This window comes from Sciurus vulgaris (assembly GCF_902686455.1).
Source record: "Sciurus vulgaris genome assembly, chromosome: 8".
Taxonomy (NCBI): domain Eukaryota; kingdom Metazoa; phylum Chordata; class Mammalia; order Rodentia; family Sciuridae; genus Sciurus; species Sciurus vulgaris.
In genome coordinates, this window is record NC_136468.1 from 145,579,985 (window position 1) to 145,853,509 (window position 273,525).

Consider the following 273,525-nt stretch of genomic DNA (forward strand, 5'->3'; position numbering starts at 1 on the left):
CTACCCAGCGCCAGGGTCAAAATAAGCAAGCGTTCCACGGGTTTCATCTTTTTGCTTAGGCCACATGCCCGCCTGTCTTCAGGGTCTGCCGAAATCAGGTCGACCCGCACGAGAATGCCTACAAAATGCAGCAATGTCAGGGAATTGGGGCCTGTAAAAATGGCAGCTTCCTAACAGACTTCCCACCTTCCTCAGTCCCCACCCCCCAGACGGTGGAAGTAGAGTCCTCCAGGGTTCTGCAGAAGCCTCAGGGCAAAAGCCTTCTGCTCACACCTCCCAAGGGTCCAAGGTCCTGTTTCCACGAGGGGAATCAGTCTCCTAGTCTCTCATGGCAGCCCTGTGGCTTACTTTTTTAGAACGTGGCTTTTTATTTCACTCGGCATTTTAGTTGTTTTCTTCAGGAGGGTCTCTCAGGGTCTTTCTCCATACTCTGCTCACTCCAGGTCTCTGAATTCATTTGTTTCTGTCATTTATAATAAAGTCGAGTCCTTAGCATCGTCCTTGTTGTTTTATGAATTCAAACAGACTGCCACTTAAACCCAGAGACTTCAGTTTCCAGTCAGATGTCTCTAATAGTCCATCCTTGATCCAGAATCCCACTTCAAATGGGAATTATCTCTTACTTTAAATTGTTTGAAGTTGCCACCTGCAAATTCTTTTAAGGTCAGAGTTTGATGCAGAAAATAGTTCACTGGGTAGGAATATCACTATTATTATTTTTAAAGACCCTGATTAGCTGGGCTGTTTTCTTCCTCCAAGAGTTCCTTATGCCACTTGGATTCCACACAGGAAGGAAGGCAAAGCTTCTGCAGTGACAAACTGTCAGGACTGTTTGAAGCCAAAGAAACCGAGCAGCAGAACCCAGCCCTGGGGCTCCTGATGGCACATTTCAGCCCCTGGGCTTGCTGACGGTCTGCGCTGAGGCTGCCTGTGAGTGCGCATGCGTGGCTCTTTCTTAGCCGAATAACTGAAGGAGGTCCACAGTGGTTTCGGGTGAGTGGGAGGGACAGTCCTCTCAAATTTCACGGCCATTCTTGTCATTACTACTTTAATCCTGAAGAGGGTTTCTGAAATAGATAGATTCTCTGACCTAGAATCTAATGTTTTTAGTCTAGTGTTTTTAAATGGTATTTATGCATGCTTGTTACTAATTAGCTCACTCAGGGTTTCTTTGCCAAGAGTAGGAAGATCCCGTTGGTAGTAAGGTTCGTGTTTATACTACACATGTGTTCGCTGGGATGAACACAGGAACACGTGTCCTCCAGCCACGAGGGACTTTCTGAGTTGTTAATAGTTTCTAAACAGCCTAAGTGGGTGAGTCCACTTAAGCTTTCGGTTCTTTTAGGAGCCGTTTGTTGTAAAGAAATAGGAAAACTACCTCCAAATCATAAGGTTTTCTGCACACTGCTGCTCAGGCTGGCTCTGATGGAAGGAAGCAGAGTGCCCATTCTGCAAGGCTTGGTGGACACACGTGGCCTTGAGCTATGCCAGCGCCCAGGTCTGCGGAAGCCCCAGTGGCAGCATCCCGAGGCCGGTCTCCCCAGAGGCCATGCCAGGCAGTGACCGAGGCCTAGGTGCCCCTGTGCTTGTATGATCTGAGGAGGGATGTCACCTCCCTGTGCTCAGCTCTAACCTGTGCTTGGTTAGAGCAGGGATGGTAACCGCTGCAGCGCTGGTTGCTGTGGGATGAAACAACTCGGAAAGAACCGAGACCCGATCCAGGAGAGCTGCGCAGGAAATCCTAAGCCTTAACCTTGGTGTGTTTTGTCACTTAATCCAGGAGCATGGATAAGAATTGGAGTAAAGGGCTGGGGTGTGACTCAGTGGTAGAGTGCTTGCCAAGCACGTGCAAGACCCTGGGTTCAATCCCCAGCACCAGGAAAATCAAAACAACAAAAAAAGTTAAAGTAAAAACAAAAAATCATCTCTCCCCCGTCATCATGGAGTTACGAATTAGTTTGCAAGAAGCACTGTTGAGAAAGTCTATTCTACAAAGATGCACGAACTTCCAGAAGTGACATAGTGTCACCCAGGAAACCAAAGGAAAAGTAATTTTACACAGAAGTCTCAACAAATCAGTTACAAAGCCATAGATTGTTTTTTCAGACTATTTTGATCTTTTCAATTAATAATAATAATGTTATTATTAATAATAATAATATTATTAATAATAATGTTATTATTATTTTGGTACCAGGGATTGAACTCAGGGGCACTCGACCACTGAACCACATTCCCAGCCCTATTTTGTATTTTATTTAGAGACAGGGTCTCACTGAGCTGCTTAGCGCCTCACTTTGCTGAGGCTGGCTTGGAACCTGCGATCCTCCTGCCTCAGCCTCCAGGGCGGCTGGGATGACAGGCGTGTGCCACCACACCCGGCCCAGTTAATTTTTGGATAGTGCAATACATGCGAATACCCTGCTTGTGAAGCAGAGGGCGTGTGGAAATCTCTCTGTCCCGCTCAGTTTTGCTGTAACCTGAAACTACTCTTGAAAACATCTTTTTAAAACAATCAAAACACTCAAAAATGTGACAGTAAATCTTCCCTCACCCCTGAGTGCCCAGCTGCTCTCCCCAGGTGTCACTGTGCTGTGTCTTCTTCCCTCTTCCTTTTTTTTTTTGCAGTGCTGGGATTGAACCCAGGACCTTTGTGCTTGCAAGGCAAGCACTCTACCAACTGAGCTATCTCCCCAGCCCCCTCTTCCTTTCTTGAACTCACTGTGAAGTGTCTTCACTCTCTCCTGGAGACTTCTGGATGGACACACTGTAGAGCTCTACCTCATTCTTAAAACTCGGCCGCAATCTAGTATGTCGTAAGCCTTGCTGAAGGAACATTCTACCTCCCTTGGCTGAAACTAGGAGCACAATAGAAAAAGAGCGTGTGGGAGAGACCCCCATGGGGATCAGGCAGCCACCGAGCCTGGTCTCGGCCAACAGCACTGGCGGTGTTCACTGGAAACCCTTGTTCTTCCCAGCCAACCCGCCTCCTGCCTCCTGCCTCGTGCCTCAAGGTGTGCATGTAGAGACCTGTGCCTGGGGCCAAAAAGAAACAGCACAGCCTCCAGTAGGCCAGAAGGAACAGCAGAGGCCAGTCCCCAACACCAGGCCCGGCACCTGCCAGGTGCAGCTGTTTACCACAGTGACCTTCTTAGCTACTCACCCTGCGTCCAGGCACCCAGGAAGCTGTTCTGGCTTTTAAATTGTTTTTCTGCAGTAGATAATGTTCATGCATGTGGTTAAATGTTTTTCGCCTGAAGGTTTAAGAGGATACGCAATGAAAGACCCTTAAGCTGGGCGCGGTGGTGCAATGTCTTGTAACCCCAGCAGGTCGGGAGGCTGAGGCAGGATTGTGAGTTCGGAGCCAGCCTCAGCCTAAGTGAGGTGCTAAACAGCTCAGTGAGACTCTGTCTCTAAAGAAAATACAAAGTAGGGCTAGGGATGTGACTCAGTGACCGAGTGGCCCTGAGTTCAATCCCTGGTACCCCCCCAAAAAAGACCCCTTAAGCCGATTTTCCTCCCCAGAGATGGTGACTTGCCAATTCTGTATTAATAAGGATAAATTTTGATCCTTTCTTCCTTACACATGAATTTTTATACACTTCTACATCTTGATTTTGGTAAGTATATTAACTAATACTGAATAATAAATCTTGAAGATCATTCTATATTGGGGTATATACTCCTGTTGTATTCTTTTTAAGGCTTTTTTTTTTGGGGGGGGGGGCGTCCTGCTGGGGATGGAGCCCGGAGGAGATTTGGTTTTTATTTTAAGAGAGGACCTCACTAAGTTGCTAAGGCTGGCCTCAAACTTGTGACCTTCCTGCCTCAGCCTCCCAAGCCCTGGAATTAGAGGCGTGTGTCCCCGTGCCTGGCTTACAGTATTCCTTTGCATGATTTTATTACCAGACCCCAGTCCTGCTGCTTGCCACACGGCAGGCCTGTTAATTAACAGACCGTTGTTAACGCAAGGACCATGCATAAAGCCAGCCTGGAGAAGATGGAGGCTGTGGTCCCAAGTCCATCCATGGAAACTGGGAAGTGGCTTAGAGAGCTGGGCGATGAGCGTTCCCAGACGGTGTCACCTTCTGACAGCTGGTGACGGTAACAAGCTGGGGGCCCTCTCACCGCCCCGAGGGTGACCTCCGGGGGGCGTGCCTCGCAATGCACAGCGGACCCTGGGCACCGGGTCTCTGTTCGGTGTGCCAAGCTCAAGAACCGAGCTCCTGGCGCGGGCCCGCCCGGCTCCCGAGCCTGCGCGTGCGCAGTTCGTGGCACCAGTAAGGGACGGGCGCGAGGAGTGGCTGCTCCGGGCGCTCCTGCTGGTGGCCAGGCTCGGAGTCGCGGAGGAGAACGTCTCGCTAGAGTCTCGTGGACACGAGGGTCAGAGGTTGAGTGGGGGTCAGGCTCGGCATCTGGTCTCGGGTCAGTGTCCGTTTCTAAAATGCTGTGATTGGTTTAACCAGCCCTCTGCCACCGGACTTGGGGCGCTCGCCTTTGCTGCCATGAATGATGCCAGAATAAAGCTCCTGACCCACACTGAGGCGTGCACATGTTCTTCAAGTGCGGCTTCTTAGGTAAATTCCGTGGAATTAAATTGTTGATCAGAGTGGGAAGGTCCGCTTCTTAAAACTTTAAGTTCTGTCTACCCAAGAGGACGGAAGGGTCTCGAGGCCCCATGTGCCCGTCAGGCAGCCACAACGTCACCTTGGCCTCTCCTCTGCCCTAGAATTGTTATTTTGAGGTAAGTCCTCGATGCCGTGATATCTATAAACATTTCAGTTTACATCTTTTCAAGAAGATTTTTTTTTTTAAACTAAAGGGGGCGGTGACCGAGGCGACAGCGGTGACCCAGTGAGAGGAAGGTGGGGACGACAGCAGATCGCTGTCCTCGGGGCTTGGGTTGGAGCTGGAAATTTAAAATAGTTTGGAGTCAACACTGATTCCAACCATGGGTTTGTCAGCCTCTACTCCTGCTGTTCCAGTTCAGACCTCAAAAGCTTCAGATCATCAGGCAGCATCACCACCTTCAGGATGCCCAATGCATGAAGGGAAAATGAAAGGCTGTCCAATGAGTGCGGAACCCTCTGCTCAAACCTGTGAGAGCAAAACACACTCTGTGCCTGCCCACCAAGATCGTGCATATGAGTATGTGGAGTGTCCTGTTACAGGCGCTCCTGCTAAGAATAAGGAGAACCTGGATCCTTCAAATCTGATGCCACCACCTAATCAAACACCAGCTCCAGATCAGCCCTTTCCTTTGTCTACCGTCAGAGAGGAATCATCCATTCCACGAGCAGATTCAGAGAAAAAGTGGGTTTATCCTTCTGAACAGATGTTCTGGAATGCAATGTTGAGGAAAGGGTGGAAGTGGAAGGATGAGGATATTAGTCAGAAAGATATGTATAATATCATTAGAATTCACAATCAGAACAACGAACAGGCTTGGAAGGAGATTTTGAAGTGGGAAGCTCTTCATGCTGCGGAGTGTCCCTGTGGTCCATCATTGATCCGATTTGGAGGGAAAGCAAAAGAGTATTCACCAAGGGCAAGAATTCGTTCCTGGATGGGGTATGAGTTGCCCTTTGACAGGCATGATTGGATCATCAACCGCTGTGGCACGGAAGTTAGATATGTGATAGATTACTACGATGGTGGCGAAGTCAACAAGGACTACCAGTTCACCATCCTGGATGTCCGCCCTGCCTTGGATTCGCTCTCAGCAGTATGGGACAGAATGAAAGTTGCTTGGTGGCGCTGGACATCATAACCACTGTTTTGTTTGTGATGCAAAGTATAAACTATTTTTTTCTGAGAGATACATTAAACTATTTTCCCCAAACTGAATTGCACTCACAATGTAATGGGACCTTCAAGTGGGTAATCACACTTCATCCTCCACTTAGCAAAGGACCCTTGCTCCATTCAGTTTTGAGCTGCATTTTGCCTTGCAGTTTTTACAGATCGTTCTAAGTTTTCTTCTCATTTGGTTTAAGTGGGAAGCAGTCCCTCAGTTTGTCCCTTAGCTGCAATATTGCCTGTGTATTTCATCTAGAAAAGTCTGAAAAAGAGTTCTTAGAAAGTGAGGAAAGCTGCTTTTTTCTTACTGTTTTCTCAGGAATATTTGAGAGGTAAAACCTGAAAGTCAGTGCACTGCTCATGAACTTTTACCTGGTCAAACCTTTTAACTAAAATCATTTATTATAGATAAGCAATATCTTTTTTATAAAAGACTATTATTTCTGAAGTCCCTACAATTTAGTCGAGACCCTGAACAAAATGCAAAGCCATAGCCTTGCACTCAGCAAGACTAAGGCATGTCTTGGCTCTCTAAATTCTCATTTATATGCATTTTTCAGATTGGGCCTTGTTAAAGAAGTTTCAACTCACCATGAGGTGCTGATGCAAATACTTTGAAACATATATTTTAATTTTTAAAATACTTTCCTATTGTTCTGATATGTAACTCTGCTCCCCCAAAATAGGTCTCTTCATTGTCCCTAGAATTTCAAATATTCCAACTTTGAGTCCCATTCCTTCCTCCATTGGAAGCCTTCCCCCTGGTTAAGCTAATCCAGATTTAAAAATCTGGCTCAAGTCACAGTGCCAGTGATTATACTTAGCTGAGTATTAACATTCATAAGAAGAGTATTTTTCTCACATGTAGTATGTTTGCATCAATTCATTGTCTCAATTTTTATGTTTTCAGAAAGCTTTAAGCTTGCTGTTGAAATTTCTTGTATCAATAACCCAAAAACTGTTCTAATTATAGCAGCATGTTACAAGTGACTGTTTTTAAAAGTGTTAATATTAAATCCTTTAATTTATCCTGAATACTGTATTGTTAAATTAGTGGATGGAATTAGCAGTCTATGAGTGATTAATTTGGTATGGATTTCTTGGGTGTGCCAGTTTTGTGTGGAGTTTCAAGAATCCATCAAGCTTAAGTTCCACATGTCAGAATATTTGTACATTTTAAAATAAAGCTGATAATTAACAGGTTTAAAAAAAAAAAAAAAACTAAAGGGGAATGAAGGGAAGGGAGGGGGATGGGAATGGGAAAGACAGTGGACCATTCGGTACATCACTGTCCTGTGCTCATGTGAACACACGGCCAGTGGACTCCGCATCATGTCCAGCCACAAGGACGGGAAGTCATACGCCATCCAGGCTGTATGACGTGTCAAGACACTCCACTGTCATGTTAAAAAAAAAAACTGTAATACCCTCACATAATACCCAGCCAGTGTTTGAAATTCCTAGGTGGTTTTACTTGTTTTTTTTTTGTTGTTGTTGTTTTGTTTTGTTTTGTTTTGTTTTGTTTTAAACAGTTGGTTCAAAAGGATCCAAATAAAGTCTCTTCACTGTCTGAAGTCTGCCTTCTGCAGCTTGTCCCTCCTTTTTGAGGAAACCTGGTTTTAGTGTTTGACACATTCTGGATGTTGCATTCCTCTCTAAATGCTATATTTTCTCTAAATCAATAGTTAAAATTTCTAGGTTTGATCAAAAAGGAGGGGAACTAACCTGAGGACAATCAACCCAAGGAAAATAGAAGGACCAACAGAACAGAGAACCAGCCAGAGGCCTGATCAGACCATACCTGAAACTCACTTGCCACTAATCCAGTTAAATAACAAAATTCCTTCATCACTTCAGTCAGTTTGAACTGGGTTTGCAGCTGAAATGGGCTTCTGGATTTTCTATCACCTTAGTTCAGCAAAGAGAAATGATGCAGCTTCTCAACAGAATGGCTTAAAACTGCTTCCACATATCAATGCCTCTCTCATCCAAGGACCTGCATCTGGGTGTTCCTCCAGAAAAGCTGTCGCAAGTCACCTGTGTGCTCCAACCCAGCCCCCGCTGGCAGCAGCAGGTGTACGTGTGTCAGAGAACCGTTCTATCATGCCCCTTCCTCTCCCCGCCACTTCTCCCGCAGCCAGAGGAGAGGCTTCCCTGCACCCTCCGCATGTGGGTGGAAAGGCACTGAGCACCTTCCACAGCACTGGCTTTGGTAATCTGTCCTGAGCAGCATCGATGACAGCCTGCAGTGTGGCCAGTGCCCACTCAAGAAACTGGACACCACTGGCCAGAGTCCAAGGAAAAGTCCAGCAAGTCCTGGCCAGGTCCACGTCCTGTTTGGTGCAAACCCTATTCCTGCGCTGAGCTGGCCCTTCTGGCCTGCCTCCAGCCCCACTTACCTGTGACAGGTGCATGCTGAGCCCTGTCCCAGCAGTAGCTTCTGCAGGCTCCAGGCCCAAGGGGTACTCTTGTCCCCATTTTGCTGATGAATGAGGAAACAGGCACAGATTGTGATTTCTCCAGCCAAGTGGTGCATTTTGAAAACAAAAATCAGTATGCTCACTTGGCACATAGTATGCACTCAAGTGTTCTCAAGGCACATCGTATGCACTCAAGTGTTTCTCAAGGCACATAGTATGCACTCAAGTGTTTCTCAAGTGATGGATATTTAAACGCACACACCTGGTTAGCACCTTTCTTCACTGGGGCTATTTTTGTGGGAGCTACTCGGCACAGGCCTTGGAAGATGAGGTTCCTGCCCTCCGTGGCTCACAGTTGGGCAGGAGAGACGGGCTTTCAACCAAGAATCAGACTGGGTGGACCACTGTGCGGGGAGATAACCCGCCAGCCCTGTTAGGGGAGGTGGGCGGCTTTCCCGAGGAGGTGCCATGGAGACAGCACAGAAGGAGCCGCCCCAGACGGGCAGATGCTTCTGAGGGGCTGAGCAGGCAGCGAGGATCACAGCGGGCTCGGGAGCAGGGCCTGGGCAGGCGTCCATGCTGCCGTCAGCATTGCACCCCGGGAGCAAGCAGAGGCCACCGGGGCATGCAAGCTTTGGGGTTCAGTAAAATCATTTTACTCCCAAACCCGGTGGTGAAGACAGAAACGTCCTTACGGGATCATTCTTTGAAGTCTGAGATACGTCTTAATAAAGAGGCGAGATCCGTACAAAGCACCCCAGCATGGTGAGCGGAAGAGGCCTTGGGAGGGGAGCGCGGAAGCAGAGGCTTTGCAAGCCAGAGCGGAGGCATGGGCGGGACGCCGCCATCCCTGTGACTTGGAGCAGTGACGAAGGACAGATCCACCTGGAGTGGCCTGGTGGGCCGTGAGGAAGGATGGAGGCCCTTCATTTAGTGTGAGCGACAAGTCCACGTGCCTGCAAGTTCCAGTTAAAGACAGGATGGTCAGCGTGGCAGGGACTGAGGGACAGTCCGCACCGGAGTCCAGCTCACAGCACCGGAGCCTCAGCTAAGCGAGAGCCACTGTGCTTTCCTGAGAGGGAAGACACGAGGGGGGATGGAGAGGGCACCCGTCTCATCACAGAGCTGGACACGCCTGAAACACCCCCGCAGAAGGAAGGGCTCTGCGTGACGGTCACTGAAAAGTCCACGTTGGTAGCGGGCTCTGGATCGGCTCAAAGGCCAGAGTCCACTTTGAGTCTCACAGAGGGTGCCATGGGGATTCCCTGCACAATGCAGAGGCAGGCCTGGCCGCCCGGGTTCTGACTTGGCCTCCGGGGCCCAGCAGGGTGGTCTTCATCAGCTCACGTCAGCGCTGCCGGCCTTGCGCACACGTGGACAAACGCTGCTCGAGGCCCCGCAGCGATTAGGAAATGCGTCCTCCCCATTGGCCCAGATGGTGACGCCAGCAGGCCTGACCGCTGTGCTCCAACCAGCCACAGCCAGGCGAGCACTGGGGGCAGTGGGAGGCAGGGCCTCGCCAGCTCCTCAGGGAGGGGCCTCTGGTCTCCATCAGCAGCTCTGCCTGACCCCAGGCCTCTGCCCTCGGTGCTCCAGGGCTGTCTGGTCCTTTCTTGCCCGTGGCAGTCCCAGCAGAGGAGTCTCAGCCAAGGGTTCCCGCCGGAATTCCACTGGCCTGGTGGGTCAGCCCGTCTGGGAGGCCATTCTGGGAACCTCCTGGCGGAGACACTGACCTGCATCTGTTGCCCTCTGTTTATTCCTTCCTGGGACTGTCCCTGAGGCACAGACGCTGCTGCCAGGAGGAGAAACACCCGGGAATGGCAGAGCCATGAGCTGGAGGGTGTGAGCGTCCCCAGCACGTCCTGGACTTCGTGCCTCCAGCCTGTGACAGGAGAAAGAACTCAATGAAGCCACTGATGTTCTGGAAACTCTGCCCTTCCTCCTGCCACCTCTGATTTGAGGCCACTGTGCCCAGCTCCGCCTCTGCACGGCTGTGTGCTCCCCGCAGCAGGGACCTCCCTCCCCTCCTGGCTGGTTTGGGCTCCTTGCTGCAAACAGCAGAGACCAGCTCAGGCTGGCTGCAGGGGCAGGACATACCAGAAGGCAGTGAGGGCCTGCAGGAGGGGGACGGCAGGAGACCCAGCCTGGACCCCTCCAGCCCCTCCAGCCCCTGGTGCTCCCTGAGGAAGTACTGCAGAGTCCCGATCACAACCCTGACTGGGAGTGCCATCCTTTGACCTGATTGGACTCCAGTCCCATTTCCGCTGGAAGAGGGGACACCTTGAGGAGCAGTTCCACCAGACAGACCTGGAGGTGGGGGTGGGTCCCCATGCAGAAAGAGTGACCTGGGCCCTGATCAGAGCCAACTCCAACAGTGTGTGGGTGGGGCTGGGACCCGTCATCGACCCCAGAGAGGAGCCCCACTCAAAACCAGAAGCCAGCAAGCACACAGTGAGCTGCTCCCGGGACCTGGGCTCCTCCTGTCTCAGCCCTGCTGTCCTTGGCAGGAAAACACCCAGAAACCCAGCACCTGCCCTCAGGGCTCACTGGCCAGAGAAGAGGGTCACCAGCCCTCTCCTGAGACAGAGGGCAGCCAGGGGACCAGGGCCCCAGTTGGGTGTGGGCCTCCCTGGGTGGAGAGAAGGTGGGTGGTCCCCCAGGATGCCTGGTGGAACCATCTCCAGGGGGCCGACCACACTGTGGAGAGCAGTTTCCACGAGCAGCCAGCAGGTGGAACAAGGCACTGCTGCCAACTCCCCAGGTGACGGGGGCCACTGCCCTCCCCACTGTGAGGCCCTCAGGGGCAGGAAGAACCCAGGAGAGCAGAGAGCTTGACCCTCAGGTGTTTTCCAGTGCTGCCCTGCCCCTGACCAGACGGCTCCCCCTCCATCAGGAGCCCTCCTCTCTTGGCTTCCAGGTCCCCACCTGCCCAGTCTCCCTTCCGCCCCCTGGTTCCTCTCCGCCTCCTGTGCAGCCTCCTCCTCACCTGCTCCACCTGTGGCTCAGTCCTGGGTCCCTTCGTCCATGCTCCAGAGGGGATCTCAGCCCAGCCCTGGTTTTCAAGAGCAGCTGTGCCCCGAGGAAGCCAAACTGCCCTGCCAAGCTCCAGACTCAAACCTGCTACCCACGCGACGCCTCCACGTCCCAAGCTGACTTGGGACCAGCTAGGCCAGCCCCGCCCAGGCCCCTCCTGGCTGGTCGACACCTCTGTGCCCCGCCCCTCCCTGCCGGTGCACCCCCAGTTCCCACCCATCGGCTCTGTCTCCCACAGGCATCGCTGTCACCCTCTTCCTTCCCTGGTCCCAAGGCAAGTCCAGGCCATCGGCATCTGCTACCGACACGCAACCAAGTCCCACCCGGCAACCAGAGTTGTCTTTTTAAGTCAGACTGTATCCGTGGGTGAATGAATAACCAAAATGTGTGTGTCTGGTGTGTCTGGGCGAAGGGACTCGAGTCAGCCTGAGAGGAATGAAGCCGGGCGTGGTGGACCAGAAATCCCCATGCTGGGCAGAAGAAGCCAGAGGCAAGGCCCCGTGTTACGTGAAGCCGTTCTGTGGGATTTCCAGAAGAGGCAAATCCACAGCGATGGAGAGCCGACTAGCGGTGCTCAGGACTAGAGGGAGGCAGGAATGGGGAGTAGCTGATTAATGGGTCCAGGGTTTCATTTTAAGATGAGAAAGTTCCGGAACTAGGTAGTAGTGGGGACTACATAATGTTGTGAATGCATTAAATGCCACCCACATTACATATTTCATTATGGTTAAAGTGTTCATGTTATGTGCATTTTACATTAAAAAAAAAAATCAAACCTGTCCCTCCGCTGCTTCAACTTCGCCCCCCAGCTTCCTGTGCTCTGCATGGGCTCCAGTCCTGCAGCCCCTGCCTGCTTCAGGCCTTACTTCTCTCCTCTCTTCTGCAGTCCAGGATGCCCCCCGGGGTCCTGGCCTCCTTTAGGTCTCCTGTGGGGTCTCCCTCCCATTTCAGGTCCTTTGCACGTGCTGTTCCCTCAGCTTAGAAGATTGTTCCTCTTCACAGCCAGCTCCTCCTCACCTTTTAATATCAACTTAAATGTCACTTGCTCAGAAAGCCCTTCCCTGGCCCCACAGCTCCATGGGTCCCCATCTCTATCCCCACCTCTGTTCTTCTCTGCCAGGACCCCCTGCTCGCTCCGCCTGAATACTGTTCACTTTGTCATGGGTCTTCGTTTGCCTCCCTGTGGAGTGGGTGGGATGAGGGCAGGTGGGAGCTGCCTGTCTGGTTCACCTCCGTGCTCTCAGTACCCAACTCCTAGCTGACACTCAAACATGATTCACTAAATTAATGAAAAATCACTCAGCCAGCAAAGGAAGGGACGGAGCAGGACTGGGGTGCGGGCCTCCTTGAGGCCAGCTCCTATGCTCCTTCTGCTCTTCTGTGTGATAAGAAGCGGATCAAGTTAACCACTCCCTTTTCCTTTCTTTTTTCCAGTTCTGGGGATCAAACCCAGGGCCTCATGCATGCTAGGTAAGTGTGTTCTGCCACCAAGCTACAGCCCCAGCCCCAGCAACATGCACTTTTAACAAAGCTGCCTTGTCGCAAGTAAGTACCCAAGCCTCATACGACCCCGTCATGTGGCTCTCACTGCTGTCGATGAATCATGTCTGCTGCGAGAGGCGCTTCTGCACCCAGACAGCAGATGCAACTCTGGAAACCCACACAGAGCCCCTGCCCACCCCTGGCTGAAATCTCTCCTACTTCTCTCTCTGCCTTTCCATGTTCTCATACTCTCCTAGAGCAGGACCTGGCTTATGCCCTAGGAAGGGAAGTAGTCAACTCCAGAGGCTAAAAACACTGCCCCAGAGAAACCAAAACCAGCAGAGGAAGCCCTTTCTTCCCTCTGCATAATGTCCAAACTGGACTGCAGGCCCAGCTCCAGATGTTCTGGGACACTTACAGCAATTACAGATTCCCTAGGAGTGGGCTTAGATCTTCCTTGAAATGCTCTGCGAACATCAAAAAGCAGGACACCTAGAGAATCCTGAGATGATGACTGACAAGCAAACTGGGCTCACTGCTGGGGGTGGGGCAGGGACTCCCTGGGGAAGGAACGGATGGCATTGCCCAAAGCAGAATAAATCCTTCCTCTAAAGCAGTTCCTAAGTCTTTTTTGTAACCTGGGGCTGTTGACATCTGATGAAGCCTCTGAGCCACTTCTCAGAGTAATGCTTTTCAATGCATTGTGTTACAAAGTTACCTTGAAATAAGTTCCCCAGTTCATTTTTAAAATTAGGATAAATACATGAAGTTCTTGGTTGATGCATTAAACGGTGAGGTCAGCTGCCAATAATTTATAACTTTGTAGTGGTAAACACAAGTACTATTTTGAGATATGATCTCAAAAACATCCGTTTGATATAAAGTATTGGTATTGCAAATGCAACAGAGGTTTTGTTGCCTACATTCATAATGAAAGAGAATGCTAAATTTCAATTAGAGGTTAATGAAAATAAAGAGGTAATTTTTTTTTTTCCCACCCAAGTTCCTGGGCCTTCTGGATTCTTTCTGTGGACCACAGGTTACTCTGCCCTAAGGATGGTTGGCCTCACTTCCCCAAAATGGGACTCTGTGAGGGCAGAGGCCATTCCTCCATGTGATAGGAAGTATCGAGAAAGGGCCTGCTACCCAGTGGCACAATAATATGTAGGTCTCTTAGATTTTTCTGGTGGTAAGTCCAATGATTGTGAATGAAGAGTTTCTTTTCAATTTTTGTACTTCTTTCTTGTTTTATTGTGTTGGCTGGAATCTTCAGTATTGTGTTGAATCATAGCAATAATTGTACATCTATCTTCTGATGCTCGATACTCATTAATTTATGCAATGGAAATGTAAAGCACCTACCACGTGCCAAATTCTGTGCACAGTTGAGATCTTTTCCTGTCTCCTGAGAAGACAGGAAGATATCAGTGAAGATGGCAATGTTGAAGACATTACTAAATTCTCCAGAAATACTACACCGCTCCGTGGGCTCCTATGTCCCCAAAAGTATGGAAATAGATCCCTACTGGAGGCCCCAGGACATAGCTGAGTTTGGGAGCTGAAGGCCTTGCTAGGACCACTGGGGTGTGGTGCAGAGACGGTCACTGGGAAGGATCCGGAAAGAGGAATCTGGCAGGGGGTGGGGCCAGGGCCCAAGCTTAGCCTGTGGAGGCCACCACTTGCCTGTACTAGGCTTGTAACTACCAGCAGGACCCAAGAAGCTTGCTGGCAGGTGAGGGGTGGCTCCGCCCTCTCCCTCTTCCCTTCCCCACCGTAGGAAAGTCCCACTGTGGGGACCTCGGGGCAGAACAGTGCCCGCACCCTCTCCGCTCTGTCCACTGGCCCTGGGGGAAGAGCAGAGCTTTTGATGAAATGTAAGACGTTTAGAATGGACCAGACCATGCCATAGGGTCTGGGAGGCAGCTGTAAGAATAACAGCCGGAGACGTCACGGGGAGATGGCCTTAAGAAAGTCTGCTGCCCAGTGGCACTGGGAAGAGCGGAAGCCATAGGAGAGAAGCCACCGGAAACATCGCTAGGGAGGTGGGCGAAGCCCCACAAACTATCCAGTCCTAAATCCCAGGACCCGTGAGTCTGTCGCCTTCCGTGATAAAGGGGACCTTGTCCTGTTGAAAACGCAGAGGATCTTGAGATGGCAGAGGGTCCTGGATTGTGCCGGTGGGGCCGATGAAACCCAGGCGTGAAAGATGTGTCACCTCAAAATACGGAAAGAGGGAATATCGGTTATTTGAAGGCCAGTCACCTGCGATCTGTGATTTGAGAAGGGGCCGTTTGGCCAATGTTTCCCTACATGCAGCAGCACGCCATCAAGATTCTTCTAGGAGGAATGTCCTTCTCAGGCCAAAGCTGGGAAAGCACCTTAGTCCCCAGAAACCGGTAATTAGGGTTACAATTGGCCTGAATCAACAAGCTCTCTGAAGTAACCCCTATCTTCCAGAAGCTTCCACATCGCCTCCCCTCCACATATCTCTTAGCGATGTCCCTAGAGTTCTGTTTGACCTGACGTTCCTTTGTGAAAACGCCATGCTTTGGTCATTTCTGCACACTTCACCCTCTTGGGAAGATCACATGCATGTGTGAAGATGATATGACTCTCATGCTTTTCTCTTGACAACCAGTTCTTGGGTTCCCAGATCTAGTCAAAAAGTCCACAGAAGAACCAAGGGGGAAGTAGTGGTCACCTCCCTCCCCTACAGAAATCACAGGGTTCCTATGAGGTGGGCAGAAGGGGCTAAGAGAGGGAAGCAGAGGTGGGACTGAGTGGTCAGGAGACAAGGAACACAGGCAATTCTGAGCTGAACCGGGCAGAGCTGGCTTTCCCTGGAGCCTCCAGGGGCACACGGCGGCCAGCAAGTTGCTTTCAGCCCTGTAAGAGCCACTTCAGAGTCCAGGTCCCCGGAGCTGTAAGAGAACACATCTGTGGTGTTTTAGGCACTGGATTTGTGGCAACATGTTACAGCAGCAATAGGAAACTCATGCCACCCCAAGGAGTTGAGCTGTGTCCCCCATGAGTAAGCCGGAGCACAGAGATGTGCAGGAGATGGCCTCCGCCCTTGGGAGCCTGGGACCAGTGGTCTGTTGAAGAAGACAAGCTAAGAGGACAAACTGGAGGCCCAGGGGGACAGGAGCCAGCGGGCCTCCTCTGATGACCCCAGCCCTGGAGCAGGGCGCCCCCTCCTCTCCTCCAGCCTCAGCCCATCAAGGGGAGCCCTGGGGACTTCGAGTTTGGCCACCCCCTTAGGACATTCTGCCACTCTCCGCCCCCTGCATGGAGTCGGGAGGCAGGGGTGGCCGAGGCCGGGGGGCCAGGCCTCGCTCCTCCCCGCGGAGGAAGGAAGTGCGTCCCTCCTCCGCCCCTTCCCCGGCCGCGGGCCGGGATTCCCGTGATTCGCGACTCGCCGCCACCGGGGGACCTTTGTCCGTCTGCGGGAGGCGGCGGGGCGGGGCGGAGGGAGGGAGGGAGGCGCGGCGAGCCGGGGCTGCCAGTCGTGCGGTGGCCGCGGACGCGCGGTGAGTGCCCGGCGGGGTCGCGCCCTGCTGCCCCGCCCAGCCTCCGCGGAGCCGGGACCCCTCGCACCCGGTGGCGTGCTCGCCGCGGGAGCCCCTGTGCTCGTGGCCCCGCGCGGGGAGGGACCCCGGGACCCTGTGTCGCCGGGTGCGGGCCCGGCACCTGCAGGCAGCCCTCCCGCCGCGGCCTCGTCCGGGAGCCGTCCTCTCCCGCAGGGCGCGACCTGGCCGGGCGCTTTCGCTTCATCACCGCAGGGCAGCAACAGGTGGCGCCGGGCCCATCACTGTCTCCCTCTCACAGGTGAGGACGCCGAGACTCCTGGAGGCCCAGCCGAAGGAGGCCGAGCCTGGAGGCTGAGCCTGAACTTGCAGCCAGGTCTGTGTGCAGCCCTGGTCCTTTGGTCCCTCTGCCCTGCCCCAGCCCCCTGAGGCCCAGGGCGACTGGCCCAGGACAGGGAAGGTGGGCGGGGTGCTTCCTTCCAAGGAAGGGAGGAGGAGGCTGAACTGAGCCGGCGCCCATCCCTGCAGGAGGAAGCCCCGGGCTGCAGATCCTTCACCTGGAAATGCTTTGAACACCCACCTCTTGGGGTCAGGGGTGCCAAGGAACAAGAATGGTGGGCTAGGTTTGGGGTGATCTCCTGGCGAGAGGGGGCATTCCTCTGGGCCAGCCCCCTCCAGGAACCTCCAGCCTTCCCTCAGGAGGCACCCCTGCCGGGCGCAGGGGATCTTGCAGGCTAAGCCGTGTGACTTTGTCGCTTTGTGTCTCAGTTTCCTGATCTGCCCTGTGGGGTTCAGCCTGGTGCCTACCTCACAGGATGCTGAGGATGAGATGCCTGGTGTAAACTTAGCCTGGCGCAGGCCCCAGCCTCCTACCCAGCTGTGTCCTCTCCACTCTCATCTCCGCCCCTCTGAAGGTGCTTCTGGGCTGCGCCCCTGCAGCCTCAGGTTGCCTGGGGCTTTCAAAGCTGCAGTATTTCCGGACAGCCCCACTGGGAACTTGAGTAAAACCAAGGCTGGGGCCAGCAACTTCTCCCCTGTGAGTCCCTGGGGGGAGAGCTGGTGCGAACAGGGTTTTGACGAGCTTTGCACTAAGTCTTGCATAATTCCAGACTCCTCTGTGGCCCCCGGCCCTCCCGGACCCACACTTCTGAGCAAGGAGGAAGAAGCCCAGCGAGCCGTGGCCCAGCCTGGGTTCCAGCCAGCCTGGCTCCCCACCCCACGCCATCTCCCCCAGCACCCGAGTCTGGCCTGTGCTCCCACTCTGACCCCAAGATCCTGCGGCCATCTTCACAGGCCTCCCCGCAGCCACCCTTGACCCCAGCATTCCTCAGCAGCCCTCCATACTTGGGCCCCAGGCCATTTTTGGAGGGGTATTGGGGCTTGAATCCAGGGGCGCTTAACCCCTGAGCCACATCCCCATCCCTTTTTGTTGTTTATCTTGAGACAGGGTCTGCCTAGGTGCTGAGGCTGGCGTTGAACTTGCGATCCTCCCGCTCCATTCTTGGCTCATCTCCCGCAACTCTGCTCCAGCAGGAGCCTCCCATTCTCCCGAGCTCTTCGCTCTCCCTTTCCCAGGGAGGCCTCTCCCCCCAGTCTTCGTATGACGGGCGCCCTTGAAATTCAGGAAACTGACAGTGTCACTTCCTCAGGAGTCTGACTGCGCCACTGGCCCGCCTGCTCGCCAGTGCGTGACTGGGTCGTCTCCTCCCAGCACGTAGCCCTGGGGGCCGAGATCTCGCCTGGGCTGAAGCATCAGCCCACCCTGGAGCCAACCGTGTTTTCCTGCCTCTTCACCCAGCCTGGGACTTGGCGTCCAGGGAAGGGTCAGAGAGCTGGGCACAGTCGCCAGCAGAGCATCGGGCGCAGCCTGCACTTCTGCCTGCTGGTTGCTTAAGAGCTCTTTCTCCACCCCTGTGCAGACCTCGGCCGCCGCCTGTCAGCTGCTCGCTGAGCGGGGCTCTTGCAGATGGCACCCAGCACTTAGCTGTCGGCATTGCTCAGCACGCGCGTCAACACCGGTTCTGCCGTCCAGTGACTTCTTTGAAACACAGTTGCCAAAATGAAGCGGAGGGTCTGATCACGCTGAAGGCAGTTGGCCCCCGGTGCCAGGTGCCTGTTAGAGCAGCATCCCCAGCAGCGAGCTGAGTCCCCCAGGCCGTGGCACGCGTCGTCCCACTTCTGTCCCTTGCCCCTCATTTCGCAGGGAGAGCGTGGGGGCTGTACGTTTTCGACTGCTTGAACGGCGAAGCTGGGCGTTTTCCTGGGTGTGCTTGCTTCCCGTCTCAAGGAGGGGGGTCTCCAGGGCACCCCAGTCTTCCCTTCCCCTTCGTTTGTGGCGATGGAGCCCATCTGGTGCGGATGGGCAGAGCGGCTCCGCTAGCCAGCCGGCAGGACCGTCTTGGACAGCCCGTGCGCACTCTGTCTGGGGAGAGGAGAATGCGGGGTTTTTGCTTCTTTTTCTTTGTATGTGAATGTTTTTCCAAAATGCTGATATTTTACTTCTTTAGCTATAAAAGGAGCCTGAGGCCCCTAGAGTCCCTCGTTGGCACATTGGGGCAAGAAAAGCCTGGACACAACCTAACTGTCCATCTCTAGTGGACAGACCCATCTGTCCCTGCAGGGGGCTCCTGGGTGGCTGTCATAGGGGGTGTCCTTGACCCTCAGCGTGCTGGGATCAGCTCAGGGGTGTCATCCTGGTCTCCTCTCACTGCCCATCAAATGACCACAACTCAGTGACTTAAAACAACCCACATTTATCAGAAGCCTGTGGTCAGCCTCAGTGAGGCCCAGCAGAGGGGCTGCCAGGTCTGCACCGCTTCCGCCTGCTCAGGGGACACTCTGGTGGCCTGTCCTACTGACTCCCCCTCCTCCTCCTCCTCCCACTCTGTCGCCTCTGCTGCATCACATCTGTCTCCACTTTCGAACACCCTCCGGGTTCAGCAGGCCCCTGGAGGACAGCCCATCTAGAACTGCTGGAGTGCAGACTGCAGGAGCAAAGAGGAGGTGGGCAGCTACTCAGCCCAAGTCCAGGTCACTCCCTCTGCTCCCAAGGAGGACCGCTGGGAACGCTCTGGCTGCTGCCTCATGGACGTAAAATACTCCGTAAAGCACACGTGTGTTTCTCCTGCGTGGAAGGGGCCGCCCTGCACCCGCCGTGCTGCGATGGGATTGTCTGTCTTCTTTCTACAGCGACACATGCAGGCTGGGCAACCCCCACTGCTCAGATGCACATCAGCCAACTACCCAGACCCCCAACCCTTGCTGCAGGACGATGCCGGGCTTTGGCATTGGAGTGGAATTTCCATAGCATTACAGTCAACCATTCTGAACTCCTAATTCAGTCTAGCGAGCAGCCATCAAGCCATCTCCTGTATCTAGCTCCAGAACATTCCATCACCCTAAGAGGAAACCCCATCCCCTTAAGCAGCCACTCCCTGCTCTTCCCTTCTCCCAGTCCCCCGGCAACCACCAGCCTTTTTTCTGTGGATTTGCCTATTCTGGAAATTTCACACGAATGGGGATCACATGGCATGCGACGTTTGTGTGCAGCACCTTTTCTTAGCATCGTGTTTTCAGGGCTCCTCTGTCTTGGCAGCCGACCATGCTTCATTCCTGTTTATGGTTGCGTAATATTCTGTGGCGTGGACATGCCGTATTCTGTTCATCCACTCCCATCCACGGACGTACGGGTGGCTCCCACCTTTCAGAGATGGTGAATACTTCTACCACGTACCGTTTGCCATCTCCAAACGTGGACCCAGTCCTCCAGCAGGGGTTTGTTGGCGAGCTCGTCTTCAGTTCTTTGGGGGGGCGTGTCCGGGATGCGTGTCCTTCTGCAGACATTGTGAGCTCTGCGCTCTTCAGACTCTGTGGAAACTAACTTAACGTAGAACAGCTCTGGTAGAAAGGATGCCAGGCCCGGGCTTGGGCAGCAGCAGGATGAGGGATGCAAACCACTGTTCTTGTTTTCCAGACCCAGAGGCAGAGGAAGATGGCCTCCAGTGACGTAAAGGTGAGTTCCCTGGGGTGTCCGGCAGCGTCAAAGGGCCTCCGCCTCGGAGGATAGCTCTGTTCGGTGTTTCCCGCAGGGTTGAGAGATCCCTGCCCGGGGCCTTCCCACCCTGTCTATGGCCACAGAGGTGAATCGTGGCAGGGTCTTACATGACCTCCAGGCAGCCTGGGAGCCTGAGCCCACCCATTTGAACCCCAGCTTCCCATTTTCACAACCCTGAGTCACAAGGCCAGGTCCTCTGCCTCCCTTTGCCCCAGTTTCCTTATCTGGAAAGTGACAAAAAGATTAGTTCCCACCTCGACCCCTGAAGGTTTGTTTGGAGGACCAAGGAGACAGTGGTCTCAGACACCAGGCGAAAGCTGAGGCCGTCCGGGCTCTTCCTTAGCGTTCCATCTTAACAGGGCAAGGTATTTGGGCACAGAGAAGTAAAGCCACTTGCTCGGGATCACACAGCTGGGAGGTATCAAAAGTCAGCCCGGCCTGACTTCACAGCAAATGCTTGGCCTCCGAGATCACATGGCTGTCCTGAGTGGCTATCCAAGTAGGACTGATGAGCTCTGACCTTGATATCCGGGGTGCAGGGTGGTGGGTTTGGGGGATATTGGTTGCAGAAGTTGCAAGCGGGGAAGAAAGTGCTGACTTTCCCTTCCGGCATTTACACAGAGTTCTGGGGTCCGGCCAGGCCAGCTGCGGAGGGTCAAGCTACGAGAGCTAAGGGTGGCAGGTCCGAGAAGCCTCGAAAGGGTCAGCAGGACCCGGCCTGGTCGCAGCCTTGGATTTTGTGGTTAGCACAGTGGCTGCCAGAGTTAGGTGCTCTTTGCGTTCTAGGAACCGCTAGTTACAAAGTGTCGAAGAAACAGGGAAACAGCAGTGACTTTTCTTTGGTTTGCAGTTTCCTATTAAGTTAGGTGAACCAGAAAGGACCCCTGCGGGATGGGCTCAGGGGCATCTGTGCGGGGGACTGGCTCAGCCCCCACAGCTGTGCTGGAAGAAAGGTGACAGTTTGTATCAAGAATCATGACAGAGCCTGGCATGGTGACTCACACCTGTCATCCCAGCGGCTGGGGAGGCTGAGGCAGGAGGATGGTGAGTTCAAAGCCAGCCTCAGCAACAGCGAGGCCCTAAGCAGCTCAGTGAGACCCTGTCTCTAAATAAAGTAGGGTTGGGGAGGCGGCTCCATAGCCGACCCCCCTAAGTTCAATTCCAGGTACTTCCTCCCCCGGAAAACAAAAAGGGAATCGTGCCGATGTTCACACCCAAGTGTAGTCCTCTGGTGAATGGGAAGCAATCCATAAAAAGGAAAAGTCATTTTTGGCACTATTTTCTGAGCATTTCAGGTGCCTTGATCGTACCTGCGCCGTTATTTTACGTACTGGGAAGACAAAGGCGGGGCTGGGGCAGCTCCTGGGTCTGACCCCCGCACTGTGGGAAAAAATAGAACTTTTGGCGACAACGCAAACCAGACCCACCGAAAGGCGCTTCAGTTCCAGCGCTGTCAAAGCGGAGAAAAGGGGCCTTCGAGTGGGTGATAAAGGCGTGAAGCCGAAACTGGGAATCCAGTGAGTTGCCGGCCGGGTCGAGGCTGAGGCTGGGCCTGTCCCCGGCGGGAGGAGAGAGGACACAGCCTCCGGTCTCCGATTGCAACTGTGAACCATGCAGATCCGAGCAGGCGGCGCGGTGGGAGGGGACGGGTCTGCGTCCTGGGCTGGTTCTGCCCCTGTCCCTGGGAGGGGCGGGCAGGGGCCTGGTGGGGCGGTGCGGGGACCAGGGGCATCAGGGCGGCGCCCGTCACACTGCACCAGGCCGGGCACCTGCAGGGGACGCCCTTGGGGAGCCCGGGGTCACCTCCCCCAGGCTGGCGCCGGGCAGCGGCAGACCCGCCGCCTCCTGAAAGCCGCTTTCCCGGGTTTGCTCCTGGAGCTTGCTCACCGCCGGGTTCTCCTGGTTTGAGGAAGGAATCGGCCGCTGCGCAGGGGACCCAGCTTTCCGCCCTGGCAGACCCGATGCGCGGTGGTGGATTCGCGTGATTCCACCGTGGACGCCTCCCTCCGGCCCTTGTCCTGTCCGGGTCCCTCTCCCCACCTCTGAGCCCCGGTCTTCCTCCTCCATAAAGCGGGGACAAGGGCGCCAGCTTGCAGAGTAATGGTGGAGGACGCGTCAGGATTTGGCGTGGGAAGCGCTTTGCCGGGGGCCTGGCTGCAGCCCACAGAGCGGGACGTTGCAGGCTCCACGGTGGGAACGAGGGGCCCCCGGGTCCACCTTACTCCTCAGCCCAGTGCAGACAGTGGCATCCGCCAGCCCCCTCTGGGGAGCCTGGGAATTAGGGTGCTCTGCCCCAGAGCTACATCCCCAACCCTTTTTTTATTTCGAGACAGTCCACTAAGTTGTCTCTGTTTACAGATGAGCAAACTGGGAACAGAGAGGCCAAGTGACTTGCCTCACATCACACAGCCAGTGAGAAGTAGAACTGAGGCTGACCTCAAACTTGTGATCCTCCTCCCTCAGCCTCCGAGTCCCTGGGATTCCAGGCGGCGCGTGCCACCTGGCTGCCTAGGTGCCCTTTGGCTCATTCTGTCTGGAGGCGCTGGGTGCAGCTGTGTGGCCTTCCCCATGCTGCACGTTAGCGATCACCACAACCAGGTCAATTAAATCAGAATCTCTGAATCTGCAGATTCATTAGGACTTTTTAAAATTTCCAAGTGATTCCAACATACAGCTGAGACTAAGAGCCACCGGTTGGGCTGAGCAGGGCCCCTCTGTGAAATGGAGAAGGAAATAGGGGACCCTGAACTCTTCCAGCTGTCATTCCCACGGCTGAAGCATCACCAAGACATTGGCCCTGGGCCTGAACCACACTGGTGACAACCCTTATTATTTAGGTTATAGAGATTGAACCAGGGGCACTATACGACTGAGCTACATCCCCAACCTCGCCTAAGGTATTTATTATTTTGAGACAGAGTCTTGCCAAGTTGCTGAGGCTGGCCTCAAACTTGCAATCCTCCTGCCTCAGCCTCCCAAGTCACTAGGATGACAGGCCTGCTCCACAGAGCCTAGCACAACTCTTAATTTCTAGCTGGATAACTAGAAATTTTTCTTCCTCTGCTTTTGTAAAATCAGTAGCTCAACTTATGCCCTTTTGGCTGTTGCTACAGACTTGGACCCTCTCACCTCTCTCTCATCTTCTCCCTCATTCAGGGAAACAGGCAGCCTCTCCCCTTAGGCCAGTGTCTTTCAAACTCATTGGTGGTCCTGAAATCCATTCAGTGGGCGGTCACCAGGCTTTTAAGAAATAGAAGAGGATAAAATGGGAAGTCCGAGTATCTAGTGAGTGTAGAATTAGCTACAGACTGCGTGTCAGCGTGCGCCAGGAGGCAGGATGTGAAGTCTGAGGGCGTTGCAGGGTACTGCCCAACTCCCACCCAGCGTGGGGCTTCATCGCCGTGAGCTGGCATAGGCTGGGCAGTGATCACAAGGGTCACGCACGAGGATGGCACTGTGCTGGGCAGCCCTGGTCGGAGTCCTAGTTCCACTTCTCACTGGCTGTGTGACCTGGGGCAGTTGCTTGGCCTCTCTGTTCCCAGTTTGCTCATCTGTAAACAGAGACATTTGGGGGCCCCCTTGACAGGGTTCCTGCCTGTGCCATAAAGAGTTCTGCAGAGAGCGGCTACCACCGCAGGTGCTCTGGAGATAGTTCCAGTGGCCTGGGCTTTCCACTCCTGTGGACATCATCTCCACGCAGCCTCACAGTCCTTGAGCTGGGTTTGCAGCCAAGCCTGTCAAATCAGGAAGGGCGGAGAGGTGGCGGAGCACAGGCGGGGACCTGGGCGCCACGTGGGCTCCAGCCCGTAGATGCCCCCTCCCGCTGGCTGGTTGCCGAGGGGCACAAGCTTGTTTTCATGAGCCTCAGACTTACTTCCTCCCCGCCCCAGAGGAGGAAAACCTTCTACGCTTATTTAAAGACTTCCCTGATTTTAAAAATAGGCATTCCTCAGAACACGGGCTCCTAGGGGGCAGGTGAACTGGGCTCCGAGTCGCCTTGCCTCCCCTGCGGGAGGGTTTCAAGCCTCCCTCCCATGTGTGTCCCTGAGACAGGGGCAGGGGTGACAGACGCAGTCGCCCAGATAGGTGGTTGTGAACATGCCGTGGGAGAGTCCCAGCCAGCTCCCGTGAGCTGGGATGCTTGAGAGGGAACTGACAGAGGGAAAGGAAGATAGATGACAAGGAGAACAGGGTTACATATTCCAGGCAGTGGAAGCTGCATGTGCAAAGGCCCTGTGGCTGAAGGAACCTGCCTGGTATGAAAGGTGAATGGAGGCGGCATGGCCAGAGTGGCGAGAGGTAGACGGTGAGGTCAGGTAGTGGGCAGGGCTGCAGCAGGGACAGGGGCCTCGGAGGGCATTTTGGCTGTTCCCATTGAAGATCGATGGGACACCAAGGAAAAGCTTTAAATAAAGGAACACGCAGGGGTCCCCAGCCCAGCCAGCTCCAGTGCCTCACCAGGACAGCCCCCAGCCGCCAGCACGCAGATGTACTTCTGAAACTTTTTTGCAGCAAAAGGGCCCAGAATAAAATCAGTAAAGGGGAAAAGGCACCCGGACACCAGGCGCCAGCGCCCAGAGGCCTCCCCCAGGGGCTCAGCAGGGCCTTGGCTCCTCCAGCAAGGGAGGAGTCAGGACAGGACAGATGAGGCGCTGGTGACGCAGGAGGGGACCCAGTCCTTGGCTCCTGTCCCTTGACCTTAAAAACCTTCTCGCTCCCTGGTGGAAGGCGGTTCGCGCATCCCAGGGCGGGCCAGGCGGGAACCCTCCTGAAGCAGGAGGCGCGGGGACACCTCCCGGCCAGAGAGGGGGCTCGGCCAGGATGGAGAGAGGAGGTGGAGGAGGGTCAGTGGCGGGCGGGACCAAGGCGGGACTGGGACAGTTCTCCTGGCCCACCTGGTGGAGACCCAGGGCCGAGTCCCCCCGGACTCTGCCCGGGTGGGTCGCCACATCGCGGGGCCTTGGTGTCCCCGTCTGAATGGCGAGACCACGCCTGGGCCTGATCCTCCTCTTACTGTGACCATCATTCTTGTTTTTGAAAAATCTTTTCTGCCACGTTGTCCCTCGGCAGCGTGTCTTGGAACGAAGCAGGTAGACCAGGTCTTGAGCCTGAATTTCTCGTTTACTTCTCATGTTTAACAACTCCACAAGACAAGTCCTCAGCCTAAGCAGCCAAACTAATGCACATGTGTACAGGCAAAGATCCGTTCGGTTGGACTTTATGAAATGATCCATTTCTACCAGTTTTAACCTGTAGAAATGGCATTTTTTTTAAAAGTCCTCTTTTATTTCTAGAAAGTTTTCTTGACTTTTATCTTTTTTGTTTTGTTATTCTGGTTTCTTAGGGCTTCGAGTCATATATAAATATTTGGTTTATTCTCTCCCTGTCCCTACTAAATATTCATTTGTCGCTTCATTCTTTTTTTTTTTTTTTTTTTTTTTTTTTTTCAACTAGGAGGGAACCCAGGGTTGCTTTACCTCTGAGCCTCATCTTCAGCCCTTTTTATTCTTTGTTTTGGGACGTGGTCTCACAAAGTTACTTATGGCCGTGCTAAGGTCCTGAGGCCGGCTTTGAACTTGTGATCCAGGCTCCCGCATTGCTGGGATTCCAGGTATGCACCGCCTCATCCAGCTCACCATTTAATTCTTTAAAGCCTGGATCTTCCTTAAGGTTAAAATGAATAGGAAAAAACAAAGGGAAAGTTGCTGTCCACCCCATATCCCTGTCCCACTCTCCGCCCATCTCAGAAGAAACCGCTTGGCTGGGAGGTTGTCAGTGTTCCCTGTACGCGGGGATCGGGATTTTCAGCCCGGCTCTCTGTGTTGGATGCCCCCCCGCAGCATGGATCCACTGTGGCATATTTAGCCACGGAGCTTGGGGTTGTTTCCGGTTTGGGGCTGACCTAGCAGGGCTGTGGAGAGCGTCCATATGCACGTGTGTCTCTCATTAGGATAAATTTTGATAGAAACCCGTCTTCGCCTGGTTTCCTCCTGCACACTGGTACCTGGCACAGCTGAAGGACAAATACTTTTTTTTTTTCCCAAATGACTGTATTCCCTGGTACTTGGGAGGCTGAGGCAGGAGGATCACTTGAATCCAGGATTTTGGAGCCAGACTAGGCCACATAGCAAGACCATGTCTCCTTAAAAAAAAATAAAGAAGGAAAAGTCTGGTGTCCCTTCTACAGAGGGCACTCCTGTTGACGTGCCTCCGGGGGTCTCTAGGAGCCCAGCCCCTGTCCCATCACCTGCCACTGGTGTGTGACACGAGTGACTCGGGCCGGTTCTGTCCTCTCCGTGCCCGTTTTCCCTCCTGCAGATGGAGAGGCTGCTCCCGCCACTCCACCTGCTTCTTAGGGTCATCAGGGGCATCAGGCATCAAGCGAGAGCAGGGGGCCTGGCCTCAAGCTGGGCGCAGAGGGAGCCCCTGCTGGGACCGGTGGCAGAGATGCGCTACGTCTGTCCGGTGGTTTGGTGGCCTCTGGGGAAGCACGGTTTCTCCTTGGGTCCAGGTGGGATCTGTGTCCCGGGAGGTGGAGGGACAGAGTGCGGGGTCCGCAGAGTGCCTCTGCGCTGGTGTCCTGGGGGCAGTGTCACAGCCTGCCACAGGGATTTCTTCTGACTCGGTTCTGGAGGCCAGAAGTCCAAATCCGAGGTGTCGGCAGGACTGGCTCTTCTGGAGGCGCTGGGGGAGGCTCCGTCCGGGGCTGGTCCCCGAGGTGGGCCAACGGTCCTGGGTGTCCCTGGCCTCACCCCAGTCTCCTCCATCTTCGCGTCCCCTCCTCTCGTCCCAGGGACACCCGTGCAGAACGTAGGACGAGTTTATCAGGATCCTTAATGACATGTGTGAAGTCCCACATTCCAAGTAAGGTCACATTCAGAGGACGCGTGAGCTTGGGGGACCACAGCTCAACCCACCATCCCCCCTTAGCTGGGGGATCTGCGGTCACTGGCTGCCCAACCCCTCTGTGTTCTGGTTGGTCCTGGAACGTGGTCTCCACGTGGCGGCCCAGGGGTGGATTTCAGCAGTGTGTGATTTGGGGTGAGTCGCCTCCCTCCACAAGACCCCAAAGGAAGGCCTTGGTTTCCAACAGCTGCCAGAGTTCACACGGGAAGAGGGCTCAGGAGGAGCACGGGAGGCAGGAGCTGCCCCGCCCGGGCCTTGCTGGAGCTTGGATCAGGTGGGGGCTGGTAAGCAGATCAAGTCCCCAAGAGCAGCTCTGGGCGGGAGCAGGGGGAGATGGGCCCGGAAGGCTGTCAGGCTCTGGGAATGGGGAGCGGCCAGAATTTCTAAACAGGTGCCTTTTTCTGCAGTCGTGGGGTGGCCCTCCCTGGGGACTTTCCCCTCCTGCAGATGGTGCCTTCGCCCCTTCTAGGTCTGTCCTCCTGGCTTCCCCCTCCTGCGGGATGCGCTGGGGCCTGTGCTCCCTGTGCCCGAGGGAGGGAGGGTCTCGGCCCACCCCCACCGCACCCCAGTGTCCCCAGCCCAGCTCAGGAGGCAAGCACCACGGAAGTCATGGCCAGGGGCAGAGAGATGGAGGAAGCACCGCCGGAAGGCCTCCCAGGGAGGCAGATCTCTGCCCAGGACAGGGGACGAGAGGGGCAGAAGGGCCTGCCAGACCCAGGGTCTGGGTGGGGCCCAGGAGCAGACGGTGGGTGCACGCCAGAGCCCGAGGAGTCCAGAGTCGCTGGGGAGACCGAGGCCCAGGAGGGGCCCCCGAGGACGGCCCAGGCCCAGGACAACTCGCTCTTTATCCTGAGATGGCCTTGGGGTGGGGACAGGAGGGAGCCAGACTCAGCCTGACCGTGGTGGAGAAGGAGGCCTCTGGCCAGCTGCACGGAGGACCAGCCTGCCAGGGCGGAGGCTGCTGGGGGTCCAGGTCCAGGGGGGCGAGAGCTGGAGAGGAGGCACAGGGGCATGTGCAGCCTCCAGAGCGTGGAGCCTCCAAGGCTCCAGGGAGGAAGGAGCCCAGGACAGTGGGCAGCGCTTGGCTCCAGCAGCCAGGTGGGGGCAGGGCCATGCCCTTGGGAACCCACTGGAAGGAGCAGCAGATTTAGGGAGAAATGAGTTCAGTTTGCTGTCCATGGGGGTGTCGCCGTCGAGCCAGTAGGAACCGGAGGCTTGGACTTCAATCCAGGAGGGTGGCCTGGGAGACAGGAGTGTTGGGAGCTAGTGGGGCAGCTGGGGTTCATGCAGGGGAGAGGGAGCTGGGGAGTGTCCCTGTCAGTGACTCTGTGGTGCAGATTCTTGGGGTTGCAAGTGACAGAAAGTTCCACCAAGCTTAGGGCACGAAGGGACTCCTTTAGCAGTTCACGTGTCAGCGGGATCTGGGCATCGCAGGGCGCCGACAGCAGGTGGGTGAGCGGACTCCACAGAGGCTGCAAAGGTGGAGGATGGGAGGGTCTTTCTCACTGGGGATGAGTGGACGCCCCCACCCAGGCATGGGGTAGTAGGGCTCTTGTGTCTTGACCCACCACCTTCCCCTGAGTGCCAAGGGGCCACACAGTCTCCTTGGTCAGCTGTGCCTTACCCTCTTTCTGGAACTCTTCTGCTTCTGCCGTGACAGTCTTGACTGAAAAACAGAATTATTTTCTGCCCTGCTGGGTGCCACAAATATCTCCATCCCAAATTACTAAAAGCTGCCTCTTGACCAGTCACAAGGTTTCGGAAAGAAAACTTTCCTCTCTGAAATAAATATACATGTGGTTTTTGCAAAGCACCCTGAGCTTCCACCATGCAGAGAAATGGCTGAGGCAACCCTGGTCCCTAGGTGATGTTTCTGGGGGAAATTGTGACCTGGTGTGGGAGGCAGGGTACCAGTGTCCTTGGCTGACAGGTATGCAGGAGCTTCTACCACGAGTCAGATGTCACATGAGGCTCAGGGAACACAGACCCCACCTTCCTGAGTTTAAACGCTGAGAGAGAAGAAATATGTCAATGGCACACCACATGATTTCCAGTTGGAAACAATGATAAGGCTCTCAAGGAAAAGTGGAGACTGCGAGGAGAGGTTATCAGAAGTTATCAAAGGTGATCAGGGGTGATCAGAGGTTATCAGACTGGGAGAGGATATATTTAGGTTTCAGGGGTCAGGGAGGACCTCTGGGAGGAAGTGGTGTTTCAGTCAAGACTTCAAGCCTGAGTAAGAGTGAGCCAAGCTCAGAGTGAGGAGGAGAGTATTCCAGTTGAGTGAACAGCCTGTGCAGGGCTCAGACTGGGGCAGCTTGGAGCATTGGAGGGACAGGGTGACCCGTGCGTTTTGAGCACAGTGAGCAGGCTGTGGGGCAGGAGAGAGGCCAAGCCCCACGGGGCTGCGTACATCACGGGAGGCCTTGCACTTTTACTGGAAGAGTAAAGAGGGGCCATTACAGGGGGAAGCAGGCAGCAGTGAGAGCTCAGGGTGAGGGTTCTCAGGCTGCTGGGTGGAGAATCAGGTGCACTGGACGAATCAGATCAGTCGGAGGCCGTGTGGCCTTCCTGGGTGGTGGAGATGACAGCTCAGACTGGTGGCCGCAGAGGAGGAAGTAAACTGTGGAGGTGAGGAGAGAGCTGGAGACGGCCTGGGATCAGAAGGCGAGAGACTGTGGGGGCCCTCAGGGTTCACGCGGGGCTCATAGCTGTCCTCTGGTCTCCAGCCTCTGCGGAAATCTCAGGTCTGAGGTTCCCAAGGTGCATGAAGAAAGTGGGAGAGGGGGCGGGAGGCAGCCTGGAGTCCTGGATGTGGCATTTTGGAGCAGCACCCCTTGAACACCCCCCTCAGCTCACCCCGCAGTCTTTAGGTGCTGGGGCTTCCCCAAGGCACTTAACCAGAAAATGTTAGGGGTTCCGAGGTTTGTGAAAGAGGCGGTGTTCTCTGACCGAGTTTAGAGCTCAGAAACGTGTAAGGTCCCACAGAACAGAGGATAGGTCAGAGGACCAGGAGCCGAAGAGCTTGTGCCTCCTCCTCTCTCCCAAGTGTGATGCTGCTGATTCACTGACCTGGAGCCAGTCCTGCTCCCCATCTCTGAAATGCCCCCTTTCACGCAACAGTGGGTGTCCCAGCCCAGGTCTTCTCTCTGCACGCTGAGCTTCTCTAAGCTCGTGAACCTTATCATGGAGAAAACTTGGAGTGTGCACCAAAGGTGGAGAGAGATTTTTTCATCTTACTTTGAAAAAAAAATTGTTAAAAATACAAAAGAATGAAATATTATCAAAGGCTTACATAATCCTCAACCTGAACGGGCAGATGCTAATCTTTTGTTTTGTTATATTTTAATCAAATCTCTGAATAATGTAAAAGTATATTTTTCAGGGAGAGTTCAAGTACTTTTTGATTCTCACATCTTCACTGCTATAGCATTTACCCTTCCCGACGGAACCATGATCATGAATTATTCAAATTTTTTTCTTCCTTAATCTCCTTATCATCTCCTTTCAGTACAACAGACACCAACATGTTAGGTCACTTAATACTGTCCCTCAGGATTTTTTTTTTTTAAGCTCTTAGCCATTTTTCTTTTCACTTTATGTTTTCTTTAGCTCTGTCCTTAAGTTTGATGATCTTTTCTTCTGTAGTATCTTTTTTTAAATTATTTTTTAAATTTTTTTAAATTTTGGCTCATTGTACACAAATGGGGCACAACTATTGTTTTCTTCTGTAGTATCTTATCAGCTGTTAATCCCATCCATTGATTCTTCATTTCATAGATGTATTTTTTAGTTCCAAGAGTAACCATTTGAATCTTTTTCATAGTTACATTTTCTCTATTGCAAGTTGTTGTTCCTTCATTGAATTTATGTTTTCCTTGAAATCTTTGAATGTATTTTTTATAGTAGTCTTTGTTGGTCAGTTCTTTTATCTGTGTCTGTTTTGAGTTTTTTATTAACCAATTTTTCTACTGGTTGTGGACCATGCTTTTCTGCTTCTTTATCTAGTAATTTTTTATCATGTGCTGGACAATATGTATTCTGTGTTGTTGAGCATATGCTGTTGTCTTCCCCAACAGAGTGTTGAGTTTTGTTCCAACAGTTAGTTGGGGATCAGCTTGATCTTTTTAAGACTTTTCAAAAGTTTTGTTGGGATGAGTCTACGGTAGCTCTTACTGTAGGCTTAGATTAGGTCTCTTTCTATGACCTGCTTTTCTGGAATTTCTACAAATGCTTAGGTGTCCCATAAAATCTATTCTGGATATTGGAAACTCATACATCCCCCAATCCAACCGTGTGTTACCTCTGGTCATTGTTCAATTCACAACTGCCCAGGAGTTCCCTCCACCCCTGAAAGTTATGTTTTCCTTGCTTCCTGGAGTCTGCTCTATATGTTTAGGACTCAGTCAAAGTCCATTTTTTGGAGATCCTTCTCTGCACTGCTTCCTTTTCTATGGTACTCCTGAAAGAGGGAGACTCAATAGTCCTGGAACGCAGTCTTTACCTCCATAGTCCAGAAAATACCCCCAGGTCGAAATTCAGGGTGATTGTGGGGATCAAATCATGTGATTCTCTATTCTCAGAGATAATAATATTTTGGGGAAGTATTGGGGATTGAAATCAGGGGTGCTTTACCACTGAACCACATCCCCAGCCCTTATTTTTTCTTTTGAGACAGGGTCTTGCTAAGTTGCTAAGTCTGTCCTCAAACTTCTGATCCTCCTACCTCAACCTCCCAAGTCACTGGGATTACAGGTGTGCACCCCTGTGCCCAGCTAAATTTCATGTTTCATCTAGTTTTATATCTGTTCTAGCAAAAGGGATAATCTACTACTAGTTACTTTAGCATGGACAGAAGCAGAAATTCTATTCCCTTATATGATTATGCTTACATTTTTTACACAATCCAAAAGCAATATATAGTAATATTTTCCATGAATTTTAAATTTTCACTTAAGTGGCATTACATTGTTCATATTATTCCACATCTTCATTTTACACTGAACGTGTTCAAAGGTCTATCCACATTCCTGTATTCATTCAGCCCCTCAGGTGAGTGTTCCTGAGTGTTAAGTGCAAAGCACTGTTCTTGGCATTTGGGTGTGCGGTTACACAAGACAGGGAAACGTCCCACTCTTACGGAGCGTTGAGTCAGATAATAAGTGCACAAGCAAGATCTAATAGCAGAAGTGTAATGAAGAGAAGAGAAGCAGGGCATGGAAACGGATGGGACTGGGGAGTGACGGGGTCTCAGAGGAGGTGAGGTCTGAGCAGAAGTCTGCACTAAGTGAGGGTGTGAGCCAGGCAGATGTCCAGGAAGGGGGACCAGGTGCAGTGAAAACCCATCCGAGGGCTTTGGGTAAGGGCGTGGCATGGTCTCATTTCGGTTTTAGAACGTTCTCTCTACTTCTGTATGGAGGATGGTTACTGGTAGGCAGCAGAGGACAAGGAACGATTGGCTGGGACCAGAGATGTCCTCTTTGGAATGTAGTTGGAAAGCAGAGCCAGAAGGACTTACAGTTGGGCAATGTTGGGTGGGAGAAGAATGGAGAATGATGCTCGAGTTTTGGGTCTAAGGAAGTGGACAACTGAAATGTCCTAAACTAAAATGGGGACAGTTTGGCTGAAGAATGACTAGTTCTGCTTCAGATGTGCTAGCTATGAGTTACCTGTTAGAAACTAAGGAAGATGCTCTGCCTGCAACTGTCCATTGAGTCTGGAGTTCAGGTGAGAGATGGGGCTGCAAGTGATATTGCGTATCATCAATTAGAGATGGTTTTTAGAGCCATGGTGCCCGGTGAGATCCCCTTGGGACTTAAAAATGGAGAAGAGAGGTAGGCAGAGCCCAGGCCCTGGGAATTCCAGTACTTAAATATAAGATCTTCCTCTCAAGGATCTTGCAAGAGAGACTGACAGAGGAGAACCAGGAGAATGTGGTGCCTAAAGCCAGGGAAGGAGGGATCTACTGTGAGTTCTTTGTTTTTAACTGCTGTATAGCATTCCCTCGCATGAACAGGGAAGTGGCGTTTTCCTATGGCCCACCGTTTATGGGAATGACTGTGTGCAGTGAAGATTCTTGAACACATCACCAACTTGAGCACGTGTGGACGGGTTTCTCTTTGGACACTGTGAAGGGGCGGAATCACTAGATGATTAAGATACAACCTAACTTGACCAGGCAATGCCAATTGCTTCCCCAAATGAAGCTGCTGGCATCCATTCCTAACTTCAGGGTTCAGGAGACCATGCTGCTTCACACCATCCCCAGCACTGGATATCGGAGACTCTGAAGATTCTTGCCGATCTCAGGAGTGAAAAGATGTGTACTAGTGAGGTTAGGCATTGGGCCCTTTGCATCTTCTCTTAACCTGATCTGCCTGTTAACATCCATTTCCCGGTGACTTTTCCTCTTCTTTTTGATTTATAAGATTTCTTTCTATCTATATTCTGAACTGCAAATCTTTGTTTATTATTAAGTACATCGCAGATATTTACTCTAAGTCTGTGGGAATATCTTTTAATTTTGCAGGGATGCATGTTTGTGTATATACACGTGCATGTCATATGAAAGCTTTTGATTTGGATAGAGTCGAATCTACTTTGCATGTGTTGTGTTATTTACACAATCTTTTCCTATCCTGAGAGCACCAAGATACCTGCCTGTATTTGTTCTGATGCTTTAAGTTTTAACATCTACCTGTTAGTGTTAAGGCATCTGAAATTTCCTCTGTGTATAGTGTGAGGTAGGGACTGGATTTTTCTTTTTTTCCCCTGATGGTGAATGCAGATGTCCTAACTTCTCCAATCTGTTCCCACTGGTGTAGACTGGTACCACTTTACCTGGAGGTTTCCACAGGGACATGGGTCTCTTTGGACTCGTTTCCTGTTCTGCTTGTTGAATCACCTACTCTTGTACTCATACCTGAGATATTGCTTGGTAAAAAATTTGATATCTTGTAGGATAAGATGGGTCAAGTAAAGGGATGGAATACTTGCTTTTCTTTGAAGCTCTTCCTCTTTAAGCAACTGTCAGTGTAATTGAAACAGCACTGAATGAGCTTAGGACAAACTCCATTTGCCACCCCTGTCCATCCAGGATGGATCTGTGGCATGGAGGGAGAGAGTGCCCCACGACTTTTCTGTGACACTTTTACTCCCCTCCCCACACCCTGCCCGCTCACCTCCAGGTTTCGGCCTGTGAGGTCTGAACTGCAGGGCGGCTCTTCCGGTATTTACACTTGGGCTTGCTGTGGGTATTTTGTGACAGGGTCCTAGTACAGATTCCGCTGGTTCCTGCCAGCCAGACCGCAGGGACAGGCCTGGTGGGTCTGGGGTTTCCTGTTGCCTCACTGACACTGAGCCCTTGGATTCTAAAAATAAAAGCACAGAAACCACTGCGACTCCTGTAGCTGTGCTCAGGGTGCTCTGAGCACCTTGGGGCCACCTGGGCCTGCTCCCCCATCAGCCCTGCCTCCAGCTCTGCCTTCTGTCCCGCCCAGGTCACCCACAGGGCCAAGGTAGCTCCTGCCCAGAGGATGAGCAACTTCCTGAGGCATTTCACTGTGGTGGGGGACGACTACCACGCCTGGAACATCAACTACAAGAAATGGGAGAACGAGGAGGAGGAGGAGGAGGAGGAGGAGGAGGAGAAGGAGGAGCAGCAGCCCCCACACGGACCAGCCTCGGCCGAGGAGGGCAACGCTGGGGACAGGGAGGCTGCACCCAGGCCGGTGCCCAGGCCTGCCCGCGACTTCAGGAGCACGTTGAGGAAGCTCTTCAGCTCCCACAGGTTCCAGGTAGGAGGGGCAGAGGCCCAGGAGGCCCCAGGTGGGGGAGAGCCTTCTGCCAGTCGCCAGGCCTGCCAGGGAGGCCCGCCTCTGCCTTGCCACTGACCGTTCCTTCCCAGATGCCTACCACCTGCCAGGAAGCCCCGAGCGCACCGGGGTGTCCGGGGCCGCTCCCAGGTTGTCAGGGAGGAAATAGTCCTCAGCCAAAAGTAAGTTAAAGGCCATCAGCAGGTGAACTGGTAAACAAAGTGCGGGCTATCCGCACGACGGGCCGTTGAGCCACGTGCGGGAGCGAGGCTCTGGCTCGGGCCTCAGGGATGAACCTTGAGAACGTGAGGCCACGTGAGCGAGCCAGATGCTCAAGGCCACGTGGTGACGGCGGCCCCTGATGGCAGAGGTTTGGAACAGGCAGAAAAGAGGCTGGTGGGGCCCAGTGAGGAGGCGCAGGACCGGGAGCCGCTGCTGGGTGGCAGGGGATGAGGTCGGTGTCCCAGAGCTGGGGAGCAGCATGGCTGCACCTGGTGAACATGCCCATTTAAACCTGTGGCGGTTTTTATGTCCCGCAGATCTTAACACACTCGCAAAGTAGATTAAAGGGTAATCATGGGGGGCAGGAAAATAATCGGTCCTGTGAAATCAGCAAAGGCAGCCTTGCCTGAGCTTGAGCAAGGCCGAGAGGGCCCGGCCTCACCGGCTGGTGACCATGGTCCTCAGCCTCCCTTTGTGGGGTGAGGCCAAGAGTTGCTCCTGGCTTGAACCAGCACCGCACTCCAGGCGTGTCCATGTGGAGAACAGGGGGAGGCCTGGGCCTCAAAGAAGAGCAGAGGGAACTGAGCCTCATGGGTCACCAGGACCTTTTGGCTTTGAAGGTCAAATGCAGGATGAGTATGGTCAGCCCCCGGGACCCCCGCCCTGCCCTGAGCGGGGCAGGCTGGTGTCTGGAAGCACATCCTGGGTCTGGGAGAATGCGGGATCCAGTGAGGGAGCCCACCGCTCCTCGCAGGTCCAGTTCCCAAGGGAAGCATTTGGGGACAGGGCTGCAGGTGTCCTCCCTGGAGCCCAGGTCCCTCCGGAAGCAGAGAGGCCGGCAGCCCTGGCCGCTGCCCTCTCTCACCGTGTTCAGGGTAAAACAGAAACAAGTGACTTGAGCCTCCTTTCACCCATCCTGTCCAGCTCACAGAGGGAAGCCACGGGCACCAGGCGCTCCCTGCCGCTCTGCGGCGCCTCTGTGGCTGTGACGGGAGGGAAACGTGGAATTAACTTGTTGGGGTTGAAATTCCAAACCCTCGATTTCAGGAACAGCGGGAAGGAGCCAGCTTCCTTCCAGCTGCAAGGGGATCCCTGGAGCCCTGGACCGCCCCCTCAGGATGTCCCCTGCCTCCTGAATGGACCACCAGTCCACTCAGCCTGCGGGAGGATGGGACTGGCACCCAGAGCCAGGACCCCAGAGACGCTATCAGGAAAAAGCCAACGGACTGTCATGAAATAAATCAAGATATTTATTCAGTCATGTGACAGTCATTTATTGAGCACCTACTGCATACAGCAGTGAACTTGTCCCTGCCCTCACTGAGGAGGATTAGACAGTCTGCAGACCGACAGGAATTACAGGGATCATCACCCAGAAAAATTCTGGTTACAACTGGAGAGAAGTCCTCCGCAGGGGGACGGAAGGGTCTCAGAGACCCTGGGAGGTCCAGGGAGAAGGAGGTGATGTGTCACCCGACACTGGAAGGCTGAGCGGGAACAAGCCCTGTGGATGGAAGGGGGCACTTTCCAAGTAGTGAGGCCATGTTTGCCAAGGGCCGGCGCAGGGAAGGGCCGGCTGCCTGGGAGGGTGGCCAGGGTGCCGTGGCTCACGTGGTGGGCAGTGATCCCGCAGCAGGAGGTGACGAGGGAGGGGCGTGGCGGGCAGTGGGCTCTCCGCAGGGGTCAAGGTGCAACCTCCTTGGGTGGGGAGAGGGGCTGTGGAGGACCAGGGAAGCCAGATGGGAGGAGGGCAGGGATTCAGGCTTTGCTCTCTGATGGCAGGAACTGCAGGTCGAGGGTCCTGGAATCCCTTTTTTGGGTGTTGAGGTGGCCAAGGTGAGGTGGCAGCTATTGCTGTCCCTTCTCACATGGGGTGGCACACCCAGGGAGAGAAAGTCGGGCCCCCACACACCTCTGTGGACGCCGCGATGGGCAGCACCCTCCCTGTCGCCTGGGGACAGGAGACACGGCCAACTCCGCTCTCTCTGGAGGACGCGGGAGGCCTAAGGTCACGGAGGCTCCACCGCACTGGAAGGTGCTGGCAAGGGGCGGAGGAGACCTGGGACAGCCACAGGCCTGGCCCGGCCCTCGAGGGGAGGATTGGGGATCAACCAGCTTCTCCAGAGTCTCTGCATTTTCCCCGGTGGCACAGTGCCACCTGGTGAGCTGGCGGATTTGGGGCATCGAGGCTGGCAGGGCCAGGTTGGGGTCCAGGCATTGTGGCTTTCTTAGTCTTAAGTCTTTCTCTCATTTTTGTTTTCACTTTGTAGAAACTCAGGTGAGATTCATATGAATCTAATCATTTTGAAATAATTCTGTGGCATTCATGTAGTCTACTCAGTGTTATGGAACTCACCACTCTCTAGTTCCAGAACATTCTTATCAGTTCCACTGAGCGGTCATTTCCCATCCTCCCCAGCCCCCAGGCAGCCACCAGTCTGCATCCTCTCTCTGAATGTGCCCGTTCTGGACCCTGCAGGGAAGGAGTCACGCCACACGTGGTCCTCTGGGTCTGGCCCCTTTCACGTGGCGTGACGTAGCGTGTGCCAGCACTTCATTCCTTTTTAGGGCTGAATATTGGGACTATTCTTAATATCTATGCCTGAGTTTTTTTTTTTTTTTTTTTTTAAAGACCTCTCAGATCTCTTTGGTTCTAAAATAAAACCAAAGATTAAAAAAGAAAGAAAGAAAACACCAGAAGCTTGAATCTTTACTAAGCCTCTGAGTTTGAATGTGTGTGAAAACTCACATCTGGCACACACTCACGCAGTTACCTACAGGTTGAAATGGCCAGAACGTGAAGGGGTCCGTTCTCGCAGAGGCCCAGACTTGTCAACGTCAACGCGACGCTGCCAGTGTAAGGCAGGTTAAGCTTCAAGGTCAGAGGCTACTGATCTGGCAGCATAGGAGGCAAAGCCTGGGGTCTGGGCTTTCTGAGAAAGGAGGGGCATCGCACAGGGTCCCCTGGGACTCCTCCCGTTGCTGCCGTTCCCACCAGTGAGCAGTGAGACCCCCAGCTCACTCCGCCCTGGCGCCCCCCGAGCCTCCTCCAGCGGGTCAGAAAGCCCCACTCAGCTCTCCCATTGTCCAGGAAACGCAGGCCTCTCCCCGACAAGCAGAGGCTGGCCTCTGCGTACAGTGGCGTCACTGCCACCTGAAGAGCAGGCAGCCCCTGGAGTCCCTTCCCAGCCCAGAGCCCTGAGGTGGGATGTCCGATGACTTATCGAGGATCAGTTCTGTGCACCCCAGACAACAGCAATCCCCAGAAATAGAAAACTGGGACTTTAAAACGCTTTTGCCATCTAGGAAGTGGCATTGGATTTGGGCTGGCCCTGAGGAACGGTGAGCGAGCACGGAAAGCCCAGCAGTGTCTGAGGGGCAGTGAGCAGCTGCAGAGAGGTTCTGGGGTGCAGGAGGTGGGCAGGGGCGACACGTGGCCTCGGGGACCTGCCCCACAGGCTCCTCCGGGAAGGTATCGCAGTGGCGCTCCGTCCTCGGCACCGTGCCCGGCGGTCTCACCCAGATGTTCCCAGGCCTGCTCCTAGAGGTGGACGGGGCCCCGCTCGGGCTCACGGTCTCTGGCCCTTCCCGTGACCTGCAGGTCGTCATCATTTGCCTGGTCATTCTGGACGCTTTCCTGGTGCTGGCCGAGCTCATTCTGGACCTGAAGATCATCGAGCCTGACAAGAACAACTACGCGACCCAGGTAGTAGCGGGTCTTGGCTCTCTGGGGTGTTGGTGAGGCGGTCGCTTCTCTAGCTCACCGGCCGGAGCCGGGCAGCTGCCACCCACCGGGACCAGCGGGGCCTTGCTGGGAAGTGGTTGGGTGTTTTAGTAATGGCCGGACAAATGCCTGCCTTTCCAAATTTGAGAGAGAAGCATTTTCTACGAGGAGGAAACCTCGTTTCACGCGAGCTGTTGATGCCAGCTTGCTGGAGCCCGGCGCTGGTTCCAGGAGCGTCTAATCACGGGCAGGATGCATGTTCCCTTCCCCGGGCGCAGGAGTGTCCGCCTGTCTTCCTTTGGTGTTTGTGCAGTCCCTTCAGTGACTCATCTGTCAGTTGAATTAGAGGTGCCACCCCGGATGTTCACCCAGCAGGCGGTGGACACCAACCTTGGGCTACTGGAGGAAAGCCGAGCCTTCAGGCACCTCCCCACGTGCTTTAAGGGAAAATGGAATCACTGTGTGAATACCTCTCTTTACCAACAGCCGAGGGCAGAGGCAGCCCGGTCTGTTCCTCCTGTGCTGGCCCTGGTCTGCGGGGAAGGAGTACCTTGTCCCGCCCGCTTTCTTAGTAGGATCAACATACCTGCCATACTAACTTTTCCCTCGACTTTTTTTTTCTTTTTTTTTTTTTTTGGTACTGGGGATTGAACCCAGGGGCACTCGACCACTAAGCCGCATCCCCAGCCCTATTTAGTATTTATTTAGAGACAGGGTCTCACTGAGCTGCTTAGGGCCTCACTTTTGCTGAGGCTAGCTTTGAACTTGCGATCCTCTTGCCTCAGCCTCCTGGGAGGCTGGGATGACAGGCATGCGCCACCATACCCAGCCCCCAACATTTTAATTATGAAAAATGACCAGTGCACGATTTCCGTTACCAGTATGCATCCACGTGGGCTCAGGCATTTCTGCCTGGTCATTTGAAAATAAGACACATAGTGACACCTCTCCCCGAAACATTTCGACACAGGCAGGAATATGGTCTTTCTCCTGAGGAACCATCAGACCTTAGTCAATGGTCAGGTGTATCCTTACCACTTTGAATTTCCTCTTGTCCCAAGATGTCCTCTGTTGCATGGAGCCAGACCTCCACCCTTCTCCCCTCCTCATGCCACTGACCTTTTGAAGAGTCCAGTCAAGTGTCCTGTAGAGTCTCAGGTTCTAGATTAGTCTGGACAAATCCAGACAAAGAGGCCCTTTAGTTAGCTCCAAGGCCCACAGGCTCCGTCAGCACGCATTCTCTACGCGTGGGTGACATTCTTTATATGGCACCTTCAGGAGTGCCTTATGAAGCCGGGGCTTCTACTCAGTGACACTCAGCAGGATCGTTCAATTTGGGTAGCAAGTGCTGGGCCGTGCCACTGTCCCTGGACTCGTGTCCCTCTGCAGTTACAAACAGCCTGCCTAGTGGTACTTTGGCATGACACAAACATCCTCTTCCCTGGTAGGCATTATTATGACCCTTGCGCCAGGCAATGAGCAAGCTGAGGGCTGCGAGATTGTGATTTTCTGATTCCATCTTCTCCCCAGCTTTAGTTACTGCTGCTCTTCCATGAGAGGAGCTTTCTCCACCCCACTTTCTCCAATCCCATGTGGACGCATGGATTGTTATTTTGCATTCAGTGTGTTTCAGTCGATCTTGGTCACCCTTTCTGATGTTCAGACTGTCCCAAGTTTGGTCACTGTGAGGCTCTGCAGGCTGACTGCTGTGTCCTTTTGACATGATGCCCATAAGTCTGTGCATTTCCTTTCTGGCACACGAAGTTCGAGCTCACTTTTAATGTTCTCTGCTCCAGAAACAGAAGGTGTGTCCCTAGCGAGGTGTTTATGATAGAGATCTGGGGACCCTCTTCACTGACCACCATCTTGGTCTTTCCCAGTGGAAACCAGTATGTGTGGTTGGCTATGCCCCAGATTTTAACCGTGGAACTGTGCATGTATGGAGGTGCCACCATTCACTGGGTGGGGGCCTTCCAATGACACTGACATTGTTCACAGACAATGCAGAAAATCCCTGGTTCTGCAAACCGCTGCCGTAAACATCCTATCGGACATCGCTGTGCACGGGCAGGCTTTGCTGTAGGATGTGTTCCTGGCAGCGGAGTTGTTGGGCAGGGGGGCACAGCGGATGCCTGAGTTCTGGCACTGCCTACCTGCCACACAGTGACACCCAGCTCTCTCTCTAGACCCCAGCACCGCACCTGGGCTGGAGGTTGGTATTTGTCATCCGAGCGAACTTTTCCTCTGGCCAGTCCGTGTGACCTGCCCTGGCCTGTGGCTTTCTCCCCTTCAGGTGTTCCACTACACGAGCATCGCCATCTTGGTCATTTTTATGATGGAGATTTTCTTGAAAATATTCGTCTTCCGCCTGGAATTCTTTCACCACAATTTTGAAATCCTGGATGCCGTCGTGGTGCTGCTCTCGTTCATCCTCGACATAGTCCTCCTGTTCCGGGAGCATGAGTTTGAGGCGCTCGGCCTCCTGATCCTGCTCCGGCTGTGGCGGGTGGCCCGGATCATCAATGGTATGTCCCCAGCACTTTTGGGCTGTAGAGGGCACAGGGGAGCGGGTGCCCAGGCCAGCTGCTGAGCCACCCGGGAGCCTGAGCTCACACGCACCTGGTTTCCATCACGGCCACCACCTCCTCCCAGAAGTCCAGAGAAAGGTGGGGGCCAGGTGAGACTTGGTGACTGCCACCACTGTGGCCACAGATGGAGACCAGGCCCCTGCTCTGGAAACACCTCTCCTCTTCAGGCTGTTTTCCTGATTGTCAAGACATTCACGGAAAGGGTCGGGCTAATCCCTGAGGCAAGGCTAAGCCTCCGGGCTTTTCCCAGAGCATCTGGTTTTGTTTTCCATTTTTTCGTGGTTGTAGATGGACAGACGCCTTTATTTTCTTTCTTTATCTATATGTGGTGCTGAGGGGTGAGCCCAGTGCCTCCCACGTGCTAGGCCAGCGCTCTACCGCTGAGTCCCAGCCCCAGCCGAGCATGTTTTTAATTTGGTGTTTCCTAAGAGGAGGCCACCCAGCCCAGGTGGCCCAGGTGGCCCAGGAGGGTCCTTCCACCAGGGTGCAGGAAGGCACAGCACCTGGTGGCACCTGCACGCCGGTGCACCAGGCTCTCCGTGTCAGGGGAGCCATGCTTCTCCTGAGTCTACGTGGACCTGCCACAGCAGCTGCCCTCAGGCCTTGCTTCTCAGCAGTCCTCAGCAGAAAGTCTGATAAGGCTGGGCACAGGTTACCCGGGGGGCGCTTCAGGTTCTAGCCAGGGCTTGGGAATCGCTGTATCAGGGGTAACACAACAGGCTGTGGTTCATGGGGGCGCAGGGAGTGACGGGTTTGAAGCCACACGCCCTCTGACATGGAGCTGCTTCCCTTGGTGGCCTGGCTGCAGCCCGCTGGGCTCCAGCATGACCTGCAGGCAAACCAGGCTGAAGCAGCTGTGGCAGTGGGCCGGACATAGTGGAGAGGGCAAAGCCCATGAAGAACAGACCCTCTGTCCAAGGGAAGAAAGGACGCTCTCAGTCATCACTGCTGAGGGCTGAAGTCAGTGGGGCCAGCCTGGGGCTGGGGCGCATATCCGTGCCTGCTGCCACAGACCAGTGCCACTGTCCTGGACAGGGTCTGGAGCAAGGAGCTTCAAGGCTGTGATTATTTTAAAGGATTTCTCAGCCCATGTGAGCTGAGGGGGACACTGAGAGGCTCAGAAGGGAAACACCTGGCCCTCCTAGTGCTGAGGCCACCCTGTGATGACTGCCACTTGTCACTTTTTCCCACTATATACATCTAGAAATCATTCCCGCCCCCAACAGTTAGACTAGAAATATCGTGACTCTCAATTATCTTTCAGGGATAATTATCTCGGTGAAGACACGTTCAGAACGGAAACTCTTAAAGTTAAAGCAGATGAATATTCAGTTGGCTGCCAAGATCCAGCACCTTGAGTTCAGCTGCTCTGAGAAGGTAAGATATATGGGGACAGCGTCTGGCTTGCAGCTCCACCTAGGCCTGGCGCTTCTACTCCCGTGGGGCCTGAGCCTCTGCGCCTTCCCTTGCTGTGTTGGCGACTTTCAGGTTTAGCCGCTGCTTGGGGACCCCGTCTGCCTCAGCAGCCTGAATTCCACAAGGAGCGTAGCTCCCATTCACACCTGTGTCCCTGGGCCTGGGGCTCACGGACTCAGGGTCACATCCCTGCAGAGGCTGAGAAGGTCACCTGCAGTGTCTGTCTGCTTTTGCAACAGGAACAAGAAATTGAAAGACTCAACAAGCTGCTGAGGCAGCACGGGCTTCTCGGCGAGGTGAACTAGACTCCACCAGCCCACCCCAGAGAAGACCCTGCCTTCCGGACTGGCCGTGGTCAGAGGTCGGGCCACGGGGTTCCACTGGACACAGCCGGCCAGAGGCTGCTTCCTCCTTGGTGTGACCCAAGAGCTGCCCTCCTGCTGTGTAGAACAAATGTATCAAACTATATTTTCTCTTAACGGACACTGTACTCTCGGCTTAAATATGAACACGCTGAACAAGTACTAGTTGTATATAAGGTTTAATCTCATCAAATGTACAGTTTTCGAATTTCATATCATTATGCTGGGACTGGCACATCCTTTCATTCTGGAAGAAAAAGAAAAGCAGCTACCTTAGCCTCCAGCCTGTTCTAGAAAAGCCCTTTTTATTCCCAAGCTGTTCTAAAGAGCTTCTGCTGTTGTCACCACAGGGATGTCATTTGGGTGCCCAGGACCCTCCTATGAGGTATCCGTGTTCTGCCACCTGACACGTGGTTCTCAATTACTGTACAATGAATGTATAAAATAGCCTCTTCCCTTGAGCCCTCCTCCCGTACCCTTGGCATCCCACGCAGCCCGCCACCTGCAGAGCCAGCTCACTGCAGGGCCTGGGGCAGGGTGGCAATTAGACCCAAGGCTGCCCTGTAATTCACATGATCTGTTAAGAGTCCCTGGTGAGGCTTCGCACCCTACTTGCATGATTTTATACGTATTTTGCTATTTTTGTACTTATTTCAATAGGACTTGAAAGAAAACATGAGCTAGAAACAATGAAAATTTTAAAAATAACTTGCATTACAGCAGGGCTGAGTAAACCAGTAGATCCCTGACATGCTCGCTACTTTGGGTCTGTTCTTTCCACCATCCCCCCAAAGACCATTTCCATCTCTGACCAACTCTAAATCCAAACCAAGCAGAGTGAAATCTCCAGAAGGGGACAAGAGAGCCGGAGCCAGTCCAGGGGCAGCGTGTGTTGGTTTGGGGGCAACACCAAGGCTTGCAGAGGTGAGGAAGTGGGCTGTCTCAGGGACTGTGGCCCCACGTGCACACGTTCCAGAGGTGAAGACCCCGAGGTGGGACTCAGTATCCTCCAGGGACCACTTACGTCACACAAATGGGAAGAAGAAGTTGAAGGGCAGCCTGGCGTTGATGGCAGGCCGAGCTCTGAAGCCTGCCTCTGCAGGTGCAGACGCTGCCACAAAAGTCACCACAGAGGAAATGAGAACTGTCCTTTCATTTCCGGCACTGGCCTGTAACAGAGAGCCAGAGATGCAGCCCCACCCTGCAGTGTGCGGCCCGGAGGACAGAGACGAGACCTCTCTCCTCCTCTTCCCAGTTCGTGGAGATGACAGGTAGCCAGGGGCCAATGGGCCACTGCCCAGGCCGAGAGGAGTTGGCCCAGGTGGTCCCGACTGACCCGCCACTATCAACTGATTCCATTTTGTGAGAGTTTTAAAGATCAAATCTAATCAAGACTGTCAGTACAAATAAGACCTTTACCAGCGGGTTCCCCCTCCATGTAAATACTAATGACAGGAAAATCGTTTTACAAATCTATGTTGTTTTACAAATCTATGTTGTAATCTTTTTTACCAAGGAATAAATTTCACCTGTCCCACTTGAGTTCTGTCTGGATCTGTCTTAGACTTTGTGGTGTGTTGTTTTGCAGCGCTGGGGGGGCACACCAGGGCCCCCGGCAGACGAGACAAGCGCTCCACCGCTGAGCTACACCCCGGGCCACCCCGCACCTTTCACTCCAGGTAGGCCTACCTCAGGAAATGAGGAGGAAATGAGCTTTGCAGTGACGTTGACTATTCTGGCCTGTGGGTTCAGGAGGGACCCGTACTTAGTCCACTTCACTTCTATAACCAAAGCCACGGGAAGCTGGCAAAAATCCTGTAAAACCAAATGCCATTAATCAATTTGAATATTACACAACCTCAAGTCAAACCTAATCTGCAGTTCAGAGTTTTAATTATAAAATGTTCCACATATTACAAAATGTTCTGAGCAAGAGAGTGAATAGACTAGAAGTTCAGATAAAAACAGCTTTGAAAGGCACATATTATTAAAGTCCTCAATGCTCCAAAAATACCATAACACCTGGCATAATTTCTCCATCTCTGCTGGTCCTGAGGAGGCCGACAGCACTGGCCATCTTGCCCCCAGCTGTGGGACGCTCAGGAACTTGGGATCGTCTACATCTACCTCAGAGATAATTCAGGAGAGAAACTAGCCAGAGGAGAGGAGGGAGTGGGGAGTGAACTCGACTCGTTGCTCCATTGCACAGCACGTGAAAATGCACTGAGAGGCTACTTGGGAGGCTGTGGCAGGTGGATCAAGAGTTCAAGGCCAGCCTGGGCAACTTAGTGAAAGCCTGTTTCAAAATAAAAAGGGTTGGGAGAGCTGGCAGGCACCAGGCCCTGGGGGCAGAGGGTTGAAGTGGGAGGAAATGTAAGCATTCTTTTACTTAATTCCATCATTAGCAATTAAGAGGCGACAGTGGGATCCAGTGGTGTATGTTATCAAAGATACTAGCAACACATCTTCTGCACTGAGCGCATCCATGCCATGGTCCAGACGCCCAGCTCAGGCTGGAGGCTGCCTCCGCTCCTAGCCAGCACCTTCCCTCCAAGGGGCAGTAATAACCGGGTGTCTACATCCAGCACCAAGAGGCCAGAGCGATTTGCAAGCTTCACTAGGCAGCTGAGCTTAGCGGAGACTGAGCAGCAGAGCAGCAGCAGACAATCCTGGATCTCTGCTGCGAGAGGGCGGGATCAGAGCCGGTGAGCTGCCTCACCCCATTATGCCTGAGCTATAAATATGCGAAGCGGATAATGAGAGGCCTGCAGAAAGCATGACAAGAAATAGCTGGGCAATTAGGGCACAAGCTGGAGCGCAGGCCTCCGTGACGGGACGGCCCACACTGACTGCAAGACAAAAGAAAACAGTGGGCGGAAGAATCACGTGTGACCAGGCACGATCTGTGGGATGTCAACTTCCATTAAACTCCTTGGGGAACTTTGGCACTGAGAGCACTCACGTGGGCTGCCTCTACAGGAGGCGGCCTGAGACCTCCCTGTGCTGGGAGGGCACGCACAGCACCCACAGTAAAGGTGCAGGTCGATCATCCCGCATCTGAAACGCTTGGGACCCAAAGTGTGTTGGATTTTTTTTTTTTTTTTTCTTCAGATTTTGGATCATTTGCATATGCCTGAGTGACATTTCTTGGGGACAGGGCCCAACCTCAAATGTGAAATTCAGTTTTCATATACACATAGACTGGAGCTAGCTTTTTCTTTCTTTCTATTTACCTCCCTCCCTCCCTACTTACCTACCTGTCAGTACTGGGGATTGAACCCAGGGGTACTCTAACCCTGGGCTACCCCTCCTTTAAATTTTTGAGACAGGGACTCAATAAATTGCTGAGACTAGCCTGGAACTTACTATCCTCCTGCCTCATCACTGGAATTACAGGCGTATGCCACCACGTCTGGCTATGCGATATCATTAGTGTGCTACATTTGACTGTGACCATCACAGGAAGCCAGGTGTGGGATTTTCCACTTGTGTAGTAGCGTGGGTATTTGAAATGTCTCAGCTTTTGGAGCACTTAGAATTTCCGAGTTGTGGATCAGGGATGCCCCACCTGTAGTTATAGGATGGTGATTGCAAAGGTTTGTTTATGGAGTGACACTAGGTACCTGCCAAGGGTCTCATTTACTGACCCACGAGGTCAGTACCATCGTTCCCATCCCAGATGAGGAAACAGGTTCAAGCCCGTGAACTGGCTGACCAAACATGACATCGCCAACAAAGGCAAAAGCAGTATTCAAGGTCCAGGCCACTCTGCCAACAGAGCCCAGCTCCTCACACAGAGCACCCCACCTTCTTCATGGGCATAGCCCTAGCTGCCCGTCACCCCACCCAGAAGTCCAAGGGACTGCAAGCATGTGGCCTCTCCCCTTTACCTTCACGTTGGACGACAGGGTGGTGAAGTGGACAGGCACCCAGTCCAGCACATCCTGAGCCTGGGAATTTCCAAATGGGGCCACATAATCTGGGAAGCCCTGGCCCCTCAGCAGGTCCTTCACCTTCCGCACCACTAACCGACATGGGATGGTGCTGGACAGTCTTTGGGAAGGAAAAAGAGGCCAGGTGACAGTCATCCACCAGTTTTAAAAGCCTCAATGATACACACCCCTTTCCATTTGCATTATTTCCTCACTTCCGAGGGGGAAATAACTGGACAGAAACTACAGTGTCCCTAACTTTGCAGAATCCTGGCCATGGAAACACTCCAAAACCATGTTTCCCAAATTGTGTTCCAGTTCTCTGTACAGGAAGGGTGCCATGGACAAAAGTTGAGGACACACTGCCTCCGCATGTCCCCGTCCCTCCTGAAGCACTGGCATGTGAGAAGTCCGACAGGAAGGACTCACGGTTCTAACCTGGTGGTCTGGTGTTCCCAAACACCCTGAATCATAGACCTCTGCCTACGGATGTCTTACCGAGAAGTATTCCGTGGAACCCCCTTTGAGAAATCTGGTCTAAGATCAGAATATGGAAATGATGAAAGCTGGCCTAACCAGAACAGTGACAAAACCACCCTGAGAAGACTGACATGTGGGCGGTGGGAAAGGGAGCGAAAGAGAAAGAGCCAGAAGGGGGGGCTCAATAAAAAAAAAATTATAAAGCCAAAAAAATCAATACATTAAATGCAGATTAAAGATCTGGAGGTAGATTTCCAAAAACCCAGCTAGAAGAGTTGAACTTGATGGTATCTGAGATGGGTGAATGAGGGGAAGAACCGCTGCTTATATAACAAGTCCTACAGAGCTGATGGGCATTTTATATGATGTACACATATTTGATAATAAAAAGATAAATTCAAAGTAGAGATCACATTTAGCCTTCCTTTCACTGGTTTTCTTGTACTGTGTACATTAAAATTCAGAAATATGGGAAGGACTACCAGGAAAACATTTTTGCTCTGAACGCAAGTGCTATGTGACCTTGAACATGAAGCACACTTTGAGATTTTTAGTCTGCCATATTTGGCAAGAAAAATGGTTGTGATCACTTTGCTACTATTCATTAATAATGATAATAAACTATGGTGGCGTTTATATGCGCTCATCTGCTGAGGCAGAGGCTTGGTTAAAATGGGGAAGACTGGGAATATTCTGTTTTCTTTTTTTGTTTGTTTGGTTTTTGTTATCCTGGGAATTGAACCCAGGGACTTGTGCACACAAGGCAGTCACTCTACCAACTAAGCCATATCCCCAGCCCTGAATGTTCTGTTTTCTGATCAACACAAGCAACTTCAAAGTCACTCTCTCACCTCAGCTTGCAGCCAGATTGCATATTGTAACCAAACAACACTGGGGTCCGCATCCCCTCCACGGCTAGACAGTCCTGCTCAGCCGAGCTGTGGAGGATAGTGAGTTGTCCAAATCTATTCGCTGTCTGAATGATCCCGGACATTCACAGACAGTTAAGGGACAGTCGCCTGGTGCTAGAGCAACCTGGTTTCCAGTCAGTCAGAAAACAGTGTCCCTGGTGACATGAGATGTGAGGGAGTTCCCCAAGTCCCCTTCTCTAGGCCTATGGGATGCTGACAGTTATTTCCCAGGAGGGGACAAAGTAATTGTTATAACTAGGTTCCTTAGGAAAAAGAAATCCTCAGAAAGCATCCTTCAAAATTCATTCCAAATTTTCAAAATCACTAAGTTTGTTTAGGAGTCTCTGTTTAAATGTGAAATTAAATGCATCCAAACACCAACTTATCTATCAGAAGATTTGGTTTTAAAACACCAGCATTTCCCCAAGTCCCACTGTCTCCACTCAGTCCCTCTGGCTATGCAGTCAAATAGACAGACAGACATACACGCACGCCCACAGAGCTGTCCTGAGGAAGCTCTGGCCCACCAGGTCTCTCGTCCCCATAGGACTTTAGCAGGAAAGAGAAGCGTAGGCCAGGTGTGTGGACAGGGAAATCAACCTCCACAGAAACAAAAAGGATATCCCTTCTGAGGCTGAAACCCAGCCGCTACCGGGAGCCCCACGACATAACCAGGGTTTCCACTGAGAGGCACCGGCTCTGTTTCTTGCTGAAAGACAGTGAAGACATGCCCCCAGATAAATCTTCATTTTAATAAGGAAACAACAGGGAGAAAATGAAATGCCTTTCATAATTGCCAACCTGTTAAAGAATTTCCCCCCACTCAGAACTATAAATACATCTTCTGGGTGTGGGAGGGCGCCGTGCTGGGAAAGAACAAGCTGACACAGAAGGGAGGCTTATTCCCAGAAGGAAAAGACACAGGGACCCTGCCCGGCTTCATCACAGACGTCACAGGCCACACACAAGCCCTTCAGTACAAAGGGTCAGATGTGGCAATACTTCTAAAGTGGTTCTAAGAAGTTAGGGTTCCTTCTTAACTTGGTACTTAAATACTTGAACAAAATTGGCCAAACTTACCTGAATGAAGTGAATTTCAAACTTCTGCTGCAGGGGAATCACTGCACTGCTAACTGTCCCCAGAAGGAATGAGAGAGCGGCTTTTGTTATTTCACCTGCATCTGTATATGTGAGGCTGTACTTTACCTAAAACAAAACGATGCTCCAAATACACCTGCCTCCGTTACATTTCACTAATTATATTCATAACTCAAATATCCATAAGCAGAAAATCCTTCCCCATTTCTTGCAACTTTTTTGTGGTCCAACGGATATTTCCTGTAGGAGGTATTCCCTTAGTACCACCCCAGTAGCCGGGGTCACCTGAGACTCTGTGCCCATCTGCTGTAAACAGGTTCCAAATCAGCTGCTTCAAGTAGAATGTCACTAGCTTATTTGCAGAGGAAACGTCCACAGAAATGCAACGGCAGCAACAAAATTTTGATGTATTCTTGCAAGTTGCTGGGTTTGTGTGTCAAACACCCTCTGATGTGAGCATAAAGGCCAGGCCACCACACTGTGAGCCAGAGTCCGCTCTGAAGGGGTCCAGATGCCCTGCCCAGGACACACATACGCAGAGCCCGCCACGCCAAGCTGGGCACCTACCTCAAGAACGACGTTAATGCAGATCCTCTCCTGCCCAGCACTGGCGAGAGCCGGCCACAGCACATCGGTGTGTTCCAGTCGGGTCAGCGTTTTATTTAGAGACTGAATGACGATGGATTGGATAGTGATAGGAACCTACAAAGTGAAGAAGAACTCGATTATTAGAGACACTACACTCCATGACCAAGGGTTAAAATAACAAAACTGAAACAAACTTCTGAAGATCTAGATGGCCAAGTTGGGGAAGCTTGCTACTGAATGATATGCATATGTTGATTCCTCACTTGCAAAAATACAAATATTTACACATACATCTATGTATACATTCACAAGGAAAATGCTAGAGAAGGATAGCATCAAAACTTGAAAAGTAGTTACCTCTGAAAACACAGTCATACAAAAACTCATAAATGAATATTCACAGCTGCCTGTTCATAACACTGAAAACAACCCAAAGGGCCATCAACTAAGGAGTGATAAATAAAATGTGCTCTTTCTGAGGGAATATTATCACCCACAAAAATGATATATGACAATAATGACGACGACCTGCTACAATACGGATACATTTTCAAAACATGCTAAGAGAAAGAAGCCTGGCACCAAAGGCTACTCATATTACATGATTCCATTTATATGAAATGTCCAAACAGGCAAATCCATAAAGACAAAAAAGTAGACTGGTGGTTGCCAGGGCCTGGGGAGAGAGCTGGGAAAGAAGGGAAGTGACTACTAATGAGCACAGGGTTTCTCTTATGGCAATGAGAACATTCTAGAATTGGAACATCGTGGTGGTGGCACAACCTTGTGAGTACCCTAAAAACCACCGAACTACACATCAAAATGGAAAGTTTAGGGCTTGAGTTCAGTGGGAGAGCTTGTGCTCAGCAAGCAGCAGGCCTGGGTTCAAGCCCAGCACACACACAAAAAGGTATGTGAGTTAGATCACACGCATGACACACAACTCCATGATAGCATCCAACACAAGTGCACACAAATGCCCTCAGCCCCAAACACAACTCCTCCTGAGGAAAACACACACGTGCACATTCCACACACAGCCCCCAGATACATACCCACAAACCCCACAGCCGCAACGAACACACTCTCGACTCAAGTGATACACAACTTCACACACACACACACACACACGGGGTGATTATCTCTGGGTGGGTGGTGGAATCGTGGACAAGACAAAACAGACAGGAAATCCTTTAAAGCAAAATCAGGAAGCCTGGTGATCCCAATGCTATTAAAGGACACTTGTCATTTGTGGCCATCACCAGCAAAGTGACAAAGAGCAAGCACCTCTAAAGACAGCTGGGACCCTTTGCGAATCTGACGCGCGCTTTACATTTCCATTTTTGGAAACCACCACTTAGGAAGGAAGCTAATGTATCCAGTTGTTCATGTTGTTCTGAACTCTGCCCTCCATCGTGTGCCAAGCTGTTCATAATTTTAAATTGTAAGTACTTAGGCTGTCACGTTAGAGATGAATAAGCTGTCCTTCTGTGTCTGCTCCCATGACCAAGAAACCTGAAACTGCCCTAGGGCAAAACCTCTCATATAAAAACATGCCATGGTTCACTCACAAAAGAGAGCTGTTGTGAGACAAGAGTGGCAGAGACAAATCCAACCACCACAATGCCCTCCACCTCACGGGACACTGCCGGGTTGGAGGGCCAGGCGGTGTCCTGGGCTCAGATTTTCTAGCTCTCGTTTAAGTCACTGAAAACCCTGGATTCCTTCCTGTGAACATGCAGGCCCCTCCTCTGTAGAGAGAATGGGCCCCAAGAAGCTGTGCCCGGCCACACCAGCCTCCAATGGAGGCCCATCCAGATGAGCACCTGGCTGGCAACAACTGAAGGCTCCACTCAAAGGCAGAAGCTACACTCGCCTATCGACACCTCACTGGAACAGACTTGAGAACCAGTGACCCTGGTCTAATCTCCTTCATGTCCTGCTGGGTCACATGCCATCCCCAGACTCCCCACGGGTAAAGAAGTACAGCAGGGGCTGGGGTTGTGGCTCAGTGGTGGAGCGCTTGCCTAGCCCACGTGAGGCACTGGTTCCATCCTCAGCACCACATAAAAATAAATAAAGAACATAAAGGTATCGCTGGGCACAGTGGCACACGCCTGTAATCCCAGCTGCTCGGGAGGCTGAGGCAGGAGGATCTTGAGTTCAAAGCCAGCCTCAACAACTTAGCGAGAACCTGTCTCTAAATAAAAATACAAAAGAGGGCTGGGGATGTGGCTTGGTGGTCAAGCGTCCCTGGGTTTGATCCCCAGTACTGAAAATAAATAAAATTTAAAAAATAAAGGTATTGTGTCCATCTACAACTAAAAAAAAAAAAAAAAAAAAAAAAAAAAAAAAAAAAAAACAGAAAGAACTGCACACAGTGACATGAGAATGCAGGGCCAGACTTCACCCTCTCCCGCTGGGGCTGCAGATGGGGAAAGGCTTTGGGGAACAACGGCAGCTTCCCTTAACGGGGGCACTGGCTCCAATCTCTGTCCCCGAATCGCTGACAGACCCCAAACGTTGCTTTTTTAAACTTTCATGTAAACAATCCTTGCTCTGGTTTACATGACTGCCCTTCGGAGCACAAGCTGTGGTGCCACTCAGACCTGAGGTGGAAGGCCCTCCGCCTTCGGGACACTGGGAGCAGGTGAGGCAAGGCAAGGCGGTGGCCTGCTCCAGCTAGCCTGGTGTCCCGGGCAAGGCGCAAGCTCTCTGGGGCCAGGTAGCCTGGAACCCCTTCCCAGCTCTGTGGCCCTGGGCCAGCTAATTCTGTGACCCGTCTGCCCCAGAGTGACAATAACAGGGCCTACCTCCTGTGACTGCAGAGGCATCCAAGGACTTCAGAGGCGCCTGTTCGCGCCTCTGGGAAGCACCATCCTCGGGACAGCCCTCCCTATGACTCAACCATCCTCCCAGGCAGCCAGTCGTCACTCAGCCCAACTCACGGGGCGTCCCCCACACACGGGCGCCGCCCTGAACGAAGGACGCGGCACACACGAGGCTGGACCACTCGAGTTTGGGTCGGCAGAACCGGGGCACTTTCCAGTGGCTGGAGCCATGGGGAGCCCCTGGCATGACTTCACACTGGGTTTCTCGAGGAACCCACAAGGAGGAGGGTCGGCGGGGCTCCTGGCCCTCCCCTGCGCCCCCCGGAGCCGCTGGGCTCCAGGTGCAGTGTTTGCCCGCTGGGCAGGGCCCAGGCTGCACTTGGAAAACAAGCCTAGGTGAGGCACTCAGGGCCACGTGCGAGCAGGAGTCCAAAGCCAGGGCTACTTCTGTGTCCAGACTCAGCCAGACCCACTGCAGCCAGGACCGGCATCCAAGTGCTACCTGTGTGCAGGCGCTATGCCTGCACCTTGCACGCACAGGTCGCCCAGCCCCACGCCAGCCCTTCATAGCCACCGACCCACTTGACCCAGGGAGGCGTAGGCACATGGCAGACGAGGAAGTAACAACCAAAGTGACTGAGGAACCTGGGCTGACCCCTTCCAAAGGCTTTGGGAGGCCAAGACAAGCCACCGTCAGGCCTCCTTGGGGACTGGGTTCACAGGCACCTCCCACCCAGGTGTGTGCACCCAGGTGTTTCCAGGTGCTATGCTGGGAGCTGGCATCCTGGGAGCCAGCCAGCTTCCCTGGTGGGAGACCAAGAAGACAGCAGGAGTCCCTGAAAGGGCACTGGGCCCCACTGTCAGTCAAGTCAGCCTTGTCATCTAAACAGGGAAAAGTGAGGGGCTGGGGGAGCTCAGGTGAGCGCTTGCCTGGCAGGTGTGAGGCCCGGGGTCCATCCCCAGCACTGCAAAAACAAACAGGGCTGGGGTGGGGCTCCGTGGCGGAGTGCTTGCCTGGCATGGTGAGGTCCTGGGTTCGATTCTCAGCACCACATATAAATAAAATAAAGGTCCATTGACAACTGAAAAAAAAATTAAACAAAACCTCTTACCTCTACTCCTGAATTAGGCACCTAAATAAAAAGAAAACACATGAATTTTATGAAGTATGACGAAGAGCTGTATTTTCACAGCTTTTTCAGACCTTGACTAAAGGCCATTTCATCCTATTAAAGATTTTACAGGAACAACAGAACCTCTTGAATCAAGGTGTCCCACCTGTATTGTCTGTATCTGTCATAATGGTCACACCACCTACGATCACTTCCTCCTGGCTGGAAGCACGACAGGCCAGCTCACGCGTGCCTGTCAGCCACTGCCGGGCTTGGGCACCATCACTGCAGTTTCCATATGGCCACAACCCTGGGGAAGGGAGGCATCCTGCCCTCCCGCTCACTCGCTGCACAGTCCTCACTGGAAGGAGACCCCCAGCACAGCTGCGGCTCCTTCTGAAGGGGTCCACCTTCCCCCATTTCCAGTCCCCCTCGCTCCCAGCCTCATCACCAGATAACCTTTTAGACCACTGGGGGCTTTGGGGACAGGGACAGATGGACGTGTCTGGGATGCTGAGGGACTACTGACGACAACCATGAGAAGCTAAGTGGAAGAACTCACAGGCGTGCAGGGCTGACTTAGGAGGAGAGGGAGAGGAAAGGAGGCAGAAGAAAGGTTAAACCTCATTGGCACACACCTGCGACCCCAGGGGCTTGGGAGGCCGAGGCAGGAGGATCACAAGTTCAAGGCCGGCCTCAGCAACATTGTGAGGCCTAAGCAACTTAGTGAGACCCTATCTCAAAACAAAAAATAAAAAGGGCTGGGATGTGGCTCAGTGGTAAAGGATTCCTGGGTTTGATCCCCAGTACCAAAAAAGTAAAATTAAATTTAAAAAGGGAAAGGAAAGGGTAACCTTAACTTGAGTCTAAACACTCAACTTGATCCTAAAGCCCAGTTAACAATGGGGCCACGGACTGCCCTACCTCGGCTTTCCCCACAAGAGGAAATCAGGAAGGGGCTCTGGACAAAAATCATATCCATTTTTATCCCTGAAGTGTCTTCTCCTCTCAGGGAACCCCCTCCCCTCCGTCTCGTGCCCATATTCAGTTCCAGCTTCAGTCGCTGCCACCAGGGACAAGGGACCTCTTCCCCCTGCTCCAGCAAGCCCGCTTCCTGTCCTCTCCTGCCTGCCTATTTTATTTGCCAACCAGAAAGTGGATTTTCTCTTCTTTTTCAGTCTGTTTATGAGAAAGAAAAAAAAAAAAAAGCCCTTTTTGGTGCTAATATGAGTATTTCTGTCACAGACACTGAGGTACTTTTATGATTTCTAAAGTTTTTAGGTGTCAGTAACGATTTTGTTTTATTCAAGATAGATATTATTGGGGCTGGGTGGTGGCTCTGTGGTAGACCTCTCGCCTAGCATGCGTGAGGCAATAGGTTCAATCCTCGGCACCATGTAAGTGTAAATAAAATAAAGGTCCATCAACAACTTAAAAAGTGTGTTTTAAAAATTTACCTTCATAAAAAAAATAGATAATATTGGTTATTATCAAAATGAATGAAAGCAAAATATGAGTTAACTATATAAAAATTATTTCAATAATCATTGATATCAGAGTACTAGAGAAGAGAAATTTAAACTTCAGTGCAAATCATGTATGGAAATTATTCCGTACTTTTCAAATTTTAAAAGGGTACAAAGAACAGAAAACATATCTAATGAGTTAGTTCCACTTCAAAGTAATTCTTACCCTCAAAATTGTAGGGCTGCTGTAATGAGCCATGCTAAGGGCTTCAATTTCTTCACACTGTTCTAAATTTATCCTTCGGGTGCACTTAACAGCCTGGTTCACCAGAAACGCTGGAAGTCATAACATTCCCAAGAAGAAGAAAAAAAAGAAGAAAATTTCCAATTGTTTCCAATGGTAACTGAAGAAAACTATAATCTAGGTAATACTGCAAAATAAGTTACAACACTGATATACAATATGTTTAAAATCAGGCTTAAAAATAGGTTTTCAGGGCTGGGGTTGTGGCTCAGTTGTAGAGCGCTTGCCTAGCCTGCGTGAGGCACTGGGTTCGATTCTCAGCACCACTATATATACATACATACATACATACATACATATCCATCAACAACTAAAAAAAATTTTTAAATAGGTTTTCCACTAGGAAATGCATGCACAAAATTCAAAAGGCACTAAAAAATCCTGAGTAAAGTCTTGCTTCAGCTCCTGTCCTGTCACCAGTCTTTCCCTTGGGGGAACCAGGATAAAGTTTCTGATATATCTTTCTGGAAACAGTGTATGCAAACAAAAGAAAATAAGTAGTTACAAACATTTTTTAAAATTATTTTTCACTTTTTAGAAACTGAACAATGAATATATCTTAAAGATCATGCTGTCTCAGTACAGGAAGAGTTTCTTCCTCCTTTTATAATTAGCATTCTGGTATAGAAGTGGCATAATTATTCCCTCGGTTCCCTACTAAAGGACACTTAAGCTGTCTCTGCTGTTGCTGCCACAAACAATGCTGCCACCTATTATTTTGCACATGGGCCAGCATTTCTGCAGGATTCTCCTGGGTTCAATAGCTGGGTGAAGGACCAAACGTTCCCTCATCATTTTGATACATAAGCTAAACTGCTCTTCTCAGGGGTGCCACCAGCTGTGTAGGTAAGTGCCAATTTCCCCACATCTTCAAATTTTCTGAGCATTGTCAAACTGGCAGGTGAAAATGGTGTCTGGTTTTCATTTACATCGTTCCTAGCGTGCATCCTGTCTCCTCAACAGGAGGCTGGACAGAGACGGTTGCTGAGGCCTCAGCTGCTGCCCCCCACTGCCTAGGGCCAGTCTGGGCTCTCTCCTGCTCCTGAAGGGAGAAGCTGGACTCACTGGAGGCTCAAGGAAGGGCAGTGGGGTTCAGCACAGGCCATCGGCTCCCCACCTCCGCCTGAGAGGGTCCAGCAAGAAACCCTCGGCCTCTGCTTCCTCATCAAAAGCTTGAAGGAAACATATAGACCAAATTATATTGCTATATCATGTGTGTATATGAACATGTAACAAAGCCCATTGTTGTGTATAATTATAAGGCACCAATAAAAAAGGGAGAAAAAAAGAAATAAGGAAAAAATAGACCAGGATCTTTTTAAAAAAAAGAAAAGGAAATTTTAAAAGTAAAAACTGGAGATATTAACCTGGGAAATAAATAAATAAATGGGAAAATAAATAAATAAATAAATAAATGGGAAAACACATGCAATCACTTCACACACAGTAAGTGTTTAATAAGTGTTAGCTATTGACGAGCTCTGGAACTTTCCAAAGCATACCTGGAAGTGTCCAACAAGTAAGTGGGCTGCTTGCTGGTGGTGAGTGCTCACTCGTCACAGTGCCCCAGCAGCAACCACTGCAGGAAATCCAGCTGGCGCTGCCAGGCCTCTTCGGCCCAGGCTGTTGCGGTTGCAAAGCCTGCTCGTGCACGCCTACTGTGAACCAATGACAGAGAACAACAACGGCCGCTCTCATACCTGCTGGGTTATCGTCAGTGCACAGAGAGGACATCAGCGGTGAAGGGAATCTCAAAAATGAACCTGAAGAGTCATTCGAAGTCTGCAGCTGAGCCCCATACTGCAAAGACACAAGCAAGGTCGGCTATGGTGCTCCTGCAGCACCAGAGGGCACCTGCTAGGTGCCATCTGCATTGCTGGCATGGGAGATTCAGTGGGCAGCCCACAGGGAGCTGACATCTAGCTGACGTGTGCTTCTGCCGGTGCAAGTCACTGCGCTCATAGGTTTCTGAATTACGGAATTCCTCTGGGAGGACACACAGGAGCTGACACAGTGTTTGCCTCTGCAGGCAGAAACTGGGTGGCTGGGCACAGGAGTGAGAGAATCATTTCCACCACCATTAATTAAACAGCAGTTGCAGGATACATTAAACCATACAAAAAATGTTCATAAACCAATTTTATGAAAGAATGCCTTCTTTCCCCAAACAAAATGCCCCACAAAATTCTTCCTTAATATTCAAAACTCAAATTTATAGCTACTGACTATACGGATAATTGTCTTGAATTTAAAAGTTTACCCAAACACCTTGGTGCCAGGAAGGGAGCTGGCAGTACAAACTAACCTCTCTGAATGATAATCTGTTTACCAATATTCAAAATGTCCATTTATTTTGATCCTAAGTCATGTATAGAAATGTATCCTAAGAATTTAATCAAATGTGTATATATATTTATATATATCACCACGCACACACACACACACACACACACAGACACAGGAACGTTCATTGTGGATTATAATAGCAAAGACTGGAAACAAATGTCTGTTAAGACAGGAATGGTGGAGCTAAAGAAATAGCTCATTTTGGAGAGCTCTGGCCTAACCTGAGCAAGGGCCACGGTTCCAATCCCCGGCTCCTAGGAAAAAAAAAATAAAAGACTGGAATGGCTTCAGGGGCTGGGGGTATAGCTCGGTGGTAGAGCACCACATAAAAATAAATAAATAAAATAAAGATATTGTGTCCATCTACATCTAAAAATTTTTTTTTTTTTTTTCACAAAAGGAGTGGAATGGCGTGGACTAGGGATATGACTCAATGGTACAGCACTTGCCACTTGCCTAGCATAGGTGAGGCCACGAGTTCAATCCCAACACCACAAAAGAGTACAATAGCTCAAATACAGACACAGGAACCCTTTGTAAATGTCGCCCCAACACAAGCTCTTACGAGGTACTCTCCTGTGCCTGGGTTTTACTAAGATAAATGAGACAATGATGTGTTCCCCCCGGGTTGTACGAGAAAATGCCTGAAAAGCTCTACACAGCCCAGCTGGTGGCGCATCACAGTAATCCCAGCAACTCTGAAGTCTGAGGCAGGAGGACCCCAAATGCAAGGCCAGCCTCAACAACTTAGTGAAACCCTCAGCAACTTAGCAAAATTGTATTTCAAAATAAAAAAAATAAGGAGGACTGGGGATGTAGCTCAGTGGTAAAGCATCCCTGGGTTCAAACCCCAGTACCGAAATAAAAAGAAAAAAGAAGAAAATCTATACACTGTGACTAGCACATGGAAAAGGTTCAAGAAATGGTAACATCTGTATGGACATAGGATGTACAAGACATGTTACCAAAAAAATAAAAGAACCTTCTAGAACTATGTAGGTAACTATAAATCCCACTTCTATATAATATTACGTGTATGCTTTATAGATGCATTAAAAAATTGGGAAAAACACACCAGTGTTTTCACAGTGATTTTCAGTGTGCATTGTTCCCCCGCCACAGCCTAACACATACTAAGCACATGCTATACCACTGAGCTATACCCCTGGCCCCAGCAGTGTGAATTTTAATAGAGACAAAGAGCACTTCAGTTTTTACATAGGTACCTCTACATTTCTAACTTTTAGAACCAGTACATGTTAATTTTATACTTTCCTTTCAAAAAGATGCTTCTGAAAAAGTTAGTTTATTCAATGTTAATACATACCACATTTTAAAGGTATACTATAAAATAGCACACATCTTCCTAAAGTCTACAAATAAAGTAAATACGATTTTGAGAAGAGGACCAGACACCAACCAATCCACTTCATGTCCCCAGCAGCATGCCTCAAGCATTTTACTGCCTCTTTTAAGGTTGAGAAAAACAAATTCTACAGAAGCAAAACACAACCTTATCCCAGAACAACCTTAATTACTATGTGCAGAATTGAAACATCCAATTTTAATTTTCATGATGTTTGACTTAGAGAAACAAATACTAAATTTTTTAGTCTATGATATTAATTCTTCTATGTCCCAGGAAATCAGTTTTGCTGGTAAATTAAAAATTAGCTTACAAGGACAGGGTATCTGTGACACAATGAGTAGACTCAATCGAGTCTTGCCTTACCTCATATTTAGCAGTATTCGCAGCATCCAATTTGGTTGAGAAAGAAGAATCCAATTCTGCATTCAATGTGAAACCAGCCGACATTTTCATCAATCTGTCAAAATTGTTTTCATCAGGCACTTCTGGATTAATAAAGGATAATGCAGGTTTATCTGTTTAGAAAAAGCATTTTAAATCAGCATAAAATATATATGTCATATACATGTACATATGACATCTACAGCATTTTGGAAACAGACTTTTAGAAACATTAAGGCTAATGGGAAAAAGACACATTGTCTTGTTACACGTTCACTTCTCCCAGGATTCCCCCAGGCTTGTTACAAAAGCAGGGTCACTTGATTCAGCCTCCTCCTAACAGTGAAGAACTCTTGGTTTCCCATGCACCAGGTGAACAGCACAACAGAAGCCAACAAGAATCCATCACTTTCTCCCACTTTCAGTCCAGGGGAGACATGCTGTGTACAGAACAAGGGGGACAGAGGGGCTGGCAAGTTTATTGGGCTCATGTTTTGGCAGAGAAAAAGTCACTGGTCAGCTGTCAATTCAGATAACAAATCGAAGTACATCCACCTAAGTTTTCAGTCACAGGGAACAAGACCAAAATATATACAAAGACATTTCATGAAGGTAATGAAGTTTAACTGATGAAACCATAAATGTGTCTCTGATCTTTGATACCCTGAAAACATTTCACACTCACAAGTACTTTGGATGGAGACACTTACTGGAGCTAAACACTCAGATAAAAATAAAGATCCTGTTTTCATGCAAATGTACTTAACAAAAATAAGAAAAAGGAAATAGAAACCACAGGTAAAGTTAAAAACTGAACCTGATTTTAAACCATTACGCCAGGAGGAAATAAAGTAAAAAAGTCACATGTATGTTATATAAATCTGGACTCCTATGCCTGTCTCCAGAATATAAACACCTTTGAATCAAGTGTGAGAATGGAAGACAACTATACAAGCATGATCACTTTAAAAAAAAAAAATGTTGAGGTCACAGGTCTATAAAGTTACTTTCAGCTACTCGTAAAATGGCCTCAGGAAATAGACATTATACACATAGCCAAAACAGAATGATCACTTCAAATCTAACTGAATGAGATATTTTTCCATAAAATAACTTCAAAAGAAAAACTTTTTTAGTTTCACAAAATATATCAACATCAAATACTTACAGTTTGTAATATGAATGCAGAAAATAGATGGATTGATCTGGTCAATGAGTTTAAACACCCTTTGAGGTGGGTTTGCAGTAAAATTCAATGAATAGATGGCTGCTTTTTGACTACAAAACTGGCTATCACCCCTGAAAATTAAAAAATAATAATATATAAAGTTTAAGGCATAAGCATGTGATCTCAGATTGTTTTAAAACTGTCAGATGCTTGCTGGGCAGGGTGGCTCACACCTGTAATCCCAGCTACTCAGGAAGCTAAGGCAAAAGGACCTCAAGTTTGAGGCCAGTTTCAGTAATTTAATGAGAACCTGTCTCAAAATAAAAAAAGCTGGGGCTGAGTATGTTGGTGCACACCTGTAATCCCAGAGGCTCAGGAGGCTGAGGCAGGAGGATCACAAGTTCAAAACCAGCCTCAGCAATTTAGCAAGGCCCTAAGCAACTTAGCAAGATCCTGTCTCAAAATAAAACATAAAAAGGGATAGGGATGTGGTTCAGTAGTACAATGCCCTGGGTTCAATCTGCAATACCATAACAAACAAATTTCAGATGCTGGTACTGAACTATGTTAACAGCTATTTGGAAGACATTTATGAAACCATGATGTTAGAACTGAACCTATTCTTATTTAGTTTATGTCTGACATTTGAAACGTTCCTCTCATGGAAAAATTAAGTCAAGTATCATAGCCTTTAAGGAAATCTTGTCAAGTAAGGATAACAGATCAGGGTAAAATTTTAATGTTAACAAACCTAGCAAACTCTGAAAGCATAAATATAAAATTTTATAGAACTTCAGATTCTTTATAAGTCCCAGACTGAATCCAAAATTCCTTGTCTTCAGAGTAAAGCTATCTTCAAAGGATTATAAGAACAAGAAAATCTGGAAGGTTTAAAGCTTAGAAATTATGGTACAGTCAAGTCTTCAATCCTAGACTAATGAACCCAAATAAATTGAAAAAGATATAGATATGATGTGATGACTGAGTTATGATAAACATGGTATCATCTACCTCCTGCCTTAAGGCCTTTCTCAATATATAATGCTTAATATTTCCCATGACATCAAATATACTTTGCATGTCACTAAGTGACTTCATCATACACCAGTTTATTAATACACTCCAGCGTTTACCCAATCCTCTGCATTTGGTTTAAGTTGTATCAAATTTTCCCCAATTACATTTGAGGCTATAATGACATCCTTATACAAACATCTTTATAAATGTTTCCAGTTCTTTCCTTGGGCTATGTTCCTGGGAGTAGAATTGCCCAGTCGAAAGGAGGATTCATTATTCAAGGCTTCTGTGGCATTGCCAGGCTGCCCTCCATAGAGGTCAAACGTCCATCTTCACCAACACTGTCTCAAGTGTGCCTATTTCCCCGTACCCTTGAAAGGACTGGATATTATCATTTACTTTTTACTATTAAAAAAAATCCTTTCTACTTAAAGGACTGTTTTAGGACTCGGATCCACAGAGGGAATGGGGAGCTAATCCAAGGGTTACAACAGTGTTCACCAAGTAGCAAGCCGTGGTCTCCGGGAACCTGGAGCACCAAGGCCGGGGTTGGAGATGCAGGATAGCAGGAACCTGGACCTGGAAGAAGGTGGGGGGATGTGAACCCAGCTCAGGAGTTGACAGGTAATGAGAGCTTCTGAAGGGTTTTTAGCGAGTAATGAGACAGGAGCTTCCAGAGCGGAAGCAGTAGCCACGGTGCAGGAAGACTCCAGCCCCGGCAGTATCGCAGTTCACATCTCATACTCCCATCTAGTCCCACTGTCACAGCCTCCAGGCAGGCAGGGGAGCCATCAACCCATATCTGCAGTAGGGTCTTACTTGGCTCCCTGCCACTGGGCTTGGCCTCTGTGGTCCACTTTGCACACCACTGCTGAATGACACGAGATGGGACTTCAGGACATCTGGACCCCTCGGCACCACACAGGCTCCTCAGCACCGAGTCCCAAGCTCTTCTCCACACTTCTTGTGCCACATCCCTCCCTAGCTGTGCAGATAACTGCACAGACCATCCTCCTCCTCCTCAGGACGTGGCCCGGAATGTCCCTCTCCGGACTCCATGCTAGCCCAGCTAACTTGTCCTTCGGGACACAGCTCAGCTCCCATCATCTTCCTAGAAAGCCTTCTCTATCCTAGTGTCTGAGTTAGATGCCAATCCTCAGAGTTCTCCTGGGACTCAGGTACAGAAACTGCCGTGTACTCGTTTGTCCCCCTCAATCAATGGTAAGTTCTCGAAGGCTGAACTTGTCTGGTACAGGCACACAGGAGTGCTCAAGAAAGGCACAGTGAAGCCTGGAGCACTCAAGAGGCCAAGGCAGGAGGATTGCATATTCGAGGCCAGCCTCAGCTACTTAGCAAGACCCTATCTCAAAAGAAAAAATAAAAAGGGCTGGGGGTGTAATTCAGTGTTAAAGTGTGCCTGGGTTCAATCCCCAGTGTCCAAAAACAAAATAAATCAATAAGGAACGAGAGACAGCTTAGTGCACAGGAAAGGCCTGGAAGTGGCAGGGATCCTCCAGCCTACAGTTAGGGGTGGCAGGGAGGAATTCATTCATCCAATCCACTTTTTAATCAAACCTGGGCCTCACGCATGCAAGGCAAGTGCCCCACTACTGAGCTGCACCCCAGCCCAGTCAACTTTTTTTTATTTTTTGTAGTTGTAGATGGATGAAGCGTCTTTATTTTGTTATATGGTGCTAAGGGTTGGACCCAGTGCCTCACACGTGCTAGGGAAGTACTCTCTCTACCACTGAGCCACAACCCAGCCCAAGTCAACTCCTTTTTAATGAGGGTCAACTACATGACAGACGCTGGGCTGTGCACAGGTGGCAGATTAAAAAAATATTTGTGTGCTCATGAAGCATTAACCCAATCGGATGATATACAGGATTTGTTGATAGTTTAACAAATGTTTAAGCAAGCCTTTTGTGAATTGAAACCTACATAATAAGAATGCTCTATTAATTGGGATCATGACTTTTGTTTTGGCTATTTCTGTACCTTAGGAGAAAGTCATAAGCAAAACTTTAAAAAAAAATTGAGGTCCTTTTCCAAGGGTATTCGAGATTTAGTCTTGACTTCTATGCTAGGGGTCTACAAAACACACCAATTTTTATCAATTTTACTAGGACACAGTCATGTCCAGTCAATGACTTATCTTTGGCTGCTTTTGTGCAACAAAGGTAGAGAAGCTTCAGATTCTTGGGACCAATAAAGACTAAAGTTTTTTTTTTTTTTAAGACTAAAATATTTTTATCTGACCCTTTACAAAAAAAAATCGTTGACCCCTGACCTAAACACTATAGTCTATACCTAAAATTACCATATTAGCTAATAAAAAGTTTTCATTTTAAAAAATGGTACCAATTTAGAGTAGGAATCTTCCCCGCAGGTTCCTGTACTTACCAAGCAGGAGAGCACATGACTTTTAACAAAGACAACCAGGTAGCCAGAAAATTAACCAGACTAGAACATTCCTTCTCCAGTATTAGAAATCTATTTGATCTCCCACTGGGTTGATAAAATGGTTTCTCATGGAAAAATCCATTATATTTCCAAAAAGAATTCAACCTATCATGATTGCCACAAGGTGCTATAAGGCTAAACTTAAATTAGCTCTCTCTAGTAAATTGGCTTCCCCTTGAATAAATGTACCTTTTTGGAAATGCTATTTCTTTCAAAAATTTCTGAAATATGAGAATGAATCCTTCAGAACAGATGATTTCTTTATCTTGTAATCTGCTGGGAATGTCATTTCCCAGTGTTCTATATAGTGTGAACTGTGAGAATTCCTGGAAGATTTATTAGAAAAGTATAAACAAAGCATTGATTATCTTTCTAGTTGTTTGTTGCAAGTACTATGTCCATAACAAGAGAGGTAAAATTAAACCGCATTCTTCACCCAGGTATGCATGAGACATTCACTGATAGGAAAATGGAACATGATATCTGTTCACAACTCAGATTGAAATGTGACCATCCCCGGACACTGGGGGTGGCACTGCACTCCTGGGAAGCAAAGTGCACCCCGTCTTTTTCCTGCACCACCTGGCAGGAGGCAAATGAGGGAAAGCTGCTGATTTACATATTGCTTTGCACAGTTTCCCTTGTGAACCATGCAAAACACAGGAAGTCAGCTTTGGGGTTTTCGGTCTGGCCGACTTTTCACTTTCTTTCCCCAAATTTTATTATCCTGGTCAAATTTTATCAAAACCACATGGCATATACTTACATGACAAGTGGAACTGAGCAGGCAGAAAAGACACTAAAATCCATGGAGCTGCAATCAGGATCACAACAGCAGTTGACGTCACACTGTGCTGGGGACAAGTCACAGACACACAGAGCAGCAACTACAGAAAAAGGAGGGGCAGGATTCAGAGCATCGCCATCAGCAGGCAGCGACTGCCCCCTGCCACCACAATGCGCCAGAAACCAGTAACACATAAAAGGTCTGTTCTGTTCTTCCTACTGCACTTGTGAAGTGGAAATTGGTCATCTGAGCACTCCACATGAGAGGTTTGCCCAAAGTGGCTAATCTTTTGACAAGCTTGGAAAGTCCTGTTGTTTGTGCCCTAGCTACAAGGACTCTGATTTGGCAAGCTGAATGTGAAACGTGGACACGTGCAGTTTTCCAAAATTTTTCAGGTGATGCAGATAACTGACACTGCACACCTAAGTCCCCAACCTGACCATAAGGTGCACTGATTCAGTCAAAGATTCTCAAGTCCTTTCCTAGAGATTATGGTTCAGAGAAAGGGCCTACTTAAGGCCTCCAGGAAAAAGAATTGCATACCTGTCCCTCTCCTCATCTGTAACCTGCAGCTTTGAAGCTAAACCCATGTTCACAGGCTCTTGTTCAAGAATCACATGGGCTCAGGTGCTTAAATAGCTTCGGTAATTAAGACAATACAGGGGGGATGTTAGGAATCTCCCCACTTAGCAACTTTTAATTAATAATTCATCATTATCTGGATTTCTAATTACTACATTTTTATCTCTATTTTTTAACAGATGGAGTATTTAGGTGGATAAAAAACAACCCCATCCAAAAATCTTGAGAATTTGGGGCACTGAATACTCAGTTATATTCTGTCCTGGTTTATCACTGATTTAACTTCCCTATTAATTCATTCTCTTTCAAACAGGGAACAATCCCCTTCCAAAGAAATAGAGCATGAGAATAAAAACACTGAATTTTTGGTAGAGATGAGTGCCTGGAAGGAAGAAATAAAAGGAATAAAATCTCTGGGTGTGGTGTGCAAGTCTGTAATCCCATCTGCTTGGGAGGCTGAGACAGGAGGATCATGAATTCAAAGCCAGCCTCAGTAATTTAGCATGGCCCTGTCTCAAAATAAATTATAAAAAGGGCCGAGGACCTGACTCAGCAGGTAAGTGCCCCTGTGTTCAATCCCCAGTACCAAAAGAACAGAGGAATAATCAGGACTTTGATCTTATCTATAGTGTTTTACTTCTTTTCTCAGAACAGTAGCTCAACCCTAAAAATTATCAAACAAAAGAAGGGTCTCAAGCAAATGTTGGTAGAGGGTCCATACAAGATTCTTATCTGCATATATGAATTAATTCGTGGTAAAAATGAGCTTTAGAAAAATGTAGCCCATGAGGCTGGATCGAGGCTCAGTGATAGAACGCTTGCCTGGCATGTGTGAGGCCTTGGGTTCGATCCTTGCACCGCATATAAATAAAATTTTTAAAACATCCATTAAAAAAAAAGGAAAGAAAAATGTAGCCCAAAAAAGGTATACACTAGAGAAAAGTATACGAGGGAAAGGTTTTATTAGCAAATAAACACACAATGCTTACAAACCTTTTCCCCCTTAAGGTCACATGCTTGTCTCTAGACAAGGACTCTGGTGTGTGCTACATAAAAGAATGATGTAACCCATAATCACTAATGTAAAAAATAAAACGAGCAGTTAGGCTCCCTGCCTTATGTGTTTAAAATTACAATTTTGATTTGTTTTCAAAACTTAAAACCCTTATAGGTAGCTGTAAGACTGCTAACGATAAAGCAATAGTGTTTAATGACTCGAAAAAAAAAAAAAAGTCTCCACCAAGTGCACTTAATCATCCACCAAGTATCTGCTGAGCACTCACTAGACCTAAGTAGCACTCGGCGGCTCTTCCACGCCTCTTATCATCTGCATGTTTGGCTTGGAGAGCAGGGAACTGGGATGAACAGTTATCACTCTCCCACCAGCACAGCCTGCAGCCCAATCTCCATCTAGTTCTAGAGCCAGCTCTAACCTTAAAGCTGTGCAACCTAAAGTTAGGCAATTCACCCACCTGAATAATCAGGGTAACAGTGCCCACGTGCAGGGCTGTTGGGAGGATTAAATAAGACACATCACAGGTGAAAAGCATAGCACAGCGCCCGCCCACAGCAAATAGTTAGAATTATTACTGTCATGGGCCTAAAGAAAGGTCCTTTAAAAAGATCAAGGCAAGTACAAATTCATCACCCAGACTGGAAAACAAACCTTGAATATATGCCCTAATCATAATGACCCAAGCATTGCTTCATTTTGTGGAGAAAATGCTTAACTGATGGGGTACTTACATGAATGAAAGTCCATTCCACAAACCCTAGACAATTTCAGACACTGAATAGCTGGCTATATTCTGTCCCAGTTTATCACTGATTTAACTTCCCTGTCAATTTGTCAGGTCAACAGGGTAAATGTAAAATGAAGCTTTGTTTATATATTGAGGTACAAATCTATTTCTCTGTACTTTTGTTGATGCTGGAGATTGAACCCAGGCCCTTTCGCCTTCTGAGTACATGCTCTACCACTGAGCTGTATCCCTGGGCTGTAGGTTTTCTTACAGACTACTCATAACTTACAAAAGAGGCTCTTCCAAGAAATAATGGTTCAGTAACAAATTAAGTCCTAGAGTTCAGGATGTCAGCCAATAATAACTTTTTTATTTACTAATACTCATCCTTACTCAGTTAAAAGTTTCTCTCAAAAAGAGATTTAAAAAATACATGTACACCTATTGGGCATAATCTCAATCCAGACAAAGGATTAAAAAAAAAAAAAAAAACTTTTTTTTTTTGAGACGAGGAACCCTGTGAGAATCTGCTGACCACTATGAATTCTCATCCCAGAAAAATGCACATTCCCAAAATTTTGCCCTCAATCTCAAGGGATCAGACATCCCCTGAAGACATGTGTCAAATCAGATCATAAATACATTCTCTAAATTTGTAATTCCAGGATTAGATGATCACTTTAAGAGATATATTAGTTATCCCTAAATGTAAATCCTAGGAAGCAGGCATAAGCCTTCATCTCATACCTTCTCAACTCCAATTAAATACAGGAGGAATCCTGAGATTTTAAAATTCCAATCAACTGACAAGGGCCTTCACCTAGTCAAACTTAACAAGCTAGAACGTTGGTGTCTGTTCTTAATTCAAGTGAAAAGTTCAATGCGACCTCTGCATTAATCTCCACCACTGCCTAAAAACTTTCTATTTAATGTCAACTTTGGCCGCAGGGACTCATTCATTATTGTCATTAGCATTCACGCTGTCCAGGACCACTGCATGTACTTTCAAGGATATGACACTGTCCCACGTATGCTGAGCCTCGGTTTCCTCATTTGTGCGGCAGGAGTAAGATCGACCTCTTAGGTCCCTGCTGGGGGGATTCCTGCCTAGGGCACGTTCAATGTCAGCACACAGCAGCCTCAGCTCTCACTATTATTACCCTCTCACCGGGCTACCCCTTCCAGATCTCTGTAGACCCCCAGGACTTAGCACTTGGTACCCACCGTCCGTAACCGGGGTGGGCCTGGGGTGGGAAGAAGGCTCCCGGGTTCTGGGGGACTCCGGGGTTCTGGGGGCCCCTGGGGTCCTGGGCGACAGGGAGGGTCCAAGAGTGGCCGGGGCTGGCTCGGTGGAGTTGAGGTCCTTGGTAGTCGCCGCCGGGGTGACTCCGTCCTGGGCGCTCACCGAAGCCCAGCAGCCCTGGAGCACCAGCAGGAGCGGCGCGAGGCCCGGCGGCCCCATGGCCCTGCAAGATCCCCGCGCCGCCAGCGCTCCGACTGTGCGTTGCCCGGCAACCGCGACATCCAGGCGCAAGGGATCACGGGAAGAAGCCTGCAAGGCCTCGCGAGTAGGCCGGGAGAGGGCGGGGCTTGGACGAGGCCGGCGGGGCGGGGCCTAGGAGAGACTGGGGGCGGGGCCTGAGCAAGGGCGGAGTTCAGGGGCGCGTAAATCCCAGTTACCGTTCTTTGTTGGTTCTGCGGCGCTTGTTCACAAAATGCAGACTCCCAGCTACAACCTCACGGACCCTAAGTCTGTAAGCTAGGGCAGAACCCAGGAACCGGTATTTCTAACAATGCCCTGTCTCAGCCAGTGGTTGGACAGAATTAGGAACCGCTGTCCTAAGGTGACTGTGGGTCTTTCGGAAGAGCAGGGGGCTCAATCATCCTTGAATTCTCTCCCAGACCCTGTCGGCACCGCCTTTCCCTTGTTTGTCTTGGACGCATCTCAGGAGATCGCCAGCTAGCTTCCGTCTCGCTATGGCAACATTTTTAACAGATGATAAACTTTGACAAAAATAAAGTAGAATAATTTATAAGTTTTAAAGGGAAAATCAAAGTCAATATATAACTCTATGAAATGACCTGGAGACTGCAAGATTAAGGAAAGCTACTCCATTCTAAAATGACTTATTTAGGAGGTACCCAAACACAGGAATGTTGGCTATACCTAACAATTCAGAAGTAGATATCAAAGTACTAAACATATCACGGTATTTATTCAAGAAACTTATTGGCCCATTCAGAAGAATGCCAAATACATTAAATTTATATGACAAAATGAAATCATCAAAGGGATAAATTTAGTACCTTTCTATGGCTTCCAGAAGCAGTGTATAAAAATATAATTGGGTCACTCAAACATAAATCCCAATTTTTTTCTACAAAGGATTGCGTTAGTATTTCAGTGAAATTCTGGATTGCTTTTAATAATTGATGAAACAGATCTCTTAAAAAACACAAAAAACAAAAACACTATGTTTTCCAAACCTTCATCTTGTGACCTCTAAATCCAGGACTTGTTTTGTTTTTGAAACCTTCTCTTCACTTCCAGAATTCTACTTTCTTTTCTATTCCTTAATGTCTGTGAATCACTTTGTCCTATCTTCTGTTTTGAAATTTTAAGCCTATAATTAAATTAGGCTTCATTTGGGCTGGATTAATATATGGATAAAGCTCCCTACAGCTCGACCATTTTTTGTTTTTATAATTATGTGATGTTTAAGGTCCTCTTCAAGTCTACCTCCACATGATTCCAGCCACACTATGACAAGAGTTGAGATATCATCTCACTACCCTCTTTTGTCCAACTTGAAACTCTAAGTAGATGGCCCAAAAGTAAATTTTATGACAGTCAACTTCTTATAAAGTCAAATGCAAATTGTTATCAACTCAGATACATTTTGCAAATCTTAGGAACATTGTAACTTTTCACTTCACAGATGACCCATTTCTGCCAGGCTTTTCTCATCTTTCAGATGAAAGCATTTTTCTCTCTTCCTTTGCCCTGGTTTTTCTTAAGTTCCCTCCTTAGCATGGAAGGACACAAGAAGTGGCTAAGACTTAGTTCCATTTTTTGCCCAAAGCCTCAGCATTTGCGTTGTGCACAAATGTTTGTGATTTGAAATGTCCATCTGTCCCTCTAGGACTTTTGGCATCCACAGTCCCTTGTAGTCTGTGCCAACACTGGGAGGAATCAAGGCAATATAGTTTTTTGGAGTTCTGCACTTGGAAACTGCCACATAGGGGAAGCCTGAAAAGTCAGACAGGAAGAGTAGCTAGGCAGAAAAAAAGCAAAGACTGACTTCATGAGGCAGCATCAACTACTGTTTTGCTCCTTGACGTGGCTTGAGGTGAAATGGTTATTATTATTATTGTTATTAAAATCATGATTTTTTTTTCCATACTAGGGATTGAACCCAGGGCTGTCTACCATTGAGCTATGCCCCCAGCCCTTTGTAATTCTGATTTTGAGACAGGGTTTTACTAAATTGCCCAGGCTGGCCTGGAGCTTGCTGGCGATCCTCCTGCCTCAGCCTCCTGAGTAGCTGGGATTACAGGCATGCGCCACAGTGTCTGGTCTCTTTCTTTATTCATCATACCCAAGTAGGTGACAAATAGAAAGGCAGAATCCTCCAGCCTTGTAGAGGGGTTGCTTAGAGTTACCAGGAGATCAAGACTGTGCTCCCACGGTCTTGGCTAAAGTGTCCTACCATTTGACTAACGAAACCAGAAGAAAATAACCCTTGGCTGCTCTGCATCGGCCATTCCTGGAGTGCCTTATCAGCCAAGGACCATTCTTGTTCAAGTATTTTCTGAAATATTATAGGGGCATAAGGGATATTTGCACAGAATTCACATTTTTGAAAGGTCTCGAATTTACATTTGACCTTTTCTCATACACGCGGTTACAGGCGCCCACTGACAGGATTGAAATAAGAATTCTTTGTCGTGCATACAATCTTAAACTTGCATCCTGTTATTGGATCGAATTGCAGTTCAAATAAACTGGTTGGCTTTTTTAAAAAAATCATTTTTGTTTTTCACGTTTTCAGATGGAAACGTTCCAGACATAATGAAAGGGGTAGAAAAGAACACACCGTACACGGATTATTCAGGTATTGAAGTGGGGTCACTCTGGCCCCGCGTTTCTTATCAGGTTTATTGAGGGAGAGTTTATATACATTATAAATTTTTTGTGTAGAGTTTTCTACATATAGACTTTTCTTTTACATTGATGTACAGATATTTTTGGTGTACAGTTGAGGAGTTTTAACGAATACATGAGGCCAGATTATCACAACCACAATCAAGATATGGGACAAGTTTACCACTCCAAACTTCCCTCTTGCCCCTTTATAATCAGCCTCTCCTGTAGCTGGGCATGATGCCATCCACCTGTAGCCCCAGCTACTTGAGAGTCTAAGTCCTGAAAATCCCAAATTCAAGGCTGGCTTCAGGAACTTAGAGACCCTGCCTCAAACAAACAAAAAAACAAGACGTGTTTTTTTAAAAAACTCCTCCAAACTTGTTATAATAACCAATCTCTCCTGCTGTCCCAGCTCCTGATAACATTGACTCATTTTCTGTCCCTCCAGTTTTCCCTTTTCCAGAATGCCATCTTTATGGTAGGTGGCTTTCGAGCCTCGCTTCTTTCACTTAGCTTTTGAGACTCATCCACTTGGCATTTATCAACAGTTCATTGCTTTTTACTCTTGTGGTAAAAAACACAGCTGGAAATTTACCATCTTCACCATTATGAAGTGCACAGTTCAGTAGGGTTAAGGACATTCACATTGTTGGGCAATATGTGACTCTGACTACTTTAGATACTTCAGATAAGGGGAATCCTATGATGTTTATCCTTCTGTGTCTGCCTTACTTCACCTTAGCACAATATGCTACATCTATGTTGTGGCGTGTGACCTGGTTTCCTTCTTTTTAAGATTGTGGAACATTCCTCTCTGGGCCTATAACCACCTCTTCTTTGTCCATTCATCTGTAAACAGACAACTGGGTTTCTTCCACCATTTGGCTCTTGTAAATAATGCTTTGAGGAATATGGATGTGCGCTCTTCAAGATCCTGCTTTGAATTCTTTGGGGCATCTACCCAGAAGTGATATTGCTGGATCATGTGGTAATTTGTGCTAAATTTTTTGAGGATGCTCTATACTGCTCTCCATGATGGCTGCCCTATTTCACATTCCCATCAAAGGCCCACGGGGTCCCAACTTCTCCAAATCCTTGCCCACACTTAAGAATTTTCTGTTCTTTGGATAGTGGCCATCCTAACAGGTATGAAGTGAGAGCTCATGGTTTTGATTTGCACTTCCCTAATGACTAGTGAGGTCGCACAACTTGCCACAGGCTTATTGGCCACTTGTATTCCTTATCTGGAGATATGTCTATTCCAGCCCATTGTCCGTTTCTAAAGTGGGTAATCTGTTAAGTGTGATGGAGTTTCTATCTTTTGTTGCCTGTCCTTGTAATGTTGGATCCATTGCCAAGCCCAGTGTCCTGAAGTTTTCCCCCCAGGTTCTCTTCCAGGAGTTTAGTAGTTTTAGGTATAACATTTACCACTTTAATCTCTTCCCCGGCCTTTGTTGGTGCTGGGGATCAAACCCAGGGCCTTGTGCATGCTAGGCCATGACGTACTATAGGTTTTAAATCTATTCTGAGTTAATTTTTCCACATGCTCTAAGGTAAGAGTCCACTTTCATTTTTCTGCATGTTTTCCCAACATCATTTGTTGAAGAGACAGTCCCTTAGTCTCAGCACCCTTGTTGACAACCATGTAGCCCTGTTTGCTATGTGTTCTTCCAGTCTGATCCTTTTTTATTGCTAACAAGTATTCCAAATATGGATGTACTGCAATTTGTTCATCCACTCTCCAGCTGAGGAATTTTGGTTCTCCCAGTTTGGGGTGGTTGTAGATAAAGCCATTTTACAGACTTTGTGTGAACCCACATTTTCAGTTCCCTCGGGTGTACCCCCGAGAGCAAGATTTCTGGATTATATGTCCATGTGTGTTTAGATTTAAAAGAAACTGCCCACATTTTTCCTGAATGACCCTCTCTCTCTTTTTTTGGTACTGGGGATTGAACCCAGGGCACATAACCACTGAGCCACATCCCAGCCCTTTTTAATTTTTATTTTGAGACAGGGTCTTGCCAAGTGGCTCCTGAACTTGACGCGGCCAGTTCTGTTCTCACTTCTGTGTTTGGTTCTCTCGACAGGTGCGTGGGGGGATCACCTCATAGTTTCACGGGCTTTCAGTAAATCCAGTCACCTCACCATGACACACTCACACTGCATTATACTCTTGGGATGTCAAAAGTATCTGCCACATGTTAAATGAAGAGACGAATTCTGTGTTGTAACGTGTTTTCACCTCGGGGTCCTCGAGACCACTCATTCCTCTCTTGTCCACCTTTTTTTTTTTTTTTTTTTTTTTAACTTTTATTTATTTTTTTTAACATTAGGAGTGGGATAGCTGGGTCAAATGGTGAGTCCATTCCAAGTTTTCTGAGGAATCTCCATACTGCTTTCCAGAGTGGCTGCACCAATTTGCAACTCCACCAGCAATTTATGAGTGTGCCTTTTTCCCACATCCACACCAACACTTATTATTGCTTGTGTTCTTGATAATAGCCATTCTGACTGGAGTGAGATGAAATCTTAGGGTGGTTTTAATTTGCATTTCTCTAATTACTAGGGATGATGAGCACTTTTTCATATATTTTTTGATCACCTGTATTTCTTCTGTGAAGTGTCTGTTCAGTTCCTTAGCCTATTTATTGATTGGGTTGGTTTTTCGGTGTTAACTTTTTTGAGTTCTTTATAGATCCTGGAGATTAGTGCTCTATCTGAGGTGCAACTAGTCCACCTCTTACCAGCAACCTGCTAGTGATTTCTTCCTGAGTCCTGAACCTGCCTCCATTGGCACTGTCTTGGGGTAAGGCATTTCTGCCACAGCTTGTTTTAAAGCACCGTTCTTTCATGAATCCAAATTTGCTAGAAAGAAGGCAAAGATTGAAAAAAGCTTTTGAGGAAGTATGTCCTCCAGACCCCAAAATCAGGCCCCATGGTCTGTTTAGGTAGGTCTGTTCAGAAAATGATTCAAATTGCTGCTTCTTTTATGTGGACATCATTCGTAACCCCTTAAAAGTGAAGAGGAGAGCCTGTCTCACCAGATCCCAGCTACGGACCAGATCCCAGCTACGGGCTCTTCTGCAGAGTCAGCGGCCCACTACAGGGGACAAAACATCAGCCACCTGTCCCTTCCCAGTGTGATCTACCTGAGAGATCCTCTTAAAATGGTCCCTGCAACACATAAGAAGCTGGTAATTGTAAGTTTCTGGTGAGGAAAAGGGTGTCATTCTTTATTGTGGGTGTATTACTTGTCAATTGAAAACTAGCTAATTTTTAAGTTAAATAAGCACAACAATAAAACCAAATTTAAAAACCATCTTCCCTCCCTTATATGATAGCAATCCTAGGTACTATTAGGGGCAACACTTGGAAATAAGGTAACCCTCTCCCCCCAATCTTGCCCAATGTCATCTGTTTAAACTAGGTTGAAAGCAAAAACTTATGAGTTATTCTCAAGTCTTTAAAAAAAATTAGACTCAACTACTGTAGTACTTTATAGCTGCTCAGTAAGAGAAGTGTTTGAAGACTTAGTAAAAATATATCTCACTATTAAAATTTTTTAAGCAGAAGCCACAGAAGGAGACCAGCTGGCTGCCCAGGTAACACCTCTTGGCTGCAATGATTTTGGTTACTGATCACCATGATTGGTCTGGCCCTCAGTTTTGAAGCTACAGAAATAATACCTTTCCAGGACAGCCCAAGATTTTGGTCATGGTAAGCAGATCTTCCAGCAAGAAGGTCAAAAGAAGAGATGCCCATTTATTTCTCCTACTTGTCCTTCAAATCTCACCTCCTCCAGGAGAGCTTCCTGCCCTGATCCACCAGGAGGCAGAACTTCATCAGCTCTGGAATAAGACCATTTGGGTTAATCCTGTTCTATCCCTTATTAGCTGAGTGACCTTGAGCAAGCTACTTGACTTCTCTGAATCTCAAAAAAAGAGAAAAATGGCTACCACGGGGAGTGTTGGAAGGGTTAGAGTAAGGCACACAAGCACTTAGCTTAGGACCAGACTGAAAGTGTCCCTACCATATGCCACCTCTCACACTGACTTTAAACTCAAGGGTAGAAATTGGATTTCACTGTCCTGGTATTACCAACTTCAAATAAATGACTGACACCAAGAAGGCACTCAAAGCTGGAGTTATTACAACTTCTCTAAGTTTCATTTCTACGTCTTAATTTCTTTTTGGGATGATAGTGGTTGATGATCATTGCCTATACCAATGCTGCCCAATAGAAATGTAAAGCAAGCCTCAAATGAGAACCACTTAAGTTTTCTAGCTCTGCATTTTAAAATGTAAAAAGAAACCATAGAAGTTTTAAATATTTTTCTTTTTGAGACAGGATCCTTTTTTTTTTTTTTTTTTTTTTTTTTTTTTTTTTTTTGAGAGAGACACAGGATCTTGCTATGTTGCTCAGGCTGGTCTCAGACTTGTGAGTTCAAGCAATCCTCCTGCCTTGGTCTCCCAAGTAGCTGGGATTACAGGTATGTGCCACCATGCCCAGTTTTAATTTAAATAATATATTTTATTTAACCCAATAGATGCAAATGTTAGCAGTTCAACATGAAATCAAAATTCAAAAATTATTTGCCAGGTTTCAGAATAATGAGTTCATTCCTTTGCATCCTCCAAAGGTGATCAATGAGTTGGGTTTTAAAAGCATCATTGTGAATGTATGGATTTAAGTGTATTTGATCTTGATCCTTATTGATGCTCATCTTGTCCCATGTTTGGCTGTGGGAGCCTTTTCAGAGTGGTGCTTGAGACTTTGTATGTGTATGGTTCTGGGGATTGAACCGGGATGCTTTACCACTGAGCTACATCCCCAGTCCCTTACTTTTTATTTAGCTTATCTATTTTTTGTTTGCTTATTTTTGCAGTGCTGGGGATTATTTGTTATGTTTTGCAGTGCTGGGGATTAACCTGGGACCATGTGTATACTAGGGAAGCATTCTACCATAAAGCCACATCCTTGCCCCACCCCCAAGTCCTTTTTTAAATTTTGAGACAGGGTCTTGCTGTGATGCTCAGGCTGACCTAGAACTTCCCATCCTCCTGTCTTGGCCTCCTGAGTTGCTGAGATCACAGGCATGCACCACCATTCCCAACTGCTTGAGACCTTTTAACATCACCCTAATAGTTTTAAAAATAGCATCTTTACGTGCTGGTATGAAAAACAATATTCTGTGATATTCTTTTACTTTTGGACCTAGAATCAACCACTTCTCCTAAAAGTCTTGCTTTCTTTTACGTAGGATATTTAGAGACCACAGTTTGGGCAAACGGATAATCTATGCTCCTAAATTGCAGGGTTTCCAGATAAAATACAGATGTCCAGCTAAAGCTGCATTTCAGATCAACAATGAATATCCTCAGTATAAACATGTCCCAAATGACACATGGGGCATGCTCACATGAAAGAATTATTTTCATACCTAAATTCATATTTAACTGGGTCCCTGTGTTTTATTTGCTAAATCTGACAATCTTCTTGTTATTTATAGGTTATTTGAGTGGATACAACTAAGAAATACACATTCTTTCAAGATAAAATTCATCAAATTGATGTTTCTTTTCCTTTTTGGTGCTGGGGATTAACCCAGGGGTGCTTTACCACTGGGCTATATCCCCAGCCCTTTTTATTTTTTATTTTGAGACAGGGTCTTGCTAAGTTGCTCAGGCTGGCCTTGAATTTGGGGTCCCTCTGCCTCAGCCTCCCCAGTAGCTGGGAGTACAGGTATGTACCACCATACTGATGTTTCTGACTAAAATCAACACTACACGAGTTTTCCTTAATGGAGTTCATCTCACCAATGAATCTCTTTCTGCCTTGCCATAAAGGTAGATTCTCAGCAATGCCAACAAAATTTGTTATTTTATCCCAAAATACACATTTAGCATAGTGCTATAGTACAATACCAATAACAGGATAACAATATTAATACTACCACCAATCATGAGATTGTTAAAAACAGGTTAATCCAGGTGCGGTGGTGCATGCCTGTAATGCAAGCAGCTCAGAAGTGAGAGGCAGGAGGATCACGAGTTCCAAGCCAGCCTCCGCAACTCAGTTAGTTGACCTAAGCAACTCAGTGAGACCATGACTCTTATTCAAAAATAAAAACTAAAAAAGAGAGGGAGGGCTGGGGATGTGGCTCGGTGGTTAAGAGTCCCTGGGTTCAATCCTTGATTTAAAAAAAAAAAAAAAAAAAGGGCTGGGGGAGATAGCTCAGCTGATAGAGTGCTTGCCTCACAAGCACAAGGCCCTGAGTTCGATCCCCAGTACTGCAAAAAGAAAAAAACAGATTAAGATTATTTCAGATGCACACTTTTTGTTTAATCCCTATTTTTAGCATCTTACAGCATGCTGTCTTTGCTAGGACTTACCTGATTCAAGTTCTTCAGAGAATAGATATCTGATATTCTGCAGTGATTGGGAGAAGGGGGTCACAAGGGGAGCGGGAGATCTGGAGTCTCAGTCTCCCAGATTTTATTTATATTCAATTAAGTGCTCACCCCAAGGACCTGGGATCTTCAATTCCTGAGCCATCCTGGGATTATAGGGGCGCCTACTGCAGAACGTGCGTGTGAGCAAGGAAGACATAACCCTAAGTACTTAAAACGCCCTCGAAATAACTAAAAATATTACTAGAGGAAGGGTACAGAGTTCCCTAACTTAAAAGGACAATAAAAGGTGCACGAATCCACGTAAAGCTAAAGAAGAAAAATTCTGTGCTAATCTTGGCCTTGTGTTTGCTGAGTTTAGCAGTTCTGAATCTTGCAGTTCCATCTTCTACCTGCAGGTGGCAGCCGTTGTCACCAAAACTTGGTTCCTCTCACAGGGTTGACCCGGAGAGAAAAATCCCTTCTTTCAGGGGCTCCCTTTCACTCAACAAATATTTACTGAGCAACTTTTTTTTTTTTTTTTTTTAATTTACTATTTAAGTCTATCAAACTGAATTAACAAATACCTATAAAAAATGCTGTATCAATAGAAATACCAGGTTTAACATGCACAAAGCCAAGAAAACCAACGATGCCAGATACTGAATTTCTATTGCACTGTCCTTTGAACACGCCAGCAGGAAGAAACTGCTGAGTGTAGATACCATGCAGTGCAATGAGCAACTATTAATGCGCCAGAAACCTGAGAAACACCAGTGGTCAGCAGACATGCAGAACTTCAGAGAAACTGTGGGGCCCTCCCAAAAAAACCTTCCCCAAAAGTGCATTTTTGTGAAACAGCCCTAACTGGACTCCTCACTCAGAAATAGTGAGTTGCAAAAAAAATGCTGACATTACTTACTGCCAATTTTTTTAGGCCTATTTGCACTAAAGAGAGGTTCATAAGCTTTCATAAGCTTCAACCTCAGAGAATAGGTTTGGGCCACTGAGATTGTCACCAATACAGAAAGGGAATGGGGGAGTGTGTGGGAGGATTTAGGAATTATAGGCCAGAGATAACACTCTCGAAATGCTGCCAATTTTTTCAGCCAAACATCTCCTTTTTAGGAAGAATTATCCTAAATTTGGAAATAAAACCAAGAGCGGGCAGTGTAGTCCTTTGGACATCATCTAGAGCATTGTTTTAAAAACTCACCCCAAATTGTTTAGTTTTGTAGCAAGAGTCTGCAAATTTTCTCTGTAAAAGTCCAGAGAATAAATATTTTGGGCTTCACAGGCAATATGCTGTGACAGCTCAACTCTGCAATTCTAGAACTCAGTGCCTACAGACCAAAAGCAGTTTTATGTGATACATAATTAAATGGATAGAGCTGTGTTCTAATAAAACTTTATTAAAAATACAAACAGCAGGGCTGAATTTGGTCCACCAGCCACATAGCTAGACAAAGGCACAGACCTGTGTTTGTTTGCTATTTTCTACTGATTAGAGGCTCTGATTCTAGCGTTTTGAATTCTCTCCAATACAAAAAAAAAAAAAAAAAAAAAGAATCCAAGTAGACTTATAGTTTTTGTTACTCTGCAAGAGATTAACCAGTTTTGTATCTAATGAAGTTTCCTCCTTCCCCAGAGTGCTTTCTGAACCAACTTCACTATCTTACTGTTTGTTCTTTGACAAGCTGAATAAACCTTTGACCTGCATTCACTCTACATTTGGATGAATCGCGTTTTGATTTTCAGCGTTCTGGTTGGTTACACTTTTGTGTAAGCTTCATGTTATACGTTTGTGGTTATAGTTTGTGATCCCTTCTGTGGTTCCCTAGTAATTCGCAGGAAAACCTATTAGTTAACAAAGAGCCCTGTGTTATGGAAAGCAGAGAAGAAAGGGGGACTTAGGGGTTGTTTCCCAGTCTGCCCTCAAAGAACAGAAATAGAGAAACCCTCCAGAGTGGGGACAGGGGTTTTGTGCCTGGGCAAGGAATAAAAAGAAAGGCCCATATGATTTCTCCCCACATTCCTTTCCTCCCCACCCCAAATAAGGCATAATTCTTTATATCTCCAAAAACGGCCCATGGAAGGGGTCATTCTGCTTCATCCAATATCAGATTTAATCTCTAGAATTTCACTTCGCATTGCAGTCCTGAACTCCTGGCCTCCTCAAATCCACTTTTTTAAAACAAATCCCACACAGAGCTCTAAGTTTTGGGTGCACTGAGCAAATACATGCTCAATTTTTTGTTTATATGAAACAGATTTCTTTTTACTTTAATTACATCACTCCTCTGATAAAGCACTCTAATGGCTTTCCCTCGCCTTAGCAGAAAGCTCCAAACCGTCACCATGACCTCCAAGACCCTACATGGTCTGCTCTCTGCATCTTCTTAACTTCAGCCCCTACCTCCTCCTCATTCCCTATCTGCTTGAGCCACACGGGTTGTTTTCTTCCTCCTTGACCAAACTAAACTTATTCCTACCCCAGGACATTTACACCTGCTGTTGCCACCACCTGGAATGTCCTTCCTCCAGAACTTTGAATGGCTGGCTGTTCTCAAATTTTCATTTAAGTCTCAGTTCAAAAGATACCTTTTCAGAGAGGATTTCACCTCACCCCTGCCACCCTATTAAATTAGCTTTCCCACTCTGTCATCTCCCTGAGTTTCTTTTCATATTTATTGGATATTAGGGTTTTCTCTTCTGCATTGCCTCTGCTAGGCATTTTAAAATGTTTTTCTACTAAGTTGTTACTTTTTTCTTTTCTTTTTTCTTCTTTCCAGTACTGGTGATTGTCATGGATAGACTGCATTTTCCCCTTCCTTTTACCTGGGTCGTATCCACTCTTTGGCTACTATGCACGCTGCAGCTATAAACATGGGTGTGCGGTTGTGTCTGAGCTCCTGCTTTCAGTGCTTTGGGGGTGCACGCCAGAAGTGAAATTGCGGGGTCACATAATAATTCAATGTTTCATTTTTTCAAGGAAACGCCATCCTGCTTCCCATGGCAAGGGTACCATTTTATTTCCCACCAACAGAGCACAAGGCTTCCAACGCCTCTGAAATCTTATCAACACTTATTTTCTGTTTGTTTTTTTTTTTTTTGGGGGGGGGGGGTTTGCTGGGGAATCGAACCCAGGGCCTTATGCTTAGAAGGCAAGCACTCTACTGACTGAGCTATTTCCCCAGCCCCTATTTTCTGGTTTTTGATAGCAGTCTTCCTAACAGGAAGGAGGTGAGAGCTCATTGTGACTTTGCTTTGCGATTCCCTGGTGAGGCTGACTAGTGAGGCTGAGCATCTTTTAGTGACCATTCGTTCATCTTGTTTGGAGAAATGCTTATTCAAGTTCTTTGCCTACTTTTTAATTGGTGTTGTTTTTGTTTGTTTTTGTTTTTGCTCTTGTTGTTGACTTGTAGGAGTTCTTTATATATTCAGGATATCAGCCCCTATCAGATACATGATTTGCAAATATTTTCTCCCCTTCTGTGGGTTGCCTTTCTCATTTGGGCCTATCCTTCGATGCACGGAGAAGTGTTATTTTGATGTTATTCGGTTTATCTACTTTTCCTTTTTTGCCTGTGCTTTTGACATTGGATCAAGAAATCATGGCCAAATTCAGTGACAATGAAGCATCCTGTGTTTTCTTCTAAGAGTTTCATAATTTCAGTTCTTACAACAGACCTTTGATCCCTTTCGAGAAACTTACATTTTAATGTTGTTAATTTGGTCACAACTTTCCTTAACAGTTTGTGCTAAGGACACATTATCAAAGTCATTACTTCTTATCCCAATAGTCTCTATTTTCTTCTCAAAGTTTTAAAGATTTGTTCTTAACTCCTAGAATTTACTCTTTTTTTTTTTTTTTTTTTTTTTTTTTTTTTTAATTTACTTTCATATAGGGTATGAGTTAGGGATTCAATTTAATGTCCCCTCTGGAGGGAATCACCAATCTTCTCACACCGTTTGAAATTGTTTAATTTTCCCACTGATTTATAATATCACTTCAGTGACCTCTCAGGTTTCTATATGTCCATGGATCTTTTCTTCCTCTTCATATCTACCTAGCTGAGGTTTCAAAAACTCATTTCCCTTTCAAATCTGTCTGGTCTACCTACTAAGATCACAGTGTTAGTTTCTAAAAAAATCTGCCTTCTTCCAGTTGAGACAGCCAACCTTTCTTTATTTATCTTTCTCCCTTCTACCAGTTTTGCCCTGATAGCATGACAGAAGCATATTTTAAAGAGCAATCCAGGTCCTCTTTGATTTCCTGAGCAAACCTGTTTCCCCCAGATAAAAGCTCTTAAGCCTAAGTCGCATGAAATGTCCTCTCATCTTTCATTCATTTCCTCTACCTCCACCCACAAAGAAGCATATTTTCTGTATAAGGGCCCTGGTTTCTTTCTTTCTCTCCCCCCCTCCCCAATAAAATGTACTCCCATTGTATGGGTAAAGTCAGAGTCTGGGTTTCCCAAAGTGCAAAGCGATTAGGTTATTGCATAAGCAATAAACAAATCAGACTCAACTTGCCTAGCCAAATGATTCGCTGGAAGAGGTACTACAAGAAGCAAAACCCTCCTACCCACCAGAGCCCAGCGGTTTGTGAGCTAAAGCTCTGCCCGCTTTAGGGTAAGCCTTCTCTGGGACAGAAAGGTTTTTTCCCCAATGATCTAATCCCTGTTCCAGCTGCCTGCTGAGGTCAAAGCCATGCTCACGGCAGCTAGGTCAAGGCCAGCCCCAGAGGCCCTTGTACTCAGGCGTTTGCCAGTTAAAATCCTGCTGAACAACTCTGGCTATCATAAACCACCCAGGTCAAGAATCCACCTGACACACAATTACTTTTAAGCTCAGATCCCCGACTGCACCTGCACCAACAGATCTCTACCTATTGTTTTAGTCCCCCAAATGTCAGTCTTTGTGTCTGCCAAGTTTTCTGAAGAGAAAATTTAAATGAACATTTTGGAGTTTTATGGAATGATCATTTATTATACTTGCCCACTTAGAAGTAGATGCATGAATCAGGAAAGCAGAACTCCAAATAATTAGCATTAGAGACCGTGGCTTATTTGTGCACAGTATCTCCCTTTGGATAGAGTTCATTTACCCAGTCTCAGGCTGTGTTACGGCAAGTCTTTTCCATAGGGACAGGCTCCCATGGTGGAGGAGGAGATCATGAGTGTCCCAGGGCCAGGCTACAGCAGAAAGAAAACAGAGAAAGGGAGAGGCATCAGGCTGAGCATCTTCACCCAAACCCACCAACCAGACAATCCCTCCTCGTTTTATGGAGGGACAAAAGAAAGAGTTTAGACGTTCCCATCAGTGGTTTTTCTGTTGAGGAGTGAAAGTTCCTTCTCTATGTAAGTGAGAAGAGAATTAGCTTTCTTCTAACAGTTGCCTTTGCTTGGGAACTTATTCTTGATTTAATAATGGTAGCCATGGTACCTGGGTCACATGGTGTGTTTGTCAGGATCTGCTGCTTCGCAAGCCAAAACCAAAGAAGCTTAGGCACAACAGGGAACTCATATGGTTCAGGGACCGATCTTTGCTCAGGGAAAGCTGAATTCAGGGGTTTGAAGGATGTCACCGGGCCTCTGGGCCTTACCATCTCTAGATTCTGCTGCTCTCTGTTTTGGCTTCATTTTCAGATAGATTCCTCCCAAGAAATAGCAAAGATGGCCATCAGGGGTCCCAAGCTTGCGTTCCACCATCCTAGGAACCCTAGTCAGAATTTCTCCTTCCTGATACCTTCAGCAAAATCTCATAGCGGGGAGTGACACCCGCCTGTAATCCCAGAGACCTGGGAGGCTGAGGCCGTTGGCAGTTTAGCCAGACCCTGTTTCAAATGTTCTTTTCAAAGGCTGGCCAGAGATAGAGAAAAGACAAAAAAAAAAAAAAAAAAAAAAAACCCTCAGACTTGAGTTTCATTGGTCTGTCTTGGGTCACATGCTTTCTCTCTGGGCTAATCTCTATGACCAGGAAAGTACAATGCCATTGGCCAGGCCTGGGTCTTGGGTCCACTCTTGGCGCTTTAGTCCAATTCCACCCAAACCCCATGCATTTAGGGAGATTGGATTAGGCCTTCAAGGAAAATCAAAATATTATAATCAGAGATGCAGGGGAGGAGGTTCTGGATGGAGAAAACATGAATATCACACTAGATGCAAGAACCACCTATGTCCAGTTCTTCAAAAGGGCTTTTCAGGGTGCCATTCCACCATTTGCAGGTGTCTCAGGGACACCTCCAGTTCCCCCCAGCCTTGCACCCTGGCTTCCTATGGGATGCATGCCCCTCCACCTTGGCTGTAAATAAGTTGCTTGTTCTGTGTAATCGCTAAGTTTCTTTTATTCAACAGCATTTGCTTATTTAGCGCCTGTTACATACCAGGGCAGTGAGAATTTCCATTGCTTTCTTTTGGAATGATTATATTCCCTTCCAGAGGTAAAGTACCATAATGAATACAATGGACAATATTCCCTGATCTCATGAAACTTACATTTTTTTCATGGAGGAGACAGCATCAAACAAAATAAGTAAATTCTATGTGTTATAGAGAAAAATGCAGACAGGACTGCCGGGTAGTTTCATCAGGTAATCAAGAAGACAACGCAGGCAAAGCACACAGAAGGCTCAGCCTGTGATATCTACTATCTCTATTATCATCACTGTTGTTACCTGGCATATTGAAAGTATTTGGTGACCCATTGGGGTCTCCAGCATTAAATACCCTCAGCTTGACATAAAAGATCCTCTGCTGTGTCTTTTTAATTGAGCTAGAATTCACTTGCCATAATATTCACCCTCTTAAAGTATACAGTTCTATGGCCACTACTATATTTACAAGGTTATGCAGCCATTACCACCTTTTAATTCCAGAACATGTTCTTCACCTCAAAAGAAACCCTACCCATTAGCACTCACTCTTTATTTTCCCCTCCCCACAACCCCTGGCAAACACTAATCTGCTCTCCGGCTGTATGGATGTGCCTACTCTGGCATTTCAGAAAATGGAACCATATGTTATTGGCCTTTGGTGTCTGGCTTCTTTCACTTAGCATGATGATTTCTGAGGTTCATCCATGTTGTCCCATGTTAGTACTTCATCCCTTTTTATGATCAAATAAATCCTAACCTCCTCTCCTAGTTCCAAGTTTCATTATTCCTCTCAGATCCTAAGATGGAGCTGCGCTGAACTGCCTGTCCTTCTCCAGTCCCCTTCTACATTTTTTCAATTTTTTTTCTTTTTGCGGTACTGGGGATCGAACTCAGGGCCTTGTGAGGCAAAGCACTCTACCAGCTGAGCTATCTCCCCAGCCCCCACTTCTACATTTTTGAATTTCCATTTCTTCCTTCTGGAATGGTCATACCCCTGTCTGAGACCTCTGGATGTTCCCTCTTCATGAAGTGTCCCTGTATTCTCACCCCCATGCCCAATTTCTCCTTCCCAAATACCTCCTTTATTTCGACTGGTAGCACATACTTTTTCTCTATTCTCACTTAATTCAAACCCTACTACACTATGGCTGCCACAGAGTCACTAGTGGTTATTTTATCCTTAGACAAATACCTAAAGCATAGCAAGAGATCCAGAAGTATTTTTCCACTTTCCTGGCATTGCCATGACCCAGTGGTTCTGAACCAGGGGCAACTTTGTTCCTCAGGAAACTGGCAACATCTGAAGAGCCCCAAGAGGGTGGGTATGGAAGCAGAGGGTGCTACTGGCATCTAGTGGGTAGAGGACAGGGACGCTGTTAAGCCCCCTCTGGGGCACAGGACAGCTTCTGACAACAAAGATTTGTGCTGCCCAAAATGTCAATAGTGTCAAGGTTGAGAAACATTTTCATAAGCTAATGAGCCCTCCTTTTGATTAGGTTAGCAAAAAAACTCAGAAGAGGTCAGTGTATGAATCTGGTAGAAAATTCTCACCAGGAAATTCATGCTTTTTTTTTTTTCTTCTTTTTTGGAGCTGAGGTTGTGGTGACTCCTGTGCAAACCTTTCCCCTAAAGCCGTAGAGGTGCCCTGGGATCTCAGATGGCATTTTCTGCACTTGCTCTCCTCTGAGAGTGGCAGCTGACCTCCCAGGAATCCTTGAAGTGCTAGGAATGTAACTCCATTAAGGAAGAAAACGCAGGGCTTCTCAAGTCCAGCAAAATGTCAACCATGGATTGTGCTCCCAGGGGAGGGCAGAGGAGGGTTTTTTTCAAAGTACCCTCTCCTGGCTGACCTGCCCTGTTGAAACTTCAGAGCTGGCTCTGCAATCAATGATTCAGGGGAACCTGATGCCCTGCCTCCTTTCCTTTCCAAAAAAGTGCAAGGAAGCTTTCAGAAAGGATTCTGTTTGCCACGTGCTTTGGTGAGCAACCCATTAGCAAGAAAACTCATTTGCTGGAAACTCAAGGCACTCGGATCACTTGACTGAAAACAGCGGCCCCATCGGAGCACAGGTTACATCTTATGTTCCTACTCATCCAATCCAACCAGTTCTTGTGACTGACATGGAAATTGAGTAATATATGCCCTGAAAACTAAAGATGGGATTGGCCTGGGGGAGTACAAAGCAAGGAATAGGGGTTGACATATTATTTGAAAAAAGCTTGTCCTTGTGGTAGAATTACCTGACAGGTCTGCTGGGACTTTGCAGTTGCATGCTTCAAAGGACAACCTTTAGTGCAGCTGGCAGAGACGGAAATACCCCAACAGAGGATATTAAGAGGTGCCACCACCCACTCTTCTGGGCACGCTCCAATTCCTGTGCCATAAAAAATTGCAAGGTGCAATTACATATTACATTATTGGAATTGCTATGCCCTTTATCCAGTAAATTAACCTTTTCTTTTTGGTCTATATGTTTGACAAGATACCACTCACTATGTGAAGTGATTTATTTGGTTCAATTTTGATGAAAACCTTTGGGCTGGGGAGATAGCTCAGTTGGTAGAGTGCTTGCCTCACAAACACAAAGCCCTGGGTTCAAACCCCAGCACCGCAAAAAAAAAAAAAAAAAAAAAAAACCTTTGAGGACAGGAACATATAGAGTACTTGGCATCCTATGAGCCTCAAAAGTGTTTAATGATTTTAATGATGACAGTAATTAGGATAAAAGAATAACGTGTGTTGAGTGGATGGTTGGCAGAACTGTAGGTGTATTAAGAAAGTATAAAAAGGAATCATTTGAAGAAACCAGACGGGAATTCCTAAAGTAACTACGGTCCTGTCAAAAGCGACCAATGTTCCTGGGTGATATGTATTTATGTTTGAATTAAACTAAAAATTATTCCAAATGGGATTATTTGCCCCAAAGCTCAATCTTCTTTTATTATTTGTAAACCCCATTCGTTCAATTATTCCATTATTCAACAAACATTACGTCCTTTTATTATTATGGTTCCTATTCCATTATTCCTTCTTTTATTCAATAAACATTACAAACTTCCCCACTACGTGCCAGGCATTGCATTAGATTCTAATACTACAGTGGCAGATGATCCTTACACTTGGGTAACTTAGACTCTAGTGAAATATTCATTCATTCTTTCATTTATTGAAGGAAGTATTTACTACATGCCCAAACGTTTTGGGAATACAGCAACAAAAAGCAGAGGACCCTCAGATAATGGAATTACTCTATAATGGGTAGGAGGAAGAGCAAGGTCAGAAGTCTTCAGGCAGCTGTGAACATGGCTGGAGGGCATAGCTAAAAGGACATGGCACCAAATGTGGTGGCAGAGGCATGTGGGAGCTGGATTGTTACCACCCCCACCCCCTCTCAGGGCATGCACAGTACCTAACCCAGACACTTACACACTCATAGCATATTGTACAGCATATCGTATCTTCCCATTAGATTACAAACCTCCTATTAGACTTAACTGTTATTCGACCTAAATAACTTCAGAAAAGAGTTATTTACAATAGTCAATATCTGGGAAAGGCTTCAAGATACCTTTGATACAGCTGAGCTGAGAGCTTAGAAAGAAAAGCTGCCTTTCTTGGTAAGGGCCGCCCTCTCAATGAGAAGAGGTGGCAGCTGTGGCAGGAGAGGAGGAGGCCCCATTTCCCCAGTCTTTGGCTGTCCTTCTTCTCCCTAAGCCTTCAAACCAGAGCTGGGAAAAGACCTGCTTAGTCAGAGAAAATGTCAAGAAAATTAATATCTGGCATAAAGAAATTCAGAGCTCGGGGGCTGGGGAGATAGCTCAGTTGGTAGGGTGCCTGCCTTGCAAGCACAAGGCCCTGGGTTCAATCCCCAGCACCGCGCAAAAAAAAAAAAAAAAAAAAAAAAAAAAAAAAGAAACTCAGAGTCTGGAGTTTTCAGTTTGGTAGAACCATCTGCAAAGTGTGGAATGTTTATGGATGACATGTCCCCAGTGGCTGTGCTTCTGTGTCCTGGCGACCCTGATAGAGATATTTAACAATCTCTCAGTTCTTCCTAAAGAAAAGAAAAAAACACACTATGCAAAATGTCTCTTCTTTGAAAAAAGACTGTCACTCTAAACCCTTTGGCATATTAATTGTGGAAGCATCATTAAATCTGTGTACCTCTTGTTTTTCATTATGTATTCTACAAGATAATATGTAACTCCAATTCTGGTTTCCTTCAGGTTTTTGTTGAAAGGGATGGTGCTGTTATCTTTTTAATAGCCTTTAAAAGATATTGTTAAAACGGAAGAAAACGCCAAAGCAGCCCACCTATAATTCTCAATAACTTAACCCAAGTCACACATCTGGGGAATTGTCCTAGGTCCTGGACCCCAAGCAGACAAGTCCAAAGCGACTACAACTCCTGGACTACAACTCCCAGGAGACACTGGTCCACACCCTCTGCGCACGCTCGACCTGGGTGACTGCATAGGGCAACGAGCCCGAGGGGGCGGGGTTTGGATCAGGACCGCGAATCGGGGGCGTGGCTGGAGGCGGGCCGGGAGAGGGGGCGGAGCTGCCGGCGCGGCCCGGAACACGCTAGTGGAGCGGAAGATGGCGGCGGCGGCGGCGGCTGCAGCCGGGACCCCAATTGGGCTGAGGCGGAGGAGCTGCCGGCTTTGACCTCGCTCTGGCTCCGGTGCGCGCGGCGGAGCGTGTGCGAGGCCCCGCGCGGCGGGCAGGGGCGGCGGCGGCCTCTGCGCGCCGCCCTGAGGAGCGCCCCAGCGGCGGCGGCGGCGCGACTGCGGCTGAGGAGAGAGCCGGCTCCGGGCCTCCGCGTCCTCCTGCTCCCCCGACCCCCCGCCTCCTCGGGGGGGCGGCGGCGGCGATGTTCTCGGTCCTCTCGTACGGGCGGCTGGTGGCCCGCGCCGTGCTCGGCGGCCTCTCGCAGACCGACCCCAGGGCCGGCGGCGGTGGCGGCGGCGACTACGGGCTGGTGACGGCGGGCTGCGGCTTCGGCAAGGACTTCCGTAAGGGCCTCCTCAAGAAGGGCGCGTGCTACGGGGACGACGCGTGCTTCGTGGCCCGGCATCGCTCCGCCGACGTGCTGGGTGAGTCCGGCGGGGGTCCCCGCCGCCCCGGCCCGGGACCCGCCTCCTGGGGACTCCCCGCGCGGGGCTTCCCCAGCTGCTCGGGCGGCGAGAGGAGCCCGAGAGCGCGCGCGCAGGGAGCGCTTACTAGCAGCCAGGCGCCGTGCCAAGCGCTCCGAGGCGCGTTTTCCGTTTGAACGCCCCCCCCTCGGTTTTAGAGATGAGGAAACTGAGGCGCAGAGCGGTCGAGCCACGTGCTCAAGGTCACCGCCTGAGAATGTGACCAGTCGGTTCCAGTCCAGAGCCGCACTCTTAGTCACTTGGCCGTGTCTGCCCGGGGCGACCTCGTCCTCTCCCTCGGCGACACCTGCAGGCTCCTAACCTCGCTCTGGCTCCTTCCCTCTGCGCGCCTTGGGGATCCCTGCTTCGTGTGCTCCTGACACCACGGCCTGGCCACAAGCTGCGGGATCCGGAGCAGAGTGTCGTGAGCCCCCGACAGCCCAGCCGCATTCACCGTCTGGATCGAGCTGGACCAGATCTCCATCGTTTTCGGAGTCTTGCAGTGGGGGCTGCGGCCTGGTGCAAAAATTCTCTCAGTGCATTCTCCCAAACTGATCTTGTCCACTTGAGGTCATTTGGGGTGGTAGGCAGTCTCCTTGACTCAAAATAGAATGGTTGAACCTGCAGCCAAGAAGGCTTTGAGAATTGGTCACAGCCTTTTCAGGCCACAGGTGCTTCCTAAGGCCTGTTCGAGTTACACCTTTGGGGAGTGGGAGATTAGGGAGAGAGCTTGCAGAAAGGGCCAAGTGGAATTCAGAAGCAATCAGAAACTACTGTAATGTCTGTCTTTGGGGATTTTTGTGTGTTCCACAGACTTGTGTGCCACTAACGCTCTTTTAGAGAATAAAGCACTTCCTTTGAAATTGAAGGACATGCTGTCATTGGATTTAGGTTCATATATCACTTTCATTTTGCTTCTCAAGTGAGACTAAGTTTTTGGTTACTTTAGATTTCATATGTCAAGGCAAGGTTTGGCGTTGGAACAAATGGTTCTATGTTTTTTATGACTATTTTTTATCCGATCTCAAAATAACTGCCTAGTAGCTTAGGTTTTACTTTGTGAACAGGAGAGTGGAAAGGTTTTCAGTTTAATTTATGAATGACCTCATTACCTGAATTGAATAAAATCATTTAGTATTTAGGAAACATCACTGTTAACCTTTGAGACAAAGAGAGACTCTTTGGAAGGTCAAGGTTCTCACAGATTGAAATTGTACCAATCCACTCTGAGGGCAGCTTATGGTACTCGGTGTCTTTTTTCAAAGACTATCAACAATTCCCTTTCCCTGTTGTTACACTTAGAAGTGCTTAGTGCAATGAACTTTTAACCTGTGCTCCTACTTTGTGTTTTTTTTTGTTTTTGTTTTTGTTTTTTTTTGGTTTTGGCTTATTGCTGGGGACTGAACCCAGGACCTTGCATGTGTAGGGAAGTCACTCTACCACTGTGCCATATCACCAGCCCACCTGTGCTGCTTTTAAAGTTGCAGTTGGGCTGAGTGAATAGCTCAATAGTAGAGTGCTTGTCTAACAAGCTAAATGTCTCCATTGGATCCCTCAGCACTGCAGAAAAGCAAAAAAAAAAAAAAAAAAAAAGTGTAAAGTTGCAGTCACAGTACAACAGGATGAGGGAATAATGAGGCACTAAGGGTCACCTTATAAATCTGCTTGTAAAGTAGGCTTTTGTGAAAGGTCTGTAATTTCATTAATGGTTTGAGGTATGGTAGCCCCCTTACACAAGGTTTCACTTTTGATGGTTTCAGTTAATTGAGGTCCAGAAATATCAAATGGAAAATTCCAGAAATAAACAGTTCATAAGTTTTAAATCACATGCCATTCTGAGTAGCGGGATGAAATCTTGTACATTCTACCCAGGGATTTTTCCCATTGATGGTAGTCACACTTGTATATATTATCCACCAGTTGGTCACTTAGTAGCCATCATGGTTATCAGATGACAGAGGGAAGGACCTAGTCACATAACTTATTACAGTACAGTGTTTTAACTCTTCTGTTTAATTAGGTATTGTTCTCTTAACTATGCCTAGTTAAACTGTCATAGGTAGGAATGTCTGAGGGAGAATGTAGTATACATAGGGTTTGGTACTATCTGTAGTCCTTGAATCCACTGGGGATATTGAAATGTATTCCCCAAGGAGAAAGGGAGGCTACTGTATTTAAGTAATGTATCAAATTCCTCTGCCTAAGCTTGATTTTAAAATTTTAGAATGTAACCTTTTTAGTGGAGTGGTATATTTGCAAGGATATGGGAAATTTTGGTCAAACCCATTCTAAAAAAGTATAAACATAATTTCATGCTTTAGCATTCTGGCAGGAACCAGGTTTAGTTTGAGGTTCAGCCTTGCCACTTAGTAACTCTGTGATTTGTGGTCTTGGGTAGAGCCTTTCTAGTCTTCTTTTCCTTATCTAGACTAGAGGATGGAGGGAGTGGACTACCTGTCCCTGTAGAATAACAGCTTCTGACCAACAGATCATATTTTCCTTTGTTTTGAAAAGATGGCACCCTTTATAATTTTGCAGCTCTAATAATATGCATTACTTCCTATTTCATTCACATGAACACTTTTGCTGGATTTATTCCATTTTTTCCTAGCAGTAAGTTGGGTAGTTCTTAAATTTCCTTTATTTCCTCAGAAGATCTTTGACTTTCCCCAAAAATGTGTACACAGACAAAAGTTTGCATAGGCTTTCAGCAACTTCACTAAGTGCATATAGTCTGTCCATGTGCTGCCTACAGGTCCATGCATGGGTATCAGATTGAGATCCCAGCTCTATACCTTTCCTGAAAGGAATGTCACTAGGCTTAACCAAACAAATGGTTACTTACATGATCAAGTAGTGGTCATTGCCCAGATTTGAGAAAGATTATGTATACACAGATATTCACACACAGTACAAATGGAGAGGGGAGAGAAATAATAAGGGATGGATTCTCTAGGAGTGTCCTGTTATATAGGAGCTCTTCTGGCAAGCTGTCTTGGGAGTCACCTGAAACACCTTCCTAAATTGACTTCAATTGATCCTTGACTGCCATGAGCCAGTTCACACAATGGTGAGTTCTATATTATTTAAGAAAAAAAATTTTTGTGGTACTAGGGATTGAATCTCGGGCCTCGCACATGTTAGGCAAGTGCTCTACCACAGCCCTTTTTATTTTATTTTTAGGAGAGAGGGTCTCACTAAGTTGTGCAGGCTGTCCTAGAACTTTGAATCCTCCAGCCTCAGCCAACTGAGTGGGATTATGGGCATGTCGATCACTGACCTCAGTGAAACTTTAATACTGCTATCTACTCTAGGAGTCAAAGTTATAAACTGAATGGCATTGAAAGCTATCTTGAATAATAATGTATTTATGTTGAACTTCCGCTCTTATAAACCTCTCATGTCCTATAGATAATTTACTTTCTTTGGACTGACACTGTATTTATTACTAAGTATCTGCAACTCAGGTTATTCATTGTGGTCATCTAGGACTTGACTTTAGGAATGAACGTTGGCTGTTAGGAGTGAAAGTTATTTCTTTTGTGTGAGAAAGAAAATGCTGTTTTGTTTCTTTAATTTAAAATAGATCTGTTCTATTAGTCATGCGGTGACTAAAAGTATTTGGTGCTTCACAACAATTTTTGTAGGCCCCACTGGATTTCTTTTAGGAAAAACTAACTATGGTGGGTGTGGTGAGACATAAGGACCACTCCTATCCCCTGGAAAACTGGCAAAGGTACCTTCTCTTTATTAGGTCCAACAGGAGTAAATCAGTACCAGCAGGAGCTGCTTACACTTTTCTTGTTCCTTTTTCCCTGTGGGATGTCCTCAGTTTTCTTATTCTATATGGATGGCTTCCTAGGTACACAAAAACATGAGAGCTGCCTAGTGTAATCTCTGGGCTTCCCATAGCCCTAAGCTACTTAACAGTAGAATCTGAGACTGTGGAGAACTGCAAGACTTAGAAACCTTTGAATTCAGTTCTTTCATATTATGGATGAGAAAACAAGTCTACAGAGGTCAAATGACTTGATTGGAACTCCACTGAGAGGAACTCCACTAATTATTGGCAGAACCAGGACAGCACCTTATTATTCTCATTCCAGTTCTCTTTCTGTTATACCACTGGTTAAGTTTACTGTGATGAGATGTGTAAATTTTGAACCAGTCTGTCTCCTGGTACTATTTGTCCTTACTACTTTTCCTGCTTAGGGGTGTGTGTGTGTGTGTTTATAACTTCTTTATTCACTCTGACTCATACTGAAGTGCAACCAAAACTCCTCTGCATGCTAAACCACAGTTTACAGAAACCACTTATTTAAAAATGGCAGTATGGTCTATGCCATGTAAAATCTGACCTCTGAATATTGAGTTATAAAGCAGTTCTTATAAAACTGTAGAGTGTTTGTTTAAGCTTGGTTTAACTTGGAACTTAAACATGAAAATAAAACAATTTTATATTCCAGCCTTCCAATCTGTTTTGACTATGGCCAGGATTTTGAAGTGTTTTTTTGAATCTTGCCAGTCTTAAAAATAATCTTAAGGTATAAAAATTATGTGAGATTATATAAGCGATAAACAGATGTAAATTTTATTTAGGATTTGGAAAGATGAGGTAGAATTTGGTGTTTATAGACAACAGTGATAATTGTGATATACTTAATAGAACCTCTATCTGAAAGTAAGTTGTCCTTTTTTAAAAGTAGTCATTTTGGGAGAGTGTGCACACTGATTTCAGTTTTTGAAGATGACTTTGGAATTCAGCGATACTTCAAGTCGTGTCAGGAAATGATTCTCATTATAGTCATATTTTTCTTAAAAGTCTAATTTCAACTTGATCTACCTGTTGAAAGCAAGCCTGTCCTTAGGTGATTTGTTTAAAAAAAAAAAATTAGGCTGTATAATTCACATGCCATAACATTTACCCCTTTAAAGTATACAATTGAGTAGTTTTTACATTTACTACAGTGTACAGCCACTATCACTCTCTAGTTCTAAAACATTTTCATATCCCCAGAAGAAACCCACTACTCATTAGCAGTCATTCCCCAGTCCCCTGTCTCCCACTCCTTGGTAACACGACATAGATTCTATTTCTGGATTGCCTATGCTGGACATTTCATATAAATGGAATCAAACAATATGTGACCTTTTGTGACTGTTTTCTTCCACTTAATGTTTTCAAGGTTCATATTGGAGCATGTGTCAATACTTTTTTTTTTCCCTAAATGACTGAATAACTGCATTAAATGAATATACTACATTTTGTTAATCCATTCATTCATTGATAGCCATTGAGTGGTTTCATATTTTGGCTGTTATAAATAGTGCTCTGTACATGTGTACAAGCTTTTGTGTGGACAAGCTTTTAACTTTCTTAGGTATATACCCAGGAGTGAAATTCTGGGGGCATATGGTAACTATTTAACTTTGCAAGGCATGGAGTTTTAGTGTATAATAATTGTTTTATATATGGGAAATTATTTTTAAAATTACAATGATCAAATATTTAAGTTCTGAGATAAGTCAGTGCTTTTAATATGCCTGATTTCATAAGAATCTGTGTGTTTTCAAGAGAAAATTGCAGAATATTAAGGAAATGTGAAAATTGTGGGTTTAATAAAAGAACCATGTAGGACTAATAGAAGGACAGGGTTTAGGGAGCCCTTGACTAGTTGCTGTCTGACTTCTGTGTGTTCTTTTGTTCTGTAATAAGATTATGAGATTGTTGGATAGAGAAGTTTGCTGTTTGCTTTTTAAACTCCTGCTGCTTGGGGATGTAGCTCAGTGGTAGAATGCTTGCCTAACATGCATGAGGCTCTGGGTTCAGTTCTCAGTACCAAATAAATAAATCAACTCCTGCTCCTTGGTATTTTTCTCTTATTTTGCTATGTGGGTGTATTTTATTTTTTGTAAACTACTTATAAGGCAACTTTATTTTTAAATTTTCTCATTTGTTACAGTTTTAGAGCTACTTCTCCTTCACAAATGTGCAATCTAGAGATTCTCTGGTTTAAATTTTCCTAATTTACAACTTCTCAGTTAGTAATCTCTAAAGGATTCTGGATGGATCCTTTTTTGGGGGTGGAGGTACCAGGAATCGAATCCAGGGGACACTTAACTACTGAGTCACATCCCCAGCCCTTTTTTATTTTTAATTTTGAGACAGGATCTTGCTAAATTGCTGATGACCTCACCAAGTTGCTGAGGCTGGCTTTGCACTTGCAGTCCTCCTGCCTCAGCCTCCCCTGCTGGGATTATAGGTGTGCACCATGCATCCAAGATGGATGAATCTTTTTGTAGAGCAAGTAATTGAATTTTAGAGGCATAACTGTTGATATATTTTTTAGAAGATACATTTTTGTAAAGATACTTTAAGTTGTTGCGGAAGATAGAAGATAAATAGAAGCTGGTTGTGGAGGTTTTTCAGGGGAAGGAGAGCTGGGTGGAAGGAGGCAGTTCCCTGAACTTTAGCATGGCCTTATGAAACTGGGCAGTCCATAACCTGAATGGTTTTAACAGTGTCCAAGTGGAGTTTGTACTCCAGAAACACTACACCAGCTCAGCATGTGACCTACAACCATGTCCTTTGAATAGATCAAACACTTGGTCAAGTTCAAGCTAAATGTCAAATTCATTTTATATAGATCTCCCTGCCTTTTAGAGAGACCTTACCTGGGGTTTGAGGTTCAGCATTTTTAGGAAAATCTTTTGGAAAAGTAAGTTGTCAGTATTTTATTCATAATGAAATTTAACTTTTGTCAGTTGAAAATAGTGTGCCTTGTGAGTTTACCTTTCAAAATTAGTTGATACCATTTGGTCTTTTTTTATGAAATGGTGTCCTAGACCTAGTTTTTTGTTGTTAGTAGTAAAATTTATGGATCTTTCTTTATTTGCATGTTGTTAAATTTTCTCTTTCCCTTGAAATCTAAAAACATTTGTTTTCTCTTGTTAAATGTTTCACAAAATCACAGCATAAATTCAGACTTTTTGCAAAAACACAACCTCCTACAGAGGGTATTAGGCTGATAATGAACATTTAAACTTGAGTTGGCATTTGGCACAACTCTTTAAATTCAGTTAAAATTTTTTAAAAGGATAAGAGATGTTGAGTACTTTTGAATGAGATCCCAAACAGGATTCTGGGGTGGATAGAGGAGAGGGGTTAAAGAGTGAAAGTATTTCACTCTGTTTCTTCTAAGCCAGCTATTGTATCTCAAAACACAAGTCTACCATCTTATCTATACATTATATGGTGCTTTATCTTGTACCTTTTTACATCTTTATAACTCTTTGAAGTAGCTGTTCCTATCTTTGTTTAATCTGAATGTTTCCTCATCTGTGAAGTTGACTGGTCAGTAAGATTGGTACAACTAGTATCATAGTTTGGATTTGAACCTGGTCTCTTGCTTGTGTGTGTAGTGTTTTTAAATGAACGGTTCTTTTTTGTGCTTATAAAAGTAACACCTGTTCAGGAAAGTACCATATAAAACATCTATTACTCATAACTCAGCTATAGTCAGTGTGACTCCTTCCAACTTTTGCGTATGTAATTGTATGTCTGCACACTATTAAACAAGATTGGGTTAATGTATATTCTGCCCTGTAGTGCTTTTTTAAATGTAAGTTGACCACATCTCTATGCTGATAAGCATAACTGGATCATTTTATCCTCCTTGTATAGTCTATAATTTATTAAATCAGTCTTCTATTTTTAGTTGTTTAGATTGTTTTCAATTTTCTGTTATAAATAACATCAGGCTGACTATTTCTTTAAATCTGAATACTTCCTTAGGGTAAATTCCTTGAAGAGGAGTTTCATGAGCATTTGTGAAGCCTTTGATGTAAATATTCCCCTCCAGAAAGCTTAGACTATTTTATGCTTTTTCAGTTGCTCTCCTTAGTAAGCTTATTGTTCATTTTGAATTCGTCACATTTAACTTGTATAAATTTTCCAGGTTCTTAAATAGTTATTTTGAGGTGAATAGTTGGTTCTTGGTGAACAGTTCTAGAATTGATTGAATTGTTGGTATGAATCCCAAGGACTACTAAATGACTGCAGAAACTTTGCCAGGGACTACAAAAGTGACTTCCTACAAAGAGTGCTTTCTGTTGAAGGACCCAGTACTGTTTTTACTCAGGCCAATTCTTCCACATTTTTGCACTGATTTTTCTTTTACTCGTTAACAGACTACTTTGAAAAGGAAGAGAATTTATCTCCTTTTGAACTGCTGTGACTATACGTTTTGATCTTTCAAGGATACTGTCATCTAGCAAGTTTTTTTGAGTTGCTAGTTTTTTGACTTGTGCTGAGGTTGATGCAAAATATTGGCTGCTCTGAAAGAAGCAAACAAAGTGCTTCAGTGTTAACTTCATCCTTTGAATAGCAGTGTTGGACAAGAAAACAGGTTTGAGCTATTTCCATAACAGCTGGAAAACTGTTTAGGACCTTTAGATTGACCACTAATTAGTAATATTGTCATCAGTGATTTCTATGAAGTGAGAAAATCTAAACAGAAAATCTAAACATGCCTTGTTTGTTTTATAAAGTGCTTGTTTTCACTTTTTTTTTTTAATAACTTTATTTGTCTATTTTTTTTATAATGTGGTGCTGAGGATCAAACCCAGTGCCTCACTGATGCTAGGCAAGCGCTCTGCCACTGAGTCACATGCACTGCCACAACCCCAGCCCACATTCATTGTTTTTTAAAACCATTTCTCTTGGTTCTTAAGCTGCCACTTTGATCTTATCATTGTTTTTCTTCTTAATGTATACTGAGTCCACTGAACAATCAAAGGTCTTTGAGTGATAGGGTGTGTTTGTAAATACATTCTGTACATACATATTCATTTATTTACAGATCATTTGAATTCAGTGAAGTCAATTAATACCAATCCATAACTATCTCATTCTTTTATCAAGATTTCAAATTGAAAAATGGTTGACTTGACTTTTTGTTTGCGACTTAAAAGAAATAAACTTTTTCAACACTTCAGTCAGGTTTTATCATTAAAGTAAAAGTCGGGGGGCTCTATGAGTCATTATCAAAATTTCTCTGAAAAGATGTACCTGTTGCAGTGTACATAATAAAGGCAAGGGATAAATTGGAAAGTCCAAAATGAAGCCTTTGCTTCAAAACTAGTTCATGCAATAAATATAATGTATAAAATGTATAGTTGTATTTGTTAACCTTTATTTTATTGGGAGTTTCCAAAACAGGCTTCTTTTTCACACAGTGTGATTTAGAGTCCCAAAATCCAGACCTAAGAAACAAAGAAATTCAAGAGAGAATTTGTTCTCTTGCCCCTCGTTTCACATAGTAGGAAACTAAAACATAGAGAAATAATTTGGCTAATGCCCTTGTTCCATTCACTTGCACAGGAAGTTGAGAGTGGGGTTATTGGCCAGACACCTCTTCAGTGTTCTGTAGGAAAGCCTTCTCTTTTCATAGTCCATGTGTGGAACATCTTGCACTGAACTCCCACCCAGGGCAAACTACCTTGTGCAACTCCAGAATTTGATGCTGAATTCCTTCTCTCTGGAGTTTTTGGGTGACAGTTTGTGTACCAGTGCATTGGTATTCATATAACAAAGTGTGGGTATTCTAACTTTTCTGTGCAGTCAGCTGAATCTCATGTGGTTGCTTCCTGTTAGTCCTTGACAGGTGCTGTGGAAGGACCAAGATGAACAAAACAGATTTCAACCCTCAAGTTACATAGTCCTCTGGGGAAGGCAAGGAGATGGACAGGACAGAATGAAAGAATACACATTAGGTGTGTGGAACACAGAGTCCGATCTGGAGAGATGGGCTTTTCTGTAAACTGAGGTAAATGAGGAGAAGAATGGTGAGACTCTCCAGATTGTCTCAGATTGAGACTCTGAGTGCCAAACTACAACTGTCTTTTTGGCTGCTGAAGTTGGGATAGGGAAGGCTATTGACAATTGCTTTTAGAAAATAGGCTTAGACAAAATGGTCGAAGGCCATAATTGTTATGTTAAGGAGTATTGGTTTGGGATTTGTTTGTTGTTGTTTTGTTTTTTTGAACCAGGGAGTGAACCCAAGGGCTCTTAACCACTGAGCCACATCGCCAGCCCTGTTTTTTTTTTTTTTGTTTGTTTGTTTTTTTGTAGGAAGCTATAGAAGATACTTTTGCTTTTGTTGGTTTGGTTTGGTTGTCTTTGAAGAAGTAGCACATCGAAATGGTGAAGCATCCTGTTCAAAAGTGTACACAGTAAAGTCTCCTCACTCTTGTCTCCTAGCTACAAAGTCCCTCATCCAGGAGGTAACCAGTATGACTACTTTCTTATGTTTCTTTTGAGTGTTTTAAATACATACAAGCAAATAGGGATAGCATGTACAGGCCAGGTGTTTAGAGGAGTAACATAGATATAGCAACATGGACATAGCAACATTGTAAAAAGATAAGTTGGTATAGAAGCTGTAACAGGAGAATAGAAGCAAAGATAGTTAGGAAGCTACTGAAATAGTCTGAGCTAGAAAGGGTTTTGGTTGATCAGTGGAAAGTCATTGATCTCCAGACATATTGCAAAGTGAATCAACAGGACTTAGCGGTAATAGGACATAAAAGATGAAAGGGAAAGAGAGATTGAAGTTGGTTTGCACCTGGCAGATTCCTTAAAGTTTCTGTCCTGGAAATGTGGGTGGTTGGGCTATCATTAACCCAGGAAACGCAAGAGGAAGTTTCAAGTTTGGGAATAGAAGACAGGTTTGATGCAAGAGGTAGAATCATTAGGCTTGTGGAGTGCTTGAATACATCTAACCTGGATTGAGTTCTGAGTGCTGAGGCAGTGAAACTCACTAGAGTCACCTGTTCCCGAACACCCAGATCCATACTCGGCTTACTCTAGAAGGCTGGGCCTGGGGCTCCACACATCATCTCTTGGTGTGGCAGGGGTTGAGGGGTTGAGAACTGCTATGGATGAAACAATCATTCAAGGCACTGGGCTTATTGTTATGACAAAAGAAAATAGTTCACTTTATGTCGTTTTACTAGTTATTTTAAATTTTCCCTTTTTTTTTTTTTTTTTTGTACCAGGGATTAAACCCAGGGGTGCTTAACTACTGAGACACAGCTCCAGCCCTTTTTATAGAGACAGGGTCTCTTGGTTGCTTAGAACTTCGTTAAGTTGCTGAGGCTGGCTTTGAACTCATGATCCTCTTGCCTCAGCCTTATGAGCCTCTGGGATTACAGGTGTGCACCACCACACCCTGCTAAAATTTCCTTTTTTAAATGAGGACTTTCTAAGTTTGAATCCTGACACACAGTAGGTGGCATGCATTGAAGAGCTATTTGGTAAATGAGATTACTTCAGTGTCACTTCTGGAAGGAAAAACTTGTCTCTTCAAAGTGCAGGTGAATCTTTTTTCCTGTCCGCCCCCCCCCCCCCAATACATGTTTATTCTTTAGAACTTGAAAACGTTACTTTTGAATGTTTAATGGAATATTGAATAGTGGTGAATGTGTGACTGGAAAAACTGAATGGACCACTCATCTTTTATACATTATCTGTGAGTGGCATTGTCTTTTGGTTGTGACCACAGACCAGTGTTTGTAGAGCTGGCAGCCTACAGACATGGGTCAAAGACTCCTTTTTTCTGATTGCTACAGGCTAGCTTAGTCTATGTGCTGCTAGTTGGACTTCCTCACTGCTAGTTGGACTTCCTCACTGATAGGCATAACTCTCATTTACAGAATGTCTGCTGAGCTGAGCATTGTGGCAGACACTTGGAACACATTATGCTGTTCCTCACACCAGCCCTGTGAAGGATGATAAGATTCTTTTTTTCAAGTGAAGATACTGAAACTCATAGAGTTGTCCAAGAACACCCTTGTGTGTACCTCATCCTAGCCCTGGAGCTGGAGCTGGAGCTCAGGTCTGTCTCCAGAGCCTATGCCCTTGACCTATGTGTACACTGCCTTTCAAGTCAGAAGCGATCTTCAAACTTTCTTTTACCAAGGTCTTTTTTGCTGAGTCTGAATACTATTTAGTTATGAGCTGTACCTAAGCTAACAGTGGAGCAAAGCCCCGTAATTAAGACAAATAAAAACCTCTTGAAGCCTTGTTGGCTTTGGTGGCCTCAGGCCTGCCTTTCCTTCCAAGGGACCTCCCAAATGCCTTAAGTCCTGTGCTGCACTGTTTGACTGATTAATGGCGAGAGGTTTCTGGCATGGATTTAATAGGCATTTACCTGGAGGCCAGGTTTCTCTGTTTAGAACTCTCACCTAACCTTTTTGACTTGTGCTTTATTCTTACTAGTTGAAATCATAGGAAAATACTCAAAATGCCTCCCTCTTCAACATCCTCCACAACGCACATTTTCATCCTTCAGGGCTCATTTCAGACCCTTGCTTTTCCATGAGTCTTTTCTAGTTTCTTCAACTTGATATGATTCTCCTTGCTTTTGTTTTTCTTGCTTCATATTTATTTTGTTTTACTATAGTCATTGATCTTAAATCTCTGCAAACTTCCCCACCACAATCATAACCCTTTGATTTTTTGTTTCCATGAACAGAACCCTTATTACATGTAAACCCCTTTATCTCTTTCACTACAGTGTCTTACACATAGCAAATGTTCAACACAATGTGTTGAATGACTTTAATATTGAATGTAAATATAGAATGTAGATTTAACTGAATTTATATAGTTTTTGTTATCCCTCCCCTAAAAATAATATACTCATTGTGAAAAATTGGAAAGTATGGGACATAAAAAGAAAAAAAAATTATTCATTATCCTACCACTTAAAGATTATTACTTAATTGACTATATAGAGTAAAAATATGATTACTCTTTAGAAAGTAAGAGATACTTCTCCACTTGGCAGGCTTAATCAAAGGAATGAGGTTCTTTTTAAAAGGGGGTGGTGCAGGATAACTTGTGCCAGGGCTACATGTGACTCTTGATCTCCTTTCTTAGAATGTGGTATTTCAGTCAAGGCCCTTATTTTTTTTTTTTAATTTTTTTATTATTATTATTATTTTTTGGTTCTGGGGATTGAACCCAGGGCCTTTTGCATGCGAGTCAAGCAAGCACTCTACCAACTGAGCTATATCCCTAATCCCCAAAGCCCTTATTTTAAAAGATGGGTGAAGAAAACAGGGTGAATAGTAGCCTCTTTGGGGTTAGGTCAAGGATGTACAGTTTAGAGGTTGGATGTGGTTCTACACACTTGTAGTCCCAGTTCCTCCAGAGGCTGAGACAGGAGGATAGCTTGAGCCTAGGGAATTTGGGGTGAGCCTGGGTGACGGCAGACCTCTTCTTAAAAAATAAAAAGGTTATACAGCTTAATTGTCACTAATATTAGGTTAATCTTAAGGACCAGACTTCTAGATCTAATCTTGTAAATTATAAAGAGGAGAACTTTTCTCTCAGCCTAAAGGGCCAGTATAAGCAGGCATAAATCAGATATCTAGCCATTAATTGCTTGTTACTTCCTTTAATGTTAAACTATTTGGTTTTGTATAACATTTCCTAATACCTAAAAACTAACAGAAGCCACAGCTTTAATGGAGCCTCTTAATTTAGTAGCACATGTGTTGCCCTGCTATACTCTTTTTTGTTGTTCTAATTAGTTATATACGACAGTAGAATGCATTTTGACACATTGTACACAAATGGAGCATAACTTCACATTCCCCTGGCTGTATGTGGTGCTGAGTCACACCAGTAGTGTAATCATACATGTATGTAGGGTAACCATGTCTGTCTGCTGTACTCTTTATAATCCAGCATGACACCCTGCCCCCTTCCTAGATGATTTGTTTGTTATTTACTCCTATCCAGAAAGCACCGCCAACAGCATTTAGTGTGTGAGGAAGATACTGTTGTGGGCCAGGAATGAAGTGACATTTACAGTGACTTAACCTTCAACTCTGCAGTGGAGGGAAGTCCAGTGATATGTGCCAAGTCTATAAGTTACAAGTTCCCCGGACCACAGTTGAATCAGAATAGATAATTTCACATTAAGGCTGTGGTATTTAAAGAGAAGAGGTAAAGTTGGAGGAAGAACTTCTTTAAATTGATTTTAAGTTTCTTTGCCCCTGTTTCCTAAGCACTTTTCACTGCTTTTTAAGACAAAGCAACTGCTCAGAACAGTCTAGAAATTATTTTCTCAAGTTAATGAACTATTCTGGATAATAGACATATGTGTGTCTAATTTGATTAATTATTAAATAATTTCATATTTACTAACTAGTAAAGAATAGTTAACTCTTTTGTTTGGAATTCTAAACCATAAAATAGACCATTTGTTCCCACTTTGATATGTTATTTTTCATCAGTGGTCCTGGGCAGTTCCATTTCTTTAGAGTTTGCTTATAGGTTCCATTTTAACACATTTTAGGGTTAAGCCTTTCTCCCTTTCCATTCTCTCAGCTTCATTTGAGTTAATTGTTCTGCTTAGAGATCTAGAAATCTTGACATAGACTCAGTCTCTAGAGAATCAAAAGATGCAGGTCTCATTGTGATTAATGCAGTGTGCTTGCTTTGGGATAAACACATGGCTTGTTTGCTAAAGCAGACAACAGAATAATCTATATAATTTCATCTCTAGAGAACTGAAAAGACTAATAGTCTCAAAGCACAATGTACTTCTGAATAACTTGACTATTGAATATATTTTTTTAGTATCCTGCTTTTTGTTCCCTTTGGGATAATCATTTGCAGATACATTTTACAGTTCTGAATCACAGAGGAGTGTTCTTAAATACCCCAATAGTTGAGGCTTAAGAAATGTTAATATAAAGGTGATATATTCCGCTTGATAGAAAATTGAATTTATCCTCAGGTGTCATTTTTTTTCTCCAGTTGATAGTGCTTCATATTGTGATCCCTTTAGACAAATAAGGCTTGTTCTGAAACACTGGATGGTAGTATTGGAAGAAGAGTTTTGGTATGTAACTAGTTTCTCAGTAGATGGAACCGTGCTGTAAAGTGATTCCTGCTATTTCTACTGACTCTCGTGATCTAGCCAGATCCTCCCTCAGTTTCTCCTGTGGAGTTTCAGTTCACTATCAAATACTCACTCTTACAGATAAGATTTATTTTATTGACAGAAAAACAATCCCTATAGAACCACCTTGTTTCTTTGGAGTATGAGGCTCCATGTAAAACACTTTAGAATGCAAGGAATAGAGATACTACTTCAGATGCTACTTAATATTTTAAATTCTGCCAGAGTCTGTGCTAAATATATTTTTGGATAAAATAAAATTGCCATGCTTTCTTCATTGACATTTATATTAAAATTGAATTTTAGTGTTCTTTGAGCATCACTTTTAGGAAATGTTTTGTAAGTTATTGCATGTTCATCTAGAGATGAGTATAGTAGACAGGGCTCAAGAGAACGGCAGCATCACAGTGACGGCTGGTTATGGAGGACAGTGCTAACAATGGCTTAGTTCAGAAGTCTTTCCCAAAGTGAGCCTTTTGCAGCTACATAGGTCAGTGTCCATGTGTAACTGGGATTTTAAACATTCAGTGATTTGGGTTGGTGCTGTAGCTCAGTGGCAGAGTGCTTACCCAGCATGTGTGAGGCACTGGGTTCAATCCTTAGCACCACATAAAAGTAAACAAAATAAAGGCATGCTGTCCATCTACAACTACAAAAAAAATTTTATTTTTAAAATTCAGTGATTTGAGTTTACTTACCAAACTTTTTTTCCTTCAACCTGTTTTCCTAGAACAAAGATGTTAAGTAAATCTATGAAATTAATAAAAAGCTAAGTGAAAGTATAGCAAAACTTTGGTTGATTGGTTGGTTGGTTTGTGGTGCTGGGGATCCAACCCAGTGGCTTGTGCATACTAGGCTTGCACTCTGCTAGAGCTACACCCCAGCCCTAAAACTTGGTTTTTATATGGTTATAACTGTGGCAAAAAAAATAACATGATAATTAGAAAAATAAAAATTTGTTGTTGCTTAGAATTTTATTCTCAAAAAGATGCATTTAAATGATAGGAAACATACCAGAGTTAATCTTTTTCCTGTCTTAACTCTTCACTTTTAGAAAGCAGTCTATGACACACTTAATCACATTCTCTATAAAAAACTCATAAATATCACAAGTATTTGCTAGTTGATCATTTCCTACTTCAAAAAAAAACCTGACATTTCCACTTAAATGATAGAACTAAAGAGATTTTCTGCGCCTTAAGTCTCATCTTAGCCTTTTGCTCAGCTATTTTGGATATGTAACCATTATCTTAATCTAATAATAGTTGTAATTGGATTTTGGGTCAGAGGAAACATTTAAGCTAGATGTGTGCTCACAGAATGTTATTAATGGAGACATAAGGTGATTACAGTGAATTAAAGGAAGTAGTTTCTACATTCATTGCAAACTCTTTATCTTGGCCTTCAGGGCCTTTTTAGTTATTAATCAGCCCACCTTTTCAGTTTCTCTACCTCTGTAAAAATTATATTACTAAGACAAATTGAATACTTGGCTATTCCTTAAGCTTAAACAGTTATCATATTTACAATTATAATTTGATGCCTAGAGCAAGATAAATTTCACAAGTGAGCTGTTTGACCAGGAATTCTCATTCCTAAGATAAAATCAGCACAAGCACATGTGTGCACCCAACATTCATTACTCTCTGTCCTCCCTGAGCATTTCATCCACCACTGTGGTGCCATTTCTCAGATCCAGAGATGTGGCCCTGTCTTGCTTTGCCAGTTGCAGACTCAGAAGTTCCTGACGTCATATAGAACACTTCCACAAAAATGCCCTGCTGGCACCTGGAACTTAATATACCCTAGACCATTTTCTAAAGGCATTTCCAAATCTAACCAATACTTTTCCAGCTTCCTCAAATCCAGAAACCTGTTGATATAAGACATATTGAACAGGTGTCTTTTTAAATTTATTCTTTCCTTTTTATTTCCAGTGATTGTCTATTCTGCTTTTCTGATTACCTTTAACCCCAAAATCTTACAGTTGATACCTCATGTTTAAACCTCTCCCCTCTCCCAACCTATTCTTTATACCTGCTGCGAGGATTATTTTTCTGAAATATAAATTGGTTTATATCATTCCTACACAGAAACTTTGATGAGTTTCTATTGTCTACAGTAGGAATGTACCACAAACTATATAGATTATCTTAAATTTCCTAGAAGCTACCTTTTAAAAGTAACATGAAACCGATGCAGTAAATTTTAATAATTTATTTTATACTTAACATATATGAAACTGTTACTAAGATACTGTCCAATTTTTTGTTGTTGGTACTAAGTTTTTGGAATCCAGAGTGTATTTTATTTTATCTCAGTTCACACCAGACGTACTTCACTCTCAAATAACTAGTGGCTCCCTATTTGACTGTACAGGTCCATAGCATAAAATCTGAAGTTTTTGGACTGGCATTCTGGGCTCTTTCCAACATCAGCCCCTGCCCTGCATTTTTCAATGCCTACTGGCTTACCCACACCCCAACCACACCTAGTTGCCTGCCATTCTTTCCCTCTGGTTACCCTCCCTATCTGTGGAAATCTGATCTACCCTCCAGGGCCTACTGAACGCTACTTCTCGGAAGACTTACTCCATGCTCATGGTGTCCAGTTGGCACTCACCACTGATTATTGACCGTCTATGACAGCATTTGTGGGAGCCATTAGTTTGGTTTCTATGTGAGTAGTCAAGCTCCCCTCTAGGAGGGGAGCAGCTCAGGCAAGCTGGGTCTCTCCTTGTTTCCTTAGCACAGCCTCTGTTTGCTCTTAGTGATATTCTTTTGCTGTTGGACAGGTGCTGTGCTGACATTTTGGGATCTTAAGCAATCTATCAAGTTATTTATTTTTTTTTTAATTTTTAAAGATGTTGATAGACCTTTATTTTATTCACTTTATTTCTGTGTGGTGCAGAGAACCAAACCCAGTGCCTCACACATGCTAGGCAAGTGCTCTACCACTGAGCCACAACCCCAGCCCCTCAAGTTATTTTTTGTTGCCTTTGAAGTGTATTGTGAATGAAATTTCCTTTACGTCTGACCATTTCTATTGTTTAAAAAGTGTTCTTGTTCTTTGTGGACTAGAACTTTTGCTTATGCAATGAAGGACATATTAATTTCTGGATAGAAATAACTGCCAAATATGGTTGAAAATAGGTTTCAAATATATGTGTGCTGTAGGTTATTCTGGCTTTTGCCAGATTCTGATCCTGAATATGACTCTTCCGGTTATATAACTTGTTCTTTGTAAATAAATTGCAGATGTATATGTACTAAGCTCCCCACCCTCCATATCTTTTTTGGAAAGTTTATATGCTTTTTGAGTGTCTGTTCTAAAGAGATTTAACCAGTGGCGGTTTGCCTGGGATCCTTTGCCTGTGTAAAAAGCAAACAGGTGCCTGAAAGGTTGTGCTCTATTCTGGGAGAAATCTGATTAATGTTGAAGGGCTGTGTCAGGTCAGACTCAACCTGCTGACAGATTATTTAGTGAGTGCCAGGATGGACTCTAAATGCTATCTCAGATTTTAATGGTTATCTTGTGAAGGGCATTTGTAGATGAAATTAAATTGTATTTAAAGTTAATTTTAACTGTTGAACTAGAGACTAAGAAGAAATTCTGCCCTTGAGCAGGCAGTAGTTAAAAAAGAATGAGTGATTCATCAGATGAATTCTTGTTTTAACATAAATTGTTGCATTTTAAATTGTGGTGAAATCTTAACCCCAGTAAAATAAGAATTCCTCAAAAGAACTTTCTAGTAAACTACCTTAAATTTTCATACTAGTTAACCCAAGTCTCCACACAACTGCTTGAAAAACAAAGTAAAATACAATACTTTTTCTTGGAAGTGTAGATTTCTAGTTATCCTGATGCTTTGCTTTCCCTTACCTCTAGTCCCACAGTCAACTGTATGTTTTGTGGATGCCAAATGTCTGCAAACCTTTCGCAGGACCTGGGAGTCGGATGGAAACTGATTGCTTAGGGTCCTCCTGCTTGTGCTCTTACTCCACAAGCGGTCAGAAAGAGCTTTAAAAAAAAAAAAAAACTATTATCATTATTATTTAAATTTCATATTGTGGTAAAAAGTAGAGAGATGAGCGTATCCCTCATCCAACTTCAACAATGATCCATTCATGACTGGACTTGTCTCCTCTACTCCTCCATCACCCACTCCCCCATACAGTTATTTAAAACAAATCCCAAGCTTTATGTCATTTAATCAGCTAGTTTGGAATTCCCCCAAGGTGAAATTTTGCTTACTGGTCAGCCACATAAAGTGGAGAAGGTTGGTAATAAGTTCTTAGCCTCCATATTTTTGGTCTTCCAGTTGTGGTTCCTCTTTTTCAGGATGTGTTCCATTTTTGTTTGATAACTGCTATCACTAGGAAAAATAGCTTTGTGTTCATGTTAAACCAGTTTCATAGCAAATGCCCTCTTTAAAGATGCATATGAAAGTTGCACGTACAAAAAATGTTTATATGTTTAAGGAATTTTGTGCTCACAAAGTCTTTAAAATGTTTTAAATTCCTGCTGAGGGTGTAACATAGTAGTAGAGCACAAGAAAATTCTAATTCTTTTATTCTTGTTTTTTAATTTTTAAAAATAAAATCATAACTGGGCGCAGTGACGCACACCTGTAATCCCAATGGCTTAGGAAACTGAAGCAGGAAGATCGTGAGTTCAAAGCCAGCCTCAGCAATGGCAAGGCAATAAGCAACTCAGTGAGACCCTGTCTGTAAATAAAATACAAAATAGGACTGGGGATGTAGCTCAGTGGTTGAGTGCCTGAGTTCAATCCCTAGTACCCCCAAAAATAAGATAAAATAAAGTCATAAGTGCTCATAGTAAAAATAAAATTCAAATAATACAATGCTATGAAATAAAGGCAGATAGTCTCCTTTTGTTCATTGATTTCTTTCACTTTCTTATTTCCAAAATAACTGTTATTAGTATTTCTTACAGATTTTATAGAAAAAACACTTAAGGCCTTAATAATATGTATGTTTGACATTTTCTCTTAGTTCCTTTGAATTTAGTAGGCAAGAATCGATTTTAATGTTGAAAAGAATAACTAGCTTAGTGTTTTGCAAGGGGTTGAAGAAGAGATTGTATGATACCAGCTTTGATGTTTTATTGATTTTTCTTGAACACTTTTTTCCTCTTGATTAAGGACCCTTAAGCAGACTCAGAACTCATCAGTAGCTCTGTGGACCTGTGGAAATCTCGGCACTAGTGCTGTCCAATAGAAATGTAATGTGAACTACATATGTAATTTTAAATGTCCTCATATTTACATTAACTAAAAATTATGAATTTTAATAATAAATTCTTTAGTGCATTATATCCAAAGTATTATTTCATATGTAATCAACATAAAATTAATGAGGAATTTCACTCTTATTTTTCATCCTAAGTTTTCAACACCACATTTCATTGTGGACAAGATCCATTTTAAGTGGATCTTGTTTCATGGGCACATGTGGTAATGGCTGTCGTGTTGGACAGCACAGTGGTGTCTCTGAAGGAGGAAGAAAGGGCATAGAATTTATTTTTTGTTTTGTTCTTTATTTCACAGTTATTGACCAGTGTCTGATGTTAAAAGTTTCCTGCTGTTGGCGTGTTTTTTAAATCATTGTTTGTTGTTTTTTGTCTTTAATGCTAGAGATTGATTGAACCCACGACCTTGCACGTGCTAATAAGCACATGCTCTGCCACTGAGCTACACCTGAGCCCTGCTTTTGATATTCCTGATTGCCAGCTCTGATTCAATTGTATTATCACTAGCATCAGAATTTTTAAAAATCAGTTTCGTTCTTATAAAATCAACAGTACTAATAACTCAAATATCATAATCCTGCTGAAATTGAACTCCTGGCAGGTAGGTATTGCCACCCTGTGGTAACTGAAAAGTTTATTCATCAATATATGAAACACCAAATTCTAAGCAGAGAATGTGATTTAGGAGTACTGATATATAAAAACATTAAACTTGAGCACTTTATTCTGAATTTTGAGTAAGCATGCCCTAGCATGTAGTAAAATTAACTGTTAGGAGGAGATGGAGCAACAGTTCCTGAGAAGCTGGTGACAATATTCTTTAAATGTAATTTATTTTAGGGGTTGCAGATGGTGTAGGAGGATGGAGAGACTATGGAGTTGACCCATCTCAGTTCTCAGGGACTTTAATGCGAACATGTGAACGTTTGGTAAAAGAAGGAAGGTTTGTACCAAGTAATCCCATTGGAATTCTCACCACAAGCTACTGTGAGCTGCTGCAAAATAAAGTACCTTTGCTTGGTAAGTAGATATCCTTTGTGTTTCCTCTTTGAAGAAATCTTTACATGGTTAAAAACAAAACCAAAGATGGGATTTACCAATCTAGCTTTGTTCTGAGGCTCTTCCTACCAAACAGAGTTTGATGAAGATTCCTTGGGTTAACCAGAATTCAGAATTCTGCTTGGAGGGAATGTAAATAGGTGTAGCAACTTGGAAAAATAATTTGGTATTATCAAGTAAAATTAAACATGAACATACAATATGCCCCAACAATTCTACGTTTAGGTATTTATGCTAAACTTGAAAAACTATTGTGCTACTCTGTACCAAGAGCTGGCTACAGGAATGCTCTAGTAGCATTTTTGAAGGAGCATTGTGAAAAGGAGCAACTTAAAGCTGCTCTTAGTACTCCAAAACATGTAGTGAAGGTTAAAGAGAACTTTGTAGATTACCCCCTGACAGTCCTATTCCATGTATTTCATGTTCAGAAACATAAAACGTTGAATTGTATTGTTTATGGATTCTAAAATAAGGTTAGAGGATAAAGGAAAGCAAGAGATTATAAAATTCAGAATATAATTCTCTCAGAGGGAGGAAAAAAGGGACTAGGATCTGGCCTGCAGAATTCAATGATTGCCTTTGGGGAGTTAAAGTTGTAGACACTACAGACTGCTAACAGTTGATCAGTCCTTAAAATAGTCTGGCACAAATTAAACCTTATAGTAGGAAACTTAATACCAAATACCTTTCATTTGTTTATCTGGTATGCTAATGTAGCATCTTTTGGCCAGGCTTCTACATATGTTTGTTAAATGCTTTCCTGGGAACTTACCCAGCCTTCAGAGCAGGCTCTCAGAAAGGGTGTTATTAAGTATCTGTTACTTGCCAGCACTTTGTGGTTATTAGAAGACCTCCTACCCAGTCAGCATCCACATTTAAAATCAGTCTCTGTTTCATGTTACTTAAGATTGCCATGTTGTGAGTTCGCCTTCAGTTTAAATCCTTCTTAGGAGGGGTTCTTTTAATCACTCTGCCTTCTTCAGTCTTCTCCATGCTGTGTCTAAATAGCTTGTTTTCCTTCTAACTGAAGAGAAATCATGTCTTGCAGTTTCAATGTATACTGCTTTTCTTAATATCCCTTATTTTGAACATGCAATCTGGAAATTGCCTGGCACAGTGAAGCATTCTAGATTCTATTTCTAGTACTTGTCAATTTGCTATATGACTTTGGGCAGAGCATTTAACTGTGACCCATTGCGTCCAAAGTTTAAATGGAGAGAGAGCTCCCAGACAGTGATTCCAGGGGGCTAACTCCTGCATGTTCTATGAGTGCCTCTGCCACTATCTTCCCACCCCACCCTTATCCTTCACTTTGCTTCGGGACATCAAATTACAAAAAACTTAACTGTATTGGTTTTTTTTTTTTTGTACTTTAAAAACTTAGGGGTTTTGTGTTTTTTTGGGTTTTTTTGTTTTGTTTTGTTTTTCCTCTCCCCTACCTCTGCTTCCCTTCCTATTTACCTTCATTTAAATTGGAGATGATAGTAAAATAAAATTTAAGAACATATTAGTTGTTTACCTATATTGAATATTGTGATTACTCTTTTCTTCTAAAAGATGCACTTGTCATTTTTGTCATAAACACACTTCTAACCCCCCACCCCCAGTCTCTGGGCTGTTTGCAAATTTTGGCAAAGACAATCTGTGGAGCTTTACCAAATCTCAGTTAGATATGCTTTTGAATAATGACAACTTTACAAGATTAAGTAAATTTTTTTTAATCCAGCAATTGCTTAAAAGCCTGCAAAATAAATCGAACATAAAGAGCAAGCTAGTAGCTATATTACTTATTTATCTGAATTTCTACCTACTTTTGGGCCTGGGTTGGCATCACAGGCTATTTGTTGTATTGCCTCAGAAACCTGAAGGGCGTTGCAGAGATCTCAGGAAGCCAGTATATCTTAAGAATTTGAGGGGTCAGTCCTAATAAGGTTATCCCTTTCTCTGATGCACAAAGGCTTAGTAGTAGATTACAAAATAAGGGCTGAGTGATAAAAATATTTCCGTTTTAGCCTGAGGGATTTGCCTGGGTGCCTGTCTCTGTGGGTCAGTTGTCTGAACATCCAGCACTCATTCTCAGCACCTCCTTTTTTTGCCACTTTTCCCCTTGCTTGTTTATCTCCAAACACATAAGAATGATGAGCTCTTCTCCCAGTATTAGGTTATTGAGGCCTGAGCCATGTGCACACACCACTAATTTGAGGAGGCAAAGGGAAAGTATACACTGCAAACCCAGATGATTCTGCAAGGCTGGGCTTGGGGTCATTGTTGTTGCTTTAGATACCGTAGAGCTCGGGAGGACTGTTTTGATTCTAACCTGGAGGGCTACTGCTACAGGGATAGCAAAAAGCCTGTGTTTGTCATTGAGTAATAGTGAGTCAACATCAGTCCTTGCTGCAGTAAAATTTCCAAGACTGTATTACTCATCTATCATTTTTCATTCTCAGGATCTAATTCCATCAACTTTCAGAACATCCTTTTGTGTGGCATTCTATTAATGATAAATAGAGTTTTTGTTAATCAAGTTAGGAAGGAAAACTAACTGGTAATCTTGCGCTACCGTGGAGCAAGTTTTGAGAACACTATTAATTAGTTACATCACCCATGGGTTTTTTTCATTTGTTTTTTCTTGGGCATTTAAGGGATAGGGACTTGTAGCTTAGCAGTAATGTCAGGTTAGTTCTAATGCATGCACTCTAGATAACAAGGAAATGGAATTTCTGAACATTAAGGATGAGAAGGATGCTTAGACTTAAGTTGTTTGCACTATTATATATTTTCATTTAAGACAAAATTAACAACACGAATTAGATACCCATAATCCCACTAAGAAAATTTAAGATTATAATGATCTCAGATATTTTTCTTCACATTTATGCATAGAATAATGGTAAGTGCATTTGAGTGTACTTTGTGCTTACAGAGCCCCATGAGGTAGGTACAGAGGAATTTTGTTCCCCATTTTGTTATGAAGAAACAAGCCTTCAGAGAACAGGTGGCTTACCCATAGGCACTCCGCTAGAAGACACTGGCACTTTGGGATGTCACACAGCCAGTTCCACAGCCTGTTTGCTTTGTTTTGCTCTATCATTTTAATAGTTTACACTTTGCCTACTGCTGCTTTTCTTTAATTTACTTATAGTTTCACTTTTTGATATAGTTCTTTAAGTTTTGATGTCACCCTTTATTTTTTAAAGGAAATCTTAATACTAGCTTGTAATGTACTCTTTTCACCTAACTTCCCTAATCTTTCCTTTCCACATATATCTCTTTAACAATTTTAATGGCTGTCAAATAGGTATCTGTAAAACAATGTTAACATGACTTAACCAATTTTAATCCTTTGAGACTAAGGTAATTACTGTAATTCTTATTTTTGTAAATGAGGACACTGAAGCATAGAAAGGTTAAGTAATTTGCTCCAGGTCACATAACTGGTAAGTGGCAGAGCTAGGATGCAGGCCAGTTGACTGCAGAATCTATGTTTCTCTAAGAATTACATGATGGTGTGTAGCCTTACAGTATGGGAATGTACTGTAACTTACTTAACCAGGCTTAATTTTAGATGTTTAGGTTATTTGCAGTTCTTTCTTAACCCCCATTCACGCCCCACCCCCCTGCCCAAGACAGGATCTTGCTAAATTGCCAAGAATGGCCTCAAACTTGAAATCTTCCTGCCTCGGCCTCACAAGTAACTGGGATTACAGGCATGTACCTGTGCTCCTCTAGTTCTTTCTAATCTTAAACACTGTTTTTGTACTTAAGTCTTACTTGCATGTCTTATTATTTTCTTGGGATAAATTCTTATAGATAGAATTGCTCAATCAAAGGGCAAGTACATTTTTCAGGGCAATGTTGCCCTCAGAAAGGTGGTCCGATTTTACTCCTCACCACCACAGAATAAGAGCGATCACATTCCCTGTACTTGGGCCAATATTAGTTACATCACCAATTATACAATACCAATACCTTCTTTTAACTCTTATTAAGCTAAAATCCTGATGAACTGATTATTTTTTCATATGTTACAGACCATTTACATTTATTTCTTGTTGAACTGCATGTTCTTCTGGTAGAGATAAGTCTAGGTTTAACTTTTAGTAGTTGAAAGTGGTCCCGTCTAGTTGTACAATCTGCCTTTCGGTCTGAGGAGGATATGCACATTGTGTGCAGCAGAATTGAACAGAGCTCTGTGGGAATGCTTGGAATGTGGCCTCTTCCCACTGAACATCAGTCTATAAAGTGAACAAGCTTACCTGTGAAAATTGGTCTTGTTACTTCATAGTGAGTCATTAGTCTTCAATAAAAGTTGTTCATGACTGCAACAGATGGAAGTCTGGTTTAAAATTGTTATGTGCCCTGTCTTAAATGTTACTGCATTTTGTGAGGAAGGCTTCCTGAGTGACTAATGAGAAGTGTCAGGAAAATTTAACATTCTGATTCTGAGTATTAAAACTTAATAACAACACCCATTTGAACATTTGGCATAGATTATAGATTGCACTAGTGAAATGAAATAGTGTGATTAAATACCAGTCATTTTTCGTTGCCTACTTCTGCCAAAGGAAGAATTGAGATCTTCAATGACCCACTTACTATGTATAATGTGATCATTTTTTGTTGTTGTTGTTGAGGTGGTTGTGGTGCTGGGGTAGAACCCAGGGCCTCATGCATGCTAGGCAAGCACTCTGCCACCAAGCTACACCAACCCTATTCTTTTCCCACCATGTTGACCCTGATCAGATTATTTTTTGACTTTTGTTGTGGGTGTAGAGCATAACTAAAACAAGTCCTGGGCTAGGGTCATAGCTTAGCAGTAGAGTGCTTGTCGGGCATGCATGAGGCCCTAGATTTGGTTCCCCACACCACAAAAAAAGAAAAAAAGAAAAGTCCTATTTAGGCAAGAGATTCGAATATGAATTCAAATATGATATTCTTTGGAGTTCTGTGATAAAAATGTGTGTGCAGAGACAGCCTAGGGAAAGAAAATAAATGGATATCCATTTTGTTTCTAGGTAGCAGCACTGCCTGCATCGTGGTGCTGGACAGAACTAGCCACCGCTTACACACAGCAAACCTGGGTGACTCAGGCTTTCTGGTTGTCAGGGGCGGCGAAGTTGTGCATCGATCAGATGAGCAGCAGCATTACTTCAACACTCCATTCCAGCTCTCAATCGCTCCCCCAGAAGCCGAGGGAGTTGTGTTAAGTGACAGGTAATCTCCCTTCAGCCATTACATTTGAATAGGATGTGGCTCATCCACAGGTTCCCTCCTGCACCCCCGCATATAATAGGGAACAGACATTTTCCATTTTCCTATGAAAAAAGAAGACTCAGAATGCTTTCATAATGAGGACCTTCTAGTTGAACTTTGAAAGGTATTTTATTTGAACTCGTAACAGCCAAGTTGAATTCTGATAGATATTCAATCATTTGACAAGACTATGAAAACAGTATTTCAGGTATCAGTCTTTAATACCAGCATGCATTAGTACATGCAGTGTGTCTGTTAAATTGTGCTAGAGTAATGAGTCATTGTTCATGCATGCCACTGCCTGTGCAACGTTTTGCATACATTGTTAGGGAAGCTCACAGACATAAATAACTTCCTGATTCTCAGGCCTTTTTTTGTACATCTAGTAGAACTGCAGGAAACAGAAGTGGTTTTGTCCTGCATATGGTCTGTGATAATGTCATCGAAGTATTCTCTTTTCCTTCCTGACATCTTCTCTCAGTTCATTTTTAAATTGTTAATAACCTCCCCATACAGTTAGAATTTTTTCGAGTTAATGTTCTCACTTTTCTTACATTGGAGTAAGGCTAAGACAGTCTCAGATTTCACTGTGTTAACAAACTTGTAGGATCTGGCACAAACATTGGCACTTCATAAATGGGTAATGAACCTTCTGTAAACAGAACCACTCTACCAAGTGCCTTTTTGTTTTTTTCTGCTTACTAGCTCTTATTTAACCAGATCTTAAGTCCAAATTAAGATAAAGTGATTATTTTTGCCTTCTTCAAATATGAAATGAACACATTATATAATTAAATATTTGGTGTTGCCCATTTAAAAGTCTGTTGCAGACTTTTAGAGAATGGGAAGTGCTTTTTACTTTCAGATTTAAGCAGATTATCATAATTAGAAGAATATTTTATTATATTCTTTAATTGTCATACACAGTGATAACTAGCTTTATTGGAGTGGGGAGACCTCACATCCTCAGTAGATGCCCAGTTCAGCTAACAGTTTTTGGAGAATGGCACTTTAACTCTCCTTGATATGCTGCTTCTTGTTTTGACTTGAGTGCTGGAGCAGCCCTGCTGGATCACACATGCTGTCTTTGGGGCAGCCTGCTTAAGAGCTGCATTCTGCCAACCTGCCAGCAAGGTAGAGGTGGCTTCCCCTCAAGCCCAGAGACAGCTTGCTAGCATGTGATTGCAGCTCATGTTTCAGGGCAGTCAAAAGTTTCCAGCAGCACAGTATGTTCAATCAGAATGGGCAGAACTACAGCTGGCAGAACACCAAGCTCATGGGTGGGAGTATTAGCAGAGGAAAAACTATCCAATGGGAGCAAGTCTCTCACAGGCAGAATAGCAAAGGCCACTCCTGGGGAAAGAAAAACCTCAGCATAAAATAGAGCATCAGTGCCAACCTGGTCATTAATCTATACTTCTAGAACCCGATTGGTTTTCAAAGACTGAGCAGAGGAGTGTCTTGTGTTGTTTCTCTTCTACAGGAGTTGACCTGGTTTCCACTACTTTTACAAGTGTGTGTGTGTGTTTCCTACCTACTGCATGTTTCTCTTTAGTTATTGCACACTCTTATCTATAAAATAGTGTTTCAGCCTTAACTTAGAGGTTTTCCTTTAGTGACTATTCTTACAAAATATTTGTTACATAAACATGTAAGTGTTCCCTCCAAAGAAGCACATTGCTGAACTCTAGATGCACCACTTCTTTCCTCAGTTAAGCAAAGATGAACCAAAAACCTTCTGAGTGGACTTTGTGTAAATCCCCAGGCATAGTGTGTGTTGGTTTTTCTGTCTTTACATATTCTATAACATTTATGTAAGTGTAGGGGTTTGCATGTTCTAGCTCGGGTGCTTTGGTTCTGGCCACTCCCATCTGGGTCAGTGCCTTGAGTTTTTTCCTGGCACTTATTCCTTAATTATAGGTTAAGGCAGATTATTAGACATCTCATCTTTCCCTCTCCTTGGAGGCCCCAAAGTGGTGAAGGTGGAGAAGCGGTGAGAATTCAGCCTCAAAGGCCCACTGGGGTTCACTCCTATTCTTATGTCTGTTTTCATCATGCATTGTGATGAAAAAGATCTACCTCGGTATGTATCTCTGTGTCAGTGGTGTTCCTTAGTTTGACACTAGGGATTGTCCTGGGCACTTTATCACTGAACTGCATCCCCAGCCTTTTTATTTTTTATTTTGAGACAGGGCTTTTATTCAGTTACTTAAGGCCTCAGCCTCCTGAGTCACCAGGATTACAAGTGTACACCACCGCTCCTGGCTTCCTATCCGTTTTTTAAAAACTGTACACACAAAAAAAGTAGTGAAAAACTCCCTTCTATCTGTCCCCAGCCACACAATCTGCAGAATCAGCGCTGTTTCTGTGACTCTTTTCAGTTTGTTTCTCTGCATTTAGGAGTGTCTATATCAGTGTCTCCTCCCCTCCCCCCCACTTTTTTTTTTTTAACAGAAATAATTGCATATGCTACACACTCTATGTGCCATGCTTTCTTCCCTTAACAATATCTTGAAGAGTTTTTTCCCACTTTGGAGGACATTCTTATTTCTTTCGTTGTTCAGTCATGCAGCATATGTTTCTTGAAGGTCTGTGTGCCGTCACACTCATAAATACCAGTGCTTGATGAGCACTTTGTTACAGACCTTGCAAGATACACAGTGCCAGAACCACTGTAGGTGTCTGGAATTCAGAAATAGGCACACTCTTCTCCTGGGTGCCCAGCATCCCACCCTGACTAATGCAGCATCCTGAGAGTGTGTGCAGGGGAACTGACAAGTGCAAGTGAGTAAGACAGGATGGAATTTGGCGCTGAAGAAGTAGGAAATGAAGAGTCACTTCCCCCAAGGTTGTAGAGCGCGCTAGATCTGACTCAGAAGAGAAGCCTTCCTCCTCTTAAGCTATGTGTGACTAATCAGCAGACTCAGTTTTACTTGTTGGTTTCAGTTAACCTATTAAGTCCCAAGTTTTTGGTTCTGCAAACATTGTTTCAGAGTTACCATATATGGTATATTGTTGCTCAACTAAGCTTTTAGGTCTTCCACATCTGGAACAATGGGATTAAATAGATTAAGCTTTGGAAACTTTTTGTGGGGTGGCGGGGTGATACCAGGGATTGAACTCAGGGGCACTTGACCATGAGCCACATCCCCAGCTCTATTTTGTATTTTATTTAGAGACAGGGTCTCACTGAGTTGCTTAGCACCCCGCTGTTGCTGAGGCTGGCTTTGAACTTGAGATCCCCTGCCTTTCTTTCCTGAACCACGGGGATCATAGGCGTGCACCACTGTGCCCTGCTGGAAACATTTACATCAGAGTTTTCAATGAATTTTCCTCAAGGTTAGGAATTTCAGAATGACATTTTTTTTTTTAACTGCATTTTAAAGCCTCATTGCATTATAAAATGATGCCTGTAGGACCCTTTGAATTATGTCATTTCTCCAGGACTTCCTTAACTTTGCCCTATCCTGTCCTTGCTACAGCCCAGACGCTGCTGATAGCACATCTTTCGATGTCCAGTTAGGAGACATTATCCTGACAGCGACAGATGGACTCTTTGACAACATGCCTGATTATATGATCCTTCAAGAGCTAAAAAAGTTAAAGGTAATTAACTCAAAGGCTAACCCCTGGAAAGTTGCCCTCTCTGAGCAACTGAGTTTTATTAAGTCACGTGTGTTATCTCTTTGTAGTTTTGGAAAGGACTATTTTGTGAACGTTAGGAAAATAATATTTCTAATATTCCAAGCAATTGTAAAAATTATAAATATTCACAAGAGAACTTAGGGGAAAAGAGGCTTCTCACCCAAGCATTTAGTGGGGTAATTAAAGTAGGAAAAGTCCAGATGAGGGCATTTCTTGTTTGTATTTTTCTTTGTATTTTAATGATGTTGACTACTGGTTGTCTGTTTCTTTTTTTATTCTTATAACACACCCAGCAGGAGGTGAAACTGGAAAAGACAAGAAATAGCCCTCCCAGAGCCAGCCAAGGAAAGCAGGCAGCTAGGAGCCTTGATGTGACCTGAGCTCAGCAGTAATGGACAGTTCAGACTTCTCCCACATAGAGGGGACAAGGAGAAAATTAGGCTGCCCCTGTTTTCCTGGCTTTGCAAAACTTCTGGGAAAAATGTGTCTTTTCTAAGTCCTTACCTCTATCTATTGTGACTTTGAATAAGCTTCTTGAACTATTAAGCAATAGTTTCCTCACCTATAAAATGTGGAGTAATAAAGGTCCTGTCTTACAGGGTTACAGGGACAATTAACCCAGACCAGGTAAAGGGAATCCTTAGCATCGTGCCATGTCTGTGTGTTCAGTAACTGTTAAGTGCTTACCTGTCATGGGTACTATGCAAAAACCACATTGGAGCTTAGGTTCTAGTAGGCGAATGTTGGTGGTAAATAGTAATGATGCACAGCAGGATAAGGGAATGGAGAGGTCACTCCTTGATAAATCGGTCAGGAAAATCCTCTTGGGGGATGGAGCATTGAAACTGAGGCCTGTTATTACTATTAGACTGAAATGTGTTAGCTCTTTGAATGTTAAAGCTGAAAGGACCTTGTTTTCCCATCCCAATTTTGCAGGTTGGGAAGTTGAAACAGTAAGGACAAGGGTGTGGCTCAAGGTCACACAGCTAGACAGGCATCTTTCATCATGATGTAAAACCGTAAAGATATTTTCAGTGGGACACTTGGTGACTCTTACTTGGAGAGCAAACTGCAGTTGGCTGGGCTGCATTCTCAAGCAAGGGAGACTTTTGAAGTCATCATGAAAATGCTATCAGAATCCACCTTTTCAGTCCATCCCATTTTAACAAGAATACCTTAAGAGTTTCAAATAGGGACATAAAAATGGAAAGTCAAACTTGAGGGCCAGAGACCATCCCAGCCAAGGTCTTTGTGAGAGGTGTGCAGGGAGCACCAGTGGGCTCAGCATGTTGCTCAAGGCACCACGTTTACTGTCTTCTCTTAACTAGAATAAAACTTAAATGGTAGAAGATTAGATAGATGTTACTATCTTAAAAAGTGACGTCTATAAGAAGCATACTTGCATGCAGAAATCATATGAGGTGTTGTGGTAAAAATAACTCCCTTATCCTTTCATCTCAGAACTCAAATTATGAGAGTATACAACAGACTGCAAGGAGCATTGCTGAGCAAGCTCACGAGCTGGCCTATGACCCAAATTATATGTCACCTTTCGCACAGTTTGCATGTGACAACGGATTGAATGTGAGAGGTAAGCATTCTTTGGGAACATCATAAGGACTAACTGGGACAGAGTAGAGTGGAGTTTCTGGCTGTGGGTGAGACTGTGTCACTGTCCTCCCCTAGCTGTGAGCCTGTGCCTTTGAGCAAGGTTAGGAGGGCACAAGCAAGGGCATGTCCCGTGTCCTCCCACTGGGTGCCCTTCAGGGCAGAACTTTGTTGGCTACAGAGACAAGCGGAACCTGAAGCCCTTTATTGCCACCACTGCACTGCTTGGACCTGAGCCCTAGAGGCTCGGAGCTCTGCCTAGAGGGCCTGCACATTCCAGCAGTTTAACATTCTGCCCTTCACGTGTCTGACATTTCTCTTCTCCCTTCCTCTGGCTCTGTGGGACTCGTTGACAGCATTTGCCTGCCAAATTGCCACAGCAGATTTTGAAAAGGGAAGCAATGTGAAACTGCCCTTGACTGAAGAGTCCTCCTGTCTGCATGTTGTGACTTTGGGAACAGGCCAGTCTCGGAGCTGGGTCTAGGCGACATGTTGGTGCTAGCATATCAGAGTAGTGGAGTTGGTCAGGCTCTCACTGATATAATATTATGACATGTAGAGCGTTTCTTAGCCCTCCAGGAAATATTAAAATAGAAAAAAGAAAAAAAAAAACCCACATGCCATAGCAGTTTGGCAGATTAGAATACAAGGCTATTCCTAGTTTCAAAACACTGGGTATGTTTGTCCAAATTAGGATAGTGGTAGAAGCATGTAACTTTCTCGTCAGGCTGAAGTTACCGTAACAGATTTTGTCTTTACTGTGATGATGTAAACAGAAGATGTGGTGGCCATTTTTTTCTGTGAGGGGGTTTTTGATTAGCCAACTGGCCTGAAATGCAAGCATTTGTCTCTTAATACTTTTTTGGGGTGGGGGGTGTACCAGGGATTGAACCCAGGGGCACTGAGCCACACATCCCCAGCTCTATTTTTTATTTAGAGACCGTGTCTCACTGAGTTGTTTAGGGCCTTGCTAAGTGGCTGAGGCTGGCTTTGAACTCACGATCCTCCTGCCTCAGCCTCCCAGGCTGCTGGAATCACAGGCATGTGCCATGGCACCCAACTCTAGTGTTTATGTAGGCCCATGGTTTTGACTGACTTTTCTTTTTAAAATGTACTGATAGGTTTTCATTCTTGTTTTAGGTGGAAAGCCAGATGACATCACCGTCCTTCTTTCCATAGTGGCCGAGTATACAGACTGACTCGCTGAGCTGTCGACTCCTGCCTTTCCTTTCATTGTCCCAATTTCCCTGCCATGTGTGCTGATCCTGCTGGCAGGACCACGTTTCTTTGCCACTGATCTCAACGGCCAGTGATGTAAGCCTTTTGCCTGTCTTTTTGAGACCCGTTGAGATCTTTGTTGAGAACCACTACTGTCATTCATTAGCTCGTATCTGCTGGCAACAGTTGAAGAGAAGCAAGATTTGAAGATCAGCCTTCATTCCCGAGGAGGTTTTCAAAGCCTATTACTTTTCAAAAGCAGTTGAAGTATTGAGAATGGGTAATGTTGGTACAGCAAATTCAAAATTACAATGTGTTAAAGGGATTTTAAGTCTAACAAGTCATAAATAATGATATGTCTGATAGAAAACATACATTATTCATCAAAAGAAATGTTACATGTTTTCCACAGGCATCGTCTTTGTTATGATGATTGGGTGTGGCTTTATGTTTTCATTATAAACTCCTGTTTTCCAGGAGCTTATAAGTATGATCTGGGTTATAAGATCTTGGTCCCAGGAGCTTTTTTGTTACAAACTGAAAGAAAAAAAAAGTAATTGTAGTTCTATGGATGCAAATATTTTGTGCTTTTTAAAAGATGCTTAATTGTGTTCCCATGATTTAAAGTTTTGGCAGTTTATTGATTAATCCAAATCACAGGCTGGTTGCCTGACCTACTGGGGGAGGGGGGCATCCTTACCAAAATTCTCTAATGGAAATTCTACTCAAGATTGTAAAAGTCCTCAAAGCCCAGAAACTTAATGTTATGGCCGGAATTCCCCCGCTGTCTGCAAGGTGCCCTGGGTGGCCTCTCTGGCCCCAGGCCTGACAGGTTGAGAATGGACAACTGTAGCTGGGTTTTTGCTGGCTGTGACAGTCGTGCTGCCCGGGGAGCCCTCGGACCTTCCCCTCGGAGCCTTGCTTTTCTAGAGCATGCACCAAATCACCGCGTCCACGAGGCAAGAGCACGTGTGCAGTGGCAGCAGCACAGAAACCCCAGGGAAGACTCCTGGTGATGATCTGACTTTTGCAATCGCCCCAAACTGAAGTGTAGGGGTTTCTGAATCAAGCTTAATGTTTACAGTTTCTGAATAGCCATTTTGCAGTGTATAGTTTCCTTATAAAAACTACCCCGAATTTGGTTTCCCATTACCTGCAGGCTCAAACTTATTTTTAAGGTTTATGTACAAGTTGACTGCTGTAAAGATATATATTTTTGGGTCAGTTTTTCCTTCATTAACTTGGTGGTAGAAAAATATATATACTTAGAACTCCTTAAATTAAAGCCATGTTTTATATATATGTCAGGTAACGTTGGTGTATAGATGAGAATGCAATTAAACCTGACGAGAATCTACTTGAGGAGAACACAGAAAGTCTTTTCTCTAGAGGAGATACTGACTCCCTGGTTTATTGCATTAAAACTTGTGTTTGAGGTTACCTCAACTTGTTTTAAAAGATTTTGTTTTGTGAATTTGTACTGTATATTTGAGTAACTGTCAAGCTTTTGTTTTATTTAAAATTGTTTAACATGTACCATGTACATGTCATTACTATATTCAATGCATCATGCTTGTAACAGGCATTTCATTTATAATAAGAATGAGTTATTCATTTGTAAGCCGTTCAATAATTTATCTACTATTCCTAAATTGGCATAATGTTAGATACCTATCTTGAATCACCTTTAATTACATGTCAGAATGCCTTAACTGCCCTAACTTGACAAAACAGAATTCTTTGGTAGAGGAGATAGAGGGCGGGTGGGATGTGGAGGGAGACTGTTTAAATAAGAAGAAATTGTCATGCTCTGCTAGAGTATGGACGCATATGTGGCAAGCGGGGTATTTATTTTGCACAAACTCTTTGCAGTCTCTGGGTATTTAAAAAGTAAAGAAAGTTGCATCCTGAAGGGTTGGTTAAAAGGAACACATTCAAACTAGGACTGATGACTTCAACTCTTTTGTCTGAGTTTGTAATTACTTTTGGTCAGAGGTATGTAGCCTTATGATCTGGATATATTTTGCATTAATTTTCCAATGCCTCCACTTAATTACTGGTAGGAGCAGTACTGGTCAGGTTGTTGGCTTTCCTCTGCTCTCATTTAACCCCTCAAACAATCTTTGTAAAGCTAGACTGGTGGTGTTTTACACAACTTGTTTAATCAGCTTACTGTTTTTGAGAAATGATTGTTAGAAATTGACAAATGTGGTTGGTCCAGTGACACTGAAAATAATGGGGCAAGAATTGAGTTTCATGGTGGAATTGACTTTGGACCTGGCCTGTAGTTTAGTGCATAAATACTCTTGTTTTCTTCTTTCCCCTGTCCCTTTTGTGTCATGCACTGTGTTTTATGACTGCTTGGGGTCAGGTTGAGTGCTGCTTAGCAAGCAACTCTCCTCCTCTCACTGGTCAGAGGCTGCGTTGGACCCAGAATAGAATTTTCCAAGTCATATACCTGCGCTTCAGGGGTGTGACTGAGCTATACCACTTGGGTCTAATTCTGAAACTGATGTGTGTGTTAATTGTATTTCAAATCAAGCAGTGTAAACACACACACACACACACATTTGCCTCATGTAGTGGACTTTTATAACAAAAGAGAAAATTTGGGTTTCTAATTTACAAGTGGCAAATTATTTATCCCTCTCTGGATGCACCAAAGACCAGTAAAGTTTATAGCTTTTCCATCTATATTTATAAAGCAATACTGTATTATAAAAATCAATATTTTTATCACATGCTTGAAATTTTTATTTTGTTCTGTTTTAAAATGTGCACTCAACATATCAGAACCTTATTTCTTCCTGTGAACTTAAGCTGCCTGCGCACAGAAAACGAACTTTTTTTTTTTTTTTTTTTTTTTTTAAACCAAATAGAGATGAAGAAAATAAGAGTCCATAGGCTCTTAAAAACTGGAAGAAGAAATGAGGGGGGAAAAAAGTTGTCCCAAATTACTGTACTCACTTGACATTGTTGATGGGTACTAACTCACAAACAAATCCATTCCAGGTGTGCGTGTCTGGGGGTTGGGCTGTGTCTAGAGTAGAAGAAACTCGGTTTTGAGCCTTGCAGATGGGAGAGAGTTCTCTCCTGTCAGCTGCATTTGTTCTGGATAGAGAGTAGCCCGAAGATGGAAACCACCTTCAGTACCACCAACCTACTACATCAAGTAACAAGGCAGGAATTGTGAGGATTTGCTGAGTCAGTTTTGAGTGTTTTGGAGATAGTCAGCGAGATTGGCTAGAACTGTGAATGTTTGTACCTTTGGATAAGTTCATGGTTCCTTGTCACCTTAATACCAGCTATCTTTGATAGAAGCTACAAAATTCAGTTGGAAACTGAATCACATTTTTGCACTTAACGAATTTTACAATACCAGAAAAACCAAAATCTGCTTATGAAACACAATACAAAGCAGAAAACATTTGGATTCTATTTGTTAAAAGAAAACTGAACTTCTCAACTAAAAAGTGTCCACGTCAGAATTTAACTGTTAGGTAGTTTGTGGCAAAGATGGCTAAATAATGAAGCAAATTTGAATCTGTGTATACTAATAAGCTGCTTTTTTCTGTTGAGACTATCATTCTTTGTCTTACCCAAGAGGCAATTACCTGAATTGGATGTCTGAAATATAACTTATGCAGGAATAGTTCTGTAAATACATTTAAATAAACTGTAAAGATATTTAATAAATATAGTATTTATACTAAACTGTACGCCTTTTGTTTTGAATGGTAACTAAACAAGGTACCAGCCCTGGACATTGTTATTGGTCTTCTTCAAGCTCTCCATTTCCAAGGCTCCTAGTCAGCCTGGCAGTGAACCTGCACTTCATGTCTGTGCATTTTTGTCCTTTACTGCTTTAACTGCCATAGGTCTGTCTCACCAGCTTTTTCATTACATCCCTCCAAACTCATCAAAATGGACTCATAACCGAATGTGAATTACAGAGGTTTTCTCTGATGAGGCTTTGCACCTTCCAATTGGTACAGAGTGAAACTACCAAAAAAAAAAAAAAAAAAAAAACCTGGTGTACTTATTCTTAGCACACTATCAAAGTTCTAAAACCCAAAGTGTTTACAGCTGAGCGGTGTAGCCACCCTTTGCAGACCATGCTGCATCCAGGCTGCTACCAAGGCTAAGGCCTTCACAATATGCCCCCTGCCTACTTCAGTGAGGGAATTGGAAACTCCATCCCCAGCAAGCAGCCCACAGGGTTACTCTTGGGTGCAAAAGTTCTCTGTAGTTACCTGCATTTGTTAGGAACATAAATTCAGTGTTAAAAATTGGTGTAAGCAGAAGACACATAAATCTTTAGCCTACTTTTTTGAGAAAGGATGTAGTTGAAAATATGTGGGCATTGCCAGTTTCCACAAAAAGCTTGGTGAAAGCCCATTTTCATTCACTGAGAAACATCTTGGGATGAACTTGAGTTTTTATTAGGTTATTGTGGGTAGCTATGACTCATTACTAAGCTGCAGGAGCCAAACACATTCTGGTTTCAGTTAGAACTTTGTTCACAGTTCTGAAGCATACTAACCCACTCAGCCACCTTTTCAAATTCCTCACAAAATCTAAAACAATTGCTTGCCAGGTGACACTTCTTCCTGTTGATGGTTTCCCAAAGACAGCAGTGAGGTGTTACAGAGGCTCATTCCTGGGGTTGTCACGGACTGCAAACAGGCCTGGGAGGAGAGGTGCACACCATATTACCTAACAGTGTTTTTGTGCCAGATTTTTTAGTCTGTTTATGCAGGTAAGAAGCTAATTAAAGGGCAAAAGAAGAGACACATTTGTCTCCCACATTCCACTCCAAACCCAGGCTCTCTTAGGTGGGGGCTGCTGCACTATTTTAGATAATACAGAAATATTTGACATCACTTCCATTCAATTATTTTCCTGTATAACATAACATAACAAAAAATCGTCTGAAAATCAGAACAATTGAAGGCTATGAAATAAAATCTTACCAAATACAAAAAAATTCCAAAAAGTGAGAACGATTTTTTTTTTCTAGGAGTAACTTTAAAATCTTGGAATATTTTTTAGGGGCTAGGGATTTAGCTCAGTTGGTAGAGTGCTTGCCTTGCAAGCACAAGGCCCTGGGTTCAATCCCCAGCACTGCAAAAAAAATAATTTTTAAAAATGAACAAAACGATGTCATTAGAAAAGACTGCATAACTGCAGTTTCTAAGAGTACCAAACTCCAAATGTTTACAAATATAAAATACCTGACTGCTAGTCACAAAACTCAAGACATCCTGATGCACTTCAGTTAGCTTCTGAGGGTTTACCGTGAAGAACCGGCAGGAAACAAAGACTCTAGAATGAGCGCGCACTGAGCTGGAGAACTAAGGGGCTCTCCCTGCTCGCAGGCAGCATAATGGGTTTAAAGCACGTGTGTACACATGACAAGCAGCTAGACGTGGTTGTTGTGTGCGATGCTGTCATTCAGAAGAGCAGAGGCCCCTCCTCCATTCCCATATCTATTGCACACTCGGTAGGAAGACAGCCATCATTAAGCACTAGAATGAGACACTGCCATTAATCACATCCTCTTCACTGTCACTTGCTATTGCCAGACTGTCCAAAGGGTGGTTGGAGTGTTCTTGCTGGTCAGAAGAAACTGCTCCAAAGAACATGCAAGAAAACTAGAGAGAGAGAGAGAAGAAAAAAAAAAATGCAGTTTATTCCAAAGTGAAAGTTTGCCCAGTTAGTGCTCCAGGTGATGGCCCTTGCATAACGCCACCAATGTGGTCTTCCTATCTGTTGGTGCTGGCTCCTGGGATATCATTATCGACCCACCTAGTTCTAAAACCAGACCCTTCCCTGATGTCAGAGGCCCAAGACAATCTTCAGTTTGGTCAGCGATCTGCCACTGGCCTCCCCGCTGGACGCCATCAGAACTCTGGGGCTGAGCCAGACCTTCGGCAGGCCATGTGAACTGAGCCATCTCCTCTCATTTTCCTGCTCCTCAGCCCTGTCTTCAGAAAGCCTCTGACCCCACCACTCCACAGACTTCAAATTGTGATCACCAAACATGGCCACATCCTTAAAGTTGGTGCCTGTTTCCTGCCTTCTTCCAGTCGGTGGTCCCTCACTGCCTTCCTGTGTGACCCAGCCCTTTGCCCAACCTTCAGCCCAGGACTCCCTCCCACACTTAGCACAACTGGCATTTGGGACCTGATGATTCTTAGTCGCAGGGGCGGCTGTCCTGCATGGGAGGATGCTGGCCTCTCTGACTCGATGCCAATAGCACCCCCTTCCCAAAAGGCCCCAGACTTGGCCCAAGGTCCCCTGGGGGACAAGGCCACCCCTGGTGAAGAATCACCACCTTAAATGCCGGCAGCCCTCAGTCCATGTCATGTACACTCGTGACTGAAATGCCCATCTGCGTGCCAGGGAGTCAGTTTGAACTGACGTCCACACATCCTCCTGCCTGCTTGACGGCCACCACTCACCACACTCAAGCCTCGAACCGGTCCTTCAAACCTCAGTCACTGCCCCCATCTCTCCCTTTTCCCTCAACCCCTGTGGCCAACCCACACCCAGTTGGGAGCATTGCCTCCTGAGTGAGCTGTCTCCCTCGCCACTCTCTCCACCCCTCATCTGAGGGTCTCCAACTGAGACTGTTCGTGCCTGGCCACGCCCCACGGTTCACGTGGCTAAGGTCTCCTGTGAACACAGCATGGTCAGCCCTCCCTGCTAAAGCCCTTCAAAGACTAAGTACCAAGGTACTTTGCGTGACTGTTTTCAATCCACAGGACTCTTCCAGCACAATCTGGCCATCACCAATTGCTGTGGCTTCACCTTGAGCTGTTGTCTCCCTCTGGCAAGCTGCTCCCCCACTACAGAAGCCATGCTTCAGTTTCTTAAAACCAGAATGCCCCCTCCAGTTGCAGGGCCTTTGCACATGCCCCATAAAACTCACTTCCTTATCCCTTCCAGCTCAGGTTAAGCACCAGTTTCAAAGGGAGGACCCCCTGGCCGCCTGGAGTAAGCTGTTTAGCACCTTAAATCTCAAAGCACCCTAAACTTTTCCTTCACTGAACTTAGCTTTTTAAAAATTTCCCTGTGTTCAGGCCATGTGACTTTTATATCTATGTCCTAGTCCCTATTCCCTATGCCCTCTTTAGTCTCTAAACAAGTTTATTTTGCTCACCACAGTATCCCTCGCATGACTCTCCAGGACACCAGCCTTCAGTAAATACAGGTGGAAGTTCATGGAATCACGAATGAGTAAGTCCTGTTCTTGGGTCATCTTCAGGTATCAGAAGATGGGGATGCTCTTTGTCAGGTGGCAGTTCTGACAGCAGTGTGGACTCCTCACTCCAGATAGAAAGCTCCAGCTTAGTAAGGGTCAGTAAGGACTGATGTCTGTGACCGAGTCCTGGGTATACTGCTGCGGCCTGATATTTTTCAGACTGAGTACTTAATATTAAAGTATCAGTTGAGCCCACCTTCCCTGTAAGCAAATGTACAATGTGTACAAATGGCATCTACTTTGGAATTCAGTTACAGATACACCTTAATAATGGGTGACCACAATGAACAGAAGCCACTTTGGATGGAAAACAACAACCCAGCCTGGCAGGGCTGGTGGCAGTGATAAACCAGACAGTACCCCTGTGGACTATGCCCATGAGCCTGTGAAGATGTCATGTCACATGGCAAAGGGGATCCAAGGTGGCAGATGGCATCAGGGTTGCTCACAGCTGGCTTGGCCTAGCTGGGTGGGCCCCATGTGATCACAGAGGTCCTTCAATGAGGAAGAAGAGGACGCAGAGTGTTCAAGTGAGCAATGAGAAAGGACAGAACCATCCCCCGCTGGCCGAGAAGATGACAGGGGACCAGGAGCCCAAGAATCAGTGGCCTCTAGAAGTCGGAAAAGGCAAGAAACACTCCGAGTCTCCTGACTGGACACAGCACAACTTGCATTTGGCCCAGTGGACCCTCTAAGATGTCCCACCTTCAGAACTGCAGGATAATACATCTGTGTCATTTCATGCCCAAATCTGGTCATCTGTGGAAGGAGCAATAGGAAACTAACACACTGGCCTTGACCATAACGGCAGACAGTCTCAGTTCCCTTTGATGGCTGTAGCCTTGGTCAAGGTCAAGGTCAAGGTCCTAAGGCTGGAAATGACCTGATAGCATCTGGGACTATTGATGTGTATGGTCATGTGCATGCACCCTCAAGAATGTCGGGGTGCCCCAGGAGACTACAAAGCTTGGGTGGACTTTGGTGTTTGAGAGCTGTCTGAATCTGCCATTGGCTTCCCTTCTCCTCGGCCTTTCTCCCAGGGCTGGATAGTGGAGCTTTCCCCGTGTCTTTCAGCAAGAAACCCTGAGAGTGTCCACACAACTGGGTGCGTTAGCCTCAAATCCCATGTGAACTGGGCAAGAAAATAATTATAAAATATTTTTCAGTGTTGTGTGTGTGTGTGCATGTGTGTGTTCCCTATGTTACCGCCCCTGAGAACCGTGTATAACTCTTGCATCGAAGGAGCCACTGGTCATTGTTTAGATACAGAACTCTGTTAGAGTTAATTGTGAAAATCCCCTTTCCCCAGGGAGCACATCTAGTAGACACATGCGCTGTGTACACACACACACACACACACACACACACACACACGCACACAGTGAACTGTGGAATTTTGTGAAACCCCTAGAGAGGTTTTAAAAACTTTCTTAGGATATACCAAACCAGGTTTGAAGTGTCCAAATTACTGACTATGCATTATAAAGACAGAAATGAGTAGACTCAGGTCTGCCTTCAATGAACTCACAATCTACCTAGCAGAATAAATTAAGGAATAAAAAATACCAAAAAACCCACTTTTTTATGGATATGGTAAATTGATATCAAAGTTTAAATTAAAAACAAATTGAGGGGGGCTGGGACTGTGCCTCAGTGGTGGAGTGCTTGCCTAGCATCTGTGAGGCACTGGGTTCAATTCTCAGCACCACATATAAATAATTTTAAAAATAAAGGTCTATGGATAACTAAAAAATATTTTAAAAAGAAAGAAAGAAAACATAGCTGGAAGCTGTCATATGAAGTGTCACCTTGACACATGCAGAGACCAACAGATTAGCAGAACAAAAAGTCCAGAGATAGATTCCAATACATGAAGAATTTAATACAAAGTCAGGCATGGTGACACCTTACTCCTAGTGACTCGAGAACCTGAGGCAGAAGGATCTCACATTCAAAGCCAGCCTCAGCAACTTAGCGAAACTCTGAGAACTTAGTAAGACCCTGTCTCAAAATAAAAAATAAAAAGGGTTTGGGAATGTGACTCTGTGGTTAAGCACCCCTGGGTTCAATTTCCAGTGCCAAAAAAAAAAGAGGAAGAAAAAGAGGAGGAGGGCACAGAGGGCATATAGAAATTCTGTATACTATTTTCGCTGCTTTTCAAAAGTCTGAAATTACTTTAAAATAAAATGTTAAATAAGCCAACTAGTAGGGTGGGCCACATGGTGATAGAAAGACAAGCCTCACATGGCTCTAGCCCTGTTGGGGTCACAACCCTGCTTTCAGCATGCATGGCACACACTGATGACCAAGCAGAGATTCAGCACCGTGCCACTGTCCACACAGCCTGCTCAGTCAAATGACTGGTGCTGGCTGGAGAGGAAGCCTATCCGCCACCCTGCAGTGGTAAGCTCCAGGTGGGGCAGCGGGGAGAAAAGGAGGAAGCCAGGCGGAGGTTAGTAAGTGCCCCAGGGAAAGTCCCGAATGCCATTCCAAGGAGTTCCAGCTCAGTGCTTGGGGGCAGCGAGTGACCCACTCGTTCTGGAAGCAGCAGAGTGCTACAGGACAACGACCAGCCTCTGTGGAGCACTGGCGAGCCAATTTTACCCGTTAGCTCATTCTTCACAACTCCATTTAATGGGTACAATTATCTCCATTTTGCTGACAAAGAAGCTGAGGCAAATATCAGTAACGTGTCTAAGTGAACACAGCTATTCAGTGGCAGGAGAGAAGTTTGAGTCCAGGAACTTGAACTCTAGGGCTCTGAATCCCTGCACCTCATTGTTGGCCTAAGGGACAAACCAAATGTCTTAGCACACCATGGAAAACCAGGGCGGAGGAGAACGGGGCCACAGAGGTTGGCTGAGGCCCACAGCAGTCCAGGTGGCGCACAGTGAGGCCTGCGTCAGTCACAAGTGGGGACCGCCAGCTTCGCGGGCACCTGCATGTCCAGGCACAGAACTCCCTACTTTATTTACAGAGCCTTCGCTTCAGTATTTTAGAGAGCAGAAAGGGGCCTCATGGAGCTGACAATCCTAACATCACTTTTCCTAGTGAGGAAACTGGCAATCTTGGTGGATTTCAGGGTCTTGAAGCCCCAGGAAAATGATTTTGTGTTGTTGCCTGTGAAAAAGTAAGCACAGTACGTGTGACCAGAAGAATTACTTCTGTGACTTTAGCATATTGTTGGTATTAACACAGAGCATTCTATAGATGATCCTGATCTGTCCTTGAAAACTAGCAACCCAAGTCTCAACTTTGAATATGCTTTGTTAGAAATTACTGACTGAGAAATGTAACTATTTCTATTGATGGTCTGTAAATCAGATTTTTCTCCATCTGAGACCAGGTTCACATCTCCTCTATCAATCAACAAATAAATAATACAGGAGTCAGGGTTAGCTCAGAGGCACAGTATCACTAAGCATGTGTGAGGCCTTGGGTTCAATTTCTATTGCCAGAAGAAGAAAGAAGAAGGAGAAAGGACAAAGAAGAATGAAGAAAGAAGACGAGAAGAGAAAAGAAAAGAAAAAGGAGAGAAAAGCGAGAAAAGAAAAAAGAAAAGGAAAAGGAAAGAAAAGAAAACTAACTCACAAGCGGCTGGGGTGGCTGGGGCAGAGGGCGCAGAAGAGACTGATGGTGGAAATCCCTGGCCAAGCTGCAGTCACAGCCCCACCTCTTCCTCTTACCTTCCTGAGGTATGGAGAGCCTGGCCCCTCATCTGTGTCGCTGAGACTGCTCTCCGGTACTTCAAAGATGCTGGCTCCGTTTGCTCTCCTTGTTGGAGGGTTGCCACAGGTCCCCCTGCAGAGTTATTTGTGGGGGTCTCCCTAGAATAAAGCCTCTTGGGTGCTGTTTTTCTTGAGATACACTCTGGGGCCTGGCTGGTTCCACTTTTATCAGCCTTTGGATTTGACTGGATCAGATCTGACCTAAGGTGTTAGCAGAATTAAATGAGCTGTTTACTTTGATATATATACATACATATATTTTTGAGGGGTACTGGGAATTGAACCCAGGGGTGCTTAAGCACGGAGCCACATCCCCAGCACTTTTTATTTTCTTATTTAGAGACAGGGTCTCACTAAGTTGCTTAGAGCCTTGCTAAATTGCTGAGGCTGACTTTGAACTCACGATCGTCCCGCCTCAGCCTCCCGAGTCACTGGGGAAATATATCTTTTATATAACTAAGGGTACAATGTGAATGACAATGATAGTGCAGATTTAGGGAATGTACTGAAAAAACACAGGATTAATTGTTGAAACTTAAAATTTATAAATATGATCATTTAGAAATTCCCTTGACATCATGTTATATGTTAACAGGATCAAGTGAGAAAAACAGTTAAATAAATTACTAGAAATCTATAGGATGAAACTTCATGAGGTCATGAAAACCTGTTTGGGGGCTGGGATTGTGGCTCAGTAGTACAGCTCATGCCTAGCAAGGTGAGACACTGGGTTGGATCCTCAGCACAGCATAAAAATAAATGAATAGAGGTATTGTGTCCATCTACAACTAAAAAATAAGTCTGTACATGTTCAGTACAGATGCAGACTTTAAAATGTAAGTAAAACCTATGTTTCCAAGTCATAATCAATGATATTGGATACATACCCATGGTATATTTTCTAGAGAAAAACCAGAATACAAAAGAACACATTACATGACCCCACTCCTTTTTTATTAATTTTGTTTATTTTTGGTACTGGGTATTAAACCCAGAGGTGCTTTACCACTAAGCCACATGCCCAGCCCTTTTTAATTTTGAGACAGAATCTCTCTAAGTTGTTTAGGGCCTCACTAAGTTGCCAAGGCTGGCCTGGAACTTGTGATGCCTGCCTTGGTGTCCCTAGTTGCTGAGATTACAGGAATTCACCCCCATGCCCCGCCCAATCTTGTTTTTAAAATACAAGTATATGGAAAAGAGAAAAAAGTCTGAAAGAAAATTCAGTGAGCCAAACTGTTAACAGTAGCTATCTATCTCTGGGTGGGGCAATTACAGGTGAATACTACTTTCTTCTTTGTACTTTTCTTTATTTTCCAAATTCTCTACTGTAACTTTGTGTGACTTTACAGTGAAGTATGCCTCCCACCACAATGTTATTAAGGAAAAGAAAAATAGACAAAAGGTAAATGGTCATCCCTGGGCCTGAGAAAGAAGAGCTCTATGTAATGAATATGTACTTTCCTGCAAAACTTGACACTGAAAACTGAAAATGAATTTTGAATGATGTCAAAGATAAACCAGATGGTCCTATTAAATTCTGATCAAAAGAGAAAAAAACAAATATCAGATACAAGGTTGGTGAGGTCTCAACATTATGGTTGGGTGTGACTACAGCTCTTCCAGATTGGGACAAAATTTCTGACCTGCTGTTTCACGTCCCAGTTGTTTCCTACGTGAATGCCACTGAAGTATTTCAGAATAAGATGGCATGGCTTTCCCCGACCAGTTACAAAGTTAAAACACAGCCTTACCTTTTTTGTGTCTGGGAAAGGCACAGTGATTGTGGTGAAGAAGCCCGACTCCGGTCATCAGCTAAGGTAGCCAAAATAAAGTTAGCTTCCAGGAGCATGTCATCAATACTTAAAGCCATTGGTCTAGAAAGGTACAGTCAGAGCAAAAATAACATTTATTTTCTGGTGGTCATTAAGAACACATTAGAAGATTCTACTAATTCTGGAGTAAAAAGAAATAGTACCTATTCTTTCATGTTGAAATCTTTAATAATCTCAAATAATCATAGTCCTAAGAGCTAAAAGGACCCTTAGAATCAATTCATAAAACACATCTTAACTCAATCCCATTTAAAATTTTTGTTTTGAGGGGCTGGAGATGTAGCTCAGGGGTACAGCACTGGCCTATAACATGTGAGGCCTTGGGTACCATCTCCCAGCACCACAAATAAAATTTTTGCTCTGAAATATATAAAGTCTTGTAGTTTCCTAGGGATTTAACTCTCTTACGCCATGTATAGTTTTCTAATTAGACAATTTATTCAGAGCATGTCAAATTTATAAATGTTTCACTTTATAGAAACAATGTATCTTTCTCAATCAAGTTGCCAATTTAAAAATGCTGAGACATCTTTCAAAATTTTAGTTTGATACATGTTGCTAGTAAAGTTAAGAAATTCCTGAGGTGTGGATTCATTTCCCCACGATTCAAAGGGTTTTATTGTCTATATGTAACAAAAGAATGAAACAAAAAAGTTCAGGAGGACCTACTTTCCAGGAAAATCAAAATGAATGGATATAGGAACATGTACAGCTTCTGAAAATGTCAGCATTCCCTGAAGGAAGAGAAGAAGAAAAGCTTGAATCTTCATAAAAATCACCAGTGAAAATCTGAATTTGAATTTGACACGAATATTTGTTTACCTTCAATTCTTTGAAGCAAAATGTTATTTCTGTATCCAACCCAATCTGAAAGAAGTCAAACTCATCTGGGTCAACAGACATCTCACTGTACACAGAATTTGTCAAATCTGTTTAATGTCACAGAAAAAAAAGAAAGAATAAAATGAGTCCCAGAGGCATTTATGAAATTTTAATGTGAAAGTATAACTATAAAAGAGAGGTTAAACTAGTCACCAATTCTTTGACAGTCCTTGAGAAGTGGGTTCTACGTCTACATCCCTTCCCCTTGAATCTGGGGGTAGGGTCCTTGACTCCTTTGACCAACAGGACGGCAAAGGCAGAGACCCGAACTGGTTGCTGAGCCCAGACCTTGAGAGACTGGCAGTCTCCTCTCCCCATCTCGTGCCTGCTGACTCTTGCAACTCAGTGGCCAGGCATGAAGCACCTGCACCGTGAGGCCACCGGCCCTCAGAGCTCCCAGCATGCAAAGTGAGCCAGTCTTGGGAGGGCACCCTTTTCACCTCTTCAGATGATTCCAGCAGGGCCACCATCCCACAGCCATCGCCCCCCATTCTCCTCCCAGCCACCGGCAACCATCAGCCTACTGTCCGTTCTGTGGATTGACCTATTCTGGATATTTCCTCTGCATGGGCTCATCTAACATGAGCCTTTTGTGTCCAGTTTCTTTCACTCAGCACAATGTTTTCAAGATGCGGCCACCCTGTGGCCTATATCCAGACTTCATTCCTTTTATGGATGAATAATGTTCTGTTGTATGGATAGATCACATCTTCTTTATTCATTCATGAGTTGGCGACATTTGGCTTTCCATTCTGCAGCTATTATGAGTAATGCTCCTATGAATATTCATGTGGACTATGAGGTGGAAGCTACTTACCAAAGATGGCAAAGGAACGATACAAGAAAAGCCTGGTGCTTTGATGAACATGGAATAACCATATCAACCACTATTATTTTATTTTCTGCCACTCATATTTAAAGATAATCCTAAATATACCCTAAAATTTTTTAAATATTATGTTTCCTTAAACAGAAATGAACAAACTTCTTATGTCTTTTTTTTTTTTTTTTTGTACTGGGAATTGAAAACAAGCAGGGCTTTACCACCAACCTAAGCCCCCAGCCCTTTTCTCACTAAGTTGCTTAGGGCCTTGTTAAACTGTTGAGGCTGGCCTTAAACTTTCAATCCTCCTGCCTCAGCCTCCCAAATCCATGGAATTATAGGCACCAGGGATTGAGCCCAGAGGTATTTAATCACTGAGCCATATCCTCAGTCTTTTTGTATTTTATTTAGAGACAGGGTCTTGGTGAGTTGCTCAGGACCTTGCTGAGTTGCTGAGGCTGGCTTTGAACTCATGATCCTCCTGCCTCAGCCTCCTGCATCACTGGGATGACAGGTGTTCACCACCCTGCCCAGCTTCCAGCCATATCTTTGTCTTCTATTCAAAAAGATTACTGGACTTAGATTTTTTAAAAAATATTTTTAATTGTTAATGGACCTTTATGTTATTTATTTATATGTGGTGCTGAGACTTGAACCCAAAGCTTCACACACACTAGGCAAGCACTCTACTACTGAGCCCCAGCTCCAGCCTCTGTACTTAGATTTTGCTCAAACATCATAGCAAACTCTGATGTTTGGAATTTTGCATGTACATTCCAAGATAATCAAAGATTCAAGTATTATTCTATTACATATTCCTTTATGATTTAAAAATTGAATAATGTACCAAAATGATGCAACAAAAGAAAAACAGATAAGCTGACTCCATCAAAAAGACTTTTGTGCCTCAAAATATTCCATCAAGAAAGTAAAAAGACAACCCACAAAATTGGGGGAAATATTTGAAAATCATACATATAATGAGCTAGCATACAGAATAATCAAAAGATGATCCAAGTACAAAAATGAACAAGGGATTTGAACAGACATTTCCCCAAAGAGGAAATAACCAATAAGTACATGAAAATTGAAAGATGCTCAACCTCATATCATTAGAGAAATGCAGATCAAACCCAGAATGAGGCACTACTTTGCACCCACTAGGCTGGCTGTGATCCACAAGTCAGGCAATAGCAACTACTGTCGAGGGTGTGGAGAGATCAGAACCCTCTCATGTGGCTGGTGGGAGGTAAAGTGGTGAGCCCGCCACTGACGAACAACGCGGCAGGTTTTCAGAATATTAGACATGAAGAAGTTACCTGAGACTCAGCGATTTCACTCCTAGCTATGTACCCAAGATAAGTGAAAACACATGTTCACACAAAAACTTGTAGATGAATGTTCATGTTAGCCTTATTCCTAAGAGCCTTATTCATATGAAACAGTCAAAAGTCTGTTTTGGTTTAGCTATGAGACATCTCCCAAAAGCTCATGTGTGAGACAGTGCAAGAAAGTTCAGGGTGAAATGATTAAGTTATGTGAACCTTGACCTAATCAGTGCATTGTCCACTGATATGGATTAACCGGGTGGTAACTGAAGCCAGGTAGGGTGTGGCTGAAATAAGCGGGTCACTGGGGGTACAGCTTTGGGGTTCATATTTTTCCCTTAGTGAGTGGAGCGCTCTCTCTGCTTCCTTGTCACCATGTTCTGAGCTGTTCTCCTCCTCCGTGACCTTATGCCATGATGTTCTGCCTCACCTTGGGCCCAGAACTCTACCGTCAGTGATCTACGGGCTGAGACCTCTGAAATTATGTGCCAAATAAACATTTTCTCTGCTACATTGTTCTTGTCAGGTCTTTTGGTCACAGTAAAGAAAAAGCTGACTGAAACAATGTCCACCAAATGGTGAATGAATAAATCAAATGTCACATATCCATAGAAAAGAATATTACAGCAATTAAAAACAAAGTACTGATAAACACTATAACATGGAACATCCTTGAAAACATTACACTAAACAAAAGAAGGCAGATCCAAGAGGTCACATATTGTATGATTCCATAGTTCATATGAAATATCCCAGGACAGGGAAGCCGTAGATACAGAAAGTAGACTCGGGGTCACCTAGGGTTGGGGCTGGAAGGAAATAAGAACCAACTACCAATGCATATGGAGATTCTTTTGGGGGAAGTGATTAAATATTCTAAAATAAAATATTCAAAATTGGATGAGGATTGCACAAGCCTACATAAAACAAAACCAATGAATTTTATCTTTAAATAAATCACTTACATAGTCTATAAGCTATATGTCAACAAAGTTTTTTTAAAATTATTCATGATGAATTTGGAGGAACTGCCTGTCATCTTAGCAACTTGGAAGTCTGAGGCAGGAGGATCGTAAGTTCGAGGCAACCCTAAACAACTTAGCAAGACCCTGTCTCAAAATAAAAAAAAAAAAAAGGGCTGAGCCAGGTGTAGTGGTGCATGCCTGCAATCCTAGGAGCCTGGGAGGCTGAGGCAGGAGGATTTCAAGTTCAAAGCCAGCCTCAGCAACTTAACAAGGCCCTAAACAACTTAGACCCTGTTTCTAAATTAAAAAAAAAAAAAGATTTTTCAAGGGCTGGGGATGTGACTCAGTGGTTAAGTGCCCCTGGGTTCAATCCCCAGCACCAAAAAATAAAAATAAAAAAGGGCTGAGGATAGAGCTCAGTGATAGAGCACACTTGAGTTTAATTCCCAATACTGAAGAAAAAAAAAAAAAAATAAAAGGAGGAGGAGAAAAAGAGAAGGAGGAGGAGGAGGAAAAATGAATTTGGAGGGAAAAGAGATGTTTTTGTCTCTCAAATCCCATCCCATTTCCTCCCATCTCACCCTCACCCTCCTGACAATCTCTGTGTACTATTTCTAAGTACCTATGTTCAAAAGAGAAAGTGCATTTTTATATTCATCCTGAATTCTTGACTTCCACAACAATTCAGAGACTGCTACAAGAACCCTTCATATAAACTGTTTATGTTAAAATACCAGAGTTCTTACGCAAGCGATCTGAGATGAGTAAAATCCACACACATAACATACTTACTTTTAATATTCTTAGTATAGCAAGCAGTGCCTTCATTCCATCTTCTGCTGTTCTAATGAAGTACAGAATATACAACAGACTATCCGAGTGCTTATCTCTGGATAGCAGGATTTCAGGTGACTTGTTTTATTTGTGCTGTTTTGTATTTTCTTCAATGAACATGAATCATATACATAGTAAGAACAAAGGTTAAAATTCATGTATTTTTTAAAAGGGCCCAAGAATTCCTTAAATATGCATTCATCTCAAACAAGAAGGCTCGCCACACCCCTGTGTTTCAGCAGGGAGGAAGTTCCACAAGGTTACAGGACACGGTCAACACACCACCACTACTCATTAGAACGCTGCAGATGAGGGACAGCGCTCACTTCGGCTAGCCCAGCACTCCCGACTGCTAAAACCAGAATCTGGGGGACCGAGGGAGGCGACAGCGACAGTAGTGGGGAGCCTGTCTGCATGCGAACTGCAGGTCACTCCTACCAGGGTGCGACACCAGGCAGGTCCCACAGTTCCTCTGCTTCAATTTCTTTACAAGGGTCCTGAGATAGAGCAAGAAAGGCCTGCGGACGGACGGTGTCTCATCGTTAACACGAAGCTGGCTCAGCCCCTCCCTGACTGCCAACTGCGCAGAATGCCCGGCTCCGACGGCTCTGGCCCTCCAGCGGTGGCGGCGGCGAGTCCCCACCGTTTCTCCGCCAACAGACCCGACACATGGGAGCAGGTGGCCAGGTCCAGCCGCAGACCCGGCGCCGAGAGCAAAGCCCAGAGAGGTGGGCCGTGCAGACACTGCGGACACCCTGACCGGCGCATGGTCTCCCCGGGCTGCAGCACAGAAAGCCTCGCCTGCTCCGTGCCGTTCGCCTGTTCGTGATTTCCATTTCAAGGCGAGCAAAGGAAGCCTGGGCTGACCGGCCGCGGCCCCCTCGTCTCGCAGCGCTGTTAGGAAGAGCAGATGAACTCCCAGCGGGAGCTAGGACCCACCCTGGCACAAACCCACGAGTCACCTGACCCCACTTAAGCCCTGTCCTACTGGCTTTTCCCTTAAAATGATACCGTTCCTTCTTTACATCGCCGAAAACAAAAAACCTAAGGTCACAAAGTTCCAAACAGCTTGCTGTGCCAGAAAGACCCCGGCGGGTTTTCACTGTCCAAACCCTCGCAGGCGCCAGCACCGCGAGGCAGGAGCAGCCGCATCTCGACGAGATGCCCCCGTGCCATCAGGAAACCCAAGGCTTGAGGAGGGGGTCGCACGTTTTGCCCCATGAATTTGCCCAATGGCGTAATTAACATCTCTGATTAAAAGTTACTTTTTCTTCTTATGTAGTCAAAGGTCATCTCCACGGATTGCTGACCTCTTTGTTTTTCTTTATGCTAAACACACAGGGTGACAGAAGATAAATAGACCTTAAAATCTTAACGGAGGGCCTGGGGTCGTGGTTCAGTGGGGGCTCGCTTGCCTAGCACGGGTGAGGCACTGGGCTGGATCCTCAGCACCGCATAAAAATAAAATAAGGGCACTGTGTTCACCTACAACTAAAAAGTATATTTTAAAAAAATCTTAACTGAAAATATATTTCCCTCAGTAACCATTCTCTTCGTTTGAAAGTAACCTGAATCTCAAAGTCAAATATTTTAATTACTGACTGTATTAAATGTCCTGGATCTCTTTTTAAAAAATTATGATCTTTCTACATCTTACTGCTTTTTGGACATAAATATGTTACCAATATGCACTACTACGTGGCTAGCAATGAGGAAAGCCAGGAAGGATAATCCATCAAAGCACGGCAACAGACATCACCTTACCCATTGATTCCTCACTGGAACTCTTGAGGCAGACATTCAGTGGAGTAACAGCAAGGGTGACCTCCTCTTGACTTGATGTGAAAAGAACAATCGCCTCAGCAAGCAGTCTGTGAAGTGTAATGAAAAGTCTTAACATCATTTGCAAAACAAACAAAAAGCCTATTTTGTTAAGTGGAACTTGAATCTTTAATCTGGAAATCAGTAGTTGGCCTGTGCTTAAGAAGACGTACCCAAAAGGCCTGTTTTCTTCTTATATGTCAACTGTCACATATCTAGTGTATTTTTAAACTGTAATTTCATTTGAAGTCCAAGAGAATGGCAAAATACGTGTGATAGCTGCAGCATGAACAAAATACCAGAATCAAATATCTTTACTTCTGTTTTTATATGTGTGTATACATGTGTGTATACGCGTTATATATACATATATATGCATGTATATGTGACTGGTCTGAGATCATACTGAGATTATAGTCCAGTAGAAAATGGAGCTGTTTAAATACAACTGAGGTGAACCACGCTGAAGGCCTGGTTAAGGGGGCGAAGGTTTGTCAGCAGCCTGCTGCCTGTATTTTCTTTGTCTTTGTTACTTTCCTAGACAACCTATCACCTATCACTTTCAAGGTTCTCTTGCCATCCCAAATGCTCAAAAACAGCTTTATTAAGGTATAATTCACATATAACACAATTCACAGATTTAAAGTTTGATTTACATTTTCCTAACAACTTTTCATCTGTTTTATCCGTTCGTTGGCCATTTGAATGTCTTCTTTGGGGAAATTTCTACTAAAATCCTTTGCCCATTTTTTAGTTGGGTTATTTGTCTTCTTAAAAATTGCATTACAAGTTCTTCCCTCCTTTTGAAATTGAAGTGTTGTTAGATAAAAGTGAATTCTAAGAAGTTATGCAATCTTGGTGTCAACCTGATGTTAGACATTAGCTCAGCAGTGTTTACTGATGTCTAAATGTCAGGAACACCAGCCAAATTCATTTGAGAACTTTTCCATTGTTAAGGGAAAGGTGTTATACAATTCCTTCTCCTCCCGCAACCACCAGTGCTGGGAATGAACCAGGGGCCTGTGCCTTGTAGGCAAGGGCTCTACTGCTGAGCTACACCCCTAGCCTCTATGAAGCCAAGTAACTTCATACAAAAAACAACAAAACGAATGTGCTAACAAACACATTTTTAAATGCCCAAACTCACTAGTAAACACAATAAAGAATATCTAACATTACAATTTTTTTAAAAAAATTGATGTACATCCTCTACTTAAGAGTTCTCCTATACTTTGGTAAGAATGCAAACCAACCCAAACTTCACATGGCAATTTAGTAGTCAGTATCCATGCAAATTAAAAATTTGTATAAGCCTTTGACCCAGTCATTCCATTTCCAGGTCTCTGGGTTAGGCAGCCTATAACGTGGCCCAAATAATCCCCACCTCCTGGTGTTCATGCCCTTAACCTCTTCCCCTTAAATAACATGGGGTGGATTTAATTCATTTCTAACACAGAGAAAATGGAAGAAGTGATGAGATGGCAATGCTGAGAATACAGAATCAAAAGACCTTTGCTTCTGTCTTTCAAGCACTCTCTGTGTTCCTCACCCATGTTCTTCACCTCACTCAGATCAGCTACCATTTGTGAGGACACTCAGGCAGCTACAGACAGGCACGCATGGCCAGGATGCGAGCCTACCAACGACCACACTTGTCTTCCCAACATCCATGTCAGTGAGCTTGGATGTGAATTCCCCAACTGAGCCCTCAGATGAGACTGCAGCCCTTACAATGTCTTCACTTTGGCCTGTGAGAGACCTGAGTCAGCAACACCCAGCTAAGGCACACTTATTACTATAGAATAATAAATGTCTGGTTTTGAAGGCTCTAAAAGTTTTGGAGAAATTATGAATACACGATCCTGTGTCCTGCTAGCAGCATTATTTATGATAGTAGAAAGTTAAAACAACCTGAATTTTCATCCATAAGGTAAGAGTAAGCAAATTATGGCTCAGATATACAATGAAAAATTAGGTAATTGTTCAAAAGAATAAGATTGATTTAAGCAAACTGATATAGAAAGATGCTCACAAGGATATATTAAGTTAAAAAAGCAAGTTGTGGGAGAGGAAAAAAAACAAAAAGCAAGTCCTGGGCTGGGGACGTGGCTCAGTGGTAGAATGCTTGCCTAGCATGCACAAGGCCAGAGGTTCCATCTCCACAACTGCAGGCAGGGGAGTGAGTTGCAAACAACATAGAGAGTAGAACATTTTCTTAAATAAAAAAAAACTATGTATGTGTAATAAGTGATATTAAGGAAATAGAGATTCATAAATAGTGGAAAATATCAAATTGTTAATAGAAGTTGCCTGACTGCCAACTGGGACAAGAGGTGGTAGAGAAGAAACACTTTCATTATTTACCTTTGCACTCTTCTATATATTTTGGACGTATTAAAAGGAGTAGGTATAACTTTTTTGTAATTTAAAAAACAATAAAGGAGTCAGGCATAGTGGTGGATGCCTGCAATCCCAGCAACTTGGGAGACTAAGGCAGGAGGACCACAAGTTTGAGGCTAGCCTTGGCAACTTAGTGAGATCCTGTCTTAAAAAATAAAAGATAAAAGGAATGGGGATATACTTCAGTGGTACAGCAACCCTGAATTTAATCCTTAGGAACACACACACACACACACACAGAGAATAAGGATGAAATATTCTTTAGCTCACAGCTGAACTGAAAAATTGGGTGCACTTTCACTGACAAATATACTTCACTCATTATCTAGAGGGGAAAAAAAACAGAAATAAAATCAATCTGCATTTAAAATGTTAAAGTTTCCTGCCGATGTGTGTTCTAAGATTCAAATAGGTACCATATAAATGCAAATATTATGAGATAATATATTCTTCTCCTTTGATAGAACTTGATGTAGAAAATCACTGATAGGATATTTTTAGAACTTTCTTGACCACTGAATTATTACTGCTACCATTAGGCAGTTATCATCTACTGTATCAGATTTCCTCTTGAATCTGTAGAGATTTTTCTAAGTCAAATTTTAGCTTTAAAAAAACTAAGTAGGGAATTAACTTTTCACCCTGTGACCACACCATATTCAGAGAAAAAAAAACAGAGAACTCATTACCTTGGTTGAATCATCAGTGTATTATTACACATATTCTTCTCAAAAATGACTTGCAAAGGCTGACTTTCTTGAAAACACACATTATGAGTTCTTTTAATACCTTAAAAAGAACAAAGCAACCTCTTAATCATTTTAAGTGCAAGATAAACAGACTTTTTAAAAAATCTTTAAGTTTGACAGCCCAAATAAAACCAAAGTCACTACTTGTAATCTGGAGCAGTGCTGCTCCTCAATGAAATCTGCTATCGTCCCCTAGTGGACACAGAGCAACATGTCCACCGCCGACTAGAGGCAGTAGAGAACCCGAATTCCTCTGAAAGTCAATTTCTTGAATTGTTTGTAAAACAGTCACTGACCACTATAGATAGTATCTCTTTCAGTTTCTCTCATCCAGATTGGTTTTTCAGACAGGATTTTTGGCAGTTGGGCCTCCACATCTGGCCTGTGGATTATTTTCCCTTTAGAGGAAAAAGGGGAGGTAGCAAAACAAGTTGAATATCCCTTGTTCCAAATGTTTGGGACCAGAAGTGTTTCAGATTGGGGAGGTTTTTGGATTTTGGAATGTTTGCATAGATTCACAGGCTGAGCATCCCTAATCTGAAAATTGAATTTCAGACCTCAGCGCCGTTCAGATTTCAGATTTTCAGGTTAAAGATGCTCCTCCAGAATGAGTGTGACCCTGGGAAGCATACATTTTACATGCATCCTCTCTGTCCTTGAAATACCCCTATGGGGTAGATAGAGGCTTAATCTCAGTAGAAGAAACTGCAGCTCAGTGAATTGAAGTGATTTTTTAAGGAGATATAATTTTAATAGCACAATTAAAATATGAATCTGTTTGCATACAAAACCCACACAATAAAATCCAGAGGGGCTGTAACTTTATAGCATGATAATGTTGCAGTAAGGCTGGGTACACATGCCTGTAATCCCAGCGCTTGTAAGCTGAGACAGGTGGATCACAAGTTTGATGCTAGCCTCAGCAAATAGGGAGACCCTGTCTCAAAAATTAAGAAGGACAGGTATAAGCATCCCAGTACCAAATCATAATAACATTGCAGTATAATCAAAGGGTTCACTAGAAACATTACTCAACTTATATGTTTGGTGTTTTGTTGTTTGTTTATTTTGCTAAATTAATACCAAAACAATATTGATTAACAATATTTACTGAGTAACTCTGTGTATCAGGCTGTATTAGTTAGCTTTGACAGCATAAGAAGTCACTCCAAAATTTAATAACTTAAGACACCAACACTTGTTACTTCTCATGGTTTAGCTGAGGGCTTTTCTGGCCTAGGCTGGGCTTATCTGTGGCTGGATCATGGAGGATGGCCTCGTTCCCTATCTGGGCCTCAGCAGGAATGAGTTGGACAGCTGGGACAGCTGAGGCCTCTCCCCACACGGCCACGAGTACTCCAGGAGGCTGTGCCACACTTTTCTCACGCTGATGGAAAGGTTCTCAGTGGTGGAAGCTGACAGGCCTCTCGAGGTCCAGCTTGGAACTCGCACAAAATCACTTCTAGTGAAGCAAGTCTATAGCAAGCCAAAATTCAAAGTGGGGAAACAGACTTCAGCTTTTGAAGAGGGGGTCTGCAAATAATTTGGGAATTTTTGTGTGTGTGTGTAATCTACCACATGGGATGGTTTTTAGAAGCTGGAACTATCAAAGAACATATCAGACAGTTTATGTCTAGTAAGGGGAGATTGACAATAAGAACATAAAAGAGTAAAATAATAGGCCATGGAAGGGGACATGCATCCCAAGAACGAAGTGTACCATGGCTTCTGAATCCTGGACAAACTTAGAGTCTATTCTAAGACCTTTGCCTTTGCCTTGGGTAAAACGGGGAGCTATTTGAGAATTTTGAGTTTGAATGATGTAATCTGACCTATATTAAAGGGATCACTATAGTTGCCGCTTTAGGCAGGCACAGAGCTCAAAAGTTGACATCTCTTACCTGTTTTTAGAAATATTTTCCTGTCACTTATGGTGAGAGAGTTAATAGGTACATGTGGTATCAGAGTCAAAGACAACAAAGAACAGCTGATGAAGGAAGTCGCCCTGCACAGAAGCCACTACCATCACCCGTGTCCTATGCACATCAAAGCACCTTCTTACCTGCACAGCATTGGGATCAAGGGAGTACTGGTGTCGCGCAGGCACTCAGGCCAAGGCGCGTCTTCTTCGCTGACCGGAGGCTCCCTTCCCCACCACTTGCTTCCTTCCCCTCTTCCTTATGGAAACGCACCGAATCCTCTCAGCCTACCGGTTGGCTCCCACTGCTTCCCTCAGAATGCCCTCCCAGTCCACCTGCTGGAAATTCGCCAAATGTGACACCACTAGCCAGAGTGTCTTTCCTCCTTTGACTCTCTCGCCCAAAGAATATCCACTATACCCTTTTTCAAACAATTTGGTCCTTCTCTGCCGTTTTTCTAGTTCTTCTAGTCTACTAATAATTTCCCTTATAGGATGCAAGTGAGATAAAAATTTTAAAGTCTTGTTTTCTTTCTGGATCACTTATTAACTTTTTTTTTGATTCATCCAAATATTTATTGAGCAACTAAGGAGGAGATACAAAGGTGATTAAAACATGGTCCAAGAGATGATGAGGCGTATGCACATGTAAGAGAGCAATAAGGTTCACTGAATTCACAGCAGTCAAAAGTGCTTTAGGAAACCAAGAGAGATTGCTTCCAGCCTGCACGTGGGTGTGGGTGGCAAATCAGGAAAGGGGATTGAGATTAAACAGAAAACTTCAGCCTGGATTGTCGATGATCCTCAGAATGGACTGTATTTGTCTCTCCTTTTCCTTTCTCCCCATCTTTGGACTTAATTTACCAGTAGTGCCCAGGGCAGTTCGATGTACTTTCTCTATATTTGCTTGCATTTTTGCTTTAATGTCTTCTACAGAACTAGATCCTTTTGGTGTTTTAGGAGTGTTTTCCTGTTTTTTAAGGATTCTTGACCTTTTGATCTTGGTGTTGATGGTTTTGAGTCTTTTCCATTCTGGTTTGATTTTGTCATTTTTGACTGGAGCAGCTCATACAGGTTTCTTCACCGGCGCTTTTCCTTCAGTTTCCTCATCACCAAAATCATCATCATCATCATCTCATCAGCAGCAAGCTTTACTTTTTTCTGGGGAACTTTGCTACCACCTCCAGGGGCAGATCACTTTCCAGATACACTTCAGAGTTTTACAGTCTCCTCCTCTTCATCTTCTGAGTCTGCATCTTTCTCCACAGTTACTAAGTGCTGCCCACTAACGTGCGCAGGCCCTGAGCTACATTCAGACCACAGGTGGTGTGATTTCAAAGCCCCCCCAAGAGAAACTGCTGGCAGTACAGACATTTTCAATGTTGCCAGTGTGACTTTAACTGGACTGCCTTCATAATTCATTGCCTCTGCTCCAACAATGTGCAGTTCATCCTTTGCACCAGCCCCTAAACTGACGGTTCTTAGGGGTAACCGGCGCTCATCTTCATCAGTGTCCACCTTAAAGTGATCATCTTTGTCAGAGTTGTTAGCCCACAACTGGAAAGATAGTTCTGGGGCCTCAGGGGGCTCGTGTTCATGTCCATTGAATCTTCCATGGGGTGGTAGCACGTACTTACGTGGGAGAGGAGGTGGACAGAAAATAGGCTGCTACCCCAGAGAAGAGACACACAGGACGGAATCACGCCAGGGTGACTTATTAACTTTGGTACACCATAAAGTACTGCACTATAATAAGGTAAGATGTTTTCACCAGAATTTAATTCCTTCATAAAGAAAGTCTTACTATTAACCAGGTGTGATGGTGCACGCCTGTAATCCCAGTAGCTCGGGAGGCTGAGGCAGGAGGATCGAGAGTTCAAAGCCAGCCTCAGCAACTTAGTGAGGCCCTCAGCAACTCAATGAAACCCTGTCTCTAAATAAAATACAAAAAAGGGTTGGGTATGTGGCTCAGTGGTTAAGTGCCCCTGAATTCAATCTAAAAAAGAGAGAAAGAAAAAAAGAAAGACAAAAGAAAGAAAAAGAAGATAAGAAAGAAAGAAAGAAAGAAAGAAAGAAAGAAAGAAAGAAAGAAAGAAAGAAAGAGAAAATAAGAAAGAAAATCTTATTATTAAGCCAGGCATTGTCAGCTACTGGTAGGGGCCAGGGGCAGTTGAGGCAGGAGGGTCTCAGTTCAAGGTCAGCCAGGGTATTTGATGAGACACTGTCTCAAAATAAAAATAAAAGGGATGGGAACCTAGCCCAATGACTAGCCTAGTTTGTGTGGTATTGATTCAATCCCCAATACCACACCCCACCCACACACATAACATATTACTATTAAAAAATAAATAAGCCAGGCACTGTGGCATGCATCTGTAGTCTCAGTTACTTAGAAGACTGCGACAGGAGGATTGCTTAAGTGCAGGAGTTTGGGGCCAGTCTGAACAACACAGCAAGACCTCGCCTCTTTAAAAAACAAACAAGCAAATAAATAAATAAAAACCAAACTAATGAGAAAACTTGGTAATGTGGTTGTCTTAAATTCCAACATACGCTCATTACGAGGCTGTGGACTCACAGTTTGTAAACAATGGTTACAAATAATTTGGACTCTCCAAAGACCAGTGCGTCTGTCTATGGGTAACTGATCTTATGCTGGAGTTCTTGCTACTCCAGAAGCTCAATTTAGAACTTCCCTCAATGGGTCCAGAGAATTCTCAGAACCTGAAGCAGTACAGCTAATCACTGACCATTATGATAGAGATGTTACATACGTGGAGTTTGGAATTTCAGAGGTAACACCTTCAAAAATCTGGTAAATTATTCAAATGTTTTTTAAAATATCATTTTGAGTCATTAGCACACCTGGAGAGGACCCTTTGAGGGTCCAGCCCTTTTTGCTTCGCTGCAATAATATGCATGCATGAATCCAATTTTTATTTCCCCTCACTCTCTAATAGAGAAGCCCCTCTCTACTGGAGATGTATCTCCTTGAGTCAGGACGGAACTTACTTGCAGGGTGTTTGTATACAGCATGTCCTTTAGGAACATACTGATTAATTCTTAGCAACTCTGGGGGCAGGACAAAAGGAAATAGGAAGGATTGGTGATAGAAGTCTTCCTTTTTCTTTATTAGTAGATGCTAAGCAATGTAGGAAATCACTGTCTGAATGTTGTTTATGGTTAGATTCAGACAAGCTAATACATTTTGGTAGCTTGTGTTTTGTCTATTATTTTCTACCAATGAAAAGAGTCAAATTATTTTACCCTCAATTTCTTTCCAAATTTCATTTCTATGTTTTTAGCAGCAGATTGAATATCTCTGCTCAGGTGACTTTTCTCAGCTAAACAATGTTCCTTCACCAGGTTATTAATGTAAAGCTGCAAGCATAATTAGCTGAGCAGTATAGCTTTGGAGAGTACAACGACTTAACCCAGTTACTGCAGCAGCATCTGTGCCCTGCCCGCTTCCTTCCTGTGCCATCCCTTCCCTAGTGTGCCGCAGCCATGAGGTTGGGTGGGACCAATTTCTCTTTCAGCTCCAGGGATGGGCCCTCTCTAGCACATAGCAATCCATGTATTCTTTTCTTTTTTTTTTTTCTTTAATTTTTTTTAGTTGTTAATGGACCTTTACTTTATTTGTTTATATGTGTTGCGGAGACTCAAACCCAGTGCCTCACATGTGCTGGTCAATCATTCTACCACTGAGCCAAACCTCAGCCCCCCGATCCATGTATTCTTATCCCCGAAGTAGAATGTGGTCCAGATGTGGCAGTAAACCAAGGCAGTTAGGGAACAGGATTCCCCTGGCTACCACGCTCAGTTTAGGTTGGTTCAGTTGGAGAAAAGTCAAGCATTTATGTTCAATGGATGCACCAGATAAGGATTTCACTCACTCCTGAAGAGGACACGTGTAGCCCCTACTTCTACTGGAAGTCACCTTATTGTTAGTTTATAAGTGAAGCTCACTTCTGGATAAAAATCTGTGAAGGAAAGTAGAGCTGAAAAATTAGGAGAAGCTGCAGCCTGGACTGAACCTTGCCTATGAACTAATTTCAAACTCCATGTGTCTGTGAGCCCAATATTCCTCTTTATTTTTAAACCAGTTTGAATTAGATTATCTGGGCCTTTTTCTTTTTCTTTTTTCTCTTACTAAAGTATTCTAATTCATAAAACTACCCTACAAAAAATTATTAAAGATTAACCAATCACAAATATTTATTTGAAATTAATCAAGTTGCTTGTTTATCTAAAATCTACTGGAGGTAAGGGAAGAGGATTGCTGTAATAACAGCAGTGACTAGTGAGTACTCCCTCTGTGTTAGGCACTGCGCTCTGGGTGTCACATATACAAGCTCACTTCAGCCTCACTGCAACCTGTAACACGAGGGTAGGCAAGGTGACCTCCATTCTACAGAGAAGAAAACAAAGGTTCAGAGAGTTTGTGTGCTGCGAGAAGCTAATACGAAGTGGAACAGAATTCACACTCACATCTGTGGGATGCTGAGGCATGCTCTGTGTTGTAATCATGCTCTTTGTATGATTCTGCTATTAGATGAACTAGAGTTCAAAGAAGGGAAAACAATGTCAAATCATTGGTATTTCTAAGGAAAAAAATTAGGGATTATAAATGTACACTGAAATTTAAATATGTTAAGATAAATGTAAGATAAACTTAAAAAATTATTATGACAGTAAGATAACCCTCCTTAAGACCATTCTATTACAAAAAAAGATTTGGACTAATATCACAAGTAGAGATTTGTATGTGTGGAATTGAACATGCGTGTTCTGCCTCTGAGCTACATCCCCATCCCCTTTAAATTTTTTTTTTTTTAATTTTGAGACAGGGTCTCATTAAATTACCCAGGTTGGCCTTGAACTTGTTATCCTCCTGCCTCAACCAAGTAGCTGGGATTACAGGTGTGCACCATCATACCCAGCAAGATGTTTTTAAAGCATAGAATTCTATCTGTTAATTTAAAAGAAAATAATATAACCAGAGATATCCCTTACAGAATATACAGGCACTCTTCTAAGTAAAAGAATAAAGCATTGAATCCTTAAAGAAATCAGAGTAGACTGGTACTAACACGTGTTATGTCCCCATTTTACATTTTGACAAAGATATAAAATAATTTGCTCTTGTCTTACCATGGAGGGGACAGAACTGGATTTCACGCTAGACATTGTGGCCTCCAGGGTTCATGCTCTGAATCAGAATGTCATACATGTTAAGAAATGCAAAAGTCCTGTGTTTTGGTCAGCTTTTTCGCTGCTGTGACTAAATGACCCAACCATCACAACTGTAGAGAAAGAAGAGTTTATTTGAGGGTTCACGGTCTTACAGGTCTTAGTCCATAGAATGCCAGCTCCATTCCTCGGGGCTCGAGGTGATGCTGAACATCACGGTGGAAGAGTGTGGCAGAGGGAAACAGTTCACATTGCGATCAGGAAGCAGAAAGAGACTCCACTCACCAGACACAAATATATACCCAAAGTCACACCCAATTCCCACCTCCTCCAACCACACCCACTACTCAATTAATAACTCAATTAATCCCTATCTGGGGATTAAATCACTGATTGGATTAAGACTCTCACAACCGAATCTCTCCTCTGAACCTTCTTGCATTGTCTTGCACCTGAGCTTTTGAGGGACAGACACTTCATATGTAAAACACAACATCCTTTGAATACAACATTTTAATACCCTGCTTGTAAGGCTGAAGTCAGGAATCTGAGCTTGGTGTAGCAGAGAGAATGAATGCAGGTTTTGACTCCCAAAGTGGGTGGGATTCAAATCCTAGCTGTGACTTATTAGTTCTGTGACCTTGGGTCTCCCTCAGCCCCAGCGAGGAAAATATCCTACTCCTAGACTACTTTCAATACCAGCAGGCATTGTTCTTTTCTGTTCTTAGCTAGGAGCATTTGTGGCTAAGTCAACATGAAGAAGGCATTTTACAGAATACCACTGAGCAACCAAATTTAGAATAACCAATTTAAATTCAAATAAACATTTTAAAATATTGGCTTGCATGTAGGCAAAGCTTGTGCCATTGGCAAGTCATAAAAAAGAAATAATTAATACCAATCATCTTACAATACTTCTACAGAGATAGGTAAGATAATACAACTTTCCTACTACACAACTACACGAATCCTAAGCAACAATGCTATGTGACATCTTGACAGAGAGTCTAGATGCTCTAAAACATGAATCATATTAAGAAGAAAACATAATATTTTAAAACACTTTGAACTACACCTACCATGTCTGCAGAAGAACTGAATAACTACTTTGCATTTATCAGATCTGGTGAATATTTTGCACTTTTCCACATTTCTTTCGAGGGAAGTCAGACATCTAAAGATGGGTAGAATTGACTGTAACACAAACACATTGTACATATTAAGAACATACTTAATATGGCTGTTTGATCTGTTTCTTTAAAACCAAAAAGTATGTATGTATATTCATAAATTAATAGAATTGTCCTGCATGCCATCTGAATTGCTAAGTATAAAATATGTTATATCCTACATAACAAATATTTCTTCAACACAAGAGAAAACCAGGGCCACTTATATTTACCTTCATTCCTAATTTGCAATTTAAATTCAATGGTCTATCATCATCGTTCATTTTCATTGAAGTTGACCATTGATAATGTTGAAAAAACACAGGAGAGAACAGGACACATCCATATGCCGATCGAGAAGAATTCATGGATCTTAGAGCAAGCTGGGAAAAATGAGAACGCTAGTTATGAGGAAACCAACTGTCTTTAAGTGATAGTTTAATATTTAAATTCAATTATGTTTAATATCCTAGTTAAATGTGGTCAATTATAAGACTATAGAATGTTAAGTATGGACTGCACCAGAATATATTGAATTTGTATATGTTTATGCAAATATCTACATTAAATTCATACATGTTTTAAGCCTAAAATTGAAAATACCCACTAACTTTAATGTATTAAGTGGCAGAAGGCAATATAAAAAGGAGTTATAGTAAACTGTTGGTCTCAAAGGAAGACAACTATTACTCAGTTCTGGCTAACTAATTTCCATTTGTGAATATAAGTCCAAAATTGTCAGGTCTTTTTATTTTATTTATCCATTTGCTATACAACTCCAGTCCCTGGTCTTTCAAATTTTTAAGAGAAGCAGGAAATTCAGATTTTTATGTGAACTCTCCCAATTTTTAAACGTTAGAAATAATTTCAATTTGGGAGGGAGTGTGCTGGGAATTGAACCCAGTGCCTTGTGCATGAAAAGTATGCATTCTACACCAAGCTGCATCTCCAGCCCCTCAATGGAAAAAACAACAACAACGACAACAACAACAAAAAAACACCACAGTGCAGTTTCCATAAAACATTTCTACAGGCCACATCTAGTCTCTTGTCTACCAGTTTATGACTTGTGATTTTAATAAATTATGTTTATCTGCATGATTTTCAAGTTTCTTATGCTCTAAGTATAGTGAGACATATAAACTAAACAATGAAAACGATAACTGCAATTTCTGAATTCCCTGGTTACCATTCAATCTGGACTGGGATCTTTAAACATTTCTTTCTGCATGATCTATTACTTAACCTTTTTATTTGTTTTACCAGGGAAAAACCTACATAAACTCTCCAGCTCTCTTGCTCTTAGCTGACTTTAAAAAATCACTGATTTTGGAGATCACAGAGTTGGGAATAAGTTATTAGTCTCCCATTAGCTTTGGGGTAGATAGCAACTCTGACATGCAGATTATGATGATAGGTTGTCTAGGTCACTTTTTGGGGACTTGGCACTCACTTTTGCTGAAAACACTGGCTCTTCACTTGAGCCTGCATATGTCCAGTGGGTGATTGGAACAGGATGAAAAGACTCTGCCTCTCTGCCTTCATATTGTGTCTGTCTCCTTTGCTGCCTTAACCTTGGGTCAGGTTTTTACTCAGCTCTGCACATAGACATGTTGGTCACTTGAGAAATGTTTTGCCCAAAACTATGATGCAAGGTTAACTACACTTGTTTAGCCTCTCTCCTCCCACTTCACGGCTAAAGACTCCTACCAGCCACCATTACCAGAAACACCATGACTGGAGTGAAAAGAGGTGACACCCAAGTTCCTGGAAGATCTCTACCTATTCCCAGAAAAGATATGAATGTTCTTCCTTTTATTAGCCTCTCTCTCCCTCACTATTCTTGCCCTACATCTGTGACCCCTGGAGCCCCTGAAATCGAGAAGTTGATCTGCCAGCAGAGCTCCCTCTTCCTCATGGTTCGCCATTAAGTAAAGCCTTTCTCCCCAACTCGTTCCTGGAACATTGGTTTTTCTGTGGGATGAGCTTCGCTTGGGTAACACTTACACCTTTTTCAGATGGGTCTAGCCACAGCTCGTCACTCACTCGGGATAAAGCCTGGATTGCTTTCCCAAATACTACAGGGAAAAAGAAAGGCACTGTTTACATTCTTCCTCTCTAACAATAAAAACAAACCATAGGGCCACTTCATCAAGCAGAGGACTCAAGATAAGTTCATAAGGATCAGTGGAATCAACTGAACAGTTTGTTCCTGCAGGTCAGATTCTTTAACAGATTCTTCAGTTGAACAATTCGTCCCTGTCCTGTGGGTCGAATTCCTGGAGAGGGAAATAGGGGCTTTTGTTTTTATAGCTAGTACTCATCAACCAACTCTTGACATATGGAAATAGTTGGCAATAATCCTACCCGAACTTTGTTGCCTATTTCACAACATATGGTTCAGCCTGGTTCTAATGCATGGACTTTTCCTTGCTTTTCCTTGGTTTCCAATATGCTCAAGTTAGCCATAATGACATCAGCTTGTTTCATGTCAAGTCCTATCGAAACAAATGTAAATCAAAGTGCAAAGATGGTGAAAGGAGTTCATTGCAACATGTTAGACTCATCTTTGGCTGAATTTTTGTGGTATCATTGACCTGGAAAAAATGCTTTTGAATTCCTTTTCCTGCATATATTGGAAGAACTTCCTTAACAAATATAGGATATTTTGACTTTTGGTTTTTGCATGTTTTATACAAATATCTAGGGACAAATCTTCAATTGAGAGATAAATTGTTCAATTGATCCATACAGCATTTTATAGACTAATGATACATTGCTTTAAGAAATACAGTATAATACCTTTGGCAAAATGACATCACATAGTGAGGGCTCAATAAATTTGCAGAATGCATGTATGATATTATAAAATTCAATGAAATTCTTTCTACCATATGTCTGCAGTGTTGAGTGGAGCTATTGGAGCAAGGAAGTTTCCATTCTTCATTTTTCAACTTGGTTTAAATAAACATATTTGCAGAAAATATGGAAAGAGGGTGTGAAGAGGATGATTTTAAATGCTTATAATAACTGCACAACTGGTCATGTCAAAATGCATCATGAGAGAGAAATTAAGACTATTCATGATGCTGCTCTGCTTGAGGGTAACATGGAAGGTACCAGATTTTAGCACTGAAGATATCAGACTTTCCCATCAAACACACTTATGTGCCCTGTCAAAAAGAGAGGCTAGGGCTGGATGAAATATTGGTCTTGTTTGGGATAATACTATTAATGTTCTTATGAATTATGAATAAGTAAAAACCATGCAAATAGATATGGGAAACTATGCTACAATATAAATGGATGGACCTATCAATCTATCGAACAGTATAAAAGAGGAATAACAATCCCAGGATTCAGATTGCAATGCTTAAGAATCACAAGCATGCAGACTAAGAAAGATGGGATAATCTAAATAAATAAATAAATAATTTTAAAAGTTAGAGGCATTTGTCCCTTCACATTTGCTTTCTCCTGGACTGCCTAATGCAGACCTTTCATTCACCCAGTGAATATTTACTGAGTACCTACTTGACTCCAAATACAACCCAATGCACAATGTACAGTAATGAACAAGTCCCTGCCCTGGTCGCATTTACAGTCTAGGAGGGAAAGCAAGACTAAACAATCACAGAACATTGCTTATTGATAAATAAGGTCCACACTGCTAAAGACGGCTTCCTAGTACTCTGGGAACAAGTAATAGTGGGGGGACTTGTACTTTCCTTTCCTGCTCTTTAACATTTTCCCTATATTTGTCCTCAACACAAATGAAGCAAATCACAAGATACTTTTCAATGACCATTTTAGGTTACAATTTATAGAAAGTCACTGTTTTTCTAAATGCTTTCTGGATTAACTTCCATTTTAAAAGGGCCGTTTAACAATAAAGAACAGTTCCCATACATTCCTTTTTGTTGTGGGCACTTTAGTTCATTTCCATTTCATGCCTACAAAAAAACCCTATTAACGAAAGTGCTATCGTTACCATCCTACAGATGAGAAAACTGAGCCCCAAGGTGAGTTTGTGGTTTGTCTGACGTCACACTTTTAAAAATCGTAGAATCTGCTGGGCGCTGGAATCCCAGCGGCTGAGGCAGGAGGATCGCAAGTTCAAAGTCAACCTCAGTAACTTAGAGGCCCTAAGCATCTCAGTGAGACCCTGTCTGTAAATAAAAAAATAAAAGGGCTGGGGACGTGGCTCAGTGGTTAAGAGCCCGAGTTCAATCCCCAGTGCCAAATTTTTTTTTTTTTTAAATCGTAGAATCTGTGAAAAAAAATCAGGCTTACTTTTTCTGGGCACAAAAATATTACTTTGTCCACACATTTTTCTCCCCACTCCTCCCCGTACGGTCCATGCACGCTGCCCACACTGAATACTAGGTCTAAGTGGAGAGGGTCCTTCACCCTCCTGTCAGAAGCTAGCAGGGCCCTCATGGGGTCAGGCAGTGGTGCGAGTTAACCCTCGCGCATAAAGGCAACGGGGAAAAACAAGGCGACAGCTGGAGACACGTCGTTGGCTTTGTAGACTTCTCTTCTACACAGGGAGACAAGAAAGGCTGCCCCACCTTTCACCTGACTGCCATTCATCTCGCACTTCAGCATGGCTGCGGTCGGTAAAATGCAGGGTTGGAAGGCGCACGTTAGCCCGCTGGCCCCGAGTGCCCGGATGTTGCCCGCGTTTTTTTCGAAGATATGCAGTCTCAATTCCTCCCGCTCTCTCCCCGCCTCCACTAATTCCCAAAACGCAGGTTCGCTTTCCGGCGGGGAACGGACTGTGCGGGCCCCCGTAGGGCGGTCTCCGGCCCACCTCGTTTTTCATTGGTTGAGGGGAAAGTGGGCGGGCCACCGAGGAGCCTGAGGAAGAGGGCGGCTGCTGTTGTGGTGACTGAGCGGAGCCTGGTGACAGGATGGTGAGGACCGCCGCTGGCGACCGAGGCCTGGCTCTCGGCCGGAGTGCTGCGTCGTTGGGAGTCGCGGGGAGTCTCAGGGCGAGGGCGTGAGCCCTCCGGAGGCGTTGGCGGGCGCGGCCGAGGCGCCGGCCTGGGGAAGGCCCCGGAGGAGGGCTCGGGAAGGAAGGGAGCGGCCACCTCTGGGTGCGGGCAAGCCTGGCCTCGCGGCCTCGCCCCCTCGCCCCAGGGCGCAGAGGTGTCCGCGGGTGGACGGGCCTCCTGTCACGAGTTCCGCACGCTGCAGTGGGCAGGACCTCCAGCGTCCCGAGGAAGGGTCGCGGTGCTGCCCTACTCCTTTCCAGCAAAAAGCACCTCCCGCTGGTTGGGGTGCGCTGGTTGCCACCCCAGGGGGCGAAAGCCGGCCTCTCGGTGCCGAACGGGAAGTCGCGGCGGATCTCACTGCCCGTTTAAGTTGGCCACCGAGGCCCCGGGAGCGAGAGCCCGGGAAGGCAGCGCCTGGCGCTTCCAGCTGGCACTGCTCGTTTCCGCAGGCTGCTGCGCCTCTCCAGGGCAGGATCCCTTGGTGGTGTGGGAGCTCCATGACTTATTTGGAAACTTTTGTGAACGTGTGCGTTTTTGTTTTTTTTTTTTTTTTTTTTTTTTTTTTTTTTTTTTTTTTTTTTGGCGGGGGGGAGAGCCAGTGTTGGCGCCAAGGGGTATTTTGGAGAGCTTTACCTCATTCGTCGTATTCATCCATTAGTCCCCAGCCAGCTTCCAGCTGTCACCCCCTCATCCCCAGTAGTACCCAACTACAGGGGCTGGGACTGGGGCTCAGTGGTAGAGCGCTTGCCTAGTGAGGCACTGGGTTCAGTTCTCAGCACCACATAAAAAAAAAAAAAAAAAAAAAAAAAAAAAAAGATCATGTCCATCTACAGCTAAAAAAATTAGAATAGAAAAATAACCAGCTGCATAAAAACTGGGGAGCTGCTGCTGGAGAGGGTTCATAGTTGTAATCAGATTTTCTAAGGTGTCCTTAGCCCTCTAAAAAGTCAGCTGTTGCCAGAAGAGCTCTGATATTCTTGGTGTTTGTGTTGGGAGAGTTTGACTGTAGGAAATTTTCTCTGATCATTGCATTTTTAATAGTTACTATTCTATAACGAAAATTACCCTTCAAAAGGTGGCTTATAAACGTGACAGTCTTAAGATTTGCATTGTATAATTGTTTCTTTAAAGGCTTTAATCCTGTCCTGGTGTGGCAATGCATGCCTGTAATCCCAGGGGGTTGGATCGCAAGTTCGAGCCCAGCCTTGACAATTTAGATAGACCCTGTCTCAAAATGAATAATAAAAAGGGCCAAATGTGTAACTCGGTAGTGGGGGGCCCCTGGGTTCAGACTTCAATACCAAAAATATGTAATAATATTATGGTTATTATCAAAGGCTCTAATCCCATTTTTGACTTTTTACTTCTACACAGACTCCAGTTTATGGTATGTTAAGACATTTATCCAAGGGAGAAGAAATAATTTCCTGCTATGATTCCAAATTCATGTTTCTGAAGTTGTTTTGAAAGGTGAACAGTTTTTTAGGGTGGTTGGACTGGAACATCACTTTTCATACAAAAAAGAAAGAACTGGACAAAATTTAGCATCAGCTAATTCTTTTATGAGTAAAAGCATTTTATTTGGCAAAGGATTTAGAGGCATTCAGCACTGCATAGTGTTCAGAATCTGTGGACAGCAAATTTAGATACGGGCAGGTCCAATTTTAACTGGGATTAATGTGTCTTTTTATTATTGTTGACATTTTCATCACTTGATAAGGTATTCATGGTATTGTATTACATCCTCTATAAAAAAATAACAGCTGCAGCATAGTTTTTCACTACTAAAACTTTGAACATGAATTAAAAGCAATATGCCTGAGGGATAATTAGAGCCCAAGAATCCAGAAAAGGTTAACCTGTAAGCTATTACCAATGAATTTCCAAATTGTTTTCTAAAAATTAATAATTTTATATAATCTTTTAAATTCTAAATAGAAGAGAAAAGGGATGGGAGTCAATGTGAAGAATAAGATTAAGTAGAAAAGTAGAAAAAGCTGACAAGGCAATTGTATAGAAAAGCATTTGTGTCATGTATTAAAGTACAGCAGATGTTTCTTTGGATATTATTTTAAGCACAGCTGATTTTTAACATTTTCTTTCTTAACACTCAGAAACCATTAACAATTTTTGCATATTCCTTTGGTGTGGGTTTTTTTTTTAATTTGTTTCCTTTTGTTGCTTTCTTTTAACATTAGTCATGTTTCACCCTTTTTTTTTTTTCCATCCCCCTGTCTGCAATCAACTTCTTCATTCCACTAAGGCTGGGCACAGAGTAAGTTTCTTCTCTTAGCTCCTACTAACAATGGTGGTTGGGTGGCTGATTACTGACTGGGTTTCTCACCCTTTTAAGATCTGTCAAATAGGATCAAATTCCCATGCTTTGTTTGGGTTGTTTCTTTATATTAATTTAACAAGACTGCCATTTTCAAGATCTTTTGCTGTCTTGAAGGACTCTATAATCTGTGTCTAACCTAATTTGTCAAAGTGTGAAATATTGGCAAGGACGCTCTTAAACATATGTTATATGACACTCTTTCCCTCATAACTTTGTCATCAGCAGGAAAGCATAGAATTCTGCCCCAGTAAGGATCCTTTATTAATCTGAAATAATTTCAGTGTGGTCCTTCGTACAGTTATAGCTTTAGACTTAATAGTCTTGGGTATACAAGGGGATAATGCATAGTGCTTTGTTGAATGTAGGTTGTCAATCATAAAGTACCATGATTTGTGTTCTTTCTAGTACATTCTGATTGAATGGTTCCTTCATTATTAGTCCCAAACATGTTCAACCTCTAATAGACATGTACCCTGTTATCAATTTGGCATTCTTTTTAAATATAGAAATCTATTTTTTATCTTTTTCTCAAATGCCAACTTCCACATTAATTAAGTACTTCAATCCATATCTGAAAAGATTCCACTTTAAGATGAAGATTGTTCTATATCAAGGTGGTTTGGTATTGATTACCAATGAGGGTAGAAACTTTGTAATGTTTTTTAATTCTACAGATTTCATGTCCACTAAGATCTCCATTGAAACAATACAGGTCATTGCACAAATATCTACTGAAACTATATTTATAAACTATAAAATGATATTTATAAACTATAAAGAAGAAACATATTTAACAATTTCTCCTAAATTGTGCTAATTTTGTAACCTCATGGTACTTCATTTACCCTGTGTCCTCATAACAGTTCCTTTCCTTTGCAATCATTTTTATTTTTGTTACCAGATGAATCGAACTTGTTTTAGTAATCATTTTAATTTCACACATTTTGTTTTTTGATTAAGTTCAATTTACAAAGTCTGTGGTGGCAAAATATTTTGTTTTATCATTTCAGATGTTTAATATTTTCTTTGTTAATATGAACGAATAGTCATTCTTTTAAAAGTTGAGGATATTGACCAAATTGTTATATCATGTACATGTATACACATATAACAAATAATCCCACTATTACATATAATTATAATATACCAATTAAATAATATGGAAAAAAGGCAGAGAAAAAGCATGTACATTTATGAGGATGTCTGTAAGGGAAAATATCCTGTATAGAATGGAGGTACTTAAATTAAAAACATGAAAAAATTGGTTTTGTTGATTTTTGGAGGACAAATTTCATAATTATTATTATTGCTTTTTTTTTTTTTTAACTGGGGTTTTAACTGAGGGGCTCTCTACTACTGAGCTACATCTCCAGTCCTTTTTTAAATGTTATTTTGAGACAGGGTCTCACTAAGTTGCCAAGGCTGGCCTCAAATTTGGATTCCTCCTACTTCGACCCTCAACCTCTCAAATAGCAAGATTACAGGCATGTGCCACCATGCCAACTGAGGACATAAATTATTTTTAAATGATCTTTTAAACAATATTCTGTTAAATGATTAAAGTAATGTTATTTGTCAAATCTTTATTCTTTTATATTTCAGAGCAAAATATACTTTTGTCATCTGAGATTATGTTGCAACTCTAAACTACCTCCTTCTAAATTCATCACTTATTTAACTGACTTCTCTTTTTTTGTTTTAATCCTCTAATGCACATGAAAGATTGTGAAAATGTTATTTTTTTTTAAGTTTGGGAACTATATTGACAGTACATAGGCACTTTAGGTAGTAACATGACAGTGAGCGTTTCTAATGAAAATGAAGATATCAAAGATTATAATTCAAAAACACATCTTTATTTAAACTCTGAAACATAGGCTGTTTTTGTACCTCTGTAATGCATAGCTAATAGTTTGAATTAACAAAAATGGCAAATTTTGGCTTCTGTTCTCCAGACTGCCAACCTAGTATGCATCGATTACAGAATTAACTTCTTTTCTCTCATTAAATTTTTAATAATCCCCTTTTAATAATGCTTCCAGAATTAAGATATAGATGTTACATTACAACTGCAGAAATATGAATTACCCTATCAATCTTTAAAATGCCAAATTCCATAGGGTCCAATATTATACATTTCATTTTGTGATTTTGTTTCATTCAGCATAATTTATAGATCTCTGAGTCACTTTAGAATGCTTGATTTTATTCTTGGTGGGTAGAATGATTACCTGTATTGTTATGCACAACTGTTTATGACCAAAATAAAACAAGATTGATTTAGAACAGAGTATATCACCATACGATTATGTGTTTTTATTTAAATGGCCATGATAGGAACTATATATGAATAACTTCTGTTGTGTTCTGGAACCTCTGATAAGTTTAATTGAAAAGTGACGTTGAGGGAGAATGTCTTGTTTTGACATCACGTTTAATATTATCCTTTATCTCATCTTGATACTTTTAAAGTTGGTGTTGGTATTAGGAGATCTGCACATCCCACACCGATGCAACAGTTTGCCTGCTAAATTCAAAAAACTCCTGGTACCAGGAAAGATTCAGCACATTCTCTGCACTGGAAACCTTTGCACCAAGGAGAGTTATGACTATCTCAAGACTCTGGCTGGTGACGTTCATATTGTGAGAGGAGACTTTGATGAGGTGATGTATATGCCTTTCCCTCCCAAATACTTCCCTTTCTTAAATTTTTCCTTAACACAGCCTTTTCCTTTAGACTAGGGTTTCTTTATTGCTAAGGTCTTTTTCTCTTATCTTTTTCAAAAATTTCCAACTATAAAATTATAAGTATCATTTATCTTAAATGCTTAGGACCCGGAGGGTTTTGGATTTCAGGTTTGTTTTGAAATTTGGAATATTTCTATATGCATGATGAGACACTTTGGGGATGTGAACCAAATCTAGACATGATGTTCACTTATGTTTCATTCAGATACACCTTACACACATAGCCTGAAGGCAATTTAATACAATGTTTTCAACGTGCATTTTCAGGAAAGCCTAACATGTGGCATGAGGTGTAAGTGGCATTGTGTGGATCACTCAAAAAGTTTCAGATTTTGGAGCATTTCATAATTTGGATTTTCAGATAAGGGGAGCTCAAACCACACTACACTGATGTAGACTACCCCTTAAACATATTAAAAACTTGCTCTTACTAAATAAATTGACTTTGTTTTTTTTGCGTGGTGCTGGGGATTGAACCCAGGGCCTTATGCTTGTGAGGCAAGCACTCTATCTACTGAGCTATATCCCCAAACCATCATTTAGTTTCTTTTTTGTTGCTATGAACTTACCACCACCACCTCTAACCTATTCTAAGCCACCACATCACTTTCCTTTTTTCTGCTTTCCTCATTCTATCCTTCCTTCTTCCTTTTGTTCTCCAAGTAGCAACAAGAGTGACCCTTTTTTTTTTTTTTTAAAGTAAAATAAGATCCCACTACTCTAATGACAAGGATTGGCTGTAAGGCATAAGGGAATTAAAATGGAATGAGAGAAATGTTCTGTATCTTGAATGTGGTGGTGCTACACAGCTATGCATTTGTTAAAACCCAATGAATTTAAAAAAACAAACATTGAATTGTACATCCGAAAGGGTCATTTTACTGTATGTAAATTATACCTTAATAAATCTAACTTTAAAGAAAAAGTTCTAAAGTTTCAACTTTGCCCATGAGTTAATGAGATTTTTGGCAGATTACATCTCCTTTTGACCCTTGGTAAATATGATTAGAATAGATAATTTTTATACCCCTACTAGTGCTAACTTTATATGATTTAGAATGGCAAACCTGATTCTAGGATAAAAATTTTTTTTATTTTGCTTTTCTGGGAATCTAAGCTTTTTCATAAATTATCTAACTTGGTTGGTATTCTTTAACAGGGTTCTTTTATACCAAACTGAATGTACATAGTGTACTCTATTTTTCTTTCTTTCTTTCTTTCTTTCTTTCTTTCTTTCTTTCTTTCTTTCTTTCTTTCTTTCTTTCTTTCTTTCTTTCTTTTTTTAAGTGGTTTTAAAGTAGTTTGGAAAACTATAGGTAGTATAAAAGTCAAAGACCAGGGAGATTACAAGGGAAGAGACAAACTTCTTGTTTATTAGACTATAGATCTGGTTAATTAAATATATACTAGGGTTTCTATTTGTTAAAGAAAGTCTAATTAGCAAGAATTAATTTGCTAAATTCACAAACCCTGGTGCCATGCTACTAGAATTTGGATCTTAGCCTCTTACTGGCATGTAACCTTGGGCAAGTTATTTTAACCTATTTGATCTTCAGTTTCCTCATCCTTAAAAGTTTGAATATTAATACAGTAATTTTTTTAAAAACATCAGTATCTCTAAAATACATGTTTTTGCCATGTGTTTTACACACACCTATAATCCCAGTGACTCAGGAAGGTGAAACAGGAGGATCACAAGTTCAAGGCCAGCCTCAGCAACTTAAGCAAAAACCTGTCTCAAAGTAAAAAATGACTGGGGGGCTGAGGATATAGCTCAATTGGTAGAGTGCTTGCCTTGTGAGCACAAGGCCCTGGGTTCAATCCCCAGCACCGAAAAAAAAAAAAAAAAAAAAAATGACTGGGGATGTAGCTCAATGGTACAGCACCCCTGGATTCTATCCCCAGTACCAAAAAATAAAATAAAGTACGTTTTCTTTATATCTTTCTCCTATATTAGAATCTGAATTATCCAGAACAGAAAGTCGTGACTGTGGGACAGTTCAAAATTGGTCTGATCCATGGACATCAAGTAATTCCGTGGGGAGATATGGCCAGCTTAGCCCTGTTGCAGAGACAGTTTGATGTGGACATTCTTATCTCAGGACACACACACAAATTTGAAGCATTTGAGCATGAAAATAAATTCTACATTAACCCAGGTTCTGCCACTGGCGCTTACAATGCCTTGGAAACGTAAGTAGTATGCAGTTTAGAAATTTGGGGGTTTTCATAGAGTTAATGATTGTGTGTTTGACATTTCATTAAAGAAATGTAACCTTTTAAATAATTGTGTCCTTTTTGGCAATCTTCTTTTGGTAATTATTCTTTTGAATGTGGAAGTAATAATCAGATTTTTCCTTGAGTTCAAATTGTTATCTTAAATTGAAATTTATAATGCTGCTTCTCTTTAGTACAACATACTTTTTCTTTTCTTTCAGAAATATTATTCCTTCATTTGTGTTGATGGATATCCAGGCTTCTACAGTGGTCACTTACGTCTATCAGCTAATTGGAGATGATGTGAAAGTAGAACGAATTGAATATAAAAAGTCGTAAAGCCATACCTGTTCATGATTTTGTGGTTGTTTTTTTTTTTTCATTCCTTTGTTTGAATCAAGTAATTAAATGTTTAAGAGCCACACAGTTGTATTACTTCCATAATATTTTGCAGTAAGATATGTCTTCTCTGTTAATACATAAGTGCTCTAAGCTTGTAAACTATAAAGATATATTTGCAGTATATGGTTTCTATTAAAAAAAAGTCCAGGACACAGTACATGGTTGTGTGTTAAGAAAAATTTACCCTTGAAAATATCTTCAAAGTTGGTATTTGGACTTTATTGCAAAGGTAGTGCATGAAGAGAAATAACTTAGACTTTCTGTATACATTTTTCTCTTCTCCAGTAATAAATGTTTACCTTTCATTTATACTTCCTTGCTAATCTGCACTTAATTAAAAAAAAATAAAAATGAGAGGCCAAATGAAACTGCAAATATAAGTGTTAAAGGAGTAGTTGAGATAACCTTTCAGAGCACTCCTTTTCTTACATCTGTGTCATAATGTTGGACTCACATTTTATTTTCCAAATAATGTATCATATTGATATATTAAATCAGCAGTGATTGTTTAGACTGTTGCTCCTCCCATTTTTCAAGGTTTAACAACATCTGTTTCAGGAACCACTAAGTTTAGCTGGGAAGCTCACTTACAAGAGTGCATATGTAAAGAATCCTGTCAGAAGTGCAACTATTCCCAGCTGAATCTAATTTGAGAGTTCCGTTTTTATAAGATAAGGCAAATCTGTACATTTTTAACTTTATCAAGTAGCAAGTATTTATTGAACACCTACTTTGCAAGTCATGGCATTCTGCCTATCAAATACTATTATATATCTTAATATTTTGGAGTTGTCCTTATTCCAAATAAGAAAATACTTGTAGGATGTTAGAATATTGCTATTTTAGAATTTAGTGTAAACAAGGAAAGGAATTACATATATAATGCATTTGGCAGGTTTAAAGAAAAATAATTCAATTTTAAGAGACAAGAAAACTTTTAATTGTACCTAGCTAGAATATACAAGCATATATTACATGTAAATTTTATTCCACTAATATCAATGGTACATTGAACTACATCAGACCAATCACATTGTTGTAAAGTTTTTGAACAAACTAAAATTCATGAATAGTGAATAACACCATCCTAAACATAAAGGACACAATTTACAGTCCCTTTCCTTCCCTTTTGGCACAGTATCTGGATATCAGGTGGTGTCTGAATTCAGTCCACAAGACACAACTGTCAAGTTAACATCACATGTTCTCCCTGTTCTTCAATTGACATTGACTGCATACACTTATTTAGTATATCTTCTTCTTTTTTTTCTTCATTCATATGTGATTCAGAATCATTTGAAGAAACTAAAGGAATAATAAGAGTTTATGATGTCTGCTTTGGAACAACTTTCAAAATGACCTAGCTTATTAATTAACCTTTAGCAGAGATAAAATACCCTCTTATTTTCAGCTTAGTCAACTCTTACTCTTAAAAATAAGATACATGATACAGAATACTATATTCAAAACAAGTTACTGTATAGCAAATTCTTTGTTACTAAGTATTATATTCCCATTGGTTTTTTTTTTCCCCCAGTCGTTGATGGACCTTTATTTTCTTTATTTTTATACTGTGCCAAGAATCAAACCCAGTGCTTCACATATGCTAGGCAAGTGATCTTCCATGGAGCTACACCACCAGTCCACTCCCATTGGCTTTCAAAACCTTTTGGTCAGGGAGAAAAAGTGATCAGTTGTACCTTCAGTGTCTCTCCATTTTCTTTGGGTTCTTTCTTTCTGGGAGGGGGGTGGCACAATGCCTTTCCCCTCTCCAGGTTTTCCCTAACTGTTCTTTTTGGAACCAGATTTATCTTTTCCCTTTCTCTCATTTCTTGGGTCAGCATATTCTGATATTTATTGCAGAGCTGGGTGGTGCTGTTGTATCATGATGGAATATCAGTTCAGAAGGCCTTACTTCATATGACAGTAACTGGGGAATTATTTCATCTCCATTTAAAATTCCAGTATAATTCTGAGAAATACTCCGGATCATTTAATTTTTCTTCCTGTTTTTAATTTTGCAGTGTTCTACACTTGTGGTAGAAGGATCCTTTATGCACATCCTTCCAAAGTCTGTATTTGACTGAGTTGCATCTGTAAAATTTTGATACTATCATCTGCTTGGCTTGCTTACACTGGTTTATTGAACATCAGACAAGATGGTATAAGTTATATAGCCTTTGTAAATTACTAAGTGCTATACAAAACATGTGGTCCACCCAAACATGGCACTATCTCATAAAAGAAATATGACTTGAAAAGATGATATTGTGGATCAGGGTTCTGACAAATTCATTCTCTGTTAAGTTTTTGACCTTGATATGTACTCAGTTTTCGACTTGATATATTCTCAGTAAATATACTGAGAATTAGAAATACTCTGTTGGGCTGGGGATGTAGCTCTGTGGTAGAGCATGTGCTCAGCATGCGTGAGCCCTAGGTTGGATCCCCAGCACTCCCAAAAGAAGAAAAAATACCTTGACTGTCACTTGAGCAGTGCATTCTTTTGAATGAGAGCATAAATTTCATGTGTAGTTTTTTATTTGGAGCAATTAAGGCAGGTCACTTCCAAAACTTGTAATGTCTTCATAATAGAAGTGAAACTATATTTGGTTTAAAATTTCTAAACATAAAACCCTCAAAAATGCATATTTTTAAAATTCCAAAGTTACCTGGTTGCATGCACAGTCTGCCAGGTCTTCTAAAAATCTTCAGTGACTTACATCTTATTTTAGATGCATATCCAGTTTTTAACCTATAATAAAGGGAAGTATCTTAATTGGAGCCAACAAAGTGAACAGCTACTTAATGCACAAGGAAGTCCATACAAATTCTTTTTATTAGCTGCTAGAATTACCAAATAGACCACTTAAGCCCCCAAATTCTCCTGTGATTTATTAATCCTGAAATGCAAAGTTAACTGTAATAGTGCTGTTTGAATACTGGGGTTTTCTAATCTCTTTTTTCTTCTTTGTTTTAAAGTACTCTCCAGTGCAGAAGCAACTATATGCTCTCCTTTTGCAAGTATTTCCATTATTTTGAATTTGAATGGGAACATATTGAAAAGGCCTGTTCATACCTCTGTCCAATCAAGAATTTTTTATAATTCCTCAAAATACGTTCTAAAAGGAGTGGTGTATTTCAATCAGCTCAGTAAAGAGAAAGATCCATTTGTGCTTTCTGTTCACCCTAGTCTGAGTTTACTAAAGTGAACATTAGGGAACACAATATTTAGTATGAGCTACCCTTCAGATAAAATTGAGCACATGTTCTCCCTCTTAATTCAAGAAACAGACCCTTCTTTGTTTCTCACTGGTCGCCAAAGGGAATGCTGTATGATCATTTCAGGTGTAGATACAGCTGCAATGCTGGGAGAGTCCTCCCTCTCCAGTTGGTGTCGCCAGGTAGTGCAGGGGTAATGCTGTTTCTGTGAGTAACAAGAGCAGAGGCGGCTCCTGTGATGAGTGAGGACACCTGTCATATAAATCACCGCAGTTAGATGACTCACTTCTTGAACTAGTGAGGCACCAACTGGAGGCATACCTGCCTGGCTTTTGTGAGTTGCGTTGGATCACATACAGGTACTGCTTCTTCATCAAGGTCCTCAGATAGTTTACATTATAGATCTTAGCAATGCTGCACAGATAATGCTTCTGGCCTATGGTGAGGTCTGGATGCTAAAAGACAATGAAAGGATTTATGGTCAGCAACAGAGGTTGACCATCTCTCTTATCTGAAGGGATGTATGTTTAGGAGGGCAGCACCATCTATACATGTGACATAAACAAGCTAAACTATGTCAACATGGCCTAAAGAAAAAGAAATGCCATTTAAAGAGTGCAAGTGACTTTGACGTTCCACTCAAGTAATCCAGATGTCCTCTGCACTTTGAGCACCCCCTGCCTGAGAAGAACAAGGCATGTTTTGCCAGCAAGTTCTGGTTTGCATGTACTTCTCAGTATGGGCATCTTACCTTCTCAATATGATTTTTGAGATATAACACAGTACCTAAAATCAACCCAATGATTCTACTTAGTTTCAACTAAAGTCTTTTTTTCCAGTACCAGAATAACTATTTGTATTCTACATACTGAGGGACAGTTACAGTTTCCAGTTAAGTAATTCCAGATGAGTATACTTCTGATTTTGAAGTACATGCTCATTCAAGACTCTACCATATGCATATGTATACACATACAGGGTTTACTTTACTGAAAAGGTAATAAATCCAGGGAGAATTTAAAATATTGGTTGGAAAATTTACCAGTGTGTATAGTAATCTTTATTAACTCTCATTCACACAGTCACATTGCTGTAGAGATGACCCTTAGAGCAACTATGCCCCTTTTCACTCAATCTCTCTCATTTTTAATGGATCTAACTACGTAGCCCAAGCTGGCCTTGAACTCCAGAGCTCAAAGATCAGCCTTCCAAGTAGCTAGGAATACAGATGCACCACCACACCCAGCTCTCACAACTGGTCTTTAATGAGCAGTACAAGTAAATAATTGAACAATCCTCATTTCCATTTTCTTTACCTGTTCTCTTAATTTTGCAGTTCTTGAGTTAAATCTTTGTAAGGTTGGGTTTTCAATGCAACTCTAGAACGCGGGGAGGGTACTAGGGATTAAACCCGCCGGTGCTTTACCACTGAGCTACATCCCCAGTCATTTGTGTTTATTTATTTATTTATTTATTTTTAATTTTGAGACAGGGCCTTGCTAAGTTGCTGGGGCAGGTCTCAAATTTGCGATCAACCTGCCTCAGCCTCCTGAGACACTGGGATAACAGGCATGCAACCAGTAGAAAGGAACTTTCCTTGAGTATCTTTGTTTTTGAGCTTTCTGAGCATTTGAGCTTCCTAATACATTAGATCTTATGACAGGAAATCTATCATCCTTGCATTCATGAGTGAGTTTACCTAGACAGATATTTTTTGATTCCCAGACAATATGCTGGGTAAACTTTGTAATCTGCAGTGCCTTAACCTCTAGCTAAGTAGTATGTATTTTTTAAAAATTTTAAGGTGTACACAGACGCAATATCTTTATTTTATTTTATTTTTATTTATTTATTTTGCGGTGCTGGGGATTGAACCCAGGGCCTTGTACTTGCAAGGCAAACATTCTATCAACCAAGCTATATCCCCAACCCCCTTTATTTTATTTATTTATTTTTATGCAGAGCTGAGGATCAAACCCAGTGCCTCACACATGCTAGGCAAGCACTCTACCACTGAGCTTTGCCCCCAGCCTCTAAGTAGTATATTTTTAATAAAAAAAAGTTCAGCTCTGGGACTGGGCATGTAGTTAGTAGTAAAGTGCTTGCCTAGTATGAGCTAGCCTTGCATTCAATCACCAGCAGTGGGGAAAAGAAAAAGTTCAGCTCTGACTTCAAATAATATTGATATTTAAATGTTTCTCTGGGGCTAAGAGTATAGCTCAGTGGTAGAGTGCTTGCTTAGCATGTGCAAAGCCCTCTAGTTGATCCTCAGCACCACAATAAATAAATAAATTTCACTGTCAGTATACCTTTAAAAAGGATGTATCCATCATTGATTTAGGGATGTGAACTGTTTGAATTTGAGGTGTTTTCCATAACTCCTGTAGCTTGGCTATGTGGGAGTTCACTCTATGTCCTTCTTTGATTCTATCTGTAAGCAAGGATATTATCATGAATTTCAGAAGTAAAGATCAACAACTTTAATAATATCTAGATATTTACATGTATTATTATCGAGTAGTAATATGACTATTTTATATCAGTCAAATTTTAAGACTATGATATGTGCTTTGGTTTTAGAACACACAAATATCTTGAATACACATCTCCAAAGAAGATATACAGATAGCCAATAAACACATTAACATATGCTCATTATCACTAATCATTAGGGAAACACAAATCAAAAACAGTGAGATACCATTTCATTCCCATTCAGATAGCTATCTTCAAAAAAAAAAAAATAACAAACCACAGGGTGCAGTGGCACATACCTATAATCCCAGTGACTCAGGAGGCTGACACAGGAGGGTCACAAGTTCAAGGTCAGCCTTAGCAATTTAAGCAAGGCTCTAAGCAACTTAGTGAGACCCTGTCCCAAAATAAAAAAAAAATAAAATGAGCTAGGGATGTTGCTCAGTGGTTAAGCACCTGTTGATTCAATCCCTGGCACAAAACCAACAAACATAAGCAAGTGTTAGTTAGGATAGGGAGAAATGTATACCCTTATGCATCACTGGTGGGAATTAAAATGGTATAGAAACTTTGGAAAATAAACTGAATTGCCACGTGATTGAGCAACTCCACTTCTTTTTTTTATTTATTTTTTTATTTTTACAAACTGCATTTTGATTCATTGTACACAAATGGGGTACAACTTTTCATTTCTATAGTTGTACACAATGTGGATTCACACCATTCATGTAATCATACATATACATAGGGTAATACTGTCTCATTCTACTATCTTTCCTTCCCCCTCCCCCTCCTGCCCCATTTTCCTCTATACCATCCAAAGTTCCTTCCCTCTTCTCTTTCCACCCCACCACCCCTCCTTGTTATGTATCATCATTCACTTATCATATAAAACATTTGGTCTTTGGTTTTTTGGGTTTGGCCTATTTCATTTAGCATGATATTTTCCAACTTCATCCATTTACCAGAAATGCCATAATTTTATTCTTCTTTATGGCTGAGTAATATTCCATTGTGTTTACATACCACAGTTTCTTTATTCATTCATCAATTAAAGGGCATCTCGGTTGGTTCTACCGTCTAGCTATTATGAATTGAGCTGCTGTGAACATTGATGTGGCTACATCACTGTAGTATGCTGATTTTAAGTCCTTCGGGTATAAACTGAGGAGTGGAATAACTGAGTCAAATGATGGGTCCACTCCAAGTTTTCTGAGGAATCTCCATACTGCTTTCCAGAGTGGCTGCACCCATTCGCAACTCCACCAGCAATGTATGAGTGTGCCTTTTCCCCACATCCACGCCAATAGTTATTATTGCTTGTGTTCTTGATAATAGCCATTCTAATTGGAGTTAGACGAAATCTTAGGGTAGTTTTAGTTTGCATCTCTCTAATTACTAGGGATAATGAGCACTTTTTCATATATTTGTTGATCACCTGTATATCTTCTTCTGTGAAGTGTCTGCCCATTTCCTTAGTCCATTTATTGACTTGGTTCTTTGTATTTTGGGTGTAAAGTTTTTTAAGTTCTTTATAAACTTTGGAGATGAGTGCTCTATCTGAAGTGTGTGTGGAAAAGATTTTCTCCCACTCTGTAAGTTCTCTTTTCACATTGTTGATTGTTTCCTTTGCTGAGAAAAAGCTTTTTAGTTTAAATCTATTCCATTTATTGATTATTGCTTTCATTTCTTTGTTACGGGGGTCTTGTTAAGGAAGTCTGGTCCTAAGCCAATGTGATGGAGATTCGGGCCTACTTTTTCTTCTATTTGGTGAAGGGTTTCAGGTCTAATTCCTAGATCCTTGATCCATTTTGAGTTGGGTTTTGTACAGGGTGAGCGAAAGGGGTTTAATTTCATTTTACTGCATATGGATTTCTAGTTTTCCCAGCACCATTTGTTGAAGAGGCTATCTTTTCTCCATTGTAAGTTTTTTGGCACCTTTGTCTAGTATGAGATACCTGTACTTATGTGGGTATTTATCTGTGTCCTCTATCCTGTACCATTGGTCTACCTGTCTATTTTGGTGCCAATACCTTGCTGCTTTTGTTACTTTTGCTCTATAGTAAAGTTTAAGGTCTGGTATAGTGATACCTCCTGCATCACTCTTCCTGCCCAGGATTGCTTTGCCTATTCTGGATCTTTTGTTCTTCCAGATGAATTTCATGATTGCTTTCTCTATTTCTATGAGAAATGTCATTGGAATTTTAATTGGAATGAGCAACAATTCCACTTCTGATCTAGCAATTACAAAAGAAAGCAAGGACTCAAAACATATTTGTACATCCATATTAATAGCAGCCAAGAGATGGAAGAAACCCAAGTCCAACAATGGATGAACAGATAAACAAAATATGGTATATCCATCCAACGGAATATTATGCAGCCTTAAAAAGAAAGGGAATTCTGACATATGCTACCGCATGGTTGAACTCTGGGAACACTAAGTGAAATAAGCCAGGCATAAGATTAATACTATACGATCTCACATATATGAGAAAACAAGAAAGTCAAATTCATAGAAATGATGGGTGTCAGGCTGGAGAAAAGGAGAAATAGGGATCTACTGTAATTTGGCATATGAATTTTAGTTTAAGAAGATGGTTTCACAATGATTTAATGCCCATAAATTATATACCTAAAATGATTAAAATGTTAATTTTATTTCCCACACAAATAAGTAAATATATTGTTTTCTAACCCAATAGTTTCTGAATACATGCTTGGACTGTATGTACTGAAAAAAAAAAAAAAGTACTCTAAGCCACTACTGATCTCTAATTATTGGCTTCTTTTTCAGGTTAACAATTCTGAAGCTACTTCTTGTGCATTTTAGTACTAACAAATAATTATATCATAGTTAACAGGAACCAGATTTCATACTGTTGGAGAAAGAGTTACTTACTAATAAGAGGGGGGCACAGAATGAACCCTGTTTGTTGGATGGAGTCTTCAGAGTAAACTCATAATGGGTTTTTTGTGTGTTTTGGTGCTGGGGATTGAACCCAGGCCCTTCTGCATGTTAAACACACTTATCTCTGAGCTACACACCTAGTCTCATAGGCTTTGATATAAATATTAGATAGAACTATAGAAATGGATAGATATATGTGTGCAATGTAACACTATAGGCACTGAGGTTAGGGTGTAGACTTAGGGATCATGCTGCTCCCACTGCCTCTTGGGAGAAATGGCTGACACAACAGTACACTATTTTACACCAAAAAGTGAGAAGGGAGGGTTGGAAGTTTAGTTCAGTGTTTGCCTGGCATGCACAAAGCCCTGAGTTTGATCGCCAGCACAAAGTACTGAAAGGATAACAGAGACAAATTAAAAGAGCACAAAAGCCATTTCTAAAGGGCTTGTACTGGCCAAATCCGAGATAATCTGAGCATGAAAATAGAGACAGTGAAGGATTTAACCTATTGAATAAAATAGGAATCCATGCCTTCACATGATACAATAAAGACATAAACATTTGATAGAAAACAGAAAATCCTCTTCCTTATAATAGGAAACCAACTGGAAAAATGTAGAAGGAGGGATGAAATTAGAAAAAACACCTGTTTCTAGCCATCATAATAATAATTAATTTAGTGCCAATGTGGTAGCACATACCTGTGATCCCAGCAGCTCGGGAGGCTGAGGCAGAATGATCGTGAGTTCAAAGCCAGCCTCAGGGGGCTGGGACTGTGGCTCAGTGGTAGAGCCCTTGCCTGGCATGTGTGAGGCACTGGGTTCGATTCTCAGCATCACATATAAATAAATAAATAAAATAAAGGTCCATTGACAACTAAAAACATATTAAAAAAAAAAAAAAAAAAAAGCCAGCCTCAGCAACTTAGCGAGGCCCTAAGCAACTCAACAAGACTCTGTCTCTAAATAAAATATTTTTAGAAAGGGTTGGGGATGTGGCTCAGTGGTTAAGTGCCCTGAGTTCAATCCCTGGTACCAAAAATAAATTAATTAATTAGTAAATTAATTTAGTCAAGAATGGATGACAAAACTAATGGATGAAAGATGGAGAAGTAATAGGATAGTCACAAAGTATATCCCATAATAAACCTTCACAAAGGGTAATTTTACAATGGTGCAAGCTGGCAGACATCAGTGGACCCAAATGATCAAAATTAACATTATCAGGAAGGGAGTAATCCCCAGCTGGCTGAACCAAGTACCCTACTGTACTGAACCAAGGCAAACGCAGCACCAGGTCCACTGTATTCCTGCGAGAAATGCAAAAGCTGAATCTCCTCAGGAGGAAATGTCAAACTCAAGTTAAGGGAAAGTCATCAAAAGAAATGATTTGTATTCTTCACAAATGTCAATGTCAAGAAATAAGATGACTCAAGACTGTTCTGGATAAGAAACTAAGAAACACGACAAATGAATGAGTGACATGTGAAGATGTTGGTGATGGGGGTGAGGGGGGTATAAAGGTCGTTATTGAAATAATAGGCAAAATCTCAATGAGGTTGATACATTAGATAATAGTATTCCTTCAAATTTCTTGATTTTTGTAATTTCTTTATAAGATTGTAAATTTAGATAATCCCTTTAAAAATTTACTTGTGGGGGCGGGGGGCTGGGGATATAGCTCAGTTGGTAGAGTGCCTGCCTTGCAAGCACAAGGCCCTGGGTTCAATCCTCAGCACCGCCAAAAAAGAAAAAAAATTACTTAGTAGTATTTTAAAGATAAAGGGGCATCGTATCTGTAACTTACTTTTTTTTTTTTTTTAACAACTCACTCTTTAAATAGTGCAGAATAAAAAACCAGATAAACATTTAGGGAAATTTGAATAAAGATCCTAAACTTTTATATACTATTCTCACAAATATTTTATAAATTTCAAAGTCAAAATTTCAGAAATGGTATTTATTCCTGTGGTGAACAGTAAAGTTTTAGCAAATAAATTGTTAATAAAAAACGAGTTTTTGGGCTGGGGGCTGAGATCCTGGTACTCCAACATAAAACGAGAAAGATGGGTTTTACTCATTGTCTTGAAGGCTGCCAAATTTTAGTTGTGGTAAATCAGATTAAAATATCTATGGCTGGTCATGATGGTACACACTTGTAATCCCAGTGACTTAGGAGGCTGAAGCAGGAGGATCATAAGTTTGAGGTCAGCTTGGGCAACTTAGTGAGGCCCTGTCCCAAAATAAAAGTGTCTGGGTATGTGGCTGAGTGGTAAAGACACCCACTTGCCTAGCATGTACAAGTTCTGGGTTCAATCTCCAGTGCTGCAAATTATAATAATAATAAATCACGTTACACAACTGTTAGGGACGTTTGACCTTTGAGAAATTCCAGGTGTCTTTGTTCTGATCAGATCTTGTGTATAAAAGACCAGGGAAATTTCTAGAAAAGCAGCTCATCACACCAGGCACAGTGGCTCGCACCTCTCATCCCAGCAACATTCGAGGCTGAGGCAGGAGTTCCAGCCTCAGCGATTCGACAAGGCCCTAAGCAACTTAGCGAGGCCCTGTCTCAAATAAAAATGTTTTAAAAAGGGGGCTGGGGATATAGCTCAGTGGTTAGGTGCTCCTGGGTTCAATCCCTGGTACCAAAACAAAAGAAAAAAATGAAAGAAAGAAAAGGGGCTCATGGTGATTGTGTTGGACATTGACACCCTGATTCCAAATACTGATCATTAGGAATAGGAATCATGACATCACTGCAGGGCGGTTGAGGTAGCTGCACTGCTCAGATAGAGAGTACTGAGATTTGGAGGACCAAGTTGTGTGTAAGGGCTAGGGTTAGATGCAGAGATGCATGCTTGTAATTCCAGCCACCAGGGAGGCTGAGGCAGGAAGATCACAAGTTCCAGGTCAGACTCAGCAACTTAATGAGGCCCTAAGCAACTTAGGAAGACCCTGTTCCAAAGTTAAAAAATAAAAAGGACTGGGGATGAAGCTTAGTGGTAAAGCCCCTGTGGGTTCAATCCCCAGTAGCAACAAATACATAAAGGGCTGGGACTGTGGCTCAGTGGTAGAGCACTTACGAAGTACGCATGAGATCCTAAGTTTGATCCCTGGCACCACAATCAATCAATAAATGAAAGTATGTCTCCCATTTGTAATATATTAACTCCTCTTTTGCATGGCTAAATATTTACAATTATGTTCTCTGTTGGGCATACTACTCCCAACACTAAAGGAGGACACAGAGAAAAAATAATCTAGATTCTTTGCCAGGAATTGGCTGTATTGTATATTAAATAAGAGGATGAAACCTTAAGTCCCGAACAGAGAGAAGCAGGCACTTGTTGAATACTAGCCTTTTTTTCTTCCAATTATGAACAGAAATACACATTGTTCATTGTAGACTTGTGAAGTATACTAAATGTAAAAATAAATCAATAAAATCTATGATTCCACCAAGTAGTAATTATTTTTAAATATTTTGATATATTTCTTTTGTGTGTGTGTGTGTGTGTGTGTATGTGTGTGTTTTGGGGGATTACTAAGGATTGAACCCAGAGGTGCTTTACCACTGAGCTTCATCTCCAGCCCTTTTTATTTTTAATTTTAAGACAGGGTATCACTAAGTTGCTTAGGGTCTTGCTAAGTTGCTGAGGCTGGCCTCTAACTTGTCCTGCCTTAGCCTCTGGAGCTGCTAGGATTACAGGTGTGTGCCAACACACCCTGCCTTTTTGGAGTTTTTAGTAGGTATATATTTGTTGTTTATTTGAATAGGAAAAGCCTGCACTGTATAAACCTTTTTATCTTGATATCTGTTTAGAAATTTGCTTTTGTTTTGGTACCAGGAATTGAAGGCAGAGATACTTCACTACTGAGTTACATCCCTAGTGCTTTTTAATTTTTTTATTTTGAGTCAGGGTCTTCCTAAGTTTTCCAAGTTGTCCTCAAACTTTTGATCCTCCTGTCTCAGCCTCCCCAGTCATTGGGAGTCACATGCCACTGTGCCTGGCTGCTTTTTTAAATAAATATTTATTTATTTATTCATTCATTCATTCATTCATTCATTCATTCATTCACTCATTCATACCAGGGATTGAACTCAGGGGCACATCTCAGCCCTATTTTTTATTTTTTTTAGTTTTCAATGGACTTTGTTTATATGTGGTGCTGAGAATTTAACCCAGGGCCGCACACATGCTAGACAAGCACTTTACCATTGAGCTACAACCACAGCCCCTAATTTTTTTAAAGTATGGAATGCTTCATGAATTTGCATGTCATTCTTGCATAGGGGCCAGGCTAATCTTCTCTGTATCGTTCCAATTCTAGTATATGTGCTGCTGAAGAGGGCACCCAGGTGCTTTTTATATATAATTGAATCAATCTATGAAATATACCAAAAATTTAAAGAATTTCTTCTTTATTTCCCTCCACATCTGGGTTTTTTAAAAAATATTTTTTAGTTGTCAATGGACCTTTATTTTACTTATTTATATGTGGTGCTGAGAATCGAACCCAGTGTGTCACACATGCTAGGCAAGTGCTCTACCACTGAGCTACAATCCCAGCCCCTGGGTTGTTTTATCATATTAATTTTGTTTATTGTTTTACATTTAACTATAATTCAGTAAGAATGTTGATGAGGCTGGGCACAGTGGCACACATCTGTAATCCCAGATGGAGGCTGAGGCAGGAGGACCACAAATTCAAGGCCTGCCTGGACAACTTAGACTTTGTCTCAAAACAAAAAAATAAATAAAGGGCTGAGGATGTAGCTCAGTGGTAGAGTGCCCCTGGGTTCAATTCCCGGTTGGTGGAGAGAAACCCACAAAGTAAAACATATACAACCATGCTATTTATTTATATATGTATATATATACATACACTTATACATGGGTGTTTTTCCCTAGGTAGCTGTATAGACTATACAAGGACTATGCCAAGGAAAAGCAAAGAGAATCCAGCTTTATACATCACTGAATTTAAATCAAAAATTTAAAACTGTAACTATTATATTTAATACACACACAAATGCCCCTAAGGTTAATAAACTCTACCTCCCCTTCCCCAAAACAGAAATTAGCAAGAGGCACTTAGGGGCTTGTCTTTGTCTCAATTCCAACAGAGGTGGTATTTTGACAGCACTATCCTTTTCTTTAAATATATTTTTAATTGTCAGTGGCTCTTTATTTATTTATATGTAGTGTTGTGTATCCAACCCCAGCCTCACACATGCCAGGCAAGGGCTCTACTGCTGAGCCACAACCCCAGCACTATCCTTTAAGTGACAGGAAAATATTAGCATTGAAATACTTTATGGTCTTTGAAGCTGTTTAAAAATTTTTCCATCAGTCCAAGTATAAACCCCAGGCTGTGCTCTGCAACCAATATCAGTTCTGAACACAGACCTTTCAGAGTTCATTGTTAACTTTTAAAATGCTTGATGTCAGATAACTTAACAAAAGAGAAATAACCTGCTAGAACTCTCACGGGGGCAAGAGGGGACCCCAGGAGGTAGGGGTTGCCCTGAAAATCTTTATTATTATTTTTTTTTTAATTTTTACAGACTGCATTCTGATTCACTGGACACAAATGGGATACAACTTTTCATTTCTGTGGTTGTGCATGATGTAGATTCATACCATTCGTGTAATAATATGTGTACATAGGGTAAGATGTCTGTCTCAGTCCACCATCTTTCATACCCCTGCCCTCTCCTCCCTCTCATTTCCCTCTAGGTAATCTAAAGTTCCTCTATTTTTCTCTCACCTCCACCACTCCACACCTATTATTTATTATCATCCACTTATCAGGGAAAACTTCAACAGATGAATGGATAAAGAAACTGTGGTACATATATACAATGGAATATTATTCAGCTGTAAAGAAGAATAATATTATGGTATTTGCAGATAAATGGAAGGAATTGGAGAATATCATGCTAAGTGAAATAAGCCAATCCCCAAAAACCAAAGGCCGAATGCCGTGAAAATCTTAAACACAGTTTATCAAGGATGCTAATAAAGCCTTATTTTTAAAATTCCATTGCCTAAGTAGTTACAGACAAGCTCGTTTTTCTGAATCTTTTTATCTGTGTCATCTCCTCTATATGCACTACTCACCAGTACCTTTGGAATTCTGGTAATAAAGTCCAGCTGATCTGTTAAAAAAGGATATAAATAATATGTAATTATTGACAGCTTTATAAGCACTAAAGAATATATTTCAAATGAAAAGGATAGTATTATACATACTTTTTACTTTTCATGTTTTCATCAGACTATCTTGCAAATATCTCTCTTGCAAGTCTGCTTAAAACCTAATGGCTCTGAGCTTTTTCCAAAGTAAGTTATCAGGATTTTTTTTTTTAACCACACTAGATAAGACGTGTTTTAAGCTAGATTTTGTCTCTTATAGTTTCCTAATCTAATTCCTACAGTGAGCTCAATTAAGTAGTTCGAATTTTTCTGCTATTGATACTACTTTCTTGCTCTTTAATAACGTAATTTGGTTACTGAAAAGACCGTCCTTTTAAGAGTAATTAAGGTGTAATGGAACTGATAAATTAGTCTGTAATGTTTCCGATTTTGTACAAATTCTTTTTCACTTTTCTTAAATTAAGACAAAACCTGCCTCCTTCCTGCTTCCTGCAATTTATTCACTGACCAGAAGTTAACGGAGCCAACATACTTAGGAACCAGTACTCGACCACGCACCGTGAAGAAGAGGAAAGCACACGACCTCATCTCATCTCTAAGAAGTCTTCAAATAGCACCAGATACTTAAAAAATAAAAATAAAAAAATAAAAGCCCAGTCCCGGGGGCCCACACTGCAATCCTAGCTACGCCAGCGGTAGAGGAAGGAGGATCGTAAGTTCCAGGTCAGCACAAATGAGTGAGACCCTGTCTCAAAATAAAAACAAGCTACTATGGATGTAGCTTCGTGTCAGAGCGACTACCTAGCAAGCACGAGGCCTTGGGTTCGATTCCCAGAACTGCGCGGGGGGCGCGGGGAGAGAACAGGTGGCCAAGGGTGCAGCTGGAGCCACGATCGTGGGCTGAACTGTACTGTAAACCCGGAGCAGCTCTCGCTTTGGGGGATAAGGAGGTGTAGCGGTGACTTCATCAGCTGTCTTCATCATCGTTGGCTATTCACACTGCCACCTAACAGAACGGTGCTTCGCGTCCAGGGACTGGCTCATTGACTTGGAAGCCCTTCCCGACGTGGTCTCCCTACTCTGCTCCGGGCTAACCTCGCCTTCACAGAGATAAAGTGGGTGGACCGCAATTTTCCCAGCGGGCTGCAGCGCCCCCTCCGGCACAAAGATGCAGGGAGGCACTGTCGCAGTCCCTGCGTTCAGTCACTGCAGTGCTCCTCCCGAGCGTCCGCCCTTCACGAGCCCTCCCCCAAGCAGCTAATTGGCCACCGTGCTTCCCATCCTGACCACTTTAACAAAGTGCACTGAGGACCAGTCCACGAGCAGAGCTGCCAGCCCTCCTCGGCAGGGGCCTTACGCTCGGAGCCGAACCCCCAACCCTCCGAGCCCGCAGCCTCACCCGCCGCCGCCGCCCCGGGTCCCGGCCACTGCGGGCGGCTTCGCGGAAGAGCTGCACTCTGTCCAGTCGGACCCGGGACCCCGGCCCGGCATCGAGCAACGTGCGGGAGAAGCTTTCGCCTTTCCCCTCCCCCGTCAGCACGCGTGCGTCGGGCTGGGAGGTATTGGGGTGCAGAGAGGCCGGGGCCGAATTCTAGCCCCTCCGACGGCGTACGGACACTGCCCGAGCAGCTTCGGGAGGGCAGATCCACAACCCTGGAGTTAACGGGGGGAGAGGCGGGAGTCCTTTAGTCGATCGAGGGTCTGCAACTTTGCATCTTTTTATGGAAAGGATGCGTCACGGGAAGGATAGATAAGCGCTCCCTCAAACAAAAGGTGTCCTCCACGTCAGTATTCCAAACCCTCAGCGAATTTGCAAATCTTAGGTGTCACCATGTAGTAAAACCAAGGACCATGGCCCCAGGCGCAGGGATGCTAAGCGATATCCGTTATCCGTTATCCCCCAGGCAACCAGGCCAGGCAAGTTCCCTAACCGCCGATTTCCGGCAACTACCGTCCGCGCATGCGCAAATCCGATCCCTCCCTACCCCGCACTCGTTGCGTTTCTTCAAGACGCGTTTTTCTTGGTATTTGGTCCGCGGAACTTTCCGTAGTCAGGGGTGAGGCAGAACAGGAGGCGTAAACGGAGCGTCGATTACTATTGGTTGGCGCTTCGGGTTCCCGGAACTCAGTGGGCGTGGCGCGAAGGCTGAAGGGAGTGTGGCGGGCGGCACCGGGAAACCCGGGAGTCGGCATGCCTCGGTATGCGCAGCTGGTCATGGGCCCCGCAGGCAGCGGGAAGGTGAGGAGGGAGAAGTGGCTCGTGGGAGGCAAAGGGATGCGGGAGGTGATGGAGCGGTCGGTGGGTGTGCGTACTAGGGACCCTGAGACCCTGGGCAACTCGCTTCTCCGTTTCAGTGTCCCTTTTGGGTTTTTTTGGTTTGTTTGTTTTTGATGGGAAGTAATGTAGCTGTTCATATTTATTGGTTACTTAATGTCCCAATATACTGCACTAAACACCTCGTTTATTTTCACGAAAGCCCGTGAGATAGATCCTATCCTATAGCCCTCCCCTCACCCACCCCCTTTACAGGTAAAGGAGAACGAGACAGAAAGGTTAAGTTCTTTGGCCAAGATCGTACAGCTAGTAAGTCGCGGCCGGAATTTAAATCCAGTGCTGCCCAACTCCAGAATCCCGCCTTGTTCAGAGACAAGGAGGTGAAAACGGGGCCCTGTTCTTTACTGTTTCTGAGGTCGGGACATGGACTTCCGGCACTTTAGGTGATACTAGGTGGCGTGAGGGCGGCATATTAGGGAGCATCGAGTCATATATTGGGAAAGTTGCTCCCTTTTCAATTCTTTCAGTCCTTCACTTTGTAGGGAGGTGAGTTTGTGTTTGGTCCTAGTGTATCTTCAACTCTTCTTTAATCCCTCAGTCTTTTTTTTTTTTTTTTTGGGAGGGGAGTTGTTGGGGATTGAACCAGGTCCTTGTGCATGCGAGGCAAGCACTCCACCAACTGAGCTGTATCCCCACCCCCCTCAGTCTTTTTAAAAAATACTGTTTAGTTGTAGATGGGCACAATACCTTTATTTTATTTATTTTTTTATGTGATGCTCAGAGTCAAACCCAATGCCTTACACGTGCTAGGCAAGAGCTCTACCTCTGAGTTACAACCCCAACCCCTAATCCTTCTATCTTTAAACCAAGGGAGAGGGCAGATTTAGATTCAGAGCTTTTGTTTTTGTTGTTGTTGTTGTTGTTTAAGTTATAGATGGATGCAATGTCTTTTATTTTGTTAGGAAGTTCAGGAGAATTATAAACCACCACACATATTGAGCCAAATTGAAAGGGAAAAAGGGATTCTTTAATGAGCATGCCAGGCAAGCAGCAGATGGGAGCAGGCTAACTCCTCAAAGAACTCCCAGTACCTGAATTTTGGAAATACAGAGTTTATAAAGGCAAAAACCAGAAGAACAATTGAGGCACATATAGGTCAGAAAGACCCTGTAGAGATAGTTATTTTGATTACATGAGAGAATTGTTTTGATTGTACATTTCAGTCATTTTGATATACCTCAGGGCCATAGTCAGGGACAGTGGGAAGGTCCTACTGTACTGTCAATATAGATACAGCTTCAGGAGGCTGAAAGGAAAATATTATAAGCAAGCATACAGTGGAGTCAGGTCAGAACAAAATGGCATTACTTTGGTTCTTTTTCATTACAATTTATTTATGTGGCACTGAGGATGGAACCTAGTGCCTCATATGTGCTAGGCAAGTGCTCTACCAATCAGCCCCAGGCCCAGCTCCAGCCCAGATTCAGAGCTTTCAGTAGGCAACAGTATTTGGCTAGGATTTTAGGCATTGAGAAGTTTGTTTTTACATAATGGGCTGTGGGGGTGCATGATTGTAATCCCAATTACTTGGAAGGCCAAGACAGGAGGCCAGCCAAGGCAATTTGAAAACTCCTTGTCTCAAAATAAGAACCAGGCAAGATACCACATGCCTGTAATCTCAGCTACTGGGGAGAGAGGCAAGAGGATCACAGGTTCCAGACCAGCCTGTAACTTAGTGAGACTCTGTCTCAATAAATAAAAAGAGATGGGGGTGTAGCCCAGGGGTTGAGTGTTTGCCTAGCATGTGTGAAGCCCTGAGTTCAGTCCCCAATACCATAAAATAAAAAGGGGTGGAGCTGGGTGTGGTGGTGCATGCCTGTAATTCCAGCCACTCAGAAAGCTGAGGCAGGAGGATTACAAATTCAAAGCCAGTTTCAGCAACTTAGCAAGGCACTTAGGAGCTCAGCGAGATCCTGTCTCCAGTAAACTATTTTAAAATGGCTGGGATGTGGCTCAGTGGTTAAGCACCCTGGGTTCAATCCCTAGTACCAAAAATAAAAATAAAAAATAAAAAGGGGTGGAGATGTAACTCAGTGGTAGAGTACTTGCCTAGCATGCGCAAGTCCCTGGGGTCACATAAAAATAGATAAAATGTATTGTGTCCATCTACAACTAAAGAATGTTTTTAAAAAAGAAGGATATAGTGTGATTTGTGGGGAGGGTGTTCTAGGTAGAGAGAACAGTATGTGTAAAGGCACATGGGGGGAACATGATGGGGTTACTTCTATATTCTAGATTAATTCTGAGTTCACTGAATAAGTATCTTTCTATAGTTTTTTTCTCTTATTTAGTGGATAATAGTTTGTTCAAAATAACAACATATTATGTATGTTTATATATATGCTCACTTATGCTTATATATAGTTGAAATAACTGATAGAAAAGGGATAGGAAGGAGAAATTAGAAATGTTTTGTTATTATAATGTACTTGCACTACTTGTAAAACTATATACTTTGAAAGTGCACATGGATTACTTGTAAATATATATTAATATACGATAACTATTAATTACTAAACACAAGGAACTTATGCCATTTGCTTAAGAAGAAATAACGTTTGTTTGTTTGTTTGTTTGTTTTGCAGTGCTGGGGATTAGAACCCAGGGCCTTGTGCTTGCAAGTCAAGCACTCTACCAACTGAGCCATATCCCCAGCCCAATAACGTTTGTTTTTACATAATGTGTCATAAATTGTTGTATGTTACGTGTTATGTTTATTTAATAAAATAAATTAATGACTTCATGTTCTTTTTAAAAAATTTTTCATTTTAATTGCAGATGGACACAATACCATGATTTTATTTATTTATATGTGGTGCTGAGGATCAAACCCAGGGCCTCACGCATGCGATGCAAGCACTCTACCACTGAGCCACAACCCCAATCCTGACTTCATGTTCTTGAAGTCTTTCTACAAATTTTTGATGCCTTCTATCAGAAACACTCCTTGATCACGTTCTTAATGCCACTTAATATTTTGGGCCCTGGGGATTATGTGGTAAACAAAACACAAAAGATCCCTGCCCTTGTGGAACTTATATTCAAACATAATAAGTCAGTTGTTTAGAAATAATTTCCAAACGTTTATTACGGAATGGGTACTGTGCTAGTCCTTGGCCTTATGAAACAGTAAGATTGGGAGCCAGGTGTGTTGGTGCATGCCTGTAATCCCAGCAACTTGGGAGGCTGAAGCAAAAAGATTGCAAGATTTGAGAGAGACCCTCTCTCAAAATTAAAAATAAAGGGACTGGGGATGTCGCACAGTGGTAAAGGCATCCCTGGGTTCAATATTCAGTACCAAAAAAAGAAAAAGAGTAAGATACAACCCAATCTTTTTTTTTTTTTTTTTAAATAGTTTTTAGCTGTTTGTTGATGGACCTTTATTTATATGCGGTGCTGAAAATCAAACCCAGTGCCTCACACATGCTAGGCAAGTGCTTTACCACTGAGCCACAACCCCAGTCCCACAACACAATCTTTAAACAGAGAGGAGAGACAGATGAGTAACCAAGAGATTTTTAACATAGTATGGTGATGATTACTTGAGGGGTAAAGCATTCTCTAAACCAGAAGTTGCAAACCAAGAGCCTACCTCCATACCATTCGTTGAAGTTGACATTCCCTCATCTTGGAATGTTTTCAGTTGTCAGGCTCAATCCTGTGTGCTCAGATATCCCGACTCAGAGACATCATTCCTGACCCTTCCACCTGTAGCTTTGTTGCACTGTGCAAGTCCTAGAAGAGATAGTGTGTTAGGTGCCACACTGTGTAATCAGCAATCTTCCCTTCGGTTCCGCTTGTCACACATTAGATCAGTAAGGAGTCTGAGTGATCATGGAAAACATCTCAGAGATGAGAAAATTGAGGGGCAGAGTGAAATGCTTCCCCAGAGCTACCAGTGAGTCAAAGCCAGGTCTGGATCTGCAGCCCACACAGGTGTCCTGATTCTCAGGCCAGTGCCTTTCCTTTTGTTTCTAGCCAGATTCTTGGTTGATGAAAGCGTAGGTTTGACCTTACTGGACCCTGCCCCAAAGGGTGTGGAGAATCCTATGGGTGTGGAGCGTGGCACTACATTGCCTCTCACTTTGACCCCTCATACCTTGACACTGCAGAGCACCTACTGTGCCACCATGGTCCAACACTGTGAAGCCCTCAATCGGTCTGTCCAGGTGGTCAACCTAGATCCTGCAGCAGAACATTTCAACTACCCTGTGATGGCTGGTAAGTCCTAGTGGAACCTTTCCATCCTTCAGGAACAGTAAGGGTAGGGGAGGCAGTGAGTGCTGGCTGCTCAGGACAGAAACTGGTTTCGAGGTAAACAACATGAAGCTGAGTGTCATTTGGTGACATGCTCATGGTGATGTGTGTGACAGTATCCTTTCTTGGTATTTGGTTAAGACTTAAAAGTGAGTGGACTTCTCTCTCACTTTCCTTCTGTCTCCTCTTGGTTAAGGTAAATCTACAGTAAAGCTTATTAGGTTGAAGCCAACAGAAGGAACTCAAGCTGGCTTAAATAAAAAGATTAACCTTAAGGAAAAACTCCTCACTTTTACTGGAGGTACAAATATTTGGGTAAGCAGCATCTGGGTTCGTAAAGCCCAGGACTGGAGGAGTTCATGTTGAAATGGAGTGTTGTTAGAGAAAAGGACCCAACATTCAGCCTTGATGTTGTCTTTCAGAAGTCTGGTAGAAGGGTTGGTATCAGTAAGGCAGGAGGAAAATATAACTTTATAAAAACCAGGAGAGAAAGTTTCAAAAAAGAAATGGTGGGGGCTGGGGTTGGGGCTCAGTGGTAGAGCAGTTGCCTAGCATGTGTGAGGCTCTGGGTTCCATCCTCGGCACCACAGGAAAATAAATAAATTAATTAAATAAAGGTTAAAAAAAATGCTTTTAAAAAATAACAGTTAAAAAAAAAGGTACAGCTGAGAAGTTGTGTAAGATGAGGACACAGCAGTGGCTGTTAGAACACAAGAGATTGTGGGCCCTGCTGGGTGATCTCAGTGGAGCGGCAGGGATGAAAGCAGAATGGAGCGGTGCGAAGAGTGAGATGGAGGTGAGGTGGCTAGACCTGGAGGGGGACAACTGACTGCGAGGCTTTGCTGTGGGAAGGACTTGAGAAACAGTTTGATGACCAGAAGGGCTGTGAGGGTCTTCTTATTCAGCTCGGAGATGGTGGCCAGATGCTCCAGTAGAAAGAGGGAAACTGGCGATTCCAGAGAATGCAGAAATAACCACGAGTGAGAAGGGAGAGGAGATCGTGGGAAAGGGCAGCGTTTGCCTTTCTAGAAACGAGGTGTTTCTTCCACGGTAAGAGGAAGGAAGGCAGCAGATGGCGTCGCATGTTACTGGCAGTAGGAATAGGAAAATTTCCTTTTCATTCTGATTTCTGATAATGACGTGTTTGGTCATCAGTCGGGAGTGGCTGCAGGTAGAGTTGGAGGCAGTTTCAGGAGAGAAGGGATCCGGGACAGTCCTCTCCTTGAGAAACAGGCATTGTATCACTGTGGGACCATTTGGTCAAGCTCGCAAGCTGGCTTAAGTCAGAAGGTGTGTTGAAAGGACTCAGAGTCCTCTCACAGAACCCAAGGACAAAGACTTTACAACAGGTCAGAGCCGGAAACACAGCCAGGGCCAGCTTTCTGGCTGTCTGATGTTTTCTCCTTATGAACCAGCTATCTCTAGCAAAGTGCACGTGGCCAAAAAAGGTCCCCAACCTCACATCCGTTCTAAGTGTCCTACTGACTGACATGTCCTTGTTTATCCTTTTAGAAGACCAGTTTTATTCAGCATTGGGCAGGTTGTTTATTCCTCAGGTCACAGGGACGAAGGTGTTAACGTAAATGTGGTCGTGGATGAAGCACTGTTCTCTGAAACAAAATTATAGGTTTGAAGACATAAATAAAACTCAAGGCAGAAAATTCTAGATACTGATTTCTCAAACTTAAGAGAACCATACATATATCACAATTTTTAAGCCCTTCCTGTAGGTGATTTACTTCATGTAGTTCTCATCCTTCTGTCCAAGGATATGATTCCTATCCCTACTTCCCATCTTAGCAAAAGGAACGTGAGGCTCAGGGAGACCAGGTAGCTTCCCTAGGGTCATCATGTTGAGAGACTTGATGTTGGCTTTCTTTTGTTTTACTTTTTTTGAAGTAGGTAATAATAACATATTTACATGATTTAAAATGCAGAAGGTACAAAAGAATTGAAGTGTACAAGAAAATGTCTCCCTCCCAGCTCAATGTCCCAGCAAACAAACCCCCTCCCTGGAGGCAACCAATATTATCAGTTTCTGGTTTATCCTACCATAGACAGTCTGTGCATTTAAAATTCAGTATATGTACTCCCCCCGCCCCCCGTCTCTTTTTTTTTTTTCTTTTTAAGCTGTATTGGGAATTGAACCCTGAAATGCTTTACCACTGTAGCTATATCCCCAGCCCTTTTTATTTTTTATTTTGAGACAAGGTCTCCCTCAGTTGCAAAGGCTTTCCTCTATCTTGCCATTCTTCTGCCTCAGCCTCCTGAGTTGCTAGGGTTACAGGTGCACATCCCCAACTTGATGATATACTTACACAGAGTTCTGTGCCTTGCATTTTTTACTGAATAACATACCTAAGAGATTAGATTATATTAGTACTTAAGGAGCTTCCATTTTATGGCTGCATGATATTCCACAGTGCAGTGTCTAGCTATACAGTAATTTATTTGCTCAGTTTGCTGTTGATGGATACTGCTACAGTGTAAAACCATGTACATAAATAATTTCATATGTGTGATTTTAAAAATTAATTATTATTATGGAGGGTAATAATTTTTGAGTGGACACTTAGATTTAGGGGCTTGTCTGTCCTTTTCAGACATCCGGGAACTGATCGAAGTGGATGATGTGATGGAGGATGATTCTCTGAGGTTCGGTCCCAATGGAGGGTTGGTATTTTGCATGGAGTACTTTGCCAATAATTTTGACTGGCTAGAAAACTGTCTTGGCCATGTAGAGGATGACTACATTCTTTTTGATTGCCCAGGTAAGTCAGCAATTTGAATGTATTATTTTCTTGAGGCTGTGACAGTTGTCAACTCAGTGGGAGAAAGTACAGTGTTTTTAGCTACAGACGGTACTGCAAGCTCTTACTTGTCTCTGCTTCATCCACTGATTTTATCACGTGCTCGCTTCGTATGCAGGGAATTCTCCCTAATGGTTATTTAATACTCGTTTATGACAGGTGTCCCTGGAAGTAACACCGACTGTCCCATCTCAGAGAGCTTAGGGAAACTTCTGATCAAGTGGCCATTAAACTTGGCCATGGGGTGAAGGTGAAGTAGACAGTAGTCCAAGCGGAAGGCACACAGCAGGCCAAAGACCTTTAGGCAGGAAGGAACAAGGCAGGTTTGAGGCACCGAAAGACCAGAGTGGCTGAGCACAGTAAACAGAGCAAGGTGTCTTGAGGGGCAGGTGGTTACACACAGTTTCTTACACCTCATTTTGAATTTTAGAGTTGAGCCTTACTAGCTTTAACCATTTGTGGTCCTCATTTGTTTTTCCTTGCCTGTAATTGAACATACATGGACACACAAAAAGTGCATGTGTATTAATGTGGGGCTTGATTAATATTCCAAAGTCACATCCTCTTGTAGCACTTGCTTCTGGGGACTGAACCCAGGGCCTCACACATGTCAGACAAGGAGCTCACCACTGAGATAGCCCCAGCCCTAGCACTCACTTTTTGACTTTTGTGTTTGTTTGTTTTTGAAAAACAATTTATTATGTAAGTGAAATTAAATGTGATATAATTAGAAATGTATCTCTATGATATATGCACTATACACATATAAGAATGCATATGTTCCATTATCGTAAATAAGTAATGATCCAAACTTATTTTCTCTTCTTCCCAATTGTACATGTAGCCAATTGTCATCCATTTGTTCAGGGAAACATTAATATCTGATATACCAATTACTCTATCTGATTGGGAGAATGAGTAGTGAACAAAAATCACCTCTGTCCTCATAGATGATGAATTATAACAGAAAAGAGAAGTACCTCTCCCTTCCTAAACACAACAATTAATAATCCTAGAATTTGAAAAATAAAGTATAGTTGTCACAAACATATTCTCACTTCTTTTTTTTTTTTGAGAGGGGTACTAGGGATTGAACTCAGGGGCACTTGACCACTGAGCCACATCCCCAGCCCTATTTTATACTTTATGTAGAGATAGGATCTTACTGAGTTGCTTAGCACCTTGCTTTTGCTGAGGTTGACCTTGAATTTGCAATCCTTTTGCCTCAGCCTCTGGAGCTGCTGGGATTACAAGCATGCACTTCTGCACCCAGCTCATTTCTTTTTTAAATACAGACATTTCATTAGTTGTTTTTTTTTTTTTTTTTTTTTTAATGTAGGTACTACTTTTTATTTGTTCTTTTAAATTATACATGTATAGTAGAGTATATTTTGACATGTCATATATATATGGAGTATAACTTCCTGTTCTTGTGGTTGTACGCAATGTGGAATTACACTGGTTGTAGATGAACATAGGAAAATTATGTTCCATTCAGTATATTGTCTTTCCCATTCCCATCCCCCTTCCTCCCACTCCACCTTGTTCAATCTGGTGAACCTCCACTCCTCCCTCCCCACCACCTATCATGCATCAGCATCCCTATATCAGAGAGAACATTCAGCCTTTGTTTTTCGGGGATTGGCTTATTTCACTTAGCATGATATGGTCCAGTTCCATCTATTTACTTTCATATGCCATGATTTCATTCTTCTTTGTGGCTGTGTAATATTTCATTGAGTATATGTACCACATTTTCTGTATCTGTTCATCTGTTGAAGGGCACCTAGGTTGGTTCCATAGCTTAACTATTGTGAATTGAGCTGCTATGAAAATGGATGTGGCTGCATCACTATAGTATACTGATTTTAAGTGCTGAGGAGTGGAATAACTGGTTCAAATGATATTTCCATTCCAAGTTTTCTGAGGAATCTCCATACTGCTTTCCAGAGTGATTGCACCAATTTGCAGTCCCACCAGCAGTGTATGAGTGTGCCTTTTCCCCACATCCTCACCAACATTTATTGTCACTTGTATTCTTGATAACTGCCATTCTGACTGAGGTGAGATGGAATCTCAGTGTAGTTTTAATTCGCCTATCTCTAATTGCTAGAGATGTTGAACATTTTTCTCATGTATTTGTATAGACTGTGTATTTCTTCTGTGTAGAACTCATTTTTTTTTCCTTGCACCAGGCAGTACTGGGGCTTGAACTCAGAGGCACTCAGCCACTGAGCTACATTCCCATCCCTATTTTGTATTTTCTTTAGAGACGGGCTCACTGAGTTGCTTAGTGCCTCGTCATTGCTGAAGCTGGCTTTGAACTTGTGATCCTCATGTTTCAGCCTCTGGAGCTGCTGGGATTACAGGTGTATGCCACTGCACCCAGCTTAGCACTCATTTTTGATTGGCAAAAAACTGAAGCGTGCCTGGGTATGGTGGTACGTGCCTGTAATCCCAGCTACTCAGGAATATGTGACAGGAAAATTGCACATTTGAGACCAGCTTGTGCAATTTAGCAAGACCCTGTGTCAAAATAAAAATGGCTGGGGGCTGGGTTGTGGCTCAGTGGTAGCATGCCCACTTAGCACATATGAAGCCCTGGATTTGATCTCAGCACCACATAAAAATAAAATAAAGGTACTGTGTCCACCTACAACTAAAATATTGGAGAAAAAAAAAAGGCTGGGGGTGTAAATACCACCAGGTTCAGCCTCTATCTAATATCCACCAGACACAGACAAAGTGAGGAATTTTATTTTGTACATAAAACTGGATAGTCTGCTTGAAATTTCCATGGTTGAAATTCATCTTAGGTTTGTGACTACTTTGAAAGACTTTTAAGGCCTCTTGAAACTTCAAGGCTGAATCTCTTTTTTTCTTAAACCATCTTATGGGGAGAACGTATGTTCTCTATTGATGATTGATCTGTCCTGATGGCACTGTTCTCACAGTATCCTTCCCGTAGGTCAGATTGAGCTGTACACGCACCTGCCTGTGATGAAACGGCTGGCCCAGCAACTGGAGCAGTGGGAGTTCCGAGTGTGTGGAGTGTTTCTTGTTGATTCTCAGTTCATGGTGGAGTCATTCAAGGTCCGAGGAAAATCTGTTGTGAATTTTTCAATCATGGATAGAAGCAGATGGCTGTCCCCTCTGATTATTGTGTGATTCTGGACATTTCAGACTATTTCAGAGTTATTTAGTATCTCTTATTGCTAAATTATTATGCTAATATATTTAAGCTCAAAAATAGTAAATGATGATATCACAGATTTTGGGGAACTATTTGTCAAAGAAAATTGAGACAGGTGGGTATTTTACAAAATAATTAAGAGAAACTAACAGCAACTTGCTTTTAATAACCACGAGAGTCAGGTGGAGTGCACCATTCCTGGAGGTACTGCAATACCAGGCCGATGCACAGAGTGGATGGAGCAAGCTCCTATTTCATCTCCCTGCTCCAAAAATCCATTTTGTATATTGTCTGATAGAGGACATATCAAATATTAAACAGATTAAAAAAAAAAACTATACTAACTACACTTGATCTTAGTTAAAAGGCCAAGAAGCAATGAAATAACGTATTTTTAAAAATAATAAAATAGCTTTTTAAAAAAAATTTCTAAGGATCTTTTTGTCCAGTTTATGAACTAAATCAAAATTTATTTATCTTTAATAGCTCTTGAGTATTAGACAAGTAAGGAGGTTAATAATACTGTCTCTCAATTGAGACGTATGATCACTGTAGATTAAAGCTACATCTTCCCTTAGTATCCTCACCTGTGGGAGCTGAGGTTCAACCATCTGATTGAGTAGTCTTTCTCTTTAGTAGTAGTGCATCTTTTACTAAGACCAGTTTTCTTCCAGGGAGAAGTAGAAGCCTGTCTGTATTTGGAGGCTTTGTTGGGAGCAGTTGATTCATCTTCTCTTTTCTGTTTCCTCCTTCAGTTTATTTCTGGCATCTTGGCAGCCCTGAGTGCTATGATTTCTCTAGAAATTCCACAAGTTAACATCATGACAAAAATGGATCTGCTGAGTAAGAAAGCTAAAAAGGAAATTGAAAAGTAAGTTCATTGTTGTTCCGTTACCATCAGATTTCAGTTGAAGAGACGAACCTTCTGTTTTACAGAAGTGAGAGGTTCTGTCAGTCTGTAAACCTAGTTTGCTGATTGATTCTTCCTTTTATTCATCAGTCTTCTTCCTCACCTTTAAAGGTTTCTAGATCCAGACATGTACTCCTTCTTAAAAGATTTGACAAGTGACTTAAGAAGCAAAAAATTCAAGAAGTTGACTAAAGCCATTTGTGGACTGGTAAGCTTTGGAATTGTAGGGGTTTGGGTTTCTTCCACCTGTCCATGTGTTTCCCCATGTCCAGTCAGTGACCTTTCTGGGTCACTGACCAACCCTACTGCCTTCATAGAGAAGGGTGAAAGGAAGTATAGACTGACCTGTCAGCAGTTTAATTTAGAAATAGTTCTTGTCAGTGGTCAATAAATTAATAAAACATGTTTACTATTTCGCAGTTGAGAACTGATTGTGCCTTTGTGACATTTCAGTGGGTGTTGAATTCAGATAAATCCCATGAAACAGTGCAGTTAAGGAGTGAGCCAGTGGTCAGAGTCAGGAAAATCAGTAACAATTTGCAACTGTTGTCTCTGACTATCCCTCCTCCCTCTATGCCCAAAACAAATGTTTTTAACCAGAAGTACAAATAGTTATGAAAACTCAAATCTAAGTTGAAAATTATGGATCTTGCCCAACTTCAGAATGAACCTTTTTTGAAATCTCCAACTTGTAGATTGATGACTACAGCATGGTTCGATTTTTACCTTACGATCAGTCAGATGAAGAAAGCATGAACATTGTATTACAGCACATTGATTTTGCCATTCAGTACGGAGAAGACTTAGAATTTAAAGAACCCAAGGTAATTTCTGATCTTCTTGGTAAAAGTATTTGCCAGCACTCATTGACCTCTTACACAATCCAGGCAACTCCTCAATTTTTTTGTCTTAGTGGTAGCAGTTACCTGAGCTTTTCTGGATAATCTCCAAAATTGACACCTGTGCTCAGCAAGTGATATCAATTTTATTCTGCCTTTCATTGAGGTATTGTTATTGAATTAAGTCTTTGAACTCAGAGCATGGCAGTTTGTACAAAGAGATGAAATCCATTTGAACTAGGGCTGCTCTCACATATCAGCGAAGAGACTAATGATAGTCGTCAGGAGAGTACTATCTTAGCAAATTACCTGAGAATCATTGTGAATATAAATTTAAGTGAGAAATGCTTCTGATGAGATATAAGCACATCAGCTTACCATATATCTGGAAAAATTCTGTCAATTATGCCTTTTCTTAACCATTGATGAATACCTGTGAGCAACATCTGCAGCTGGTCCTGGTTATTAGTTCTGTATTGAGCATTACCTGAACAATATGTAAACACACATGTGTGAGGGGAAATAAATGTATTTTCTGTTTTGTGTTTGCTTTGTGTCAGGAACATGAAGATGAGTCTTCCTCTTTGTTTGATGAATATTTTCAAGAACACCAGAATGAATGAAGAGTTTACTAAAAAGTAACTGTATGTGAAGAGCTTGTGACTGAATCAACAGAGGATGCAAATCTTCAAAGGATGCAATAGTAGTCAGCTGCTCTTTTAATGGAAAAAAAAAAAAAATGAATACTTGGCCCTTTATCAGGAGCATGCCTCGTCAAGTCCTGAGTTCACGTGAAATCTTGCCAGGCACTTTTTTAGAGGTGCACACCTCTAATCCCAACAGCTCGGAAGGCTGACAGGAAGATCGAAAGTTCAAGGCCAGGCTTTTCAGGGCTGGGAGTGAAGCTTAAGTGGTACAGCACTTGGTAGCATGAGCCCACCCTGGGTGTAAGTCACATCACTGCAAAAAAACAGGGGATCTTTTATTCTAATAGCATCAATTGAATTTTTGTTGTTGTTTGGATATTGTTTGTGGTTGTTAGTGGGTATTACACCGGGCGCCCCTTGGCCACTGAGCTACATCTCCACCCCTTTTTATTTTCTTTTGAGACAGGGTTTCACTAAATTGCTGAGGCTGGCCTTGATGCCGGTCTCAAACTTGCAATCTTCCTGTACCAGCCTCTTGAGTTGTTGGAATCACAGGTGTGTGCCACCACAGCTAGTATCAGTTGAGATTTTAAGTGTCAAACTGAAAAGAGGTTTGGGGATGTAGCGCAGCAGTGGGGTATTTGCCTCGCACACACACAAAGCCCCTGGGTTCATACCCCAGCATGCAAAAAAAGAAATGAATGCACATAAATTTGTACATAATATAAATTCACACCTGGGCTATATATAGTTAAGGACATTCTAACTTTATTTTTTGCTTGGTTTTTTGTTGTTTGCTGGGGGTTTCTTTTGGGCCACAAATTCCCGTAACAAGATATACATATGTATATCCACAGGAAAAGTCCACAAGAGTATAGAGTCTAAAAAAAAAAACCATTGCTTATCTGTATGTTTTTATTTTCCTATATTAACTGTGTGCCATTTATAAAATTAAATAATTAAAAGTAGCTGTGTTTTTGAGGCATATACATAGATGTAGGAAAGAAACAGAAAGGTAGCACTAACCTTTCATTACACTCTTGTTTTCCAGGCAGAATTTGAAATTCAGAGCCAGGCAAACTTTTGAATGAGTGAATTTCCCCAAGTGTCAATGTAGGCAGTGATTGTTTTTAGAAATTGGTTTATAGTTTCTGAGCACTTCAAAGTTTATACATTCCTTAAGTAATAAATATACACTGAAGTGCAGATGACATAATTTATCTTTTTAACTTCTTGCCACATTAATTGTTTTCAGTATTTCTAAGATGCTTTGTGTTGGATGTGAGTGCTGGCCTTGGGAATGGCTTATCAGCCAATAGATACTTCTCTAGCACCTAATATAGGCCAGGATCTCTTTCATTTAATCAACAAGCCCAGCATTCCATTGGTCATTTGGCAGCTGATCTGCCAGCTAATGCAAATTAAGACCTGCACCTCAGGTTAATTTTTTATCACTCTTTGTTTTGGATAGCAAAGGTATACCTGCAGTGTCAAATTTGATCCATTTTAATTAAGGAACCAAAATGAGAAGCCATAGGTATCAGTGGTAGCTGGCACTTGGGGCCCAGCTAGGTACAGATATTAGATAGTATAAGTACTATCTAGTACAGATAGTGTGAGTTATTTTCAAGACCAGTCTGAAGGCTGGGTTGTATGTAGCTCTGCACGAAGCCCTGGGTTTGATCCCCAGTTCCAAAAAAGAAAAAGAAAAAAAGACCAATTTGAGAAAAACATGAGTGGGCAACATGGGGATGTGCCCGTTTGCTTGGGGACTTTCCTGTAGCCCTTGGAGTGTGGAAAGGTGAAAACACTCTAATCTCCCAATGTTACTAATTCTTAGAAACTTTGTCACTTGGGAGGGGAAGAAAAAACCTTTTATTTGCCCTCTTCTTGCTATCCCTCCCTGAGCTAGCTTCTGGAGAATCTAGTACATCCATGGGGAAGGAGGAAGAAACGAGAGGACAGATTCTGTTTCTTTCCTCTCTGGACATGACACTAGGGTTGAAAGAGTTTGACCTTCCAGGTCTCAGTGATCTTATTGTTTCAGGAGAGCCTAATATGACTCTGCCCAATTTAACCAGGCGTTGCAGGTGCCTGGCATTCTGGATAGAATGGGAATGTGCATGGCAGACAAAGCCTTCCTTACTTGAATGGGTCTGATGTGCTGGCCAGGGAGACTATCCCTGAAAAGGGAAAACTGCTAAGGGGATAAAGTAACAAATGAGTGACTAATGGGCCACTTCTAAAAAGTATTATTTGGCTAGAGACCCAAATGACATATCAGATTTGGGAATTGGAGGTAGAATATTCTAGTCTGAGAGGCTGGCAGGAAAAATGGCCTCCAGGCAGCAATGAACTTCGCTTTTCACAAGAGGTGCTTTCTAGTAATGAGTTTTCAATGCTCCAGGCATGTAAATTCTAAGCACTTTTCATTTAGTTCATTTCATTCTCACAAAACAATGACAATGTCTCCATCTCCATGTTCAAGTGAAGAACAGAGACAGAGAGGTGAATTAACTTGCCCAGAATTAGCTAGTATTGGAACTAGGACTTTAAACCCAGTGTCCACTTCTCAGCCGGTACACACAGAATGGCAGAAATGATACATCCCTTTTTTCCTGTGCTCTCCAATTTCTCCATTTTTAAAAATGTTATTAGTGCATTATAGTTACACATAATAGTGGGGTGCATTATGATATAATTTAGCTTGCTCCATTTCAGTCCCCAATGCTTCCTCTTTCCTTCCCCAGCTTCCCCGTCTTGAAAGGCAGTCGGTTGGATTCATTCACTCCACGAATACCCACCGATGCTTAGTAGACAATGTACCATGACTGCAACAGGCGCGGGGGACGCGGAAGTGAACAAAGCCTACCAAACGCCTGCCTTTTTAACGTCCACAAGGGTGGGGAAACGAGACGAGCTGCAAAAGGAAACAATCATAAAAAGAAGGGGCAAAGTTTTTCTTGCTTAAAGCAGGGGATTGGAGTGGGGTTGAATTTAAAGGCGTGACTATGGAAGCCTTCACTAAAAAGGTGATCTTCAAGGAAAAACAGGTTATTTGCCACCGTGATACCATAATCCCACACCCCAGCGCTGTTCCCCACGCGTTGGACGCCTGCGCGGAATTCACAGCCTCTGCCTAGAGCTCGGACGCCCCCTGGCGCACCTTTTGATCCGCGCAGCCGCAGCAGCCCCAGGCAGGCCGGCAAGGCCGGAAGCGCCGCCCTCTCCCCGCGCCCTCCCCTTCCGGCTCACTTCCGCCTACTCCGCCCTGGTCCCCAGACCGGAAGCGCCGCACTTTAACCAGGTCCTTCTTGTCTAGGTCCAAACCCGGCGCCACCAAGATGCCGGTAAGGGTTCGAGCCCGGGCTGTGGGGACACAGCGGGTGATGGGGAAAGCCGCGGGAAGACGTGCGTGCGCTGAGAGAAGTGGGAGCCGGAGAAGGGGAGAGGCGAGGGGACCGGGCCGGAGTCTGCAGGGCTGGGGCGGCCGAGGTGTCGGCTTTGAGGGGCGCGGCAGTGCGGGCCAGCGGCCGGGCGAGCGAGGAGGCCGCCTCCGCTCTTCCCCGCCCCTCCTCTGCGGTCCTGGACCTTTCCCTCGCTCCTCTGCTCCTCCTGAGGCCGGCAGGGTCCCGAAGCCTCACGGGGCTGCTCCGCCTGAGGCCGGCAGGGTCCCGAAGCCTCACGGGGCTGCTCCGCCTGAGGCCGGCAGGGTCCCGAAGCCTCACTGGGGCCGCGAAGGCAAGGACTGCGCTCTTTTTTCAGCATTTTCCAAGCCCAGCGTCCAGCTTCTTTTTTCTGCCAATGCCACTTCCTCCTCCACCCTAGGGGGCGGGTCCCGCCTGCTGCTTGTCATCTGTCAGGCCCCACTTCCCGGATCCTCCCGTCACCCCCGCATGGCCGCCACCTCCGAGCCAGCTGGGCTTAGAAATCCTTCAGCCTCAGGGTTGGCTTTGGTTTCCAGGTGTTTGTTTTTTTGTGCGCATGGCAATAGGAGTGAAGATTGATGATGCCCCAGTTGTCCTGCAGTTCTGAGGGACTTATGGCCACTGTGGTTTCAGTTTTGCAGATTAAGAAAAAGGTGATTCAGTGACTACATTACAGTCAACGAACATTACTGAGCATCCGCGGCAGGCTGAACGCTACTACAGCAGTTAATGAGGCCAACAAATACCCACTTTTAGGAGTTGACTTTCCAATCGGGACACAGACAGTAAACATAAATAGAGGAGTTTCAGATAGTGACAAATGCTATGAAGAAAATAGATGGATAACAAGACAGTCACTGGTGAAGGGGAGGGCAGGGCCTGCTTTAGTGATGAAAAGGAGCAGGCCATAGTTACAACTATGTATTTTACAAATCCCATGATCATTATTTGACTCCTAAGGAGTGCCAGGCAGGCCAGAACTACACACTTCATAAGGTATTCTATTTAAGTCTTTTTTTCTTTTTTTAATTAGCACTTACTGGTTATACATAGTGCTTGAGTTTCTATTTCATTTTTAATTGAACACAATGGAGTTTTATTTAGTCATAAAGTAGAACAAAATTATGTCATTTGCAGGAAAATGGATGGAACTTGAGAGCATTATATTAAGTAAAATAAGCCAGACTCAAAAGTTAAGGGGAAAGGAGGAGAGAAGGGGAAAGAGGAAATACAGGGGAATGAAATAGACTAAATGATGTTATGTGCCTATATGAATATGTTATAGTGAATCCCTTTATTATGTGTAATTATAATGCACCAATACCAATCTTAAAATACTAAATCTCAAAATGAAGTAGATACTATTATTATTATTATTATTTTGCAGAAGAGGAAACTGAAGTACACAGAAAATAAGTAACTTGCACACTAGTGGTAAAGCCAGATTTTAAGCCAGAACTGTAAAGCTCTGGGCTCATTCAAGTTGTGTATAGAGCATCCTGGATTTCTCTGTGTTATTTATTTTGCATCTCCTTTCTCCATTAGCCTGAAAGTTCTTGTATCAACTATATCACTGTCTCTTGCACACAGAAGATGCTCAATAGTCATTAGGTTAATTAATGAATATATGAATGGGCATGTTGTCTTCTAAAAAGCCAGACATCTTGTAAAAAGCAGAAGTAGGAATCAGCATCCAAATTGCTCACATAGATATTATCTTTTTCTTTTTCCTTTAACTCACACCTACCCACTAAAGGTAGTACATATCACTCATTTTACAAATTTGAAAACAGGTAGGGGAAGAAAGTGATGCCTTCATTGAAGACATAAAGCCAGGAAGTGGCAAAACTGAAAAGGTAGTAGTTGTGTCCTGGTTTAACTGGAGGGTGGGTACCCTGATACATGTTATTTACCTTTTTCTATAATGAAAATATTGCCAGCAGGTATCACTGCATTGTCACTAAATCCAAAATTGGAAGACATACACGGTAGCATCCTATCATATAGTATTTCCACTACAAAGAGAAAAAAGACCTAAAAAACCTTAAGAACGTAGACAATAGTAAGATGTAATTTTTTTTTAAATGGGGAAGTGGTTGTATACTTACTTTGTTTTTAAAATACAATTAATTAAAAATTTATATAACTTATTTTGAGAAAAACAGTTGGTTTTGAGTCAGTAGGAGCCAACTCCAGCACATTGCTGATGCCATCCCTTCTTTTTCTTTGGAGGAATGTATTTGTCATTCCAGTGACATTTGTTCTCTTTCTGCTTCTATGTTTGTACCTGGTTTGCCACTGCAGGCTTACCACTCTTCTCTCATGGACCCTGACACCAAACTCATTGGAAATATGGCCCTGTTACCTATCAGAAGTCAGTTCAAAGGACCTGCCCCCAGAGAGAGTAAGTCCAAACTATTCTTTTCAAATTTTGTTATGAAATGCCTAACCTTGACATCAAATCTGGGAAATCCAGGGCCCAGTCCTCTACCTCAGATTGCTTTCTACCTTCTGTTTGCCTGGTAAGTGTTACATTTTAGATCTTTCAAGATTGAGGTTGTATGTTGCATTTAATAGGAAACTATGTTACTCTAATTTCTCTAGAACATTTTTTTGAGAGGAAATGTGCTTAATTCTGGGACCTGTTCCTGCAGTCACTGTCAGTCTTTCAATATAATCTAATGCTGCTACCTCTGTTGAATGCATGTCACCATTCTTTCTCTGTCATCACACTGGAGAAAACAAACAAAAGTGTTTTAGCCTCTTCCCCATCTAAATCATCTTCCTTTGTTCATTCTTCAGGACCTTCATTTTTAACCCTAATGTGCTCTTAAATATTTTTTCATTTTTTTAAATCGGTGCATTATAATTATACATAATTGTGGAATTCATTATGCCATATTTGTACATGCACATAATATAAATTGATCACAGTCTCCAGTACATTCCCTTTCCCTCTTCTCCCTCCCCTGATCTGCCTGCTACTCTAAAATCTTAAGTATGTTCCACAGCATTACTTGTGTCTACTCTTGCTTTTCTGAATTTTATTTCTTTGGTAGTAGTTTATCTCTGTTTGTGTGTGTGTGTGTGTGTGTGTGTGTGTGTGTACTGGGAATTGAACCCAGGGCTTTGTACATGCTAAGCATACACTCACCCACTGAACTACATCCCACATTCCCCTGCACTCTGCTTTTTGGAACATTTTTGCTGTTTCAGAAAGCCTCATTCTAGAGCTCAGGTTATAACTCAGTGGTTGAGTACTTCTGTAGCACACGTGAGGCACTGGGTTCTATTCTCAGCACCACATAAAAATAAATGAATAAAAGGTCTGTCCACAACTAAAAAAATATTTAAAACTTTTTTTCAGTTGTAGATGGACACATTTATTTACTTATCTATTTATTTTATTTATTTATATGTGGTGCTGAGGATAGAACCCAGTGCCTCACATATGTGAGGCAAGTGCTCTACCACTGAGCCACAACCCCAGGCCTAAAAAACGTTTTTTCTTTTTTTTAAAGAAAAAAACCTTAGGGCTGGGGGAGATGGTTCAGTTTGTAGAGTGCTTGCCTTGCAAGCACAAGGCCCTGGGTTCGATCCCCAGTACCGCAAAAAAAGAAAAAGAAAAGAAAAAAAAGCCTCATTCTGTTTTCAGACACAGATTCTTCTGAAACATTCTGAGATGTTCTGCCAACAGTGTAATTTGTATTGTGTTAGACGTGGTTTCCCTATATCCAGCAAGGGTCTGGATTGAGTTCCACTCATGGTTTTCAAGACCACAGTTATAATTACAAATTTTGTACTGATCCCATATTCATTCCTCTGCCAGACTATTTGACTTGACCTCCTCTTAATTTAATTCTGTTTTCAACACCAGTTGAAAGCTAAGTAAACTTAATAAATTTGGTGAGTCACCATGGTTTTTATTTGATTCTGAGAAAAAAGAACAGATGGAAAAAGACCCAAAAAGAAGACCAATAATATAAAAGAATTACAGTGCAAAGAAAGCATCAGAATCAATGTGGGCCTAGGTTGCTTGAGAACAACACTGTTCACATGGTTACAAATACTGTATGTATATCAGAAGGTGCAATAGAACAAGAGTGGAATAAATCTACCACCTTTGCAATTCTTGGGTCCTCAAGGGAGAATGAGGGGTGACCTTGTTGCTCTTCCTGAAAGAAGTAGATTAGAGCTACAGTAGAGCAAAAGCCTGTGTTGTGAGCTAAGTAACTTAGCATTAATTAGTTCTGAGGCTGGGGGTGTAACTCGGTGTTAGAACGTGTATTTAGTTAGTGCATAGCCTGGATTTGAACCCCAGCATCTCACATACACATACATTCCTTTATATTCCACAAATAGCTTTGGAGTGTTTCATATGCCAGGCACTTTTGTAGATTCTGAATCACTTTCACTCTCACCACCCCCTGTCATTGTGTTACAAGAACTAGCTGATTTTTATAATTGCTGTTGCATTCTCTGAGGAAATTTCCTTTTCCTAAGAAAATAGATTGCAGGGAATAAAAGTCTAGCGTTAGAATTCCATTGCAATTCTTCATCAGAGGAATAAGCTGGGGTAAAGACAGCTAAATTACAGAGAATTAAAACTTTGAGGTTACTTTACATTTCGGTTTGAGAGGGATAGCGATCATGGACAAGAAGTATAAATAACTGTCTTGGCGTTGCTGAAACTAGCTGCCTGATATCAAGACCCTGGGATTTTGACCTTTTTAAAATTAAAAAAAGAGAGAGAGAACCAAAACTGCAAGAGAAATTGATCTGTGTCTGTCACAGCAGTATTTCTGTCTTTTCTCGGTCTAGCCATGTAAAACAGCTTTCTCCCTGCACCCCAGAACTAGTGATTGAACCCAGGGCCTTGTGCATGCCAGGCAAGTGTTCTACCACTGAAACTCCTAGTCCCCAAGTACATGTAAGTCATAGTTTTGGGGGTTTGTTTTATTTATAGTCCTGGGAACTAACCCAGGGTCTACCACTGAGCTACATTCCCAGACCTTTTTAAATTTTATTTCTTAATTTGGGGCAGAGTATCCCTAAATTGCCAAGGGTGGGCTTTAAACTTGTAATCCTTCTGCCTTAGCCTCCTGAGTAGCTCGGATTACAGGCATGTGCCACCTTGCCCAGCTAAGTCATGGTTTTATAAAAAAAGGATATATGTCTGAGCCCCAACAAATTCTAAGTAATTGAGTGTTTTTTTCCTTTGAAACTACAGTATGTAAATTAAAATTATATTGAATACCTTTTATTTTTAAAAATGTTAAAAACTTTAACTTTGTTAAAGTTAGCCTATATCTCAGTCTGTTTCTATAAATGCATTGAGAGAGGCCTTGAACATCATTCAAAGCCTCTAAATGTTAATAGTAGCTATTTCTGGGTAGTGGGAATTTAGGGTGATAATTAAAAATATATTTTTCTATTAATTGAATTCTTTTTCTAGTGAGTGTGTATAAGTTTTCCAAAAATGAAAAAAAAAAAAAACTGAAAATAAGCTATGTACTTGTTTTTCTAGAAATAGTTTTTTAAGACAATTTCAGTAATACCATTTTATTTTATCCAACTTCAAGACTCTCAGTAGTTAAGCTGGTAGGGAGTTTTCTTTATGGCTTTTTATAGGTGTTATGTTTTGCACTTGGCTGCTAATGTTCTCTGTCTTCCTCCCTGCTTAGCAAAAGATACAGATATTGTCGATGAAGCCATCTATTACTTCAAGGCCAATGTGTTCTTCAAAAATTATGAAATTAAGGTAAATATGGTGCTTATAATATTTAACTTTTTTTTTTTTAAATTAGAACACTTTATTATAAACATTTCAAGAATATAAACTGATTTTTGTATTGAGGCTCTTTGAAACTTTTAAAACTATACAAAACATAAGCTTATTACTATTATTATAATATATTTCATTTTCCACATTCCAGCCTATAAAATACAATGCCAAGTTAGAGCTAACAAAGGAAAAAATAATCTAAATTGCTGGATAGAGAAAATTAATGAACTTAAAAAAATCCCACTCAAAACTAAAACAATCCCAACCAAGAAACAGATTCCGCAAAGTTTATTCATCCTCCAATTTAAAATAAATAGTCTCTCAAGGGGAAAATAATGCCATCATAGCAGTCTGATGAATAAAAGCAGAGCCACCCTCCTAAAGAGAAATTTCATTGTAAGAACAACATTATAGTGCTTTCAGAAGACGAGGAACAGCGAGTAGCTCCCCACTGGGGAGCAAGCAAGAGCTTCATGTTCTGTGACTTGGTGAGGTGTTCTAACAGGACTGCTCACGAAAGAAAGCCATATGAACACGAGCACCATAAAACCCAGCTCTGCGACTCTTTCAGTTTGACCTCAGGAGGACCAGCTCCGGCACTTCAGAACCCAAGGATGAACTGGTCCCAAAGCATCTCCTCCTCTGCTCTCTCCTTGCCTTAGTCCTTCCCTGCTTTTCTGTGCTTGCAGCCCTCTTTCTTAGAAGCTACCTCTCGACTTTTCTTCTCCTTTCGGTTCTTAAGCCTTTGCACTGACCTGCACAGCTTCTGCCTTCACCTTTACTTGCTTTCTTTGGATGCTCCAATTCCTCAGAGCCTCTTTTCCTCTCGTGCATGGGCTGCTTCTTTCTGTTCTTTCCCTGCCCTCCTCTGGGTACCTTTTCCTCCTCTGATGTACCTGTTTATGGCTGGTTTGATGGCACTGGTGCTGCTTCTTGAGGAGAGGTGCCTGTGAACTCTGGATTCTGTGTTATATGAACCACAATTATGTTCTTACTGAGAAAGCTTCATGGGCACTGGCTTCTCTAAGAAAGTCCTTGGGGAACTGAAAGTAGCTCAGAGAGTCTACTCGTAGCCTGCTGTCCTGAGCTGGTAAGCACTGAGATAACTGGTTTCCACCATTTGTGGAGTATTGCATGATCTTGGGTAGCTCTGGACAGTTCAAGATGGGGGTCTTTGATCAAACATTTTATACGTGGGACTGGAGTCAAGCTCTTCTCTGTACCTACAGGTTTCCAAATAGTCCTCTCTCATCTTTCTGAAACAAGTCTTGGGCGCTAAGCCTCTGATTTTCTGTACTTTAATATATTCTTCAAGTTCATCTTGAAAAGAGTCATATGACTTCTTCGAATGCTTAATTAGGTTGACAAAAAGGGATTCTCCTTATCAGGCTGAGAACTTGGTGGAGACACCTGATCATATTTACCCATTAATTGCTTCAGATTTTCAGAATGAACTTTCTTCAAATGGTGAGGCTGTGTAAGAACCTGGGAGCTCATAATAGGATCTTGTTTATTATTTAAAATGAGGCATTATTCCCCAGATGCCTCTTATAAAAAGTATCTAAAAAGTTCAGTCTTTGTACATTAAATGTGGTATCTTCTCGGAGGCGGGGCAGTGTCGACTCCAGCCCCCTTCCTGCCAGCGCTTTAACTTATTTTCTGTTGGGGATAACATCTACCTTGCAGTTAGGTTTGCTCTGAGAGGTAAAAAAAAAAAAAAAAAAAAAAATCGTGATTTTTAAATTACAGAATAGTGCCAAATGGTAGACTCTGTATAAATATTAGTTTCATTTTTTTCCATCCAAAGTATGTATCAGGTGTTGGCAAGTCATAACCTTAGGACCAAATCTGACACACAACTTCTTTTTGTAAGTGAAATTTTATTGGAACACAGCAGTGTACATTTGTATGCATATAGTCTGTGATTGCTTTTGCACCATAGTAGCAATTGAATAGTTATGACAAAAACTGCGTAGGCCAGAATGCAGAAATATTTACCATGTGACCCTTTCAGAGAAAATATGCCAACCCCTGGTCTAGGCTTATCTTTTTTATTCAACACTAATATTTTTTTTTTTTTTTTTGCGGTGCTGGGGATAGAACCCAGGGCCTTATGCTTGTGAGGCAAGCACTCTACCAACTGAGCTATATCCCCAGCCCTTTATTCAACACTAATTAAGGACCTGTTATGCGCCAGGCTGTGTTTGTGGAGGACTCTTCCATGATCAAAAACCTTTGTCACTGGGAATTGAACACAGGGATTCTTTGCCACTGAGCTATATCCCCAGCTCTTTTTTATTTTTTTTATTTTGAGACAGGGTCTAACTAAGTTGCTTAGGGCCTCACTAAGTTGCTGAGGCTGGCCTCCTGAGTCAGGAGATTTACAGACATGTGCCACCATACCCAGCCTTTTTTTTTTTTTTTAAAGTTGTCAATGAACCTTTATTTTACTTAGTTACATGTTGTGCTGGGAAGTACCCAGTGCTTCACACATGTTAAGCAAGCACTCTACCACTGAACTTCAACCCTAGCTCTTATTTTTTTATATACAGGTTGAGCATGTCAGATTTGGGGGTTTTAGATTAGGGATGCTCAACTGGTAAAGTCTGTGCAAATATTACCAAAATCTCACCCCAAAATATGAAACACTTTTCTGGTCCCAAACTTTTCTTTTTTGGAGGTACTAGGGATTGAATTAGGGGCACTTAACCCCTGAACCACATCTCCAGCCCTATTTTGTATTTTATTTAGAGACAGGGACTCACTCAGTTGCTTAGCATCTTACTGTTACTGAGGATGGCTTAGCCTCCTGAGCAGCTGAGTTTATCAGCATGTGCCACGGTGCCTGACTGGTCCCAAACCTTACTGATAAAGGACCCTTAAGTTGGGCTTAAGGTTGTAGACCTGAGACTGAGAAGTAGAGAAATTTGAATAACCCTGGCCCACATTCGTGGACCCTCTTCTCTCCTTTTCTGCTCTCAGTGTCCATGAAGAGGATGGTCAAGGAAGAGGTAGAGAAGAGTGGAAGCAAAGGAGAAGGGAATTTTTAAAAAATGTTACAGCTGGGCTTGGTGGTGCATAGTAATCCCAACTTCTTGGAAGGCTGAGATAGGAGGATCACAGATTTGAGGCTAGCCTGGGCAACTTAGACCCTGTCTCAGAAATGAAATAGGAAAGACTAGGGATGTAGCTCAGTGGTAGGGTGCTCTGGGTTTAATCCCCAAAACAGGGGCAAAGTGGGTAGTAGGGCCAGTTTCCAAGCAAGTTACAAGAATGGCAAGGAATTTTCCTGCTATTCTAAACTATGTAACTAACCTCTTGCCAGACTTTTACTTTTTGGAATCAACAGGATATGGAATCTTTTATAGGCTCTTAATCTACAAATTGTCTAAACATCCTGTGATATTGACAAAGTGTTTTCTATATCTGATGCATGGTCTAAGTGTTGTATTTGTAATAGGTATAAATAAATATTGGAATTCTACTGCATTTCATACAGTTCATTGTGAAATATAGGGTCTTAAAAATAGGGAAATGTGTAGCCTTGGTTTTGTTTTGTTGCTGTTGTTTTAATGAATCTTTGTGAAATTGAGCCTCCAGTACATGGCACATTTGGTCAATGGCTGTTGTCTTCACATTTTTCCTCTTGGTTAAGTCAAGATTTTAGGCTTCTGGAGTTCTTCAAGAACATGTCAGATACGAAATAATTGCTTCCTTCTTTTGAGTAATGAGTGTTTCTGTCCTCGGCAGAAATCCTCAAGTGAAAGGGTTTTAAACAATTAGCCAACCATATGGTGTGCCTCAGGTTTTCCAGGCAGCTTTGTTAATTCTCCTTCCTACGCAGAGTGAGGGGTTGTTGGCACAGCTCCTCAGGAACCCAGGCAGCAGGAGCTGAGAAAAACAAGGGTAGCCACACAATTCAGGATGGACGCTCCCTCCCAAAGGGGCTTAAAAGACCATGCATGCATTTGGAAAATGACACTTTCTGATGCTACAGTAACTGTACTCTCAGGATTTTCAGTAGATAAAAGGCAGTACATACATGATTGTTATGTTTTGATGAAAACTGTTTTGTTTTTCCCCCATAGAATGAAGCTGATAGGACCTTGATATATATCACCCTCTACATTTCTGAGTGTCTAAAGAAACTCCAAAAGGTAATTAAACTTGGATAATCATATATTAGGAAAACAAAGTATTCATGGTATTTACTCTTCCAGCCACCTAGATTTGTTGAGACTTTAAGGACAAGTAGAAAATATTTTCTCTGACTTAGAGCATGTACTTACGAGGAAGATCTGAATGTAATTCTTTGAACTCATAATATGGTTGACTAACACACCAGAAAAAGGATAGATATATTTTTTTAATTTTGTTTTTTATTTTTTGGTACAGGAAATTGAACTTAGGGACACTCAACCACTGAGCCACATCCCCAAACCTATTTTGTATTTTATTTAGAAACAGGATCTCACTGAGTTGCTCAGGGCCTCGCTTTGCTGAGGTTGGCTTTGAACTCATGATCCTCCTGCCTCAGCCTCCTCTGCCACTGGGATTACAGTCATGTACCACCATGCCCAGCAATAGTGATGTTTTTAAAAAGGCTTTGCACATATTTTTCAAGACAAAATTCTTGACAAAGAATTTCCCTTGGCTCAGCAGTTCTTGACCCTGGAGTCCAAGGATAGAATCCAAGGGTCTGTGAGGTTAAGTAGAAAAAATTGTGTTTTTATTTCCTATAACTAAGATTAACATTTATGTTAGTTATTAACATAGGCAACTGTCCACAGTAGTATTAGCAACACCTATAACTTTTTCTTCCATAAAATTTATATTTTCATATTACATTGGTGTCGAAGATATTTTGAAATTTTTTCTCACTCATCTTCAAAATTTAGCTACTAGATCTGTTTTGTGCACTTTTTTAAAAAGTATGATTTTAGATATTTTATTGTCTTTCATTATAATTGGTTTCTCTTGAAACAGGAGGTAGTGGCACATGCCTATAATCCCAGCAACTGGGGTGGCTGAGGCAGGAGGATCACAAGTTGAAGGCCAGTCTCAGCAATTTAGTGAGGTACTAAGCAACTTAATGAGACCCTGTCCCAAAATAATAAAAAGGGCTGGAGATGTGGTTCAGTGGTTAAGTGCCTCTGGGTTTCATCTCTGGTACCAAATTAATAATAATAATAAAAATAATAATTGGTTTTTCTTGTAAATATATTGTTTTGTTCACTTGAAACATTGTTCTGAGAAGGGGTCCACAGGATTTACCAGAGTGCAGAAGACAAAAAAAATCATGTCCTTCCCTTATCTGCTTAAACTAAAAAAATTAGAGTTTGGACGTTATTATCCCTTCCTTGTTAAATGTGTATGTGATTTTGTTGTTGTTTTTAGTGCAATTCCAAAAGCCAAGGTGAGAAAGAAATGTATACCCTTGGAATCACTAATTTTCCCATTCCTGGAGAGCCTGGTTTTCCACTTAATGCAATTTATGCCAAGCCTGCAAACAAACAGGAAGATGGTAAGAACAGGATCTCTGTCCTCTGTCTCTGTGGCACAAAAAAGTTTTCTCCATCTGATGTTCTACCTTCCTCCTCCTCTTGCTTTTCTTGTTATATAGATTAAGAGTGGAATCATTGGGGTATACATTACATTATCTCTTTTTTTTTAATTGTAAATGTACACAATTCCTTTATTTTACTTATTTTTATGTGGTGTTGAGGGTCAAACCCAGGGCCTCACATGTGCTAGGCAAGCGCTCTACCACTGAGCTACACCCCCAGCCCTTCCCCCCCGCCCCATAGATTCTTGCTCAGTTGCTGCGGCTGACCTCAAATGCAATCCTTCTGCCTCAGCCTCCCAAGTAGCTGGATTATAGGCATGTGCCACTGCATCTAGCATAACATACATTATCTTATTAGTAACTTTCACAAAAATATTCTTGCTAACAAATATGACATACAGAGACTCTTTTGAACCAAAATGAAGATAGTTACAAAGCCATTTGTCATTTATTTTTCTTATCCCATATGAATGTACAGAGACATATTGCTGCTGGGCACAGTGGTGCACTCCTGTAATCCCAGCAGCTCAGGAGGTTGAGGCAGGAGGATGGGAAGTTCAAAGCCAGCCTCAGCAATTTAGCAAGACCCTAAGCAGCTCAGTGAGACCCTGTCTTTAAATAAAATATAAAAAAGGACTGGGGATTTGGCTCAGTGATAAAGCACGCTGGGTTCAATCCCTGATTCCAAAAAAAGAAAAGAAACATATTGCCAGAGTCAGTGTCTAGACTGGTGGCCAGCACATTTGGGGCATATTTTCAAATACTTTTTTAAATTCTGAGGGCTGGGGATGTAACTTAGTGGTTGAGCATTTGCCTAGCATATACATGGCTGTAGATTTGATCCCCAGCACCACACACACATACAAAAATTAGAGCCCATTTTTAAATTCTTTTTTAGAAGTCATGCGAGCCTACCTACAGCAGCTAAGGCAAGAGACTGGACTGAGACTTTGTGAGAAAGTTTTTGATCCTCAGAATGATAAACCCAGCAAGGTAAGATCCTGTTTTTTGCCTGTTTAATTGGTAAATCACCTTTTACCTCCGCTGAACACACTAAGGTCTTCCAGTTGCAAAAACATTTTTGTTTTGGACTGGGGACCAAATACAGGGTTGCTGTATTACTGAGCCACATCCCCAACCCTATTTTGTGTTTTATTTAGAGATAGGGTCTCACTGAGTTGCTTAGTGCCTCGCTATTTTGCTGAGGCTGGCTTTGAACTTGTGATCCTTTTGCCTCAGCCTCCTGAGCTGCTGGAACTACAGGCATGCACCACTGGTGCAAGAACACTTCATTGTTGTGTTGCTGAAGTCTGTACCTAGTACATAATAGTTGACTAGATCACAATGATGAATTGCATCTAATAAGGAAATTTTAGTTGTATTTTCTTAGTTTGGGGTGTTGTAAACCCAGAGAACAGGTTTTTGTGTGTGATAAATTTTGAATGTATAGTCATCTCTCAGTACCTTCAGGGACAGCAGTCTGTGCTATTTAGGTCTCTTATATGTAAAGTAGCATAATATTTGCATGTAACCTATATACATCCTCTAGTATGCTTCAAATCATCTCTAGATTATTTATAATCCCTAATAAAATGATATATAAGTAGTGGTTGTACTCTGTTGCTTAGGGAAAGTGACGAGGAAAAAGTAATGTGTTCAGTGCAGGTACAGTGTTTTTCCCCTAATATTTTCTATTCATGGTGGGTTGAATCCACAGATGCAGAATCCACAGATACTATATTAAGTTAGTATACTGCATCATTTTTTGAGTGACCTGTGAGCCTAGAAAAGTTTACATGTTCCTTTAAGGAGTTTATAATGTAAGAGACGCTAGATCAATAATAAATTTTATTATTAAATAAATTTGAATTCTTGAAAGCATTGTCATGTGTCCATTCTGTCTTGTCTTCCCTTGTTAGTGGTGGACTTGCTTTGTGAAGAGACAGTTCATGAACAAGAGTCTTTCAGGACCTGGGCAGTGAAGGGAGCCCGGGCAGCCACTGTCTCCAGCGCCTTGGACAGCATTTTACAGCAAGATGTATACAATCCTTTTTCTTTATTTCATAAAGTTTTATACAGAAGAGAGAAGAGAGCATGTCTTTACTTGAAAAGCTCTTGATCAAGAATTTGGGGGTGTGGGGGTGAGTTGTTGAAAGGTGATTTGAAATTTTCTGCAGTATTAAGCTGGTGCTTAATAAGAATGAATAATAATAAATAAATTTCTAACATTTCATGTCAGAAAAACTTCATTGCTTATCTTTGACATTCAATTAAAACATTTTTGAGATAAAATTCACATTCCATACTCTTCACCCTTTTAAAGTGGTTTCTAATATATACCTAAAGTTTTACAACCAGTGCCACTAACTCCAGATCATTTTCATCACCCCCAAAAGATGTACCTGTACTTTTTAGCCTTCGCCCTCCCTCATTCCTCCCTAACCCCTCTTCCTGACCCCCACCAGAAGTAATCTACTTTCTGTCTCTAGATTTGCTTATTCTGAATATTTCATATAAAGGAGTCATACAATATGTGGCCTTCTGTTTTTGGTTTATTTCACTTAGCATGTTTTCAAAGTTAACCCATCCTATACAATACTTGTTTTTGGGATTCATTTTTTTCCCTTTTTGTATGTGTATATGAGAGAGATGTACATAGCACAATATGTACAGAGTCATTACTTACATTTACAGTGTTGTGCAACTAGCACATAGTATTTTCAAAACTTTCATTGCACAAAATGGGCCTTTCATGACCTCTAACTTTTGGTCTCTGAATTTATCTGTTGAGGGTAACACTCATGTAAGGGGAATCAAACATTTATCCTTTTGTGTATCTGCCTTCCTCGACTTAGCATAATGTCTTCAAAGTTTGTCCATGTTGTATACTGTATCAGGATTCACTCCTTTCCATGAGTAATATTCCATTGTAAGGAGAGACCACATTGTGTTTATCCATCAATGTGTGAACAGTTGCTTTATATCCATTTTTTGGCACTTTATAACAGTGCTGCCAAGAACATTCATATACCAATTTTTACGTGGACATGTGTTCCTTTCTCTTGGTTATTTCCCTACAAGTGGAATTGCTGAGTCATAACTGTTTGACTTTCTTAAGAATTGCCAGACTGTTTGTCCATCGCAGCTGCACTATTCTGCATTCCCACATCCTCACTTTTGTTCCTTGTTATCCCAGTCGATGTGAAATAAAATCTCATTGTGGTTTTGATTTGTATTTAATGACTAATAATGAACATTTTTTCATGTGATTATTGGTCACTTAAATCTCCAAAGAAATTTTTATTCAAATCCTCTGTCCATTTTATGGACTAGGGCTGGGCTAGGGTTTTAAATTAGATATTTCAGGAAGTGCGTTGAGTCCTTTGGGCATACGGTCATTGCGTGGCCACCTGTGTTGCACCTTTGAGTGTCTGGTTCTTACTTTAAGTGGCAGTTGTTTTAGTGTCTATGATGGAATTGTATTTGCCTGCAAGTACAGAAAGTCCAGGTGTCCATGCTTTAGGGATTTTGTCTCTCTTTTGAATCTGGAAGTAGTCCCTGAAAGCAAATGAAAAAGAATACAAAAAGAAAAAGAAAGGGAGACAGACCTCTGTAGATGAGCAATGCTTGGTTAAGCCGGGAGGGGCACGTTTTCAAGGGGAAAATGGCGAGGGGCTACACCAAGGGTCCGAGTTTTGTAGGGGTTAGCAGGGCAGGTCATGGGAGGAGTTGGTCAGTTACTTTTGGCAGGCTTAACAAGACCAGCAGGGGGATTGGGGCAGTTAAGGGAGATTGCAACAGGTCAGATTCCTGAGCTCCCTTCCCCTCCACCCCACCCCCCACCCCGGAGGATTTTCTGAGTCTCCATTTCCACTGGAGGATGTCGGTGGACCCCAGCTCCTCATATGTTCCTGCTCCACCTTGCTTGACATGTGGCTTTTATCCTGAGTTTCCAGATGGCTCTCGTAACTCAGTCTTGGCAGGACACAGAGGAGCAGAGGACTGCCCTTCCCCCTTCCCAGAAAGCCTGCCTGGAGACTTGGACCTTGCATCTCCTTGGCCTCTAGCTACAAGGGAGTATGGAAGCAGGAAAACTAGGTGACTTGCTGCCTTAATTATTTGTGATGTGCTGGTAAAGACAAACGGAACTATATAGATGCAAAACTAAGTTTAAATCTTATTAAAACCAGGGACTGGGGCTGTAGCTCAGTGGCAGAGCGCTTGCCTAGCATATGTGAGGCACTGAGTTCGATCCTCAGCACTCAGTTATTGGTGATGAGTTCTGCTTCCTCAAATGTTGCAGTTTGAACATTAGAGAAGCACGCTGAGGCAGGCATATAGAGCAGGTTTTGTTTAAAGGTAGTAACATGGACTTCTGGGAGGGAGAAGGGGGCATGGCGGGTATTCTGGTATCCTGAGAAGTGACAGCGCCCTGCCCCTTTTATAGACCAAAGTTTCCTTTGTTCTCCTGCCCTCTCCCCCCTTTTCTCTCTCCTTCCTGCCTATGACTAGGCCCAGGAGATGCTGGTGGGATGGCCAGGGGGTGAGCAGGTAGGCTGGAAGGGCCAAGACAAGAGCTAGGCAGGAAGGGAGCAGCAGCCCAGGGAGGGGCATTGATTAGTAGCTCCCATCTGCTCAGGAGTTGCTTCATTAACAACCTTTTGGGAAGGGGTGGTTTCCAAGGGCTCTGGAGACAGGAACAGTCCAATCTCCCAGGGGCAGTTTCCTATTTCCCAGACTCAGATCAGCCCCCATTTTATTGATTCCACCCAATTACCTGTTCTACACTAACTGCCTGTCTTCAATTCTGGCCTAGCACCACATAAAACATAAATAAGTAAAGGCATTCTGTCAATCTACAACTACAAAAAAATAATTTTAAAAATAATAATAATAATAACATGACTGGGGCCCAGCATCTGGAGTCTTTGAGGATGGGGTTCCAAGTCAGTTTAAAAAAACATTTTTTTTTTTTTTTTTTTTTTTATTAAAACCAGAGTTTTAGAGTTGGGAGTTGTGGCTCAGTGCCTGGCATGTGTGAGGCACTGGGTTCAAGACTCAGCACCACATATAAATAAATGAATAAAATAAAAGATCCACTGACAACTAAAAATATTTTTAAAAGAACATTTTAAAAAACAAAGAAACAGAACTTGAGCTGAGCTGGGGCACATCTGTACCCCCAGCTACTCAGGAGCCTAAGGCAGGAGGATCACAAGCTTGAGTTCAGCTGCAACAACTTAGACCCTGTAAAAGGGCAGGGGATGTGGCTCAGTGGCAGAGTATTCGAGGGTTCAATCTAGTATGCAGAAGACAACAAAAGAAAGTTTTGTGTTGTTACTTGAGAAACTAGACTATTTCCATTTTGGTTTTGAGGATAAATATGTAATTTTCATGTGCAAGTTTGACCTGAATTACAGACTTAGTTAAGTACCACATTCCACATATCTTGAAAGTACAGAGACATAAAACTTAAACCAGAGACTGGGGTGGTAAAGCTTGAACCTAGCCTGCATGAGGCCCCGTCACCAAAAAAGAAAAAAAGAAGGAGCAACAGAACCCTCACTGGGCAGATCCATGAGAGGTCAAACTTAAAGCCAGAGTGTTATTCTTGGGTTGTTATTTGTTGTTTTTTGTTTTGTTTCCTCCAGGTTAAAATTTTTGTCTAAAATCAGATTCTTTTTTTTTTTTTAATTTGTTTTAGTTGTAGATGAACACAATACCTTTATTTTATTTATTTATTATTATGTGGTGCTGAGGATCAAACCCAGTGCCTCATACATGCTAGGCGAGCACTCTACCACTGAGCCACAACCCCAGCCCTAAAATCAGATTCTTTAAAAAAAAATTTTTTAGATGTTGATAGACCTTTATTTTATTCATTTATTTTTATGTGGTGCTGAGGATCGAACCCAGTGCCTCACACATGCTAGTCAAGTGCTCTACCAGTAAGCCACAACCCCAGCCCTAAAATCAGAGTCTTGATGTTTTGGTCAAAACTTCTGCTACAGACTCAGAGACATGTCAAAAGAAAGAAGAATAGAAAGTCTCAGTGATTCATTTCAAGATAAAAAATTTGTTACAAATTTTTAAAAAATATTTTATATTAGTTGTCAATGGACCTTTATTTATTTTTTTCTTTATAGGCGGTGCTGAGGATCAGACCCAGTGCCTGGCACATGCCAGGCAAGTGCTCTACCACTGAGCCACAACCTCAACCCTGCAATTTTTTTAAAAAATAATAGGTGGGGTCTGATAGAAAAACCTCTTACTGTGGGCCTGTTCCAAGAGCGCCAGCAGGGGGAGCACGGGCCACACGAGCTGGATCCTGCAATCGCTTTGGGGCGGAATTCCGCGTTGTTTTTTTAATATCGATTTCCAAAGGATTTAGAATAAATTTTACATAAAGTAGAATATTATGGGTTTAAAAATACAGCTTTAATCAAAATTGAGTGCTGACATTAAAAGATTATTATTACAAGTTGTTTTTTTGGGAAAGCAATTTAGTAATAGCTATCAAGTTTTTTAGAAATTTATCTGCGCGCGTATCTGCACGCGTGCGTGCGTGTCTACTGAGATTGAGCCCAATTCTACCACTGAGCTACATCGCCAGTCCCTATCAGATTTTTAAATATTCACTCTTTCAATACAGTAACTCAATTTTAATTTCTATTCAATACTGGGAAAATATACACACACCTGGAAATAATCCATTTATCTCTCAATAGGAAATTGAATAAATTATGGTACATTGGTAAACTTTAATATGATAATATGATGCAGCTGCTAAAAATAATAATGGACAGTATCTGTCCTGTCATGGAAAATTGTCTTAGGAAACACTGAGTGAAAGAAAGTTGAGGCCAGTATTAAAGTATGATCCCATTCTTATTTATTTGATTGTATGTACTCCAGGAAAAACTTGGGAGCTCATACCCCAAACTGTCAACAGTGATTATCTTGGGATAGGACAGACTAACAAGACATATATTCTGAGTCATACATGACTATAGTTCAATGAGATTCAATAATTCCCTTAATAGTGAGGAAAGAGGCTGCTGTTGCCGGGAAGGGGCTGGGAGTGTAGCTCAGTGGCAAGAGCACTTGCTTAGCTTGCATGAGGCCCTGGGTTCAATTCTCTCCATCCAAAACAAAACAAAGAACTACTTTTTAAAATGGGCCAGACGCAGTGGCGCATGCTTATAATCCCAGTGGCTCCAGAGGCTAAGTCAGGAGGATCTGGAATTCAAAGCCAGCCTCAGCAAAAGCAAGGCCCTAACCAATTCAGTGAGACCTTGTCTCTGAATAAAATACAAAATAGGGCTGGGGATGTGGCTCAGTGGTTGAGTGCCCCTGAGTTCAATCCCCAGTCCCCCCCCAAAAAAAATAAATAAAAATGAGACTATAGAAAATAATGTTATAAAAAAATAAAATTAGCCAAACAGTCCAGGGTGGTCAGTCCCCTTGTTCTCTTTTCTCAAACATCCTGTTTCCATTCCTCATTTTAATATGCTACTAATGACTGTCATCACATGGGTAGAAAGATTACAGTACATGGAAATATTTGAACGAGATTTATGTGAACTGTTTTACTCTGAATTTTCCTTGTTCCTAAAATTATTAGTGCTAAAGACCTCAATAAAAAAAAAAAAAGGAAACTATGTCCAAAAAGGGATATAACATCATTAAACCAAAAGCCATTTGGTTTATTTCTCCCTTCCTTTTGTTTATAGAGATGTTTGGAAGACCATTCCATTAGGAGAGTATAATTTTAGGACCACATCTGCTCTGTGTTAATGTTGAGATGAACCATCCTCCGTGACTTGCACTTTGCTGTAACTCTACAGCTCAGTTTACAGGTGATCTGTGCAAAACACTTTACTTCTCATTTTGCAGGGCTGGGATTGAACCCAGGGCCTCATGCATGCTAAGGAAGCACTGAACTCTACCTTCAGCCCCAACACTACATTTTTAAATCATATGTAACCTCATGCGGCAGAGACGAGACAAGACTTCCCCTGCTTCCAGTCCTAAAAACAAAACAAAACAAAACAAAAGGTTCAAGCTCAAGGCTAGTGGTGGCACAGGTCTGTAATCCCAGTAACTTGGAAAGCTGAGGCAGGAGGATCACAAGTTTGAGGCCAGCCTTGGCAAAGTAGTGAGCTCCTACAACTTAGTGAGACACTATCTTAAAATGAAAAATTAACAACAAAAAGGACTAGGGATGTAGTTCAGTGGTAAAGCACTTCTGGGTTCAATACCCAGTATATAAAAAAAAGTTTGTATAATTCAGTGGAGTTAGTTACATTCGTAATGTTGTACAACCATCATTATTTTCAGAAGTTTTTCTTTATCCCAAACAGAAACTGTATTTATAAAACAGTAACTCCCCATTCCCTCTAAACCCTCCAGCCCCTATAAACTCTAGTCTACTCTCTCTATGAATATTCCTATTCTAGGTATTTCATGTAAGTGGTATCATATAATATTTACCCTTTGTGTCTGGCTTCTTTCACTGCACCTGTTTTTGAGGTCCACCCATGTTGAAACGTGCATTAGAACACCATTCAGTTTTGTTTTTTTTTTTTTTTGGGGGGGGGGTGCTGGGGATCGAACCCAGGGCCTTGTGCTTGCAAAGCAAGCTCTCTACCGACTGAGCTATCTCCCCAGCCCCCACCATTCAGTTTTATTGCAGAATAACATCCCATCATATAACAGACCACGTTTTTCTGTTGATGGTCACTTGGGTTGTTTCAACCTGTTGGCCATTCTGAATACTGCTGCAACAAACATGGTCATACAAGCATCTGTTCCAGTTCCTCCTTTCAGGGTGCTTTTGAAAAACCATCCCCTTGGTTGGGTGTGATGGCGCATGCCTGCAGTCCCAACCATTTGGAAGGCAGAGGCAAGAGGATTGCAAATTCGAGGCCAGCCTCAGCAACTTTGTGAGATCCCATCTCCACATAAATTATTTTTTAAATTAAAAAAAAAAAAGGCTGGGGATATGTAACTCAGTGGTAAAGTGCCCTTGGGTTCAATCCCCAGTACTATCCCCCCCCCAAAAAAAAACCCCGACTATTGTTATTTCATTACAAGTCCCCTTGAGACTTGCCCCTGAACCATTAGCTGGATGCTCTGTGTTGCTGTTTAAGATCTGTACATAGTCATGGGGATGTCTTTCATCATGGGCGCTCCAATGGTTGGACAGTGAGGTGTATACAGTAGGCACTCTTAGATATTGAATGGAGGGAGCCTTTTGAGAGCCAGGAAAGAGTACTTCTCATATAGTAGATACAGTATCTAGTGTTTACTGAGTTATGACATTTAAATTTTCAGCAACAGGATGAAAATCAAGATTTTCACATGATAGAGGTATATATAGTGCACCTGACCAGCTGGAGGTTAGAGAGATGGAGGTCAGAGGTATGGGGGAGAAATGAACTTTATTAGTGATCCAGATATAAGGACTTAGTTGATGTTACTAACAATGTAAAAAATAAAGGAAGATTTAAGTAAGACACATTCTAAAAGATTCTACTGCATTGGATTTAATAGCTGAAGGTTAGACTGAGGTTCTGAGTTAAGCTGACTTAGAAAACGGCAGTACCTGGAAATAGGTGGAGTGATCATGTAATCTGTCACCCAAACTCTGGGGTGCTGGGGACCAGAACGAGGGTCTTTCCCATTCACCCAAACTCTTGAATAAGAGTTCTGGGACAGGAGGCATATACTGAGATTGTTCCAGAGAAACTTCTAGAAATAGGTGGTTGGTCTTGGAGTCCCTTCCCCCTGCCCCCAGTACTGGGGATTGAACCCAGGACGCACATACTCAACCACTGAGCTGCATCTCCAGCCCAGGCTTGAAGCCCAGTGGGAGAGGAGGGGAGTTTAGTGCTTGATGACATTGAGTTTGAGGGCGCAACTGGTGGCCTGCATGGCATCCACAAGCAAACAGAAATCTGTGTGAGGGCTGAGGATGCGGCTCTCATGGTAGAGTGCTTGCCTAGTATGCATGAGGTCCCAAGTTACAAATCAGCAGTTACAAATCAGGAAGACAGAAGGAATCAGCATAGTCTGAGAAATAAGAATGTGAATAGTCAAACATGGGAACCACAGAGGAGTTTCTAAAGATCGTGATATCTAATATGAATATGTATATGCATATATATATATATATCTCCATCATACATACATATTTTTTTCTTGGTACCAGGCATTGAACCCAGGGGCACTTAACCACTGAGCCACATCTCCAGCCCTTTTTAGTTTTTATTTTGAGACAGGGTCTCACTAAGTTGTTGAGGGCCTTGCTAAATTGCTGTGACTAACCTTGAAATTTGAATTCTCCTGCCTCAGCCTCCCCAGTCGCCGGGGTTACAGGAGTGTGCCACCACTGTATCTTGTGGCATTTGAACTCTGGCTGGAGTAAGGCCTCCTCCTTTTGCATTTGTGTCTGATGGTGCTAGCCTTACTAGGCTATCATATACAAGATGCCAATTAGACATTTTAGAACCCCCAACAGCTTAGGACCTTACCAGCCTGTTTACTCAAAAGAGGGAAAATCATTTGGAAAGATGGTGGAATTTATTCTCAGTTGTTCAGGCAAATTCCTTGTGCTGGAGTCACTTTTCCCCTGAACGGAAGCCTATCACTGCCAGGAGACACTTAGGGATGTTAGTAATGTTTCCCTTAGAGCAATTTACAAGTGTTGTGGTTTTGCCCGTGTACAAAAGACAGATCTAAGAAAAATATCTAATGCGTCTGGGAAAGCTTTTCATTCTTAGGAGGATGTTGGACATTTAGAGATGAATCAAAGTGGAGCAGAACAGTCACACTTATCAATAGTTCCTCTAATGGTTCCAAGACACCATAGGATCCATGTCATTCTGCAAGTGTGACTTGGCTTACCTAAAAGTTCATGGTCAGTGGCCTTCCTAGGGTCTCAGTTTCCTCACATTATAAGAAGAATGAAAATGAAATGACCTCTAAAATCTTCATGTCACTACAAAATCGTCATTTTAGAAGATACCCCATGAGGAAGAGGAGATTTTGTCTCCTTGGATATTTCTCTTGTGTGTTCTAAGTCAGTTTGATGCCATCTGTACCCTTCAAATAAGAAAATTGGGTGCTCTGCCTTGCCTTAGCTTAGTGGGACTCGATCGTAGACACTATCCTCTTTTTGGTTAATTGATGTTCAAGGTGAATAGGAGACAATGTCCAGAGGAGGTGAATCCTTCCTTGCTGCTGTGTCTTTCTAAGAATTTTGCTTCATACATTCTTTGTGGGGGTTATCAGTCCCGCAGGTATAAAATGATCAGCTTTTCTCCTGCCATTAGTCAGTGTTGTTTCTTTCTGTCTTTCTTTCCCATCTGCACATAAATGTGTCATTTTTCCCATTTAAAAAAATCCTATTTCTCCTACCTGCTATCACCCATTTCCTCCTTCCCTTTTCAAAGGGGCTTGTCAACCTTGACTCATTGGCATTTTGGATTTGACATTTAAGCGTATAAATTAGAATTCCTGCCCAGGGTCGTCGTGTGTGTGTGTGGCTATTCTGTGCATTATAGAATGTTTAGCAACATCCCTGGTTTCTAACTCTGGATGCCAGTAGACACCATCCCTCTCCCTGTATTCTGTGAACTGTTAAATGAATTTAGGACGAGTCATTGTTTTGGACCGAAATCCTGTACAAGGTCCAATGGATCAGGTCAAATCAGAATGGAGTCACTCTTGCTAGGTGCCATGTAATCAAACTGAACTCTGAGAGGGACCAGTTTTAAAAAGAACAGGAGGGGCTGGGGTTGCGGCTCAGTGGTAGAGCACTTGCCTAGCATGTGTGAGGCCCTGGGTTCAATTCTCAGCACCACATATAAATAAATCAATAAAATAAGGTCCATCAACAACAAAAAAATACATAAAAAAAAAAAACCCAGGAGACTCACAGCAATGAACCAGAAGGGACCCAATTTACCTAAGCCTAAGTATGTTAAGGAAAGTAACTTTGAAGGGACCTATACACTTTCTTTTTGGGGTACGAATGCAGGACCTCATGCATGCTAGGCAAATACTGTACCACTTAGTTACGCCCACAGCTCGAAACCCACAATTTGTTCCTTCTTTCTATTTCTCCATCACTGTTCTGCTGATAAACCACACTCCACTGTGCAGCTCAGCGGGACACCTTTCCAAATCTTTAGAAGAGATGCTGCTCAATTCATGAATTATTAATGAAAACCAATTCGATCTTTTTATTTATATATGTATGTATTCATTGCAGGGGATTGAACCTGGCGGCGGTCTACCATGGAGCTATACCTCCAACCCCCTTTTTAAATTTTGAGACACCTCCCTAAGTTGCTGAGGCTAAAGGGTTGGGGATGTAGCTCCGTGATAGAGAGCCCCCTGAGTTCAATCCCCAGTCCCACCAAAAGGGAAAAGTAAAACAGTGGCTATATTTATTGAAATTTGTTAACAAGACATCATCAAATGTCCCCTGGGGGATGCAATCACCCCTTGTGGAGAAGCACCACTCTGCAGCAAAACTCAAAGGAGTTATCCATTTGTTCTGTCTCACCTTTGTCTCTTCCCATCTTATCTTGACCATCACTCCACCCAAAATGCCAATGGTCAAGGTTACCAGGGACCCTCATGTTGCTAAATCCCATGGCCACTTGTCCTCTTGCCTGCCCTCTGCCAGTGCGTGGCATGACTGATTATTCCTCCTTCTTGGACCCAGAGCATTCACTGGGCCTCCAGAACCCCACCTTCTCTTTTGGTTCCATACCACTGGCTATTCCTTCTCCTCCCTGCTGCTGGTTTTTCTTCCTAACCTCCTCCTGGTGGGAAGCCCCAGGCAAGCAATGTCCCGAGCAGAAGTCAGCCTCAGCAAGAGCCAGTGGTTACCAATCTATTTTCTGTCTCTGTGGCCTTAACTTTCCTGGATCTTTCATGTAAATGGAGTCAAAGATTATGTGGACTTTTCTATCTGGCTTTTTTGCCTAGCAGATTTTTATTTTTGGCATAATATTTTGTGTAATGTATAAAGCTGCTCCCCCGCCCATTCCGTTGCAGCCATTTTCCCCGCCTTCCAACCACTTGTCCATCTGTGAACATCCTGGCTAGCTATTGGTTCATCAGTCAGCTTGCAAGTGTCCTCCGATATTGTTCCCGTTAGCCCGGCGGAATTCAAACGCCATCTTTCCCTTCTTGCTTCTCTCTACACCCTTGCTTTTCCTCCTCCTCGCTTTCCACTCTCTCCAGCGCGCGCCCTTTCTCTCTTCCTCTCATTTTCTCTCTTACCCTGCAGGGAGACACTCTGTTTGCTTAATTATCTCCCTCGTGATTTTCTGTGTCCGGCGTGGTGTCGTGGGATTTCCTTACATTGGTGCCATGACTCGGATGGGATCTTCCACTGTCTCTTAAGCGAGTGGAACCCCACCTAAGCCCCAGTGACCCCGGACACCGCCCCACCTTCCATTCTGCCCGGTCGCTCTGCTCTGCATTCATCACCAGACTTCAGGTTGGTGAGTCCTCTAGGCCGGTTCCCCTAGGCCGATTTATACCCTCAGGCGGCTGAGGGGTGGGGGTACCCCCAGCAACAACTTTTACAGTTATGGCAGCCCCCTTAGTCGGTCTTATCTGCCGAGTGGATTCCTGATTTTATGGTGGAGATTCTCTCAGGGTTGAGGCTCATCTCGCGCTCGTGCACTCGCACTTGAAAACCCTGATATCAGGTCCTCAACTCTTCTCGGCTTTTGCCCGGCACACACATTGGTGCTTGTGTGACGACACAATCAATGTGCTACCCCTCATCTCCAGCCCAGTACTCTGGCCTTGGGACACCCTGGCCACAGACTCGGCTGTGTCAGTCCCCACCATGGAATCTGGGTCCTCCAATCTGGCAGATTCCACCCTGGGAACCCTTCACCCAACCCCCGGCTTAAAGCCATCAAAATCCGTTTATGTAATGGCACACAGCATCCGTGAGCAAGCGGGCAGATGGAAAGGGATGCCTTATCTTCAAGTCTCTTCTTTCTTACTTCTTGGTTCTTCCTGCAGGCTCAAGCGCCTCCAGACCCTGCTTCTCCATCTTCCCCTGCTCCCCATGTAATATAAGCAGCCCCATTCCCCACAAGCAGTGGGAGATAATTGTTTGACAATTTTCTGCATCCAAACCTAAATTAATTACTAACCAGGAAAAAGGGTTAAAAGGACCTAAGCATCAAGTTTCTGCTAGAACATTTTAGCCCCTTTCAGATTCAGATCTCAGTCAAGGCTTACATTGAAATGTAAATAGAGGAAGGCACAGTGGGAGACCAGCCTCAAACCCAAGGAAAAAAAGTGTCCATTTTAAATTTCTCCTGGGCTACAACTCAGAATACTTTTCTCCCTTTCACCTTTTCTCTCCTTCTCATTTTCTCATGCTTTAATTAATGACCATTATCATTTTTCTTCTACGACTTTTGTTTTTCTTAAATGCTATATTTTTGAGCTCACAATTTTGATCCTACATACCTAGGTTAATAATTTTTGATCAGTTATTTTTATCCAACTCTAGAGTTATTTTTGAACATCTGTTACATTGTAATGGAGATAAATAAACATTACAAGGCCTTTGCTTTTGTGCTAAATATAAGCACTCATAAAAATAAAAATTTAAAAAATGGATCCAAATATTTTTAATTCACGTGATTTAAAGAGGTTCAATTTAAATTGGGCAAACTAATAGAAGTAAAATGTCTTTAAAATTAACTCAGAAGTCTCTAGGTGGTCACACTAATAAAATATTGATGTTTATAAAATGTCTATCATCAATTTTTCTAGGACTTTTCTTCAACAGGAAAGAGATGGCAAATACTGTTTACACTTGTCTAACATCTTGGTTTTTTTTTTTTTTTTACACTTGTCTGATATCTTGGTTTTTTTACAATAAGATGAGTGAATTAGAGTTGACATGTATGGAATTACTCAAATGTGTTTGTTAGAGACATCTAATTAATTTACAAAGTTCCATGGAGTAACATACTTAAAAACATTATTCTTTATATATTAAATGTGTTCATATGTTCCAGGTATACAAGCCTTTAAAGCAGAAAATTTATCAAGCTGCTATTCTCCAAATTAAACTTGTCTGTAATGGTAAACCTATCATTTAATGTTCTATTATAGGACCTGTCATCAATAAGGTATATGTAAAATTTGTTAAATGTATTTCTAAAAGTCATTCAAGATAGCTATTGCACAAACTGAATGTTTAACTGTTGGTGATTCCATTTTGTATTTTCCTTGTAAACTCTAATTGTTGCCTGATCAATATTTTGCAGAAGTACTGCTTCAAGAGCGAACACCATAAATTAACTTGGAATAGTAAGCCATCACCTATAGGACAGATAATGTAAACCCCAATTAGATAAAAGGGGGTAAATAACTGTAAAGTCATAGACATTGAAGTTAAAGCCCAGTACTTTTGCTTTATGACTGGTGAGACTGACTTGCTTGATGGTTAAGATCAAACTTAGAGATTGAGATTAAATACAGAGGTCAAGAAAAGTCCATATTTGGGTCTTGCCCTCAAAGTCAGCCTGAACCCAGGGAACGAGAGGACTTCTCTAAGGAGGTTTGCAACTCTGGGTCACACAACCTCCTGATCAAGGAGATTGATGAGACCACTAGAGGAAAAGCCACTCAGTGCACCTGCTGCAGAGGAGGGTCAAGGAAAAAGGGAGACATCCTAATGCTTTCAAGGGAAGCCACCTCATCCAGGAGACCCTGCCTAACCAATGGCACTAATGGAGCTAAGAAGCTACTCTTAAGTTCTCTATGAGTGACCTCTGTGGGAACTCAGCTGACTCTTTTAACACACAGGAACATGTCACTTTGACCAACTTAATCTTAAACACCTAGCAAAACAGTTAAAACCAAAATATAGCCATTCTTGGGCATTTAAAAGAAATAATACTTAAATGTAACTTAAGATGTACACTTGTGTTAGCCCACTAGAATAAAGACTAAAAGCTACAAAAGAGATTCTTAGGCAAATGTGCCTGATAACTATCATGAGAAACTGCCAGAGTAGAAGTTTTAGTCAGTTTAAGGCCTACAGACACAGGTAGGCTGAATCTATGTTTGCTAGTAACAGAAGTATAGAGATCGCTACTAAATGTTGTGTTTATATTCCCGATAACCTGAACAATGTTAAAGTTCCAAAATAAAGGCCTTATCCTCTCCAGCCTTTGCTAGGCCTTGTTATGGGAACAACTTCTCAGTTCTTCCACCCCCTGGTGAGGAATTACTGACTTCTGTCATCTTTATGATATGCATCGGCATGTTCCAGATTCTGCAACATTTCTATTGTATCAATCTCATTTCAGTACTCATGTCTTTTTGTTCTTCTCTCATAGAAGCACCCATCCCCAGATGCCATTACAACCTGCTCTTCCCAACTGGACTTCTACCATGGACCCCTTAATTGACCTGATTTCTAAAAAGGGAACTCCAAACTGCTTGCTCCACGCTGCCCCTTTCCAGCTCAAAGAAGCCAGATCGGTCATCACCCCCTTTCCCTACAGCAGTGAAGGCGTTCCTAGAATTAGAGGGGTGAATGAAGTCAGAATTGGGGACAGGCAGTTAGTGTAGAAATAGGGGATCAGTCAAATCGAAGAAATGAAGTCCATGAAAACCATCTGCCTTTGGAAGTCTGGAAGGAGAATGGACTTTCTACATCTCACCTGCAAAACCAGCCCCAGTCACTTAGGCAGGAAGGAGAGAGAAGGCTTTGAAAAGAACTGAAGAGCAAAAGATTTTCTTATAAAAACAGAAATGGGGGAATATAATGTATAAAGCTGCTCCCCCGCCCTTTCTGGTGCAGCCATTTTCCCCGCCTTCCAACCACTTGTCAATCTGTGAACATCCTAGCTAGCTATTGGTTCATCAGTCAGCTTGCCAGTATCCTTCTCTGATATTGGTCCCCTGTTAGACCGGTGGAATTCAACCTCCATCTTTCCCTTCTTGTTTCTCTCTCCTACACACTTGCTTTTCCTCCTCCTTGCTTTCCACTCTCTCTAGCATGCACCCTTTCTCTTTCCTTTCTCTTTTCCTCTCATTTTCTCCCTTACCCTGCAGGGAGACGCTCTGTTTGCTTAATAAACGCCCTTATGTGATTTCCCGTGTCCGGCATGGTTTTGTGGGATTTCCTTACATTTTGAGATTTCATTTTTCGTATTTCACGATTGGCTCCTTTTTCTTTCTCTTTGCCGGATAGTATTACATTGTACTGATATAACACTTTGGGTTTTTTTGGTTTTGGCAGTACTGGGGATTGAACCCAGGAAGACTCTACCACTGAGCTACATCCCCAGTCCTTTTCATTTGTTATTTTGAGATGGTCTTGCTGAATTGCTGAGGCTGGCCTCAAATTTGCAATCTTCCTGCCTCAGCCTCCCTGGTCACTGGGATTACAGACAAATGCCACCAACTCCTGCCCACATTGTATTTATTCATTGGTTGGTGAACACTTGAATTGTTCCCATTATTTGCCTATTATTAGATATGTTTTTAGTTATGAAATATTTTAAATGTAGAGAATACATTTGGGGATATAAGCTCACTTGGTAGAGTGCTTGCCTCATATGCACAAGGCCCTGGGTTCAATCCCCAGCCCTGCAAAAAAAGAAAAAAGGAAAGTTATAATAGCACATATTTACATACTACTTACCATCACCTATCATACTGGGGGTTAAATACTGAAGTAAATGTGCTGGAGTGTTTAACACTCAGGGAAGCTCTTTCCTTTTTTAACATTTTTACTTTCAGATATAACCCTGAAATGAAACGATTAATAATCATGGTCAGAAAAGACACAGAAAATTATTTTATTAAATTCATTAAATAATCGAGCTAGTAAAATTTTTTTTTGGTGGGGGGGTGCTGGAAATTGAACCCAGGACCTCAAACATGCTGAGCAGACACTCCACTGTGGAGCTACACCCTAAGCCCAAGAGCAAAAGTTTTGGTTTCTTTTGGTACTGGGGATTGAACTCAGGGGCATTTGACCACTGAGCCACATCCCCAGGCCTGTTTTGCATTTTTTTAGAAACAGGGTCTCATTGAGTTGCTTTTGCTGAGGCAGGCTTTGAACTCTTGATACTCCTGTGCTAGCCTCCTGAATCACTGGGATTACAGGCGTGTGCCACCGCATCTGGCTAGCAAAAGTTTTATTTAAACTGGGCACGATGGTGCGCACCTGTAATCCCAGTGACTCCCTGTAATCCCCAGAGGCTGAGGCAGGAGGATCACAAGTTTGAGACCAACCTTAGCAACTTAGCAAGAACCTGTCTCAAAAATAAAGTCTGGGGCATGTAGCTCAGTGGTAAGGTGCCCCTGGGTTCAATTCCCAGAAACACAAAATTAAAATCATCATCATCATCATAATAATAAGAGCAAGTACACAACAGGAGGAGGCAGAAACTGGCACAGAAGGAAATGCATTTCGGAGCTGATATTAGCACGCAGCTGAATGTGTGCTTTGTCCAAGAAGGAGGATAACGTGGGACTGCATTTTCCAAGTCACTGCTGTGCTAAGGGATGTTATAACCATATGCTAATCTGAAGCTTACATATACATTATTAAAATTCAATAATATTTCCTAACACCTCAGAACAAACAAACAAACAAACAAAAACTCAGAATAACCACAGCAATTGTTGGAAAAAAGTTTTTTTGGGGAAGACGTACTTCATCACTAACATCATATTGTTAGGTTGGATTTAAGCAACTATGTGGGAGGGAGAAGAACAACTAAGGCAGCAGGCAGCGCACCAGAGAGCAACCAATCGAACGTAGACTGACACGTCCACCTATCACTCAGCAGGACCCCCTGCCTATTCCGGCCTATAAAGACCCTGGGCAGCCAGGGCCACCTGCGATTTTCTCAGGTTCTCCACCCTGACCTTTACCCTGGGTAGCTGGGAATTTTGCCTGAGAGCCAAATTCCAATAAAACTTTGTTTCAGTCATTTTTGTCCTCTTTGGTTTGGCCACCTGCCCTTGCCCTCAAATTTACACATATAGAATTATCTGCACACAGTAATAAAAAACAGACTGATTTTTACTTCATTTTTTTAACTTTAAATTTTTTCTTTTTTGCAGTAGTGGGATTGAAGGGGATGGTGTGTCTACACTGAGCCACGCCCCAAGCCATTTTGATTTTTGAGACAGGGTTTTGTTAAATTGCCCAGGCTGGACTTGAACTTGCAGGTGAGCACCATGATTGTTTTTAAATTCACAACATTCTGAGACAGGGCAAAAAAACAATCAGGGTAGACATGAATGATTGGGTTGGGGGATGGGGAGTGATTCAAAAGGAAATGAAATGCGAATACCTCCACAGCACATCCCCCTCCTCCAATTTGTTACAAGGTCACCTGCCTCCAGGGAATTGTTCCTCCAAAAAGGAGTTGTTAATGAATGTTCCCTGGGTGGCTCCCTTCCTGCCTTTCTGGGCAGATATGGAAAACAGGGAGAAGTGGCCCTGGACAGCTCCTTTCCGGCCTTTGGCCACGTAAGCAAGATAAGAGGAGAGGACATGAAAAGAAAGGAAACCTAAATTCTATAAAAGGGGCAGGACACCCACCACTCCCTGGGGCACCAGCTCTGGACCCCCTCCAGAGCAGTCTCCCTCGCCCCTCATTCTATCCTTTAAATAAGACTTTTTGTTTTGCCTTGGTGTTTCTTGGGTATTCAATCTTCAACACCAGGGGAATGGGTGTTGCTAAAACCTGGGCCCTCATCCCTGATGCCAAGCCAATAACAAAGACAGTTTTGAGAAAAAGGAAAAAGAAGGTTTATTGCTTTGGTAGAAAAGGAAAAACAGGGGGCTGGGGATATAGCTCAGTTGGCAGAGTGCTTGCCTCTCAAGCACCAAGGTCCTGGGTTCAATCCCCAGCACCACCAAAAATAAATAAATAAATAAATAGAGAAACACAAGGGGCTCCTGTCCAAAAGGCTATAATTCTACCCATCAGCAGGAACAGGGGGTTTTATAGAGATGACTCAGAGAAAATGAGATTAGGGAGGGGAGGTCAGGGAGAAGAAGGTTGGGGGAAAAAAAAGGAAAAGTTTCAAAGTCACAAGGCATATAGTCAAAGCATCAAGTGAACCCCTGATACAGTTCCCCACTGTCAGTTTCTAGCTTCCATTTCTATCAGTTTCTAGCTTCCATTTCTATGGAAACTGAGCAACGACATCTCCAAGCTGTGTCCTGCTGAAAGGTGGCAAAGTTGGGGGATGTAACTCAAAGTCTTTGTTCTCTATCAGGTGGGGCAGGGACAGTTAAAGGAATCCAGCCTCAGAGCAGTCCAGAGGTCCACAGTAGCAGTTATCAGGTAACTGGACAAGGCATACACAGGGCAGGGATCATGCTAAGACAACAATAAAGACAGCAAAGCATTAATTTCTTGCAAACAATTGGCACAAAAACAATTAGTATTTCAGCCAGTCTCTGAAAACCATGAGGATAGTAACTCTAATCAGCGAAAAACTGATTGTTCATCAATGTAGGAGGTTAGAAAGATTTGTAGGTCTATGAAATCAGACTCAAGTTAATTCAGGACAAACTTGCAACTCTTGTGATTATTTTTATTAGATGCTCTTTACACAGGAACCCTTCCTTCATAGCCTCCAGCTTTACTTACTTTTGGTAAGGCTGACACAAGAGTACATCTTAAGTTACATTAAAAAAAAAAAATGTTGTTTTTCCTTTTAAATGTCCATGTGGGACTGTGCTTTTAGGCTATGCTCTCCTGTCAGGTGTTTAAGACCAAGTTGGTCAAAACTGACCTTGTTCCTAGCTACTCTGAAGAGGCAGCTGAGCTTCCTCAGAGATCAGTCTCGGGGATGTGTGTGGAGCTTTCCTCTACCAGTGGTGCCTTCTGCCAAGATGGCAGCCTTGTTGACCATATGTGGTTTCTTTTGGAAGCATCAGGGACATTTATGTCTCCAATGATCCTCTTCTTTGCAGAATGGGCACTGGTTGGCTTCCTGTTTTCTAGGGTCCTCTTGATCTCGCTGATCAGCATATCAGGTAACTCACCAAAGTTGCAGGGTCCAGAGAGGAGCCCCGTGGTTCTCTGCATCCTGGCTGACCTTAGAGGGCAAGGGCCAAAATGTTGGCTGCTTTTTGCTCCACCCTTTCACTTTCTTGACTTTGGTCTCCAAGTTTTGGGTTTTAAACATCCAGCAAGCCAGTTTCACCAGTCTTAAAGAGGGAGTAACAGGTTATAGCTTCAATATCTCTAATTTTGTGGATACCCCTTTCACTTAATTGGGGTCAGTATTAGTACTGGAAGTCTGCATTACATCTATCTATCCTGTAGGTGATGGCTTATTATCTCAAACTAACAAAGGTTATTTGTTTTGTTTGTTTTGTTTTTAGAAGCAGTATCTCTGCAAAACTAAAGGCAACAGTTATAAAGTTTGTAAGTAAAATACAAAATTAAATTAACACAGCAAAACCATATTTAGCTTATGTAGTAGCTATAAGTCAATAAAAAATGACTTTTATAACCTCGAACCTTTACTTAGTTATATATTTATATTCCCTGTTTGAGATCACAGTAATCTTTACAACAAAAACATCAATCATTGAAACACAATTTTAAATGAGCTGAAGTCTAGCCTATTTTGTAGCCATTTTAACATGGAGTAAGGTGGGAGGCAGAGCCTTATATCAGGTGAGGCAGGGCTCTTCACAAGTAGCACAATATAACATTACACTTGAAACATGAATCAAAGGAAGGCTAAGAGAACTTTTAACTTTCTTTTTGTGGAAAAAGGGGCAGACTGCTGTGTTTTATAGTGCTACCTTTAAACAGATTCAAAGATGCATTTAAATGCATTTAAATTCCAATTCCAAAGTGAAGAGTAACACAAAATTGCATCTATAACTTATTGTCAACAGATTACTTTATCCAGCTATAAAACATCAAATGACCCATTTTGTCATTTCTATACAAATCCAAGACTTTTTCTACAGATAATTTTAGTTTGGATAACACCAACTTGGCATAGTGTTCTCCTAAGCTTTACATTTAACTAAGTTTGACTTTTAAAATACAATTTAGAATCCAGAGCATATGGTAACAATAATCAAAGATCTGCTTGTGTTAACAAAAATCAAAGGATAGCCTTAAATTTCTTATACATTTGGGAAACAGTGTTAATGATCAGAAATTGACTTAGAACAGATACAAGACAGGTCTTCAAATGACAGTGTGGCCCTTCTATGTCAGATATAATGGATAAAAGAGCACTTATTGGTTATTTTGCCTTTAAACTTACATAAACTTTCTTTCTTTCTTTTTTTTTTTTTTTTTGGCAGTGCTGGGGATTGAACCCAGGGCCTTGTGCTTGCCTTGCAAGCACTCTACCAACTGAGCTATATCCCCAGCCCATAAACTTTCATTTTATAAACTTTTACATAACACTTAGACAAGGCTTAGAGAGAGAGTTCTCAGATGCATACATATACCTAGTCACATATATTTAGGGTGTCAACTCTATTGTTAAAAACCTAAGTAACAGTTGTTTGTTTAACCAGTTACAAAGTAATCATTTATGACTTTAAAACAGGTACAAACCCTAATTCCTTTATGGCTTCGTTTTCCCAAGTAATAAAATCTGACAAATACAAGAAAATTATCCATAGATAAGAGCAGATCAATGTTTCAATTTCAGACTTTCTTTCATATCAGTACATTAAAGTTCAAATAACTTTAACTGACTGTGCTAATTATAGCCAATTTAATCAAACACAAACTTTTTGAGATTTACCTTCTGTAAACCTTCTGCAACTTATGTAAACATTCACAACTTCTTTACATCCTTAGTTTTGCCCATTTTCATCTTGAAGTTTAACCCAAGAATATTATTTCACCAGACAAAATACTTTCTCATCCAGACACATTTCATTTACCTTCTAATTTTCTATACTAAAATATATTTCCATACCTATAATACTTCTTTATCTTTTGTAGTTTTGGAACCTTTCTTGAATTCATATTCTGAAACAGTCCTTATGAATGTTATCTGTGCATTTAATTTACACAACATATTTCACCCCGGAGAGGTTTGGACAATCCAGCATATACAAAAAAATTGTGCCATAATCTTTTTTCTCCAAGGCTGCATTCAAGGGGTTGGAGCACAGGATATTTCTGAGCCTGACCTGCCTCCATTATCATGATCACAAGGCCATCAACTTTGAGTTCCCCACTGTCTGTTTTACCTAGAGGCTCCTTTGGGGCCTTTTTCTTATACTAGGTATATTGATATGCGATGGAGGAGGCCCTTTCTCCTCATCACACATCCAGCATGGGTGAGGGAACAGGTTTCTGTTGGAGGGATGGGCTGGCTGTAAATTAATCCCTAAGAAACTCATTTAATAGAAAAAACACAGGAGACAATTATCTTTCAAATCAGGGGGCGTGAAGGTCTGAGCCATGCTAATATCTGACTCTAACAAAGATGGAAGAGCCCACCTTTCCTTTATTTATAGCCACATAGGTTAAAGGAGTGCCGGGAGGGGCTTCTTTCGGGAGAAATAGGGTGGGATGGAGTCAAGAAAGCCATTTTGCTCTAGCGGTTCATGAGGCACATCTTGGACACGTAAATTCTGGTGGTGAGCCACTCTGCACAGAAACCACATTCTTCAGCCCATCTGAAACAATCTCTCATGACTTTCAGTTCCTGAGAGCCAGTTCCCGTGTCTGATGGCTGGACCAAGCCTGGTTCCATTTGCTCATCATGGATGGCGCCCTGCACCTTTCTTTAGGTTTCCTTGTGAACCCTTTGCAGAGGCTGCCTGCAAAACACAAGCGGGCCTCAGTTTCTGTTTCTTTCTTTTCTGGGTGGAGTTATTTATTCTGCCAGTCTCCTCAGCATTTAGTTTGATGGGGTACTATTTTAGCAAGAATTGCTTTGCCCCAGTGATGAATGTCCCCTTGTCAGATCTTAAAAGGGAAGACTATTCCTGTCCCCAGGTCATACACTGGCAGTGCTGGAACCTACTACCACATTCTTTGTGGACAAAAAACTCCAACCCCATCAGGGGCAAAGGGAGCTGGAAGTCAGGGCAGAGGCCAGCTTCCCTTTCTCCATTTTTCAACAGCCCAGGTAGCTTTGCCGGGATTTTGTTTTGTTTTTGTTTAAGGTTGGTGTCCCTGATCATAGTGAGAAGGTCTGCTTGGGGCCAGGCTAAGAAACACTGCTGGGAGTGCCAGCACTGGGTTTAAAAGATTTAAATATTTTTAACCCTTTCTTCTGGTGTCCTGCTATCCTTGCATAACAGAGGCAGGGCCTTTTGGAACCTTCAACTTAGTTCCTGGTGGTTCAGAACCCTTATAATGCAACTGCATAAATGCCGTACATACAAAATCTCTTTCATATAGTTTATCCCTGATAGACCAACTTCCATGTAAAGATTGCATAATAATCCAGAAAACCCATTTAAAGATCAGATTGTGTTACAGCAAACCCTCTTTCTCTTAGACAGGTTTATACATAAAGGTGACCCATGCAGCCAAGATCACTCTGCTCAAGCAGGTAAGATCAACGCAGCATGGCCCATGTCTTAAAGGGCCAGCAACAGATGACAAAAAAAGAAAAAACAAAAAACAAAAACAAGAGAGGATCACCAAAACCAAGGTTGATAGACAGGAAACTTTAAAACAGATCTGCATGTACAAATTTCTTCCACTTACTTTACCTTTGAAAGAACAACTCCAGCTGCAAGATTGTATAATAATCCAGAAAACTATTCAAAAGCCAGATCATGACAGTAAAACATTATCTTAGACAGGCTTATACTTACAAGTGGCCCTTTCTTCAACTCACTTTACCTGTGACAGACCAACTTCAATTGCAAGATTGTACAAAAAAAAAAACCCCAAACAAACAAACAAAAAACTCCACAGAGACAGACAACCAGAGAGGAGCCCCAAAGCCATGGCTGACAGATGGGAACCTTAAAATTGACAAGCTGACATCTTTCCCAAGAGACTACCTATGGAATCAATGCAGTACTGGCTATGTCTTAAAAGGGGCAGAAGCAGATAGAAACCAAACAGACAAGCAGAGGGAAATCCCAAGCCCAAAGCCAACAAACAGATAAGAACCTAGAACAGATCAGAAGGCAGTACATATCTCTAGGTTCTCAAGTCCCACTTAACCATGACTCCTAACCACTGGTGCCAGAGATGTCCCCAGAAAGAGGGACCAGATGTTCCCATAAAGAGGAAGTAGGTGTATGGAATCAAGGGTCTCAGCATGCGCATTGGGGGACTTACCAAATGGACAAGGGTGTTGTGACTTTCCTGAGTTCAGTTTCATTTTTCTCAAAGTAGAGCAACTGATGGAGCAACCTGTACCATTCAGGGAGAGGAGTCAGGAGTTCCCCGAAGTAAAGAGTTTCAACAGCTGCTGGGATGGACCACAGTCCCTCTCTTACTCACAGAACAGCTCCTCTGGTTTGGGCCCAGGCAACCTCACACGATCTTCCAATTTCTTTACCGGTCAGCTCTCAACAAACTCGCCAGCCACCTTGTATCTTCAGCATGGAAGTGGGGGTCACTTGGAGTGCCAGGCCTGTCCAAGGAAGTTGGAGCGGGGGCTGCTCTCAGGTCCCTTCATGGTGCCAAATTTGTTGCTGAAAGTTGGGTCCTTGTCCCCGATGCCAATCCAATAATGAGGACACAGTTTTGAGGAAAAGGAAAAAGGTGCATCGTTTGGGTAGCAAAGGAGAAACACTGGGGTCTCCTATCCCAAAAGCTCCAGAAGTTAGAGACTCCAATGTCGGGGAGATGTCTCCTAGCCAGAGACAGTTCCTCAGTGGTTATGTCCTCTTCAGGTGGTTCATTTTCATGTTGTTGTTCAGAGGGGAGTCTCATCCTCAAAAGTATTGATGAGAGAAGATGTCTCAAAATTTTCTGCATCTGAACCTGGCCTGAGGTCTCCAGAGGAAGCATAAAATGCCCTATGTATGAGGTTTGGCCTCTCATGCTCAGAACGGCAGCTTCCCTTACTTAGCTTTTGCCAGATCTCTATCTCTCCAAGACTTGCATTTGGAATGTAAATTGCAGAGGTTTACAGAGGTTGAAAGACTTACAAGACTTGCAGAGGACCAGTGTGAGACCAAAAGGGAAAAAAAAGATGTCCCTTTTAAATTCAAGCCACTAAGGGACCTAAATGAATGGCTATCTTGTCTGCTCTTTCTTACTCTACAACCCTGCTTTCTTAACAAGTTCCTCCCTAAATGCTACGGCACAGGAAGGGAAGATGGAATGATCTCATATATATAAGTCGTCGTCGTTGTCTTCTTCTTCTTCTTCTTTTTATTTTTATTTTTTATTTTTACAGACACATTTTGATTTGTTGTACACAAATGGGGTACAACTTTTCATTTCTATGGTTGTACATAATGTATATTCACACCATTCATGTAATCATACATATATATAGGGTATTACTGTCTGTTTCATTCTACTGTTTTTCCATCCCCATCACCTCCCACCCCCTTTTCCTCTACACCCTCCAAAGTTCCTTCCTTCTTCTCTCCCCCCATGACCCACCATTGTTATATATTGTCATGTACTTATCATAGAAAACATTTGGCCTTTGGTTTTTTTGGGCTTGGCTTATTTCACTTAGCATGATATTTTCCAACTTCATCCATTTACCAGCAAATGCCATAATTTTATTGTTCTTTATGGCTGAGTAATATTCCATTGTGTATATATACCACAGTTTCCTTATCCATTCATCAACTGAAGGGCATCCAGGTTGGTTCCACAATCTAGCAATTGTGAATTGAGTTGCTATGAACATTGATGTGGCTGCATCACTGTAGCATGATGATTTTAAGTCCTTTGGGTATAAACCAAGGAGTGAGATAGCTGGGTCAAATGGTAGGACCATTCCAAGCTTTCTGAGGAATCTCCATACTGCTTTCCAGAGTGGCTGTACCAATTTGCAACTCCACCAGCAATGTATGAGTGTGCCTTTTCCCCATGTCCATGCCAACACTTATTGTTGCTTTATACAAGTCTTCTTTACCTTGAAAATCTTTACTTGAGGATTTCAAGACTCTCACCTTCTTTGAATAACTGAAATAACTCTAATCTGAGCCTTAAAGTGAACTCTGATCTGATAAAAATGTTCTGCATGCTCCTTCACTGGCATAATTATGACTGTGTCATTTTTTTAGAACTCCTGTTTCTTAAAAAAAAATTCTGCATGTTTGAGGTCATGGTTTTATAGTGAATTCACATTTGATCCCGTGCACCTAGCTTAATTTTCTGATCAGTGTTATTTTATATAACTATAGAGGTTTTTACACTCTTTGTTCAGAGGCCAATTTTTCAGGGTTAGCTCTCAAATACATGAGAAAATCTCCTTTACCTATCCTAAGAAGGATGTAGACATGGTGATGTTGGGAGTAAACCTGATAGCCACTGCAGATAAGTGGCCACCTGAACCTTTGGTTTCCATGTACACCACTGGCTGTCAGACTTTACACCAATACTTCCAACTGTACAGGCCTGCTCTATATTTAAGTCATTATATTTAATGTAAAAGTCTGATAGGCTCTATTTTAATTTAGAGAGGTTTTATTAAACATCTGTAGCATTTTCTCCTACTTGTAGAGGTCTACCTACAAAAATATACAAGATCTTTTTTCCTGTTTTATGCATGTGTGCACATCTATGAATTGTGTTGTTGGGTCAACATATATGCTTCTGTCCACCTATCATGTACACAGTATCAGAATTGACATATAGATAAATGAGCACTCATAAATTAAAATTTAAAAGAGAAATGAACCCAAATACTTTTTAGTTCACGTGACTTTAAAGATTTCCTTTTTCTTTTCTTTTCTTTTCTTTTCTTTTTTTTTTTTTTTTTTTGGTACCAGGGATTGAACTCAGGGGCATTTGACCATGGAGCCGCATCCCCAGTCCTATTTTGTATTTTATATAGACACAGGGTCTCACTGAGTTGCTTAGGGCCTCACTTTTGCTGAGGCTGGTTTTGAACTTACAACTTTCCTGCCTCAGCCTCCTGAGCTGCTAGGATTGCAGGTGTGCACAACCACACTCAGTGAGATTTCTTTAAAATTAGTAACTTACAAGTTTTTCTAGGTGGTCAGACAATTAACAGAGTTGTTTCTATAAAATGTCTGCAGTGTAATCTCCATTGCTTCTAGGATTTTTCTTCAACAGAAAAAGTTTACCACACTTGTCTGATATCTTGGTTTTTACAATTAAAAATGAGTAAGTTAGATTTAACATCAATGGGATTAATCTTCAAAGTGTGTTTCTGAGAGGAGACATTGGATCAATTTGAAAAGTTAAAATGCTAAAACATCAATGGCTAAATATAAAATCAGGTATTCTTGATTTCTAAAATTCCATAAGGTAATATCATTAAACATTAAATGTATTTTCATAAATTGGTAAAAAGAAAAAGGTTTAGGATTGCTTTGTTTCTGTGTCTTCACTAAAAACAAGGTTGCTAACAGTTAAGAGTCTATGAGATGTAATTTTATATACAAAAAGTACAAAAAAACTTTCAGTTGGGTTTCAGTTAAAGTACTATAAAAACAAAGTATCTCATCGTATTAAGGTGGAGTAATTTGTCTAAATTCAGAAATTTTATAAAGATTGTTTCAGAAAGTAAATTTTAAAAGGGGTCAGCAGCTAGGAAAGAGATATAAGAAGATTCTAAGTATGGAAATATATTTTAGTATGAAAACAGAATGAAAAAGAAATGCTTCTGGATGAGAAAGTTTTTTTGTGTGGTAAACTGAAAAGTTGTAGAATGTCTAAGTAATTTACAGAAGGTTTTTGGAGGGTAAATTTCAAAAAGTTTAAGGCTTTTTGCTGGCTAAGGTCAAATATGAATGTACTGATATAAACCAACATTTAATCCTTTATGGACTTGAAGTAATGAAGATTTCTTAAAACATTAGTCTGTTATTATCTATAAAGATAATTTCTAGCCAGCCACAGTGGCACACACCTGTAATGCCAGTGGCCGGGGAGTATCATGAGTTCAAAGCAGTCTCAGCAAAAGTGAGGTGCTAAGCAACTCAGTGAGAACCTGTCTCTAAATAAAATACAAAATAGAGCTGGGGATGTGGCTCAGTGGTTGAGTGCCCCTGAGTTCAATCTCAGGTTCCCAAAACAAAACAAAATAAAAGATTATTTCTTGTGTCTGTTAGGTTTTATTTTTTAGAGAAACTAGCCTTAAAGGAATTAGGATTTATATAATTCTGGTTAAACTACAACTATTATTTTAGAGTATTACACTGCATTTCAGATTCTAAATTTTTCTTTAAAAGCTAAACTTGGTTAATATAAGAACATTAATGTAATTGTGGTATTGTCACTGGCTTCTTTGTATACTAGATTTATTCATATCTTCCAAGTACACAAGTCTTTAAAATGTAAGGTTTAGAAGAACATTTTCACTTTTTGGTACCAGGGATTGAACTCAGGGGACTCAACCACTGAGCCACATCCCCAGCCCTATTTGGTATTTTATTCAGAGACAGGGTCTTGCTGAGTTGCTCAGGGCCTTGCTGTTGCTGAGTCTGGCTTTGAACTCTTGATCCTCCTGTCTCAGCCTCCCGAGCCACTGGGATTATAGGCATACGCCACTGCGCCCAGCTAAGAAGAACATTTTACCAAGCTGGTGTTCTTCAAACTAAAGTTTAAAGTAAGTATTTGGGATTATGAAATTATATTTCTTGGGTCATAGCTATTATAGGAACTCAATATGTTTTTACTCTTGTTAATTTCATTTTGCATTTTTCCTTGTAAACTTTAGAACTATGGTCTGTTAGTGCCTCATAAAAGTACAACTTCTAATATAACACATGAGTTAATTTGAGGTAATAGGCCATCACCTAGGACAGACAGGATGTAAGGCTAGCTTCCAGTACTAATTCTGACTCCAATTAAATAAAAGGGGTAAATAACTATAAAGTTATAGACATTAAAGTTAAAACCCATAATGTGTCAAAATGCATTCTACTGTCATGTATAACTAATTCAGACAAATTTAAAAATTAAAAAAAAAATATGTACAAAACAGGTAAAATCCAGTACTCTTACTTTAAGACTGGTGAAACTGGCTTGCTGGAGACTAAAGTTAAGGAAGTAAAAGGGCCAAGAAAAAATAGCCAATATTTGGTTCTTGCCCTCTCAAACCCAGGGAACTAGGGGACTTCTCTAAGGGCTTTGTGACTCTGGGCCACATGACCTCCCAATCACGGGGATCATTGAGACCTTGGAGAACAGAAAGATGACCGGTGCACATGCTGGATAAAGGAGGGTCATTGGAGAAGGAGACATCCCTGATACTTCCAAGGAAAGCCACATGGTCAACAAGACCCTGGTTCATCCTGGCAGATGGCACTAAAGGAGCTAAGAGGCTGCTCTCAAGTTCCTGGAAGAAGGGAATGTCAAAGATCTCCAGAGCCCATTGATTACCAAATTTACCTGCCTTTATCAAGGACTGCAAGCATGGGGCTACTAATTAATGCCCCCTGGGCTCTTGCCTGGCTGAATCAACGTGGCCCTCCCCCTGCCCATCAAGTCTCACTTAATGCAAAACCAGGCCTAGTCACGTAGGCAGGAAGGAGAGCTAAGGGGGGAGAGAACTGGAGAATAAAAGAGACTTTAACCTATAAAAGATGTAGGGTACGCTCACTTCTTGGGACTTTAGAACATCAGCCATGGCCCCCTTCTTCCTGCTGGGAGGAGTCTGTATTATTACCTTTAAATAAAACCTGCTTAATATGCTTGCCTTGGCGTGCTTCTCTAGTGTTCAATCTTCAACATTAGAAGGAGCAGAATTCGTCACTGGTAAACGGTGGTATCAATAGGACCAAGATCGATTTGACCAGCTTAGTCTTAAATACCTAGCAAAAACAGTTATAACAAAAGTACATTAATACCTGGGCACTTAAAAGTAAAGACAGCAGTTCTTTTACTGTAACTTAAGATATACTTATGTCAGCCCCACCAAGAGTAAGACTGGAGGCTATGAAAGAGGGATTCTTAGGAGTCGCCTTATAACTATCAAAAAGACTATCAGGGTCAGAAGACTTTTTAGTCAATTTAAGGTCTACAAATCTTCCTAACCTCCTATGTAGACAGATTTAATCTGTGTTTGCTAGTATGATTATCTAGCCCTAAGTGACAGAGATAAAGGGATGACTACTATAAACATAGAGGTTATGCCATTTAAAAGGCATTTTACAAAAATCAGATGACATTAGCTATCTTAACTACATCTTACGGGGGCATCTGTGACATTATAAAAACTAAGTGCTGTGTTTACATTCCTGATAACTGGCAGTGGAACTAATAACCTTAAAGATTTACATTCCCAAATAGAGGCCAAGTCCTTACTGGCCTTGTTGTGGGAATGACTTCTTAGCTTTCCATCGTGATATTCATTGACATGTTGCAGATGCTGTGACATTTATTTTGTATTAATCGCATTCCGGTACCCATGTCTTCCTTGTTTCCCTCATAGAAGCATCCACCTCTCAGATGACTTTACAACCCGTTCTTTCTGAACCTGATGTTTATCACAGACCTCTTGACTGACCCACCCACAACATTCCTAAAAGGGAAACCCAACCTGCTTTCCCCACGTGGCCCCTCTCAGCCTGAAGCAGCCAGAGTGGTCATCATCCATCCCCCCCACCCCCCAGGGGCTCCCTTCCTGCCTTTCTGGGAAGATATGGAAAACAGGGAGAAGTGTCCCTGGCCATGTAAGCAAGATAAGAGGAGGGGACATGAGAAGAAAGGAAACCTAAACTCTATAAAAGGGGCAGGACACCCCCATTCTTTGGGGCACCAGCTCTGGACCATCTCTCTCTCTCTCTCTCTCTCTCTTTCTGTCCGTTCTATCCTTTAAATAAAATGTTTTGCTCTTGCCTTAGCATTTCTCAGGTCTCTAATCTTCAACACCAGGGGAATGGGACCCATCCTGATTTTAAAGACTGGTTTCAGTACGACACACCCCTTTTTTACCTACAATCTGTGGTGGATCACTTCTGTCATCTAACCCTTGACAGGCTTCCCATGGTGAGTTAAATTTAATCCTTTTTTTTTTTTTAAAGATGTTGATAGACCTTTATTTTATTCATTTATTTATCTGCAGTGCTGAGAATGGAACCCAGTGCTTCACACATGCTAGGCAAGCGCTCTACCACTGAGCCCCAGCCCCAGCCCCTGTATTTCTTTTTCTTCTTTTTGCACTGGTACTGGGGATTGAACTCAAGGGCATTTGACCACTGAGCTATACCCCCTACTTGTTTTCATTCATTTTATTTTATTTTATTTTTTAAATTTTGAGACAGGGCTTTGCTAATTTGCCCAGGCTGGTCTGGAACTTGTGATCCTCCTGCCTCAGCCTCCAAGTCACTGGAATTACAAGTTGTGCACCAGACTGATAAATGTGTTTCTTTGCATCTGTTTCTTTAATATCAAGTGAGACAGACCAAGATGTGTGTTTCCTTCAATAAATGGGTGATAAGCCACATAAGGTTGAGTGGAGTGGTGATAGAGAAAAATAATCTGATTTTTAAAAATTGAAATACCTAAGGGACCTCACTCAACTACCTACTTGGCCCTTATATACCCCTGTGTTTTTGATGCAGATTTAGCCACTGTGTAATTAAGAAATTTGAAGTCAGAACGTCTCACTTCAAGTTCACTATTTAACAAACCTGAGCCCCAAATTTAAGCAGCTTCTTTATCTGTGAAGAGGGAATGTCAGTTTCAACTCTGGCTTGATTTATGAGCAGTCATGCAAAACTTTTTGTGAAATGTTAACTGTACGAGAGAAATGCTGGTTAACAGGGCCACCAGCTCATGTTTGGACCCATACTTTACTCACACTGATCCAGTGAGTCATTCACAGGGTACCAAGCCCTCGCATCAAGGAGCCTATTCAATTCAATGCAATTCCAATTAAAATCCCAATGACGTACCTTACAGAAATAGAGCAAGCAATTATGAAATTCATCTGGAAGAATAAGAAACCCAGAATAGCTAAAGCAATCCTTAGCAGGAAGAGTGAAACAGGGGGTATTGCAATACCAGATCTTCAACTCTACTACAAAGCAATAGTAACAAAAACGGCATAGTATTGGTACCAAAATAGAAAAGTAGATCAATGGTACAGAATAGAGGACACGGACACAAACCCAAATAAATACAATTTTCTCATACTAGACAAAGGGGCCAAAAATATGCAATGGAGAAAAGATAGCCTCTTCAACAAATGGTGCTGGGAGAATTGGAAATCCATATGCAACAGAATGAAACTAAACCCATATCTCTCACCATGCACGAAACTCAACTCAAAATGGATTAAGGACCTCGGAATCAGACCAGAGACCCTGCAGATTATAGAAGAAAAAGTAGGTCCAAATCTTCACCTTGTTGGTCTAGGATCAGACTTCCTTAACAGGACTCCCATAGCACAAGAAATAAAAGCTAGAATCAACCACTGGGATAGATTCAAACTAAAAAGCTTTCTCTCAGCAAAGGAAACTATCAGCAATGTGAAGAAAGAGCCTACAGAGTGGGAGAATATCTTTGCCAATCATACTTCAGATAGAGCACTAATCTCCAGAATCTATAAAGAACTCAAAAAACTCTACTCCAAGAATTCAAATAATCCAGTCGACAAATGGGCTAAGGAAATGAATAGACACTTCACAGAAGAAGATCTACAAGCAATCAACAAACATATGGAAAAATGCTCAACATCTCTAGTAATAAGAGAAATGCAAATCAAAACCACCCTAAGATTCCATCTCACCCCAATTAGAATGGCGATTATCAAGAATACGAGCAACAACAGGTGTTGGCGAGGATGTGGGGAGAAAGGTACACTCATACATTGCTGGTGGGGCTGCAAATTAGTGCAGCCACTCTGGAAAGCAGTGTGGAGATTCCTTAGAAAGCTTGGAATGGACCCACCATTTGACCCAGCTATCCCACTCCTTGGCCTATACCCAAAGGACTTAAAATCAGCATACTACAGAGATACAGCCACATCAATGTTCATAGCTGCTCAATTCACAATAGCCAGACTGTGAAACCAACCTAGATGCCCTTCAATTGATGAGTGGATAAAGAAACTGTGGTATATATATACAATGGAATATTACTCAGCCATAAAGAATGATAAAATTATGGCATTTGCAGGCAAATGGATGAAATTGGAGAATATCATGCTAAGTGTGATAAGCCAATCTCAAAAAGTCAAAGGACGAATGATATCGCTAATAAGTGGAGGATGACACATAATGGGGGGGAGGGAAGGGTTAGTGTTAGGGTTAGAGTTAGGGTTAGGGAGGGGGGCAAGTATGGAGGAAGGAAGTACTGTATAGAGGGTAAAGAGGGGTGGGAGGGGTGGGGGGAAGGGAAAAAATAACAGAATGAATCATTCAGCATTACCCTATGTAAATGTATGATTACACAAATGGTATGCCTTTACGCCATGTACAAACAGAGAAACAACATGTATCCCATTTGTTTACAATAAAAAAAATAAATAAATAAATTAAAAAAAAAAAAAAAAAAAAGGAGCCTATTCAAGATGCGAAGCCTGAAACTAACAGGAACGCAAAAGTCCCGGGGGTGGGGCGGGCGGAGTGGGCGTGGCGCCTTCTGCCTGGTGCGCACGCGCCATTGGAAAAGCAGTTAGGTGTGCCCTTGGCGCCTGATTAAGGTATTGACTTCCGGCTGTTGCAGCGTTTTCCCGCACTCCATTTGCTTTCATTTATGATAAATTCCAATATATATTGAATTTCTGAGATACAGAGACTTCTCTCACATTCACTTCATTTTAATAAAGTATTCCTTCTGAGGTTTTTTTTTGTCCTTTTGAACGCCTTCAGCAGAGTCTGCAGTTTAGGACGATGATGTAATTTTTGCGTTTAAAAAAAAAAAAAAAAAAAAGAATCATTCTCACGGGGCCCAGGAGTAGCACGCAATTGTTTCTTTTTACTCAGGCACCTCAGCAGTTACCTCCTTCCTTGGGGGCGGTGCCGCGCGTGGACCCGAAGGACCCCGGCGCCGCCGCCATTTTGGAGTCTTCCAAAAGGAGGGATTATCTGCCGGCTTTTCGCGCCGCTACTGCCGCAGTTACCTGCGGTTTGGCGGGGCAGAATGAATGTGATAGATCATGTGCGGGACATGGCGGCCGCGGGGCTGCACTCCAACGTGCGGCTTCTCAGCAGTTTGTTACTTACAATGAGTAATAACAACCCGTGAGTTGAGGCGGGGAACGGCCTGGGGCTGAGGAGAGCGGCGGCGGTTTGGGAGCCGGGGCCGAGGTGGTGCTCAGGCGGGAAGGAGTGGCCGCGGGTCCACTGTCGGCCGAGGCCGCCCCTGACGGAGCCGCCGGGAGCGCGGGTAGCTCCCTGGTGCGGGCCGCCGGCGCCGCGCCGCACGCCGGGGTGCGCTTCCGCCGAGGATGTGGCGGGCGCCGGCCCCGAGGAATGGAAGGCCGAGGCTCCGAGGTCCACGCTGGCGGCGGGTTCCCAGAAGTTGGGAGCGAGGGCTTTCCTGAGGCGTCTGTCGCCAGACAAAGCGGCTGCCACGTCGCTGGGCCGAATCCTCCCCGCCCGGCCCCTTCCCAGGAACGGGGCTCGCTTGCTGCCGCTCTGACTCAGCCCCCGGGTTCTGTGCCCCTGTCCTCCAGCTGAGGTTGATGTTCCCCCCGAGGGTCCGCTCCCTTTCCTTGGCAACTCCGGAAAAACGGGAGATTTCGTTGATGGGGGGTTGGTGGCGCCTTTTAAGGACTCGGGAGCCATAAGAGCAGCGCCCCGGCCTTGTTTGCTGCCTGTCAGATGAAACACAGGGTTGCCTCCATCCTTGAGCGCATGTCCCCCTTCGCTCCCAGCCAAACTGCCTTCCCCCATCTGACTTCTGATTTCTTCTCACGGTAGCCCAGCCTCCCAGGCCCTGGGTCCTGTTGCTTGAACGCACAAGCTGGTTCTCAGGTCTGGGTCTTGTGTTTGCTGCTCCTGCTGCTTGGAATCCTCATCCCAGGGCTGCTTCCAGCTCAGATATCCCTCTTCGCCGTTGTCTGACTCCCAGAATGTGTTCCCCTGTTTTGAAGGAGCAGGGTGCCTATGCCCTAGCTCTGTGCCGATGTGCTAAGGAATTGCATTCAGTGTCAGGGAGGTGAAATACCTGGATCAAGTTCAGACATCTAGTAAGCAGAGGAACTGCAGTCTCTGGACCCTGGTTCCCTCCCACCTCCACCTCCAGAGTCTCTGTTCTGACCCATCACAGTTGGCTGCCTCCTTATGGCATTATAATGAAATCTGCTGGGTACCCTTTTGTGTTTGGCCTGCTCTAGAAGCTGGTCCAGGTCAGAAAGGAAAGGGCTGCGAAGTTCCTGCAGTGCAGCCGCTGCTCCCCATCCCATTTCCACTCGTGCACTGTGGGCCTCACTAATGAAATCCATCCTTTAACCATCCACTTAGTGTGGACAATGAGAAACTGGCCTCTGTCAGCCTTCTGTGTTTATTCTGGAGACTTTCACTTGGTTCTGAGTGATTTGTCACAGCATGCAGTTTCCACTATTGGGGATTAACACACAATTCATTAGTTTTTTTTTTCCTTTTGTGATGCTGGGACTGAACCCAGGGCCTTGTGCATGTGAGGCAAGCACTCTGCCAACTGAGCTGTATCCCCAGCCCCTGTTCATTACTCTTGGTTCTTGAAGATGTGACAGGATAGTTTGAAGCAGTTTGGTGCTTTGGTTAGATTGTTTAGTTACCCTGTACTTTTTCACATTAGGTTAGAGTGGCAGTTCTTAGCTTCAGTAAATGTTCTAAGTTCTGACCTTTATCATTTATGTTTTCAAATTATTGAATGGGCAGCATATTCACTTTAAAAAATTTAAGCAGTAGAAAAGATATGTACAGATCAGTGTCTGCTCTCTGAGTCGTGAACCTCCCCACCACCATTTTCCTTCTCCAGAAGCAACAACTAAGTTTTTCATGTGTCATTCCAAAGATAACTTGTGTGTGTGTAGATGGGCAAGTATGTTATGTAATCTTCTGAATGCTTCCTGTGGATGTAGTAATAATTATTAAATGGTTATCACTAAATACAAAAAAATAGTTATTTATCAGTAAATACATAGAATCTGAGTGTTGAAAAAGATCTTAAGTCATCTGTACCATGTCTTTCATTCCTTGAATTTTTTTATAACTATATCCAGTGTTTAGCCTGCTTTCATTTTTTGGGGGGGAGGGGCAATATTGGGAATCTTGGGCCCTCATGCATGCTAGGCAAGTGCTCTACCATTGAACTACATCTCTAGCCTTCTATTTTTTTTAAAGATAAAATGCACATATCATAGAATCGATCCTTTTAAAGAGAACAATTCTGTGGGTTTTAGGGTATTCATAGGGTTGTACCACTAATTCCAGAACATTTCATCCCCACAAGAAATCTATTAGCAGTGATTCCCCCATTCCTTTTACCCTGCTGCCATTAGTCTGTAGTACCTATTCTTATATATACCTTCATTTGTTGACACATTAACTGTCTACAAACTTCTTTGACTCCTCCCTCTTATTTTAAGCAGTTTTGGCTTTTATGTATCAAAAGTGTGTAAATTCCTCTTGAGAAGGAGGAGGATTGGAAGTTAAAAATATGGATTCCCCATTAAGAACGGCGGTCGGGAGCCAGGCCCAGCTGCCCACGCCTGCAATTCCAGCAGCTCAGGAGGCTGAGCCAGGAGGATCGCAAGTTCATAGCCAGCTTCAGCAAAAGTGAGGTGCTGAGCAACTCAGTGAGACCCTGTCTCTAAATAAAATACAAAATAAGGCTGAGAGTATGGCTCAGTGGTTAAGTGCCCCTGGGTTCAATACCTGATGCCAAAGACAAAAGAATAAAAGAATAGAGGTTGGGGGTTGGGGTACAGCCCAGCAGTAGAGTGCTTGCCTGATATACAAAGGCCCTGGGCTCAGTTGATCCCCAGCACTGTAAAAAGCAGAATGGTAGCCAGGTACTTACAATGCTCGTGAACATATTTGAGGTTAAAGAAATAGTTTTAAAACATAGCAGTTTCTTTAATTGTCATTAAATACCTGAGACTTGAGATAAGAATGCTTCTTGTGAGCAGGCATGGTGGCTCATACTGTAATCCCAGCATATCAGGAGACTGAGGGAGGAGGATTCCAAGTTTGGGGCCTGCCTAGGCAACTTAGCAAGGGCTGGGGTGCACCTCAGTGGTAAAGTGTCCATGGGTTCAACCCAGTATCCTGCAGAAGGACCAAAAAGAAAGAAAGAAAAAAAGATGTTTCTAGTGCTAGTAAAGTTTACTTTTCCTTTTTAATTTATTCTGTGGTGTTGGGGATAAAACCTAGAGCCTCACACATACTAGGCTTCACCCCCAGTCCTAAAGTTTACTTTTGTATATAAAATTAAGACTTTATCAAAAAGCCAGTCCTCTTTTTGTCCCACTCTGTCCCATTGGCTTTCCCATTGACTATCCCGTTCTATTCTCAGACTGGTATTTTCTACAATATTTGAAGGGTTTTGGGGTCCAATTCTCTTTATTCACTCCCTTCCTAGAAAGGGGTGAAGTTTCTCTTTTCCAGGTTTTCAGTCCTCCTTTGGTAACATTAGTTGTCTTGTGATTGCTCTCCTTTGTCTGTAGTATCCTTAAAACTTGATGTTAAAGAGCATGTGGATAGATATATAACAGACTGTTAAAGGAGTTGGGTTAAAGAAGGGGAGAAAAAGATGTGGTTTCTCTGTATATGTGTATTAGATTTTATAGATATTATTACATTTATATTAAGTTAAGAAAAAATTTAATCATATTAAAACAGCATTTTGAGGCATTGTCTACATGTGTTGGTCATATTAGCATAAAGTTCTCTTTTCATGCCTCTCATTTTAGGGACAAGCCCCTAAGGTGTATTAACATTTTGTAAACTGTCACTATTCAGGGCTTTTGCTAGACTTATGTGAACACCATGTTGCTCTAACATTTCAAAGTAAACCATGTAAGGGGTATACTTTCTTTGTTTTCTAGTGAGTTATTCTCCCCATCTCAGAAGTACCAGCTTTTGGTGTATCATGCGGATTCTCTCTTTCATGATAAGGAATATCGGAATGCTGTAAGTAAGTATACTATGGCTTTACAGCAAAAGAAAGCCCTAAGTAAAACTTCAAAAGTGAGACCTTCAACTGGAAATTCTGCATCAACTCCACAAAGTCAGGTAATTTAAGATAGGGTTGTGATTTTTTTTCTTTTTTTTTCCTGGGTGGGAGCCCTGTGCTGGGTTCAAACCTGGTACCTCATGTATGCTAGGCAAGCACTCCACCACTGAGCTATATGGTCAGTCCCAAGACAGATAGTTTAGAAGATGACTGACTAGGCATAGAAGATGATAAAATAAAAAAGTAATTTAAAGGAAACTGAATAGCGAGGCAAAGATGAAAAACTACTTAGATGTGGGAACCTACCCAACCAAGCATTAAAGGCTAAGAGCAAAATGTAAACCACAGATTGCTTAGGTTCCAACAGTTATGCATTGTTCTTTCCTTTTATACAAACAGAACTTAAAATGTAAGGTGTTTTTATGATCTCACTGAAAATGCAACTTTTAAAATGTCATTCAGTTGTTAGGTCTGTGTGAGTACATGATGAAATATATGGGAAAGAATTTAATAATTTCTGGCAGTTTTGGTTGCTTGATAATGAGTTAAATAAATGAAGCAGTAAAATTGCAGTGTCCTCACCATTTGACCAAGTTATTCCATTGCTAGAAATTAACCCTAATAACACTCACACAAGATTTTCAGGTTCTAAGGCTGCTCATTGCATATTGTTTATAAGAAGAAACTGGAAACAAAAGTGTTCAGCAGCGTCAGATTTCATGAAGTAGAATGTGATGGAATGTGATGGAATTATTGAAGAAAAAACAAATGAGTGTATGTGTACTTTTTTGAAAAGGACTGGTAAAATTAGGTCTGAAGCAACATGTCAATACTGTTTTTATTTACAGGGGAGAATTTAGAGATACATAAATATATATTGGTATATGTTTTCAAATATATATATAATATATGAGTATGGATAATAAACTTGAAAAAAATTTTTTAGTTTTTTTTTTTTTTTTTTTTATAGTTGTAGATAGACAGCATGTCTGTTTTATTTGCTTATTTTTGTATGTGATGCTGAGGCTCAAACCCAGTGCCTCACACATGCTAATGAAGCACTCTGCCACTAAACCACAGCCCCCAGCCCCTTAAATTTTTTTATGTGTGAAGGAAATTAAGTGGAAAACTGTAGGGAAATAAAACATTTTGCTTTTAAGTTTGAATCTGTTTTTAAATTTCTTAGTATACATGCAATTTATATTTAAAAGGAATGTTAGGTGAACTAGGAGTGAAATTATCAATTATGGTTTTTCTGCTTTGTTTTTTTCCACATTAGAAAGATAAATGAGGGGGTTGGGGTTGTAGCTCAGTGATAGCACACTTGCCTAGCATGTTCGAGACACTGGGTTTGATCCACGGCACCACATAAAAATAAATAAATGAAACAAAGGTAAAATGTCCATCCACAACTAAGAAAAAAATTTTTTTAAATTAAAAAAATGACAAATTAATTTTTTTAACCTGTCCAGCTTCTTCCTGTTTATTTACCTTTATGTAAAACTTTTGCTTTATTAATTATTAATATTATTAATGAGCTATTAATAATTATTAATGAGCTGATTGCAGGATCATCTCTTATTTTCTGACACTGAATTGAAGGGATGTATATTATCCAGGTAGGATCATTCATAACAATAGTTAATATGCAGAGTATTCCATATGCCAAGTATGATGCTCGGCCTCTGTGTGTGTGTGTACCTGTGTATACATGGACTAGGGATTGAACTCAGAGACACTTTACCCCTGGGCTACATCCTGGCCCTTTTTATTTTTTATTTTGAGACAGGATCTTGCTGAATTGCTTAGGGCCTCCCTAAGTTTCTGAGGCTGATCTCGAACTTGCAGTACTCCTACCTCAGCCTCCTGAAGTTGCTGGGATTACCGGCATGCACCACCATCTTGGCTTGTTACTTTTTTTTTCCCCCAATATTTTAGTTGTAGATAGACACAATACCTTTATTTTATTTATTTTTATACAGTGCTAAGGATCAAACTCAGTGCCTCCCGAAAGCTAGGCAAGTGCTCTACCACTGAGCCACAGTGGAAGCTCCTTGTTACTGTTTTTTTGATGGTACTGGGGATCGAATGCAGGACTTCACACATGCTAGGCAAGCACTCTGCCACTTATCCACTTTCCCAGCCCTCCATCCATTCTGTTCCCTCCCCTCTCTTCTCATTCCTTTCCACACTCAGTTGCATGGGCTGTTCTCAAATTTTTTTGGGGGGGGTGGTTGCTGGGGATTGAACCCAGGGCCTTGTGCTTACAAGGCAAGCACTCTACGGACTAAGCTATCTCCCCAGCCCCCTGTTCTCAAACTTGTGATCTTTCTGCCTCAGCCCCCTAAGTGCCTGGGATCACAGGCTATGCTAAACCTTTCACCTTTCATATAAATGAATACATTGAATTTTCATGGAAGTTGTAAATATTGAGATCTAACTCACATGCTATATATAATTCACCCTTTTTAATGTATACAATTCAATGAGTTTCAGTATATTTACAAGTACTACCTAATTCCAGGACGTTTTCATCACTGTAGAGAGAAAGCCCATGCCTTTTGGCACTCAATTCTTCATCTCACATTTTTACCCCTTTCTGTAGCCCCTTGCAATCACAAACCTGTTTTTTTTTTTTTTTTTGCCTTGGGGATTGAACCCTGGGATGCTTTACCACTGAGCTACATCCCCAGATCTTTTTTTTTTTTTTTGAGACAGGGTCTTGCTAAGTTGCCAAGGCTTTCCTGAAACTTGTTATCCTCCTACCTTACCTCCCAAGTTGCTGTGATTATAGGCATGTGCTGCTGCACCTGGGTTAAGATCATATTTTGAGGAGTTGTTTTTTCGCTGTCTCCTAGTGTCTTCCATCTGAAATTGAAGTGAAATATAAGATGGCTGAATGTTATACAATGCTAAAACAAGATAAAGATGCCATTGCTATACTTGATGGGATCCCTTCAAGACAAAGAACTCCCAAAGTAAGTTGAATTAGCAGGTGGTTATGTGTTTTCCTCCTCTGCAGCCCTCCCACCCCTTCTTCCTCCATGTTTTCTCTATTCATTAAGAAGTCCATGTGAACATTTTACTCATGATGGTCTCACTTTCTTCCACTGTTAACGAAGTAGGGATTCAGAGAGAGACGTGAATGACTTTCTTAAGAGACCTGAAAATTCAACTGATGAATAATAATAGCTGTACAATGCTATAAGTGTATGTTCTTTGGTATTTCTTCCTGTGGAGAAGAATGATTTGCAAAACATATCCATGTGGCAAAACCACTTTTTTAGAACTTCATTTTTTGCATTCCATAGATGTATCTGTTTTGATAGTAGGAATGATTTTATTCATTTTCAAAATCAAGACTACAAGATATCTTTGTACTTGCATATGTGCAGAATATATGTTTGTGTTTGATTTGGCAGCATGTTATAGTGAAGAGTATTCATTTAGCTGGAGACAGGGATCTGGTGTCTTGTTTGCGTCTCGCGCACATATAACTTACATGCAGTTTAAGGTTGGGCAAATTACCAATCTCTGGTCTTTTTTTTTTTTAACCTTACTTATAAAATGAGGGTAATAAAAATCTGCTAACTTTTGTGAGAACTGAATTGTGAATTGTGTTCATGTTGGTATGGGGGATTGAACCTAGGGGCACTTAATCATTAAGTCACATCACCAGCCCTTTTTATTTTTTAATTTTAAGACAGGGTCTCGTTAAGTTGCTTAAGACCTCTCTGAGTTGTGAAGCTAGTTGAACTTGCAATCCTCCTGCCTCAGCCTGGGAATACAGGCATATGCCACTACAACTGGTATAAACCAATGCTTGGTACATACAAGACAAGTGCTCTACTGTTTAGCTATATCTCCAGTCCTAAAAATGCATTTTAAAAATATTGTTCTGTAGAGTACATTGGGTGTCTTTATCAAATTTTTTTGAAACCCATTTTAGAACAGTGTGAATCCTTGCATTGAGGATTGAATCCGTGTCAGTATTTGTTTGTTTGGTGCTAGGGATTAAACCCAGGAGCACTTTACCACTGAGCTATACTCTCAACTGTTGTTTTTTATTTTATTTTATTTTGTTGTTTGTTTGTTGTTGTTTTTTACTTTTTTTTTGTTATTTTATTTTGAGATAGGATCTTACTAAGTAGCTAAGATTGGCTTAGAACTTGTGATCCTCTTGCCTCAGCCTCCCAAGTCTCCGAAATTATGGGCATGTGACACTGCATCTGGCTAGTAGTATTTAATGTCCTAGGCTGTCACCTGTCCTTACTTCATTGAAAAACTGTTTTGTGCAACTTGTGTTTAATAATAGGAAATTTAATAGGTATTTTGTGTACAGCTAGGCACAGTGCATAGTCCTATAATGCCAATGACTTCGGAAGCTGAGGCAAAAGGATTGCAAGTTTGAGGCAAGCTTCAGCAACTTAGGAAGACCCTGTCTCAAAATTAAAAATGAAAAGGACTGACAAGACTGGGGATATAACTCAGTGGTGAGAATGCCCCTGGGTTCAATCTCCAGGATCGCCACCAAAAAAAAAAAAAAAAAAAAAGTCTGTACATCCTCCTGCTCTGAAGACAAGGACGCTAAACGGTAGAAACCTGGTGTATTTCACTTAGTACTTCATCCAAGTGAGTGTTGCTGAATTTTACAGGTAACCCAATTTGATGAGAACATGTTTAAGTTTCTCTTGATAGTAAAGATTATTTACTATTTTGACTTGGTTATTTTTGCAATTTGTTTTGTTTTGATTTGTTTTTTTGGTGCTGGGATTTAAACCCAGGGCCTGAGCATGTGTTCTATCACTGAGATCCATTCCCCATTCTCTTTTTCTGAGTTTGATTTATTTAATTTTACAGTATTAGGGATCATATTCCAGGGCCTCATACATGATAGGCAAGTACTGTACCACTGATCTACATCCCCATTCTGTTTAAAATTAAGATATTTCCTCATTATCTTTTAATGATGTTGGTTGCAATTTTGTTGTTGTTTAAAGGCAACTTGAAAGTAGCTCCGGGTAATGTTGACCATGTATAATCCTGGTGACTCTGGAGTATAAGGCAGGAGGATGACAAGTTCTAGGTCAGCCTTAGCAACTTAGGAAGACCCTTAGCAACTTAGTGATTTGATCCTGTCTCAAATAAAAAGGGCTGGGGATGTAGCTCAGTGGTAAAGTACTCCTGAGTTCAATTCCCAGTACCAAAAAAAAAAAAAAAACCAAATACTTGGAAGTATATTATGGTCCAACCTGTCTCTTGATAGGTTTGGGTGCTATATATTAAATTGTGTTCGGTACCCTGTGAAAGTCTTTTCTTACCCTGAGAATTACTTTCTTACATGTATGAGGAGGTGTCTGGTGCTGTACTCAAGGCCTTTTGGAAGAGGCCATTTTTATTACTTTGAACAACACTATTCCTTATCTTATTAGATATGTATTGTAATCTCCTTATTGTCTTGGTGGTGCTTGGGGAAGTTTTTAGAAATCAGAAATGGCAAAGAAATTTGATTTTATGGCATCCATTGCTTGATGTTTACAACCATCATTTTAAGAGGGTCTAGAGGAATCTGTATTTGTTAGGAGTACATGTCCTTCACGCAGTAGAACTCTTGTAGCCAGGAGCAAGCAAACATGTGCCTTAAAAATAAACCTATAATATTTACAGTTTTTCTTTCTTGTCCGTTAGGGAGTTAACTGGCTCCTCAGTCTGTGTAAAGGACAAGGAAGTGAGTCAAAATACGTCTAATTGAACATCTATTAATGCATGGTAAACACCGCCACACATTCCCTCACACTTAAAGGAAAATTCCCGTGTTAGATTATTATATCTTGGTAAATATTCAACTTTTAAGAGTAATCATATCAACATACAATCTCAGTTTTTAGGAAATGATGACTGCTTGGGTTTAGAACTGGTGGAATGTGCCTTCACAGTTTTCCCAAGTAAGATCTGTTTTAAAAATTGACTTTTCTACTCAGTAATACTTAAAACTTGTCTTTTGAGTGACAGCTAAGTAGTTTAAAGGAAATTTTGGTATTTGTTGAGACAAAAGGTCCATCAGTTTGTTAATAATAAGCAGGCAAGGAGGAATCTTAAATTTAACCTTTTATTCTTTTGGAGTATTGGCACCAATACTGGAGTTTTCCTTTAAGTACCTTCCATTGCATATTCAAAATAGCCTAAAATAAAATATCTGCTACCAAGTAAAAAATAGTTTTATTTCTAGTATTTCATATTTCATCATTTGAATTAGTGTGGATTAATGCTTTTCTGGATTGTTTTATACACTGAAGATCTAGAATTGGAACAGGTATTCTTCACAGACACTCTTTTGTGTAGATACCTGGCATGCCAAGTCACAGATAATTGAAGATATTAGGAGATTGACTTTTTTCTTTTGTGTCCTCACATTGACTGCTTCCTTATGTTTAAGATTAATTTTAAGTTGAAACAGTGGGTTTTTTCTTTGTACTATTAAGATCATTAATCCCTTCCCTGTAATTCTGACATTCTTTGTCACTTTTAGATTTTCTCTTTTGTGTGCTCAGGATTATTTTAAGAAAGCTTGGGCTGGGGTTGTGGCTCAGTGGTAGAGCACTTGCCTAGCATGCAGGAGGCCCTGGGTTCCATCTTCAGCACCACATATAAATAAAATGAAGGTGTTGTGTCTACCTACAACTGAAAAACAAAATAAAAAAAAAAATTACATATTTAAATTGTATTGAAATGCAGATGTCTGCATTAACTGGATTTAAATAGTTAGCTCATCACTGGATCATTGTCATTTCTAGAGGTCAGTTTGAATCGGAGTTTTGTAACATGACTTTGGCAAGTCAGACAGTACTTATAGGTCAAAGCTTTGTTAGAAAGGCCAGATTCTAGTCATTAGTGTAATTGTCAAAAAGAAGCTAAGTATTTTACCTCTGTATCTGTCATTTCGCTTTGGGGAAAAATACCTGATGCTTTTTAACTAGTTTTGTCAAGAGTTCCTTGTTTTCTTATGCCTCAGTATTAATTGAATTTAAAATATTTGAATGTAAGCACTTCTTGAGTAGTTCACTGTCTTAAGATCAAGAAAGAATTAAGGTAACTAGAATTCTGGAATTTCTCAAATGAATGTCATTCCTGTTTCCAGAGGCAGCATCTTTGGTCCAGATATTACTGGACGTTTTAGTTAGGTAAGTGAAAGGGTAATGTGACTTTCCTTTTAGGAATGGGAGGATTTAGGAAAAGCAAGCATAGTAATATAATTTCTTCTTTGCTTTGAAGAATGGGATTGTTCTTTATTTGTACAGAGCTATGGGTAGATTTTCCAGTAAAAAGTAGAGTAGTAACTATTAATAAAAATCAGATGGTGAGGGGCTGGGGTTGTAGCTCAGTGGTGGACCACTTGCCTAGCATGTGTGAGGCACTGGATTTGATCCTTAGCACCACATAAATACAAAATAAATAAAAATCAGATGGTGAGATATTTTATTTGCAGATAAGTTTATCTTACTCTTCTTTATTTTTGTTTATACAGATAAACATGATGCTGGCAAACCTGTACAAGAAGGCTGGTCAGGAGCGCCCTTCAGTCACCAGCTACAAGGAAGTACTGCGGCAGTGCCCATTAGCTCTTGATGCCATTCTAGGTACAGATAATTTTCTATCTGTTTTCCTGGAATATCAACTTTCAAAGATAGTAGTTCTCAATCATGGTTATACATCAGAATAATTTTTGTTTTTGTTTTTTAACGATACTGGGGTTGAACTCGGTGCCACTTTACCACTGACCTATATCCCCTGTCCATTTTTTATTTTTTAAGACAGGGTCTCACTATCTCACTTAGGCTTGGGAGGCTTGCAATAACTTACAGTCCTCCTGAGTCAGCCTCCCTAGTCAGTGGGAGCAGGTATGAGCCTCTGTGCCTGGCAGAATAGAGTTTTCAAAAAAATTCCCTGCATCGTCACATTTTCAATCAAGAAAAAAATTTTTTTTTTCTTTTTGATATGGGGGTTTGAATCCAGGGCTGCTGAACCACTGAGCTATAATCCCAGGCCCACCCCCCTCTTTTTTTTTTTTTTTTTTTTTGAGATAGGACCTCACTGAGTTCCTGAGGCTGCTCTCAAGCTTGCTTTTCTCCTATCTCAGCCTCCCAAGTTCCTGGGATTACAGATGTGTTTCACCATGCCCTGCTTTAACCAAGAAATACTGAACAGTTTTTCAGGGCTAGGGATGTAGCTCAATTGTAGAGCACATGCTTAGCATGCTCAAGACCTTGGGTGTGAGCCCAGCACCGACAATAAATAAATTACTATCTTTCTGTCATATGTATCTATTTGTTGTTGTTGTTTTGTTTCTAGTGCTGGAGCTCTAACCTAGGACCTCACATGTGCTGGGCAAGCACTCTACCACTGAATTACACCCCCAGCCCCTGTCTTGTGTGTACTTATTAGATAGGGAAGGGGATGCCGTGTAGCCGAGGAAGGGGTAGTCTGTTTCTTGCTCTGTGGAAGAGTGCAGTGCCTCACTACCTTTTTCCTGCTTTCTATTGGGTTAGGTTTGTTGTCCCTTTCTGTAAAAGGTGCAGAGGTGGCATCAATGACTATGAATGTGATCCAGACTGTGCCTAATTTGGACTGGCTCTCTGTGTGGATCAAAGCATATGCTTTTGTGCACACTGGTGACAACTCAAGAGCAATCAATACCATCTGGTAAGTGCCACAACATTCATTCACTGCATGAGGCCCTGTCCTCATCTGGAAGTTTGATGTGTTTCATTTAGCAAAACAAAAATGAGATGCTTATTTTTTGATGTTGTGGCCAGCTGTCCTTGGGCGTTCTTCATCTGTTAATGTACTGAATGGTTGGAAATAAAATAATCTCTCTTGGAAACCTGTAAAAATGTAAAGTTGGACTGAGTTCAGCTCTGTATGTGCAAAGGTAAAGAGCAAACTGCCATTTGTGTCATGTTCAAACCTAGGAGAAAACCTTTCTGGCCTCCCTGGAAGCATAGTTTATTGCAGCACCTAATCTAGATTGCCTCCTTTGAACTGTGCTTTTCTTTCTATTTGGATATAATTCAAGGACAAGAGACTGGAATTTTGTGTTATGCAGAGTCATCCAGTTGAGTAATAAGTAGCTTGTGAATGACATTACATTCAGCACCATGTGGTGTATGTTGTCCTCTGAAAAACTACAAGAAATTTCTTTCTAGGTAGTGAGTAGTGTCTGCTTTATTGTGTATATTCACTGTCCTATATAACATTTTTTAAAATCAAATCTAGTGTGCATAGTTCATTTTTTTTTTTTTTTTTTGCGGTGCTGGGGATTGAACCCAGGGCCTTGTGCTTGCAAGGCAAGCACTCTACCAACTGAGCTATCTCCCCAGCCCTCATAGTTCATTTTTAAAGTCTTTTATTATGAAAACTTTCATGCATGCAGAAAATAGTGTCTTTATGCCAGTTCCCCTGATGTAGCAATTAAGGATTTAATTTTAAGATACGGTGTTTAATATCTTTTAAGCTCACTAGAGAAAAAGTCCTTATTGCGAGATAATGTGGACCTACTTGGAAGCTTGGCAGATCTGTACTTCAGAGCTGGAGACAATAAAAATTCTGTCCTCAAGTTTGAACAGGCACAGATGTTGGATCCTTACCTGATAAAAGGTGAGTGATTCTTGGGGCAAGGTGAGAGTGTCTGTAGAGGGACACATCAGAGAAGACAGGCACGAAATGTGGTATGAACTGGTACTGTTGTTCAGGGATGTTTTTTAAGGCTTATTACAGTGGTCTTTCACTTTCTTTCTTCTTTTTTTTTTTTTTTTTTCCAAAGTGCCTGGCATGTCTCTTAACATTTAAGCAGTTGTTTTTGCTTGAAATCAAGTGCTGTCTTCTCACGGACATTATTTGGCTTTTTTTTCTTCTTCTTTTGGAGAAGGTCATAGTCCTTCCTTATGAATTATAAATTTATGATGTGCCTGATTTGGATGGCATCCCCAGAACCATAATATCCTTTTAGGGAATTTTGTTGTACTGTTTCCTTAGCATAATTAAAAGGGAGTAAGGGAACAGATCTGAAGAAAAGGATTAGGAGCAGACAGTAGAAAAGACATTGATCTGAAAGCAGATTGCAGCTGAAGGATGAAGGCATTGGGACTTTGAAAGGCTGGCTGTTGGGTGACCGGGAGCAAGTGAGCAGTGAGTGCTCAGGAGCAGTGAGAAATGAGATCAGATAGGTAGGCTGACATCTGTTTGTAAAAGACCCAAAAAGGCCATCAGGAAAATATGCCTTGTAACAATGAATAGTCTTATAGACTCTTTTTTTTTTCTTTCTTTCTTTCTTTCTCTTTGGTTCTGGGAATTGATTCCAGGGGTGCTTTACCACTGAGCTGCATCCCTAGTTCCCCTCCAACTGCTACACACCCTGCCTGGCCACTTTTTTCTTGAGACAGTCTCTTGTTAAGTTGCTGAGGCTGTCTTTGAACTTGTGATCCTCCTCCCTTAGCCTCCCAAGCAGCTGGGATTTCAGGCATGTGCCACTGTGCCTGGCCAATTGGGCAAACGTTAAATCAAGAGCATGACTGATCAGGGAGGGGATTTTCACAAGCATGCAGATGAAGGAATGGATATAAAAGATGAATCTGTGTAAGCCTTCCTCCTGCCTGGTTTTTATTCCCATTCTCTAAACTGCCTGTGCCATGATGAAATGGTGTTGTAGAACAACTCGTTTGGGAGTAGTTGGCAGCTTAGAGTTGGAAGCTTGGACCCAAGATTTTAGGCCAGCAGAAGTGTTGCTGTGATTTTGACTTGAAAGGCAATTTTATGGGAATCTGAAGGGATAGCAAGGAATGCAGGAGAATGGTGGCAAGAGATGGGTGACAGCAAGCCTGGGCCCTTTTTGTAGACTGTGTGTGAGAGTGGGGTGGGGTGAGAGGAGCAGGCCTGATGGGAGTAAGGAAAGGTGGTGATCTTCAATGACTGCATTCCAGAGTGAACTACAGGTTTTTTCTGGAGTAGGCCAATTTTTTGTGAGACTGACTTCTTCAGCATAGTGTGTGTTCCTGACTGCTCAGAGCTCTTGGGAGATAGGACTTATTTGATGCCTTTTTGGGCCCTTTCTGGTTATGCATTAGGAGAACTGTATATCACACCACAGAAATAGGGACAAACAGTTCCTGAAAATAACAGGCTTTCAAATTGTGGGGTAGATCATTCTGCTTTGCCTTTTTTACTTTGGATGGGTTTTCCTTTTTAATAGTCATTTTGCAGGGAAGTGATATTGGTGGAGGAGTCCATGATGATGGAAAGAGCTCAGACCCTGCAGCAGCTGGAACCTCAGTGTGGGTCTGCTTGTTGGGTCCCACTCCTTTTTAAGGACTCCTTTGATTAAAGGGCCTCTTCTTGTCCTGTCCTTCCTTTTAGGGATGGATGTATATGGCTACCTCCTGGCACGAGAAGGGCGGCTAGAGGATGTGGAGAACCTTGGTTGCCGCCTTTTCAATATTTCTGATCAGCATGCAGAACCCTGGGTGGTCTCTGGGTATGTTTGTACATTCCTTTTCTCCCTGTTTTTCAGTAGATTCTTTAAGAAATTGTGGGTTTTCCTAAAAAGAATATAGATTGAAAGTACTGGTTTAAGTGGTAATCAGGCTGTGCACAGTGACACATGTCTGATAATCCTGGGGACTTGAGAAGCTGAGGCAGGAGAATTCCAAGTTCAAGGCCAGCCTGAGGAACTTAGTGAGACCCTGTCTCAAAATAAAAAATAGAAAGGGCTGGTGGTATAGCTCAGTGGTAGTGTTTGGTTAGCACATACAAGGTCCTGGATTTGATCCCCAGGAACACCAAAAAAAGAGAAGGGAGGTAATCAGACCTGGATCAGATCATGACATTCGACTTTGTTTTGTGATACAGGGTTGAACGTAGGTCTTTGGTGTGCTAGGCAGTTCTCTACCACTGAGCTTCATCCCTGACGTGTGATTTTGGATGCATATTCACCTCTCTGGGTCTTTTTTCTCAGTTGGAGGGTGGGCAGATAACCCCTACTTTGCATTGTGTTTAGCACTGGGCCTCACTCAGGGCAAGCTCCTCTGTTATTTACCTCAAGGCTGGGAATGTGGCTCAGTGGTAGAGTGCTTCTCTAGCAATTGTGAGGCCCTGGGTTCAATCCCCAGCACTGCTCCCCGCAGTAAAGTCAATAAAATCTTCATTGCTGTTTACCTGGCTTTACAGAGTCTCTGACTGTGTCTCAGCTTGTAACGTATATCCAGATAATCAGGTTCTTTTCCATATTTCCCCCTTCCTTGTCAGGCTTTCCCCCTTAAAAACAAATATGTATATACGTATATATATTTATATTGTGTGTGTGTGTGTGCGTGTACATGCGTGTGCACATGTGTGTGTGACTGCTTTTTTACTAACATCATAGGTTATAGTTTTAAGTGTGGTTTATAATGACGATCATATATAGGACCTTCCTTTTGATTTGTGCATGAAACTTTTATGGTCCCTCTCAGATAACTTCTGGTGGTTTTTCTTCCAGGTGTCATAGCTTCTATAGCAAACGCTACTCCCGTGCCCTCTACTTGGGAGCCAAGGCCATTCAGCTGAACAGTAATAGTGTGCAAGCTTTGTTACTTAAAGGAGCAGCACTTAGGAACATGGGCAGAGTCCAGGAAGCAATAATCCATTTTCGGGAGGCCATAAGACTCGCACCTTGTCGCTTAGATTGTTATGAAGGTAAGATCGCAAATGATTAGTAGGGATCTGAAGGCATGGCAGCTGCACTCAGGTGGAAGGTCTCATCAGGCCTACAGTTTCAAACTCTCATGTGTTAGAGTCATCTGGGGGATCTTTTAAAATGAGGCTGCCAGGTCACTCCAGCATAGAGGAGAATATGGGGCAGGGAGTTAGCCCTTGGTATTTTTTGAAGGTCCCAGGTGGTGCCAGTGTGCAGACAGGTTTGGGAATCACTGCACTAGGCATTTCTACTTTAATTTAGAGATTTCACTGGATTTTCCACCCTGTATTCTCTAGAATGCATCCATCTCTCTCTCTCACTCTCTCACTCTCTGGTTTTTGGCCAGGGGATACTTGGGATAGGTTTTGTCCTTCTTTCCCCCTTCAGATGTAGCTCAGTCATTAATAAGAATCTCTGTGCCAGGCCCTGTGCTAAATTGCTTGGTAATGTCTTTATTCTTTTCATAGTCATCTTACTTTGGGCCACAGATGTTACTCATATAGTAATGCCGTACCTGTGAGACAGTGTTAGCTGTGGGAACTAGTTGTCCATTGTGACCTCTAGAGTGGGCATGATGGGGGTCCAGCTTTTTCGTTGTTGTTATATAATATTTTAAGTTCATGTGAACTGACCCTAAGAGCTCAAAGGAGCTGTGCCAGCCTCAGCAACATTTGGTGACTCAGTCACAGATGTTAAAATAGATCTTACAAGATGCAGTTCCTCTAAAACATATTTTTATAAGAATTTAAAAATAAACCTAGGAATCTAGGAGTGATTTGATCTTAACAGGAAGATGAGTTCAAATTTGAGAAGCAAAATTTGGAAGTTGGGGGAAAGAACAAGTCTGCTTATATAGCCAGAGAGCTCTGCCTATTGTAAATGTGTTGGGGGAAAGGAAGTTGTCTTTGTTCTTAAAAAAAAACTGCAAAAAACCAAGCCTCTGGTTTCAGATTAAATTCTTGAACTGGAAACTAACTTCCCTAGCCTCTAAGCTGCATTGGTCACACCAGCTCCATTCTGCAGCTAACCTGTTTTGCTAGAGTATAGGAATGCCTTTGGATTACCCCAGTACCCTAGTGCCTGGGTAGAGATGGTTAGAGCATCTGGGGGCAGCGGATGTTCCCCAGATGGCCATTGAAGCTTCTCAGGCTGCTATTTGGAGATTTGATCTGGTGACTCTGGTTATGCCCTCTGGCCATTTCCAGTGGAGCTTTCTTCCTTTGCTGGCGGATGCCCTTGGTTAGTAAAGTGCATTCTCCCTGACCTGCCAGGGCCGGGGATTGAATCAAGGGCCTCTCAAGCATTCTAGGCTAGTGCTCTACCCCTGAGCTACATTCCCAGCCATTTTTATTTTTATTTTGAGATAGGGTCTTCCTAGGTTGCTCAGGCTACCTCCAACTTGTAATCCTCCAGCCTCAACCTCCTGAGTAGTTGGGATTTACAGGCATGTACTACTAGACCTGGCTGTTTCCGTTTCCTTCTGAAGTTCCAATATTCAATAAGTAGTTGCAAACAACTGTATTTTGAACCTAACATGTTGCCCTTTAGAGTTAGGTAATTTCTGGTTAAGTAACCATAGTGTGTGGAAGAGTGTGCACGAATGATATAAATGCTGCTAGGGTGGAGGAGTATGTGGAGAAAAATCTGCCAGCGATTGTGTGGGTTTGGGGTTTAAGCTGTTTTTCTGTTTTGATGAGTGCTTTGTGCCAGAAATTTCTTCCCCTATTCTCAACTTCTTGGCACAAAGAGTTGACTTTTCTTGAAGTGGCTCCATAGGGCATCTCGCTGTGGGTGTGGAGATGGGAGCTGCCAATCTTAGTATATTGGATCCATCTGATCAAGTGCTTTCCCCCTAGAGTAAGAAGGCCCTCGGCAAGTGCCATTGGAGATGACTTCTATGTTGCAAGTCCTTTCTGCTCATGTGGCTTGTTAGGAGTTGGTCCTTTAGTTGATAAAATCGGACATTCACTTTTTACCCTGCCCCTTAAATATAGGTCTACAGGTGACTCAACACAGCCAGGGAATAATGGCTTAAGGCAATAAAACCTTGAGTTTCATTGGAAACATCATCTTTCCCTACTTTAACCTCCTGGCCATACAACAGAGTGATGGTTAGTGTCACGTTTATTCTTCAGGTTCAGACGTTCTGCCCACAGCTGCAGGTTCCTATGCATGCTTGTTTCTTTCACTGAAGGTGTGTTGGCAGGACAGGCTTTTTCTCTCCTGTCGAGCGCTCTTGGGTAGAGCGCTCCTTAGCAATTCCATCAGCACATCCTCCTCCAGTCTGTCTCACCTCACAGTTTCCCCTGGCCGGCCCTTTGTCTAAAACTTGGAAGGGTTGCCATTTGGATTGCTGTCAGAGTGGAAGCGTGACCGGGAATGGTAATGTGACTGAACTTCTTTGTGTGTTTATTTTTTCAGGTCTCATCGAATGTTACTTAGCCTCTAACAGTATTCGAGAAGCAATGGTAATGGCTAACAATGTTTACAAAACTCTAGGCGCAAATGCACAGACCCTTACCCTTTTAGCCACCGTTTGTCTAGAAGACCCAGTGACACAGGAGAAAGCCAAAACTTTGTTAGATAAAGCCCTGACCCAAAGGCCGGATTACATTAAAGCTGTGGTGAAAAAGGCAGAACTCCTTAGTAAGTTGTCTTCTATTTTGCCCAGTTCAACATTCATTTTTATAGAACCAAATGTCAGTTGGACTCTCCAGTGCCAGCTGGTTACAGATGACCAGACAAGTGTGTGTGCCTTTTGCAGCAGGTCTGAACCTCCCTGAATTGATTTCTATTTAGCACCCAACCAAATGTAGCTGGCATAGACTTGATTGGATTGACTTGAATAGGCTAAATTGATTAGTACCTGTTCATCTTGCTTTTATCTGGTTTTAGTTGTCCCGAACTAATTTGGGCTAAATATAACTAACTGGTTTTAGCCAGTTTGAATTGTTTTTGAGCTATCTGGATTGTCTTACAACTCCCATTTTAGCCTTGTATTTTTTTTGTCTTGTTTTTTGTTTGCTTGTTTGTTTTTAATGAAGAGGTTTATTTTGGTTCATGATTCTGGCCCAGGGTCAGGGGGGCCATCTCTGATGATGTCCTTCTTGCCAGCAGAGTCCTGGGATAGCAGTAAGGCATCACATGATGAGAGATGGGGATGCACCTTATGTCCTGATTTATGATGAACGCCTGGATTTGGGCTAATCTGGCAAATAAAGTGCAATTTGGTTTTTTATTTGGATTAAGGTCAAGAGTCCATTTGAAAAATCAGAACCCAAGTCATAAATTTCCTAATGAAACAGGAATTCAGGTGCATTTGTACTCACTTTGTGTCACTGTTATTCTCCCGAGGATGACTGCAAAGAAGTTGTCAGATTGTGATTGTTGTGGTTCTGTGAATAGAGTTGAGCTGAAAATATATTTTCAAAATTTTGTTGAAAACAATGAGGCTCTCTCTTTTTAGGCAGAGAACAGAAGTACGAAGATGGGATTGCTTTGCTGAGGAATGCCCTGGCTAATCAGAGCGACTGTGTCCTACACCGGATCCTGGGAGATTTCCTGGTAGCTGTCAATGAATACCAGGAAGCCATGGACCAGTATAGCATAGCGCTCAGGTAGGCCCTCGGCCTCTGCGGGAAGGTACTGAGGAGCAGGAAGGGGCAGGGACTCAGGCCTCTCCTCTGTTTCTTGTCCCCTAGTTTGGACCCCAATGACCAGAAGTCTCTAGAGGGGATGCAGAAGATGGAGAAGGAGGAGAGCCCCACGGATGCCACTCAGGAGGAGGACGTGGACGACATGGAAGGGAGCGGGGAAGAAGGGGACCTGGAGGGCAGCGACAGCGAGGCGGCCCAGTGGGCCGACCAGGAGCAGTGGTTCGGCATGCAGTGAGGGCTGCGGCTTGGAGCGCTTCCCTGGACTGTAGGCGCTGGAGGAGCGGCTCTCGGGGAGACGGTGCCGGTGCGCTTGTGGCCGGGCTTCCTGCCCCGCATTCCCGATTTCTAGTCGGGACTTCATTTTGACACTGGGGCTGGCCAGCCTCCCATGTTGCTCCACCTGAGGACCACGGGGTGCCCTTCGGCCCACAGAAGCAGGGGCTTCAGGCAGAGGGCTTTTGATGTAACTAATTGCTGAATCCAAAAGCTGGAAGAAAATTTTGTCTGTGACGTGGATGGATTTGAAGGAGTCAAGGACAAGTACATGGTCTGACCCTACCAGAGGCGGTTTCCTGTTCCCAGAAGTCATTGTTCTGGGCTGTCTGTGCTCCCCTGGCGACTTGCTTCTTTCTGCAGTGATGGCGATGCCTTCAGCTGACAGTTGCTATTTTCAGAACAGCTTTCCTATGTGCTGAACTGGCACCTTACCTCAACCTGGGCCAGTCTGAAAGGCAGGTGCGACCAGGGCGCCCAGGTGCCTCCCAGGCGGTGGGGAAATAAAACTGGTTTGTACAGTCATGGTGTTGGGGTGGTTGGAACGGAAGCCCTTTTGTAGGCTCTTCCTCTTTAGGCCTCTTAATCAGAATGCGCTGATCCCTTCCTAGCCCTGGTATTGGGAGCCAGGAGGGTTGGAAACTTAAGTGAACTCAGCTGGTTCATCTGTTTGCATTTTCGGCTGGTAATTTTCCTGGGCCGGGAGCCTTCGGCCAGATTTCACACAGCCAGCCTGGCTCCTGCACTGGGGCCCTGGGGAGATGTCACACTGCTAACCCCAGGTTCTCATTAAAACAAAATTATGGTGGTACATGCCTCTGATTTCCGAGACTTGGAAAGCTGAGGCAGGAGGATCTCAAGTTCAAGGCCAGCGTGGGCAACTTAGACCGTGTCTCAGAGTATTTTTTAAAAAGTAACCAGAGGCAGTGTTCAATCCCCAGTACTAGAAGAAAATAAAGTTTATCTAAACTGGGGATTAAACCCAAGGGAACTCTACTGAGCTATATCCCCCCCCCCCCCCCCCCCACTTGATTTTGCTAAGTTGCTGAGTGTTTTTCTAAACTGCTGAGGTTGACCTCAAATTTACAAATCCTCCTGCCTCAGCCTCTCATTGCTGGAATTGCTGGGATTTTAGGTGTTTGCCACCATACCTGACTAAAATGTGAATTGGATATAAGTGAAAAGTTTAAAAACACTGTTAAGTGGACAGTAGTTTAGGCATTCAGAGCATCTGACAGCTGCAGCTTAGAGACGGCAGAGTGAGTTTGAGTGTCTTTCATTAGGTGGCTTGAGGCCCGCTGGACCTGAGCCATGTAAGTGCACTGCCAGGGACAGATGCTGCCCGAGACCTTGGTGCTGTCCCTGGTGCCTAGTTGTGACCCCCTCAGGGCTTTGAGAGCAACAGCGCATCCTCCGCCGTTCTGACCGGAGGAAGCCCAGCTCTGTCTCCCAGGCCCAGGGCTATGTGTCACTAACGTTCCTGCAGGATCTGGATGTGTCCTGTGGCCTGCGCCCAGCCTCCCCTTCCTCCTCCTGTCTCTCAGCTCTGCCAGGAACCCCTGACCCTTGTGACCTGGCCACTGCAGGCCTCTATCCCAGCAGCACCAGACTGGATTCCCCAGGTCTCCTAGCTCCAGCGTTGGGTTGCTGGCCAGGTGGGAGGAGGCCCCAAGGCTGCTGGCCTTCGAACACACTCCAGATGCATAACAGCGGTTGCATGACTGTGATCTTGAGAGACTGAGGCAGGAGGACCCCAAGTTCAAGGTCAGCCTGGGCAACTTGGCAAGATCCTGTCTCAAAAAGATGTAGGGGTGCAGCTCTGTGGTAGAACACCCCTGGATTCAATTGCCAGGACGGAGGGGAGGGTGGGGAGTGAGCGTGGCTCTGTCACTCAGCGTTCTCAAAACAATTTCAAGGGCCAGGAGCCCAGCCCCACGACTGTCACATTGAGCCACTTGCTGGGAAATCAAGTCGCCTAAGTGGAGACTTCCCCCAAGTACCATAGTCACCCCGGGAACCTTGTGTGTGAGTTTCCCACAGCCATGTGAGGTGTCTGTGTCCTGTCGTCTCCCGGCCCTTCAGATTGCACTGAGGCCATGCTGGGCTCCTGGAGTCTGGTTCTCACTTGGAGCTCAGGCCACCAAGCCATCAGGCATTTAGCTGCGCAGCCTGGGCTTCCTTGTTTGCTTCCTGGTTGAGGCGGCAATGAACTTGGGAGAGGATTAGTAGGGCTCCCCCAACACCATTGGGGGGGCTCCCCCAGCCCCCAGGTACCTAGTATTGGGCTGGTGGGATCTCTAAAGCCGACCTGCACTTCTTTCTGGATGTCTCAGCTAAGCACAGAGGCAGCCCAGGGTGCTCCCTGCCCTTCATCAGGGCTCCTTCGCTTCTGAACCCTGCTGGGTTCAAGGATCCGGCAGGCTTGGTCCCTGCTCACAGGACCAGTGAGGAGTCACCCCTGCTTCTAAGTTCTCAGACTGAGGCCGATTTCTGCCCAAACCTGTAGTCCTTGAACTAGCAAGCTTCTCAGGGATGCAGATGGTCAGGCCAGCAGCAAACCTCAGTGTAGGTGCAGGTAGGGCCCAGGGGCCCAGAACTCGCATCACGAGTCACTGCCCACCCTGACTTCCTATTCTCTGCAGGGCTTCCCTGGACCAGAAGTTAAGACACCTGGGAAAGGGCGCTCCAGGGTCCAGAAGCCACGCCCAGGGGCTCTACCCTTGCCTCCAGCCGTGGTGGGAGTAACTGGCCTCCACATGCCCTACCTGTGGCTTCACAGCCTGCTCGGCTCACCTGAGACAGGCCCAGGCCTGGGGAGCCACTCCCCAGAGCTTGCTGCCAGCTATGTCCGTGACCAGCTCTTCTGTGTGCAGGCTTGTGGAGCAGGGGCTGCACTGTCCACTGACAACAGGCCACGAGGCCAGACTGGACATGCACCTCGCTGCAGCCTCTGGGGAAGCGGTCGGCGCAAGGTCACCTGGAGTGCCTGGCACTGGGAAGGCTGTTGAGGTAAGTGCCTGACTCAGGGTTTCCGCTTCCCACAGGAGCCTCCCTGCCCCAGGGCAGCAGGTGGGGCCTCAACTGCCACCTCTGGGGGCACAAAGGGCTGGCTTCTGTCATCTAGGGGTCTCCAGGCCTGAGCAAGCTCTGCAGACCTGCCCTGGGTTCACCTGGGTCCTCACCAACCAGGGCGTGGGGTTTCCCAGGCCGTTAGAGAAGCTGTCGCTTTGGCAGAACAGAGCATGCCGCTGCTTCACAAGTCACAGCACCACAGTGCTAGGAATAAGTCGGAGCCCACAGGTCTGGTTTCTTAGCAACCATTAAAAGAAAACATGAGGCTAAGTTCAGTGGTCGGGCATGTACTCAGCATGCATGAGGCCTGGGGTGAATCCACAGAAAGAGAAACTTAAAATAGCAGCACATTATAACTATTATAACAGCATTGGTGGTGGAACCTTCGGTGGTGTGACCCCTGAGAAGTCTGAGGGTCCATAAATTTAAACAGACCATCTGATCCAACTGTCCTGAGTGAACACCCAACAGAATGGAAGCAAGAGCTCAAACAGATACTTGTCTAGCCCAGGTCATAGCAGCACTATTCACAGTAGCCAAAAGGTGGGAGCTGCCAAGTGTCTGCCAATGAGTGCATATGAGTAAGCACAGTGTGGCAGCAGACGGTGGAATATTATTCAGCCTTAAAAAGGGTAGAAATTGGCTGGGTATGGTAGTGCACACCTGTAATTCCAGCAACTTGGGAGGCTGAATCAGGAGGATTGCAAGTTTGAGGCCAGCCTCAAAATTGAGTGAGACCCTGTTTCAAAATAAAAGGACTGGGGATGTGGCTCAGTTTGGTGTTAAGTGCCCCTGGGTTCAATCCCCAGTACGATCTCACCACCCAGATCACCCATTAGCACACCGAGCTGTCGTGAGATGCAGCAGGTTCGTAACATGTTCAATCAGCAACACGCGGTTAGCGAGTTGAGGCCATGACAGGAGCTAGACTCGTCTGCTCCCAGCCTGCGTCCTTCTGCATCAAGGCCAGCTCCCAGACCGCGAGGCCAGGTGCCCTTCTTTATTTGTAGTGACATCGCCACAGGGGTCTCATCCTATGGGTGGGACAACGGAGCCCTTCTGCTACTGCCAGACCCTTGTTTGCAGTCTGGCTTGTGATTGTCACGGGCTGTGCTGTTGGGCATGGATTTTGGCATGATGTTCCTTGCTGGGACATTCCTGTGTCCTGGTGTGTGTGACGCTCCCCAGGGGCAGGTGGGGTGCCAACGCCGGTCTGCCTCCTGCCTCCGTGTGCTGGGCTCCCACAGCGGTGCTCCGCCGCTGTCCTACCTCCGCTCAGCTGGGGAACAAGCTGGGGGCCGCTGGCTCTGCATCTGTGCAGGGTCTGGCCCTGGAGCTGCTGGATTTGGACACGGGGTGTCCCCGACGCAGCCACGTTCAGAGGGGACGTGGTGACAGCTGTGCCCTGGTCAGAACTGATCCGCTGACGGTGACGGGCAGGGCTATGCTGAGGGAGGCCAGCCGTGGAGCCCTGGCTCCTGGCTGTCCCTCTCCCCCATGACCTTCCTCCTTCCCGGCTGCCCTGGCTGAGCGGCTTTCCTGGCCCCACTTCCCGCCATGATGCTCAGCCTCTCCCTGGGCCACAGCAGTGGAGGTGGCTAACTGGGGACGGAATCTCTGAAAACTCTCAGCCCAGAGACTTCTAGTCGCTCTCCCCAGGCATCTGGTCACGGTAGCAAGAAAGCGACTCCCTGGCCGTGAACGCCATTGCAGGGAAGGGGCACTCGGCACACCTCGCTGGTTCCCGCGGCCCTTCCTCAGCTTGCTGGGCTGGAGGCCGCCAGACAGTCTGGCCAGGGCAGCGTCATCTTGACGCAGGTCTCGCGGCCACGTAAATCTTCCCACGCCCCTCTCTGTAAACAACCCTCTGGTGACCTCTCCGTGCTTATATCTTTTCCCTTCTTTGGGCAAATTCCCACAGGGCCCTCGGAGGCAGAGTGGGCGCGCTTCTTGGACCTTCCCAAAGGGCGGGCCTGGCTGGGCTGCCACCAGGCCCTGGCTGTGTGGCCCCACTGCGGCCTCCCTCGCGCCTCCAGAGAGGACAGCCTCACCAGCTGCCGCTCTACCCAGGGAATGCGCCTGCGGGCTTCGGGTTGGACGTGAGCCCGGAGCTCCTGCAGCTGGGGCTGGTGGCAGGCCCTGTGACGGCCCCCCAGGTCCCCACCCTGCTTCCTTAGGCCCGTCGGATCCGGGGCCTTCTCTTGCCTGACTCCGGGCTCAGAGTGGTTCCCAGACCCAGGTCGGGCCCCCGTCTCAGGTGGCGTGTCTGGGCGTGCTGGCCCTTTCCTTCGCGGCCCCTGAGGGACACTGCTGCCCTGGAAGGCTGCTCTCGACCAGGAGGGAGAAACCACGGGGACCTCACCTGGGTGGCCCACGTCCCTCGGGATACCTGGCCCTTCACTTGCTGCTTTGGGAGGCCACTCAGGCCGTGTCACTGTCACGGGTTGGGTTTTGGCGACTGGACGTCTCCCACTCCCCGTTGTGATGACCTTGGCCGTCTTGGGGTTGTCAGCAGTTTTCTGGTGGCTAGACTGAGGTCATGATGGGCAGGGAGACCACAGAGGGGCAGCGCCACCCAGATCAAGGGCATCTGCTCGGGGTCTAGACACGTCCATGCATGTTCCTAGCCCTGCCGGCCTGGCTGGGCACTGCCCGCTGTGGCCCCGCCGTGAAGTCGCTTCCCCTGTCCACACTGCACTTTCTGGGAGGAAGTCACTGTGCGCGGCCCACGCTGCAGGGCGGAGCAGCAGAGGAACCAGGAGGGCCTGGCCGCCCCCTCTTCCCCTTTGTCCTCCCCGGTGTCACCCTCCGGTCGTGCTCAGGACGACTGTTCCAGCTTGGGCTCTCTGGAGCCTCCTCGGTGGGCTCCATGTCCCTTTGGCGCTGCAGCCTTCTCAGGGCTCGCGTGTGTCGCCCCTGGAATTGACTTCTCACGGGGGAATGGTGTCAGCAATCCAGAACTGGCCGCTGCCCTTCCAGCCACCCAAGAAAGCCCACGTGCCTTCCACCCTGCAGACACACACGGGTCGACCCCTGCCACCCAGGTCTGGGCCTGAGCGCAGGCACTTCACCATGGAGCCACTTCCTCCTTCCACTTCATTTTTAGGCAAGGTCTAAGTCGCTGAGGGCCTTCTTAAGTTGCTGAGGCTGGCCTCAAACTGGCCATCCTCCTGCCTGAGCCTCCGCAGTCACTGGGATTGCAAGCATGGCCCCTGCACTGGGTGAGCTGATCCATCTTCACAGTGGTCAAGGAAGACTCGAGAGCACCCATTTATTTACGTCTTCCTCCTCCTGCCAATCGCTGAAGTTTTACCCCTTCTGCAAACGCTGTGGTGTGGCCCTGCTGTGCTGCAAGCTGAGAG

The 273,525-nt window shown here is 43.4% G+C and overlaps 10 protein-coding genes and 2 pseudogenes across 24 annotated transcripts; 7 read left to right on the forward strand and 5 right to left on the reverse strand.

Annotated features, from left to right (window-relative positions):
- The first annotated feature begins 4,853 nt into the window (after positions 1 to 4,853).
- Positions 4,854 to 5,842, forward strand: LOC306667859 (holocytochrome c-type synthase-like). The gene has a single exon (XM_079150643.1). The coding sequence runs from the start codon at positions 4,952 to 4,954 to the stop codon at positions 5,768 to 5,770; it is 819 nt and encodes a 272-aa protein (XP_079006769.1). The 5' UTR covers positions 4,854 to 4,951; the 3' UTR covers positions 5,771 to 5,842.
- A 10,352-nt stretch (positions 5,843 to 16,194) lies between these two features.
- Positions 16,195 to 43,367, forward strand: HVCN1 (hydrogen voltage gated channel 1). 5 transcript variants are annotated; one of them, XM_079149627.1, is made up of 8 exons: positions 16,197 to 16,264; positions 16,563 to 16,637; positions 20,235 to 20,273; positions 34,721 to 35,017; positions 38,859 to 38,963; positions 41,275 to 41,506; positions 42,834 to 42,946; positions 43,225 to 43,367. In XM_079149627.1, exons 3-8 carry the CDS (start codon positions 20,253 to 20,255, stop codon positions 43,288 to 43,290), a joined length of 834 nt encoding a protein of 277 aa, XP_079005753.1. In that variant the 5' UTR covers positions 16,197 to 16,264; positions 16,563 to 16,637; positions 20,235 to 20,252; the 3' UTR covers positions 43,291 to 43,367. The 5 variants fall into 5 exon arrangements, with proteins under 5 accessions (XP_079005757.1, XP_079005753.1, XP_079005755.1 ...); XM_079149631.1 differs by lacking the exon at positions 20,235 to 20,273 and having other exon boundaries at positions 16,195 to 16,264; XM_079149628.1 differs by lacking the exon at positions 16,563 to 16,637 and having other exon boundaries at positions 16,212 to 16,562.
- Positions 43,368 to 43,510: 143 nt separating this feature from the next.
- TCTN1 (tectonic family member 1) lies at positions 43,511 to 69,454 on the reverse strand. 4 transcript variants are annotated; one of them, XM_079149564.1, is made up of 16 exons: positions 69,149 to 69,454; positions 65,580 to 65,700; positions 61,334 to 61,464; positions 60,148 to 60,299; positions 57,833 to 57,869; positions 57,572 to 57,727; positions 55,992 to 56,101; positions 54,300 to 54,320; positions 50,336 to 50,470; positions 49,751 to 49,876; positions 49,294 to 49,379; positions 48,611 to 48,751; positions 47,238 to 47,400; positions 45,037 to 45,162; positions 44,372 to 44,516; positions 43,511 to 43,594 (listed from the first exon to the last, which is right to left on the reverse strand). In XM_079149564.1, exons 1-15 carry the CDS (start codon positions 69,384 to 69,386, stop codon positions 44,373 to 44,375), a joined length of 1,887 nt encoding a protein of 628 aa, XP_079005690.1. In that variant the 5' UTR covers positions 69,387 to 69,454; the 3' UTR covers positions 43,511 to 43,594; position 44,372. The 4 variants fall into 4 exon arrangements, with proteins under 4 accessions (XP_079005690.1, XP_079005691.1, XP_079005692.1 ...); XM_079149565.1 differs by lacking the exon at positions 54,300 to 54,320 and having other exon boundaries at positions 43,511 to 44,516; XM_079149566.1 differs by lacking the exon at positions 57,572 to 57,727 and having other exon boundaries at positions 43,511 to 44,516; positions 57,770 to 57,869.
- Positions 69,455 to 89,459: 20,005 nt separating this feature from the next.
- Positions 89,460 to 125,869, forward strand: PPTC7 (protein phosphatase targeting COQ7). Its single transcript, XM_079149620.1, has 6 exons — positions 89,460 to 89,934; positions 111,063 to 111,242; positions 116,297 to 116,495; positions 120,017 to 120,140; positions 121,641 to 121,770; positions 122,928 to 125,869. The coding sequence occupies exons 1-6, from the start codon at positions 89,712 to 89,714 to the stop codon at positions 122,984 to 122,986; spliced, it is 915 nt and encodes a 304-aa protein (XP_079005746.1). The 5' UTR covers positions 89,460 to 89,711; the 3' UTR covers positions 122,987 to 125,869.
- RAD9B (RAD9 checkpoint clamp component B) lies at positions 124,231 to 158,537 on the reverse strand. Its single transcript, XM_079149665.1, is given in 12 exon segments — positions 124,231 to 128,659; positions 133,959 to 134,074; positions 134,077 to 134,201; positions 135,752 to 135,874; positions 136,502 to 136,566; positions 136,655 to 136,761; positions 142,429 to 142,535; positions 145,575 to 145,674; positions 153,825 to 153,939; positions 154,148 to 154,297; positions 155,922 to 155,992; positions 158,486 to 158,537. Coding segments are annotated over 12 exon segments (1,242 nt in total). The 5' UTR covers positions 158,523 to 158,537; the 3' UTR covers positions 124,231 to 128,533.
- On the reverse strand, positions 148,139 to 149,168 carry LOC306667175 (nucleophosmin-like; annotated as a pseudogene). Its single transcript has one exon. The product of its transcript is annotated as a nucleophosmin-like (transcript).
- Positions 158,538 to 158,705: 168 nt separating the features above from the next.
- Positions 158,706 to 166,636, forward strand: VPS29 (VPS29 retromer complex component). The gene is made up of 4 exons (XM_079149651.1): positions 158,706 to 158,830; positions 163,722 to 163,913; positions 165,955 to 166,190; positions 166,436 to 166,636. The coding sequence occupies exons 1-4, from the start codon at positions 158,828 to 158,830 to the stop codon at positions 166,551 to 166,553; spliced, it is 549 nt and encodes a 182-aa protein (XP_079005777.1). The 5' UTR covers positions 158,706 to 158,827; the 3' UTR covers positions 166,554 to 166,636.
- A 190-nt stretch (positions 166,637 to 166,826) lies between these two features.
- FAM216A (family with sequence similarity 216 member A) lies at positions 166,827 to 183,469 on the reverse strand. Of its 3 annotated transcripts, none has more exons than XM_079149626.1 (7): positions 182,790 to 183,469; positions 181,361 to 181,392; positions 172,148 to 172,269; positions 170,164 to 170,293; positions 169,913 to 170,090; positions 169,289 to 169,371; positions 166,827 to 167,921 (listed from the first exon to the last, which is right to left on the reverse strand). In XM_079149626.1, exons 1-7 carry the CDS (start codon positions 182,879 to 182,881, stop codon positions 167,803 to 167,805), a joined length of 756 nt encoding a protein of 251 aa, XP_079005752.1. In that variant the 5' UTR covers positions 182,882 to 183,469; the 3' UTR covers positions 166,827 to 167,802. The 3 variants fall into 3 exon arrangements, with proteins under 3 accessions (XP_079005752.1, XP_079005751.1, XP_079005750.1); XM_079149625.1 differs by having other exon boundaries at positions 181,355 to 181,392; XM_079149624.1 differs by having other exon boundaries at positions 182,192 to 182,927.
- An 8-nt stretch (positions 183,470 to 183,477) lies between these two features.
- On the forward strand, positions 183,478 to 196,757 carry GPN3 (GPN-loop GTPase 3). The gene is made up of 8 exons (XM_079149623.1): positions 183,478 to 183,629; positions 187,838 to 187,946; positions 190,586 to 190,753; positions 193,761 to 193,885; positions 194,741 to 194,856; positions 195,007 to 195,103; positions 195,591 to 195,719; positions 196,295 to 196,757. Exons 1-8 carry the CDS (start codon positions 183,582 to 183,584, stop codon positions 196,355 to 196,357), a joined length of 855 nt encoding a protein of 284 aa, XP_079005749.1. The 5' UTR covers positions 183,478 to 183,581; the 3' UTR covers positions 196,358 to 196,757.
- Positions 196,758 to 199,565: 2,808 nt separating this feature from the next.
- On the forward strand, positions 199,566 to 214,395 carry ARPC3 (actin related protein 2/3 complex subunit 3). 2 transcript variants are annotated; one of them, XM_079149653.1, is made up of 8 exons: positions 199,566 to 199,731; positions 202,114 to 202,213; positions 205,494 to 205,570; positions 207,695 to 207,718; positions 209,683 to 209,751; positions 210,992 to 211,118; positions 212,059 to 212,153; positions 213,080 to 214,395. In XM_079149653.1, exons 1-8 carry the CDS (start codon positions 199,726 to 199,728, stop codon positions 213,140 to 213,142), a joined length of 561 nt encoding a protein of 186 aa, XP_079005779.1. In that variant the 5' UTR covers positions 199,566 to 199,725; the 3' UTR covers positions 213,143 to 214,395. The 2 variants fall into 2 exon arrangements, with proteins under 2 accessions (XP_079005779.1, XP_079005778.1); XM_079149652.1 differs by lacking the exon at positions 207,695 to 207,718 and having other exon boundaries at positions 199,595 to 199,731.
- On the reverse strand, positions 205,598 to 207,091 carry LOC306668918 (lysine-rich coiled-coil protein 1-like; annotated as a pseudogene). The gene is made up of 2 exons: positions 207,019 to 207,091; positions 205,598 to 206,971 (listed from the first exon to the last, which is right to left on the reverse strand). The product of its transcript is annotated as a lysine-rich coiled-coil protein 1-like (transcript).
- Positions 214,396 to 246,342: 31,947 nt separating the features above from the next.
- ANAPC7 (anaphase promoting complex subunit 7) lies at positions 246,343 to 267,616 on the forward strand. 3 transcript variants are annotated; one of them, XM_079149587.1, is made up of 11 exons: positions 246,343 to 246,513; positions 250,308 to 250,494; positions 253,294 to 253,413; positions 257,961 to 258,072; positions 258,982 to 259,135; positions 259,947 to 260,089; positions 261,845 to 261,962; positions 262,965 to 263,161; positions 265,584 to 265,808; positions 266,629 to 266,779; positions 266,864 to 267,616. In XM_079149587.1, exons 1-11 carry the CDS (start codon positions 246,413 to 246,415, stop codon positions 267,051 to 267,053), a joined length of 1,698 nt encoding a protein of 565 aa, XP_079005713.1. In that variant the 5' UTR covers positions 246,343 to 246,412; the 3' UTR covers positions 267,054 to 267,616. The 3 variants fall into 3 exon arrangements, with proteins under 3 accessions (XP_079005713.1, XP_079005711.1, XP_079005712.1); XM_079149585.1 differs by lacking the exon at positions 246,343 to 246,513 and adding an exon at positions 246,526 to 247,248; XM_079149586.1 differs by lacking the exons at positions 246,343 to 246,513; positions 250,308 to 250,494 and adding an exon at positions 256,124 to 256,163.
- Positions 267,617 to 273,525: the final 5,909 nt, after the last annotated feature.

What these genes read in the sequence shown, in the direction of transcription:
- LOC306667859 (XM_079150643.1), top strand. Translation starts at nt 4,952, where the DNA reads ATGGGTTTGTCAGCCTCTACTCCTGCTGTTCCAGTTCAGACCTCAAAA.
- HVCN1 (XM_079149627.1), top strand. Translation starts at nt 20,253, where the DNA reads ATGGCCTCCAGTGACGTAAAG. An exon ending in TGGCCTCCAGTGACGTAAAG is followed by an intron (nt 20,274 to 34,720) that starts GTGAGTTCCCTG and finishes TGTCCCGCCCAG; the next exon opens with GTCACCCACAGGGCCAAGGT. An exon ending in AGAACAACTACGCGACCCAG is followed by an intron (nt 38,964 to 41,274) that starts GTAGTAGCGGGT and finishes TCTCCCCTTCAG; the next exon opens with GTGTTCCACTACACGAGCAT.
- TCTN1 (XM_079149564.1), bottom strand. Translation starts at nt 69,386, where the DNA reads ATGGGGCCGCCGGGCCTCGCGCCGCTCCTGCTGGTGCTCCAGGGCTGC. An exon ending in GCATTAACGTCGTTCTTGAG is followed by an intron (nt 49,877 to 50,335) that starts GTAGGTGCCCAG and finishes GTTTTGTTTTAG; the next exon opens with GTAAAGTACAGCCTCACATA. An exon ending in TTGAAATTCACTTCATTCAG is followed by an intron (nt 49,380 to 49,750) that starts GTAAGTTTGGCC and finishes ACTGTCTTTCAG; the next exon opens with CAAGAAACAGAGCCGGTGCC.
- PPTC7 (XM_079149620.1), top strand. Translation starts at nt 89,712, where the DNA reads ATGTTCTCGGTCCTCTCGTACGGGCGGCTGGTGGCCCGCGCCGTGCTC. An exon ending in TCGCTCCGCCGACGTGCTGG is followed by an intron (nt 89,935 to 111,062) that starts GTGAGTCCGGCG and finishes AATTTATTTTAG; the next exon opens with GGGTTGCAGATGGTGTAGGA. An exon ending in AAGAGCTAAAAAAGTTAAAG is followed by an intron (nt 120,141 to 121,640) that starts GTAATTAACTCA and finishes CTTTCATCTCAG; the next exon opens with AACTCAAATTATGAGAGTAT.
- VPS29 (XM_079149651.1), top strand. An exon ending in TGAGAGGAGACTTTGATGAG is followed by an intron (nt 163,914 to 165,954) that starts GTGATGTATATG and finishes CTCCTATATTAG; the next exon opens with AATCTGAATTATCCAGAACA. An exon ending in GCTTACAATGCCTTGGAAAC is followed by an intron (nt 166,191 to 166,435) that starts GTAAGTAGTATG and finishes CTTTTCTTTCAG; the next exon opens with AAATATTATTCCTTCATTTG.
- FAM216A (XM_079149624.1), bottom strand. Translation starts at nt 182,358, where the DNA reads ATGAAGTCACCGCTACACCTCCTTATCCCCCAAAGCGAGAGCTGCTCC. An exon ending in TTATTACCAGAATTCCAAAG is followed by an intron (nt 172,270 to 181,360) that starts GTACTGGTGAGT and finishes CCTTGCTTACAG; the next exon opens with ATAGAATCAAAGAAGGACAT. An exon ending in TGGATACATCCTTTTTAAAG is followed by an intron (nt 170,294 to 172,147) that starts GTATACTGACAG and finishes ATTGTCTTTTAG; the next exon opens with CATCCAGACCTCACCATAGG.
- GPN3 (XM_079149623.1), top strand. Translation starts at nt 183,582, where the DNA reads ATGCCTCGGTATGCGCAGCTGGTCATGGGCCCCGCAGGCAGCGGGAAG. An exon ending in GCCCCGCAGGCAGCGGGAAG is followed by an intron (nt 183,630 to 187,837) that starts GTGAGGAGGGAG and finishes TTGACACTGCAG; the next exon opens with AGCACCTACTGTGCCACCAT. An exon ending in CATTCTTTTTGATTGCCCAG is followed by an intron (nt 190,754 to 193,760) that starts GTAAGTCAGCAA and finishes TCCTTCCCGTAG; the next exon opens with GTCAGATTGAGCTGTACACG.
- ARPC3 (XM_079149653.1), top strand. An exon ending in AGGACCTGCCCCCAGAGAGA is followed by an intron (nt 202,214 to 205,493) that starts GTAAGTCCAAAC and finishes CTCCCTGCTTAG; the next exon opens with CAAAAGATACAGATATTGTC. An exon ending in CAGGGCCTTATGCTTGTGAG is followed by an intron (nt 207,719 to 209,682) that starts GCAAGCACTCTA and finishes TTTCCCCCATAG; the next exon opens with AATGAAGCTGATAGGACCTT.
- ANAPC7 (XM_079149587.1), top strand. Translation starts at nt 246,413, where the DNA reads ATGAATGTGATAGATCATGTGCGGGACATGGCGGCCGCGGGGCTGCAC. An exon ending in ACAATGAGTAATAACAACCC is followed by an intron (nt 246,514 to 250,307) that starts GTGAGTTGAGGC and finishes TTTGTTTTCTAG; the next exon opens with TGAGTTATTCTCCCCATCTC. An exon ending in GAAAAAGGCAGAACTCCTTA is followed by an intron (nt 265,809 to 266,628) that starts GTAAGTTGTCTT and finishes CTCTCTTTTTAG; the next exon opens with GCAGAGAACAGAAGTACGAA.